The sequence below is a fragment of the Melanotaenia boesemani genome, chromosome 12, assembly GCF_017639745.1.
Source record: "Melanotaenia boesemani isolate fMelBoe1 chromosome 12, fMelBoe1.pri, whole genome shotgun sequence".
NCBI classification, from domain to species: Eukaryota; Metazoa; Chordata; class Actinopteri; order Atheriniformes; family Melanotaeniidae; genus Melanotaenia; species Melanotaenia boesemani.
In genome coordinates, this window is record NC_055693.1 from 3,302,337 (window position 1) to 3,550,230 (window position 247,894).

Genomic DNA, 247,894 nt, shown 5'->3' on the forward strand with positions numbered 1-247,894 from the left:
CATCTCTGGAAACCCTAGAGATGGCTGTGTGTGAAAATCCCAGTAAATACTCAGACCAACAACCATGCCACATTCAAGTCACTTAAATCTCATTTCTTCTTCATTCTGATGCTCAGTTTGAACTTCAGCAAGTCGCCTACACCACGTCTACATGTGTTGAGTTGCTGCCATGTGATTGACTGGTTAGATGTTTGTATTAACAAGCAGGTGAACAGGTGGAGTTGATAAAGCTGTGGATGAAGGTGTTAGTAAATGTTTTCTCTTGAAAATATCAATAATATATATATATATATATATATATATTTATACAAACAAAGGTGAAACAATGTGTTGTTACCACTCGATCTGATAGTGGCTTCATCTGTAGTACAAACTCTCTTGAAGTCTTTCCAGATGGCTGGCTAATGTGGGAGGATGCTGGGGCTGCTGGGATGAGGAGGAGATGGTGAATAACACTAATATCAAGGATCTCTTTGATCCTACGAAGTAAATCTCTCTCTGATGTCACTGAGCCACTGTGCACATGCTGACTGTTAATCAGAACAAAAACAGCTGTGTTTCTCAGTCATAATGGATTGAAGTGGGCTTGATATTATCAAGAGAAAACATTTACTAACACCTTCAACCGCAGCTTTATCAATTCCACCTGTTCACCTGCTTGTTAATACAAACATCTAACTAGTCAATCACATGGCAGCAACTCAACTCATGTAGACGTGGTGTAGGCGATTTGCTGAAGTTCAAACTGAGCATCTGGACCAGGATGTCTTGTTGATGTCAGAGGTCAGAGGAGAATGGACAGACTGGTTGGAGATGATAGAAAGACAACAGGAAATCCAATAATCACTGGTTCTAACCAAGATCTGCAGAACAGCATCTCTGAACACACAACACGTCCAACCTGGAAGCAGATGGGCTACAGCAGCAGAAGCATCAAATCTTGTCTTCAATTCAGTTCCCCGTCCTGAGCTGCACAATGCAGCAGGTGTCAGTGGAAGGAAAAGAACTCTCTTTTAACAGGAAGGAAAAAGCTGGGAAGGCATCCATCTACCTCGACTGGTTGGGGTGGAAACCAGTGTTTCCCTCACTGCAACACACCTGACATGTATTAAATGGATCCAACAGCCTAAGTTCTGCACAATGACTCATTCATTTAAGTCAGGTGTGTTGGAGCCGGGAAACACTGAAAACCTGCAGAACTGAACCGAATAGCCCTGGACTATACCTTCCATTATTAGAAGGTAGGAGTTGGGTACCCTTTGTTCTCAGTGATCGTACAAAGGTTCACTGTATATACCTGAGTAAACCATTTCTGGACATTTATTTATTTATTTCTCTTTACTTTAAACAAGCTCTGTATAGATACAGATTGTTTTGACACCAGAAATAAAGCTTATATCTCACCTTATTTATTCTTCTCCACAGTGTTTTTGGCACCAGCTAACAGTAATTGTATGTGTAATTTTATCTCATTACTATCCAATTATCTGATACTGTTAGTCTCTGATCTGGTTTAAGGGTCCTATAGCTGTTGTTTCAGTCAGCTATTGTATTGTTTTAGACTCTGAGTTTATGGCAAAGGTTTCTGAGCCCACAGAAGATGCCATTGTGCATGCTGGCCCAGATACTCCAGTAAATAATAACTATCAGGTGAAGTTCATATCAGTGAGGCTACTGCATTAAAACCCTGACGACAGAAAGTCACATGTCCTGATTGGCTGTAATTGGAGTAGCAAATTTAGAGTCCTGTGCAAGGTGCAGTTAACCGATAAATGAGGTTTTATGGATTCCCCTTCTTCCCTTTTGGTTATAGATTTGAAAAATGTCTGCTAGAATCAACAATTAACAAACATTTCCTGGAACTGGAAATCAGTTTTATTGCTGGCAGCCAGTCAGTTGCCTCAGTAGGAGAAACTGTGTCCAGACAAAAGTATAAATGAGAATTACTGCCAATACTGGCTTACAGTGATATACTTCTGTTAGGTAATGTTATTAGACAACACATCATAAACTTCTATTTCTACGCAGATGACACCAATCTGTTTTTATCTATGAAACCAGATTAAACCAATCAGTCAGACCACAAGCATGTCTAAAACCTTGGATTACTTTCAATTTGCTGTTGCTAAACTCAGACAATACTGAAATTATCGTATTTATCATAATTATATCTAAAAGTCACGGGAGCTGGTTATCCAACAATTTAAGTTATTTTTATCCAGGATCAATCTTTTAACTGAAGCAAAACAGATTTCAATGGCTCACTTCTTTTACTGACATAATATTACCAAAATTAGGATTGTTCTATCTCGGAGTGATGAAAAAAACAGTCCAAGCATCCCTAACAGAATTACAAATCCAAGTAGTTGCTTAGAGTTCATTTGTCCAAATGTCTTTTCTCTCTAGATGAAACTCAGCCTGTTCAATGTTCCAAGTACGAAGTCCATTTTTGGCTTCCTGTGGTGTATCTGGATATTACAGCCGATCAGCCAGTAGAGGACATGGGTGATGCTAACTTTCAAAGCTGGTAATCAGAAGCACGGTTTTAGCACGAAGGCAAGGCAAGATTGTTTGTATATCACATTTCATGTCCAAGACAACACAGAGTACTTTACATAAAACAAACAAAAGCATACAGGATATAAAGAGAAACAAAAACATATTAAGACATTGCAATAAATCAAATTAAATAACAAAATTTATATAAAATTATTAAAAGCAAGAGATCTAGATAAGTTGAAAGATGCGGTGCAGCTTTCATGCATAGATGCATGAGAAAAGAAATGTTTTTATTTTGGATTTTAAAGTGTCTACATCTGGTGAAAGTTTAATGTCCAGTGGTAGATAAATGCAGTTTCTCCATGTTTGCTCTGGACCCTGGTCTGGACTCTGGTCTGGATGCTGGTCTGGATGCTGGTCTGGACTCTGGTCTGGAGTCTGGTTTGGATGCTGGTCTGGACTCTGTTCTGGACTCTGTTCTGGACTCTGGTTTGGACTCTGGTTTGGACTCTGGTCTGGACTCTGGTCTGGACTCTGGTCTGGACTCTGGACTGGATGCTGGTCTGGACTCTGATCTGGACTCTGGTCTGGACTGTGATCTGGACTGTGGTCTGGACTGTGGTCTGGACTCTGGTTTGGACTGTGGTCTGGACTCTGGTCTGGACTGTGGTCTGGACTAGCTGACTTGAGTCCTTGGATGTAAGAGTCCTGCTAGGTTGATATTTTCTGAACATATCCCAGATGGATTCTGGGATTTGCAAATGATCAGCAGGGGTTTAAAATCTACCAGAATAAACTGGAAACCAGTGTAAAGATATTAAAACTGGTGTGATGTGTCCATATCTCTTAATGCTGGTTAACTCCAGCAGCAGCATCTGGGCGAGCTGCAGATGTTTCATGCTACTTATGGGAAGTCCTGCTTAAGACCAGTACAGTAATCCAGCCTACTGGAGATGAATGCATGGATGAGTTTCTCCTGGTCTTACTGGGAGAATAAACTTTTAGTTCTGTTGATATTTCTGAGCTGGTAAAAAGCTTTTAGTGACAGCTTTAATGCAGATGTTGTCTATCAACACTCTGAGGTCATAAACTTGGTGAGTGATTTTCAGAGCCCGAGTCTCCAGGTGTTTACCAATGCTGACCCTCTTCTCTTTGCTACCAAACAGAGTTTTTTCTTCATTTAATTGTAGAAAATTCTCCCTCATCCAGGTGTTTATTTGCTCCAGACTCTGACACAAGAAGTCAATTGGATTGCAGTTGTCTGGTGACAGAGACACATAAAGTTGTGTAACATCTGCACGACTGTAATAATTTAGCAAACAAATGCAGACTGTGTGTTAACATCAAGTATAAGGCTCATTCGTTTACTCTTGCTTCACCTTAGTTCTGTGTGAAAGTCACTAGGCCAGCATTTTTCCTCTTTGTGTCATGTGGGTAAAGAAGTGTGGGCTTAACTCTCAGTGTTTCTGTTTCTAAGGAGCCACATCTTCAAAGCAGAGTGCATCTTTGTTGAGAACAGCTGTAAGCGTTGCATGCAGAAACAACCAAACACAGACATATGCTCACAAAGGTGACGATACATATGTGACAATTAACTCTGCACACATGATACGTACAGCATTATGCATCACAAAGAAAACTATCCTTGTGTACTGGAACACCAAAAATAATCTGTGTATTCAGCAGTTTAGGAATCTCTTTGTAGACCACATCAGTAGTGAGACAATGTCTGCCATGTCAAAGAACCATGTAGCTGAATCTCATTCCCTCTGGTCCCCTGTGCTTAGCTCCATCACTTAGTGTAGGTGGAGGACTGTAACCTTGTTGCTTTGGGGGTTGAAAAATGGCCGGGAGTGACTGGTGGTTGCGGGTTCTTTGTGGTTTCCTGCGGGTTGCTCTGTGGTGGGGGTGGCTCTGGGTCCAGCCCTGTCGGGGGCTGTGGGGGCCAGCGGTTGGGGTCGCCTCATGGCGAGGGGTGAGGCCACTGGTGGTGCCTGGATCGGTGGGCGTCGGTCCTGGGCCGGGCGGCCGGGCTATTCTGGGGCAGGCTGGGTGGGGGTTCTGGGCTCTGGTGCCTAGGGGTGGTCCCCTCTCCCTCTGAGGTGGTGGGGTCCGTACGTGTTGGGGGTCTGGGCCTGCCCGGATGTGCTGCCATGGTGTGGGTTGGTGCATGCCCTGGTGTCTGGTTGCCGCCCTGGGACCCAGGGTATGGCCTGGGGGCAGGAGGGGTGTAGGGGTTTAAAGGGGGGCTGAGTGGGAGTGTGGATCTGGGCTCTCCCGCTATTCTCCTTCCCCCCTGGGTGTCTTGTGGGTGTCTTCTGGGGTTGGTGGCGGCTCGTTGGCTGCAGTCGCTGCGTGCCTGGTCATGGGGGGGGCGACCTTTTCTGGCCTGTCTTGCCCTGGGGGACCTCCTGGGGAGAGGGGGTGCCTAATGCCACTAGAGGCTAAACATCCAGAGGGAAGTTCGCTCTCTTATTTCCTCTTATTTCCTGCTCTCTCTGTCTCACACACACACACACACACACACAGAGAGACACACATGTTGGGATTTGGGAGGCGTGCACGCCATGCGGGGTGGAGCGGAGGGGGCCATTCAGTGGTCTCCTCAGATGCACCCTCAAGTGTGGTTGCTGGGTCGTGGGGTGCGTGGGATGTCCTCCACGGGGCATGGTGGGTGGGTTATGTGTGACGTGACTGTGTGACAGTGAGTGCTTGTGGATAAGGCACAGGGGAGGGTGTGAATTTGGGGTTATATGGGGTGCAGATTGGAGTAAGTGGCGGGTGGGGGGAAGGCGTTGATGGCGCCCTGGTTCCCGGGGTGTGCGGCTGGAACATCGGGGTGTGTGCTGGCCTACGCCGGGTGGTTGTCTGGGGGGGCCTGGTCCTCCTAGGCATGGTGCGGGCCCTCTGCCTTTGCGGGGTGGGGCAGCTGCCTCTGGGCTCCTGGGGCCCTGGGCCCTTGGGCCGTGAGGGGCTCATGCTGGGGCTCTCCTCTGCCGCCCTTTGGGTGGGGCTAGAGTCGTCTTCGTGGTGGGGTAGCTTGGGTTAGTGCACCGGGGCTACTGCTGGGGGCCCAGGTCTCTGGGCTCCGTAGAGGCGTGGTCCCATTTGCACGATCTCACTTACCACTCATCAACACTGATCACTCTTTTTACTACTTTTTACACCATGCTTAACATCACCCTGGAACTACTTTTTACACCATGCCGAACATCACCCCGGAACTACTTTTTACACTGTGCCGAACATCAACCCCGAACTACTTTTTACACCGTGCCGAACATCACCCTGGAACTACTTTTTACACCATTCTGAACATCACCCTGGAACTACTTTTTACACCGTGCTGAACATCAACCTGGAACTACTTTTTACACCATGCTGAACATCACCCTGGAACTACTTTTTACACCATGCTGAACATCACCCTGGAACTACTTTTTACACCATGCTGAACATCACCCTGGAACTACTTTTTACACCATTCTGAACATCACCCTGGAACTACTTTTTACACCATGCTGAACATCACCCTGGAACTACTTTTTACACCATGCTGAACATCTCCCTGGAACTACTTTTTACACCATGCTGAACATCACCCTGGAACTACTTTTTACACCATTCTGAACATCACCCTGGAACTACTTTTTACACCATGCTGAACATCACCCTGGAACTACTTTTTACACCATGCTGAACATCACCCTGGAACTACTTTTTACACCATGCTGAACATCACCCTGGAACTACTTTTTACACCATGCTGAACATCACCCTGGAACTACTTTTTACACCATGCTGAACATCACCCTGGAACTACTTTTTACACCATTCTGAACATCACCCTGGAACTACTTTTTACACCATGCTGAACATCACCCTGGAACTACTTTTTACACCATGCTGAACATCTCCCTGGAACTACTTTTTACACCATGCTGAACATCACCCTGGAACTACTTTTTACACCATTCTGAACATCACCCTGGAACTACTTTTTACACCATGCTGAACATCACCCTGGAACTACTTTTTACACCATGCTGAACATCACCCTGGAACTACTTTTTACACCATGCTGAACATCACCCTGGAACTACTTTTTACACCATGCTGAACATCACCCTGGAACTACTTTTTACACCATGCTGAACATCACCCTGGAACTACTTTTTACACCATGCTGAACATCACCCTGGAACTACTTTTTACACCATGCTGAACATCACCCTGGAACTACTTTTTACACCATTCTGAACATCACCCTGGAACTACTTTTTACACCATGCTGAACATCACCCTGGAACTACTTTTTACACTATGCTGAACATCACCCTGGAACTACTTTTTACAGACATGTTGCTGCCATCAGATTCACTATCAGCTCATATTTTCCATCAAATGGTAAAATGTCTCAGTTTCATCATCTGGGATGTTGTTTATCTTCTACTGGGAATAAAATATGGCTTGATGAGGTTTGGAAATCATTGCATTTTCTTTATTTACATTTCATACGCTGTCATAACTTTTTGGTAATTATGGTTGTATTAGGTTTCCTTATATTTATGATGAAGTTTTTTTTTTTGTTATTATTATTACAGCTAAACCACCTAAAAGCAGACCGTGAGGTGCAGCTTGATGATTTCACTGACTTCCCTTTACCGAGACAGATGGTTGTGCCGTGCAACACACCCCCAGCTACACTTCCTGTCAGGCTGCGTCTGAGCACAAGCTACACTGATGTTGTGACCATTGAACAGCAGAAGTTGCATGTGCATGCTTCTGATGTGACATCACAATTTCAAATAGGAGGGAACAGATGACATTTTTGGCATTAATCAAGTCATTTATCAGATTTTTTTAATTTCATTTGCAAATCATACACCCTCTGCTAACCGTTAAGACCATTAAGCACAGTTTAATTTGGATCTTTTTGTCTAAAGTCTGTATTTCATTAAGGTTTTCAGTAACAGTAATCAGACCTGCAGATGTCATTTTAAAACCATCAAATCACTGCTACTGAAATGCTGTGAAACAGCAGAGCTAAGTCAGCATGGATGCAGTGATTTATTCTGAGTATTTTCTCTGGCAGGCAGCTGGGATAGGTGGCACAAATGGAGCATTTTAATTAAAAACTGCTGAGACACAGCAATCCAAGAAGAAGACTTGGCAGCGGCTGGCAAGTCTTCCCATTTCTATGGTCTGTAGGAAGCGGCGCGCTATGGTGCACCTTATTCAGTGGAGAAAAAAACAATTACAGGAACCCAATTATTACCCCACAGGAAGCCTAAAGTATCTCCACGTTCTTATTGTTCCTCCCGTGAGCCCATGTTTGTTCTTTTTGGTGATGTTATTGGATTGATGGCAAGTTTCCTGCTGGTGCTTCAATTATATTTTATTTATTTATTCATATTTTAATGTATTTATATTTCTTACCCTAAACAAACCTACACACTGATTTTTTCTAAGGTTTCAAGAGTTAGGGCCTCACTACTTAAACCCTGGATCACGCTGCATGATTTTGGATTGAACATTAGGTCTGACCCAAAACACAAAAACACCACAATTCCCAGTTTTTCCCTTGTCGTTCATTATGTGAAAATGTCCACGAAAAGGAGCCTGATGCACTGGAGCCCAGTCCCACGGTGAACTGTGAAACTGGCACAAAATTTAAAGTTTTTTCATGCTGATGAGCACTGATGAATTTACGAACAACGTTTCCTGCAGACGGGATGGGCCTAGCTACCTGGTGATCACATTTCTACATGCTTTACCGCATAGAAGGCCAAACAAAGAAAGCAGAAGGGAAAAAGGATATGGAAATAAAACAGGAAATTTATGAACAGGAAATACAGAAACAGCTGCATGAGAAACAAACCTCTGCAGTCTACACGATACTGGGTGGTCATTTTCATATCGACATAAGAAAAAAAAAGGAATATTTGTTTCTGAAGCAAACAGAATACACGTTGTGGTCTGTTTTACTACCTGTTGTGCACATACAGACAATATCCTAATTTGAGGAGGTTTTTGTCTGTTCTAAAGAAGACTGGAAACAATTTTATTATTTTAATCTAATCTACAAAGATTAAAACAAAGCGACTCACCAGCTGTTTCTGGTCCAAACTCACTGACTCACCTGTGTCTTCCCAGATATGATATAATATTCCAGATATTCCCAGAGAAGAAAGGAATACCTGAAAAACTTTCTCGATTTTTTTTTCTTTCATCAGGTTTGTTTCCGTTTAGGATTTCTTCTACTGAACTACAACTAAGCATCTTGTAGCCTATACCGCCCCCTACACAGGCAAATTTATCCACTTCAGACAACTTAAAGTGTAACTCCACCCCCTACTTTTTGCATATCTCCACCCACTTCAGAATTTGAAACATGCCTGAAACTGCAAGTGTTGGGGTGAGAGGTGTAGGATGATCAGAGGATGGAAAGTGGGTCGGGATGCACAGGCAGAAATGATTGACAGACAGCAGCTCAGCTCACTGGCAAGATGCAAAGCAAGATTCACAAAGCAGCTACGCCACAGAGCGTCTTTGAGGTAGAAGACTTTTCCCCTCTTGAATCTCCTCAGCTACACATGAACCAGGTGGTCCTGAACGTATCAGTCTGAGCCGTTAGCGCTGTTAGCTGCCTGTCAGCAGCTCCAGCAGCTCTGGAAAGCTGTGGAGACTCGCAGCAGGTTGTGGCAGCTGCAGGAAGTGCTGCTGCTACGATTTGAGCTGCTGTCTGTCGCCAGATGAGGATCAGCAGGTAAAGATCAAAGTCCAGTGTTACTTTTACACCCCTCAAAAGCACAAATCTGTCCCATTGCAGGAATATTTCATCAGTAACTCTGTGAAAGAATACAAGTCTGAAACTAGCAGCTCTATATCATTTAAGTTCACATCCCCTCATATGCGTTGGTGGCGTGGTTTTCTATGCCTGCAAGGCGAGGAGTGTTTGCATCTGGAGGGAAGGGCTGTGGGGTTTTTTAAATTTTCTCGAGACGTAGATAACCTCTATGTCACGAAAAATATAACCTGGGTTTACCCTGTGGAGGGCATTGTGAGCCGTTTTTTACCCACAAAATCCCATTTTTTATTCATTTCTGTTCCAAACCGAACGTTCAGTACCTAAAAATCCGAATATGGATACATGTACTGTTACACCACTTTGTAGTATTACTTTAAAATCACTGCCAGAAGAGAATCGGCAACCTGGGCATGCTCAGAATGCTTTTTCCTTGTATTTTGAAAAGATGTTAATGTAGAGATTATCGCCACCTACTGGCCTGGCCCAATCACTTCCACATTTGTTGGGATTTCTGCATGGGACTGAAATATTTTGAAAAATGAAGTTCATATAGACTTAGACTACCTTTGTCTAGGAGATTATTTATATAGCAGGTTATATAAAGTTTCTGACTCAGCTGTGTTTTATGACATTAAAGACTGTCCATTTGTTCCAAAAGGATCCATAATTAAATAAAGTTTAACGGAGCACATTCCAATTGACCATTTTAATTAACTGCATTTCTCAAGCTCTTAAGGCATCAACCCAACCCTAAATCTCTCTGATTTAACCAAGTGTGAGGACAAACAGAGATGCAGTTTAATGAAAAAATTCTGTTTCTCTGATTAGAAGTAAATATCTCATTCTCATCACTATTATCAGTGTTTAATATCAGGATACAGCACCGTTTCTCCTCTCAGCACTTACCAGCAGGCCTCTACGACATGGTATGACACAAGAGGAGAAAAAAGCCTAATTATTTCTGTTTCTCTTGGTTTATTTTTCTTAGGATACTTCTGCTTTCCTTTCCATTCTGTAATTTGTTATCTTGGCCTCCACACTGAAGCTACGTTAAATCACATTATGTTTGCAGCTTTTAGGCGATGCAGGACTGTACAGTACAGCAGTGTTTACTCCCAGCAGATGGAATACGTGCATGAGCAGCAGGGGAAATGAAAGACAATGATCCAGGATGATCACAGAAGGCTTAAGGGGCAAATTAATCATATGACCATTCAGTTGGGGATTCACTAGCTTACTAAATACTCATTCTCTCTTTCATCTCACGACTCAGTTGGTACATGTTAGAGAGGAGTGTCTTTCACTTACACTTTGGTCTGCAGCAGTATCAGTCTTCTTCTGGCGTTTCCTTTTTCAGACAAAGGAATTTATGTTGCCATACCATGCAGATATTTGTCCAACCAAACATACACTGCACCATCCACTATATCAGGTCCACCTAGCTAGTATTGGGTTGGACCCTCTTTTTAGTTCTTGGTGTGATAGATGGAAGCAGGTGTTGGAAACCTTCCTCAAAGTTTTGCTCCATATTGACATGACAGCATCACACAGTTTCTGCAGGTTTGTCAGTTGCATCAATAATGAGAATCTCCTGTTCCACCACATCCCAAAGCTGCTCTACTGGACTGACTTTGTGACGTGTGTGTGACACCATGTGTGTGACATGGTGCATTATCCTGCTGGAAGTAGCATGAGAAGATGCTACACTGTGGTCATAAAGGGATGGACATGGTCAGCAACAATACCCTGTTTCTACCAGGGGGTCCATCTTGGTATATTATATGAATGGTACACATTTTTTACATTTTCACAGCCAAAAACTGGGGACAGTGCCTGAATATCTTTTTTGGGACCCTTCTATTGGGGTCCCAATTTCACCAACCTGACCCTAAAGGGCGGAGCTTGACACACTGCAATCCTTGGATTGGTAAAAAGAATCAAACTTCCAGTGCGGCTCAGCAATAAGAACAAAAAGGGACCAGCTCCATGAAGAAAGAACACAAACTATGTCCACCATTCTCCTCTATTTCTGTGTCACGTTCTTCTTTGTTATAATTAAAGGAAAGATGTCACATGTTGTCACACTATTACGTAGCTGACTCATCTATCCCGATCTGGCGTTTACCCCGTCTACCAGGTAAGGCTGTGGAAATGCAACAGAGATGAAAGTTCACTTAACCAAACAGACCAAATCATCCTGGTTTGGTGTGTGCTGGAAACTGAGCTCCCCACCACCACCACCATTACACCAGCAGCAGCCTGAAGCGTTGATCCAAGGCAGGATGGATCCGTGTTTTCATGATGTTTCCACCAGATTCTGAGCTGAGCATCTGAATGTGGAGCTGAAATGGAGACTCATCAGACAAGTTACTGTTTCTCCATTCTTTTGGTTAAAACTGCTGCTCACTGGATATTTTCTCTCTTTCAGAACATCTTCTGTGAACCCTACAGATGGTTGTGTGAGAAAATCCCAGTAATACTCGAACCATCCATATTGCAGCATTACTACATGTGCTCATGTAAAAAAAGAGTTCCAGCATGCATGAGCTGTGAGATGAACTAAGACGTATTTCTACTGTTAGTTCATCTTCAGACAGTGTGTGTGTGTGTGTGTGTGTGTGTGTGCATGTGTGTGTGTCTGTGTGTGTGTGTGTGTTCTGTACACTGAGGATCATAGTTTGGAAAAAATGGCACAAGAGTGATTTGAATGTCAAATTGCCGGGAACACAAAGGTCTTTGTGACATTTCCATCTCAGAGCGGTGACCTCTGTCATCCTCCAGCCTGCCCAGATGCCCACTGTCTGCTAATGTCACAGATAAAGCTCAAATCTCAGCTGACAACTGCCCCCATCTGCTTTTCTCACTCCATTTTCACATTAAAGTCCCTTCCGACCTTCTGAGAGGGCAGTAACATCCCCACAAGAAGAGGAAAAGTGAGTTTTATGGGTGAAAACACTTCTCAGTTTGCAAGTCTACAGTTTGACAAAATAGTTTTATCTTTTACCTTTAAACTTCTCTCAGGAGCAGACAATAATTTGGACTGAATAATCACATCTACTTTAAAGTTGGTAATAAAACAAACTGTGCTACTCAATTTCCTCATCTTGCAATGTGACTAAATGTGATTGTTGCAGCCAAAACTTAGCCACGTGAACACCACATAAGGAAGGCTTACATATCAGGACCACTTCTGGCCCACAAATACTTGCAGTCATCCGCATCCAGGCCAACAGCTGACATCTGGACCACATGTGGCCAACACAAGACTTGCCATAATCCAAGCCAGGCTGGGAACCGAGATCTGGTCCACATCTGGTCCACATACCACTGGCCAGTGTGCCCAAAGTAGTCCGGATTCAACATGTCTGCTTTGTGGGTGGTTGTTTATTACGATGTCAATGCAAATGTAAACTGTTTAGTGAGGTCTTAGTTTTTCCTCCAACAATGACTTGGCTCTCCTCTGACAGCTCCCTTCCTCTGAGAGGTCTAACCGTAAATGTACAGTTATGTGAAAACCTATAAAATCTATGTTGTTATCAAACTAATTGGCACCAGTAACGTTGCCCTGTAAACAAAAGATAAAAGAACACAATCTCACCTTTTTGTTGATTTTCTTGTCATTTACATGTTTGACCACTGGTTGAAATAAAAGTATTTAAACTAAAACAAGCATCATATGTGGGAGTTAAATGGCGTGTTTACTTCATAGTATCTGCTGGAGCAAAATGCAGGTAGGTCAGACGCGATGTCTCTTATTAGTGTATTTGTGTTAAAAAGAAAGAGGACAAGTTAAATGGCTGAAAGAAAAGCTCATACACACTGGGATTGTCCTGTACTACAGGATTCACACCTGCTCAGCCCATCGGGCATCGGTAAAGATAGATCCCATAATAAAAGGGAAGCCTTGACTTTTCTTTACAAATAGAAATACAGAAATCAAAGACAAGTGCTTCTTTTCGGGTTTGACTGCAGGTCCAGAGCCCGCCTTTTTCCTGCCTCTTCTGGTGTCTCATCAGGTCTTCCTGGGAGCTCAGTGAATGTGACACAACTGAACTCTTCAAATAAACCACAGTGTTCTGCTCTGGAACCAAATTCTGTTTATATTTCCAAGAATAGATACAGTAACTACCATGTAATTTAAATCTGATGACGTTTAAAGGAATCTCAGATGCCTCCAGTTACGTAAAACACCAGGGAGCCAGGGCAAAGATGAGAGGTTGGGGGAAGGAAAACATACCAGTTCATCCCAGATATGTCTGTTTTCCAGAACTATCATTAGACCTTGCTTTGGGAACTTCTGATCCCATTTATGAGCTTGTTGCGCTGCGTTGTCTCCATGACAGAGAACATTATATCAGGCTCATTTCCAAAAATATACACAGACCGAGCTGGGCGGATAGATAGGGCAGCGGAGACCGGCTGCTTCTAGCTTCATTTCCTAAAGACTGTCCCTCATCTCAGAGTTCAAAATCCCCAGAACAGCATCTGCCACCAAGACATGTCTGACATCTGCTTTTGTTTGGTTTTATATTTGCATCACAGCAGCAGCGTTCACAGGTCTGTTGTTTATACTTACTTCCATATCTGGTTAAATAAAATGTGCAAATAAGTGCAAAAAGTGCAACTTTTCATCACATCTGATTACATCTTTTATAGTATGTCTACTGTGTATGGAGACAGTAAAGGAAAGCCTAATATATGCGTTCCATATTTTTCTAAGCTTGAAATGGAACGCTGATGGCCTTCGACTCTGTAGCTTCCACATGTTCACCCGTAGGGGGCAGAAGTGAGTACAGTTGCTTTTTCGGAGGCGCATGAATAACATCAAAGGCAAAACTGCTGCACTATGTTTAGTTTTCAACACAGGATGATACTAAAGCTACAGGATGGGGACCCCAACTCTAGAGGCCTTGGAGTAGGCTACCAAAGGAGGGCAGTTTGATTTTGAACATCTGAAAGCAGCAATCGTCATATCCAACTCAGTCAAAGGTGGGGTGTGGTAGCTGGAAGAGACACCATGCCTCAGAAGACCCCAGAGTGAAAACTCTGGAGGGGATGATGAAGGGGTGACAGATGGAGCAAAGAGCATAAGTGCATATAGGTGATGAACTGGGCCACAGAGATCCTGGGACTGATGCATCCAGGGTCCACCAGACCAGCTTAGGTGCTTGATGGCTGATGCCAAGGCTTTAACAATCACTTTAATTTTCAGGGGGGCTCAGAGTCTCTGCTCCATCTCCATGTTGAGAAGAGCCAATTTAGGTAAACCAGAAATATGGTAAGGATGCCTCTTCACAGCCTCCCTGGTGAGGTGTTTTGAGCAAGTCTCATCAGGAGGAGGGCCCTGAGACCAGATGCAGATCTGGACTCTAAATAAAAACTAGTGAAACGCAGCAGAGAACAGGTGGGTCTTTAACTTGGATTTAAATAAACTGAGTGTTTCAGCTGATCTGAGGCTTTCTGGGAGTTTGTTCCAGACATGTGGAGCATAGAAGCTGAATGCAGCTTCTCCATGTCTGGTTCTGACTCTGGGAACTGATAAGAAACTGGATCCAGATGATCTGAGGGGTCTGGTAGGTTCATACTGGGTCAAGAGGTCACTGATGTATTTTGGTCCTAAACCATTCAGAGCTTTCTAGACCAGCAGCAGAACTTTAAAATCTATTCTCTGACCAACAGGCAGCCAGTGTAAAGACCTCAGAGCTGGACTGATGTGGTCCACTTTCTTGGTCTTAGTGAGGACTCGAGCAGCAGAGTTCTGGATCAGCTGCAGGTGTCTGACTGATGTTTTAGGTAGAACCTGTAAAAACACTGTTACAATAATCAGCTGTTACAAAGACCCAGGACACACTGACGAACTAAATCTCTGGGCTTTCCTGGAAATGCCTCAGGATGCCACCAGAAGAGCGAGAACTGGTCGGTGGAAAGCCTGGACTTCCCTTCTTAAGCTGCTGCCCCTACAACCTGACCTCAGACAAACAGGAGAGGATGGAGTTAATTTTGTCTTTTTCTTCTCATTTGCATGTACACCTTGTGCAGCACACCAGCATTCCTGAGTAAAATCTAAAGAAACATCAGACGTCTAACCAGCAGAGAGGTGAAAACCCTTCCAATGATGCAAAAGCTCTTTGTTTTTTTAGCCTTTTCTCTGCATGTGTGAAGCAAGTAGAAGGTGTTTTACTGCCATCCTCTCATCTCTTCATTAGAATGCAGCACCAGCCTGCAGCTGCACACAGCGTAGAGGGAGGAATGATGAAAACAGGGCTAAAAATAGCTGCCTCCCAGGATCCCCCTCGTACAGCACTGTAAACACTCAGAGCCAGAGACAAGGCTGCACCAGCCCAGGCCTCCATGTGTGTGCGTTGGGCATGCTACAGTCCTCCTCGCCCTCCCCTCCCCAGTCATAAACAAATGTTTGGTTTGGCAAGCATGTATCATTGGGCCGCTGTGCAATTAAAGCCATCTGTGGGGTTTGTACTTGAACAAGTCAAAAGGAAGGTAAAGCAGCTCTGCAGCACACACACACACTCTAAAAAAATCAAAAATCAGGTCACAGCACGGTGTGACCGTCGGCTTCTGCACATTTAGACATATTGCTCTGAATGCAAACACAGAGATATTTGAAATATCAATGAATTAAGTCAACTCGTATTTCCTTTGACATTTATTTGGTTACAGTATGAACATAAGATGTGGCATGTTTTAGCTCATAAACCTCTTTTCATCTGTTAATATTCATCCACTTTTTACATATACATCCACTGCAAAAATGAATTATTTTAAGATGAGTAAAACCACTTAAATTGAGAAGTTTTAGACTGTAATCAAGTGAAATTATCTGCCTATGCAGTGAGATAATTATGCTTGGTAGGATTTCCTGAAACAAGTTGTGAAAGATTCATTTCAAGTCTTTTTATTAAGTGAAAAACCCTGAAAACCAGCCTGTTAATGTGTTTTTTTCAGTGTTCTTTCTCAGTTTGACAGAAAAGATCTTAAACCAAGATTTATTTTTCATTTGAGAATTGCTTTTAACAGCTGCTGGACCCACAGGTTCATTACAAGCAGTGATGAAGAGTTTTATGTGTTTTCTGTAAACACTGAGGTACTTTAACAAATGAAAGTAATGACACAAAACGCGGTTCATACAGTCTATACAATACATGAAAAACTTTCCAGACCAACTAAACTAAATCTCAGCAAGATGGCTTCTAACAATCAGTTAAAAGTGATTTACACTGATTGTTTATCATGTTCTTGAGTGATTTACTGAATAATTTTACATTTATTGTGATTCATTTAGAAACAGCTCATGTTAGAAACAGGAAGTCCAGTTATGGATGTGATTAAGAGCAGAATGACGTCCAGAAATGTGTCAGATGAACTAATCTCACATTTTCAGGTCAAAACATTTAATGTCTTTACAACTGTTCCACGTCCAAACTTTAGCATGTACAGCGTCATAGAGGTGAGACGGCACAGAGGTGAGACAGCACAAAGGTGAGACAGCACAAAGGTGAGACGGCACTGAGGTGAGACGGCACAGAGGTGAGACTGCACAGAGGTGAGACGGCACAAAGGTGAGACTGCACAAAGGTGAGACAGCGCGGAGGTGAGACTGCACAAAGGTGAGACGGCACAGAGGTGAGACGGCACAAAGGTGAGACTGCACAAAGGTGAGACAGCGCGGAGGTGAGACGGCACAGAGGTGAGACAGCGCGGAGGTGAGACGGCACGGAGGTGAGACGGCACAAAGGTGAGACGGCGCGGAGGTGAGACGGCACAAAGGTGAGACAGCACAAAGGTGAGACGGCACAAAGGTGAGACAACACAGAGGTGAGACGGCACAAAGGTGAGACTGCACAAAGGTGAGACAGCGCGGAGGTGAGACGGCACAGAGGTGAGACAGCGCGGCGGTGAGACGGCACGGAGGTGAGACGGCACAAAGGTGAGACGGCGCGGAGGTGAGACGGCACAGGGGTGAGACGGCACAAAGGTGAGACAGCGCGGAGGTGAGACGGCACAGAGATGAGACAGCGCGGAGGTGAGACGGCACGGAGGTGAGACGGCACAAAGGTGAGACTGCACAAAGGTGAGACTGCACAAAGGTGAGACGGCGCGGAGGTGAGACTGCACAAAGGTGAGACGGCACAAAGGTGAGACAGCGCGGAGGTGAGACGGCACAGAGGTGAGACGGCACAAAGGTGAGACGGCGCGGAGGTGAGACGGCACAGGGGTGAGACGGCACAAAGGTGAGACAGCACATAGGTGAGACGGCACAAAGGTGAGACGGCACAGAGGTGAGACAACACAGAGGTGAGACAGCACAAAGGTGAGACGGCACAAAGGTGAGACAACACAGAGGTGAGACGGCACAAAGGTGAGACAGCACAAAGGTGAGACAACACAGAGTTGAGACGGCACAAAGGTGAGACAGCACGTAGGTGAGACAGCACAAAGGTGAGACAACACAGAGTTGAGACGGCACAAAGGTGAGACAGCACGTAGGTGAGACAGCACAAAGGTGAGATACAGATTTGTACGTCTTTGGGCTGTAAAATGAAACTGAAGGAAACATGCAAACGCTACCGAGAAAGGAGAAAATTTAAACTGGAAAACAACAGAAACAACCAACTTAGAAAATAAAAATGCACATTTGTAACCCATTAGTTATACAGCCCAGTTATGTGGACAAGAAACTGAGCCAGGACAGAGGAAACTGATCAGATATCTTATTTATCTGTCTAAAACTCTTTTTATTCTTATAAATGGTGTTTAAAGTTACTGACAGAGATGAGGAGATGCTCAGTTTCATCATAATGTTTATTACTTTGCTCAGTGTCCACTTTGGCAAACAGTATCAAGGTCTGTTCACATACGAGAATCCTGCTGATTGCAGAGTAAACTGAACAGCGTTGTAAAAATCCACTGGTAAAGAATCAAATTAAACTCTTTTTCTTTCTGGTTTATATTACTAGGTTTCTTTCTGCATGCATCAACTATAAAACAAAGTGTTTCCATGCGGACACAAAGACGGAGCGTCTGTTAGATAAAGATGATGCAGGGAGATGATTTAGAACCACAACAACAACAAATCAGCCTGACTAAAAAGGACATGATCTGAACCGCAGCCTGGAAACAACAGCAGGAGTCTCGGGAGGTTTAAACTGAGGGGTCGAGCCAGATGAGGCTTCAACAGCCGGATAAATTCACCACATTTAACTTCACAACATGCTGCTCGTCCAGTTTGTCAGCGCTGATTCAGGCTGGGCTCAATCAGAAAGCTCTTAGACCAAACACTGACTTTAATTAGACAAACTCTGCTTTTCTTGTTTTTGTACATTTACTGTATTTCCATTCATATTTACTCGTGTTTTATTTAATTCCTGCACCTGTTTGCTGTTTTCTTGGAAATATATAAAGAATTGTATGTAAATTTAAAACATTAACAGTCAGTACACATGAGATCAAAACATTAAAAACACGTGATGCCTTGACGTGCACAGGTTTGTCCGCCGCCTATAAATAGATCCCAGCCATAGTTCCACTTTAAACAGACAATAAAAGATATTTATGTGAAGTGTTTTGTTAAAGATAAACATATAGTCCACAGACATTTTCACAGGGCTGCTTTCTGGGGCTCTGCTCTCCACAGAGATGCTTCTTCTTTGGTGCAATGATAATAATGTTCTCAGATCCTGGAGATCATAGAGAATCTGAGGGAGATGGGTTTCCATGGCGATACAGTTTCTTTTCCTTTGCCCCAGTTTGACGTCACGTCAGGCTCCCTGGTAAACCTTTCAACACAAAGGTGTGTGTGCATGCAGGAGAGCAGAGGATGGACTGGAGCAAAGATGATTGCTCACTGGGAATGTGGTGAAACGGTGGAATAATCCACAGATCTGGAGCTTCTTACTGCAGCTTACATATGACACGATTAAATCTCAGATGAGTGAGGGGATTTATTCAAACTAAATAGAAATGTAGATTTTCTTGTCCCCTCTCCGCTTTGACTGAATTGTCTGCAGGAAAACCAGCTGCTCTCTGATGGTGCTCATCAGTCAGCAGGTGGAGGTTTTTCTGGTTGTGTCAGTGAAGCTTCACCCTCGTTACTCTGTGAACAAGCCTGCCATCTTGTGGCTTTCTGGCTCTCTTGTAGATTAACTCTGTAGTTGTCTAGACCACAATGTCTTGTTGATGTCAGAGGTCAGAGGAGAATGGACAGACTGGTTGGAGATGATAGAAAGACAACAGGAAGTCAGATAAGCACTGGTTCCAACCAAGATCTGCAGAACAGCATCTCTGAACACACAACACGTCCAGCCTTGAAGCAGATGGGCTACAGCAGCAGAAGACACACCGGGTGTCTCCTGTCAGTTTACAATTCACACAGACTCACCAACACTGTACAATAGAAGATGGAGAAACGTTGCTGGTCTGATAGGGGGTGGGGTTCTTGTCCCACTTTGGGCCCCTTAGTACCAACGTGGCCTGGTTTAACCAGCACAGCCTACCTGAGTATTGTTGCTGACCATGTCCATCCCTTTATGACCACAGTGGAGCATCTTCTGATGCTACTTCCAGCAGGATAATGCACCATGTCACAAAGCTCAGATCATCTCCACCTGCTTTCTAGAACATGACGATGAGTTCACTGGACTCCAACGGCCTCCACAGCCACCAGATCTCAGTCCAGTAGAGCAGCTTTGGGATGTGGTGGAACGGGAGATTCTCATCATGGATGCAGCCGACAAACCTGCAGCAACTGTGTGATGCTGTCATGTCAACATGGAGAAAACCTCTGAGGAAGGTTTCCACCACCTGCTTCCATCTATTACACCAAGAATCAAAGCAGTTCTGGAGGAAAAAGGGGGTCCGACCCAGTACTAGAAGGGGTACCTGATGAAGTGGACGCGGAGTGTGTTTTGTCTGCTAGAATGTCTGTAAGCCATTTTGTTTAAAAGCCTCACTAAGCAGCTTTATTCCACTGTTTTACTGGACAGAATCTTTAGTGAGAACCACTTCCTTCATGTTTAGAGACAACACACAGGCACTGAAGAGAAACAGCCAAGAGGGACTCACTGCTCCTTCGCATCATAAAGAGCCAGTTCAGGTGGTTTTAGCATCTAATGTGTTCAGGACATGTTCCACCAGGAGTAGGCCTCAGGGCAGAATGAGGACTTACCGGAAAGATTACATCTGTTGGAGGCTGGACATGTCTCTGCAGCAGTGCTGCTCAATGCCATCCACCTGCATAGCACAACAAGACTGTCAGTCAGATGGGACCCTTGTATCACAGCTAACAGGTTAGGATGGAGACAAAAGGCAGGTTGCATACAGCTAGTTTAACAAACTGAACGTTCACACCGCCATCAAAGTTAAACTGGTAATAAAGGTTTTTTTTTATTTTGTCTCGCACTAAATTCTCTACACACCATTATCTGGCCCACTAAGTAAAGAGAGTTCTTTTATAGGTATTCTTTCATTAGGTGTAATTTCCTGAGAAACTTGAAAGATGTTGAGTCATCTTTTACTTCTGTAGTTGAACTTTAGACTGAAACAAATCTGCAAGGTCGCCACCTAGTGGTAAAAATAATGTAAAAATAAAAAAAGTGCTATAGATTATAAGCAACCATAGGAATGATCACCTCTATGTTTATAACTAAAACCATTTTAAAGCATTGTCTCAGTGAACTTAGAGCTTCTAGATAAAGTAAAATGATAAAAGTTTCTCTAGAAGAGGTGGGGTCATATATATATATATATATATATATGTGTGTGTGTGTCTGTGTGTGTGTGTGTGTGTATAGATAGATAGATAGATAGATAGATAGATAGATAGATAGATAGATAGATAGATAGATAAATAGATAGATAGATAGATAGATAGATAGATAGATAGATAAATAGATAGATAAATAGATAGATAGATAGATAGATAGATAGATAGATAGATAGATAGATAGATAGATAGATAGATAGATAGATAGATAAATAGATAGATAGATAGATAGATAGATAGATAGATAAATAGATAGATAGATAGATAGATAGATAGATAGATAGATAGATAGATAGATAGATAGATAGATAGATAGATAAATAGATAGATAGATAGATAGATAGATAGATAGATAGATAGATAGATAGATAGATAGATAGATAGATAGATAGATAGATAAATAGATAGATAGATAGATAGATAGATAGATAAATAGATAGATAGATAGATAGATAGATAGATAGATAGATAGATAGATAGATAGATAGATAGATAGATAGATAGATAGATAGATAGATAAATAGATAGATAGATAGATAGATAGATAGATAGATAGATAGATAGATAGATAGATAGATAGATAGATAGATAGATAAATAGATAGATAGATAGATAGATAGATAGATAGATAGATAGATAGATAGATAGATAGATAGATAAATAGATAGATAGATAGATAGATAGATAGATAGATAGATAGATAGATAGATAGATAGATAGATAGATAGATAAATAGATAGATAGATAGATAGATAGATAGATAGATAGATAGATAGATAGATAGATAGATAGATAGATAGATAGATAGATAGTTGTTGTTTTTACATCTGATTTCACTGTTCAATGTTTAAGGATGTTTTCTGACCACATTTCTACAGGAAGACGATGTTGGACAGTTTTAACCCAGTTTTAGTAGTTTTTGCTTCTCCTTACAAATTTCGCTGCTTGATGTCAATGATCTGACCCTTCCTAAACAGACTAACCTCTTCTCCACGGATGTGTCTTTCCACATGGTTGTTTAGGAAATAATAAGCTGCTCACTGCATCAGTTCAGATTCAATAACTTGTTACCAGCTGAAAGATGATCACTCTGCAGGAATTATGACCAGGGGTTTATTTCAACATTTAATTTAATGTAGAAAATGTAGAAAATCTTTATTGTTCTCCTGCTATCATGTGAATGAAAATAAGAAATGATGCCAAATAAGGTGGTAAGATCAGCTGTGACTCATTCTCCCTGCACAGAACCGGGTCCAGATTTAGATCTCAGCAGGTCAGCAGGAGTGGCAGGTGCACGGTGGAAAGGTGTGAACACCAGAGCACGTATGGGATGAGTGGCAGGTGTGTGAAGGAGAATGTGAAGACTGAATCACGATGTCGCTGGCAGGGCAGGAAGCCACAACCTCTCCATGGTGGTCGCTGCAGAGGATGGCAGGGTGACGGGAACAAAACTCAGGAAGTAGAAAGTTTAACATGCACCAAAACCTTTAGCAGTTTTTCATGTTTTTTTATTTATGATTTTATAGGTTTTTATTATAAATACACCTTAATGTTTGTAGCTAGAATGCTATAGACCAAGCCAGGAAATTATAAACGACCATCAACATGGCTGCAGATCAGAGATGTTGCATGATCTCATGCAGGTGGCTGCTGTCATGTTGCATCAGCTTCAGGTTAAACGTCATATGCCAGCTTTCCATCTGCATTTCATTACTAACTGAAAACAACCCATCAGCAGTTTTACTGGGAGGAAGCTTACAGGGGGCTGCACGGTGGTGTGGTGGTTTGCACCGCAGCAGGTCCCTGCTCAAGCCTTGGCTGGGAGGACGTCAAACAGTGGCCTTCCTGTGTGGTGTTTGAGTGGTCTCCCCGTGTTTGGGTGAGTTCTTTCTACTTCCTCCCTCCATCCAATGACATGAATGTTAGGTTATTTGGTGTCTCTAAGCTCTCCCGAAGAGCGAGTGGTTGTTTGTCTCCCTGTGGTGGCCCTGCGAAGGACAGGCAACCTGTCCAGGGTGCACCCTGCCTCTCCTCTGCTAATTGCTGGGATGGGTTCCAGCTCCCCTGTAACCCTACACTGGGCAAAGCGGTGCAGGAAATGGAAGGAAATCTTAATGGAAAATTGCCTTCAGGATGATAGACAGTGACGTCATATAGTCCTGTACCCTTTTGGGTTTTTTCCAATTTATCCTTCAGCTGTATGAGTGCTGGTAGTTCATTAAAACAAAAAATGTTGCTACTTTTAACCCAGTTTACTGTTTGACTTGAGCCTGTCTCATCTGAACTCTCCCCCTTCGTCTCTCATGGGTTCATTGCTGCCATACAAGGTAACCCTTGCAGCCAGAAACCACATTCTTTCCCTGGATTAAAGTAGATGGTTGGAGCTGCTGGGACTAGTCAAGAATCAACAGAAAATGATAAAAAAAAAAACTGCTGGAAGCTCAGTAGAAGAGGTCTTTCAGCAGAAATCTGAAAGGACTGAAGCTTCTGTTCTGTCAAATGGTAATTAAAAAGAAATAAATAAAGCTTGTAAGATTGGACATCAGTTTTCTGATCATTTAGAGTGAAACTGATCCTAAGACGAGCTGTGAAACACTCCAGCAGTGTTCAAGTTTATTTTCTAACCTGTGTTGCCATGGAAACACAGCCTTGTTCAAGCTGACTGATTTTTTTATTGATGTTACAACACAATCGGTATTGGCATTTTTCTCCTTGTTAAGTCGATTCTTGCAGGCAATTAACCTCCAAGAAAGAAACAAACCAAGTTTCTCATTTAATTTCTTTTATGAATTCGTACAGAGGTTATAAAAACAAGTCTGACTATAAAAGAATCAATTATATTTTATTAAAGATTTTTATTTCTAAATTTACTTCCATCTTTCCCTTTATCATTGTATTTAAAACATTTCTTATTCTTTTTATAAGAATATTATTAATTTTATAAAGCTGTCAAAACTCAAACTACATCCAGACAAAACAACTGAAATAACAAAATAAATATAAAAGAAATAACAAATCACAACCATATAAAAAACACACTAAAGTAAAATGAAATGTCTAAATTTCCTCATTTAATAAATCAGATTATACTGAGATATTTTATAAATCGACTTCATGCCTCGTCTAGTACATATTGCAATTTTTAATCTTCAAAATGTAGATTTGTATACATGAATGATATGTTACCCAACCTTAAAAACATAACATAACCTTAAAGACAGAGTTTTTCTACAGTAGTGTTTGCCTGTCTGAATATATGGAGAAGTTTTGTTAAGAGAATCCTCTGAGCATCCTGCAGGTCATACAACTTGCAAGCATCTCAGGATATATATATATATATATATATATATATATAGATATATAATTTTATTTGAATAACTATATAATTTCAGGTGTCAGTTGGAACTGATTAATTACTGGAAAAAAAAACTGGTTAAACTTTCTTAATGGAGTCAGCTTCGTGCAGGGAGGTGCTGTCATATCTGGAGGACGGCTACACTCACTGAACTGTAACTTAATTGTGACCATCAGGTCTGAATTAATGAGACAAGCCAAGACTGCTGCTCCACAAAGGATCCACAAGAGGGGGCTCGGCGGTCCGATGTGATGCTCAGCTCAGAAAGCTCCTCCCTCTGCTGCGAGCATGGGGGGCCTGCAGTAAACACCGAGGCTTTAGAGGTGAATGTGAGCGAGCTGGCGGCGCTCCCTTTGTGTTGGGGTCACCGTGTTGTTCCAGCAGGCTGTCAGCGGGAAGTGTCAGCCCTAACAGCAGCTGGCATGTTCCAGGCTCTCACGGCTAAATCCCTGGGCCTGCTGAGTCATCAGCAGCCTGCTTCTCTTTGTCCACTGGTTTAGGTGAGCTGAACCCCCACCAACCCGTAACACCCCGCCCTCCAGGACTTAGCCGTGCTGTAGCTCCACCTACGCTCTATTTACATACACACCAGAACCAGTTCTAGGCAGCTAATCTGAGCTTGAGATGTTCAGTGTGACTATAACGACCTTCCATCGGTTCCAGTCTGAATTTAGATTAGTTTAGATCATTTTTAGTTCATTTTCTGAGTATTTTAGATAACTTTAAATGAGTTGTAATGTGTTTAAACTGACCAGATTTAATCCTGTTCCAGTTCCAGTGGGTCAGTGCTTTTAGGAAAAACACTGACCCAGATGCAGTCGTCGGTCCATAAGTGTGTATCTGATAGAGCAGGGGTTCTCAACCATTTTGACCCCAGGGTACAGCTTTTCCAGTACTACTGGAAAAGTTTTCCACATATCAACATTGGTTAGTTCAAATTATCTTACTCTTTTTTTTTATTTGTGTTTAACAACCAAAGAAAATCCACTTGTAGTTTGACAAGGTTAAAACCTTGTTAGATATATGACACGATAAAAAAAGATCATCACATTAACATTTTTTTATCATATGAATTTGAACCTGAACAAGACACTGAGAAGGCTAACAATTCACATCAGGTTATTCACTCAAAAACTGCTTTTTAGATTTTACTTTAGTGAAAAATGGAGGGACTTGAAAATACAGATGAGAGATGAGTATGTCAGTCAGTCAGTGACATGACAGACATTTTCTGCATCTATAGCTCATTTTTACACATGGTTGTATGTTGGAGACGTTCAGCAGCTACTTCAAATACCTGCTGGTGCTCTTCAGTGACTTTAAAAACTCAACACATCTAGTCATGTAGACATGGTGAAGACGATGCACTGAAGTTCAAACTGAGCATCAGAATGAGGAAGAAAGGAGACTTAAGTGACTTTGAATGTGGCATGGTTGGTTGTCTGAGTATTGTTGTAGAAGAAATTACCAAGAGTCTGGGATGAGTGAAAGTATATAAGGTTTATTACAGGAGAAGTATAAAATATAGGCAATACTTGCAAGTTCGAGAGCTATCTTGCTGACTCCGGAAGCCGACAAGAGGACTCCACATTACTTCCACAGTATTTACTGCGATTTTCACATCTCTAGGGTTTCCAGAGATGGTCTGAAGAAGAGAAAATATCCAGCGAGCAGCAGTTGTCTGGACCAGGATGTCTGGTTGATGTCAGAGGTCAGAGGTCCCACCGGAGGTCCCACTGAAAGAGGCCCCAGGGAAGACCTAGGACACACTGGATGGACTACATCTCTCAGCTGGTCTGGGAATGCTTCGGGATCCCCCCAGATGAGCTGGTGAATGTGGCCGGGGAGAGGGAAGTCTTAGGCAGCTGCCCCCGCGACTCAACTCCGGATAAGCGGCAGACAGTGGATGGGTGGATGTATTGCTGTTTTCTCTTTGTGTAATGCTGCTGCTACACTGTAATGTCCCAGCTTGGGATTAATAAAGTCTGTCTATCCATCCATCCATCCATCCATCCATCCATCCATCCATCTATCTATCTGGTCTGATCAGTCTCCATTTCAGCTCCAAATTCAGATGGTAGGCTCAGAATTTGGTGGAAACATCATGAAAACATGGATCCATCCTGCCTTGGATCAACGCTTCAGGCTGCTGCTGGTGTAATGGTGGGGGGAGATTTTCTTGGTACCAACATGGCCTGGTTGAACCAGCACAGCCTACCTGAGTATTGTTGCTGACCATGTCCGTCCCTTTATGACCACAGTGGAGCATCTTCTGATGCTACTTCCAGCAGGATAATGCACCATGTCACAAAGCTCAGATCATCTCCACCTGCTTTCTAGAACATGACGATGAGTTCACTGGACTCCAACGGCCTCCACAGCCACCAGATCTCAGTCCAGTAGAGCAGCTTTGGGATGTGGTGGAACGGGAGATTCTCATCATGGATGCAGCCGACAAACCTGCAGCAATTGTGTGATGCTGTCATGTTAATATGGAGAAAACCTCTGAGGGAGGTTTCCAGCACTTTGTTGAATCTATGACACCAAAGGTGTGTCCCAATTCAGGGTAGGCACACTTTGAAGTGCGGATTCATTGGCTACATACATCATTGTGGTGCGCAAAGCACTGTCCCAATTCACAGAATTTGAAGGAGACCAATTTTCATGAGTTATACAGTTATTTTAAATTAAGAATGCCGCCAGATGCTGAAAAATGTACAAGTTGGGATCGATAAATCTAACACAAGTTCACCGAAAAGTCTGTTTTCTATTTGGTTCTATCTTTGGATTTTCCCCAGTCAGGAATAGGAACTATAGAAAACACTATAGTATCATTCTTTAAAATAAAATTAATTAAATCATGCATCAATATGCAAGTGCACCAAGATGGGCCTAAAACATGGATCACTCACAACAAGCAAGCAACAGTCTAGAAGTTAAAAGTTACCTTGCAGAATTCATGCATAGGCGCAAGAGAAAAAAGTTTTTACCCTGGATTTAAAAGATTATAGTGAACGATTAATCACCACTGAGAATTTGTCCCACTTGTTTGCAGCATTAACAGCTAAACCTTGCTTCTCCATGTTAAGTCTGGACTCTGGTCTGGACTAGCTGACCTTATCTTTGGATCTAAGAGCTCTGCTAGGTTTATATTCTCTGAACATATCACAGATGGATTCTGGGCCTAAACCGTTCTGGGATTTGTTAATTAGCATTAGTCAAAAAACCTACTACAACATTTCCCCCTGTGATAAATAAAGTAATTTCTATTTATTTTATTTTATTCTGTGGGGTTTTAAAATCAGCATAAACTGGAAACCAGTGTAAAGATGTTAAAACTGGTTTGATGTGTTTAAAGTGATCACTTGGTCCTGGTTAAAACTCTTGCAGCAGCATCTGTATGAGCTGCAGCTGTTTAATGCTCCATATGCGAAGTCCCATTAAAAGACCAGGGCAGTAATCCAGTCTAATGGAGGTGAAAGCATGAATAAGTTTCTACTGGTTTTTCTGGAGCATATACAAGTTGAACAGAAGAGGTCCAAAAACTGACCCCTGGGGGACTCCACAAGTCATCGCACCTTGTTCAGATTTACAGCTGCCAATCATAGCAAAATAACATTAATATTCCTTTAAAGCTTATTAGCTACAATATGACTGAGAGAATTTCCACCTTGGATCATTTACAGGAGAAACAAAAACACAGATGTGGAAGGGATGAAGACACTAAGCACAGATACTTTTTATTAAATGTGCAATGAAAGTTATCTGAAACACAAAGAGACTCTCTATGAGTCGTAAACTCGTCGTATAGACCCCACGTTGGGGTTCATGGCACCCCAATCTGTGAAGCGACAGAACTCTCCTTTCTCCAGTAGATACTGCCCTCCGCGGTAGTTGGGAAGTTCGAAGAAGACCCAGGCACCGTCATGCACCTGGGCAGAGTGGATCTCCCGGAGGTTCCAGCGGTCAGGAAGGTTGTTGATGTCTTCAATGCACTCCAGCATCTGACCGCTGAACTCAGGGCACTCATAAACGTGAACCCTGAACACACCAGACAGCTGTAACGCAAACAGAGAGTCGGGATTATCTGCACTCCAGAGCGAGCCTGCAGGTAACAGCTGAATGGCAAACAAATACGACTTAATGCTGGCTTTTTAATGAAAGCCCTGTTTTATTTAGCAGATAAAGAAAATATTATCTTTCTTTCATGTTTTTGCATATTATGTCTCTTAATTTACATAAGATTTTTGAGGGATATGTGTGATGTGAGGCTCAAATAGATCATATTTTCATTCTTACATAATCCTGCACATCATTGAATTTATTAGGCAAGTAATGAACTTGCCAATGACTAATCCCTCCAACTAGAGTTTGACTTTTTTGCATTTAAACAAGACTAGAAACAGAAATCTACATTCATAACCAGAAATACAGGTTTCCATTAGTTAACACCATTCAGTATTGTAAGATCAACACAAAATCTGTTCGATTTGCCAGGTGCTTGAATTGATGCTCATTATATTGGTAGAGTTTGGTTATGAATGAAAAACACTGGTAACAAGGTACCAAAGTTTTAACCAGGTGCATGTAAAGGTGCACGTATGCCAGGGGTGTTTCGCTTTGTTCCTCCAGGGCAGCAGCCCTGAAGGTTTTCCATAATTTCCTGCTCTAACACACCTGATTCAAATTAAATGACTCTCCTGAAAGCTTCTTGTCAAGTTCTGCCCAAATATGTCGACCCTGATCTGATTCAGGTGCTGCAGCAGGAAACATCCAAGACCTGCCGGATAGCAGCCCTCATGGAGCTACTGTGAACATCCCTGATGTATGCAGACAGACCAAAAGAATTTTTTTCATCACTCACATTTCGAATCATCCGGCACGATCTGATGCTGTCATTGTAGCCCAACCAGCGCTGGTAATCTGGGTACTCGCCCCTGGTAAGGACGTACTGGTAGCCCAGGTAGTTAGGCCTCTCGTACAGGACCCAGGCCCCGTTCTCCACTCGAACAGAGTTGCATCGCCTGAAGTGGGTGTTTAGCTCAGGGCAGTCGGTGCCGCATTCGTAATAACGACCTTCGAAGTTTTTATCTTCGTAAAACACAATCTGTAAGAGGACATTGGCTGTTAGGTGCATAGTATTCCATACTGTATCTGTGTGTTAGCTAACACTCCAGACATTAGTGCTCTTGGATTCATCCAGCTGCTATACCTGCATAAAAACATGAGGTTTTTAAGAAAAACAAAGCTATGAATAAAGCAATTCAAATGTAAAGTTACAAAAGAGGCAGAGATTTCAAGCAAAAGCATAAAGACCAAAAATATTTTTGATTGTTCATTGGTTGCTTGCTTCTTATAAGGAGGTCTGTCTACCTTTCCCATGCGCTCCATGTCTGTTTATCTCAACTTTACATACACAATTTTGCCCGCAGGCCTGCACCAGATTTATATATACAGTGTATGTGGGCACACTGAAATGCACTGCCAGGGGCATCATTGTAATTTAATTTGCCTCAGCATTTATATCTGCACAATGGCTGATGCTGCAGTTGTTTTAAAACTGCTCAGCTTTATGGTGTTTACTCACTATTGCAGCAGCTGACCTTTTGATTCGTCAATCCCTGATTCCAGAAACTATTTATCAATCTAATTAAATTGGCTCCCGTGCAGCTGCTACTGAGGCTGATGTGGTTAAGTTGGCTTGTGGCCACGTAGCGCTGTGGAACAGGGTTTAACTGGGTGGGGGCTGGAGACGAACAGGTGAACTCATGGTGCCATGCTCCACCCTCTATCTACAGTGATGTGGGGGGAAAAACCCTGTTAGGATTAAGCCAATCTCATATATATAACAACACAAGACATATCACACTGTGTTATTATTTAGTGAACAAAAACTAAACTAAAAGTGAGAATTCGTGTGAAAAACTGCATCCACTTCATGATTCAGCAGTTTGAAGAGGCTCCTGTAGGAACAATAAGAGAAAGTAATGGTTTCCTGGATGATGTTCTCAGTCTCCCTCATGGTTGTGAAGTAATTTTGCTTCACTCTTCTTTCCTTTGTTGCTTCAGTTAATTGGTTTCTATAGCTCTCTTAAGGTCCCACCAGAGAATTTCAGTCAGGTTGAGGTCTGGACTTTGACAGGATCATGTCAACACCTTGATTCTTTTCTTTGTCAGTCATTCTGGTGACTGAAAGAGTGGTGGTCATCTGCTGCTGTGTTTAGGAACATTGTCCTGTTGCATAAGACAGTTTCAGCCAAGCTTTAGCTGTCACACGAAGACACAGCAAACAGACCAATACCACTGGAAACCACAGGGGCAGTGTTGAGCAGTTTAGCTGATGTGCAACCAGCGAAAGGAACAAAGAAGAAGCCATTATGTAATTATTGGCTGCACAGACCACCACCATCTGCTATGCTGCCTTTTCTGTTTCTTTCTGAGAATCTTCTGAGACATTTCACGATCTCCTTCACTGTCACCATGTTTGCTGTGGTCTGACCTAATGTCTGAACGCCGAGGTGAACTCTGCACTGCCCTCTGGTAGAATTATAGTCTAACAGCCATGCCAATGTAAAGGATGCATGGGAGCAGGGAAGTTTCCTGGACCTGGGAACATTGGGGGATGAGTCCACATCCTCATAGAGGAATCTCGGTGAACCATTGCAGTAAAAACGGCTTTTTATTTAAGCTTTCTTGAGCATTGTGTCAGCTTGTTTAAAGCCAAATACTGCAATATGTGCTTCAATATGTATTTATTTTCAAGCTTAAATGTGACAGTGAAAACTAGATCTCTAAAATCAGTATTAAATTTGTACTTTTCCAGACATCGGTTGTTTATCTCCACAACTTGTTCTTTAGTGCACATCTTTTGCAACAAAATTAACGTGAACTCTTTTCAATCACTTGCAATTTTCAGAATAAAGATCATGCTGTAGTATTTATTGTACCTCTCTATCATCTGATCTGTCTCTTCCTCCAAGTCCTCCAAGCAAGTTACAAGTGATGAAGCCTCTAGTTCCCTACTTGGAACTACAGGCTTCATCACTTGTTTTCCTTCCATCATTTCCCTTCTTTCCTTCTTTCACGTGCTGTTTTCTATCTTTACCATTACTACTTTCTCAGTAATATAGCCTAGTTTAAACTAGTGGTATACTCTGATTTTTCCTTGCCTGTCCTGGAGCAAAACACACATACACGAACCACCAACCTCATTAATGGCTTAAGGTGAAATGTTCGGGGCTAGAGCCGGGAATACCCAGGCCAGGCGATGCCCCTGCATTGGAGTATTTGGACAGTCATACTTGACATGAACATTCCTATTTATGCATGTTAAAGGAACATAAAAAAGGCTTTAGAGAGAAGAACCATTCTCCTGCAACCCTTCCAATAATGAATTACTGGAATGACAACTATTCCCTCACCTGATCAGGAGCAGTTTGTACTACAAATGTAACGACTGTATCCACAATTGTTTGAGTGTGGTCCATTTCTCTCACACACAGTACATCCAAATGGACCCACCCACAAAAACATATAACATTTCTCAGTGTCCACTGTTTGGGAAGTCACCCAAACTAGCAATCTATCTAAAGTTACCCAAATTTATGATGTTCTTGGGGGCGACATGGCTCAGTGGGTAGAGTGATCGTCCTGTAGCCCAAGGGTTGCCAGTTCGATCCTGACTTGGAAAGCTCATGCCGAGGTGTCCTTGAGAAAAACACCAAACCCCTAATTACTCCTGATGGGTCGTGGTTGAACGCCTTACATGGCAGCTTCCGCCATGAATGGGTGAATGTGATTTACATGTAAAGCACTTCGGTTTAAAAACGCTATATAAGTACAGACCATTTAAAATCTTTTTGTTTGACAGTCCACAGGTCTGGCCAGTCAGTATAAATGTAATGAGAGAAACAATGACAACCCATTCAACATGTAAAGTTGTCATCCATTTGATTTATTTTTCACCCTAAATGATCAATTAGACACAATGTAACTGTAGCTACTGTATATCTGTGACTGTCGACCCCTGACATGGTTTTAACAGCATTTACAAGGTCTAGCCAAAAAAAAAAAAAAAAAAAAAGCTTCTGTAATGGAGTTTATTTATGTAAAATTGTTAATAGAAACTGTTTCACAATTAAATCTGACTGTTTCAGAAGTGTTAGGGTGTGGCTGTGGTTAGAATAAAAGATTGTGTTATGGTTTATTACTATACTATACTGAATATAAATGTAAAATATAATCTGACTTGACACTGTGGTGAGGAAACGATATCTTGGGGCCCCATCTGCACCAGGAGCCATCATGACCACGGAGGCTGCTACCACAGGAACAGCCCAGATCCGGGCAGCTGGGGTCCACACTGTGATCATAGGGTTGCTATGCAGGGCCCTCCGGCCCTCCAGAGAAGGGCCATCCCCCATGGCTATAACCTTGCAAACCAAGCAGGCAGAAATCCTGGTGTGGAGGATCCCCATGAGGGCAACACTGGAGTTGACAATGTCAAAGGTAAAAACAAAACTCAAACAAACCTAAAAATGATGAGAACAAATAAGAGCAACATGTATAAAGTATACACTATAGATCATAAGTTTTGGGAAACCCTCTCATTGGATTTAATGGGAAAGTGTTGCCAAATTTTTGGCTGGTAGGGTAGGTAAAGGAGCTCATAAAAACAATGTGCTTTGGAAAAACAAAACCATAAAGATAGATCTAAAAAAGTTACAAAAATGTTGTTTTTAAATAAATAAGTACATGATTAAATAATTAAGTAACATAGATAGATAATAATAAAATAAAATACCCGAAACAAACTAAAACAATTCAATTAAAAGCTAAGCTTTTTTTTTATATATATGTATTGGTGATCTTTTTACTGGCTAAAGACTAGTGTCTTTCTCCAGCAGGTACTGGCAACAACTGTAGATTGGATGTTCAAAGAACATCCAGGACCCGTCGCAAACCTTATAGGACTGTACTTCATGAGGAAGCCATCTTTTCTGTCAGCACCACAAACTAGCCGTCAAAAATTCTATCAGCTTTCAGTTAATGCATTTAGACGTGTGTGCAGTGTTAATTTCTTCATCACCAGGAAGCCCTGCTGCTTTGTAATAGATCATATTTATATCAGTGTTAACTATAGTTTAGATTTATTTCACTTCTGCCAGGTATGTTCATCAACATAACTACATTTTTCAGTTTTGTTTTGTTTTGTTATGTGAGTGAAACTTGTTACAGACACAAAACATCAGAGCCACATTAGAGTCAGGGAGATTTATTTGAACCCATCATGAGGAGCTCTAACTGGCTGCCTTTGACAGCTCCATGATCCTCTTAATGGAGCCTACATTTGCTGTTAGAGCTCCCCACTCCAAATGGTGTCGGTACTCCCCTTTCTCCAGCAGGTACTGGCGTCCACTGAAGTTGGGATGTTCAAAGAACACCCAGGACCCGTCGAGAACCTTACAGGACTGGACTTCATGGCGACGCCACTTCTCCAGCACTGACTTCATGTTTTCTGTCAGCTCCAGAGACTGGCCGTCAAAGTTTGGTCGATCAAACATTTTCAGCTTGAATGGTCCATTGACCTGAAAGCAAAACAATCAGAGAACCGCTTACTTTGATGCACCATTTATTTATATTGTTTCATTTTCATTGGAGACTTACATTTTTGATAATCCTGCAGGATCTGACACAGTCGTTGAAGCCCATCCAAAGGCTGAAGTCATTGTACTCCCCAGGGCCGATGACATATTGATAGCCTGCATAGTTGTTTCGCTCGTACAGAACCCACCAGCCACCTTGTACTTTAACAGAATTGCATCGGTGGATGAAACCAAGCAGGTCTGCTGAGTCCCCTTTGCAGTCATAGGACTTCCCCTGAAATTCTCGCTCCTCATAAAACTCGATCTGAAAAAAACATGCAGAAAGAATCACACAGTCATTCAATCTGAGAAAATAAACATATGAGTTTTAAATTAGAATTAGCTTCTTCCTTTAAATTCTCACCATCGCCATCTCTGGAGCTTAAAATACTAAATCCACGAACCAGTACAGTACTCTTTATACATGGCAGGAACAATACTGTTAAATGCATGGTTGGCAGTACATGTTACAGTTATTACAATTCAAATATCCGTCTAGAGACTGCCTTTTGTTCTTACTCACTGAATTGCCTGACAACAGACAATAGTTGTTGAGCAGTGCCAAGAATTTAAACCTGCTCGGTCCAAACACATCTGAGCTGCTGTGAAACATGAGCTTGGGTCATTCAGCTTCTTTTCTTATGCAAGTTATCAACTCTGAACTTGTTTTTGTGTGACAGTTGAAATAAAGTTGAAATAATGATTTTATATGAGATGTTTAATTTATTTTCGCACTAACAGAACTGCACATAATGTGGTAAAACACTGTCAGAGAACAGTAAAACCAAATTTAACATGAGATTAAGAGAGTAACAGATGTAAGTAAAATACTACTTATTAATTAAAATTTTGACTAACAATGTAAGTCAAGCTTTCTTTTAAAAATATCAGCAGGCTATTCCACAGGCAGCGATTGCTCCAGAGGGGACCTATTTCTCAGCTCTTTGTGACAGAAAATGTTCAGGACAACTCAAGACTTGCTGGACATTGGTTGAGACATCTTCTTACCATCCCTACCCAAGTCTACACCCATGGAGGAATATACATGAAAAACATATGGGAGAAGGAGGCATCACATGAAGCACAGTGGTTAAAAGAACTAAGAGTGGACTACAGCTCCCTCCTTGAATAATATCCAGTAAACATCATGGTGGCAGACATCCAGCAAAGACTCTCAGGTATGAAGAACTGAACAGCACCTGGCCCGGACATGATCCACACCTACTAGTTAAAGATGTTAACTTCAACCCATGAGTACCTATCGGCCGATAAGATGTCTCTCTACAACATGGAAGCTCCTGTCGGGCATTATAGCTGCTAAGGTAAGTGGACACATCAGTACATGACAGAGACACAGAAAGACATTGGTAAAGGTACCAAAGGAGCAAAACTCCAGCTGCTGGTTGACAGAACTGGTGCCTGAGACTCCAAAACCAGACAGACAAACCTGTGCACTGCCTGGATTGACTATGAGAAAGACTCAATGCCACATTCATGGATCCTGGATTACCTGAAGCTGTACAAGATCAACAATAATCTAACCCCTCCTTTATACCAGGTGCGTGTGCGGCATGTTGCAGCTTTTTGCGGCCGTTTTAGTAAATGGTTTGGTTTTCACCAAGTGCACTGCACCGTATATCAGAAGCGTTCCAGAAATGCATTGTCGCGTCACTCCACTAAATTTACGCACCAACTATTTTTGATGCTTCACGCATTCAGAATGTGTCAATTTCTGCAGTTAAGATAGGGGCAGACAGGAAATCAGATACAGATATGCACTGCTGAACCATGTAAGCATTACATGTTTAACCGGTCAGGGGGTCTCAGTGTTTATTTATTTATTTATTTATTTTTTTTGCCATCATAGCTGATGAGACGTTTATCCTGGAAGTGGAGAATCACAAGATTCTCCAGTCCTCCTGTGATTTCGTGATCTTGCGGATCCTGCTAGGTGGACTGCCCTCGCAGACGCTCTACACCTGACATGCTCCTGGTAAAAAACTGCCGCACCACGGAGGTCGGAACAAAACCGTGGTGCAGCCGTAATGCACCCGATATAAAGGAGGGGTAAGACCACTATCCAAGATGAAACATCCAAGCTCCATGAATGCCTCAGGCAATGGAACCTGGAGGAGAATGAAATGGAGAAACCATCATAGAAGGACAAGCCCCTGCATGGGATGTACCACCGACAGATAGGTGAAGTGGTGGATATGAACAAGTCCTACCACTGGCTAGAGAGGGCTAGACTGAAGGACAGCACAGAGGTGTTAATCATGGCAGCACAGGAGCAAACTTTGAGTACCAGGGCAATGAAGGCCCAGATCTACCACACCAGACAGGACCCCAAGTGCAGGTTGTGCAAAGAGGCCCCTGAAACAATCCAGCACCTCACAGCAGGGTGCAAGATACTGGCAGGCAAAGAATACATGGAATGCCATAACCAAGTAGCTGGCAGAGTGTACAGAAACATCTGTGCAGAATATGGACTGGAGACCCCTAGGTCACAATAGGGGACACCTCCCAAGTTGGTGGAGAATGAGAGGGCAAATATCCTGTGAGACTTCTAGATACAGACCGACAACATGGTGGTGGCCAACCAACTGGACATTGTGATCATGGATAAGCAGCAAAGGAAAGTCGTAGTGATGGAAGTAGCCGATGGAAATATCAGGAATATGGAACACGAGAAACTGGAGAAATACCGAGGACTCAAGGAAGAGCTGGGGAAAGCCTGGAAGGTGAAGGCAACAGTAGTACCAGTGGTCATCGGAGCACTGGGGGTCGTGTCCCCCACACTGGAGAAGTGGCTCCAACAGATACCTGGAGAAACATTAGACATCTTTATCCGGAAGAGCGCAGTCCTAGGGACAGCTAAGATACAGCGTAGAACCCTCAAGCTCCCAGGACTCTGGTAGAGAACCAAAGCTGGAGATGAACAACCACCCAGCCTACCCAGGAGAGATGGGAGGTTGGGTGAGGGAAGAGTTTTTAGCTATATATCCTAAATAAAAGGACTGCTGCATTTCTCGATCCACAGCCAGGGGCAATTGCCTTATTGTGGACAGCTGAAAAAAAATCAGGAGGGCTTTCTAAAGTGAGCAGGACAAGCCCAAATAAGCAACTACACTTAAGAAAAGAAGACCAAAAACCTGCAAATGACGATACTTCTGAGCGACTTTACAGAAAAACAAGCTCAAAATTGCTTGAAACTAGCAGACTTGGCAACACTGTTGGCTACATTGAGGAGTTTTGTTACAGATGGACCCCTCGGAGACAAAGGTAGGCTAACATAACTTTATTTACAATGGAGAATGAGTGTCATCTTAAGGAGACAGGCAGCGGCAGGGCTGGCTGAAGATCCATGGGGCGAGAACAGGAGAGGAGCTGGGTCCATGCAGGGATGAACGTCAAGGTCCGACAGGGAGTGAATGTGGTGCTGGGGAATATAAGAAGGGAGATAGGTGTGACTGATCTGGGGAGATTGGCTCTAGTGCAGAACTGGAGTGAATGGGGCAGAGTGAGAGGATCAGGGACAGGTGTGGATGGTCAGGGGAGTGATTGCAGGGGAATGGCAGGACAGGCTTGGCCTGACCAGGTGAGGGCATGACAAGTTTCAGCCTCTATAAATATATTTGTAGGTGTTTATGAAAAAGAAAGACATACCTGTAAAAGAAACCAATCTTAATACCTTTATAAGAGGTGACATAAAATTATAATGTAATACTTTTACCGATATTTACTGTAATACGAAGGTAGCATCGATAACCTTTTTTAAAACATGTACACCTTCAAAAATAAAGCAAATAAAATCTTTTCCCACTGCTATTAATAGCATGTTTACCCTCAGTGCTCTGATGGCTACTATAGTACTCACAGAATTGTGTCCAGTTATGCCCAGTAATCATTACTACGACAATATGAAGGGTGTTTATGCTGTATACAGCACACTGTAATCACAAGCTTGGTTAATGATCCTTGGCTGGACATCAGCTGTCCTGCTGGTCAAAATTTGGTCTCTTTTTCTCCACAAGTAGTTTTTGTGAGTTTTACAGCTTCCATCTGATTTATCACAGTTGATAAATGTGTGTTTCTGTAAAGAAAAAAATGAGCTGCGCCCACTCTTTCAGGCACAATTGCAGTGACCACAAAGAAAAAGAGTGAGTCCAGTGTTTTATTCACATTAAATCTGACCATAGATGATACAGACCTGTGGTTACGACTGAGTCATGATGATGGAGGACTTTTTGCAATTTAAGCTTATTTATGAAGTGGTAAAAAGCCTGTTGTGTAAATAACTAATTATGTCATTTTTTATGTGAAAGCTGATGGTATTTTATTATTTGATCCATCCATTTTCTATTCTGTCAAGTCAAATTAAGGGTCGCAGGGAAGCAGGAGCATGCCCCAGCAATGACCAGGCGAGAGGCAGGGTACACTCTGGACAAGTCACCAGTCCATCGCATGGCTAACACAAAGAGACAAACAACCACTCATGCTCACACTCATTTCTAAGGAGAATTTAGAGTAACCAGTTGGATAATGGGAGAAACCCGGAGTGCCCAGAGAGAGCCAACACATACACGGGGAGAACATGCAAACTCCACACAGAAAGGCCGCTGTTCGAACACCCCCACACCATTACACCAGCAGCAGCCTGAAGGCAGGATGGCTCCATGTTTTCATGATGTTTCTACCAGATTCTGAGCCTGGCATCTGAATATGGAGCTGAAATGGAGACTCGTCAGACCAGCAATGTTTTTCCAGTTATTTGGTCCAGATAACTGCTGCTCTGGATATTTCTCTTCATCAGACCATTCTCTGGAAACCCAAGAGATGTTTCTGTGTGAAAATCCCAGTAAATACTCAGACCAACAACCATGCCACATTCAAAGTCACTTAAATCATCTTTCTTCCTCCTTCTGATGCTCAGTTTGAACTTCAGCAAGTCGTCTTCACCACGTCTACATGACTAGATGTGTTGAGTTGCTGCCATGTGATTGGCTGGTTAGATCTTTGTGTTGACAAGCAGTTGAACAGTGATGGTGAGAGTATGCAATACCATGCTGTACAGAGATGTAAAACACTTATTTATTACTGAAGATGGACTGAGGTGTGAGGTAGGAATAAGGAATAATAGAGGCAACATTGATATATTAGAAGAACCTTTATTCATTTGAGTGTAACACTGGGGGTGGTGGGGACAAGTGCAGCTGTGCAGAGGGGGAAAGATGGGAGGCAGAAGGCCTTCTCAAACACATCAGGGTGTTCTAGATCAGTGGTTCCCAACCTGGGGAAGAGCACAGGGGGTCCCCAAGGCTTTGAACATTAAGAGCCATTGTGATTAATATCCACACATCGCCCCTATTCTAAGAAAGAAAAGTAAGGCTATATGTTGTTGATTTAACTTTGGCTTTATCATAGGACAAGACTCAGAATATAGAATTTATGGTGATAATCTCACTTTTGAAAGCATAAAACCAAACATGGTTTTAGTACGGAGTGGGGCAGGGGGTCCATGGCTTTTTAGTATTTGCATGAAGGAGGTCCCAAAGGAAATAGGTTGGGAACCACTGCTCTAGATCATCCACAAAAATCAGAACTTTGGTGTAGAGTTCGTAGTTGTTCCCTTTCAAAACGTTCTACAGTATGGTTCTTCAGTGGTCTTTACTCTGAGCTTGCAGGACTCTTTCTCCTGCACTAGAACTCTGTGATCATGCGGAAGGATCCAGCTGAGGGGTAGTGGGCACCCCAGTCTGTGTAGTTGGGGTACTCGCCACGTTCCAGGAAGTACAGGCGCCCACGGTAATCGGGCCGTTCGTAGAGGACCCACGCACCATCTATCACCACACAGGAGCGAAACTCCCAGAACTTGAAGGCTTCGTAAATTGACGGACAATCCTCACTGCACTCTGCCGACTGTCCACCGAAATCCTGCTTGTCATAAAATTTGATCTTCCAGGACTTTCCGTACACCTGGAAAGAGTTGTGTTTAGTAAACATTATGTAAATCATTTGAGCCATTTTGTTCACTCATTGGCTTCTAGCTCCTTTCTATTGATGGGTTTCTTGGCTGTTTTCCGAGCTTCCTTCACCATCTGATGTGCATGGTATGAAGCACCCTGCTGCCAAACCATGAGCCTTTTATCTGGCCTTTTTGTCTGCTGCGCTTTGACTGATTACTGTTTGGTTGGTGCACTCTGTGGTATTTTACTGGAGCTGGGCTCTCTGCTGCACAAAATCTATCCAAATCCTTAAAGAACCTCATTTCACTTCATTTCTTTCTGTCTAAATGACAACTTCAGCCTTAAAAAAGCAGGATGAAAGCAATACTCTAACATGAAATGGAGGGTTGTTTGAGCTTACATTTTTGATAGAGCGACATGACTTGATGCTGTCGTTGAATCCCAACCAGTGCTGATGGTCGGGGTACTCCCCAGAATTTAGGATGTACTGGTGGCCGGTGTAGTTGGGACATTCATAGAGCACCCAGCAGCCACTCTCCACCTTGATGGAATTGCACTGACTCAAGTAAGAGCTCAGGTCTGGAATGTCAGTGCTGCACTCATGGCTTCTGCCTTGGAAGTTCTTATCTTCGAAGAAAACAATCTGGAAGTGAAGGAAGCAGAAACAAACCAGCATGATGCACGATAATAAGTACAGTCGTGGCTTGAACCTGCTCATGCTTTAAAGAGAATTTCCAGAGCTTTAGTGAACAGTGTTTGCTCCTTACCTTCGTCATTGTTAATGATGCTGCTTGCTTCCCATCCAGCTGCAGCTGAGTTGGGGTTTATATCGAAAAGCAGAATGTGCAGACGAGGGAAAGCTTTTGTCATATAAATTAGCTTGATTTGCATATCAGCAAAATGTTTTGGTCAAGTTTGATTTCCTTTGTCCACATGTGATAGCCTCTGATCAAAGAATTGCCAAATGTAACAGTAGCATCATTTGATTATGAGTGTGGAGTCTTTCCCTACAGAGGGACTATTTCTTCCGTCTTTGGTCTCTTAGAGTTTCTTTTATGAGACAGGAAATTTATTTAGCCAATTAAATTTTGTTTAACTTTCGTTTTTTCCATGATATACTAACAGGTCACCAACACAAAGGCAAGAAGCAAGCCGGTCTTCCATGCTTAGCTGAGTATTTTGTACTTCCGCCTATATGTCGGATGTTCATTTTACTTATAGGTTATTTTACACAACATGTCTTAATTGTAAAAGAAAGTAAAATCTCACAATCATCTGTGTTGTAATAAAAGCTGTTATCTGTGTGAGCAGTGATTTAATGCAGCACAGGTGTAACTAAAAAAAATATTGTAATATTGTAAGCACCATGTAAACTTTACACAGTGGAATCTTGTGATTAATATTATGTCAGGTTCATCATAAGCTTTGTTGAGTCTCAGTTGCATTTGAATTGCTGCTTATAGAATTGCCAATTAGAATCAAAGTTAAAGCCTAAATTAATAAATTACTGTGGTTTGTAAAACAAAATTTTTCCCTAGAAGTTCCAACCTTTCACTGCTCCTAACCCCTTCATGCCTAGTGTGGCTGCGCCTTTTATGTTATGGATTTAACCAATTAATTTATTCTTATTAATTTACTTTTATTTATGTATTTATTTTCTATTATTAATGTATAATTTAAACTAATCTGGGGTATGTCCATGGATACACTGATGTTTGAGGAGGGAAACCTTATATTCAGTGTGGTATTTTAAGACTGTTTCATTTATTGAGACTATAAAGGAAAATACATGTTCAATTTTTCATTAAAGTGTAACTATACCCCCTACCTCCACTCCACTCCTCATGTGGAGTTCACATATCTCGGGGTCTTGTTCACGAGTGAGGGAAGGATGGAGCGGGAGATCGACAGGCGGATCGGTGCAGCGTCTGCAGTGATGCGGACTCTGCATCGGTCTGTTGTGGTGAAGAAGGAACTGAGCCAAAAGGCAAAGCTCTTGATTTACCGGTCGACCTACATTCCTACCCTTACGTATGGTCATGAGCTGTGGGTGGTGACTGAAAGAACGAGATCACAAATACAAGCGGCCGAAATGGGTTTTCTCCGCAGGGTGGCCAGGCTCTCCCTTAGAGATAGGGTGAGAAGCTCGGTGACCAGTGAGGGGCTCAGAGTAGAGCCGCTGCTCCTCCACATCGACAGGAGCCAGAGGAGGTGGCTCAGGCATCTGGTTAGGATGCCTCCTGGACGCCTCCCTGGTGAAGCTTTCCCACCGGAAAGAGGCCACGGGGAAGACCTAGGACACGCTGGACAGACTACATCTCACAGCTGTCCTGGGAACGCCTCGGGATCCCTCCAGATGAACTGGTGAATGTGGCCGGGGAGAGGGAAGTCTGGGTTTCCCTGCTTAGGCAGCTGCCCCCGCAACCCGACTCCAGATAAGCAGCAGAAAATGGATGGATTGACGGATGGACAACAATTGTGTATAAACCGGAAATCTTTTATTGGACACAATATAGCGAGGCAAAGTAGACTAAACATTCCACAGGGCTCTAATGGTTAAATCATTTTGTACTTCTTTCCTATTTTACTATGAGATCAGGTTGGCTCTTCCTATGGAAGAGCAGCCCACCTGCAATTATTTACCTTTTACGTTGCTTTCTTGAGATCATAAAACTTTATTATCAGCCTTTTCTAGAGATAATCACATGTTAGAACTGGTTAACACAAGATAATAAGCTTTGTTTTCTAGAGGTTGCACAGTGATCAAGGTGAGCTAGTCATGGTGCGGCGGAGGTCAATTGCAGGACCTTACAGGAAAAAATGATTTAATTCCAAACTCAGGAATAAACAGAACCAAATAACATGAAAAAAAAAACATACTACGGTGAATAAACCACAAGGCTCTGACCAAGTAAACTGAAAACCAAGGGGTATAAATACACTGAGGGACTAATCAGGAACAGGTGGGGGGAATCAGCTAAATCAAACCTCATGCACTAATGACAGGAAGCAAAATAGAAAGTAAGGAAGCACAAAAACAGAGACCCTACATAACAATAATAAAGAAAAATCTACTTAACCAAAAACCTTGATCACGATAGAGCTCGAAAATGAGCAGTTAGCACTTGATTTAATTGGTAATGTCACAACACAACAACAATCAAAATCTCTAACACATGCAGGAATTGTTCTGCTCACTTCCCTGCTATTGTCTTTCCTGATATTTAACTATTAAAACTCCATCACCAGTGTCTCAGGAGGGGTAGTGTGTAGCTCTGTGGTGTAAACTGTGATGGATAGTTACCCTTTAGGTGAGCTACAGAAGTTTTCCAGGCATTTTTATTCCATCCAGGAGGTTTACAATCCAGCCACTAAATGTAGTTTTATTCAGAGACTCTATCTGGTAAATCCACAATGATCCATGATAACAGCATTATTTATCACATTTCATCATAAAAAGACCACTATCACTACTATGTTGCTAAGAGACCTCTATTTAGACCTGGACATGATGATGAAGCCACTTCCTGTCAGACTTTCCACCAATCAGAGAGCTTAGATTGACGGTAACGTCCAATCAGGAGCAGCCAAAGATCAACCAGTGAGCAGAAAGTTCTATGTGTGTGTGAAAAGAAGAAAAATAATGCTCCTCTATGGCTGGAATAAAGCCAAGAAGACGTTTCTGATGCACGGTGGCGCCACAAAGCAGCTGAGCTGGAGTTGGTTTAGTGAGGATAGCAGGTAAATAGTAGCAGGAATAACTGGAAATGAGGAAAAAGTGGAAACATGGAAATAGTTTCTGTTGTGTGTTTGTTTCAATAACAATATTTTTTCTCCTGAAAGCCAAGACTTGAGAGAACGATGAGATGAGAAAAGGTTTGGTCACTGTTGATCTGTGTGTTATTTCTACAAAGTTCTGTTAGTAATAAATTCTGCTTTCTTCTTCTGGTCGACTTTTATGCTGCTACATCTATTCATACATTCATTTTACATCATTTTAGCTCCCAATCTGACAGCTGAGAAACATCATGTCTGATGCTGACTGGGATTAAAAGTTTCAGCTTCTACAGTGGTTTACATTCAAATTTACCAGGCAAAAAAAGATAACATTAATTTTATGATTTTTTGCTAATAAGCAAATTTTCAGAATTTCTACACTTTCTTGTTAAATCAGAAATTACTTATGTAGCAGCATTATATTAAAGTTAATCATAGACTGAACAAGCAAAACATCTGCTGAAAATCTGTGTTGGTGTGACCCAACAGATTTTCTGAGAAATGTAAAAACTGCTGCTTGGTTTTTCTCCCTCCTCTCCTGCCTTGTGTCTTCCACCCATTTCCCCTCCCTTTGTTCTGCATCGTGATGGCACAAATGAAATTAACAGCGATTGCAGAGCTGCTTATTCATCAGCTTCCCGATGATTTGAATAACAAAACCCCGTTACAGCGCGTATAAAGTATAAAAGCCGCCTGGCAGCCACAGGTTGTTGGACAGATTCCCACAAACACAGAACATCAAACATGGGCAAGGTGCGTAGAGAGTTTGCCAGAAAATAATCACAGTCAGTTTAGAGTCAGCTCTGCAGACAAGAGAGAAATAGGAGAATGGCAACGTTCGGATAAAAAAGGAGGAACCAGTTTTTCAGGCTTTTTCTGCTTCTGTTTCCAGATCATCTTCTACGAGGACAGGAACTTCCAGGGTCGCTCCTACGAGTGCATGAGTGACTGCTCTGACATGGCCTCCTACCTGAGCAGGTGTGCCTCCTGCAGGGTGGAGAGCGGCTGCTTCATGGTCTACGACCGTCCCAACTTCATGGGGAACCAGTACTTCCTAAGGAGGGGAGAGTACGCCGACTACATGTCTTTTGGCATGAGCGACTCCATCCGATCCTGCCGTTTAATTCCTCAGGTATACAAAGATTTTTATATGTGATTTTTATTTCTGACACCTTTGCAAAGTTAGCACCCACAACCAGTAAATCTCACCCTGATCTGTCTTGTGATTTTCCCTAAAGCACCGAGGCTCTTACAGGATGAGGATCTATGAGAGGGGAAACTTCCAAGGCCAGAGTCAGGAGCTGATGGACGACTGCGACAACATCATGGACCGCTACCGCATGTCCGACTGCCAGTCCTGCAACGTGATGGACGGCCACTGGCTGATGTACGAGCAGCCCAACTACAGAGGCAGGATGGTCTACCTGAGCCCCGGGGAGTACAGGAGCATGAGAGACATGGGGTTCAGCGGCATGCGGCTCAGCTCTGTCAGGCGTATCATGGATTCTTGTTAAAGTGGAGCAAAATGATGTGCTGCTGAATGAAATTAAAGCTAAATCTTCTCAAACCCAGCTGAAGATGGTTTGTAGTGTTTTGTTGGGGTAATTTATATTTGTGTAGTTTATGAGCAGTATTATTCAAAATGCAAGTAATATGCCCATATAAAGACACTGTAAAAGCCATCTTTGACTCAGGAAACCTAAAAGCACATTGCTGTGTGCTTATGTTACGCAAACAGACTAAAATGTTTCCACATATTTACAGGATATTAATACGCAGATTTCATATGAAAACACACAGACTTCTCTAAAAGGTCATATTTACTATTTTTTATACAAATAAGCACATTCATAAAATGATCTAATATATTAATAAAGCTCTTTTTGAGGTCATACATGACAACTCAGGAAATGAGGTTTATAGACATTAAATTAAATGGCTGTTCTGCCGTGGAAGAGCAATGCATCAAGAATATGAAACTTAGTAAAGATTGTATTGATGTAAATATATTTTTATAAAGGCTGACATTTGGCTGTTCTTGTACTTTATAATTACAGACACAAATTAATAATTTCAAGTGAAAAATCGGTCTTCTATTATAACTAACCTCTTAAAACTGGATGTCTTTGAGAACACATGGTGTAGATCTCTCTTAGATGTAAGGTGGCCAGAAAGTGCAAAACACTAATACAACAAGTGAAACACTTTCACATTTTTGCGATACACATTTACATCAAAGAAACCATGTTTACATTTACAAAGCAAAAGTATGATGCTGAAACACTTTAACTTAGGGCTAAAAAACTTTACATTTCAGAAGAAACAACTGTGCACAATGTGAAACCCTTTAAAAATCCATGATGCAAACTTGCATGTGCAACTGCAAAACACACAATTCTGAATACATTGCTGGAAGACTTTTACCAATGACAAAGCAACTTTACATTCACGCACAACACTTTTACAAGTTCAGAAAACACAATTACAAAGATTTGACCTCGCCGGTGTTGCACCAAAATCTGTGACCCATTGGAATCTGTGACCACAGTGTACATTTCTCTGCATGTACGTCTTAGAAGACGAGGAAAGTCTTGAAACACTTGTATTGAAGTCTGAGTTCATTATAATGCAGGTTCCGTAAAGTCACACATTATTATGGCTATCAGAAATGGTGACATCTGTCAGCGCTTTCGTCTGGACTCTTTTAACATAACTTGACCCTCACATAGGCAGGATCACGAGGTCAGATCTTTGTAATTATGTTTCATGAACTTGGAAAAATGTTTTGCAAGATGTAAAACCACCCTGAAGATTGTAAACATTTTTCACATTAATGCTTTGTCATTGGTAAAAGTGTAAATTTGTATGTAAATGTGTTTCACTCACTTTTAGCTTTAGTCACTGTTACTTCATTTGCTCTTAGGTTAGGTTTAGGAAAAAGAAAAGAGTTACCATGCTAAAAGTCCCCTTTTTCTGGCTTATTGATTGGCACACTGCAACACACACCAGCATAGCACACATGAATGAAATCTAATCAAAACATTATTTCACAAGTCATTTTTTACAAAAAAAAAAAAAAAAAAAAAAAAAAGACAAAAATATCGGTCAATTTCTGAACGTATTTTTTTTTTTTACATATATATATAAATCTGTTTCACATATTACTATATTATTGGATGGAACTGTAAATTGTGCCTGCAGATTTACAAAATGACTTCTTGTGTATTTTTTTCCAAATATAAGAACATGGATTACAAGCCAATGTTTACTAATTGCCAAAGTGAGAGCACAGTTAATAAACCCCGAGAATAAGCTAGCACCAGACAGGTTCCATACCATACCAAGGAGAGAATACAGCAATGATGTTATGGTGTGTACACTGTTTACTTTGATTAATGCAAACTAGTGTGATTACTCTGTTAGTGCAGATCATTTAAATAAATGTGAACAATGACATCAAATCTCGGTACACACCGGAAAAGGTGGATTGACAGCCTTTCAAAATAGTGCTGGGAATGCTGCAAATTTTGTTATGGATCTGATACCCACTAAATCCAGGGCAAGTATCACCAATACCGATACTGATACCTATACTTTTTGCTTATAATTTCTCAATCATTCAATGAGTTTGCCTTTAATTATCTATAATTAATATTATCATAACAAACCATTTCATATATATGTATATATGTATGTAAATATATATATATATATATATATCACAGTATAAAGATTATTGTCAAATAAAACATCTTTTATAAATGGCAGAACCACACAAATTAAATTGAAGCTTTTTTGTATTTGTAAAAAATATAAAATAACAACACAAACAATGTAACAAAAATAATTATGTTATTCCATTTTATCACAAAAAATTGTTTGGGGAAATTAAGTCGTTAGTGCAAATTGTCTGAACAAAAGTAAAACCTACTATTGGTTGGCTCTCTTCACATTCTTGAAAAAATATCGATCTCATCACACTGGTATCAGTTGATACCAATGCTAGCCTTTGTACCGATAATATCGATATTTGGATCGATATGCCCAGTCCTACTTGGAAAGGAGGGTCCTGAACCAAAAGAGATGGAACCTACAGGAAGTCATGAAAAACTCAAATCAAGACTTTAAATCAAGACTCAATTAGTGTACATTTGTATGTTATTCATCATTAATATTTAATTATTGTTTGTTTTGTGTTGATTTTTTAAAGTTTGTCACAAGGACCATCGACTCACTGCTGGTACATAACTGTCAGGATTTATTTGGAAATCAAGGAAGCAGTGCAATCATGTGTGATTTATTATGCAAAAAAATTGGATTCTTTTTACCTGACAAATCTTCCAGAGTACCTCCTTCAGGTTAAAGCACCTCTACCCAGGAAGCGTAAACGCTGAGGGGTACTAGCAGGCCGGCTTGTGAAGCTGAAACGTCCGATCTGCCTCCACAGCGGAGGCTTTAAGTCTCGTCTGAAGATTCAGTTTAATTCTCTGGCTTTGGTGTGGTCCTCTGTGTCTTTTTATTTATTTAATCTTTTCATTTAATTTATTTTATCTTTTTACTTGTTTTATTGTTTTAATATTAGCTGGTGGAGCTTATCAGAGCAGCACTTGGTTATTGTTTTAATATTTTTATTTTATTTTTATTTAATTTTATTTTATATTTTATTAATCAATATTATTGATTGTTGATGTGCAGCACTTTGGAGACATTTCGTTTTCTTAAAATGTGCTTTATAAATAAAGTGATTGGATTGGATTAGTTTTCCCTGAGGGAAATTATATTGTCAGGATGCAATCTGCAATGTAAATTGGCAAAAGCCACTTTAAAAATATGATAATGACATTTGTGAAAGAAATTTTGCTGCATATGGTAATCACTCATATATACTCATATAATATTCACATGTATATTCAGTTTTCTTTATTAATTTATTATTGTTAATCCATTCAATGTTACTGTTACATTTTCATATTGTGAGTTCTCATTTTACAGAATATTGAAGTTACTGTTTTTCTGCAGGTTTATTGTGCATGCTTGTGTGTGGTCAGACTGACCGCTGTCTTCTCAGACCTTGGATATGGGAAAATTAAGACTGGCTTTTGAAGACACACACCTGCTAGATAGCAATAGCTGTTTTTGGGCCTTGGGTGCGTGATCCTCCTCTGAGAACTGGAAAGACGGTGGCGTCATTGAGTCTCCTTTCTCTGACTTTATCAGTTTTAAGACTGACCTTCAGCTGGGGACCAGCTGAATAAAACAGTTTTTTCTCTGATGAATCGGGAGAGTCCTCTCCTGACTCTTTGTGGGTCAGAAGACTGCTCTCAACTTGCAAGTAATTCTGTATTCAATAATTCACCTGTCATAAACTTTTTATACTTTTACTCATTCCAGACTCGTGGTAATTTTTCTTCAATACATTACTGTACTTTCATTATATCTGAATGAAATGAACAACAGAAGAAATACACTGACTTTGTTGAAATATATCAGAACCCAAATGTTCCCCTAAGTGTTCTCGTGAAGATTTTTATGAATGCCATAATCTTAAAAAGTTGGTAGAAGTAGAACTTGTATGTTTGTAAGAACAGCTATTAAATGAGGCCAAATGTCTTAATGTGGAGATATTTGGTTTCAGATTGAAAAGCAGCACATTTAGAGAAAACCAAACACATCATATCAGCACAAACACCTCTTACCAACTGTCAAGCACGGTGGTGGAGGGATGATGATCTGGGCTCTGCAGCTACATACCTGGACACTTTGCAGTCATTGAGGGGACTTTTTATTATTTTCTTTTTTGCATGACTACATGAAACTTTTATTAATGATTTAACCCTGTATAAATAACATGTTACTGGTATCACTGGCCAGAGAAAATGTATTAGTTGTAACTTGTATAAAACAGATAGTTTACAATTTTGTTTCAGTCATTTCTGAATTATCTTGTTACATAAGATGTTAGTCAAATGTAAAGTAATTTTGAATCACATGCGTTAATACTGCCTATAAACTACGCAGCTAATGCAGTCAAGTCCTACCACACACACACACACACACACACAGTTTTTTTATGTGAAGATGACAGTCTGATGCCTAACATGAAATTATAACAGTGCTTTTCTTTGCACTGACAGCACAAAGAGTCCCAGCTGATACATTTGCTGTTGTCACCCACCTGTAACCCCATACGAGAGCCACTGCAGTTGGCACTGCACCAGATGCATACACTCTGGAATAATAACCATTTACAGAGTGATTTAACAAACATTATAGCCCTGCATGCTATGGTGCTGAGTAAGATATTTAAAACAATGGCTCTATAGATCATTTACTCATCATGATGAGTATAAAAGTGACACAGAGTTTGCCTGGCCAAAGTACCTGTACAATCGGGGAAAGGATTGAACACCAAAATGGGAAGAGTAAGAGAGCATTTTAATGGTAATTAATTGTAGCTAATACCAGATAAATCTTGGCCTGATCATGTGTAAAACCTTTTATTTCCAGATCATCTTCTACGAGGACAAGAACTTCCAGGGTCGCTCCTACGAGACCAGCAGCGACTGTGCTGAGCTCACCTCCTACCTGAGCCGCTGCAACTCATGCAGGGTGGAGAGCGGCTGCTTCATGGTTTACGAACGTCCAAACTACATGGGTCACCAGATGCTGGCAAAGAGAGGAGGATACCCTGACAACCAGCAACTGATGGGAATGAGCATGAGTGACTGCATACGCTCCTGCCGCATGATCCCCATGGTAACCATGCTTCGTGGTGACTGATAGTCTGATTTTTATGTCACATCAGACATATTTTGTGCTTTTATTTTTTTACACACAATACCTGCAAACACCATTCCCTTTATTAACTCAACTCTCCAACACTGCAGAAAGATGATGATTTCTGAAAGTAATTGTCTTTCTCAATTCACAGCACAGAGGTCCATTCAGAATGAGAATCTACGAGAGGGAAAACTACAGAGGTCAAATGAATGAGCTGATGGAAGACTGCGACTCCATCCAAGATCGTTTCCGCATGTCCGACTGCCAGTCCTGCCACGTGATGGATGGCCACTGGCTGATGTACGAACAGCCCCACTACAGAGGCAGGATGGTCTATCTGAGGCCCGGAGAGTACAGTAGTATGAGAGAAATGGGAATGGGTCCCATGGACATGAGGATTGGATCCATCAGACGTATCATGGAATCCTGTTAGGTGGGACAGAATGTGATCAATAAATGTTAATAAATAGTTCATATCAACAAAGAATATGTTCATTTGTGGGTTTCATGGGACAATATCTGGAAAAAAAAAGATCAAATTGCATAAACCGTCAGCATTCAAACGCTAAAAGTAATACATTTTTACCCACAGACTAATAGTATATGGAAATGGTATGTCTTATTAGTTGAAAACAAACCTTTAAAATTATATAAAAATAGATGCAAGATTTTATCTATTTGTATTGTTCACTGTATTTCATCATTATTTTTTGGTTTGTTTGTCTACACACATTTTGCATATGCTTGTTTTTCCTAACCCTAAACAAGAAGTTGCCTTAACCTAACCACCTGTTTTTTTTATAGCAAAATCTCAATAAGGGGCAAGATAAGGTTATAGTAAATGACTAAAAAAAACAAGTCTTAGTTTTAAAAAGTTAATGTTTTGAGTTGGACAGGGGACAAACTCAGGATTATATTCCTATACAGTTATTTTTGTATCCATGTACATGAAAAAAATCTAAAGTTTTTTAGTGTAGATATCTATGTATATGTGTATATGAAATGTGATTATGTATATATTTGTGTGTGTATGTGTGTGAGTGTGTGTGTGTTATAAGCATATATATATATATATATATATATATATATATGCTCTTTGTTTTTGTTTATTCATATATAGTATTTTAAACATGGATAATGTTCCAAAAATGTCAGACAAAACGGGAAAAGAGAGGGGGAACCTGAGGCTGAGGCTTCTACCCCTACCCTTTGGTTGTGACCTAAGTTTACATGCTTGGTGGTGACCGATAGTTTTCATTCATTCATTCATTCATTCATTCATTCATTTATTCATTCATTTATTCATTAAAGTCATGTGATCAACAGATTACATTTTGCGACAGTGAGTCTGAGGCATATTTTTTTCTGAACTTTGCCTGGCATGAACTGGATCCACAATATGAAAGTGAATAACATGACAAACGTGTTTTATCATTTACAGAGTAGTTCCAAAGATTTTGCTTTAATTACAATGCCCCCATTGTTACCCAGGACCAAGCAGCTAATTGCTTTTCATTGTACACAATATGTAAATGCAAACTATAGCTGTTTGTGTAACATTTCTGAGTGGTTGTGAAAGCTACATATGCTTACTTTTAGTTGCCCAATTAACAAAATATTGCAAGACAAAGTACTGTTAGGTCCCTTGACTACCTTTTCTCTTTGCAACCCATGAAGTCTGTACCAAAAAAATCTAAAATCTATGTACTCAAAATCAATTTATACAATGATATAACATAGGCATCTGAAAGTTTAGCTTAATGGCAAACTAATCTGGGGTATGTCCATGGATACACTGATGTTTGAGGAGGGAAACCTTATATTCAGTGTGGTATTTTAAGACTGTTTCATTTATTGAGACTATAAAGGAAAATACATGTTCAATTTTTCATTAAAGTGTAACTATACCCCCTACCTCCACTCCACTCCTCATGTGGAGTTCACATATCTCGGGGTCTTGTTCACGAGTGAGGGAAGGATGGAGCGGGAGATCGACAGGCGGATCGGTGCGGCGTCTGCAGTGATGCGGACTCTGCATCGGTCTGTTGTGGTGAAGAAGGAACTGAGCCAAAAGGCAAAGCTCTTGATTTACCGGTCGACCTACATTCCTACCCTCACGTATGGTCATGAGCTGTGGGTGGTGACTGAAAGAACGAGATCACAAATACAAGCGGCCGAAATGGGTTTTCTCCGCAGGGTGGCCAGGCTCTCCCTTAGAGATAGGGTGAGAAGCTCGGTGACCAGTGAGGGGCTCAGAGTAGAGCCGCTGCTCCTCCACATCGACAGGAGCCAGAGGAGGTGGCTCAGGCATCTGGTTAGGATGCCTCCTGGACGCCTCCCTGGTGAGGTGTTCCGGGCACGTCCCACCGGAAAGAGGCCCCGGGGAAGACCTAGGACACGCTGGACGGACTACATCTCACAGCTGGCCTGGGAACGCCTCGGGATCCCTCTAGATGAGCTGGTGAATGTGGCCGGGGAGAGGGAAGTCTGGGTTTCCCTGCTTAGGTAGCTGTCCCCTCGACCCGACTCTGGATAAGCGGCAAAAAATGAATGGATGGATGGACCCCCTACAACCCCTTTTGTTGTTAAATGACGTCACAATGACACCATGTTAAATTACTATTTGCTCCGAGGTTGTTTGTGTGCACATACCCCGAATTTTCAAGAACTTCTTTTTCTTTTGCTCAAACTGCATACTCATCCTCAAAAATTATTATTTAGTCAATTTTCGATTTTCATATCTAAAAGTTAAACATTTATCTTCCTGTATGTAAAAGAAACAAACTCACAAAAAATTATCAGTATCATTATCAGTAGAGTCCATCCATCCATTTTCTTTTGCTTATCTGGGGTCAGGACGCCGGGGCAGCTGGCTAAGCAGGGAACCCCAGACACATTTACCAACTTATTCAGGATCCCAAAGTATTCCCAGGCCAGCCGAGAGATGTAGTCTCTCCAGCATGTTCTGGATCTTCCCCGGGGTCTCCTCCCAGTGGGACATGCCCGGGACACCTCACCAGAGAGGCATCCAGGGAGCATCTTGACGAGATGCTGAAATGAGCTCTTCTTTCTTTCAGCTACCAGCTGTTTGTGAAGTTCCAGCTGGTCTTCAGCATGGCTGCCAAAAAAGTGTTGATTGTTTATGCCCATCAGAACTCTGATTAATGCTCCTTATCTGGCTCCTCTCGATGTGGAGGAGCAGCGACTGCAGAGGAGCAGCAACTACTCTGAGCCTCTGCTGGATCACTGAGCTTCTCACCCTATCTCTAAGGGAGAGCTCAGCCACACTTAACCCAAAACTCATTTTGGCCATTTGTATTCGCAATCTCATTCTTTCGGTCACTACCCACAGCTTGTTACCATAAGTGAGGGTAGGAACATAGATCGACTGGTAAATCACAAGCTTTGCCTTGTTGGCTCAGCTCTTTCTTCACCACGACAGACCAATGCAGAGTCCGCATCACTGCAGACACCACACCGATCGCCAGTTGATCTCCTGCTCTGTTCTTCCCTCACTCATGAACAAGACCCCAAGATACTTGAACTCCTCCACCTCAATCCACTCCAAAGGACGTCATTACCAACCTGGAGAAAACACTCCACCCTTTTCCGGCTGAGGACCATGGTCTCGGATTTGGAGGTGCTGAATCTCATCTCCGCCAATCACACTCAGCTGTGAATCACTCCAGTGAGAGCTGAAGATCATGGCCCGATGAAGCCAGCAGAACCACATCATCCGCAAAGAACAGAGACCAGGTTCTAGCACCAGACATACAGGGACCAGACAGCTCGTAGAAGGGGATCCGGCACCCGTGCCCCCTCCAAAACCCTGAAGAGGGTGTAGAGCTGGTCCACTGCTCCACGATCAGGACAAAAACCACACTGCTTCTCCTCAATCCAAGGTTTCAAGTATCCGGTGAACTCTCCTCTTCAGGACCGTACCTCCAAAGTCCCACAGGTAAAAAAGTCCAGATAGGACTCCTTCAGCTAGACGGCATCCCTCACTGTTGGTATCCACCAACGAGTTTGGGTATTTCCGCCACGACAGTTACCAATTGGCCTCCTCAAGAACAGAAACACAGCCCACTCATACCAAATGTCCCCCACCCCTCCCAGGACATGGCTGAAGCTCTGCCGGAGATGGGAGTTGAAACTCTTTTTAACAGGGGACTCCGCCGGACATTTCCAGCAGACCCTTACAACATATTTGGATCTGCTAGGTCTGGCCTACATCCTCCCCCACCATCTGAGCAAACTCACCACCAGGGAGTGATCAGTTGACAGCTCTGCCCCTCTCTTCACCCAAGTGTCCAAGACATGTGGCCGCAGGTCCGGTAATACGATTACAAAGTCGACCATCGAACTGCGGCCTAGAATGTCTTGGTGCCAAGTGCACATGTGGACACTCTTATGCCTGAACAAGGTGTTTGTTATGGACAATCCATGATGAGCACAGAAGTCCAATAACAAAACACCACTCGGATTTAGATCAGAGGGACCGGTCCTCCCAATCACGCCCCTCCAGGTCTCACTGTCATTGCCCACATGGGCATTGAAGTCCCCCAGCAGAACGAGGGATTCCCCGGAAGGAGTGCTCTCCAACATCCCCTCCAAGGACTCCAAAAAGGGTGGGTACTCTGAACTGTTGTTTGGTGCAAAAGCACAAACAACAGTCAGGACCCGACCCTCCACACAAGGCAGAGGGAGGCTACCCCAACATACAGGTGCCAAGAGGAGGGACAATGAGTATGCCCACACCTGGTCGGTGCAACTCCAGAATGGAAGAGGGTCCAGCCCTTCTCAATGACAGCAGTTCCAGAGCCCAAGCCGTGCACTGAGGTGAGTCCAACTACAGTATATCTATATCTGGTTCTGGATTTTTCATTAGTTTTAGTTTTCATTTTGTTTACACTTTTTATTTTTAAATTCAGCTAGTTTTAATTAGTTTTTAGAGCAGATTTTCTAGTTTTTATTAGTTTTCATTTTTTTGAAAATGTTAAGTTTTACTTTAATTTTTATTAGTTTTAGTTTTTATTTATTTATTTATTTATTGTAAATTACGTTATTTGTCAGGTGCAAAATTCTAAATAATCAGAATAAGCACTGTATAATAAAAACTCAACAAGATCCAATTTTTAAAAACTGTTATCAGGAGGAGACATGAACAGTCATCAACAAATCAAATCAAACAGTCCATAAGATAGCAGCCTTAAGTAAAAAATGTGTGCAGTGTTGCATCTGAGATAGTGTTCTAGGTAAAAATCAACATAACCAACATACTAAAGACACACATAAACATAACAACATGAATCCATTCAAGAGACAATTCGCAGTCCTTGGCAGCCAGTAGTCTAACGGAGCTCAATCTAATTAATCATGAACAACCTGAAAAAGGAGGATTAATTCATTCAGATGAAATAACTCATAATTAATTACATAAAGAATTGCACTACAGGTGAAGTGACTTTAGTGCAAATCACTGCAGCTGATTAACAGTACAGGACCTTACGTTAAAATGGAGTTGATAAAGTGAATGCAGTGAATATTTTAGACGCTGAAAGTGCACGTGTCTGGTACCACAGAGCCACACAGCTGGTTACGATAGTGACATACCTCAGCTGGATGCTGATGTCCTTTTCCTTTCTAAAGTAAACATACATAACCTGCTGTCCAATAGTGTAAACAAAAACAAGTTTAAGCCTTTGCATTATGAATGAATGAACTATCTCAAATTCAGCTTTTCAAGATTTTGAGTGTGAGTGTGTGTGTGTGTGTGTGTGTGTGTGTGTGTGCGTGCGTAACTGTGTCTGTGACTCAAGTTCCCTCCCCGTGCTGCTCGGCCTGGCTGAAGCTTCTCTTTCCGGGGAGGGGGGCAGAGAGGCTACCTGTTCCAGGTACATCTGGTTAAAAAAGTAAATACATTTCATATCCACCCGAGGGCTTATGTATGAAATAAATTTACAAAGTAAAAACGAAAGACATTTTTGCAATAAAATTAGTTCGCTTTAGTTTGTTTTGTAAACACATGATACGGTTTCAGTTAGTTATCTTTTTTTTTTTTTTACTCTTGTTTTTATTTTTATTTCAGGTAACGAGAATGTTTTTTTTATTCTAGTTTTCGTTTTTCGTTCATTTTCATTAACTATAATAACCTTGGGCCCATGTTGCCCTTTCGGGCTGAGCCCAACCGGGTCCCTTGGGCGAAGGCCTGGCCACCAGGCACTTACCTCTGTACCCCACCTCCAGGCCTGGCTCCAGAGGGGGGCTCTGGTGACCCACGTCCGGGCAAGAAAAACCTGGATCCATTGATTTGACTCATCATAGGGGTCTGTTGAGCCACTTCCCTCCCCTAAAGACCTGTTTTCCATGGGTGACCTATCAGGGGCATAAAGCCCCCAATAGCATAGCTTCTAGGATCTTCAGGACATGAAAACTCCTCTACCGCGGTAATGTGGCGGCTCAGGAGGAGGTGGCTGGTTCAAAGTAAAGAATTGTGATTTTCAGTTATGTCGCATGTCTGCACAGACATGAGTTGAGGTCTGCAGAAGTTTTTACTCATTTTGGTTCGGTTACATTTTTGTTTTATCAAAGGAAAGAAAAGAACTGAGCCAGAATGCTTCATTTGCGGTGAGAAGCAGCTATTGAAGGCATAAAACAAAGCATGGTTTCAGCACAGTGGCTGGGAAAGGTTTTTTGGTCGTTGCATGAGGGGGATCCTCAAGGAAAATAGGTTGGGAACCACTGCTCTATACAGTTTGATTATACCATTATTCATGGGCATAGAATCAGGTGGGGATGTGTCCCTACCAAAGTCTAGTAAGTCCTGACTTGTCCCTACCATTTTTTTTATTGCACAAACATCTGAAAAGTCAGGGTAGAGCTAGCACTTCTGGCTAGTACTAGCTAGCAGCAGAGAGCAGTGCAAACAATGGTTGTGGTTTTAGGGGGGACAAAATACATAAATGGACCCTAATAATTTAAAGTGATTTTTAAACAAAATGCGAATGATAACATAAATTCTTTGCCATTGCAATGAGCCTAAATGATGTACTGTGTAACTACCCTGGTTGCAATTATATATTTTTAATGAGCAGATTTTCCTTCAGGGTTTCGTTAAGTTGATTAAGTTAACTAGTAGACTTCTTGTCCCCAAATAGTATATCTTGTATTATAAACATCTGCTTGATTTCCTATCCATCCCATCTGTTATCCTGGGGCCTGTGTGGGACATTTTTATGTCCCTACAAATGTCCTTGTAATTTTTACCCTTTTTAAAAAAATGTATAGATTTGTGCCAGTATGACAAAACTTCCTAATTATTAAACAGGAATTTCTGGAAAATTTTTTCAGAATTTTTTTTTACACAAAAAACTATAGGTCTGGATTTTTTTTTTTTTTTTTTTCTGTATAGTTAATCTTTTTTGTTATGAGTTCACTGGGCTTCTTTCTCTCCGATCTGACCTTTGCTCTGTTATCTTTGGGGTTAAGCTGACAGCTCTCTACCATTCAACTCTGAATGCTGACACTCCCAGTACTGTAAATTTAGATATTTTTTTTAAAACTCAGACTTTACAATACTAATAAATATAGATCTATTTCTGTAGCCTTAAAAGGGCCAAAAGAAATTGTGTTTTTGCTAATTAAATTCATGAGTTATAAGTGAATCTGTCTTAAGCTCATCATGTTTACAACATCAGTTACAGCTAAGAAATAAAGACCACACACAAACATCCACACTTACTTTAAATGATCAATTTTTTAACTATTTTGAATCCAAAATACTCATTTATCACCTATTTGAATGAACTTTTGACGACTGTCATTTGGAAGCTTCTCTTTTTTTTCTTTGTTTGACAACAATACCACATATAGAGAACATGCATTTCTACAACAGTGTTGGATAATAACCCTTTAGTGCCCTGGCTGCTCATTAGGCTTCTATGGCATGTTGCTGGGTCAGGGCTTTGAACAATAGAGGCAAACATCCTTTTTTTACATTGAGCAAGTATAAAAGTAACCGTTACCACTGCCAGGAATGCACAGCAACCACAGCTCAGTCCTGAGGAACAACCAGAAGACTGCAAACATGGGCAAGGTGTGTAACCGAATGGAATTATTTAATCAGGGATGTAAAATTTAAAAATATTTAACTGAAAACACTTCATGATGTTATTTCAGATCATCTTCTACGAGGACAGGAACTTCCAGGGTCGCCACTATGAGTGCATGAGCGACTGCGCCGACATGTCCTCCTACATGAGCAGGTGCCACTCCTGCAGGGTGGAGAGCGGCTGCTTCATGGTCTACGACCGCCCCAACTACATGGGAAACCAGTACTTCATGAGGAGGGGAGAGTACGCCGACTACATGAGCATGATGGGAATGTCTGATTGCATCAGGTCTTGCCGTATGATCCCCATGGTAGGACATCTCATCTCTACACACCATTTTCCTCCTGGATCATAAACCATCACCTAACCTCTTTGTTTTTCCTTCTACAGTACAGAGGATCTTACAGGATGAGGATCTATGAGAGGGAGAACTTCGGTGGTATGATGCATGAGATGATGGACGACTGCGACAACATCATGGACCGCTACCGCATGAACAACTGCATGTCCTGCAACGTGATGGACGGCCACTGGCTGATGTACGAGCAGCCCCACTACAGAGGCAGGATGATGTACTTCAGGCCTGGAGAGTACAGGAACTTCATGAACATGGGCATGAGCGGCATGAGGTTCATGAGCATGAGGCGCATCATGGATTCCTACTACTAAATTTAACTAAATAAAGACATCTGATCCTCTATACTCACTTTGTCTCACTGGTTGTTTTAAGGCCTGATGGAGATGCCAGTGGGGATGGGAGATGAAAGTTAGTGTGAGCAAATGGTTATGAGATAAATCCATATATGTGATACTCTTAAATGGGTATTAGAGTTTCATAAATTATAATGGCAATGTTAATTTAAATTTTCTGGCTCCAGATTGTTCTGATTTAATATGCACAACCTGGTCTATGCCAGTTTAAAACAACATAAAATTTTCACACAAGTACTCAAAGTAGATACAGACAACCTACATACATTAGTATGTTAAAAAATTAATCAAGCTCTATTAACAAATTCTGCACATTTTGTTGTAAATTTCAGTTCTCTGTTCCACCATACACAAAAATTAACTGGACATTTCACTTATCAAAATACTGTTATAATTTCCTGTTTAAATGTATAAAGTTGTGTAGGAATTCTTATATTTCTCCTTCCACAGTGCAAACTATTACCAGAATATTCAAGCAGTCTGGAGGAGTTTCAGTGTACAAAGGACAAGGAAGCAAGGATAAGCTGGACATTGTGATCTCTTATCCCTTTGATTGACCTGAATCCAGAACCATCATCATCACCAGCTGATCTGATCTGATCATCACAACCACATGAACCAGAATTACTGTGGAAACCTTCATTAAGTTCTACAATACAGAGTTACATCACAGATGTCACTTCAGACTTTACTGAGCAAGAAAGAAGCTGCATGTTAACCAGGACCAGAGTTCCAGAGTCAACTTCTCTGGACTCGGAGGCATCTGGGATGGACCATCACACAGTGGAAACCTGGACTGTGGTCAGACTGACCAGTATTCCAGATCTTTGTTGTAATGTTGTAATGTGAACCTCCAGACTGTGGTCAGGAACAAGTGCAAAAACTGTGATGGTCTGGGGTTGGATCAGGGTTCTATTATAGTCTGGGCTTGGATCAGGGTTCTGAAAGTATGGGCTTGGATCAGGGTTCTATTATGGTCTGGGCATGGATCAGGGTTCTGAAAGTATGGGCTTGGATCAGGGTTCTATTACGGTCTGGGCTTGGATCAGGGTTCTGAAAGTATGGGCTTGGATCAGGGTTCTATGGTCTGGGCATGGATCAGGGTTCTGAAAGTATGGGCTTGGATCAGGGTTCTATTATGGTCTGGGCTTGGATCAGGGTTCTGAAGGTATGGGGTTGGATCAGGGTTCTGTGATGGTCTGGGGTTCAATTAATTTGATGATATGGACCATCAAGAACTACATTCTGCACACATTACAGAAGCTTGACTGAGGAAGATTAGGGTACAAGAACGTTTGCTGCCATTCTTTAGTGAAAACCACCTCATTCCCAAGTTGTTCCATCAACTCAAGATCCAGCCAGGTCTGATCATACACCAGCAATGTTGGTGTTGGCTCTGGTTCTTTGTAATGTTGTTTTCATGAAGCAGTGTACTCCATAATGATTTCTGATGGTGTTATTCCTTCATATATTTCAAATCAATTTTTATTCATATAGCACTTTTCTTACCAAAGAGCACAGAATGCTTTACATAAAATTGAATATCAACTCAAAAATAAGCCCTCACATATCCAATTATATTAGTGATGGTAAACTTGATTCTTTTTACTTAATAAAGTTAAAATGAGTCACTCACAAAAATAAATCAGGTTTTTGAGTCACTGAGTCAAGTTACCCAGAGCGTGCATAGAAAGCTACATGCACACAAGCTGATTCATACCACTAAAACGGCAGGAAAATAATCCAATTCATTGTGGAAAAGAGTGAAAGATCAACAGATCTCAAAGAGGAAACATTTATTTTATTTTCTAATCTCAATAATATAATGAAAGGTCAGAGCAAAACAGTGTTTTTATTGAGTTTCTCCCTTTCATTGCATTATTAACTGGAGCAGCAAAAATTAGCAAGTCAGACACTAAAGTTATAGTTTATCTTCAGAATAAACTGGAGGAACTGACGAAATACAGTTTTTCTTTAGTCCGCTTATTATCTTTGCGAGTCAAACTAAACATGTAGACCTAATTTCTTCCCATGGCGTCACTCAGGCCCAATCCCATTTCTTCTTTTTACCCTTTCCCCTTGCTTTGCCCTACCCCTCACCCCTAACACGAAGTGGTAAGGGGTGGACACATTCCCACTACTTTACCATCGTACGTCATTAGAAGTTGTTGCGACTTGCTACATCAGACGAAGATGAAGATGGAACACAATTTTAAGATAATTTTTACATCCTTATTGATGCTGAATATACATTTATGGGTGTTTTGCCTTCCTTCTGTCACCATATATGCTGATGTATCCGGTGTTTGTCAGGATTTTTTTATACCCTTTCGTATGGATATGAAGTGCGGTCCTGGGCTGTCTTAGTTGGACAGTTGTGACTCCCTCACCCTTACCTCTTCACCTTCATCCAAAACAGAATTGAGATAGTCCTTTCCCTAACGTGAACACGCAAAACGGTGGGGGAGGGCTAAGGGCTAGAAATGGGATTCAGCCATAGACTATCGGAGCAGAGCAGCAGAGCTTCAGCTCAGTTGAGGAAGCGGCTCCTCCAGAGGTAACAGAGCTCGAGTGGCTGCAGCTGAGAGCCAAGAAGGAGGAGGTGAGTGAGTGATTCCTGTTTTAAACAATTCTACGTACTATGAACTAGTTAGTGATTCTCTAGTGTTGTGAGTTGGGCCGGGCTAATGTGAGCTTTGTACTGAGTGTTTTTCCTTCATTCACAAGTCATAACCGGGAGGGAAAATACGATGATCCACCAGGAAATGGGGAATTTAGTTAAAATACTCAAGCTGTTATTTTTCCAGCAATCACGGCGATTAGATTGATATATTTCTACAAGTGCAGTTATCCATTTTCTCTACCGCTTATTCCAATTAGGAATCGCGGGGAATGTGGAGCCTATCCCAGCAATTAGCTTGTGAGAAGCAGGGTACACCTTGAACAGGTCGCCAGTCCATCGCAGGGCTGAATTTAGAGTGACCATTGACCAGTTAACCTGACATGCATGTCTTTGGATGGTGGGAGGAAGCCTGAATACCTGGAGAGAACCCATGTACAGGAGAACATGCAAACTCCACACAGAAAAGACAATGTTCAAACCCCTCCCCAGTCCAGGTTCAAACCCATAACCTTCCTGCTGTGAGGCCGCGGTGCTAACCACCAAATCACTATGCAGCTCAGTTTAGTCTTTTCTGTCACCTTTGCGGTTAGCTAGCTAGCTGGCTAGACAAGGCAGTGAATGAGTCAGTAGGGATGCAGAATTGTAATTCATAAGTCAGTAAAATGATTCTCGAGTAACCATTCATTCATGGCTCGCACAACACTAGCTGCCTTGGCTATGTCTATCTAGCAACAAAGAGGAGATCAACACATACACTGCCTGGCCATAAAAAAAGGTGCCACCATGATTTAACTACTCAAATAGGTGAGAGCTTCCTATTGGATAATTACTGCATGGGCAATTATCTTTCAACTGCAACAAGTTATTTAACCCCAATGGAAACAATGAGCAGCTTCTCATTTCTTAAACAACAGTGTGGAAAGACACATCATGGTCACGGAAAAGATGTTCATTTGTTCAAGAAGCGTTTTTAAAAACTAGAGTATAATAGAGAACCATTGTGTTCCAGGAAGAAATGTGGTCGGAAAAAAAAGTCCTGCATGATGGTGATCGGTGATTACTTAAACATTTGGTTAAATCAAATAAAAAATAACAGCAGTAGAACTCAGGATTATGTTTAATAGTGAAAGTTGGAACATTTCTACATGAACAATGTGAAGGGACTGAACAGCTGTGGAGCCAGAAGAAAACCACTAATCAGTGAAGCTAACCAGAGAAAAAGGTTCAGGTTGCTAGGGAGCATAAAGACTGGACTCTGGAGCAATGGAAGAAGGTCATGTGGTCTGATGAGTCCAGATTGACCCTGTTCCAGAGTGATGGAACATCAGGGTAATAAAATAAACTGACTGAGCAGATTATTCCATCTTCCCTGATGGCACGGCCATATTCCAAGATGACAACACCAGGATTCATGGGGCTCAGATTGTGAAAGAGTGGTTCAGGGAACAGGAGACATCATTTTCACACATGGATCGGCCACCACAGAGTCCAGACCTGAACCCCACTAAGAATCTTTGGGTTGTGCTGGAGAAGGCTTTGCCAGTGGCTGGACTCTCTATCATCAATACGAGGTCTTAATTAATGCTGAATTAACACTGAATGGAAAAAAATCTTGTGACATTGCAGAAGCTCACGTGATCTGTGCGACCCAAGAGCAGCTTTTCTATTTGTCTGATCTGTCTGATTTATGTAATGGCTTGAAGAACTTTTGGAGCACTTGTGTGCCTTTTAATCATGAACTGGATTAACCTTGGAGTTTTTGGGGCACTATGGACTTTTGTTTGCCGCGTTACTTGTGGCCACCTCAATCTCAAAGGAGAGGCAGCCAGCCGTTTGGTATACAGCCGTGAGATACTTCTTGCCCTCCGCCAAAGCACAGAGGATGACAACTCTTCTCCTTTCCCGGAGCCCAATCATTTCATGTGAGATCTGGCCCAAAAAGCATCTACGGAGGCAACGGAAGCACGGACTCCGCGACAGACGCCGGCTCCCACTGCTACCCACTGTTCTTCTTTCCAATCTTCAGTCCATCCGGAATAAAATGGATGAACTTGAACCTCATGCCAGAGTTTAAAGAGTCAGCCATGTTTGCTGGCATTTACGGAGACATGGCTAACGACTTGGACCTGCACATTACTGGATTTGGATTACCTATCCGTATGGATTGTTCACCTGTCATTACGAATAAAAACATCGGAGGAGGAGTATGTTTTATTTGAATAAGAGGTACTGTAACAGTTGTATTTCGGGAAAAAATCTGCACCCCCGACCTGAAGTTGTTGTTGATCAAGCTTCGTCCCTTTTACTTGCTGAGGGAGTTTCCCAGCTGTTCTTCACTTTGGTCTACATCCAGCCAAAGGCAAACATCTCTTCAGTTACACATCTTATTGCAGAGGCGAGCAACAGACTTGACTCACTTTCTCCAGACGCTCCTAAATTTATTTTAGGGGATTTTAAAAACTGTCAGATTGATAAGGTGTTGAAAACATATGAACAGTATGTCACCTGTGCAACCACGCTGAAGAAAACTACTACTGACTTATGCTATGGATCCGTGCTTTCAGTTCTCTTCCCAGGCCCCCTTTTGGAGTAACTCGATTTTACTTCTTCCAACATATGAACCTGCTGTTAAGTCAGTTAAATGTTGGACTGGAGACACTATTGCCTCACTCCAGTCATGTTTTGACTGTACAGCGTGGAATGTCTTTTATGAATTATGTAAGGATGATCTGACTGAGACTATTTCTTCATACATATCCTTCTGTTTTGATTGTAGCATTCCCAGTAAAACAATTCAGTTATACGCAAACAACAAACCATGGGTCAAAAAAGAGCTAAAACGGGTGATAAATAGGGAAAAGGCTATATTTTACACAGGGATCAGTCAGGAAAAAAAGACACTCACAAAGAATTAAAACAAGAAATAAGAAAAGGAAGGAGGTTGTACAAAGATAAAGTAGAACATAAGTACAGCAGTGGTAATCTGCATGACGAATGCAAAATGAAATTGACAGAAAATCTATTAAAGAGGAGGGAATAGAGGAGGGAAAACTTTCTGATTCTTTTGTCGCTTTTGTCGCTTCAAAAATTTTGATCTAATGAGCTCATCTCTCTTAAAGAGACAGTCTGGAGTTTCTGGAGTGTATCAGAGACCTGATGAGATGGGAGTTGACTTTTTATACTGGACTCTCTATTTAAGCATTTAGAAAAGCCCCAAGCTGGACTTTTATTTGCAGATTTTTTGTCTGCTTTTAATTCAATGCAGCCACATTTTTTGATTGAGAGGCTCTTAAACACATTTAGATTGCCTCACCAGCTGGTCCTCTGGATTTTAGATTTCTTGACTATGAGGAAACAGAGTTCTTGTTAATAACCGTCTGTCAGACTGTGTCACTGTATCAACAGGTTCACGTCTTCTTTTTAATTGACACACTAATGAATGTAAAAGCACTTGAGCACAGCTACTTGGTTAAGTTTTCAGGTGACGCTGCACTGTTGTCTCTTTTCAGCGGTCTGGAATCAGAACACAAGACTGCGCTCTCTGAATTTATTTCTTGGTGTGACTTTAATAAACGTCACAAAAACAAAGGAACTCTTTTTTTATTATAGATGTAGAAAAGTTCCTTCCGCTGAAAGTACTATTCATAACGAAGGCGTTGAAATCATTTCCTCCTGTAAGTATCTTGGTACTTTCTTTGACGTCAACACTGCAGCTGTTCTGAAATTGGCTCAACAAAGAATCGACCTCTGGAGGAAACTGAACTTTCTCTCTTTCCTGCTGCAGCGGCGCGTCTGATGTAATCAGGAGAGAGCGGGTTTATTAACATAAAGAGACGTTTTCTGTCTGGAACTTAAGAAAGAAGAAAATGAACCAATGTCTCTCTTTGTCAGAACCCATGCAGATGGCAGAACATCATGATTTTTGGACAGGAAACTGACCCCAAAAGACAAAAAGAAACTTTTTTTTTTTTTTTATTTATTATTTTAAATTAATGTGGCTTTAATTTATGCAAGACAGCAAAGGTAAGACATGTTTTCTGACTTTTACAAACGTAAAACATAAATCGGGTCTTCTTCTGACTCTGGTTCGGTGAATCTTGGTCATATCGAGATGAAACTTCCAGCTGTGGAATCTGTGAGATGTGAGCTTTCAGTAGAGGAGTTGTTTGTTCGTGTTCATGGGGAGACATCATCTGTGTTTACTTATTTTTTGGACTTAGTGTACCTGGTCTTTTAATTATTGTTGTCTTAACTGTGTTTGTTGGTGATAGATGGAAGTTATTGTGCATATTGTGAATATTTCTCTCTCCTCACCATCTAGAAGCTGTGAGATTCTAATCCTGCTTCCTGTCTGTTCACCTGATGCTGACATTCATCACGTATGCCACGTATTTAGACACATTGTGGAAGGTCCAGAGAGCCACTTGCAGCTCCAGAGTCACAGACTGGAGACCCCTGATGTCGTGTTTGTAAACCAAAATTTACTGCATTTTCTTTATATAACCGTAGGCCTTCTTTTAAAGGAAAGAGACATTTTGCGCGTAACAATGCGATTAATAGCAATTAAGAATTTTAATCATTGCCCATTAACATTATGTTTATATATCATATATGTTTATTGCATGTTGCATGACTGACTTACTTTTGTTTAGTTTTTAATGAACTGTTTATTTTAACAATCCTCGTATGTATGGTTTGTCTAATTATTTTTTTATCATGTTTCTTCTTACATTAACCTGACATGAGACTACAGATGAAAATTAGTCTGAAGAGCTAAATCTGGAATATTTACACGGTGAACCTTGAGTCAGTTAATATGCCCTGTCCCATTTTAAATAAAAAAATGTTTAGACATAAATAAACTCTTTTTAATCCCAAACCTGCAAGAATATTTATAATCACGGAGTAGTATAATACACCGTTCATTTGTCTGTTTTTTTATCAAAACTGTTAAAGTAAGGACAGTGGTGGATTTTTGCCAGCCTTCGGGGGTTATAATTACACAGCCGCTGTCATTAAAATTAAACTTAAAGTGTTGGCTTTTATTTAAGGGAGATTAGAAAAAATAAATGACTCAAGTTCAAATTCAAGCTCAACAGTTTTAACAACATTTATCATTCTGAACTTCTAAGCATTTTTAGACAAAAGAGGGCATTCTGGAAGGAAAATTGTGCCCACAGGTCATGACCCTGGTGGCATATGGGTAAGCAGCTCAAATCTCTATAGGCTTCTATAGTGGCTTGCTGGGTCAGGACTTTGAACAATAGAGGGGCAAATGGTCTTTGTCTCTGGCCAGGTATAAATATAAGGTGTTCCCACAGGCAGGCTATCAGTTCAGTGATACAGTTCTCAGAGAGATCTGACAATCCACTGCAATCAACATGGGCAAGGTAGGAAACATTAATACTGTCATTTACATTAATATTTCCACATAAATTTGTCTTCAAATTAATATATTGGGATTCTAACTTGGTTTTTGTTTTTTTCCTTCAGATCATCTTCTACGAGGACAGGAACTTCCAGGGTCGCCACTATGAGTGCATGAGCGACTGTGCCGACATGTCCTCCTACCTGAGCAGGTGCCACTCCTGCAGGGTGGAGAGCGGCTGCTTCATGGTCTACGACCGCCCCAACTACATGGGAAACCAGTACTTCATGAGGAGGGGAGAGTACGCCGACTACATGAGCATGATGGGAATGAGCAGTGGCATCAGGTCTTGCCGCATGATCCCCATGGTCGGTATAAAACTTAAACAGAGTTCCCTCACTCTAAATGATCAAAAATTAAATTTGATTTTATCTCCCTTCTTACAAACAGTACAGAGGATCTTACAGGATGAGGATCTATGAGAGGGAGAACTTCGGTGGTATGATGCACGAGCTGATGGACGACTGCGACAACATCATGGACCGCTACCGCATGAACGACTGCATGTCCTGCAACGTGATGGACGGCCACTGGCTGATGTACGAGCAGCCCAGCTACAGAGGCAGGATGATGTACCTGAGGCCCGGCGAGTACAGGAGCTTCAGGGACATGGGATTCAGTGGCATGAGGTTCATGAGCATGAGGCGCATCATGGACATGTGCTAAGTGTAAATTTGACATCAATAAATGATTTAACTTTTTAAATTTTGGTGTTGTATTATTTCATTTTATGAACATGCTGGATGTCTTTTATTCAGTCACTTTTATTTTAACGTCAAGACACAAATTTAAATGTAAGTTTTCTAACCCCTTAAAATCCTGCAAATGTAGCCTATAGCAGGTTTTTGAGGATAAAAGACTTGTTGTGAACCAGCTATTTTACTGGACCCTTTGCTGATGTAACAGGACCGTTTTTGTTGCAGTATTGTCTGCTACAGTACATTATGGCGTACAGTATGGCTTTGAAGGTACAATGCATATATTTTTGCATTTGCATTTGGTCTAAAATAAATTTTTACCAGTTTTACAGTTATTGTAGCCTGGGATGGTAAACATCATATATCATTCAAATGTGAAGAATCTTAGCTGTTCAATAATGTACTAATATGTAAGTAAGTGCTTAACAATAAAACTGAACATATCTACACAATACAATAACACAGAGAAAAAAAAAACAAATAAAACTAAGTAAAAGCAATGTGTAGGTACTTGTTTCTGTCTGTCTTTCTCACACATTTAGATCACAGAATGACTTGTTCCTACCCAACAAGGTGGTATGATTTATTTAACCTTTTTGGCAACTGATGCAGGACACATTAGAGTGCCTCTAGAGAGAGAGTGGCGCCATCTCCGTTCACTGCAATGGTTCAGTTTTTTCACAGCAATGGTGGCATATGGAGCCCCTCAAAAGTTCCCGGAAGTTAGCAAAAGCTAAGCGACGGTCAATGTATTTCAATGGAGCAGATTGTCGGAGCTACACTTCTTCAAGGTAAGATGTTTGAATAGTCATATTTCCATATCAGTTGTGCATCTAAATCAACTTGACAGGAGTAAATAAATATGTTGGCGGATTGTCACCATCTAGATTAATATATTTAGAGATTACAAACCGATAAAAGTTTATGCTAGCACACTGATAGCAACAGATGCCACAGGCTGATGAATGTAAATTCTGTTCGTCAATATAAATTGATCCAACGCCGTTGATAGCGAGGTTAATGTGTAGGGAGAGCGATTGTAGTTACATTTTTATTTAATTTTAATATATTTATAAGGCTGTGGAATTATGGACAAAGATATGAAGATGATTCTGTATGTGGGTCATAATGTGTGACCACCGCATTTCACACATTTAACACTATAGGCCAGGCCAATAATTACACCGTTCATTTTACATAATAACTAGAAAGTGAGCTGTTTTGTCGAATAGTACAGCCCATACAATTATACAATATTAGGGCTGTCATTTGATATTGCAGGGTGAAAAGTTCAGTCATATATATTCACTATATATTATACTATTATATATGAATTATGTTGTATTATCAGTGTATATCAGTTACCTTCACTTGGTGCTGTGTGGTCAAGAAGCAGTGATGCCACTTCACAACCTTCTTGTGCATGCTTTAGGCCAGGAGTGCTGAAAACATAATGAATGCAGAGTTTTTCAATCAATCATACTAAACAAATGTCTCTAACAGGTCATATCATCTTGCATATATTTTGAAACCTACAGGAGGAGCACTTTGTTGTGGAGCATCAGGCCAGGAGTAAGGGGTGGACCACAGGGAGACTGAAAACATTCTTCTTCACCTTCCTGGTTTGGCCACTTTTAAGTGTTTTTTCCTGCCTTTTTTTCTACATTCTGCAACCTCAACCATATAAATCTCCCTGTGATGTGTTCTCTGTGTTTAATTTAAAAATATTAAACTTCCCAATGATATTATCTTTGAAAATGTGTAAATGCATTGTTTTAATATGATTACCTCACATATTTTTTTGTTTTTACAGTCCCTGATGGTGGTCAGATGTATCCTGCTGACTTTGGCCATCCATATTTTCCTTCTGTCCCTGTCTTTGGGGAAGCCATACATACGCACGCCTTTCTCTGAGCGAGTGGAGCATCCCCATGCAGCACAGCATACCATGGTGAAGACTGTATTCAAGGATAGCAGAGAAAATAAATGGCTAGACATGCTGATCTAGTCGAGTTTTATTGTAAAGGAATTCTTTTAGGTATTAAATGCATTTGGAAAACAAAGGGTGTTTGTCTGATTTATTATGTAAATGTAGGGAGTAAGTCTTGGGATAGTTAATAAATAGTGATAGAAAGCCATGTATTTTCCATGAGTTGAAATCAAAATTTTATTTATTTGCCATGGATTTTCTGTAAGAACACATTATATTGTGAGTCCAGACTTGTGTAGTTATCAGTCTGCCTCAGTCAAAATAAGTCTTAAGACTTAAAAGCAATTCACACAAGTAGATAGTAATAAGTAAGAATAGATGACCCATTTATTTGAAATGAATTGGGATCTAAATTTTATTTATTGGATATAGATTTCCTGTAAGAACAGTTATCATTATGCTGTGAGCCTAGACTTATTGTGTAGTCACTTGGTAAATCATTGTCGTCACCTGTTGGTATGCCTCAGTCAAGTCTGAAAGATAAAGTTAAAAAAACAGAAAATATTACGATTTACATGCTGTTGATGTCAAACAGGTTTAGTAAACTTAACATGATTCATATCAATGAACACAACTATAAAAATATTGCAAAGCAAAGCCTTCATTGATCATTATTTACTGATTATCGTAGTTTTCTTATTATTTTGTATTGGCCGCCAAGCACTTTCTGGAACTTTCGGAGGCTACATGGACCACGTGATCGGCAAGTGTTTTCAGCTTCCGGTGGCGCCACTCTCTCTCTAGAGGCACACTAGGACACATGTGCTCACACTCATGCTTGTACACTTCCTGTGTGTCACCCTTTACCCTGTCCATACAGCAACATCTGCTCTGCTACTACTTAGCTATAACAATAGTTCCTATTGTTACAGTACTTGGAAGGGAAACTGTGTAAAATACTTATTTATTTGTATTTATGTCCTGCACACAGGGCCTCTGGCACAAACGTTAATTATACTCTATAATCCTAGCAGATAACAGGATCTAATAGACTACTTTATAATGTAATTTAAAGGTTTTTAGCTAAATAGTTTCTTCCGCTATGTTTAAATGAAGGAACAATGTTCATTGTTTGCCTTTACATGAATAAACTACAACTGCAGCCACATGGTGGTGTGGTGGTCAGAACTGTCGCCTCACGGCGAGAAGGTTCCTGTTTCGAGCAACAGATTCGATATTTGAAAATGGGGATATCACTGAGAAAAAGCAGCCACAGTTTACTACGTGTCTACCACATCACATGATTATGTAGCCTATCAGATGTCAGGATGATGCTGCAAGTGTTAAAGTTATGTATTACTTGCATATATTAATATTTTACTGGTTTAACGCAGGTTCTTGTTCATTATGGTTTATTATACTACTATTTAATATTTTATTATGTTCAATTTAAAAAAACTTAAAATAATTAAACTACATATTAAGATTTGTTAGAATAGTAGTAGTATATATAATAAGTTTTGCTTTTAAATAAATTATGTTGCCAGTTTTTTTTCTTGCAAGATTCTGCTTACGAACTTGACCAGGGCTGAGATGCAGGCGGCGTGGACCAGGGCTGGGATGCAGGCGGCGTGGACCAGGGCTGGGATGCAGGCGGCGTGGACCAGGGCTGAGGTGCAGGCAGCGTGGACCAGGGCTGGGATGCAGGCGGCGTGGACCAGGGCTGGGATGCAGGCTCAGGTCTAGGAATTGACGTATGTGATGCCACAAGGGCTCAGGAGACGACATGGGGATGTAGTCCTTTGCCTTGCCTCCTCCTGGAGCGTCTCTGCTTATATGATTGCAGAGAAAGAGGGTCATGGTTCATTTTCTACGAATCTGGATGTGGGGTGTCAAACCAGACCTCCTTGGAAACCACAACACCAGACCCCACAAAGGTAGGAGAGCCAGATATGCAGAGACTGAAGAGCCAAGCAGGATGTTTTTGAGCTGAGGGTCGGTGGACTGGGAACTAGATGTGGGTTGGGTTGGTTGACTGGCAGATTTCAAATGAGGCACCGAAGTACTCTCTCAGTCAACAATTCAGCTGCACCTGGAAGGTCGAGGTATCAGGGTTTCAGCAGTTAACATGTCAACAACTTTCTTGACTGCTGCATCTGTTCCTATATAAAGTACGGTCCTGCCATACAACCATCATAAGTCTTTGTGGCCAGGTACAACTCCTCATACCTGCTGACATCCTCTGGGTCCATGGTTGGCCAGGTCATACTGTCATGGGGTAGTGTGGGTTTGGGGATATGACCCAAAAATGCAGGACCAAGCAGGTGATAATTTAATAAACCACAGCAAAGACACAACTACAGCAGGTTACAGGAACACAAAACCAACCACTGAATAAAAAGAGAAACAAAACCAGACTGGTGGGAACCCCTACAAAGAGGAGGTAAGACACAGCATTGATGATGACCTAGCAGAGACCAAAATAAACCACTGGGTATTTTTACACTGAGGAGGAGAACTAACGAGGATCAGGTGGAGCAATCAGTAAATAAAGACCTGGGGCCTTGTGTACAAAGACTTGTGTGGATTTCCCACTGAAACATGGCGTACACTCAAATTCAGAAAATGTTGTACGTACAAAAAAATCCAGATGTATGAATCTAAGCACGTTTTCTTTGTACATCCCAATCAATGTGGAATTGAGCGCACATGTTGAGTACCCGACTCCTCCCTGTGCACACAACCACATTTGAATATGCAAATCATATTCACATGAGCCTGAAAGTACCCTTGTTAATAACCCCGGGCTTGTTAGAAAGATCTTAAGCTGTAGTTTAACTGGCAAAAATAAACAGCAATGATGCTGTAAAGACGGGATAGCATGTGGGGTTCATGCTCAATGCTCATCATCATCAGCTTGTTATCTGCTCCCAACCATGCTGAAACCCAGAATGTATGAGTCATGCGCTGAACCAGGCCTCCGTGCCACCATGTTGGCTACCTGCATGTGATCACATATGATCTGTATGTTGATGGTATGGTAATGTTGACATACACATTTATTATGTGATGGCGCTTTTATAGCAGTGTGTGTGCAGTCGATAGCTCCAAGTACATCAGGAAAACCGGCTGTTGCTGCAAATTGTGCTTTAATGTCAACCTGTTCAGCTGCATTGTGGGAATTTGATATACGTGGTTGACATCTGGATAGTTCTGTCCCACACGGCCGGCCTGGTTCGACTCAGGGTCGACTGACACAGTCCCGATCGGTCTGCCAGCTCCCCAGTTGCTAGGAACCACAGTATGGTCAGCACCATGACTCCTCGCTCAAAGGCCGGTCGCAGCTCTGCGTACAGTTCCAAGAGGACTGGAAACCTAAAGCGGCTGATGAGCCAGTTGTCATCATGTGCCATGAATCCTTTTGGTCTCTGAACACAATCTCTCGTCATGTTGCACCATTTACATCTTCTAACACTGCTAACACAGATGTTGATTTTAATGATATTTTCTGCACCACATTGTGCAGCTTTTACAGCCACTCATGTAACTGCAGACACGTGGGTGTGGTCATTGTTCATCAGTGCACATCACTCAGTCTGAGGACTTTTCACATTTATTTGTTATACCAGTTTCCCAGCATTGGCGTGAGGCACAGCACGTTTCCAAGGTCATTCACTCTTGATACATCTGAACTTTGCCGTGACAAAGAGCGTACGCCACATTTTTGTGTGCACTCTCAGCAGGAAGTAAAGAAAACAGAACATACAATGGTTCAACTCTACAAAATAAGACAAAAAACCAACACTAGACACAAAGGAAACAGAAACTAAGGACCATAAACCATGACATATATAAACAAGATAAAAATCATATAATAAAGAAAAACTGTCTTAACAGGGAAGCAAATAAACTTAAAAGTGTTCATAGTGGTGTCAGACTAGATTGAGATAAGATATACAGTGTTTTTTTTGTTTTTTTTTTAACATATCAAGGGTTATCATTTTAGATAAGTAGACTTTCACCCTTTCATGCATGCTGTCATGCTTAGTGTCCACTACAGTGGACACCTATTTTAAGGCTGTTTCCCAGTATATGGTTGGGTGAGGGTAATATATTTGTAAATTAGCCATTTCAGTGGCTATTATTGAGTCATCCAATGCACTGCAGCTCACTGAACAATAAATAAATATATTGTAAAAATTTCAAATTACACACATACGTTGTAACTGCTAAGTTTGCCTCACTGATAAGCAAGAAAAGAAAATGATGCAGCTTTGTTTTAATAGAGTCAGTAAATAAATATGAGAAGATTATTTCACAGATATGTTCATAGAATAAATTAATATAAATAAAAAGCCAAATAAGATTAAAAAATAAATGTAAACCATGATTGTACATGTCTGTAGAAGAAATATAGTGTATGTGGAAAAATTGTGGTCCTTTTTTTGTTTGTTTGTTTTTTTGTTTGTTTGTTTGTTTGTTTTGTTTTGTTTTTGTTTTTATTCCTGCATCAGGAAGGTAATTACAGCCAAAAAGACTTATTTTTTAAATACAAAGTAAACAACAAAAGACTAGAAATTGATTTAAATTTGAGAACTTTACATCCAAAGTACATATATGTTAATTGGTTTTAAGCTTGTTTTTAATGCACATTTCTCTATAAACAGCTGGATAAACATGTTTTGCTCATACAGATGTGCATTATATATTATATACTGGCATGTTGGACTATTGTGGTCACACAAAGGAATACTCATGACAATAAATTGTTCACTTTACTAATCAGAGGGCAGTACAGTGTGACTATTGTCTTTTACTGTGTATTGTAACTTCAGAAAATGTTCATTGTACTGACTTCCATTTGGAAAAATCCATTCTAAAGTCTTCTAGGGGGATACAGTCACATGCAAATGTGACAAACGCCACTCAGCCTCCATAGGCCTCTATACCATGTTGCTGGGTCAGGGCTTTACACAATGGAAGCCACAGATTCTTTGGGTTTGGTCAGGTATAAAACGAACAGTTAAAACAGGACCAGCATCAGTGTAGCACAACCGTTCTCTGAGGAACTAGCACCACCGCCATCACCATGGGCAAGGTAAGCACACTCACCCTCATCTCTCAGTCTTTACATGTGTGGATGTTACTTTGCAGCTTATTGTATTTCATCTTTTTCAGATCATCTTCTACGAGGACAGGAACTTCCAGGGTCGCCACTATGAGTGCATGAGCGACTGCGCCGACATGTCCTCCTACATGAGCAGGTGCCACTCCTGCAGGGTGGAGAGCGGCTGCTTCATGGTCTACGACCGCCCCAACTACATGGGAAACCAGTACTTCATGAGGAGGGGAGAGTACGCCGACTACATGAGCATGATGGGAATGTCTGATTGCATCAGGTCTTGCCGTATGATCCCCATGGTAGGACATCTCATCTCTACACACCATTTTCCTCCTGGATCATAAACCATCACCTAACCTCTTTGTTTTTCCTTCTACAGTACAGAGGATCTTACAGGATGAGGATCTATGAGAGGGAGAACTTCGGTGGTATGATGCATGAGATGATGGACGACTGCGACAACATCATGGACCGCTACCGCATGAGCAACTGCATGTCCTGCAACGTGATGGACGGCCACTGGCTGATGTACGAGCAGCCCCACTACAGAGGCAGGATGATGTACTTCAGGCCTGGAGAGTACAGGAGCTTCATGAACATGGGCATGAGCGGCATGAGGTTCATGAGCATGAGGCGCATCATGGATTCCTACTACTAAACGTTTACAGCGCATTGCCTCCCAATAAAATCATGGACATGATGTAAAAACTGTTGTGTAAATTATGTCAAAATAATCCAAAAGTGATTAAAACTTTTTGACAAAATGTTCCACTTCATGAGTCATTTAATTAACACGTGTCACATGACCAGTTTATCCACAAATATAAACATAAAATAACTTGTTGAAATGTTTTATACAAACAATCCTTGCAATTAATAAAAAAAATCTGAAATATGTCTCTTTAATGACTATAAACATTAAGAAAAACAAGCCTGGCTTTTTTTTCTAATATACAAACAAACATTTACTAAAATTCTTGAATGAACTGATGATTTAAGAGCAGTGGCAACCTCTCTTCCAGTATTGAAGAAAGAGGTCAGAACCGTACCAGCAGAGTAAATATTGATCCTGATCATGTGGAGATTTACACAGAATATTCCCAATTCCCAACAGGAGAGTGGGATGATGTGGCTGGCCCTTTCACCCCTACTCCGGTGCCATTGACAGTTCGAAAACACACCCTTTCAACAATTTGTTTACATTGTTCAGAGTATGAACTGAAGTGTGCTTGTTGCCCCGACCTTTGCAAACTTTCCCTCCGGTACACCATCATCAGTCCACGCAGAATTGGCCACCACGTTGACAACCAGTTGTTAATTCAAATTTGTTCTGTAATAAAGATTATCATAATACAGGTGTTAATTGTATCAGTGGGGGAGTTGGGTTGACTTTTTATTTAACTCTGCTAAGGTGGAATTCAGCAGCGTTGGTCTGTCTGTTAGCAACATAACTCAAAAGGTTATGGACAAATTTTAATTAAATTTGCAGGAAATCTCAGAAAATGAATACATAACAAGTGATTCTTCACTGTGGGGTGATGGGGATCATTTTGTCATTAGAGCTTCTTACTCAAAAATAATGCCCACAATCACTCTCAAGAAAAAATGATAATGGCTTGATGGAGGTCTGCGCTCGCTGAGTGCTTCTAGTTTTTGTACCGCACTTTGAGCTGCACGACGTATGAAAAGTGCTATATAATAAAGACAGATTGATTGAACTCAGTAATTGGAAAAATAAAAGATAGATAAATAAAAATTATTCTTTCAAAGAGCCACATATTCACTATCTGATTAATGAATACATTTGGTCACATCAAGTAAATTATTTAGTCAGTTTTTCATATAGATTATAAAGTATCATCATCATATATGAATATTCTTTACTCGGGACAGCCGCATTTACACAACCTACATCTGTTTACTGGCAGTTAAAAGTATTCCAGTTGTACAGTCCTCATGTCATTTTAAACACAGACAAAAATACGATAAAAAAAAGTATAAAAGAAGAGTTTAATATACATCATAAAAAATAAATTAATGTAGTCTGGAAAATTATTATATTGTTCGACATGTGCAGTGATTTAATGAAATGTGCACATAAATGTAAATAGATTTAATATTTGGTCTTCAACACAGTCTGGAGCCTCTTAGAGAAGCTTTCTATCATTTCTGTACTTCAAGAAAAGTTTTCCAGGCTTCTTAAAGGACTTTCCAAAGCTCTTTTTTGGATGTTGGCTTCTCTTTCTTTCTTTTTTTTCCAATTCTCTGTCATGATGATCAATAACGCCTGTCTTTCAGCTACTTAGATCAGTTTAAGGAGACGGGTTTGCCAGCTGGCTTCTTTTTGGTCTATAAATTGATCATCTAATCTAACTGCTGGGAGTTATTGCTGCAGACTATGTTACACGTTCTTATGGTTAATATCTCCAACATCGACTACATTAAGTCTGGACACACTTTCTTATTGGATCTCTTGAGAAAATGTGTCCAAACTTTTGACTGGTGCTGTATATAACTGTAATTACCTACAGTGCTATAAACAAATGAATCTTTTAATATTTTCATCAACTTGGTAAATAAATGTCTAATGACATCTGTTTATGTAAGATTAAATTACTCTCTGTTGTATTTCTTCCCACAAAATGTCTTGCCTCAAGTTTAATTAGAATTTTTTACCAAATGTGATGTAAATTTGGTTCCTGTAAAATACACCTTTTATTCAAGTGGACAGGTATCTACGTCTTTAAAATGAGGTAAATCATGAGCCGTGAAGCTTTCATGACATATTCTGTCTCAGCGGTATCATTTTATTCTTTGTACTTTCTGATGTTGGATTTTTGGAGGGTAAAATAATGCTACGCAGTGTTTGCCTTTTATTTTACAACATCACATTGTTATGCTTATTTGTATTTAATTCAGACTCTTGTGCTATTTAATAACCAAACATTGTATGATGTAATAGCTATGAAGTAATTAATTTTGTATCATTTTATACATTTATTAAATGTTTATAACTTTAAAGTCATTCTCAAACTGATTTTTTTCCCCAATTGTCTTGTTTAGCTCAACATTTTAAACCCAGCATCCATTTCGTAATCACTTTTATAAAACAAGGTAACAGCTGAGTATGTGTATACCTAATAAATGAAATATTTGAAATGTATATATCTTCCCACATGCACATAGTTATGTGTCATTATCAAGTATGTGAAAAGCAAAAGAGTAAAGTTAAAGTAACATACCAGTAAAACAAGAAACCTCAATTTAGCTCACCAACATGAAACATGATGAACTATACAGGTCATGTCCACACAGTTCCTAACAGTCACATGGGCCAGGCCATTCATAATTCACAAGCACTTTTCAACATGCTGTTTGTAACAAGAGAAAAGCCTTTCTAAAGACTGAAAAAATTAACGTAACCTCTGCATTCTGTGGAGCTTAAAATTAAGTTGCTGAGTTAGAGGTTTCATGAAGGGAGGGTGGAGTTAGTGGTTCTCTATGTTTGGCTCAGGTATAAAAGGAAAGGGTTAAACCATGCAGCACAGGAGCAACAGCAACTCAAAGCATCCAGGAGCAACCGGGAGCAACAACTCAACTGCAGCCAACATGAGCAACACCGGCATGGGCATGAGGGGAAAGGTAGAAAATCTTTCTGTAATAGATGGAATTTATCAGTAAATTAGCTGAGACTGTTTTTTCCTACCAGTACACTTCACTGTGTTTCAGATCATCTTCTACGAGGACAGGAACTTCCAGGGTCGCCACTATGAGTGCATGAACGACTGTGCCGACATGTCCTCCTACATGAGCAGGTGCCACTCCTGCAGGGTGGAGAGCGGCTGCTTCATGGTCTACGACCGGACCAACTACATGGGAAACCAGTACTTCATGAGGAGGGGAGAGTACGCCGACTACATGAGCATGATGGGAATGTCTGATTGCATCAGGTCTTGCCGTATGATCCCCATGGTAGGACATCTCATCTCTACACACCATTTTCCTCCTGGATCATAAACCATCACCTAACCTCTTTGTTTTTCCTTCTACAGTACAGAGGATCTTACAGGATGAGGATCTATGAGAGGGAGAACTTCGGTGGTATGATGCATGAGATGATGGACGACTGCGACAATATCATGGACCGCTACCGCATGAGCAACTGCATGTCCTGCAACGTGATGGACGGCCACTGGCTGATGTACGAGCAGCCCCACTACAGAGGCAGGATGATGTACTTCAGGCCTGGAGAGTACAGGAACTTCATGAACATGGGCATGAGCGGCATGAGGTTCATGAGCATGAGGCGCATCATGGATTCCTACTACTAAATGTATACAGTGCATTGCCTCCCAATAAAATAATTTAAAAGTACTTTGTTCTTTTTGGGGTTTTTTTTTGTGTGTGTGTGTGTGTGTGTGTTGGTTTGTTTTTTTGTTTTTTTTTTCTTTTTCTTTTTATGGTGAAGAATTATATCAAACATTAACAATGAAAATAGTTTTAGTCTGAAATGATTATATTCAGTCAAAAATTATACGTGTGAATCATGTTTACATGTCTAATTAAAATAAATAGAAACATAAAATTAAACCAAATTAAACCACCCCTCATCATTAAGTATAGCCTGCTTGAATTGGTCCAGTAGCCCAATAAGTCATTACCCACTGCTAACTGCTAAAATCTGAAACTCAAAAACGCATTTCATTGGATGCACAAATAATCCTGGCAAAAGTAAATATATATATATATATATATATATATATATATATATATATATATATATATATATTGCTGAGAGTACTAAATCCAGTATGAAATAATTAACTTATTTGTCTTTTATGGGACAGAGCAGGTAGGCAGGTGTCATATAGACATGTATAAAAACATTTGATCCTTTATTGCCTAATGTATCATATTTGATGGATGCTGTCTCTGAGACCAATGTCATCACTTTATGGTAAAAACTGTGCACAATCTGCTACTTGCCATCAATAATTCAGACATATCAAATGGCAATAAATGCTATATATGCAAATTATTATTATTTTATATATATTTTTTTTTTTTGTTGTTGTTTTTGTTTTTTTTAATTACAGGCACAAATAAACCTTATTTTGAAAAGTATATATATTTACTATATATTTTTATATTTAAGGTAAATTAATAAACAAGCTATGAAATTTTTAAGGTAAAGTTAAAAACAAATTTATTGTTTATATCTTGGTTATATTTCTACTCAAAACCTGGAAAAGATACTTCAGAACTTACAGAGTTTTGCAAGTACTGAAAGTCATTATTTGTACTATTATACATTTTTCAAAACTTGGGAAAGTATTTGTACAATGTACAAAACAGAAGGCTTAATAATCTTTAAAACCCTCAAGTGTAAGCTACTGTGCTTGGTCGGTGTGAATGGCAATGGCTAGCAACAGAAACAGACAGCTAGCTAGCAGATGATAGTTGAAAGTTTTTATAAACAGAGAATTGTGAATAAGGAATTCTTATTATACTTCATTAGTAACTTATTTTTATTGTGTCCAAGAAAAATTCCAAGTACTGTCGTGGCAGACAAATCCAGTTACTGTTAGCGTATTTTCTACCTTGCTAACAGCAAGATGCTAGTGATGTGCGGATTGATACCAAAATATCGATACTACCAATACCAGCATTTCATGTTCTAGAATCGATTTTCATGTTAGAATATCGATATTTTACTGATTTGGGGTAAAAGAAAAAAATGCAGTCTATCACAAACCTAAATACAGTGGAAAGTAACTATAATATCAGGATCTTCTTTAAATTATACCAAGTTGGCAGGAACTACTTTTCCTTTCGCCTGCCAAAGTCATATGTGAAATGGTCCAGCGAAGGGGCGCAGCAGCATCTCTCAGTCCACGGCATCACATCTGGAGCTGTTTTCTTATGTACAGCATCAAATATGGTTACAAAATAAGAAATAAATATCTGTATGAGTTCAGCTTGGAGTGAAATGTGTCTCTGAAATCAGCTCACATCAGTTCAACAGGCCTAGAATCAGTGGGTAAGGATGCTGCAGAGGCTGCTGTCATTAAATATTCAGTAAAACAGCCAGTCTGCTATAATTGTGGGGTTTTTTTTTTAAGTAAAAAAATACAGATAAAATATATTAAATAGGATAGAAAGTCAATCCCTCTCATTTGTTTAGACTATTAATATGTTGGTGTTGACAAACATATGCAATTATTGTGGCATTTATATATTTATTTATGCATTTTACTGGTAATTTCAGTTTGAGTCAAAGAATTCTATAATGCTGGAGTGAACGCTGGCGCAACTGGCTGCCAATACCCCCAGGCTCCTTTTCCAATAAACACGAACCGGTGCCGGTTCGGTGGTGGTGCTAGAGCTGGTGCTTAGCTGGTGCTTCCAGCGAACCTGTTCGGTTTTCTACCAGGTAGAGCCAAGTCGGCGCTGCGTCATTACGTCATCTAAAACGCAACTGAATATGCCACCTGGAGGAGAAGAAAGGATGAAGCGCTCAGGCAAAAATTTACATGGAGTTGAGTCCTGCTGTTCTTCCAAACTTGCCCAGACTCCCACAGATGGACCAGTTATCTGCTCATGGATGTAAGTTTATCGAACGCAGATGACGGCGACTACGGTTAAGTTATGATCATACATTGTTCTGTATTTTAAAACATTGGTGTTTCTGCAAAACTTCTGTGTGTCCCCGAAGGCCTCCCTGTTGTGATCGGACCACAGTCATCCATTCTGAAGAAGACAAACAATATTAAATGTGTATCCTGGTCCAACATTACAATCTAGGCGCTACCGGTGGAGAATGCAACCAGTGTTGAAGGGACATCAAGTCAGTTTTATGGAGTATCTTAACTGTGAGGAGCAATAACTGTGTGGCATATCATTTCTTGTTTACACAACTTTTCATACCATAAATTGTATTTTTTGATCAATTAAACCACTCCATGAATTAAAAAGGCTTTATTAGAAGAAAATAAATAACCTTTTTATGTAGTCTCTATTACAGACACCATGCATCAATGCTCTGCTATTCTTTTTTCAGGCTTTGCAGCAAATGAGAGGTAAACTTTCTCCCTGTCCTCCTGCAGTTTCTCCTCTGTCTTCTCCAGATATTCCAGCAGCTCTGCATGAGACTCCAGTTCACCTGTTTTAAAGCACGAAAAACTAGTTAATATAAACATCACACCAACAAAAGTACAGGAAACCCTAACCCTGTTAGTGGATTAGCATGGCTAACAGAAGAGATAAGTTTAAAATGATTCACATTCGATCCGTAACATGTCTATGGAGAAAGGCCCTACACTTACCAGATTCAGAGGCGTTCCCGGTTTCCACCGTGGACTTGTTCACCAGGTGAAGGAGGATGGACGTAGCTGTGGTAGAGTTCTCTGCCTCGGTCGGTTGGTTTGCTGGCAGAGCATTCAGTTGCTCGGCTCCTCAATTATGGAACTCACTTCCCTCTGACCTCCACAATATTGACTCACTTCCACTCTTCAGATCCAAACTTAAGACTCTTCTCTTCAAACTGCTGCTCTCTTTGATCATCCAACAACTCTTGGGTCCTGTTGTTGACTTTTAATGTTTTCTTTTGTTCTTTTAACGAACTTATTGTATTTCATTGTATTTGAATTTATTTCATGTATCTTTGACTGTAAGATGGCCTTGAGTGTCATGAAAGGCACCCAGAAATGAAATGAATTATATTAAAAATGTAACTACCACTTCCTTTCCTCTCAACATAGGCTGCTTTGAAAGTGATTTTCCGATGGGACTACCATCTTGTAAGAACTGCCTTCCCATGACCTCTGCATATGTATTGTTTTGTATTGGTTAGATTATGTTAGTAAATGGCCAAATCAAAGGAGAAAGATTATGGATATTACCATGGTACCTGGATCACATTAAATTAGCCAAATTAACTGCAAAAAAACCCTTAAATGCTGTATATCTGACACCATTTCTGAAACTTTTTGCTTCACTTTATGGTAAAAACTTTGCGCAAAACCCTGTTTTATTAATACAGTGATACAATGATGCGCTACAGTAATTTTTGACGTTATTACATGGTAAACAGTAAATATACATTCATTCTTTTTTTGTTTTTTGTGTTTTTTTTTTTTTTTTTTTTGTTTGTTTTTGTTTTTTTTACATTTTGTTAAAGGGCCAAATAAAGACTTCAGATTTTTAAAAATGACTTTTTTCCAATTTTTTCTTGGGTTGGGTTTAAAGGGTTAAGCTATTGTACTGAAATCTTATAACCCTTCACAATACAGCCAACTTATAAGGGTTAACCAATTCTAATATTTATTAACTCATTAAGGAAAGTGGAGCAATACACATGTGGACCTATACATATTAAATTTAATGAGTCACTGTTTCATGTTTCCGGTGAGGGTTGGACTATACCAAGGCTGCCCTTTGTCACCAGTTCTGTTCATAACTTTTATGGACAGAATTTCTAGGCACAGCCGAGGTGTTGAGAGGATCCGGTTCGGTGGCCTCAGGATTGGGTCTCTGCTCTTTGCGGATGATGTGGTTCTGTTGGCTTCATCGGGCCGTGATCTTCAGCTCTCACTGGAGCAATTCGCAGCCGAGTGTGAAGCAGCTGGGATGAGAATCAGCACCTCCAAATCCAAGACCATGGTCCTTAGCCAGAAAAGGGTGGAGTGCCTTCTCCGGGTTGTGAATGAGGTCCTGCCCCAAGTGGAGGAGTTCACGTATCTCGGGGTCTTGTTCATGAGTGTGGGAAGGATGGAGCAGGAGATCGGTGCATCTGCAGTGACGCGGACTCTGCATCGGTCTGTCGTGGTGAAGAAGGCGCTGAGCCAAAAGGCAAAGCTCTTGATTTACCAGTCGATCTACGTTCCTACCCTCACCTATGGTCATGAGCTGTGGGTAGTGACCGAAAGAACAAGATCACGAGCGGCCGAAATTAGTTTTTTCCGCAGGGTGGCCCGGCTCTCCCTTAAAAATAGGGTGAGAAGCTCGGGAGGGGCTCAGAGTCGCTGCTCCTCCACATCGAGAGGAGCCAGATGAGGTGGCTCGAGCATCTGATCAGGATGCCTCCTGAACGCCTCCCTGGTGAGGTGTTCCAAGCAACGTCTCATCGGGAGGAGGCCGCAGGGAAGACCTAGGACACACTGGACGGACTACATCTCTCGGCTGGCCTGGGAACGCCTCGGGATCCATCCGGATGAGCTGGTGAATGTGGCCGGGGAGAGGAAAGTCTGGATTTCCCTGCTTAGGTAGCTGCCCCCGCAAGGGTGTGTGCACACAAACAGCCTCAGAGCAAATAGTAATTAAACACGGCATCATTGTGACGTCACTTAACATTTTTTTTACATCTGAAAAGAGTCGTTCATTAAAAAAGGATTCCCGGGATGCTTCTTTTGATTTTGTTATAAAATGTATGCACATTGCAGGATGATTATCATGACTAAATATTTCCACCTATACCTTATGTAAAAGTGACTTTTCTTGCCTTATGAACAGTTTTATTTGTATGTAATCATCTTTTGGGGAAAATGCATTTAAAACACATACAAGTAAAAACATTTGAGTTTTACTATATTAACTGTAATTATGTACTATATACATATACATGTAAATGCACATTAAAAACCTTAAAAACTAAAAAACATAACATTTATAATGCAGGAAAATGCATTCAATGATATCATACTGTCAGATCTTAGGTAAATCTATTAAATTTACTTTGTTGTTAAAGTATAGATTGTAGTTTTAATATGGATTATTTGGAATTCTAATAAAAACATCATAAAATATAAAAGCATCTGCTAGATGATGTAGCGTTTAGTTTCGTTTATTGCAACCAATCCAAATTATAGAGACATAATCAATTTACAACTCAAAGGGTTGCATTTCTGAAGACTTTGGGGGCCCAATCATGTGATTTGATGACATTGAACCACAGACTGGTACAGCACTCTATACCATGTTGCTGGGTCAGGGGTTTAAACAAAGGGGGCCCACTGGCTGTGTAGGGTTTGATCAGGTATAAAAGGTTAAACCGAACAGGACAGCAGTGCAGCGGTAGCAGACGCAACAGCAACAGCTCACCTACAAGCATGTCCACCACTGACATGAGCATGGGCAAGGTAACCTTCACAATACTTCAAACCCAAACTCATATTCATTGTAAATTATAAAGTGCATGTGAGAAATTAAAGTTGACTGTGGATCTAACTGAACGTCCTCAGATCATCTTCTACGAGGACAGGAACTTCCAGGGTCGCCACTATGAGTGCATGAGCGACTGTGCCGACATGTCCTCCTACCTGAGCAGGTGCCACTCCTGCAGGGTGGAGAGCGGCTGCTTCATGGTCTACGACCGCCCCAACTACATGGGAAACCAGTACTTCATGAGGAGGGGAGAGTACGCCGACTACATGAGCATGATGGGAATGAGCAGTGGCATCAGGTCTTGCCGTATGATCCCCATGGTATGTTTAAAGCAGCCCACCATCGTCTTCAATTGAGTCCAAGTAAAACACTTTACTTTCATTGTTTTTTCTGTTTCTAAACAAACAGTACAGAGGCCAGTTCAGGATGAGGATCTATGAGAGGGAGAACTTCGGTGGTATGATGCACGAGCTGATGGACGACTGCGACAACATCATGGACCGCTACCGCATGAACGACTGCATGTCCTGCAACGTGATGGACGGCCACTGGCTGATGTACGAGCAGCCCAGCTACAGAGGCAGGATGATGTACCTGAGGCCTGGAGAGTACAGGAGCTTCAGGGACATGGGATTCAGTGGCATGAGGTTCATGAGCATGAGGCGCATCATGGACATGTGCTAAACATTTCCAGTTGAAAATACAAAATTAAAATAAAACCAAAAAAAAAAAAACTGAGTGTGATTTTTTTTTTTATTCTATAATATATAAACAAATTAATAAATTACTGCCTCAACAGTTATTGCACAAGTGCAACAAAATAAGACTTAAGAGTTTGCAGAAAAATTTCCATTTATGCAGTAAAATAAAGTAAATACATCTGTTAGATATACACAGTAAATGTGTTAAAGGTTTACTAAACTAAAACTAACAAAGGAAGTAGCTGTAGGTAAGGCTCATTATAAACGTATATCACTCAACCCAGTTTACATCCCTGGTTCTTTAGGAGAATAAGTATCTTGTCACATTTTAAAGGGAAAGCAATACAAAAGAAAAAGTGTGATGACATTAGGGATGGGCGATACCAAAACTTTTCCTGTCAATACAAAAGGTAATGGTACGTTTTCATCATCACTGATATCAATATTTCGTGCACCTCAAAGTAAAATCATTTTACAGTGTGCATTAATATCTTCATTGCAAGAATGGAATGGAATAAAAATAAAACTAAAGAACATCAATACTTCTTTAAAACAATAATAAACTATACTGATGAGTAAATTAAACTAAACATGGTAGAATAAATCTTTTTAAATGATCAACTACAGATTACCTAAACATCAATAACAGTGGCAGCATCATCATGACATCTGAGCTACAATAATCATGTGACACAGGAGGAGCATGATCAACTCTAGAGTATCAACACGCCCAAATTAGATTTCATATAGACTAAATTAGAGTCTATATAAGATCCTAAATGGTCAAGACCCTGCATGTCAACTGGATTTTTCAACTATTTCCCTGCTAGTTCTGTAAGATCCACCAGAATAGCTTCTATTTATGTTTCAGGGGGTCACCAAATCATTGTAAAAAAGAAATAAATTATATATATATATATGTATATATATATATATATATGGCCTCAACGGACGAAGTGCTCGGTGAATGTCTCAGGCAGTGGAAAACAGATCAAGTGGTGATGGAGGAACCATCATGGGAGGAAAAGCCCCTCCATGGGATGTACCACCGACAAATAACTGAAGTGGCTGATATCGAGAAATCCTACCAATGGCAGGAAAGGGCTGGACTGAAAGACAGCACAGAGGCACTGATCATAGCTGCACAGGAGCAGGCCTTGAGCACCACAGCAATAGAGAACCAGGTCTACCATACAAGACAAGACCCCAGGTGCAGACTGTGCAAAGAGGCCCCTGAGACAATCCAGCACATAACTGCAGGGTGTAAGATGCTGGCAGGGAAAGCTTACAAGGAGCCTCATAACCAAGTGTCTGGTATAGTATACAGAAACATCTGTGCGGAGTACAGACTGGAAGCCCCGACGTCAAGGTGGGAAACACCTCCTTCCAGATCCAGACCGACAAAATGGTAATGACAAACCAGCCGGACATTGTGGTGATGGACAAACAGCAGAGGAAAGCCGTTGTGGACGACATCGCAATACCAAGCGATTGTAACATCAGGAAAAAGAAACATGAGAAACTGGAGAAATACCAAGGCCTGAAAGAAGAACTTGAGAAGGCCTGGAAAGGGAAGGCAACAGTGGTGCCCGTGGTCATCGGAGCACTCGGGGCAGTAACTCCCAAACTGGAAGAGTGGCTACAGCAGATCCCAGGACAAGCTCAGACATCTCGGTCCAGGAGAGTGCAGTCCTAGGAACAGCAAAGATACTGCACAGAACCCTCAAGCTCCCAGACCTCTGGTAGAGGACCAGAGCTTGGATGGATGAGAGACCGCCATCGGAGGGCAAGGGGACAATTTATATGTATATTTAAAGCTGCCCTTTCATATATATATATATATATATATATATATATATATATATATATATATATATTAGTGCTGGGCAACGATTAAAATTTTTAATCGCGATTAATCGCATGACATGCTGCGATGTTTTTCTTTATTTTAAAACCTAAAAACAGAAATAAAAATGTGGTTCTTCAAAAATAACAAACATCCTATGGTGGCTCTTCATTAAAAATATATATTAAGCTGACTTTTTGAAGTCTCGGAACATTTGCGTCTCTAAAGTAGTTTTATTTAGCTGGCTGAGGGAAAAATGGCTCTTTGGACTGGAAAGGCTGCAGACCCCTGCACTAAACACATCAACAGGTTTTGCAGCAATTTTCAGATAAAATATTTCTTCATATATATTTATAAAATCAAATATTTATAAGAAAGAAGGATGACATGTTCAGGATTTACTAACTAAAAGGTAAAAAGTCAGCAGGATGAATTTAAAGCTGTGAAGCTGCTTCCTTCTAAACACAGAAGGAACAATATGTGATGAATATCAGCATCAGGTGAACAGACAGAAAGCAGGATGAGAATCTCACAGCTTCTAGATGGTGAGGAGAGAGAAATATTCACAATATGCACAATAACTTCCATCCATGCACCTTCACTGCTTCATTATCCACATTTCTGGATATAAATTCTCTAAACTTTCATTTTCAGCCTCCGCTACCGGGAGTTAAGGGTTAACATCTCGTTTCCGGGTGTAGCATCAGGTCTGTAGCTGTATCTCTAAACATGTGTGGTATCCACAGAAAGTCCAGAATCTCAGCTACCAGCTCAGTAAAACCATTTCTATCACCAACAAACACAGTTAAGACAGCAAATTATTTAAAGAGCAGCTACACAAAGTCAGAAAAATATGTAAACACAGATGATGTCTCCCCGTGTCCACCCCACGACATGAACACGAACAAACGGCTCCTCTACTGAAAGCTCACATCTCACAGATTCCACAGCTGGAAGTTTCATCTCGATATGACCAAGATTCACCGAACCAGAGGCAGAAGAAGGCCCGATTTATGCTGCATGTTTGTAAAAATCAGAAAGCATGTCTTACCTTTGCTGTCTTGCATAAATTAAAACCGCATTTATTAAAAAAAATAGTAATAAAAAACTTTTCCATCTAAAAATTACGATGTTCTGTCCATCTGCATGTATTTTGACAAAGAGAAACGTCCGGTTCTTTTTTTTTTCTTCTTCCTGTTCCAGACAGAAAACATCTCTTTATTTTAATAAACCTGCTCTCTCCCGATCACGTCAGACGCACCGCTGCAGCAGGGAAGAGAGACATGGACGCCATGTTTCTGTCATCAAAGCCAGCGGCCAGCAAAAAAAAAATTTTTTTAACACGCGATTAAAAAAATTAACACTGTTAATGCGCAATTAACGCGTTAACGTGCCCAGCACTAATATATATATATGCACAATAAATTTCCATTTACCAGACACAAAGTTATATTGTGGGGTCTTTATTCCATGACTGCCCAAAATAAAACCAAAGGAATAAACAATGAAAGGGCAGCTTTACAGAAGTCTAATACTGTCAAATGCTGGGTTTACTTGTGGATGTCAACATTTTACCGAAGAAAACTGAGTCCCAGTAAATACACTTTTCCAGAAAAAAAAGATATGTCGATTAGCTGGTGCATGAACAACTGAAGCGGTCACTCTTAACAAAAGCAAAGAAATAAAATCAAACCGCATATCAGTGTCCATACAACATATAACACCTAATACACTGATATCAAATAAAATGCAGTAGTGTACTTCAGGATGTGCAAAATGTCTGTGTTAACTCAAAATTTACAGGCTGCAGCAGTGGTCTGCCTCATGCAGCTCGACACAGAAAGACGTTAAACATGAAATTAAGAACATTTTTCAGTTATAGCAAGGATGAAATACCACTGCAAACTGAACTTACAGCGTACCCAGCAGTGCGATCTTCACAGGATAATCTACAATGACTCACCTACATCTGTAAATCCGTAAACATCAGATCAAATAATCCATCATTGGATCCACATACTGCATTACACATTCTCATACAAAGTACATAGGTAGCTCTTTCAGTCATCGTGTACAAAAACAGTATTTGTGGTATTTTTACCCTCTTTAATGAACCTCAGATGCTCGGCACTGAACATGCATCGTGGAACGTGGAGCTTCACCCTTCCTGTTTTTTGCCTTGTATCATTTCCTGTCACGCACCTTACAAGCTTGGGGCACTAAACCGTGCACAGTGCCATACATATATATATATATATATATATATATATATATATATATATATATATATATATACATAGAGAGGGAGACCCTCAAGTTATTCCATAATAAACTTTAAAAAATTATTTTCTAGTTCATTGATCAACTCTTGTCCATAAATTATTAGGGGTGTATTTGGATTTTTCAGTACGGAACATTCGGTTTGGAAAAGAGTTCCCACATGGAACAGTAAATGTCTGTTCACTCCTGACTCAAATTAAATAGATCCTTCAGCCTATTAAGTTTTGCACAATGACTCATTCATTTGAGTCAGGTGGTTTTGGAGCAGGGACACATCGAAAACCTGCAGGATTGTGGCCCTCGAGGACCGGAGCTGGACACCCCTCACCTGTGGCAATCACTGGCCCTGGGGCTCCAGCCCGAAAAGCCAGGTCTCCCTGGGTTTTAAGACGGGTCTTTAAGACCTTCAGGAGACTCTGGCCTTGAGACCGAAGGGTGCGTCCTGAGGAGTAGGGACATAGCAAGTTAGTAATATAGTGGAGGGCCGCCCATGTAACACCTGGAAAGTCAAAGTAAAATTTTAAAGTCAATATGAAATTTGACTGGAAGTCAACAAAATCTTGATGAAATAGGGATGAAGTGGGCTGTTCTGGGCATACCTGACAGCAGAGTTCTGCACTAACTGAAGTCTGTTGAGAGTCAGCTTATTGAAACAAGTGAAAACAAAATTACAGATGAGATGAAAGCATGAATGATCATTTCAAGATCTGATTTTGACAACATTCTCCTAACTTTAGAGATATTTCTTACATGAGAAGAAACATTTTTGGTCAGTTGTCGGGAACGACAGACATGCTTGATCAAACACAACTACAAGGTTTCTGAGGCTGCTTTTAACAGACGGGCCCAAAGCACCAAGATGGTTTTTGATCAGGGGAATCTTTTTATGGGGAGCAATGACCAGAGTTTCTGTTTTGCTTGAATTTATCTGAAGGTAAGTTGAAGAAAGCCAGTTTTTGATGCAAGACATTCCAGAAACACAGATAAAAGTGAAACTGAGTCACTGAAAGAACAATACTACTGAATGTCATCAGCGTAAAAGTGATAGGACGCGTTGTTAAAACCACAAATCAGCTGACCAAGAGGCATCAGGTACAACAAAAACAAAACAGGACCAAGGACAAAACCCTGTGCAGACCCACAAGACAGGTTGCACACATCAGACATTACATTGTTAACAACATTAAAAGTTCTTCCTGCTATATAAGAGGAAAACCACTGGAGGACAGATCCAGAAAACCCTATCTCTGATTCAAGTCAATTTAAGGATAAACCAGAGCTTGAAGACCCTCTTCTGTGGTTAAAATCTCCTGTTTTGGAGAAGTTCGGCTTCCCAGTGAAGTATGTAAAAGGACAAAGACGACTGTATAAGACGAAATCGGTCTGCAGGTCTTGTGTCAAGCTGTGTTTCTCTGTCCCCCCTTTAGCCCCGCCCCCCATCGTGTGGATGAAAGCGCACTTTGAAAACTCGTTCTGGATAAAGTGTGCTTAATGGTTTCTATTTTAAAGACCCTTAAAAACGACTTAGTGATATTTATATTTTTATGTAACTTTTGTTTTTAACGATGACAAACACTGTAAAGTAAATAAAACGTAAAAATGATTGAAGAGTTTTTAGTTTGAATAAAGTGTTAGGGTTCCTGTCTGTCTCCGTTGTGTGTGTGTGTGTGTGTGTCTGGCTCCCTCTGTCTGTCTGTGTTGTGTCATGTCTGTTTCCGGCCAGGAGAAATACCAAGGCAGCAATCGCCTCACCTGGGCTGATCTCCACACCAGGATCTCATCCACCAATCAGCCACCACAGTATTGAAACACCAGACCTTTCTACATTCTTCGCTGGATTGTCCAGTTACTTACCTGGTATTTCGTGGCCTCTCTAGTTATCTGCCTTCAGCCTACTCGTGTCTCATAACCCTGTCTTGTGTCTAGATTCCTGGTTCTCTGGATTCCATCAGCCCTGCCTGCCACACCAACCTCCTGGATTGTCTCCCTCCCGCTCTGATTCACTTCCTTCTCCAGCTCTAGCCAGCTCCACACAACACTCTGCCTGCCATCCGCTCTGTCTGGTCAGCCGTGAACCACTGTGGTCCCTGGATCCTGCACTTGGATTAAAACCGTTCTCTGGATTCAGCTCAAACCTCCATTAAACTCTTTCTTTAACCATTTTCTGTCGTCTGGTTGTTCAGTGCCTGCATCTTGGGGTCCAGAAACCATTGCCTGTCTGACTCACCGTAACATAAAGACTTTATCTGAATATGTGTGATCATTCAAACAATTGTTTTATTAACCAATAGTGTTATAACTTTAAAACTAATATGTTTTTCTTTGAAAGCATAAATGCAATTAAAGTTTTAATTTTAAAATAAAACATTTAAATGTGGATTACATTAATATTTGTACAAGTTAAAATGGATTTTCTTTATTTTTCCCTTGAAACATCTCTCCCTTATAACATATATGTGGAGATACCATCCATTAAAATAAAATCTATTTATTCCATATTTTTATTTTTTTAAGAATTTTTTATTGGAGAATTTACTGCAAGCAGTTTTCTTTTTTTGTTTTTCATTTTTAATGTCATCAAACAGTTTCCTGTTTCCACCAAAGTTAAGCAGTTTTATGTTTTGCATTTGTTCCCATTTGTACCGAAAAAGAACCAAACAATGACCTTAAAACCAGGGTACGTACCGAACCATGATTTTTGCATACTATTACACCCCTAGTAATTATGCAAACTGGTTACACCACTTTAATGTTCTTTCTTTGTGTGTGTAAATAAGACGATCATGTGTAGTTTTTAAATTGTTGGCTGCAGTTTTCAGTGAATAAAAGCACATAATAAAAACAGTTTGAGATAGTTGTCAGTGTTCAATAATTTTATGATTAAACAAGGAATGAATCAAATGTAAAGGTGCTCTTTGTTTCTTATCGTTTCAGTGTATCACTGTCAGTAAGTTCAGTGCATCAAAGCATATAACCAAACTAAACGATAGACTCTATTTGATCTGGAACGATAGAGAGGATACATGAAAACCCTTTCCCATCAGCATTCACAAACAGAGGGAGCAACATTGCATGCTGCTGACTCATGGATACCATACAATGGTGCCATCGATTGTTGGTTTGCCACGTTAGCTATAAAAAAGGCTTAAATCCAGGATAGGATTGCTATAGCATCACTCAGTCTATCAGCCACCATGCGTGGAAAGGTAGGTTCATTACTTTTATATGAATGTTGCTTACATGTCAGGACATCTCCCTTCACTTTTTTTTTTTTGTTTGTTTGTTTGTTTTTGTGCCTTGTGTACAAATAAAGACTGCATGCATGCATTCACTTCAATGATGGATTGATGGAGTAATGAGGATTTCATTGACATTCATCTGTTGGTTTCTAGATCATCTTCTACGAGGACAAGAACTTCCAGGGTCGCTTCTATGAGACCAGCAGCGACTGCGCCGACATGTCCTCCCACCTGAGCAGGTGCCAATCCTGCAAGGTGGAGAGCGGCTGCTTCATCGTATATGACCGTCCCAACTACGTGGGTCAACAGTACTTTCTGAGAAGGGGCGAGTACTCTGACTACCAGCGTATGACGGGCTTTAGTGACTGCATCAGGTCCTGTCGTATGATCCCAACGGTATGACTGAAGGCTAAACCTTAAGATATTTTAAGAAATTCAAAGCGTTACATGCTCCACATGTTAATCAAAGCACTGTCTTCTAACAGTACCAAGGGTCCTACAGAATCCGGATCTATGAGATGGAAAACTTCGGGGGTCAAATGAACGAGCTGATGGACGACTGCGACAACATTCAGGACCGTTACCACATGTCTGACTGCATGTCCTGCCATGTGATGGACGGCCACTGGCTGATGTACGAGCAGCCGCAGTACCAAGGCAGGATGATGTACCTGCGTCCCGGAGAGTACCGGAGCTTCAGGGACATGGGATACGACCGAATGAGATTCAGCTCCATCAGGCGCATCACTGACTCCTGTTAACTTCCCAAGCTGAAGTTTTTAATTTTTCTGTCCTCTGAAATAAACAATACTTAAATTGAAACCTGCATATGCTACTTTTAGACAGTGTGATTTGTTGTTAGAACATTTTAAAGCAGAGATGGAGGATTTGTTGGAGGAAGGACCAGACTGAGACTCATGTTCAGCCTCAAATGAAGATGCAATTAAATAAAAATATGACTTGTTTATCACTTGATATCCTTTCTTAATTCATAGCTTGAAGTAGTTTGTGTTTCAGTCATTTAACCCTCTGATGCATGAATTATTAAAACAGGGACACTATTTTTTCACATACAATATATTAGATATCTAAACGCACAGTAATGTTTTTCTTTACTCTTATTTGGCTTTTTATTTATGTTTAGCTATTCTTTAAAATATTTATAAAATGATATTCTGTAATATTTAGTCTATTTTATATATACAGTTGCAAAGTTTCCTTTTTCTCTTTATCACTGAGGCAAACTTTTACCGATTCCACTGTCTGAATATATATGAAATATTATAATATTAATTTATTTTTCAGTGAGTTGCATTGTATTGGTTGACTCACTAATGATGTCCACTGAAGTGGCTAATTTGCAAATATCACCCTCATCCATACATATACTAGAAATCAAGTGCATGAAAGGGTTAAAAGTAAAATGAGAATGCCTTTATTGTTATTGCACATGATAGTACAACAAAATTAGGAGTTCTACTCCCACTAGGTGCATAAGAAATAAATAAATACACATAAAAGAAAAACAGTATTGTGCATAGCAAATAAAAAAACATAAAAAAAAGTTTTTAAATGGCTTTTTACCATTTCAGCTCACTTGGAGACCACATGGTCTCAGAATTAGTGTTAGAAGGACTAATGGCATTCAGTGTGCCTGCCATCAGCAGAAACAGCTGGAAAGTTCAGCTGAATTAGATCTAAAACATTCAGTTGTACAAGCTTGTTAAATTACGTGTCTCTCAAATATATCATGACGCTACAGAAAGTACATGAATGGGCTTTTTCTGCAGCTTCAAAGCCTCATATTTGATTTTAGCCCCATTATTAAACTTTCTGATGCAAGATATGACCATATGAGGACAATATGTTTTTTTTTGTTTGTTTTTTTTAGCCTAATATCTGTTTAATTGTGTGGAAAGACAGATGGCTGAGGAGAAAATCTAGGTAATATCAGCATAATGATTCATGTTAAATATATGTCAGCAAGCATTGAAAAATGGCTTAAACTCAACCTTTATCTTCACTAAAGAGTCTTGGCTGCATCCATCTCATCATCTACAGTCTCTGGTTCAAAGGTTGTTTTTTTTAGCACCATCTCATATGATCATCTGCAACCTGTGGATGATTTTTGACAATAAAAAACAGATTTACAAGAACACAACAGACTTAAAACTGACTATAACACTTTAGGTTTAAGGAGAGAAAACTAGATGGGGAGAAAACTTCATTATGTTTTAATTTCTATTGTGACTAATTAATGCGTGCTTTATTTTATTGTAGTAATTTATTGTTTGCATGAAGGAAATCTTGTTGTCCCCAAAGGTTTTGAAAGGAAATTGTTAAATTTAAACAAAACAAAATCTAAACAAATAAAATGAAATTCTATTAATGCATAAAGCTAAATTTTGTTCATGTAATTTTGACAAAAAAACATTCATAGATTTTTCTGTTTGTTTTATGCATTGATGAAGCAGGATCACTTGTAAAATATGTTATTTAAATCTTTCTGGGTGTTTTTAATGGTATGTTTGTACTGTCTGTGCAGGAACATGTTTGGAGTGAAACATGTATTATTAATGTTTCTTGATAATTGTTTTTGTTGTTTGCATCATTCCAATAAAGCTCTAATTGTGTTGCACACTTTTTTTCCTTTGCACACTCATTCTTCCTAATCAGTCAGAAATCATGTCAAACAAATAAGATGAAAGTCATGTTTAAGAATAAACTCCTCATCCTGCAGAAATGTGATCAAATCCAACATGCATTTGTTGAAATGAAATCAAACTCTACGATAAACAATAAGCAATCATGACCCCTGATGCAACAATGGTCACATTTTCATGTTTTTATCTTCTGCTCAGTCATTTGTTGATCTTATTGTTTTAATCCTATAAAATCATTAATCAGGATAAGAGGCGTTTGATTTCCAGTTTAATAAAAGATGCATCTGTGGAAAACACACTATCATTCTGCAGCAAAGACAATACAAAGCAGGGCCTCTTCACACAAATGCAACCACCGCAAATCATGATCCGTTAACGGTCCCTTTGAATTGAACCGTATATGGGGGCCTCTGTTCCATATTGCTCTGTCAGGAATTTGAACAATGGGGTCATGTATGCTTTGGGTGTGAGGTCAGGTATAAAAGCCACAGGATCACATCGACAAATCTGTGCAGTTCATTTGAGCCTAAACAGTTATAACTGCAGCCATGACCATGGGAAAGGTCTGTGCACAGCCACATCTTAAATGTCAAACACGTTCAGTGTCTTGAGATGCTAACAGAGATGCAGACTCAAGTGATCCATTACTGCGTCGTCAAGGTTTTATTGTTTTTTTGTTTTGTTTTCTCAGATCATCTTCTACGAGGACAGGAACTTCCAGGGACGTTCCTATGAGACCAGCAGCGACTGCGCTGACATGAACTCCTACCTGAGCAGGTGCCACTCCTGCAGGGTGGAGAGCGGCTGCTTCATGGTCTACGACCGCCCCAACTACATGGGAAACCAGTTCTTTGTTAGGAGGGGAGAGTACTCCGACTACCAGCGTATGGGCATGAGTGACTGCATCAGGTCTTGCCGCATGATCCCCATGGTATGAACCAGCAAACCTGGTAAAAATAGTTCCGTCTAATATCTAAAAATAGATCTAATATTTGCTTTTACTTATTTCAATTTACAGCACAGAGGCCAGTTCAGGATGAGGATCTACGAGAAGGAGAACTTCGGTGGTATGATGCACGAGCTGATGGACGACTGTGAAAACATGATGGACCGCTACCGCATGAACGACTGCATGTCCTGCCACGTGATGGACGGCCACTGGCTGATGTACGAGCAGCCCAGCTTCAGAGGCAGGATGATGTACTTCAGGCCTGGAGAGTACAGGAGCTTCAGGGACATGGGCATGAGCGGCATGAGGTTCATGAGCATGAGGCGCATCATGGATTCCTGCTATTAGAGCTCTGGTGTTTAAAAATAAGATTTTAAATAAAATCTAGTGATTATCTTTTAAATGATTTCCTCCATTACTTAATACTAAGTGATATGAAACCCTCACAAAAGTATAAGTTTTAACATATTATTTAGAAATACCCTCATGCATGGGAAATTTTGAAGTACTGAAGGCAGGTGAAAGTTATTAAGGGAGCTACACTGCACACCATCAGATGGCAGCATCTCATCATTTCTAAACATAATGAATTCAGGGAAAAAAAACATCCTAACATATCTATTTATACCCAATAAAATAAACATTATTTTCTATTCTCAATGTAACTTTAGCACGAATTAATGATTAGTCTATAAGTATTAAATTAATGATAGTAGAAGAAATTAATTTCAAATGGAGAAATCAATTCATAAAAACAACATTTTGCTCACCTATCACTGAAAAAAAGTAGCGTGATATTTAAAAACAGCACTGATGTTTACACTCTTTATTCCATATTAATCAGCCTAAATTTATCATTAAATATGAAGCAGTACATTATATTTGTACATTTCATAGAAAAGTTTTTAACAACCTCTTAAAGTTGTTTTTAAGGTTGTATCTATTTCTTTACACCAGTTCATGTTATTCAAAGTTATTTATTTTTAACTACAACATATTTAATTTATTAGATCTCTGATGCAACGAGACTTAAATGCCAATCAGTCTGTAATGTAGAGATCAAACTAGCATCTGTCTTGAAAAAGGCTGACGGTCAAAAAGAACTGAATGAAATTACAGTGTCTTTATTCTAAGAGGACACAAAAGAGCCTGATTCACGCCGACCATTGTAGCACACAATGGGAACATTACAGCATTTTGTTTTGCTCAGTCCAGTAAAACATTTTGTGGGAGCCACAAGAGTTTTCCATATTATCCCTAAAACAGAACGAAAATTAGAAAAACAAAATCTGTTTTACTGTGAAAAAAAAAAAGTCTGTTTTCCATTTTAAATGTAAAAAATTTAATGTATTGTTTGTGAAATAGGTTGTTTTCTGTGAAATTGTTTAGGAAACAACTGGGGGGGGGTCCTTTCGGCTGATGGGACAGCACCCCAAAATTAAGCTAAGTGGCAGAATTAATCCTTGTTTTCCAAGAGATATTCAAGCTGGAGAAATGCCGGTTACCAGCTTTGTTACTCGGTCATCTCACCTGTTGCATACTAGCCAGGTAGCAAATTGTAAATGTTATATAATCCGTAGACCCAGCATCCTCTGGATATTAATGAGACATATTATTAGTCCCCACTGCGATGTTCTCAGCAGGATGTTAGCAGGGTTTTATTAATGTCTGTAACATGTTCGGTCCTGGTGCAGCGTTCTGAATGAGTCCTACAAAGACTCTTAAAAGGTCAGCCGGATATCTCTCTTTACTTTTAGGCAAAGCAAAAGATAAAGTCTGTTGAGCCTCTAGCAGTGGTTACATACTTCACATCATATCCAATCCAATTTTATTTATAGAGCACTTTTCATGCACAAAGCAACACAAAGTGTTTTACATAATAAAAACAAATTCTGCATATTAAAAACAAAATTTAAAAGCCTTTAAAACACACCTCAGAGTAGTCTCTTTCGCACACACACTCACACACATACAAACAAAGCCTGTACTCCCCCCAACCCCTTCTGTCCAAACATGAACTCCCATCCCTAGTTGCTGTCACTTCGCTGAATGTAAGTATAAGAACATCAGTAGAATGAAAACATCTGGCTGACGCTGCTGTGAGGAAACGAGCTCATGGGGCTCCAGTCGCACCGTAAACCAGTCCTACTTGTGACAGAGGGCTAAACCTCTCACAAAGCCAGCTACTGATTCACTAATAATCAGCCTGCACCAGTCGCATAACAAACAATTTATTCTACTATTCATGCATCCAATGCAACATTTCATAGTCTATTGTCTTGATGGGCGTCAGCATTAGAAAGGTTAAAGTTTATCATTTCTAAGCAGGTAACTCGCTGGATTAGAAACTGCCCTGATCAGCCATGATTAGAACTAACTTGGTTGGTACACTATGGTATGGTATGGTTCACTTTTTCGTTTTGTTTATCCGTTGGAGTTAGTGCCATGGCACCAATGCCATCCCATACCTTTTTCGATACTACCTCAGCCAAGGTTCCCAGCATGGTAGATGATACTATCTGGTGACATTAAACCACCACAAAACCTTAATTGAAAACAGAGAATCATCACCTGTGGGCGTAAACAACTCTCAAAAAAAGCCATACCATACTATACCATAACATACAATGTGATGAGTAATGGAAAGGCACCAATAGTTTGTTACGGTTACGGCCACTGCTGCTCTACAAGAGACCCTACATTTATCCATTGATGCTTTCTTTAACATGGAAAGCTGCATGTCTTCCTCTCAGCTTCTTTGTCTCGGTCTGTGGTGGAGGTGAGGACCCTATTGCAGGCAGTCAGGGCAGGAGGCAGAACTCAGTGCAAGTAACAGGGTTTATTCTCTCAAAAGTCAGGACAGGGAACCACACACGACAGGAATAAACTAACTACATGTACCGCATATGACCACATAAGAGGACATACGAGGATCTGACAAGGAGTGACTGAAAACCAAGGACATATATACACGGGAGTAATGAGAAACAGGTGAAGTGGATGAATAATTAGACCAGGTGTTCTAACGAGGCAGAAACAGAAACCACAGAGCACACAAGGGAAAAACTAACTTAACATGACAAAACCAAAAACCCAAACCATGATCTTAAAGCAGAAACTAACGACAAAAACCAGAACTATAACCCAAAACCATAACTAGAAAACGAACACGACCCACACACAGCCCATGATCGTGACACTTCTTAGTGTTCAGGACATAACAGTCATATTCCTATAAGTCTGAAATGCAGCGAGCTGTGAATGTCACATTTAGATGTCTGCTTAGCAACACCTCTGACCCACTGTCCTGCAGGTCTTTGAGGTTTCTACTGCAACACACATGACTCAAATAATAGGTCATTAAGAAGCTTCTGCAGAACAGTTTTATTTGGGCCAGGTGTGTTGTAGCAGGTAAACATGGAAAACCTCCAGGACACTGGCCCAAAACGGCCGAAGCTGGCGATCCCTTTAATCTAATCTGGACAGTGGGATGAATTCGCTATTCGTTGCACTAGAAGAAAGGGGAAAGTTAGGAGTTTTTTTCTGTTATGCTATTATTTTATTGTCTGGCCCACATATGATCAAATTGTGCTGTAAGTAGCCCCCCAACCAACATTTCTTTGACACCCTTGCCCAAAAGAAATCACTTTCTAGTTTAATATGAGACCCAATGAGTTCATTAATGTTCAACACTTAGGTTACACAGCCTCACGCTCATCTCCCACATCTTTTATATATATGACATTAGAAATGGAAATACTCATTTGTGTACATAAAGGGAGCATAAATGCCTTAAAACATGCAGGATCCTGGCCCAAGAGGTCCAGAGTTGGTGATGATGATGTGAGAGTCATGAAAGAAGTCAAGAATCCCTTTACCCACTCGTTAAATCATGATTCCTCCATTCTTTCATTTATCCATTACTCCATCAACTTGTCCATCAACATAATCCTCAAGTTCCTCCGTCTGAAATGCTGTAATTGTCATATGAAGATGTACGGTTAACAATGCAAATCTGTCTGTTACGAGATTTTCAAATCTATATTACAGCTGTGCTGTATGATGACATTTGTGTGTGACTTAGATTTAAGATGATCAGACATAACTGCATATATATCTTATTTAGTCATGAGGGTATTTCCTGAGCTTCTGCTGTAGCTCACTGTGCTGAACAGCAGGCATTTAGATGACGCTGGACGCCCAGTGTAGATTTGCTTACAGTATATGTGGTACCTTTACTGCCTCAGTAAGTCAACAGATGATACCAAAGATTTGTAGCAACTGTAGCGAGACAGTTGTTTTTGACAAAGCTGACTACTTTCTATTCACACTGTAAAATCTGGAGTACTTAGCTGATATGAACCGCTGTTTGCTTGACCTCAAGTTAAACAACTCCGAGCATCTAACGGTCTGATGTTCTCATAGAAAACAGGTACTGAGGCTCAAAATTTCTCCAACTTAGAGCGAATGTTTGACTGTTGGGAAAACATGACAGCTCCAAATTAAATTATGTTAAACATGGTTATACTTAGTTTAATTTTATAGTGCTAGCTTGGTGTAGTCGGCTATCTGGCTACATCTGCATTTCCTGAATTCAAGGGTATTTGTTTTGTTCTTTTGTTTTTTGTTTGTTAGTTTTTGTTTTTAACTATCAAGGAATTTATTACTACATCTGTAAATGATGCCTTTGGTAAATAACCCAATCACTTTCAATGATCAATGAGCTCAGTCTTATAGGTAAGGCTGTAAGATCCCAGTCAAATGTCACTGGAAGTAGGAGTTAGACAGTATTATTGTGTTTTTTTAAGACTTCTAAAATTATTATAATTAGAAAACAAGATATTATTCAGTTATGTGCACATTAGTATTAAATATAAAACACTTTTTGGTCACAAAGGGGGTTAAATAAGTTTGGATTACGACTTGATGCTTTAGATCAGGGATCACCAACTCCAGTCCCTGAAAGGCCAGTGTCCTGCAGGTATTGAATGTTTCTCTAATCCTGCAACACCTGATTAAAATAGAATAGATCTCCAACAGCTTGTTGTCAAGTTTTGTATTCTGATAATGACCCAATCGTTTGACTCAGGTGTGTTGCTGCAGGGACACATCCAATACCTGCAGGATACTGGCCCTCGAGGGCCGGAGTTGGTCAGCTCTGCTTTAGATCATTCCAAAACATAAACTATTCCCCTATCTGCTTTTACAAGAAAACACATAAAAACACATAAACATCCCACAAACATGACAAACAGTGTTATGAACTACACATTTTTTATTTAATCGTGTCAAATTCGGCAGTCTAGCACATATCAGTGATGCGCCTCATGCTCATGAACCTCATGCCACTCATGCCCAAGTTCATGAAGTTCCTGTACTCTCCGGGCCTCAGGTACATCATCCTGCCTCTGTAGTGGGGCTGCTCGTACATCAGCCAGTGGCCGTCCATCACGTGGCAGGACATGCAGTCGTTCATGCGGTAGCGGTCCATGATGGACTCACAGTCGTCCATCAGCTCGTACATCTGACCGCCGAAGTTCTCCCTCTCATAGATCCTCATCCTGAATGAACCTCTGTGCTGTAATTTATCATGCAAATGTGGAAAATGTGGGTATCATCAGATTTATTAAAACTCAAAATAAATCAAGTTTCAGTTTCATCTGTGTGCATTATACTCACAAATGGGATCATTCTGCAGGATCTGATGGATTCAAACATCATCCCCATGCTCATCATGCGCTGCATGTCGTGGTACTCTCCTCTCCTGAGGAAGAACTGGTTTCCCGTGTAGTTGGGACGCTCGTAGACCATGAAGCAGCCGCTCTCCACCCTGCAGGACTGGCACCTGCTCAGGTAGGAGGAAATGTCAGAGCAGTCGCTCATGCACTCATAGGAGCGACCCTGGAAGTTCCTGTCCTCATAGAAGATGATCTGAAACGGAAAAATCACAATCCGAGAATCAATTTTGCACCAGATTACATTTTTTATATTGTTCGAAAAATAATAATATGAGGGTTGCATGTGTTGGCAAATGTCCTATTACCTTGCCCATGATGCTGGTTTAGGTTGTTTCCAGTGGATGGATCAACTTGCTCTGCCAACTCCATGATTCCACAGCCTTTTTATACAAAATCCCAGAGGCCATGATGTGTTGTTATTCTAATGTGCAAAGCTGATGAATTAGCAGTATGACTTTTGCTGAATGGGGTCTATAAATGTGTAACAATGGCTCTCCATCCATACATTTCTGGCAGCAGTCATCTGCATTGTTCATTATAAGCATACGCTTTGTGTGTATTTCATTCTCGGTCAGAAGGTTCTCCACATATGGTCCGATCATCAGCGATGGACAGAACATGGCATCGAGCCACATCTCAGACAAAACCACGGCCAACCCAGAACCTGCACCAATACTGAGCTGGTATGGAGAATGAATCACTGTCCTTCACCCTCCCGACACTGATTACAAGTCCTGTAGTAAATTAAAACTTTGTTATGTACTGCGGTTTGATATAAACTTCATTTAAAAGAAACTTGCATATTTGGTTAACTGTTTGATAAACTTCTATAAAATGTTTACCAGAAATACGATGACAACCTATTAAAATTCACTTTTACAAGACTGCTACTTTAGCAGGAACCTGATTCTAACCTTGGTGGGAAAATAAAAAAGTTAAAGAAGCAATGGGGGAAAAAACGTTTACTCCTGTAATATTAACTAAAAACATTCTCTGCATAAAAATGGCTGCACAACTATAGAATGTTTAGGTAGCCCTTCTCATGCCTTTTCAACACAAAAATACACAAAACAAGAACCATATCAGGATTTTGTTAGTAGTGCAAATGACCAAAGATCAGGTCTTGGGAGGGCCTCCAGCAGAGCGAGGGGGAAATCCTCGCTGCAGCCAGTGTTTCAGCCTGACTCATGGCCTTTTCCTGCAAGACATTTCTCCTCTGTGTTCACCGTTCCTCTAAATGAAAACAGAGAATGCATTTATAATAAGTAATCAGTAAGTCTCTTAACCTATTACAAAAGTCCCAGAATAATGTTAAATTTAGCCATAAACCTGAGTGGAAACTGCTGATATTTGTATAATAGTTTCAGTATTTGCCTTGGGTATATGGTTTTAATTGTTTTTTTATATAAAAAAGAAGAAAGACTGACAGATTTACTCGTTGCCTTCCACGAAAACATTCATGCCTACAGGAAATATCAATACTTCCATCATTTAGTTTGTGTTTCTGACACTGAACAGCAGATGAACGACTTACACTGGAGAATTAAATGAATTTTTTACGTATACAGAGTGAATAGGAAAGGAATAAGTTAAAAAGGAACAAAAATTTAAAAAGAAAACTTAAGTCTGTAGACATTGCCTTTCATAAGAATAAAAGAAAGGTGGCTCTGTGCTCCTTGGAAGCGTCTGGTTTTAAAGATGCACTACGTAACTTTCCGACCTTAAAGCTCCAGACTCGTGTGATGGCTCAGTGACGTCTGCATTTCAGGAGCCACCCCGAGGCTGAGGAACCACACAATGCCACAAGACGCTGCAGCTGAGTTTCGCTTTACGCACCACGTCACGCACTAGCACAGACACGCACACTGTGTCTGGATCTGTAAAGAAGGAGGAAGAGAGGAAAAGAAAGAGAGAGAAAGACATAATAATACAGATGAGAAAAGATAAAATCTTTAAAAGGCTGGAGAGATCTCACAGTACGGTAGGGCTGGGCAGGTCAATCCAAATATGGATTTTATCAATACCAAGGCTAGTATTGGTATCAGTCGATACCAGCGTGATGAAATCTATATTTTTCTTGCAGAGAGCTTCGAGGGCAAAAAGCCAAAGAATGTAAATGAGAACCAACCAACAGCAGGTTTTACTTTCTGTTTAGACAATTTGCACTGATGACTTAATTTTCCCAAACAACTGTTTGTGATAAAACGGAATAAAAGAATTATTTTATTATTTTGTTACATTATTTATGTTGTTGTTTTTGGTTCTGCCATTCATAAAAGGTGTTTTATTTGATAATACTGTTTATACTGTGTTTGAACATTATAATAATAACGATAATTAAAAGAATAATAACAGAAACATAAAATGATAATAAAAAAGTATTGGTGATACTTACCCTGGATTGATACCTAAATTTGCGGTATCGTTTAGCCCTACTGTACGGGTAGGATGTAAGATGGATGCTGGATTAGCAGTCGATAGGGGCGCTTCACTGAGAAAATTGCTCAAGCTCTGTAGGACGTCTTTAAGATCTGGGAAAGAAAGAGTAAAAGAAAAATTTTGAATCCACTTCTGAGGGCAGATAAATACTATAAAGTTTAACTTCACCTCCAGTAAACTTTCCATGTTGGCCCAAAAATTTACGACAAAGAAAACTGAGAACCAGTACCTGTAACAGACATGAGAATATTTGTTAAAATGCCAATTATTTTTTATGCCTTTAAATGCACCAGTATGATCAATATGTTTTTTTTTTCTTTCTTTGCTGTAGATGTGAAGTGAATGGTCTTAGTTGGTAAAGAGACGATGGTGGTGGGTGTTTTGAAGTTGGTCTGTTTTTGGAACATCACCACCAAGTTGGATTGTCTTGTATTAAAATGTTATTATTCTACCTAAAAACCAAAGAAAAAAAGATAATTTCACCAGAAATTGCACTTTTTCAAGTTAAAATGTGTATTGGTCTTAACTTCCCTGAAGGTCTTTCTTTTGAAGACGATGGAGGTTTTCCGTCTGGGCCCTTTGTTCACAGCAGAACCACCAAGGGTAAACTCTTGCAAACGCATGATTTTAATTTGCTCCTGGGATTTTGTCATCACAAGAGGCTATTTGAATAAGCCAGCCCCTCCTCCACGTCTAAAGTCATGCTGTAGGCATGGAATGATATAATGATATAAAGTCATGCTGACACTGGTAATGCTAATGCTAATGCTAATGCTAAGGACGAGCCTAAAGGTTTAACCCCCTTCAATATGCAAACAAGCCCCGTGTTTTCTTTTTTATAGGTGGGGTGAAGTGCTCTGCCACGTTTGTACATTTTGTTGTAAACGTGCTTCTTCCACCATCTCAGTATCTTCACTCTCAGGCTCAGAGTCTGGTTCAAACATAAATGGCTGAATTCCGTAAGCTGCTGCTCGGTCAGGTTCGCTCGCCATCACTAAGCTGTTGATGTTTTGGAGTCGGATGCACTGTGCATGCACTGGGCCAGTCCCCCTTCCGACTCTGGCCTCCCACCAGCCAATCAGTGCACACCTCATTAACATTAGTCAAAAGCTTGCATGAACTCTCACGAGACAATGTTGTGGTATGAGCAAAGGGTCAGAATAAGCTCTAAGTTTGAATTTTTGTTTAATTAGTTTTCAAAAACATATTTAAAGACACTTAGAGGACAGTGGATGCATGAAAAGACCAGGTGATGACGCCTTTAAATGGTTTTGATGACCATATTATGATGGTATTAGCTATAAAACGTTCATTATGAAGATTTATTGTTGTATATTTTATAGTCAACATTGTAAAAAATAAAATATGTATGTTTCAAATTTATTCTGTATTCTACTAAATACACCACTAGAATAATCTTAGAAGTTTTAGTATTGTGGTATGAAGGGTACTTTATTTGCACGCTCTTCCCTCCACTTGATGAGTGTGTTATCATAACAAATATTTACAAGTATTTACCCCTTCTTATCCACATTATTTACAGAACAAGTACAACATATGCAACCTGCACAGTTACCAACTCTTTTACTTACCCGAGCTACTAAAAAAAAACTACTTTTTGATCCCTCATACAGCAAATTTTGAACAAGCAAATAAAACCACCTCCACAAAACAGGTTAAAAATTCAACATCTTTAATAAACAAAGTGTTTGATATTTACAGCAAGTGTTTCGCTTGATGGCTAAAATTCGGTGACCCTCCTGAAGGATCCGACAATGGCGCAGGTGGCACACCAGTCGCGGTACCTCCTGTACTCCCCAGCTCTCAGGAAGTACTGCCTGCCTCGGAAGTTGGGGTACTCGTAGAAGATCCAGTGGCCGTTCATAACATTACAGGAGTAGACGTGGCGGTGATGGAAACGATCAGACACACAGGGACAGTCATCCATGAACTCCATCATGTGACCGCTGAAGTCAGGCTTCTCATAGATGCGCAATCTATAGGAGCCTCGGTACTGTGGGACCAATAGGACCAAAACATTTGATATCAAATCAAAAAATCCGCTCAGATTTGAAGAAAAGCTGAATTTTGTCCTCTTACCGCTGGAATCATCCGGCAGGAGCGGATGCAGCTACTGAAACCCATCCACCTCTGGTAGTCCGGATACTCTCCCCTCCTCATGAAGTACTGGTGACCCATGAAGTTGGGCCGCTCATAGATCATGAAGCAGCCACTCTCCACCCGGATGGAGTTACAACGGCTGAAGTACGAGTGAAGGTCTGTGCAGTCATTGCTGCACTCATAGCTCCGACCCAGGAAGTTCTTGTCCTCGTAAAAGATGATCTATAGAAAGATACGAGAGCTTCAAGAACCAAACTTTGCTTCAGGGAGGAGAGCGCCGTGTTCAAGCCAAAGATACTGAGGGCACTGACAGGCTCTGCTGCGTTCAATGTCAGCAGGCAGGACAAACAGTACTTACCTTGCCCATGGTCTCCGTTGGAGAGATTCCCCATGTTTTCAGGGCTTTTTATACCACCTCTCCACAAACAAAGCATTGTTATTCAAATTCTCTCATAGTTATAACTGAAGGCTACTGGCACATGTTTACCTTTTTGTTGGAGCACAACATTGGGTGAGAAATATGGATTTGTACTTGAAAAAAAGGATAAATAATTAACTGGTTTGGTGTTTTGACAGGCATGGACAAAGGAAAGGACTAGTATGGTATCCACACATCCAGCGGACAATGGCTGCAGAACAATATGGAACAGCCCTTTAGCATTAAAAATGTTGCGTAACGGAGCAGGAAGCCATTCAGCCTCCCTGCTTCTACCTGAGCAGCCCTCCGTGTACACATGCTGCTGCTCAGAACTCCGGACAGGAAGATTTTATGAGGAATTTAACAGTTTATTGAACGGCCTTTACATCTAACGTGTGTGTTTGATTTTTGATTTTTGATATCACAGCTTTATTGAGCTTTTTTTAACTCGTGTCTTTACCTGCAAAATGAAGATTTTGTTCAGCCTGATAGACCACACACATATGATTTCACTTGTTTTGTTTTATAACATCTGTGTTCTATTATTTATTGGTAAATCTTAGAAACAGTCTGGTAAAAGATTATAATGATTGGTTTGATTCAGTCACAGTGTAAACTTTAACACACACTTTTAATATTGAAGAGCAGGGAAATTTTTAGATAAAGCTTTTATTTGAGTGTTGATGATATTCAAGTTGTTGCTGGTGGATTCTTTTTTAATGTGTTTAGATGCAGAAAATAGAGAATTTTGTTTGTTTGAAACTTGTTTTTCCCCAAACTAAATAATTTTTTGTCATGAATGTCCTTTAATTTAACCTTTCAGAATGTCTGGATGACTATGAAGATGATATGTGTGATATAAATCATATGTAAGTGGGCAAAAATGTCCTTAAGAGGAAATATTTGGGAGTTTTTTTATGTGCTTCCACAATTCTTTGTATGTCTTTCTTTACCAGATGACCCTTCTTCTTAATGCTTCATGTCTTATTGCTCTCTTTTGTTCTAGCTGCACACTGTCTGATTTACTCTCTATAGAGTGTTTAGCGCTAATGGTATGGACACCCACAGAGACCAGTTAATCCCATCAGGGGCACAAACTGGGAGAGGGTTACCCTGGCATTGTTTGGTATGGTGTGTCTAAGCACAGAGGCGATTAAATTACATTGCACCAGCTAACCAGAAGCTATTGTAGATCGATTGTTTGGTCCACAGCTACCAGACAGGAGATATTTTCCTTTCTGTAATATTTATTCCTCCATAGATCATATTTTAGGGATACTTAGTGATGATGTAGTGAGCAAACAACAACTGGGAAGTAGCAAAGACACGACTGAAGAGAGATTAATTGAGTTGGTTAAAGTTTATTGTGACAGACTGTTCATTTTTTGCAAGCATTGCGTGGAGTTTAGTTGAAGTCTGTGATTCTTCTGATGGAGCCGATCCTGGGGGTAAGGCCTCCCCAGTCGCTATATCTGCGGTACTCCCCAGGCCGCAGGTAGTACACCCTGCCCTTGTAGTTGGGCTGGTCGTACAGCAGCCAGTGGCCGTCCATCACGTTGCAGGAGTTGAAGTCGGAGATGCTGAGCTGGTCCTGGAGGTTTGGGCAGTCATCCACCAGCTCGTGCATCTTACCAGACATGTCGAAGCGCTCGTAAAGCCTCATCCTGTAGGACCCTTGGTACTGGCACCAGATCACATACTCTCTTATCACTCTACGTATTTCTCAACAGAAACATGTAAAAGTGTCTATTTTTAGTAGACCTGTTCAAACCACGTCTTTATGACCTACCTGCGGGATCATACGGCAAGATCTGACGCAATCGTTTATTCCAATCACGCGCTGGTTATCGGAGTAGTCTCCTCTCCTCAGATAGTACTGGTTTCCCATGTAGTTGGGTCTCTCGTAGACCATGAAGCAGCCGCTCTCCACCCGGATGGAGTTGCATCTGTTGAAGTAGGTGTGGAGGTCGGCACAGTCGCTGCTGCACTCGTGAGAGCGCCCTTGGAAGTTTCTGTCTTCATAAAATATGATCTTCGAAAGCAACACACAAGGATTTGTCCCACAGAGTTGTGAGATTTAGCAAAAATACGGCAGAAAGTGAGTAAAAGACTTGAAAAGAGTTGATGTTCTTTACCTTCCCCATGGTTATGTTGGCATCAGACAGTATTACCGTTGAGTGCTGTTCCTGAGCCAAGCCACTGTGCTTTATAAAAAAAAGGAAAGAAAGGGCAGCTGTGTGATTGCACAGCATAAAGTATTGTCATTCAAATATAAGCCAGAGTGATGATGGATCAGGGGGCGGGGGTGAGAGAAATCTGTTTATGTATAGATGACTCTTGCTGTGTGATGGGTCATTGTTCTATCCTCCATGTTCATCACAATTTCCTCCCGAAAATACTGCTGAACAATAGATAATGTCCTGAACAGCATCAGCAAGATAAAACTGATATTTAATTGAGTTGACATGACAGTCTGTACAATCTACCAGCTTCCTTTGATCTTCATGTGGATCAGCATCACCCCCATCATGTTGATTAAATCCCCTCCTCCCCCCAACAGTATTTACAGGTCCTTTTCCCAAATAAATGGACTACAAAGACTCCATTTTGCAATGTTTTTATTGCAATGGTGAGTGAGTTATCCAGAAGAAGTCCAGAAATCTGCTTTTGGTTCTGCTGCTGATGGGTTTGAGTCTATTTTAGGAGTCTATGTGAAAAAAAACAAAACAAAACATTTCAGGACAGGAAGGGTGTTTAATTGGTTCTAGTCCAGACCAAAGATGAAGATTTGTCCCGTTAACACTGTCGTATATTTAATATTAAACCATGTGACATATAATAAGACATATGTATAAGCTCACACCCTGACTGCACACATACAAACTTCCAAAGCAATGTTGTATGTCGGATAAATGCACTGAATGGATCTTAAGCTGTCGTGTCGTGCTTTCCACACACAGATGAAGATATTCTGCAGGAAAATTTGGATTCTGACACTCCCAAACTCTGATGAGCACCATGGCTCCCATGGTCATAGAGAACAAAATGAAGGATCCAGTTCTGTACATTTGTTTGACGGTTCTTGCTACAGACATGTTACAACTGAACTGCATCGGAGTTCGTTAAAAGCCGATGTAAACCTACCTTTTCAGGGGATCTCATGCCCCTGTTAGTTCTCCTCAAGGTTTGAATGCTGGCAGAGCACTCGCACCAGAGTTTGCATTAATTAACTGAACCTGTAATGTGTGAACACACCCTAAGATGAACATCTTTCTGTAGCTTTCAACCCACGGCAGGTCAGTAGTCCATGATGCGTCTGATGGAGCCAATCCTGGCGCTCCTGCCGCCCCATTCGCTGAACCTTTTGTACTCTCCTGGTCTGATCAGGTACATCCTGCCGCGGTAGTTGGGATGCTCGTAGAAGAGCCAGTTGCCATGCGTCACGTTGCAGGAGAAGATGTCATTGATGTGGAAGCGGTCCATGACGCTAGGACAGTCATCTTTCAGGTCCATCATCTGTCCACCAAACTCGATCCGCTCATACAAGCGCAGGTTGAACGAGCCAGGCTCCTGGATTAGAATCGGACAGAGGAAGCAGCTCATAAGTCCTCAGGAGGAGACCAAGCCATGGTGGGTCATGTTGAACAAGACTTGAGACATTTTGGAAACATTTTAGCTTTGATTCTTTTTAAGTTCTGATATACAGAATATGTCAAGATCACATGCGATCAACTGTTAGTCTTCATTTACTGGGAATATACACAAAAAGCCTGTTAAAAAGAATACCTGCTTCTTGAACATCGTTTTGTTTCCTGTGAGCGACTTCTGCTCAGTTGCAGCCTATACTGCCCCCTGCTGGCAAGTCAACTGTATTGATTCAATGCATCTGGAAACGTTCTTCATGTGCTAATTTTTCTGTTTCACAAACATTTGGAAAAAGTTCTTTCAGAGTTTGGGATTAGATGCAAATTTTATGTATATCCCTGACTTTGATTTGATCATTTATTATTATTTTAATATTATTTGGTTTTATATATATATATAAAGTTGGCTTGACTTTTCCTCTTCAGGCTTGACGATGCAGCTGGATGGGATTCCTGCACATCTGTAACACGGATTCTTGTTCCCATTAAGATCATTTCTATTCTAAATTCAGACTTTAATATATTTTATGTCCTCAAATTGTCAGATTCAAGTAATAATTAGTAAAAATCTAACATTTCTGTGAAAGACGAAGCCCAGAGATTTGACACCTACTGGAGCATAAAACTGTTTTTGTTTCTTTTTTTTTCTTTTTTTTTTATCAGATTAATTTATTTTATTTATTTATTTTTATTTACTATTTATTTTAATCATTTGTTATTAATTTATTTAATATTAAATTGTTTTATTTTCTCGCCTGATTTCCTCACTTTTTGTTTTTAAAGAATTGTAGATAAATTTAAGCATCAGGTGTTTCATCAGTTCTATGTTAATAAACTGAATTTTTTTTTTAATGTTTACAGAGCTTTTTGTCCAACATCCACTTGGCTGGAAAGGAACAACCTGTGGTTAACCCTTGAACTTCATGTATAAGTGCATGTATATTCTAATCTGTATTATTCAACATATCACCACACACAGACGGGATAATTGTAATTAATCATTATTGGCTTTGCCAACAGACTAACAGCTCACCGCAGGGATGGAGCGGCAGGAACTGATGGAGCCGTTGGTGCCCATCCAGTGGTGGAAGTCAGGATAGTCTCCTCTCCTCAGGTAGTACTGGTTCCCAGTGTAATTAGACTTCTCGTAGATCATGAAGCAGCCGCTCTCCACCTTGATGGAGTTGCAGCAGCTGAGGTTGGTCTGCAGGTCCACACAGTCATTGTTGCACTCAAACTGGCGCCCAGAGAAGTTCTTGTCCTCGTAGAAGATGATCTAAATGTGGATGAGTTACATTTTTCATTTGTAATATTTCAGAAATGGTTTAACTCCAACAAAACTGAACAAAAAAAGCAGCACTTTTTTCTTGTTTGAGTATCAGAGCGTATGAACACGGTGTTTACCTTCCCCATGTTGCTGCTTCCCTGCCTTCCCCGTTTATTCTATTCAGCTCTTTAAAGACTCCCACCTGTCACATATATAGTGAATGTGGAATGCAGACTCTGCATGTGTCATTCATATTGTAATAGCCAGGAATCTTTGGCGTTTGTGCTGCTGTGTTATGAACAGATGTTTGGAGTTATGTACGGGAGCTAAATTGATGCTCTTTGCTTTTTTTACTCCTTAAATGCCTTAATTTCTTCATCTTCTAGTTTGTGATTTTATTAGAGATAGAAAGACTCATTTCTAGCATCTGTGGAGCTCTTGGTAGGACTTTTCCTAGTTTTTAGTTATGTCTTGTAAAATTTAATGTGTTTATTCACAGATCATCATTCTTTGGGAAAAACCTCTCACTGTAACTTTATAACTTATATATTAGTTGGTTGCAGTACAAGTTAGTTTGAATGCCAGAAATATGTTCAACTTTATGTTGTTTAATTTCACCTGCAACACTGCCACCTGGTGGAAAGAGTCTGCAATAGCGCCACATGCTATTTGAAAAGTCAGAAAAATTATCTTTTCATATTAATTCGTGGTTTATATTTATCCAAAGCAAACTTAAATAGAGGAAGTAGTCTCTATATCCAGTAAAATTTGGTCACTTCATCTGCTGATAAAGATCATGCAATGGGACAGAAAAATCCAGAACAGCTCCTAGTCAAGCTGAATTATGCCTTTTTTTATTCTTTAAATCATCCAAATGTTTGCAAAAATGAGCCCACAGAGTAAAGGTGCAGATCTACAACAGACAACGCTCGAGTCTGGGTGTAATTAGTGTCAGTGCTTGCAGTATTTTATTCAGTACTCTGATGAAAGTCAGGATGTCAGACCATGACCACGCCACATCCTTCCGGGAGAACATGCCCTCCAGGTGCAGAGAGCAAGAACAAAACCGAAGACACTTGAGCACAGATGCCATTTTATTCAGCGTGTGAAACAGAGCAAAGAGCAGACATTTCACAAGAACCATTTTCCTGTCTTTAGAGCTCCATGAGACGCCTGATGGAGCCGATCCTGGAGCTCATGGCGCTCCACTCACTGAAGCTCCTGTACTGGCCAGGCCTCAGGTAGTAGTGACGCCCCCTGTAGTTGGGCTGCTCGTACAGCAGCCAGTGGCCGTCCATCACATAACAGGAGTTGAAGTTGAAGAGCCGGAAGCGGTCCATGAGGTTGGGACAGTCGTCCACCAGCTCCATCATCTCGCCTCCCATGTCAAAGTGCTCATACAGCCTCATCCTGAAGCTGCTGCTGTTCTACAAAAAGCCAGCAGAGGAGGACATTAAAAACATCCAATCAAACATTTTTTTAAGGTTTTTGTTAAAGTTTTAGGATGATTAATTAGTAAAAATTCAATGTAATATTCATATTTTTATACAATATAACTGGAGCGTTTTAAACCTAACTCATGAAGATTTGGTTTGTACTGCATAGTAGTGGTCACTAACCAGAAACAGCTTTAAAGGTACAGTGTGTAAAAATGACTGACATCTTGTAGTAAAGATGGACATGGAAAGTTGTGAAAGGATGGTGGCTGTCAGTGCCCAAAATTCTTCCAGACTTAAACACGTTTTCATGTGTGAGTGGATCCAGTGGCCACAGGTGACGCGAGGACTGCTCTACAGGTAACTAATTTAACATTGTGTATATGTGTACTGTCTTCTTCTATGGTCCTTTTAAGGTATTACTTATCCACCTGTACTGCAGTTTTAAAGCTCAAACACCTCTCACTTCATATGGAGTTGTTCGTTTATTCAGAGACAGCATAGTAAAAATTGCAGTAGCTGCATGTATGTGGACTCACAACAAGTAGTTGTTTATTTATTCATTTTCAATACCGCTTATTCCAAATGAGGGTCGCAGGGAAGCCGGAGCCTATCCCAGCAAGGCGAGAGCAAGGGTACACCCTGGACAGATTATAACAGACCATCTTGTTCTTTAATATTTTGGGCTTTTTCAATAGGACGTATGTCCCTCCAGGGTTGCCATAGAGTAGGCTGTTTCCTGTTTAATATGATTTGTAATGTTTTTGGGAACAATAAAGCAGAGGCTCCACCATTGAAGATTGTACCCGGACTTTATTGCACATATGTAACTCTCAGCAGAGACAGGAAAGAAGATGATGTCTCACTCTGTAGTTTCATTTTGTTTGTTTGTTTGTTTGTTTGTTTTGTTTTTTTTTTGTTTGTTTGTGTGTGTGTATTGCCAACAATAGCCAATGGTTAAATTCGTTGTTGACTGTTTTTATTGTCGACAACGTCGACTAATCATTGCAGCCCTACTTTACATATAAAACTCTTCCCTCACCCAACCTCCCATCTCTCCTCGGTAGTGGTGGTGACCACTGGTACTGCCTTCACCTTCCAGGCTTTCTCCAGCTCTTCCTTGAGTCCTTGGTATTTCTCAGTTTCTTGTGTTCCTTTTTCCTGATATTTCCATCGATGAGCATGGCTACTTACATCACTACGACTTTCCTATGCTGCTTATCTATGATCACAATGTCCGGTTGGTTGGTCACCACCATGTTATCAATCTGTATCTGGAAGTCCCATAGGATCTTAGCCCTCTCATTCTCCACTGCGTTGGGAGGTGTTTCCCATTGCGACCTAGGGGTCTCCAGTCCATATTCTGCACAGATGTTTCTGTACACTATGCTGGCTATTTGGTTTTGGCTTTCCATGTATTCTTTGCCTGCCAGTATCCTACACCCTGCTGTGAGGTGCTGGATTGTTTCAGGGACCTCTCTGTCTGCACCTGGGCTCCTGCCTGGTGTGATACATCGGGGCCTCAATTGCCCTGGTACTCAAGACTTGTTCCTATTCTGCCATGATTAGTGCCTCTGTGCTGTCCTTCAATCCAGCCCTCGCTAGCCATTGGTGGGATTTGCTCATTTCCGCCACTCGGCTATCTGTCGGCGGTACATCCCATGCAGGGGCGTGTCCTTCCATGATGGTTCCTCCATTTGATTCTCCTCATAATAGCTCTCAAATTAATTAATCATGATTAATCGCAGCATTCAAATTGCTCATGATTAATCACAGGTTACAAACAATCATGATTAATCACATTCGCAACTTTTTATATGCCTAAATTTGCCCATTTTTACTGTATTGTATCAACAGAACAAGCCGATGCTACAAATATTTACTGTTAACTGACCTTCCTTTGGGTAAACATCAGATGTCCAATGGTCAGTAAATGCAGCAAGTAATGTACTTCTATATGTTGTTTGTGCAGCACTGATAAAAGTCCTACAGCAGCTTCACCCAAAGTAAACACCTGCTGATAAAACACATCATTGGCTGTTTGTTTTACAGGTTTTTCCTCACTTTTTTTTTTTTTTTTTACAATAGATGATCACTTTAGTCGTAATTATCAGTTCAATATTTCATAAAATCTAGACCTAAAAAAAAAGTTCTCATTTGTGCCCCCCTTTTCGTGGTCATTGCTCCTGCCTGGCCCCCCATCAGAACTTTTCTAGATCCGCCCCTGCAGCTGAAGTATAAATGTCTTCCACCAGCCAACCACTGTGTTAGAGAAGGTCCTACCACAAACAATACTTTGGGGTAAATATGTGACGTGTGAACCATGAACTGCTGCAACAAGAGAGTTAAACCAATCAGCTGATCACTGACAGCCATCGCTGCTCAAACAGACATGACCAGAGATCCACTAGAGGAGACACGTTGGTGCAAAATGCAGTTGGATGTCACAAGTTTATAAAAGAATGTGAGAAAAGTGCGGGTGTGGACCCCTCTCACCGGAAAAAGAGTGTGTGTTAAAACACCCTCATTCTCCACGGAGGTGACGTCCATGGGTTGCTGCATTAATGTTGTGTTTATTCTCAAGTCAATCCATAGAACCACCCAGCTCCCATCCTAACAGAGATATGACGGATGTATGGGGCTTGTCAAGCCGCGCATGCGTTAATTATGTTAAAACTTTTAACGCAATTAATTACATAAATTAGTTACCGCCTTTAACACTTTTTTTTTGTTTGTTTTTTTTTTTACAGTCCTGGTGGATGTCGGAGTAATGATACAGTGTGGTGTTTCAGTGTATTTGCATGGCGAGATGTTAATGAAAATGAAAAAAAAAATCCCTTAAAGTTCACATGAAATATCAAATTGTAGCACTATATTGCTTTATTTACAGAAGCTGAGGGAGCTCGGTCTGCTCTGATTGTCTGATTTCAGTGGTACGATGCGACTCCACCCATCACTACAAATCCCCCCCTTTCTCCACCTTGGTTTGACTGCAATGCTTCGCAGGGACAAGTTGCCCCTTGTAGAGGTCACATAGCCAACCAAATGGCCACAAATGATTGGTTGTCATTTGTGTTTAAAGCCATGGAAGTGTTTAATTGGACAGAAAGTTAGGACACACCCCAAAGTGCAGGATGAGTCATCACACTGTTATAAAGTTAAGTGTGTCTTGTTTTTACCGATTGGCCAGATTTTACTGTACTTTTAAAGTGCAATGAAAGGTAAATATTAAAGAGGAAATAAAATATTTAATTAACAGGAACTTTAAATTATTTCATTTTGCAGGAATAATGTGAACATAACTAATTAAGAATTAATATGAAGTGTCTTCTTTTAACATAATGACTTTAATTTCAAGACAAATGACCAATGATTTTATTTATAATTTTCCACATTAGGAGCAAATTCTGACATATTCTTTATTAAAAGGTAGGTTAATCTGCCTTTTTGGGACAGACTGATGACATATTCCTTAAATAAGAAGGTAAACCTTCTGACTTATTGGCTGTTTACGGTCAAATTTACTCTCAGGGTTCCCTGAATCTGTACATGTTTCTCTGTGTGATGTAAACATACCGTAATGGCTCCATCCATCTTTTTTTTTTTTTGGATTATATTTATATTATTTCCCTGAAAGACTTACCGAGGGGATTATGCGGCAGGACTTGACACAGTCATTCATGCCGGTCATGCCCATGTAGTCTGAGTACTCTCCCCTCCTCATGAAGTACTGGTTCCCCACGAAGCCCGGTCGGTCGTAGATCATGAACATGCCGCTCTCCACCCGGATGGAGCGGCAGTGGTCAAACATGGAGTGCAGATCAGCGCAGTCGCTTGTGCACTCATAGTAACGGCCTCCAAAGTTTCTGTCCTCGTAGAAGATAATCTGAAGGATGAAATGAAGGCATCCTGAAAACTTCCACCTGAGATTTCATCATCACAGCCAACAACCAACTTTTGCTGTTTAACTAAAGAAAAACACAAACCTTTCCCATTCTGGTGTCTGTGGAGGGCCAAACAACTTCCTGTGTTTTTACCAGTAAAGGTGGAGGCCATGTTTATATACATTATTCTGCTGTGTGTGTTGTTATTTAAATGAGGCCTGTGGTCAGCAGAGACTCTACAGGAGTCTTCCCATTCCTGTTTGTGAGTTTCCAGCAAGAGCCACGGCATGGAGAGGCACTGGAACAGTCACTGCTGAGTCCATTCACACAGATACACACAGGTTTATACAGAAATAAATAGGTTTATACAGATACACACAGGTTTATATAGATACACACAGGTTTATACAGATACACACAGGCTTATACATAAAGTCTGTGGGAACTGTTGAAGCCTGTTTTGGTACAGCTGAACAAAGTGCTGAACAAAGATTTGTAAAATAAAAGCATAAAAATAACAATAGCATAAAACAATTCAAATGAATAAAATATAACAGTAGTGTGAAAGGGGTAAAAATAAAATAACTTTTTCTGTTAGAGTAAACAGAGACGTGTTTAATGTGTAGGTAAATAACAAAGATGTTTTCTGCACTGATTCTGCATGAACTAAACTACACTCACCGTCCACTGTGTCACATTCAACGTTCAAATTGTGTTTCAACCTCTTATTTTAGTTATACTGGGAACCAGTAGCCTGCTCTGGTACCCTGAATTCCTGCAATTCCTGCAGGGATGCAGTCATGAGCCTTTGAGTTAACATTCAGACTGGAAAGTTCATGACTTCTTCAAAAGATCTGGTCCACTTGTACTATGATGTTACACGTCCCCTTTCTAGTCCTTGTTGGACCCCTTTCATGTTCAGAACTGTCTTAATTCTTGGTGTGATCGATGGAACAAGGTGGTGGAAACCTGCCTCAGAGGATTTGCACAATATTAACATGACAGCATCACACAGTTGCTGCAGGTTTGTGGCTGCATCTGATGAGACTCTCCTGTTCCACCACATCCCAAAGCTGCTCTGTTGGATTGAGATACTAAATGTGAGTTGTTGCCATGTGATTGGCTGATTAGATTTTTGTTTTAACATGTGATTGAACAGGTAAAGTGGATGATGAGTGCATGCCATGATGGTGGTATAAATCTAAAATATGGTATTGTAGATGTGGGACTGACTTGAGGAACTGAATGCAAAGTTTAGTACTTAACCTGTTAATATTCTAGTCACAAAGAAACATTTCTATCCAGCCAGCTCTCAGTGCAGTTTCTCCAGCAAAGACAGGGATAAATTACATCAAATCTGTTCAATCTGACTTCATTTTTATGTATTCTTGTGTTAAAATGTCAGAATTTTTCACACAAAATGTCTTTTTTATGAGCCAGTTAGTTAAACCAAGACATTTATTCACAAGCAAGGACAACAGTTTATAGTAGCTCCATTTATTAAATTATTTATAACAGTTTCTTACTGGGTCAATCATTGACATCTTATTTTCTTTACATTAACAGTTGTTTTTAACCCAAAATATGAATCCAAGGATTAAAACTCGGTGATTTTGCGGAAGGAGCCGGTGGTGGCGCAGGTGGCCCCCCAGTCGCTGAACTTGCGGTACTCGCCAGGCCTCATGAAGTACTGCCGGCCGCGGTAGTTGGGATGCTCGTAAAGGGTCCAGTAGCCGTCCATGACGTTGCAGGAGTAGACGTCACGGCTGCGGAAGTGGTCCTGCACCGACTCGCAGTCCTCGCTGAACTCCATCATCTGGCCCTGGAAGTTGGGCCGCTCGTAGATACGGATGCGGTACGGCCCCTCGCTGGTCTGGAGGCGGAAAACACAACAACCCAGCAGTTCAGACTGAATCTATTCATGATTCTCTTTCAGTCATTTATGGTAAATCTACATTCAGATCAGGAGACAAAAGTTTGGGGATCAGATTCTCCTGCAGGTGAATCAATCTTTCATGCTTTATAAACACAAAATACAAAAAACACCCTATTCAGGGCATTGACTAAAGGTTTGTGCTCACATATCTACTCAAACATGAATTATAAGCTGCATCTTGTTGTTTTTGTCGCTCACATAGGAGAAGGTACGGCAGGAGCGAATGGTGTCATTGTAGCCCATCCAGCGCTGGTAGTCCGGGTACTCTCCTCGGGTCAGGACGTACTGGTAGCCCGTGTAGTTGGGCTTCTCGTAGAGCACCCAGCAGCCGCTTTCCACCTTGATGGAGTTGCAGCGGCTGAAGTGAGGGTGCATGTCAGGGCAGTCGGTGTCGCACTCATACGAGCGGCCCTGGAAGTTTCTGTCCTCATAGAAGATGATCTGAGTCCAGAGGAGGACAAGGAGGTGGATTAAAAGTCAGTTTTAATCCTGTTAAGCTGCAAACAAATGCTTTTCAAAGTTCTGGTCAATTTTCAGGTTTAAGAAGCTCAACACAGACAGAACACCTGAAGAATGAATGAAACTCTTACCTTACTACTCATCCTGTAAAGAGTGCTGGAGCCAGTCACCTGCTGAAAATGGTCTCACAAAGCAGGACCAGAGCCCCGCTATATAAACCTCAATCAAAGGGTTAGCAGATCCCACTTTAGCTGTTTGTTCAATGAGCAGGGATTTAACGCGCTGGCATCGCTGCCAAAAGTCTTGATCCTGGGCATAGAACGAAAATCCCTGAATCATCAGAGCAAACGTCCTACCAGGCAAATTACTGACCTACTGTGCCCTCTTTATTGATATCAACATCAGAGAGCCGTTTTTATCCACTGATCCATCATCAAGGAGATTAATCTTTCCCAGCCAGAATGTCAGAGGTCATCACAAACCAGCGCAGCCTTTAACTGGTTGTTGAAGAACAGAAAATGAGACTTTCTGTGCAGAAAGGTCACGGATAACTTTTGATCCTTCGTGTCAAAGATAAACTGGACGGGTTTCCAGTCAGCACATCGGTGAAAAACCAACAGTACAGAACATCTCCAGATGCTTCAAAGAACCTGAAAGTGTGTGATGAGGATGAAGAATTCTGAGGTTTTACATATCAGGATATAATTGCAAACAAACAAAATTCCACCTGCTGTTAGCAGGTTTTAAAACCATGTAAATACATCCTCATCACTAACAGCTCTGACGTATCTCACTGTTAATGTCATTATTTCATTTATAAAAAAAAAAGATAAATCAAAATAGAAGCCATGTACGGACAATGAAGTCACCCTCACACAGTAAAGGAGGAAAGACATCAGCAGTGATCTTAGAGAAGCAACTATTCTATCTTATAGAGAGAAAGATTTTTCACAATTAGAAAAGATTCAAGACAGTTAGTGGACATCCCAGACAGCCCAAGATCAGACCATGAAATGCTTAAAGAAACAGTAAAAAGAAAAAAACAAGAGCTTCATCTCAGACCCTCCAGGCCTCAGTTAGCAGGTTAAATGTTAAAGTTCATGACAGTCCAGTTAGAAAAAGCCTGAACCAGTACGACTTGTTGGGAAGGTTTGCAGGAGAAAAAACAACATGGCAGCACGGCTTAGGTTGGCAAAGCTGCATCTGAACAAACCACCAGACTTCTGGAACAATGCTGGACAAACCAGACCAGAGTGGACATATTTGGTCTGAATGCACAAAAAAAATATACAAGCACGAACACCTCATACCATCTGTAAAACACGGTGGTGGAGGGATGATGGTCTGGACACCTCCCAGTCACTGATTCGAACAAGAACTCCTGGATACCAGAGTCTTCTAGAGTTATATGTGAGTCTGTCTGTCCGTTAAAGTTCAGCTAAAACTGTGTTGTGCAGCAGGACAATGATCCCAAACACAGCAGCAGATCTACACCAGGACCAGGTGTGGACCTGGTCCAGTTAAAGTCCAGACCTCATCCTGACTGAGATGCTGTGGTGGGACCTTCAGAGAGCTGCAGGAACCAATGAACTGAAGCAACGTTGGAAAGAAGAGTGGAGCAAAGTTCCTCCACAACCCTGAGGGAGACTGAGAACATCCAGGAAACCATGACTGTAACTTCCTGCTGCTGAAGGAGCTTCTAGAAGCTGCTGGATCATGATGTGGACACCATTGTTCACACACTGATTTCTGTTCAGTAAATAATGACAGTGTGCTATTACCTTTTATTTTCCTAAAGGATCCTCTGCTGTGTGACCAGATCCTGCATTTGTTTGTCCTCCTTTAAATCCTGATGGTGTTTTTCTTCCACTGAGCTAATTCATCAGGCTGGAAGAGACTAACCGCTCATTCATGAGACACGCGATTTTCTTTAACAATGTTCATGAAAATATGAGCTAAAGACATGATGAAAAGCAGAAACTTTAAATTTTCAGGTGTTTTTTATTTGTATGTCTCTTATCAGATTCTAAGAAATGGTGGCTTTACTTGACAATTCTCAGGTCTAAACAGTTTAAAGACTCCACTACAGAAGAGGGAAAGTTCAGCTCTGAAACAGAAGACAGATGAGCTGCGAATGTCCACCCTGAAGACAGAAACCTGCTGCTGGACGGTGACTTCAGTCCTGCAGAGACTCCTGTGAACCCTCGTAGTTCTCCGCTGCTTCCTGGTGACCATCACTGCTGTCCTGAGAAGAAGAATAGATGAGCGTGTACACCACCAGGTGGCAGCAGAGGACTTTCCTACTTCCTTCCTGTTGATTCTGGATTCAGATCAAATGGGACAGAAACGAGGATGATGTGTTTACTCACACTGAGGAAGGTTGAGGATGAGGAGGAAGACGAGGTTTGGACTGAAACTTGTCTGGGTGGGGAACTGGTTTTCTCCCCCTCAGACAGCCATCGGTTCAGCTTTTCACCTGTTTTTAATAAAGGTTTTAGATTCAAGTGAAGAGAACATACATAACAGGTTTAAATAAAAAACAAAAAGGTTTCTGGTTGCATTTATTATTTTATAAGGTACCTGATGGTTCTTAAAAACAGAGATGCACCAAAACCACATTTTTTTCAAACTGAGTACAAGCACTTACATTTGAGTACTTTTTTAAATACTAATATAAGTACTAATGAATCCCTTTAAAGTCCAGCGGTAAGGAGGCTGTACCAGAATGTCTGATGCAACACTGATGTAAATGTAAATATAAAGCTGGAAAACTGCCTCTTTCATAAATGAGGAGGATAAAGTGTTTTTATTGCTTCTGTTTACTGCTGTGAGGAAGCAGCTGCATCTTCTAATTACATTTTTCTTGCAGAGAGCAGCTCAGACTCAGTTATTTCAACTAGCACCAATAGTGTCACTTCGTTTCTGGACACCCAGTGATAAATATTCCGAATATAAGACTTGAATCTCCATAAATACGGAGGTTAGAGTGGTTTTTTTATGGACTTGTTTCAGCCTAATTTAGATTTTTAAAAAGGTAATAACTTTGTTTCTGGTCACATGATGCTAAAAACTTAACATGTAGGGCTTGAAAATGATCAGAAACTTCATAGAAAATGAGAGTCAGGTGATTTTTGGTGGATTCGGTTTACTGTGTCACCTACATGCCCAAAATATGCATCTCTAACCAAGATGAAGCCAAACTCAATTTTTTATGGGATGAGTAATAACTTTGTTGTTTATGTGTTATTTTTCTGATTGTATCAGCTGCATACAGTCACAGCAGAATGCTTGACGGCGTTACCGTGCACTAATGCGCATGCACGTGAATTGTGAAGTCGCGGCACACACCCAAAGAAAAAAGAAAGGCTCCCCTGAAAGCCCCGGTGTAACTGCCGACCATTTATTTGTATAAAGTATTGATAAAACAAAAGTTACTGCATACAGAAGTACCGTAAATGAAAAGTAAATTTTTGTGCGCAGCAATGTGATTAATTTTAGAAAATATTGTGATTAATCGCAATTAGGAATTTTAATTGTTGCAGAGCATTAATGTGAGCTGGTTCATCCAGACAAGTCGAGCTGCATCACGTGATCTGCATCAGACATTCATGCTACGTATCAAACATCTGAGTCTATTTAAGCTGCTCGCTTCCTCCCTGCTGCCTGCTTTTGGGTTGAGCCCCTCCACCACCCCCAGCATCCAACTGCAAGAAAACATTCTTAGGCAATGGGTTCCTCTCACACCCTGTTTCCTGGGAGCCACCGGGGGCGGGCAGAGGGAGGTGGCTGCCCCATAGGCTGGGGTCCCGGCTGGCTGTGTAGATGTGGGGGCTACTGGTCCTGAGGGATGCCCAGTCTGCTGCATCTGGATGTTGTTTGGTGGGCTGAGGTGGAAAGGGGGGGTCTAATCTATCCTCTGGTCCACTGGGGGGAGTCTCCCACAGGGCATGGTGGGTGGGTTAAGTGTGATGTTGGCATGTGAGAGCGAGTGCTTGTGGGTACGTTGCAGGGGAGGCTGTGAGTGAAGGGTTATGGGGTGGATAGAAGGGGGTAAGGGGTGGGTGGAGGAGCGAAGGTGGGGACGGGCAGGAGTGGTTGGAGGAGGGAGGGGCATAAAGCACCCCTTGGCAAAGCAAATTTGTTCGGCACTACACAGCAGCCAGACCATCATTCTGCTACTACCGTGCTGGACAGGACAAAAAAACATATATATATTCTTCAGCCTTCAGTCCAATATTTAATTGGATTGATTGCTCAAGGGAGGAGGGTTTTTATTTGTTTGGATTTTGTTTTTGTTTGTGGTTTAAGCATATTTTAACAAGATATTAAATGCAGGTTCAGCATCCCTTGAAAAGCTCTGACCAACAGACAAATGAGATTTTCTTTCTTTGTTATTTAAAACATGAAGGCCGTTTTTCCAGCGATCACACATGAAGTTATAAAAAGAAAGCAGCCAGCTGGGTACTGGCCACACTTACTGTGCTTCTTGGAGTGTTGCACCGCCTTATAAGAGTGCAGCATTGCAAACGGATGGTAGGACAGTGTGAAGGGATACACAATCAAACCCTTTGGTGAAGGAGGAAAAAAACATGTTTTTGTGTGTTATAAAGATTATTTCAGAAAGAAGAGACAGAACCAAAGATAGCAGAGCCCAGACTGCAGATACAGTCATTTAAAAGCTGCTTGAGCTTCCATGTAAACATCAGCTGGGACAGATTCTGTACCTTAGACCGGTGGCTGGGGTACGTAGCAACGGGTTTACACCTGTAAAGAGCCAAAATCTCCTCCACTGGAAGGCTGCTCTGAAACACAAACACAGGCCCAAACATGAAATAAAATCCGCTGCTGGTCCGTCTACACCAGGGAAGTCCAGTTCTGGTCGTCCTGCAGGGTTTAGATGTTCTGCAGCAAGAAACATCCAAAACCTGCAGGACAGCAGCCCTGGAGGACTGACTTTGGACACCCCTGATCTAGACCTTCCATTGTTTTCTCTTTTTTCTGATTTTTGTGCACTAAAGTTTCTCTTATGTGTTTGAATCCTCCACTCTGGATCTTCAAAGTGTTTAAGCGATCATTATGGGTAAATATGCATACCATAATAATTCCAGCAAAGGAAGACAGGATCATCGCCTCCCGCTCCAAGCGATTGGGGTACTGAACGGTTCCTGAGCAGCACGTGGCTCCACTGTGATGGAGAGAAATTTGCTTTAAAATGTTGTTTTCAGCAGCTGTCCACGATCCAACCATGTACCATCACAGAAGCCCGATCCAACCATGTACCATCACAGAACCCCGATCCAACCATGTACCATCACAGAACCCCGATCCGACCATGTACCATCACAGAACCCCGATCCGACCATGTACCATCACAGAACCCCGATCCAACCATGTACCATCACAGAAGCCTGATCCGACCATGTACCATCACAGAACCCCAATCCAACCATGTACCATCACAGAACCCCGATCCAACCATGTACCATCACAGAACCCCGATCCGACCGCAGAACCCCAATCCAACCATGTACCATCACAGAACCCCGATCCGACCCCGCACCATCACAGAACCCCGATCCGACCACAGAACCCCAATCCAACCATGTACCATCACAGAAGCCCGATCCGACCCGCACCATCACAGAACCCCGATCCGACCGCAGAACCCCAATCCGACCATGTACCATCACAGAAGCCCGATCCAACCATGTACCATCACAGAACCCCGATCCGACCATGTACCATCACAGAAGCCCGATCCAACCATGTACCATCACAGAAGCCCGATCCAACCATGTACCATCACAGAAACCCGATCCAACCATGTACCATCACAGAACCCCGATCCGACCCGCACCGTCACAGAACCTTGCTTCTGGACTTGTTTCTGGTAACAGTCCATCATCTTAGTAAAACTGCTGCAGACGTTAAAGGGCCACATCCTCAAGAAACAGAACTGACTGACTCTTCTTATAGAGAACATCAGTGTTTGCTGACCAGTCCAGTTTATTGTTACCGTCCCAAATTGTATCTGCTGATCACCTTCTCTAGACTGGACCTCCTGAACTTGTTTTAATGTTGGTGGTGCTCAGCTTAAGGGGGTTTTTCCTGGTTTTAAGGTATTCTGACTGCAGACGGAAAAACTAGAGAACCTCTGAACATCATCTAAGAAAGATTTTATACCTTGTGCTTGTGAAAATATACTTAATCTTTTATCTGGGAATGTTGTGTTGAACAGGAGGAAAGACAACAGACCTTGTTACGAAGAAGTTAAAGAGAAAAATGAATCAACCAAACACATATTTCTTTACTTTTTTCCCCCTAGGTTTAGAAAAACTGCTTTTCAAAGCATCCCGTCCCAATAATGACAAAACACTCAGCGATGTCGCTGATAAATAAACATACATGATATCTGTGTCAAGAACACGCCGTCCATCGTCTTGGCTCAGCCACCACAGGGCGACACTGATGGCGAGATCGTAGTGAGCCTGTGACAAGACAAAAAAAATGTTCTGGTTCTGGTTCCGTGTTTCTGTACCGGATCACAGCCCTGTTTGAGGAGTTTTTACCAGGTCGTCCAGCACCGTGGACCTTCCTCTTCCTGCTGGATCGAAGGACTTTTCTCTCAGCTTCTGTCCGACGTAATTACAGCTGTTTGGATGATGGAAATTATTAATGTCTTATTATTTTCAATTGTTTCTTTCTTTATATTAAGTTTTCTCCTTACTCACATGAGCACACCGACATCTTTCTTCACCTGCTTTGCCTCCATTTTTCTGGTCTTTTTGCTTCTTTGGAAACAACAGAAAACATCTTTTAATTTTCTGGACACTTTACTGTGAAAACTTTAACTTCTTAAAACTATTTTTTTGTTTGTTTTCTTGTAAAACTTCCCATAATAATTTGTTTTTAGAATTTTTTTCTTCTTTTTTACATATAACCTTATGGAAAATAAAGATCTAGGGGCCTTCTTTCTGTGGCTCATCATGTTCAGCTTCATCCTGTGAGTTATTCTCCCAGAAATATGAGGCTGACTGACGCTCTGCTGCTGAAAAATGAAGACGTTCGGCTGGGATGTCAAATGTACGGCACAGGGACCAAACGTGGCCCGCCAGAGGGTCCAGTCTGGTCTGCAGGATGAATTTGGTGAATGTGAAAATGACATAAAAGACAATAAATTTAAATTGAGGTTTCATTTTTTTAATGTTTAAATGCAAAACACTTCCAAGGCAGAGCGATAACTTGCTCTACCTTTCTGACTTAACCCTTTCAAGGATTCAAGGAACTTGTAAACTTGTCACACCAGCACACATATACATAAGTTAGCGCGCAATTTAAATAATAAATAAAACAACAACAACAAATAAATAGCAAATGCCGATGCAGAGGAAATCTAATTGGCCACTGGCCTGTATTGCAAACAATATTGCACGAATAAGTGTTTAGTAAAGTAATCATGGTGCAGGGGTGGAGGGTGTATAATCGGGGGGTAGTTTTAGGGTTACAGAACACCATCAGAGTTCAGCAGTCTAACAGCTACTGGAAAGAAGCTGTTCATCAGCCTGGTGGTCCTACTCCCGATTCTCCGCAGCCTGTCTCTGACCCCTTTCCGGTCCAACAACTATGTTCTAAAGTCATCCAGAGGGAAAAAATGTTTTGCTATTGAACTGTTGAAATTTTATATACATCCACCAGAGAAAGAGACACATCCAACCCACACGTCTCCTACTGCTGTCTCCGATCAGACAACAACTACAATCTGTTGGGCAGCTGGAATCCTGGAAGCAGAAAGAATGGACACAGATTCCTCTGGAAAACTTCAACAATCAGAGTCCTCAGTTCGTTAAAAACTCATATAAAGGAATTCTGACTCTATCCAACTTCTACTGAGTGTTGCTGCGGTAGATTTTACCTGGTGAACTGAAGGGCTGATGAACTGCTCAGGATACAGAAGTGAAGCTGGACATGAAGGCAACACTTTCCACCTCAACGGTGAAAGAACCAGAAAACAGCTTTGCTCCAATAATCAGCAAAACATTAAAATGAACCCCAAACATAAAAACCAGTCACCGTGCAGGTGTTCGTACTCACCAAACAAGTCTGGCTTTAAGTCCCAGAACCCTGTGAGGTAACCTGTGCAGGGGAGCGTGCCGTGGAGCTCACGGATCAGGTGAGCAGCTACACCTGAATAATTTACCTCGGACCTCCAGCCGGTGTCAGCGGTTACATCACACGGTGAACAACAACTGAACCCAGCAGGGGAATTCTTTCATTTAAAAAAAGGAGCAGAAATTTGCTGGTAAAAGCAAAGTTTATTGTAAAAGTTTCACATATGGTCGCAACTAAGAATTATTTTCAGGTTTGAGGTGAAAATTTGCATTTACACAATACATTCAGTCTGCAACAAAGACTTTTATTGACCAATAAAAGAAACGAGTTGAAACACAATTAAATTAGTAGATAATAGTAAAAAAAGTAACTATAATAAAAAAAATCAGTCTTCAGTCCTCTTCGGCTTCTTCTTCTTCTTGCCGTCCTTAAACACTGGAGAACTCAGGAAGGTGGTTTCGGTGTATTTATCTCCACGTCTAATTTTACTGTTTAGAAACATGAATACAGTTAGTTCAGTTCTGCTCATAGAAACTACAGTGCAGGAAAAGAGACAAAATTCAGGTTACTGACAAGCAGGTGGAGGCTGTTTTTTTTACTGGGAGTCCTGTTTCAACTTTTAGATCGATGAGTTTCGCCTGCCGTTGGTCGCCCTCCGTGTGTCGAGCCCATAACTGAAGATTTTCCACGTCGGACAGGAACTGCTCATCCAGGACAATGAATTCTAAAACTCTGTTATTGCAGTGGCTTTCTGGCTTCTTTTACTAATCTCTCACGTTTTAAAAACAGTTGCCAGTGTTTGTTTTTTCTGCGGCTCGTTGCGCCTTTAACTCTTTAAATCTGGAACCTCGTCAGAAAATTACTAACATTCTTTGAAATATCGTAACTCTTCGACTGTTTACACTAATTCCAACGGATTCTGAACGCTGAGAAGCACCGATAGACACATTGCGATAGTAGCACTGCTGCCACTAAAGCTTTATTATTGATTATTTTACGGAAACTTCTGCCCTGAGGGGTATTGCACGAAACCAGAATAAAGAAATCCAGGATAATTAAGCAAGCCCAGCTTGACCTAGCTTGCGCGGCCTATCCTGGCTTAACTGGTTGCACGTTTGCTGAGCCAGGATGAGAAGGTGCGGCTAGGTTAAGCCAGGTGAAGATAGTTGGGATAAGTGCGTGTGCACGGCATACTGAAGCAGACCTCGCGATCGCTCACAGAATCACCGATGGGGAAATGGACAAAAGTCGCTGAACAACAGCTCCTGACGGAGTTCTCTGACGGAGTTAAGGATATTATAAGGAAAAAAGGCAATACCAATGCCATAAGTAAAGAACGCGAGAGAGCCTGGCAGACAATATCCGACCGGCTCAATGCGTAAGTGGTCAAAAACTGTACAATTAATAAACAGTGCTCCACTGGAACTGTCATAATTAGGCTACAATTAAAGGAGTTACTTTTCAAATCCACTAACTGTTGTATACTTTAAGAGTGACAAGCAGGTGCATGTTACTCAGGAAATGTAGAGCAAACAATTATCCACAATGTGTCATTTAATCTATTTTCCTCATGTAACGTTTTTATCTATTTTATCTTTCTGTCCTTCATAAAGGACAAACCTGTCTGGCCATAAAAGGACCTGGCAGCAAGAAAAAATTAAATATAAGAACATTTTGCAGGCTGGTAAGTGACTCCAAAGTAGATAACCGTGAACAAATGAGGTGAATAGATGAGGTGTCTGCTGACATGTTCAATGTCTGTATGATTGTAGCAGTTAAAAAAAGGCCTATAAACTGGCACAGGGGGCGGCCCACCAAGCCAGGATGTGACTCCAGCAGAGGAACTGGCCTCCATTTAAATAAAGGGAGGCCAGTGATGGAGGGTATCCAGGGAGGGACAATAACTGACTCTGTCCCAGCCACAGAAACTGTCCGCTTCATACAAGGTACACAAAGTACTGCAATTCTACTGCACATGGAACACAATCAAATATAATATAGTGTCTGACTTTGGATAACCTTGCAGTGTCTGGGAACACAATTACACTTTTGGAGCCACCAGAAGATGATCCGGTTAGTACAGTGTCTCGAAATCACAGGCTTGGTATGTTCTGTGAAATCTTAATCCAAGTCCTCTCGCTGCATGTATACGGCAGGGGGAAGGCACATCTGCAGCTGCAGAATGCACATCTGCAGATGAGGAGACTGTGTCAGTGGAGTCCAGAAGGCTTGAGGCATGTCAGTTTTATGGGATCGGCCTGCTTATTTATTCCATGAAGGATATGAAGTCAGTGATGTGGTGCTAATAGAAAATGTGTAGCAGGACCCGGATGCTGCACAGTCTCCTAAGCTGCCTGGTAACATTGTGAGTATTGGTTAAAGTAAATCTACGTTATGCACAAATCCTGCTGTGCTAACTGACATTTCCTTTACAGACCTCACAAACTGTCAGAACGCTTTATTCAGGGCACCTGGAGAGAGAGAGAGAGCTGGCAGATGTTAAAAGCTGACTCAAAAAGAGCAAGCTCCAAGGAATGGAGCTGGATCTTGAGATTAAACGCCGGACACTCAGAAAACTGGACCTGGAAATCCAGTAACCGAAAATCTGTATCTCTCAATGACATAGTCATCTCCAAAGGCCAGGGGATGTGAGCTGTCCCTGAAGACTCGTTCACGTCTGAATGCTCTTCTGAGGATGCGGGCTTCCTCGTCCAGCACATCCTCAGAAAAAAGGCAAGCCATTATGAAGAGGGAACAGGTGAAGGGGAGTTGGACCTGAATATTCTACATTGCCCTCATCACGGATTTCTTTGAATACACCTTTTGTAACCTCATCCGCTGTGTTTTGTAATCTCAATTAATGCAATAAAACACATATTTATAAATCCTCTGACAGCAATTTGACGAGCAGTCTTCATTAGCATAGCAATATAACACTTGGCCTGATGAAATCATGCACTTATGACCAAGTTGATATTGTGTGATGAAATCGTGATCCTGTATTTAAATAAAATGACTAAAAAAAAAATAAAATTATATGCACTGCACTAGCACTACACGACAGCACCTGGGTCTAACTGGACTCAAAAGCGGTCTGACTAACACTTAATTATGACGTCCCATCTTGTTTGAATTCATGCTTGTGTTGTTCTTACTCTCAAATGTAAGTCGCTTTGGATAAAAGCGTCTGCTAAATGACTGTAGAATAGAATAGAATAATAATACTACAACTCAAATCCATATAAAAAGGCTGTTGCGATTACGAACAGATTTCGATTAAATGTACAGGGACTGTATGTGTAATATTTTAATACTGGATGATTAAAAGGACGCGCCATACTTAGGAAGACCATGGACATGCTGTAAAACACATTAATTCCTCACAGAATTGACGTTGGACATGCAGGTGACTCGCTAGGATTAATCTTAGCCTGAGCAGTTAGCCTGGTCTGGAGCAGGCTAGCTGCAGCGGATAAATCACCACAGTAACTTGGCCGGGATTAGTTTGAGCTGCTTTCATGCAACCGACTTAGGGCTAAATTCAGCCAGGATAACCAACATATCCCGGCTTAATCCCTTATCTTGGTTTCGTGCAATACCCCTCTGCATATGAGGCATGTTGCTATTTTGCTAGTGGGATTTTCTAATAAGTCTGTAACTAATGACTATTCTGATGGTCAATCAGTCACCGACTATTAAAACGACTAGTCGACCAATCAGATTATGTATCGCATAATTATTAAATGGATCTTATTTCACTTTCAGCTTTGAAATCTTGCATGAGGTTGTTATGTAAGTCCGACGTGCCTCTTCTTTAAATGTTCGAGCATTGCAGACGTACGTCTGTGGTACACAAGGTCCGCTTTACAAACCTCACATGTATTTATTTTGTAAGTTTAATGTGAAGTTTTTTCGGACTTTTGACATCCCCTGCTGCCGTTCTATTCCCTAGTGGGCCGCTATATTTTTCTCCTGGCGGACTTTATTGCGCATGTGCAACTCTCAGCAGAGATAGTGAAGAAGACGATGTCTCACTCTGTACTTTTTTTGCTTTGTTTTTTTTTTGTTTTTTTGCCTACAGTAGTCGACAGGTAAATTTTTATCGAATAACCGTTGCAGCCCTTTTTTCTAATGACACCAAATTGCTGACGTGACGCTAATGCTAAGTGTTAGCACAACAGCGACTCACGTGTAGATGTTCCGCTGTTTACCAACTCAAAACAACAGTCACAAGATTGCATAACGTCCTGTGTCTGTGTGTGGTGGTGTTGGGAAAAAATGAAAAAAAAAAAATGAATTATGATTCTGTTTCCGTGGTGATGGACAGTGTTAGATAGAAATACTTGCTGACACTGATCCCTTTACTTTTGGTAGGATTGGCGAGTATCTGCTAACATCGGTATCGACCCAACCCTAGTTGATTGTCCTCAAAAATGACTGCCACACAGGGCTGGGCGATACGGCCTAAAACTAACATCACAGTGTATTTTCTGCTCTTCAGAGCTGTAAAAGGGTGCATTTATTTTACAAGGTTAATGTCTTTTCCAATATTTATTTTATTATACTGCTTGGATTGTGTTATTTTTGTGGTGTTATGACTTTGATTAAAAAAAAAAAACATTTTCTTCTCCATCTATAATATACTCTATAGTATCAAAAATAGTATTGAGCTGGAACTTTAAGTATCGTGACAACCCTAGTTTCTCATATGATGCAGCTCACAAACGTGCAGCATTTATATCTGAGGACACACACAGATGATGCTTCACACAGATGCAAAATACCCGAGGCAGCCATGATAATCACACGTATGCGTAATTATCAGCTCTTTTCGAGGAGGAGCCCATGGAGAACCTTGTATATCAAACAAGCTAATTTCAGATGTTTTCTAGGATGTTACAGAATTTAAATTTGAATTATTTTTTGCTGAGTTTTCTTGAAGAGTAACACAGCCTCCACCTGCTTCTCAGAAGCTTGTACGGTGATATAATTTAGACAGGAAAGGACGTCCTCACCTGTTCAGGGGTGGCTCCTTATAACTGACCACACAGTTTCTCCTCCTGCTTCTCCCTCTGTTTTCACTGTCCAGGGTCATCATGGTGTTCGTCAGCATTGTCAGGACTCTGCCAACTGCAGCACAAATTTGTACAAGAAGTAATAATATGGAGCCTTAAAAGATAAAGAAGGAGGATTTATGGGGAGCTGCATAAAAAGAATCAGTAGGACAAATCCCCCACCTGGAGAGGATTCCACTGTGACATCGGGAGACTCGTGTGTCATGGTCGCCCTGACGGGGGTGCAGGCTGCAGATCCAGACTCAGTACTTGCTGTGCTGACGTCGTTGAGCAGCCACGGCGGCAGCTCGTGCATCAGCAGGTCTCCTACGCTCTGATGAATGCCATCCATCGCAGCAGACGTCCTCGTGCTGTTCAGAGACGGGTCTTCACTTCTGTCTTGAGTTTTCCGTCTGGAGACGACGAACGTCTCCCGGAGATTTCTGCTTTCTTTGTGCAGCTTTAAGGTCTTTCTGTGCAGCGTGGAAACCATCTTGGGTTCTGTGTTGTTCAGATCTTTAGATGAGTCGTGGTTCTCATCACCGTGTTCAGGACAGCTCGCTGCCTCCTCGTATCTCTGCTTTTGGTGACTGCGGTTACTTTTCTTCTTGCTCTTCTTCTGCTTCTCATTTAAAAGGCCGTCACCCTCTGCTGATGGCTCAGCTTTCTTTTTGCTGGATCTTCCTGTTTCTTCTCTTCTGGCTTTTTTACATTTTGGAAACTCTGAAGCTGAGGCTGCGAGTCGGTCTGGAGGTAGGCCTCCAAGATGATCGCTGCATTTCGAGCCGTCCTGGACGCTCTGGGGCTCTGGAAGGTCAGGACGAGGACGCTTCCAAGAGCTATGGGCCTTCATGAGTGGATTTGATTGGGAGTATTGTATGTCTACGTTTTCAGCCACAGCCGCCAGCAGCTCCTCTGTCTCACAGCTGGATCCTTCAGGACGTATTGGGTTCTGGTCCAGGGTTGATGAGGTGCTGTCCCTGAAAACAGAGACGATAAATGTCTCCCTGCAATTTGGTTTCTGATTTGTCTTCATGACGCCACCAGGAGGCAGACACACCACGAGTCCTGACTCTGGACGACACTCCTTTTCTGCACAGAACAGGAACTCTTCTGGTTGTTGTTGGTCTTTGTTTTGTTCTCTCTTTTCATCATAGAGCTGCCTGCTCCCATCGTCATCATCGTCATCATGAGATGTCAAAGAGAGCGAAGGCTGTTGGGAAACGGCTGACAGCTTTCTGCTTTTAGTTCTGGACCTCCTGATGGTGATCCTGGGTGTTGCCGTATCTTGTTCTGATGGACTTGAGCTGGCTCTTGAAAATGTAACTTTAGGATCTGAAAAATAGTCTTCCAAGTCTGAGACAACTTCAGGGGATTTTGAAGTTTTCTTTGAGGGTTTCTTTTGTTTGCCCAGTCTAGGAATATGAGATACTGTGAGGTTCCTGTGGGTGATTTTGAGCAACTGAGGCTCAAGAACTTCTGGAACGTTGACATCCTCCAAGGTGCCGGGAGGTTCCTCGTTCGGCCTCAGATCTAACGAGTCCTGTACCTCTGCACCAGTACCCCAGGCCTTCTTCAGGCTTTTCTTGTCTTTCAGCTTTGAGGAGGATTTTTTCTTGGCTTTGGTTTCCACGGCGACGATCTCGGCAGCGTTACTAATGGTCATTTCCATTGTTGTATCGAGAACAACAGTTTTCTCGTGTATGCTGAGCTGAGGTTCGGTTTCCAGGGTGGAGCCAGTGGAGGGGTGGACATCCCCAGAAAGAGATGGTGGCGAGTCTTCACGGGTCTCACTTTTCTGATGACAGAGGACGGACTTCACATCGAATCCAGACTGAGAAAATATTGTGGACAGGCGCTCTACTTCATCCCGCAGGCTGCTGGTGGACGAACGGGACGTTTCTGCCGGGGTCGTTTGTGCCTGCTGGCCTGAACTTCTTTTCTCAGCAGCAAAATTATCTGAGAAAAAGACACAACATCAGTTTTACATGGTTAAAAAACACAACTACAAATTTAACTCTCCTACCAGGGGATGAGCTAGAGGGGAGGCCAGGGTGGCACTGGCCACCTCAGGTGATTGACAGGCCACTGTAAGAGATTTTAAGTCTCTCCAGATCCACAGGAATCACCTGTATCACTACACCAGTTTGAAGTAAATTATAAAGTAGTTTACTAATAATTTATCCTCCAAAAATATTGAAATATATTATAATATAATATGCAAATACAACTGCTAATGTTATGTAAGGATATTAACCTGATGTTAGCATGACACTACATAGCAATGCTAATCTAGTTCTATGCTAGTAATAGATTAGTTTTAAGATAATGTGGTGAAAAGAGGTCATAATTAGTTTTCAGTGAGTGTATTTAGTGACTACACATCAACTTAGTTCACCAAGATTTTCCCATTGGAGCTGAAAATAAACTATAAAGATGTTCAAGAGAAGTTCAGCATCATTGTTACTTAGCACCGACTAAGCTAGCGCTACATCACCCAGTTTAATTTAAACAGGAGGCTAACAAGGCTGCTAGCTGGTTTTAAAGTAGCTACAGCATGAAAATGTGGAGAAATAGTTCCTGTAACCAGTCTGGTCTGGTTTAGTAGAGGAAGATATAAGAATGAAGAGAAAGAGAACTTTTTTGACTTTTAGTGAAGAGGAAGGAAACAGATCAGGTGGAGACAGACCCAAGACCCTGTGGATTCAGTCTACCAGGACTGATCCTTAAAGTAAAGATGTTTTATTCCTCGTGTCTATCTAATGTGACGAGTTATCACAGCAACAGATTTGACTGTGTGTTAGAGAAATGAAGTATTTGGCCCCCTGATAAGTCTTGCCCACCCTCCGGGCCCCCCATGTATAAAAGTCTAGCCCCACCACTGCCTCCTACCGTTATAAATGTCGGTGGTTTCACTGCATCTGCTCAGGACCCTGAGGCCTTCCTCACTACTTCGTTTTTCTGGCAGATTCTCCGAGAAATTCCTCCAAATTTCTGGCTGCATCGTTAACAGTTTGTTGGAACTAAGACAGGTGAAAAAGCAACACAGAGAAATAAAGATCAGATGTAGCTTACAAATGGTGAGACAAAAACAAAGGTGTGAGGGGGAATGCAGCCACTTCTGACCTTCCCACTGCAGGATTTCCTTTGGATTCGCAGTTCTCCGATGGTGTCTGAGAATCCTGAGGGGAAAGAGACAGATATTTTTATCTTCAGTTGTCCAGTGTCATGGTGGACATATGACAAAAACAAGAAAATAATCTGTAAAAACTAATGATTCACTATAGATTTTGTCATTAAACAACATACTGAAGAAAAACTCTGAGCTTTAAGTGATTTCTCTGCTAAAGCTACTAAAGTCCCTACTACTATACTCATCAGCTCAAATGAGAGTTGTAGGGGGGATTGTTGACCATTGTTTCAAGCACAATTAGGAAGAAAACAAATAAAAAGCTTTTATGTCATTGTCCCTTATGTTGACATGGTTGTTAACCAATTCATCCACCAGGGGGCAGTGCAGAGTTCCTCCAAGTTCCAAAGGCACTTTCAGAGAACAGCAAACATGGTGGAGAAAATTGTGATGATGTTTAGTCTCAGAAAAAAGACATAACAGGAGGAGGCACAGTAGACAGTAGTGGTATGTGCAGCCATTAAATACATCACGGCTTCTTTTGTTCCTTTTGCAGGTCACACATTAGTTATACTGCTTAACACTGGTTCTCTGATGATCAACGCTGGAAACGCATGTTTTCCAGTAGTATCACTCTGCTTGCTTCCTCAAGGTACGTATCTGCAGGTGCCCCGAAAACAGACCAAATTACATACGTAAAAGATGCAGAAGACGGATTAAATGCTCTGAATGGGCCTCATGTCAGCAGGTGTTTTGTATCCTGTCTCTTCTCTGACCTCTCTTCAGTCAGTAAAAGTCAGTCTTATCTCTGTCGCTTGCTCTCTTTCTTTTTCTTACTTCCTCCAATAATGTCGTCCTGCATTTCTTTGATGAATCAGCCGTGGTCTAAAACAACCACTGAGTTGACATCCAGCTGCTGGTGTGTGATGCCGTAAGGTATAAGGCAGCTGTAACATGATACTCTAGGATGGAAAAAAAAAACGCTGTGAAGTGTTTTCTCAGCCTCGGGACTAAGATAGCTGCGACAGCTTCAGGTACATACATAATAAATGTCAGTGTGCCATCACAACAAGTCAAAAAGAGAATTTTAAAGGTCATTATTATGTAGTGCTGCTTTAAGATGACTGGGTTTATTCCATTTATGTATTTATTTTAGCTCATCTTAGACTTCTTTTATAAAGTATTGGACAGACAAAATTCTTCTTATTTAAGTAATGTTGTAAAAGATCTACAAAGCTGCAGTTTAAAGTTGATCATTTCAAATTTGTTCAGGGCAAAAGTTGCTTTGTTCTTTGCTGGAAAAGAGAAGATTGACAATGTTGTTGGCTGACAATAAACTTTATTAAAATGTATTTTTCTGTTTTGCAAATGTCAAAAAAATTTAAATAAATAACCACAATTAGAATATGAACTGATTTTTCTTACTAAATTTCCACATTTCAGTGTTATTTTGTCAGATGTCCCCTCCTGTTTGTTATAAAACGTGTAAAGAAATAATGAGAGGAATCCTTACACTGTCGGAGATGAGCTCTACCGCCATGTCCAGGTGCTGCAGAGTGTTGCTCTGCAGGTTTTTCAAGATGAGCAGCTAGAAAAGGAAAACAAGACCACCTGCAGTCAATAATGCGACCACAGAGATTATTTTCTCATAATCCACCTGCTCAGAAATGAACAGCAGACTCACCAGCTTCCTTTGTTTGTATTTCTTGGTGGCTAGTTCGAAGCAGAGAGACTCCACCTGTTTCTGCAGGTACACCACCTCCATCTGAAGCTGCCTGCTCCTTTCTTTCTGGGCCTGCAGGGCAAGAGCCAAGGCCTTGTTGTTGGTCTTCAAAGAGACCTTGAAAAAGGAGGATGTATCTGGTGTAAAAGTGAGGCAGTGTTAGTTTTTGGCAGAAGATTTTTCTCTTCCTTTCAAAACATCTGAGAGCCACAAAACAACCGACTTACTGAGAATTTTATTTTTGATCTTTGATGCTGCAGCCGTAGTCTGTTTGGAGGGCTTTAATGGAGTCATCATCTTCACAGGAAACATTGTCAGATTAATGTAAAGGTCCTCAGGAAGGATGAATAAATCTGGAAAAAGATGACTATTAGCTGTGATTGAACAAATGCAGAATCAAAAGCAACGTTTATCCCAGTTATCACTTGAGTTCTCTTTAATACAACCCCCTTGTTTTTCTTAAGACTGAATGCTGTAGTAGTGTAAAAAAAGTCTTAACCTGCACCTATTTTCTTTCTGTTTCCTTTAATATGGCCTTTCTTCTTATATTTCAAAGGTTTTCTTTGGACATTGGCGGCTTTTTTTACACTCATTTTTGGTCCAATCTTGTACTTGCCCATTTTGTTGTTGTTGTTTACGCCACTCAATTAATCATTCAATCATAAAAAAACCTTCTAATTCAAGGAATGGACCAGACACATACACAACTCATCAAATAACCAGTTTTAAACGAGATCTTTGGGCTCTTTATTACTAGCAGGCTGTCACAAAGTCATATTTGTGCACATCTAAAAAAAAAACTGTAAAGAAAACAGTTGGAAAGACTTCATATTATTAATAAGACTTTATTATTATTAATATTAATATTATTATTATTATTAACTTGTCATTTTAAGATTTTCTAAATACAGGGATGGGTATAAAGTGTTTTCACAATTTAAATGAATATTTCAAGCAAAACGTTGACCATTATTTACGTTAGCTACCGTAGCTGTAGCGGCTACGCTAGGAAGTTGATTCAATCTAGACTTACCGATTTTATTTCTTTACACGAACACCAGCAGGAAAATGTGTCTCGTGTAATCAAATTCCCATGTTAAGGATCGTAAATATGTGATCAAATTATGTTAATAACGGCTTTAACCAGTGAAATACAACTTGTTAGAAACGCCGTTGAAGTGTTTTCAAATATAAACACAAAAAACTCCGCAGACTCTGCGCAAGCGCAGACAGGCGGAGCCAAACGCGATGACCAATCAGAATCGCTGTTATATCAGCCTATTTCCCCCGATATCTGCCTTCACAGGCAGGTCTCCCTTTACATTTATACTTTTTTAAATCAGCAAACATGTAAAAATGAATAAAAGTTTTTTAAAAATAGACTTTATTCTAATTTGAAAGATTATTTTCTAATTAATTATAAACAGAACGTTTTAAACCTTACTTTAATCCCTTATTCTAATAGTAACAACTGTACATATGCGATGCTGAATAGTTACAATGAACCTTTTATTTTTTTCTTTTACTGCATCTTTTTAAAAACAAAGTTTATTTTATAGATTATGATGAAAAGAAATACAAACAAAAGTAAAATTGTAGAAGAATGAAGTGACTGTTTGTCAGGAACGTGGAACATCCCTGTGTTATATGGTGTTACACAACATTCGCTCTGAACGTGGAGAAGACGAAGGAGATTGTTGTGGACTTCAGGAGAACTCGCCCTCAGCATGCACCTATGACCACGGTGGAGAGAGTGAGCAGCACCAAGTTCCTGGGTGTACACGTCACAGAGGACCTCACCTGGACCATCAACACCACATCACTGTCCAAGAAAGCCAACCAGCACCTCTACTACCTCTGCAAAAACAAGAAAGCCAGAGCCCCGCCACATTCATGTGCGCCTTCTACAGAGGCACCACCTGACCAGCGGCATCACCGCCTGCTCCACGTCCTACAGGAAGAAGACCCTCCAACGCATCGTGAGAGCATCGTCGGTGCTTCTCTCCCCTCCATGCAAAACGTCAACACTTCTGCCCTCTGTAAAGCCCTCTGCATCGCGAGAGATCCCACCCACCTGATACACACCTTATTCAGCCTGCTGCCATCAGGAAGGAGACCGCGGAGCCTGCGGGCCAGGACCAGGACAGACTGAGGGACAGCTTTGTCCCTCAGACTGTCAGGATGCTGAACTCTCTCCCTGCTCCCCTCTCCACACACACACACTGGGCTCTGACACCCACCCATCAACACTTGAAATTTTTACACCCTCAGAAACAAGCACACAGCCACTTTAATCACTCCAACCAGACCATAAGCTAACTCAATCTTTATTATTATTATTATTATTATTATTATTATTATTATTATTATTGCACTGACTGTAATTTGCCTTGTCTATTTATTATTGTGTTTATTTATTTAGTTATAATACTTGTTTTGTTTGATTTGCTTATTGGCTTACATTCTTGTAATTCAAGCACAAAGGTTTGAGAGAACCATATTTTCATTTCTCAGTCTGGTCTGTACATGCTGCTGGCTTTGATATACTAAGCCATGCAATTGCTGGACAATGGAAATTTCAAAAGTGTATTCAAGGTTTAGAATCGCACAGAATTTGGTCAGACTCATATATCAGCATTTCAGATGTATTATGTATAAATATTCTTGCATGTGATGGGCTGACTCTACAGTATGTTTGGTTTTTTGGTTTGATGGAATGAGAACTTGATGGACTGTATTTGTAAACTATTAAATAATAACAAAGAGGTCAGCCACTTCATTCTGACAACTTGAGACACACGAGACGTACACTTTTCAGGCCAAAAGATGGTCTCAAACATTTTTTATTTTTAAGCAAGGACAGCTCAATCGATGTGTTTGTGTGCAACAAGTGCTGCCTGTTCTCATGTAATAGGGCTCGATTCTTCAGGGCTGCCTGTTGCTTTATGGGAGGCTTTTTCCAGATGTTTGACAGCTGTTTTTCCGAGAGTCGGCGATCCCTACAGTGATGTCAAGTTCATACACGTAACAGGTAACCCAAATTTTCATTGTTAAGTAAAATTTTATGCTCCAACCCTTCACACAACAAGAACGGCGCAGCTCATTAGTTAGCATACATTGGCTAGCTTGGCTAAAAACAGCCGCATCAACTACTGTTCAGTTGGCTAAGACTAGCTAACCGTTAGCTTAAATGAGTCATTCTGCTTTTCATTTTGCGGCACCAAGTAATAAACGCCTTTTTACTAAAATCTGAGTTCCTTTGTTAGTAAATGATGAGTTATATTAATAAAGTCAACTGACATTCAAGTTTAACTGTTAAAAAATGTAGTTAAATTAGCTAACTCAAGAGGTTATAAGCTAGCCGCAGGTTAGCTTTAACGTCCACTGGTGAAAATTAGGAGTGTGTGGGTTTGTAGTGTGTTTGTAGACCATAAGCACATGCAGGTGACACTGAACATGATCTTGTGATAAGCACTGTGTGACAAGGCGGAGGATTTGCTTGTTTCCGGGACTCTGTGGTCATGATTTGGCCTGTTTTGATCACATGATGAGGTGGAGAATGTGATGGCGCTACTTCTGCTTTCTCCGTTCTTTATCTAAAATGGCATGCATCGCTAACTCAAGCTCTGTGGCCTTCTTCAAAAGGTAAGCACAGAAGATGTCCTACATTTTTTCCACTCCTCCCTGTGTTTTACACGGTCAGTTGTAGAACTAAAAATGTCGATTTGGGCTGCAGTTTACACGCTATCAGCCGACTCCTAATTAAGCAGTCAGTCGTTCATGTCACGAGTGAAGTTCATGTGTAGAAAACCAGAAATAAGATTCATTCCACGTGTCCGATTTTAGATTGTTGCATCGCTGTGTGGGTTAATGGAAAATAAATAAATAAGAAAAAGAGAAATGGCGAATTAAAATCTGTTTCCTGAAGGACAGACAGAAATATATGAAGCACAGAAAGAAAAAAAGAAAACATCAAAACAGTTCATTCTCTGTTATCCAACCAAATGTATAGATGTATATGATATATGAAAAGTTAGTATTTTTTGGTTTCAGTAGAAAAAAGTCATTGAGTTGTAAGGCGACAAGTCAACCTTCATTTCTAAGGTTTTATGTATTAGGATATAAAAGAAAGTTATTGTCTTTAAAATGAGATAATTCCAACCTCAGATGAACAACAATAAAACATAATGAGGGGAAGACTGAGGATCACTTCACCAACAAGGACACAGGATGTATGCGGAAGGATATACAGCTCCTAACAAACTTCAAGGGTGGCAGGGATCCACCAGCTGCTGCTAACACATCTCTGCCAGAAGAGCTGAATTATTGTTTTGCAAGATTCAAGGGTAAGCAGCAAGGTGGAACCCCTCTCCATCGGGACCCTGCTGACCAGCCGGCTGTCCTTCAAACAGGGGAAGTTATGTGGACCCTGAGAACTGTTAAAGCTGGTAAGGCAGCTGTCCCTGATGGGATCCCTGGCAGGATGCTCAGAGACTGTGCTCACCAGTTTGTTGGTCTTCTCACTGACATTTTCAACCTCTCTTAACCCCTAACCCAAAGCCTAATCCCTAATCCTTAGCAAACACCAGTGTACCAGCCTTCCTGAAGACCACTACTGTCATCCCAGTGCCCAAGCAAATGAGCATTACCACTGTCAATGACTCAAGTTAGAATGAGGCTGCCTATAGAGACGAAGTGGATCAACTGTCAGAATGGTGCTCTCATAACAACCTTGTCCTAAACATCAAAAGACCAAAGAGCTGGTTATTGATTTCAGGTGGAAAAGGGAGGAGATTGAGGGCATGGCGGTAGAGAGGGTGCCCTGGTTTAAAGATTTGGGGGTGAACATCAGTGAGGATCTTAAATGGTCTGGGAACACTGCTGGTGTTGTAAAAACGGCTCAACAGAGGCTCTTTTTCCTTCGAACACCAAAGAAAGTCCATCTGCCTCCAAAACTGCTACAGTCTTTCTGGAAAGTGTTCTAACCTATGCCATCACCTCTTGGTATGGAAACTGTTCAGCAGCTCACAAAGCTGCTCTTCAGAAAGTGAGAAAAACAATCCAGTAGATCATCGGCCTCCCTCTGGCCCCTCTGGCAAAACATCAACTGCTCCAAAAGTTGCAGCTGAGCTTCTTTTATTTTGAAAAAACATCTCCCACCCATTTCACAACCTGTGCACTCTGCTGCTCTCTGGTAAACGGTACAAGTCACTTAAAACACTGTTTGAAGTGACAGACGCTCAAACAGTTTCCACCCGGCAGCAGTCAGAATGCGGAACACTCTCCTCTGCCTGTTCCCCCCTTACAATGCATTACTACTAACTGATTATGCACAGTGCATTATTTAGCACTTTTTAAATATATTTATTGCTGTTATTGTCTATTTAATTGATTTTAATAATTTCTTTAATTTTTTTAATGGATTATTTTTAATGTTTGTGGATAGGGGTGTAACTGGAATAAGTGTGCAGTTCTTTGTGGTGGTGGGGGGATTTCATACTATGAGAGTTGTGCAATGACCGTTAGTTCATTCCTTCAATACACTTAAATAAACTCCACCCTTCCTGCTTCTATAGGAGCTAAGAGGGTCAGTTGGAACCAGGTGCTGTTAATGACATACACTTAAATAATTGATTATCATCAGCAGGAGTGCCTCAATAAAAGCAGTTTGGTGCTCTGCTCTGCTTGTGTTAACACAATGCCAAGGAGGAAAGACATCAGTAATATTAGAAATATTTATTAGAAATAAAATCTAACAATAAATAGTGAAACAGTGTACAGAATAAACAACAAGGTGCATTTACTTGAACTTTTACTTGTGGATATAATATTGCACTGTAATGGTAAAACACTGTATCACACTGTTAGAATAATATAAATTTGCTACTGAGGTTGTCATGGTTTCCCAGGTGCATGCAGGGAGTACTTGAGCAGCAGCTAGAGGTGTGTATGTGTGTGTGTAGTGGAACATCAGTGTCTGTGTTTATTTGCAGTTCTTTTGGCCCAGGGGAAAAAGCTGTTTGTGTGTCTGGTGGTGCTTGATTTGATTGATCTGTAGCGCTGCCCAGAGGCCAGCAGGTCAAACAAGTGACTGGCTGGATGTGAGGGGTTTGAGATTATGGATGTGATCCTGTTGAGGCAGCAGGTCATGGATATGTTGTCCAGGGAAGGCAGGGGGCAGCCTGTTTTTTTTTTGTTTTTTTTTTCATACCACACACACAAACAGTATGTGAACACGCTCTCCACAGAAGTGATAAAAGGCCGGCAGCAGTTTTTTCTCCTGGTTGTTCTTCCTCAGGACCTGAAGGAAATGCAACCGCCGCTGAGCCTTCGTCACGATGGCTATGGGGTTAATACTCCATGAGAGATCTGCTGAGATGTGGATGTCCAGGAACTTAAAGGTGGAGACAATATCCACACACTCTTCATTGATGGAAAGAGGGGCGTGGTCTTCCCTGCTCTTCCTTAAGTCAATGATTGTTTCTTTGTACTTTTTGGTGTTTAGTGCCAGGTTATTGGCCGAACACCAGGCAGAGAGTTTCCTTGCATCGTCTCTGTATGCTGACTCATCTCCATCGGTGATGAGCCCAACCATAGTGGTGTCATCCGCAGACTTTATGATGGTATTGGTCGGTTGGGATGGAGAGCAGTTGTGTGTACAGAGCATACAGTAGGGGGCTATGCACACAACCCTGTGGAGAGCTAGTGCTTAGAGTGAGGGTGGAGGGTAGGTGGGGGCCAAGGCGGACACACTGTGGGCAGTTTGAAAGAAGGTCCTTTATCCAGACAGTTTGATAAACTGAATGATCGTATTAAAGGCTGAGCTGAGGTCCACAAAGAGCATTCTCATGTAGCTCCTCCGGTGCTCCAGATGGTTCAGCGCTGTGTGAAGCGCGATGGCGACTGCATCCTCCGTGGACGGTAACGGACCACCGTAACGGTGGAGCATGACAGGGAGAGATTATATTATATTATGAGATCATCAGAGAATATTTATTCACAAGTGGAAAACATTCATGACAGCTGCCAGTCATCCCGGACGTGGACGTCCCAGCAAGTTCAGCCCAAGGTCAGACCGTATAATGCTCAGAAAACTGTTAGAAAAACCCAAGAGCTACATCTCAGACCCTCCAGGCCTCAGTTAGCATGTTAACTGTTAAAGTTAATGACAGAATAATCATAAAAAGACTGAAAAAGTATGGCTTGTTTGGAAAGTCATGATTAAGGTTTATGTTGATTTTTTTCTATAATTATGGATGTTTGTCATTACTGTGGCAGAAACTACAAATATATACATAACTACTCACAATACCCCAATCTACCCTGCAGGAATTATATACATGCTACTCACAAATTGTTAGGGATGTTCAACTTTCGGGTGAAATCTACAAAAAATGTCAAAAGTTCATGCTAAAGTAATATAACATAATGTAGGACATTTAAGTAGAATCATGTTAATTGTAATTTCTTCATCTCAAACAATCTTTAGTAAGAAAAGTTAACAGCAGTGGTGGGTGTACCACCAGAGTGCTCTAGTTGTACTGATTTCATGATTAAGTTTACTATAGATTAAGTTCTGTCAGACTGGAACCGCCACAGTCTGGTTATCTGCTCCTGATTAGCTACTAATGGCTGAAATCATTACTTTTGTCTTTGCAGGAGAAGCAGTGACATGGCTGCGGATGACAAGTCCTCGTCCTCGTCTTCGACGGAGTGGAGCGTGGAGCCGCCTGTCAGCTCACCCACCAGCCCCTCCCACCTGACCCACTTCAAGCCGCTGTCTCCGGAGCAGGATGAGCCTCCGCTGCGCTCTGCCTACAGCTCGTTCGTCAACCTGTTTCGCTTCAACAACAAAGGTGAGGGATGCTCTTCAGGTCAAAGCTTTGAGTCGTGCTTCGTGGGCTGGTGCATGAAGCAGACATGAATTTAATGTTTTTTTTTTTTTATTATTATTATTTTATTTAATGTCTTTTTTAAAATTTGTCATGTGAACACCCAGTTTATTGTACCTTTAATTAAAAGCCTCAGTGTTTCAGTTCAGTATTACGACATTTTATATATTTTTCCTGGTTATATGAAGGTGACTGATAGCAGAACAGTCTTGTCAAAGGAATCTTTATCTATTTTTATTTGAACTTTTTATTTATTAGTTTATTTTGTTTTGTTTAAAAATGTAATTAAAATAAATTAAACTTTATTTTATCTTTATTTAGTTAGTTTTCTATGTAGCTTGATTTAATTTAACTTAATTTCATTATACTTTATTTTAATTTTTATTTAACTTTATTTTTTTTTTTTTATTTGATTTAATTTAATTAGACTATTTGATAATATTGAAATTTTTAATTATATTTAACTTAATTGTGTGTGTGTGGATGGGTGAATGTAGTTGGAATTAAGATTCTTACAACCAAGGGAACAAAACTTTTACCTGAAGGAGCTCAGGGTGTCTGTCAGGAAACTAAACATTAACATTTCACATCAAATCTCCCGAATTGCTCCTGTGTTTTACACCTGTGTGTGTGTTTTGGTGTGTTTGCGTGTAGAGGAGGGCCGTCCTTCATCTGCAGTTCCAGAGAAATCAGAAGCTCCACCTTCCTCCCGCCAGCCAGAGAGGCGGAGCTTGTCCTCCAGTCCCTCCCACTCCATTTATGGCTCCAGGACGCACCGGAAGCAGCATCCTGACCACCTACGACGCACCTCCACTGCCTCTGGTAACACACACACACACACACACTGACAGAATGATGCTGTTTTGGTTTAATTTTGGTTTGTCACATGAACAGTTTGCAGTCATTTCACAGACATGCTGTAAGAGCTGCGTCCTCGACTCTGGAAATCTTTCATCTAAACTTTGGCTCTCGTGTCCTGGAATTAGTTTAGAAATCTGTTAGAAGCTGCTGCGTGTTTGCTCTGTTTTTCTAATGAAATGAATCACACATATTTATATCTAGAGAAATTAACAGGGTCATTTGATCTCCATGCATTTCTTGATTACGTCATCTATTATTAGAAAGCATGTTAGCTGGTTTGTTTCTGTTCTGTAAGGAATGAACTAATCAGAGGCCACTGATAGCGCTGTTAGGGTAGCCTAATGAGTCCACTGACATCCTTAACAAAGTTTTTATGTTATATTAGATTATATTTAAGCTGATGAACTTTTTCTGCACCTGAAATCTAAAACCAGTGGGAATTTATATCAAGCCTAACGACGTTTGTAAGTTGGAAAATAAGGACATATACTATTGATTTGTCACTGTGAGGGTTAATCTTGATCAGATACAGTTGGATGTTTTTAGGCTAAACATTACAGGGTGATCAGTTCAACCGATCCCTGACTGGTTGGTTGCGTCACTCGATCACTGCAGTGCTTGTTTTTATGACATTTAGATTAAAGGAGATTTGTTATAAGCTGTATGATTTTTTTTTTTTAACCGGCTTACTGCTTGAAAAGAAGTCTTATATCAGTGTTTTGTGTTTTTAATTGTGCAGTTTATGACTTTATTCTACATTTCAGCTAAAAATATTGTTGCAACTTTGTGGTTTTCTTCCCTAGGATCACTTATTTATCCAAAAATAAGATTTATCTTGATCAATTTAGAATTTTTAGTTACTGCAAAAGGCCTTTTGCAGGACTCTATATAAAGACTTTATTTTTACTAGGTCCTGATCAATCATTCTTTAGCTTTCTGAAGGTTTTTCAAAAACTTTTTGGGACATTTTCTGCTTTTTCCCTCATTTTCAGTCCAAGCCGCAGAACTTTGACCTATGAATCATTCATGCAGGTGAAAGGTTTGTAAGTCAGGGGATGAACCCGAGTTGTGTGGACACATAACAAATTAGCAAAGAAGCCGTTTTAAATCAGCTCTTTAGGCTCTTTGTTACCAGCAGCCTGTCACAAAGACACTTCATTTGTTCCATTTCTTTAAAAAACAGCTCAGCTCAGATCAGACAGTCTGACAACAGAAAACTGGATTTTAGCAGCAACAAGGTGATTGTTAGCTGGAAACGTGGCTTATCTCAGCATGGAGGCAGAAACTGGACACGTGGAGGACAAAAGAAGAATGTCTGTTGTGAAGAAATGGGAACAAATCCAGCAAAGACCTGAACCAGGACCTGAGAGGTGCATCTGGACCTTCAGCTGATCCATCTACTGTTGGCCGAAGCCTCATCAGAAATGGTTTCCATAGAAACATGGCTGTCAAGAAGCCATTAGGGAAACGGGAAGAAAAGGCTGAGGTAGGTCACATGACACAAGAACTGGACTGAAGATCAGTGGCAACGGGTCTGATGGATGGACAGATCCTCCCCAGAACCCGGACCTTGACGGGTTTGATGGAGGGATGGATCCTCCCCAGAACCTGGACCTCGCCGGGTCTGATGGAGGGACGGATCCTCCCCAGAACCCGGACCTCGATGGGTCTGATGCAGGGACAAATCCTCCCCAGAACCCGGACCTCGACGGGTCTGATGGAGGGACAAATCCTCCCCAGAACCTGGACCTCGTCGGGTCTGATGGAGGGACGGATCCTCCCCAGAACCCGGACCTCGATGAGTCTGATGCAGGGACAAATCCTCCCCAGAACCCGGACCTTGACGGGTCTGATGGAAGGACGGATCCTCTCCAGAACCCGGACCTTGACGGGTCTGATGGAGGGACGGATCCTCTCCAGAACCCGGACCTCGACGGGTCTGATGGAGGGACGGATCCTCTCCAGAACCCGGACCTCGACGGGTCTGATGGAGGGACAAATCCTCCCCAGAACCCGGACCTCGACGGGTCTGATGGAGGGACGGATCCTCCCCAGAACCCGAACCTCGACGGGTCTGATGGAGGGACGGATCCTCTCCAGAACCCGGACCTCAGCATTATTGAAGCAGTGTAGGATCATCTGGACCGGGAAGGAAAACAAAAGGCAGAAACATCCAAAGAGTTTAATGATCCTGGAGAACTAAGTTGTAACTTTCTAGGCTGCAACAATCCCAACTAAATGTTTGAGGAACTAATAAATCGTATCAAAAGAGACGACACAGAGAAAAAGATTTAAACCAGCCGAGGCTGCAGTTCAGAGACAGAAGGATCGTGTTCAGACTGTAACATCGTTCTCATGTCTTTTCTGATTCCAGTGGATTGGCCAGGTGAGGGCTCCTCTGCACTGTGTGATTTACTAAAGATGCTTTTAGCTTTACTAATAATTCAGATAGATTCAAACAGAAGTGTGTGTGTGTGTGAGTGTGTGTTTGCATGGAAATGTGTTTGATGTTTGCATTTACAATGAAGTGCTTTCTATTGGCCTTTGGTTTGCCCTGTTTTCACCCAGGTACTAATAATGGAATTGTGTTTGGTGCAGTTTTAAAGCTAACTTTTATACCTGCTTTTTCTTTTTTTTTTAATTGATTGCTTCATTTGTTATTTTTTCATGTTTTTTCCTCTAATGAAATTCTTACGAGGTTGAAGTGCATTGTGTCGACGCATCTTGACAACGCAGCAGCACATATTTTATCTATGAAGTGCATGTTGTCCTTTGTTGTGCTCATTTGTGTTGCGTTTATGTGCACGTTTGTAGATGGCAACAGGAAATCAGATGTTCCTCTGAGCAATCATGACCCTCGCACTGCTGTGCAGCTTCGCACTGCACTGAAGAGGCTGAAGGAAATCATGGAGGGAAAAAGCCAGGTACTTCATCCAACAGGAAGTCCTTTGACTTACGCAATCATGTTGTCTTTATTTCACTTTTTGTGTCTTTAATATTAATATTTTAATATTTATAAAAATCCTCTTCGTGTTCCAGGGCCTCGGCTTCTATTTTGACTTGTATTTTGACAGCTAAACAAGCAGCAGGAACTTCAGCATAGATGGTTTATGTAACGTTATCACACAGTTAAAGCACTTTTATCTGTTGTAACATTGCTGCCTTTTTGTAGTTAATGGCCTTTTTTTACACTGATTTACACCTGATTACAAAAGAAAACTAACCAGAGTTACTGGTTTATGTCTGAACTTTATATAAAATGTAAAAATATATAATTAGAATTTTAATTTGTACTTTGCCTTTAAAACAGCCACAGTTCTCCGACCGCAGGTCCACCTGCACACAGGTGGGTCATTCAAACATCTTACAGAACTCGAACCAGTTCTTATGTGGAGGCGATCTGTTTCATTTTCCTGAAACGGACTCTGTGACCTCTGTGGTTCTGGTCCTGTACTCTGTATTCAGACATTCTGCGTTTAAAAGATGGATCTAGTTGTGATGTCCACCCTTAGTTTGTCAGCTGATGTAACGCTGGAGTTTGACTTGATCATCTTGTTCTTTTTGGGGGAGGAGCTTTTTATTTTATTTTATTTTATAAATATTGTTATTTTTATCTAATTTATTTGATTTTTAATTTATTTATAGCGGCAGCTGCTTCAGCCAGGTATCCCATTTTCCCTGGTTAAATAAAAATAAAATGAATAAGGAATGAAGAATTTTTTAAATATTTATCTGTTTATTCATTTTTAGGTCTCGTGTTTATTACTAATTACTAGTATTGTTTAAAAGTAGGAACTTGGGAAGAACCAGTGTTTTGTCAACACATAACAGAAACCTTTGGCTCTTTCTCACAAGCAGCCTGTCTCCACCAGGCATCATTCGTTCCAATTTCTTTAGTTTCATTTCATTGTCAATCATTGAAACATCATTTTTTAAAATAATTGATCAGGAGTGAAAACTATAATGATCTGCATATTCTTGGGAGTAAGATCAGGTTTTTCAAACAGGACCGTAGGTGTTTCGGAGCCATCACCCAGCGGCTGTCAGTGGTTTCTCACTGGCTTCACTTTTCAGACCTGGAGGATACTTCCATCTTTTACACGCAGGCTGTTTTCTGACTGGTATCGCACTGGTTTAGGGGTTGGTGTCAGACTATTTGTAAACTGGTTTTACACTTGGTTCAAGTCTGTTGTTTGTTACCTGTTTCTGGAGAACTTACTACAGTTGTAGCTGACAGCCCTCCTGGTTGGATGCCTGGGCTCAGTGTCTTGATAGAGAAACAGCATTGGGGGTTGCATCAAGGCACAACACATGTTTAAACTGTGATCAGACTCTCAGCAGCTTCCTGTGGTCATTATCCACCATCAGGACAGCGATCTGAAGCAGTACTGGATGCCTGACAGCCAGTGTAAGGAGTGCTACGACTGCAACGAGAAGTTCACCACCTTCCGCCGTCGACACCACTGCAGACTGTGCGGCCAGATCTTCTGCAGCCGCTGCTGCAACCAGGAGATCCCCGGGAAGTTCATGGGCTACACGGGTAGGAGATTCAGTTCAGATAAGAGCTTTTATTTACACGTTTTTGTTTATATTGTGAAGGCTTTTATCATTTTGTGGCTAATCGGCCAACATATAATTAGAAAAATGTTTAAAAATATTTGATCATTGATCCATTTATCAAACATTAGATTTAGATTTGTTTTTTTTATGTGTAAAATGACAAAATCCATTTAACTTTAGTTTCTTCTACATTTTTCCATCTATCAAACATGGCTGAAACATTTCTGGGAAAGCCCTTTACAAATCGGCTTCATCTGAGTTAAGCTTCCTAAAACCAGGTGCAGAAGTTCAGTGGGAACTTCCTGCTGACTGCGAGGTATTTCATCCTTCATGCAGGAGATCTGAGGGCTTGCACATACTGCCGCAAACTGGCGCTAAGCTACGCTCACTCGGCAGACTCGGGCTCCATCGGCGAGGACCTGAGCGCCTTGTCGGACTCCCCCTGCTCTGTGTGTGTGTTGGAGCCCAGCGAGCCACGAACACCGGTGGGAGGCCGCAAGGCCAGCAGGAACATCTTCCTGGAGGAAGACCTGACCTGGCAGAGGTGAAGACACAGAAACACACTTTTAAGTTTAAAGTTAAATCCTGTACACTCAAGTCTAAACTGTGTCATCACTTTTAAAGATTTGTGGTTTCATTTTGCCCAAAATGAAGCAAAAAGAGATTGCATGACTCCCTTCCTGCTCCTCTGTCTGTGTGTTTCACACTTTCTTTGCTGTTGGATTTATTCAGTTAGAAGTCTTGATTTTTGCTCATGATGGAGACAGTCCAGCCTTGTCTGCACTTGTGTATTTTCCCACCTCCTCCTTCTTTCTGACTGTGTGATTTCAAGCTTATCCTAAGAAGATGCCACCTTTTCAGCAAACCCTTCGATATCCAGTCAGGAAGTGTTGGGTGACAGGATGCTGGGTAGTTTATCTTTTGGGTAAAAATCATTCAAATATTGTAACAGAGCCGAGTTTAATTTGGCACAGAAGTCCACAGAGAAACAAGGACAAACACACTGTTTCAGTTTTATTAGACTATTTCATAGTTTGATGTGATTTTTTTAAGACTTTTATTTACATTAACTCCCAAATAATGGATGGTAACAGTTACTCTACATTCTGTAAAATAAAGTTTAACAAATTTACAATCAATTTTGATATTGTGATTCACTATGAATTTAAAAATGTTGTAAGTATGTTCAGCAAGGTGAGAATAATTGTTTAAGCCTTGCAGAAATAACCTTTGTTTTATATACCTTTTTGTTTCTAAAGCACTTTAAAAACAAATCGGCTCACCAGAGTGCTGAAAAAAAGACTAAAACAGCATGACGATGAATGACGGTAAAAGTCCACTTTTAAATAAATTTTTTATGATGATACTTCTGTTGGCCAGTAGGTGGCAGTAGCGGCTTTGATATTTTCCTCCGGAACGCTGTTACCCACATCAACAGCTTAAAGGTGCAGCAGCAACAAAATCAAAGATCAGTGACAGGAAAATTTAAAATATTGTTAAAAACTGTGTTTCTAATCACTTTACTAAAACAACTGTCATGTTTTTATTCTCTTAGAATTAACCATTTATATTCACTTGCTGTGGGTCCACATACATGCAGCTGCTGTATTTGTGCCTCCATATTTACTACGGTGTCTCTAAATGGACAAACAACTCTGTGTGAAGCTTTAAACCTGCATGTGATAAGTAACGTCAAGCACCATAGAAGAAGACAGTACACATGTAAACTACGTTGAAGTAGTTAGCTAAAGTGCAGTTATTGTTAATTAGATCCTCTTACAAATGAAAACGTGTTTGTCTGGAAGAATTTTGACCATTCACAGCCACCATCCATTCACACTTTCCATTGCCTGTCTGTCCACACTTTACATTTAAATACCCAGATTTTAATGTCAGTAGATGCATCATCATCGCCATCACCAGTTCCTCCACAAGTCAAAGTTTTGATGATGATGTGCTGCATTTCCTGTACAGACCTTCAGAATAAAATCTCAACTGGACATGTGGCATCTTTTATTTTGGGTTAAGCTTTTGAAATGTTTGGTTTCTGCACCGCATGAATAAATCCTGCACCCTGAGAGCAGCCATGATGTGGAACACAAAGAAACTGTGACTTAGGTTTGCAGTTTGTAACCTGATGGTCTGATTTGAGTCAAGCGTGGCTGTTTGGTCTGATCCTCTGCCTCTTCGTTTGATTGATTTCTCTAGTCAGACACTGAACAGAGTTAACCGTGGCTCTATAATGCATGCATCCCATAACTCTGCGCCTTTGTTATGAATCATTGTGCTTCCTGCTTATTTTCTCTATCAACTTCCTCAAAGAAACTGTGTTTCCTCTCTCTCTCTTGTTCGCATAGAAAAACTCCTATTGGGATGAGAAAGAAGTGAGTCTCGCTGTTTGTTTTATTCATTTTTTTCCCACATCTGTGTCAGCTTTAAAGGCTAATGCTCTCGAGCTCGGTGAAGAGATAGTTTTCTGCATGCTCAGATTCACCGATCATACATTTGAGAAGAAGTGTGAAGATGACACAGAGGGAGTTTTAAACTGAAATGTGTATGTTAGCATGATTCACCAGGAGCCTCAGAGCAGCGGCCTCGCGTCAAGACTCACAGCGCTGCAAGAAGACGTGGGGAAGTCACCGGCAAGGAAGAGGTCAGTCCGTCTCCGCTTCGGTTTGGAAGCTACACTCAGTTTAACAATGACATGTTTGATTTTAAGTTTTGGATGGAAGAGTTTCGGCTCTTTCCTCTACATCACAGATCTCCACTGTCTTCCAGAGACTATCCATCCAGATCCTCACATTTCCCGTTTCCATCTCTGATTTATCTTTTAACTGTTAAAATGAAATTCTTTCTGAATTAATTTTAATTTTAATTTTTTATATTTTTCCACATTTACCTGAAGCTAAAGGCAACCCACTGACACAGCTGTAAAATAATGCTTAGAAAGAGAGGTGACTTTTTTTTAAAATAATTTTTAGACTGTGAAGCATTTGCAGCAAGAGTATCAGTAAAAAAATGACTTTGCTGACAGCGTTTTCTGAAGCCAGCAGTGTGACAGGTCCACGCTTCTTTCTCTCAGGTCTGCCAGCGTGACCAACCTGTCTCTGGACCGATCCGGATCCTCCCTGGTTCCTTCCTACGACAGCTCAGTCAGCCCTCCGACCAGCCGAGCCATGTCCGGGACCAAGAGCGGCACCAAGGTGGATCATAGTGAGGAGGAAAGGAAGATCCTGCTGGTGCCTGCTCTCTTCATTACCTATAACTAATTTTAGGGTCATTTTCATTGCAGTTCCCTCCATATCTCACCTGTTTCATAATCCAGACTCTGTGTTTGTTGCAGGATTCGTCTCAGCTGAAGGACCTGTGGAAAAAAATCTGCCACAACAACACAGGGATGGAGTTCCAGGACCACAGATACTGGCTGAGGACGTACCCCAACTGCATTGTGGGAAAGGAGCTCGTCAACTGGCTGTTGAGAAATGGCACCATCTCCACCAGGTATCCTCTCACTGGATCAGAACAGAAATTACTTTGGTTTTTGTTTGCATCACTTTCCAGCTGCTAGAAAGCAGCTAGAGCTAAAAGCTGATGAGATGCAGGCCTCTGGATCACTGTTCTGTGATGGTAGAAGTTGGATCAGGGTTCTGGTGGTATAGGTTGGATCAGGGTTCTGGTGGTATGGGTTGGATCAGGGTTCTGGTGGTATAGGTTGGATCAGGGTTCTGGTGGTATGGGTTGGATCAGGGTTCTGGTGGTATAGGTTGGATCAGGGTTCTGGTGGTATGGGTTGGATCAGGGTTCTGGTGGTATGGGTTGGATCAGGGTTCTGGTGGTATAGGTTGGATCAGGGTTCTGGTGGTATGGGTTGGATCAGGGTTCTGGTGGTATAGGTTGGATCAGGGTTCTGGTGGTATGGGTTGGATCAGGGTTCTGGTGGTATAGGTTGGATCAGGGTTTGTGTTTTGTTAAATGGTTTCAGTATTTTTATTCTTGAGTTCATTTTTAAACTGAACCAGAAATGGATGAAAACGGACAACTTTGTGTTTCCAGCTACTGTGTGTGTGTGTGTGTTAGATTCACTGTGTGTGTGTTACAGGGCCCAGGCGATTGCAATAGGTCAGGCATTAGTGGACGGTCGCTGGCTGGACTGTGTCACGCACCACGATCAGCTGTTCAGGGACGAGTACGCTCTCTACCGCCCCCTCCAGGTGAGACCCGTCTTCCCCGTGCACCCACGCAGAAACGAAATGCCTTCAGGATGCTGCTTTCATTCTTTCTGTCTCTTCACACGCTGACGCATCACATGTTGATATTGATTGATTCCTCTGGGTTCTTTGATAACACAGAAAGGTCATTTCAGTCGCAGCTTCAGTGATTGAGCACCTGAATGAAGGGAAATGTGCTGACATCAACTCCTCCCTGTCTGTTCTGTAGAGTACAGAGTTCTCAGAAACGCCGTCTCCAGACAGCGACAGCGTCAACTCCATCGAGGGACATTCAGAACCGTCCTGGTTCAAGGACATCAAGTTTGATGACAGCGACACGGAGCAGCTTGCAGATGAGAACGAGTACACCATGCCCAGTACGTAACTCACGTCTGACCTTTTTGTCTTTACCTCTGAGGCCATGTTGGGTTTGGTTTTTGATGGTCAAACCTCTGTCTGGCCCCAGACTCTGCCAGCCCCAGCAAGAGGACGTCGGTCAGCAGCTTCCAGTCAGCAGTGGACAGCGACTCTGCGGCCTCCATCAACCTCAACATGGAGCAGAACAATGTGAATTTCCACATCAAGAAGCAGTCCAAATATCCACACGTGCCACCTGCTGCTGAGCAGAAAGGTAGATGTGACCACATGCAACATGTTGCAACAAGATATTTCAGCACTGATTACTCATAAAATGTGCTCTAGTCTTCCTCTAAGCTCCAGAGGAGCTCCTCTTACAGCAGAAACAACCTCCATCAGATGTTTCCTGTAGCTGCTCACAGCAGTGAGGAGGAATTTAAGGACAAGCCCTTCCTACTACTATTTCAGTTCATCAGTGTTTCTGGGCAGTCTTGACTCAGCAGCTGTCCTCCGTCCCAGCAGAATCTGGATTGAGGGTTAAGGTCAAACCTCGGCTGTTGATTTGCTGGTGTGCTTTGTGTCATTGTCTTTGCTTTATCAATATGTCCTAATCATCAGGATGTGGACTGCTGCCCTCATTGTTCCCTTAGTGACAAGAAAGCAGCCTTTATTTTCTAATCAAAAGTTCAGATTTAAGCTTTTAAAGAATCATTTTATAAGCTGTTATAATTCAGTCCCTGTTGGACCATGATCAGAGGCTCTTAAAGACTCTTCAGCAACCATCTCGACTTTTTCAGCAGAAATTCTCGTCTCTGAGGATGGAGGACAGAACATCGTCATCAGTGACGCCTTCATCAAAGGTAGGAACTCTGCACTTCCTCATTGATTTAACCACAGTGAACAACCTGAGTAGATAATCAGACCTAACCCTGCAGAGTCTCTGTTCAACCGGCGTGTGGAGGAAAAGGCCAAAGAGATGCTGTTCACGCCGCTGGGCTGGCACCACAGCTCTCTGGATCAGCTCCGAGAGGAAAACGGCGAGAAGAAGGCCATGGAGAGGCTGCTGTGAGTGGAGAGCTGTTTGTGTTCATGTTATTAAACCGATGCGCTTCAAGCACTTTCACTTCTGTAAGATCAGGAAGTGACGGCTCTAAAAGGCTTCTTTCAGTATGTTCTGTTCCACCCGAATATCATTTACTTAAAAAGAAAAAAACAGAACCAGTTAAATCGGTTTAAACCAGTGATGATTAAAACGGATTAATGAGGTTGATGGATGGAATTAAAAAACAGGCCAATCAGTTCATTTTCATTTATAAAAAAGCAAAACATGAGGAATGTTTGTAATTCCAGTGTTTAACATACAGCTGCACCTGCTATTTGACATGTTGCTACGACAACAGGGCCTTGGCGTTGCTATGACAACAGAGACATTCTCTGCCTGATGAGTCACTCAAACAGGGACAGAAAGTCATGATTGTGTCAGTTGATTTATGGCTCGGTGCATCCTTCAGATCAAAGTCATTCGTGGACTGTGAGCGACAGCGTCTGCTGAACACAGAACACACTTTTGTCCTTCTGCTGTCCTCTGTGTAGTTTTTATGACGAGTTTAAAAAACACCCCTCTCCTCCTGAGTTTAGGAGGAAAGCTAAGAAAAAACAATGAAAGTTAAAGGAGCAGAGAGTGGCGGTGCTCTGAGGCAGTTTGACAGGAAAGCGTGAGGCCTGTAGCAATGATGGTAACATCAGACTGAAGCCGGGAAAATGCCTACGTTTTGATGTATAATTTATGTGTGTTCAGGAAAAATTTTGGGTGTGACAGAAGAGGGAGAAAATTTCAGAATAATTTTGAGGGCCAGATAAAGTGTTTGATGTCACACATTAGAGTCGGGAGGTTCTGAAGATGATTGCGATTGATTCAAAACTGTAAAATATAGAATAACATAACAAAGTCAGTGGGCGATAAACCGCCACACAGCGAACAGTCAGGGAAACTCAGAACTGAAGTATCTGGCAACTGGAGATTGTTGGCAGTAGAAGGTGGATTTGAATATTAATGATAGTCCTCCACCTTTACCAGTGGGCGAGGGGGAAGAAGGAGCAAGTTCACCTTCACAGATCCATGTTTCCGTCAGGAACATAAAACACAATTTGTGTGATGGAAAGAAGTCATTAGAAAAGTTTTGTTGGTGATGGACCTCACGTGGAGTAGAGCCAAGTTCAGAGTGAGTTTCAGATGAGGACAAAGCAGGCTTTTAATGAACGGCGGCTCCGATGGTCCACGCCACGTTTCCCAATTTAGACATGGCAAGAGCCAGCAACAGCTGATCGGGATCCACCCAGCACCATCAAAGCCGCCAACGTCATGGAACTCCGGCAGGATCCATCGTCGGTCCTCGATCCTCCATGAGCGCAGAGCTCATCCAGACAAACCAGATCACTCAGCACAGAAAATCAGATGCGATCGGACCTGAGGTGAGCCTCGATCCTTTGTCGGACACGTTTACCACATCTTCTGCGGCGTTTCTTGTGGGTGAGGTAAAAGGAAGGACATCTCTGGAAGGCTGGAATTTCCTCAAGGCATGGAGGAGAGCTCGCCAAAAGATCGTGTTTGACAAAGAAGTATCCAGTCTTGATCAGAGTTTTTCAATCACAGGTGAGGAAGGGCGATAGCTCTTGACAGATGAGGTAGAAGACAAAGCACACAGTAAACAGAGCAGAGTGAGAGATGACTGGCAGCCAAACACCTCAGCGCCATCTTGGATCTGATGTCCTTCATACCATCACAGCTTTCTCTGATAACAGTCTGAATGATCTTTCTCATCTTTAGAACATAGAAGCAGAATCAGTTTTTCCCACAAGCATTTGAAACATAGACTCAGTCCACAGAATACGTGTCCACTGTCCTCCTGTCTGTCTGGGATGGGCTGGTGTCCAAAGAGTTCATGTCTTCCTCGTTGTGTAATCCCATTTTAGGTTCTTGTTCTAGATCCAGTGGTGAACTGTGTTGTCTGAAATTGGTTCTTCTGGTCCTCTTGTGTCCATGTGTCTGTATCAATCATGGTTTCATGTTGGTTTCTCCTACTGTGCTACCTGAGGACTGGAAGGTCCAGACCATCCAACAGTGGTTTCTGTCTTGTTCTTCCTAGTCTGAGATTCCTCTAGACTCCCTGAATCTTTCCCCAATACTCTGCTCTGTAGATTTTGAAAGACCAAAGTTCTTTACAATCTGTCATTGAGAAATATTTGTTGAACCTGTTGATGATTCTCCAATGGAGTTGGGACTAAGTGGTGAGACATGACCCATCTTTTTCTAGAAAGACCTCTGGTGGATGCTGCTTTTATACCCAATCCTGACACCCTAACCTGTCACCAGTTAATCTGCTGGTTAGATAATCTTCCAGAGCCATGTTGTTGGATAGTCTAGAATAGATTTCTTTATATTTTCTAAGTACAGTGAAGCTGGTCAGTTGAGAGACTAAAATGAATTTCTTTAGATTTAAAGGTTCAAACTAATTAATGACACGTTACAGAAGTTGTTGTATTTTAGTAAATTTTCCTTACAGGGACGGCAATTAAAAACTATTCAGACTGAAGGGAGCAACATTTAAGCTTGTAAACATGTTCTTGTCAACCTAGAAATAAAATTATTTACCTGTAAATAAGCATGTTATGAGCTTTTTAACAAGAAATCAGACACATGGAAAAAAATGTCTTCAGATGTTTTTGAATTAATTGAACTTTTCATAAAAAAAAACATCATTGTTAAATTAAAAATTGACATTAGTTTTAAAGTGTTTTAACGTGAACGTCTCCATTTCTGTTCAGCTCGGCCAACCACAGCCACATGATGGCGCTGCTGCAGCAGCTGCTCTACAGCGAGTCTTTGTCTCTGTCCTGGAGGGACGTCATTGTCCCCGTGGTCCGCCAGGTCGTCCAGACAGTTCGGCCCGACGTTCGCAACTGCGACGATGATATGGACATCCGCCAGCTGGTCCACATTAAAAAGGTGAGACGCCTTCTCTGTCGGCTCATCGTGGAGATGAAATGCAACCGGCCGGTCCTCTGAACTGGGTCTTTGTTTGTGGTTCAGATTCCAGGAGGCAGAAAGTTTGACTCCATGATGGTGAACGGCTTCGTGTGCACCAAGAACATCGCTCATAAGAAGGTAGTGCTGTCCAGACAAAGTTTCTACATTGTTTTACCTCTTTAGAAGCACCAGTGAAGTCCAGAAACCTGTGTTCTGGCAAATATTGACAGAGCATCTTGTTTAGAAGTGCTGATATTTAACTGTAAATCTGACCTGGAATCAGATGAACTCCTACATCAAGAACCCAAAGATCCTGCTGCTGAAGTGCTCCATAGAGTACCTCTACAGGGAGGAGACCAAGTTCACCTGCATCGAGCCCATCGTGCTTCAGGTGAGGAGGTCGCTCCAGGAAAAACTCAGGGAGAAACAAGTTTAGCTTATTTAAACTGACTGTGGTTCAACTCTGCTTCAGGAACGAGAGTTCCTGAAGAACTACGTGCAGCGCATCGTGGACGTCCGACCAAACCTGGTGTTGGTGGAGAAGACGGTGTCCCGGATCGCTCAGGACATGCTGCTGGAGCACGGCATCACGCTGGTCATCAACGTTAAAGCGGTCAGTGATAAATGATGGTTGTAGATGTTCAGAGACCAAACCTAAGAGGAGACGTGGTGAAAATGCAGGTGTAGTTTGCAGCTTGGTGGAGGCAGCATGTCCAGCTGCTGGTCAGATTCAGAGCTTTCGTTTGTTCTGATCTGACCACAGGTGGACAACAGCATGCACCCGATAACACCTGGTGTTAAAATCTGACCTGTGATCTGAACTCAGTGTCCCATTCAACCCATCACTTTTATCTGAGTTGCAGGACATCAAGTTGTTCTTAGAGACATTCAGTTACTGAAAATGTAATGTTTTAACTCTATATGTTAAATCCACAATGATCCATGATAACAGCATTATTTATCACATTTCATCATAAAAATATCACTATCACTACCATGTTGCTAAGAGACCTCTATTTAGGCCTGGACATGATGATGAAGCCACTTCCTGTCAGACTTTCCACCAATCAGAGAGCTTAGATTGACGGTAACGTCCAATCAGGAGCAGCCAAAGATCAACCAGTGAGCAGAAAGTTCTATGTGTGTGTGAAAAGAAGAAAAATAATGCTCCTCTATGGCTGGAATAAAGCCAAGAAGACGTTTCTGATGCACAGTGGCGCCACAAAGCAGCTGAGCTGGAGTTGGTTTAGTGAGGATAGCAGGTAAATAGTAGCAGGAATAACTGGAAATGAGGAAAAAGTGGAAACATGGAAATAGTTTCTGTTGCTGCCATTTTTTAAAATTTCTTAGTTCTTGTACATATTGTCATTTCAGACACATCAACAAATTGAATTGAATTGAATTGAGCTTTATTGTCATTACAACAAGTACAACCCATACAATAGTAGACAGGATCAGGCAGACTGAGGCAACAACGCACCTATTTAAAAAATGGAAATAAAACATTAGGAATGACAGGATGAGGGTGAAAAAAAGGCATCTTTACCCTGGGCCTGAAAGGGCCCAGTGTTGAGATACAAAAAAAACACACCTCAGTACATAAAAGCACATAATTCAGACATTCACAACATAATAAAACACATGGCAGGGGGGAGAGGGTTCTCCCATCGCAGCCAAGTGTGAACACAGCTGAAACTTGAGCTCATCCAATCTAAGTAAGCGAGCCTGTGAATTATCTCCCAGTTCCTTTTTCCAGTCTCTGCCATCAGATGATAGTGGAGCGAGCTTGGGAGCTGATCCAGGAAGGTCCATAGCCTGAGAAGATGGGAGGGGGGGAGGATGGGGGCAGAGCATCCATCCGCATAACATTCCAGGGGACTTGATAACCAGCCTTCCAAGGCTGTACATAGAGCAAATTTAAGATAACAGCATTTGTTTTCGTTCAGGCTAGAGCTTGTTTCATCTGCCTTAAGTCTCTCAGTGGTCTCGCTGGCGACTTTAATCATCCGAATCTGGGTCAGTTTCCACCTAGCCGAGTAGACGACTTCTCCAAGTTGATGTCCACCTGGCGTACGAGCTCTGGAACCGCAACCAGCTTTCTATTCTGAGCTAGAATAGTATCCAGTTTACGATTAAACTCCTTCAACGCCAGTCTGATTGTTCATAGCTCGGCACACACCAGCACAACAGTCCGGCAGCTTGCCAGTGGCCGCCAACAGTGCCCGAATTTTGCGATACAGCAGGAAACCACCTGCTCCAAACAGCAGAAACCCAGTTATCATGAATCCAGATGCATCCTCAGCAGAAAGAAGTGACAGACACATGACCTTCCAGGAGTCCATCACGTATCCAGCCGCAAATGTTCTGCTAGGACCAGCGGGCTCCCCTACGCCCGTTTTTCGGTTCGAATAAATTTGGTCAGTTGCATTGAGAGTCCAGCTGATCAGATCCATGGTTCAAGATGGTTCAGATTTAGAACAGAAATGCAGAGAGAGGCTCAGATAGAACAGGACAAGTAGCCGGACAGAGTGTGGGGAGGGAGCGAGAAGAAAGAGCGAAATAATAGCATAAAGAGATATATTTGCAATTTTATTAGTTAATAAATTAAATCATTGATAATTATTTCCCTGTTTATTCCTCTTTGAATTAATTTTCTAATAACACTGAGGGATGTTTTATTTTGAAAACCTCCTAGAAGTCTTAAAAATGATAAATGAGATTCACAGCAAAACCTGGGAACTTTATCAGAAATAACTTTATTGTTTTTGCTGAAACAGAAAGACGTGCAACAGACGATCTGTGATCAGAAACGAGTTACTGATGCCTTTTATCAGATTTGTACAAATCCACTGTGCCTGAGCACAAGCAACCAATCAGGGTCAGAGGAGGGTTTTAATACATATTAGTCATTGCCACAGCTTCAGTTGCCATGGTTACTAGCCAGTGACAGACCTGCAGGGATGTGGCTTTGGAAGCAGAGCTGAAGCACAGCAGAGAGGCTGGGGGAGGAGCCTCTTAATGATCAGTCCTTTTTCTTATCACAGCAAGTCTTGGACCGAGTGAGTCGCATGACTCAGGGGGACCTGGTGATGTCCATGGACCAGCTCCTCACCAAACCTCGTCTGGGAACCTGCCACAAGTTCTACATGCAGCCCTTCATGCTGGCGAACAGTAAGACGCTGACGTTAGCTTCTTCCGGTGATAACAATGCTCTGATATCAGGACATGCCGCCACATGTTTATCTTTGTTTCCAGATGAGGTGAAGACTCTGATGTTCTTTGATGGCTGCCCTCCTCACCTGGGATGCTCCATCCAGCTGCGCGGGGCGTTGGAGTACGAGTTGGCCCGGGTGAAGGACATCATCATGCTGATGGTGTGTGTGGCCTACCACTCGCAGCTGGAGATCTCTTTCCTCATGGACGAGTTTGCCATGCCGCCCAGCCTACCTCAGAGCAGCTCCTTCCCGTGCCTGCTGGAGGGCGGTGCTGCCGAGGAGATGGACGCATACGGCCAGGAGAAAACCACTGAAAGCGACGACTCCACGTTACAAGAAGATCCCCAAGACCAAGCACCCCCATCACAATCCAAAAATGGAGATGTAGATGTTCTTCAAGGGAAACTGGTCACACAGTCACCTGCCTCCTCTGTCCAGGAGGAGGAAGCTGCTAACACGGAGACACGGACCTCCTCCCCGTTTTCCAGCCCCCCTGCTCCACCTCTCTCCCTCTCTCCTCCGTTCCTCATAGAGGAGGACCAGGAGCTGGGCTCAGACACTCTGATTGGGACCTCTGAGGGGGAGACGGGAGAGGCGTCTGGGTTGGAGGACGGGGAGCATTCGGAGACACCCACCCCCAAGTTGTTCCGAGACCCGCTGCAGGACGACACTGGAATGTTTGTGGCTGAACAGGTGGCTTCATCCGACGACCGCCTGAAGTCCATCTGTGCCGTGTTCAAGCAGGAGCTGAAGGACATCATCCTGTGCATCTCCCCCTTCATTACCTTCAAAGAGCCGTTCCTCCTCACTCCTGCAGGCATGCACTGCCCCAGCAGGGATTACTTCCCCGAGCAGGTACCGCTGTTAACCGTCTTCCTGAGGTTTAAGACTTTCCTTATTCTTCATATTTTCACGTCTTTTCCTCTGTCTGCAGGTTTATCTATCTCCACTCCTCAACAAGGACTTGAAGGAGCTAGACGGGCGCAGAAAACGGCAGCTGCTCAAAGACTCGGCCCCCTCGTCTCAGGCGAACGGACAGGCGAATGGCGCCGCTCAGCCGAGGCCCATCAACGTCTTGCCCTGCCACTGCCTCACCAGGACCCGCATCGTGGAGCAGCTCAACGGCAGCCAGGCACTGGCCAGGATGCTGGCGGACTACAGAGCGAGCGGGGGCCGGATCCGGCAGAAGGAAACCGGAGACCCCTTCGGCTCTGCGGGACCTGGTCCAGCCTGTGGTGGACCGAGCCAAGCGGCAGAGGCCCCGGTCAGACTGCCGGTGAAGGCCGACAGCGAGGAGGAAAAGATGAGCAAACAGAGCGACATCAGCTGGGCCCCAAAGGTGAGAAAAAGAAATCCAGCAGCTTTTTCAGACCTGAAGTCTTTCATCAACATTAATGGAGGAACGGACGTGTCGTACTAATCGTTAGGTCCATGTGGACATCATGACTTCTGCAGCCGGCTGGATTAAACATCAGCCAGCTTCTGTTTTACTGTGTGGAGATGGATGGATGGATGGATGGATGGATGGGTGGGTGGATGGATGGATGGACGGACGGACGGACGGACGGACAGACGGACGGACGGATGGGTGGATGGATGACATTACAACACGGATGAGCATGCTGACTCATCAAAGAGGAAGAGGATGTATGAGTTAAAAAGATCTATTTATTCTTAATATTTTTCTTTTTCATCTTCGTTCTTTTTTCATCTTTGTCCTCTCTCTCTTCATCTTCCCTTTCATCTTCCATGTATTCATCATATTCTTCGACATACTTCTTCTTCTGCTTTATTTATGTTCTTCCTCTTCTTTCACTTCTTCCTTTTCATCCTAGTCTTCCTCCCCTTCTCTTCTCGCTTCCGTTTCTTCCTACTCTTCTTCTTCTTTCCTCCTTTTCTTCCTCTTCTTCTTTGTGCTCCTCCTCTTCTCTTCTTCCTCTCTCTGTTCTTCTCCCTCCTCTTTGTCTTCATCCTCTAATTCTTTTTCCTCTTCCCCCGCCTCTTACATTTTCTTTTTTATCTTCTTTTTTCTTCCTCTTCTTTTTCCTCAAATGCCTTTCTTCCTCTTCTCTCCTTTCTTCATTCTTTTCCTCTTGTTCTTGCCTTCCTCCTCTTTTCTTCCTCTTCCTCTTCCTGTTCTTCTCCCTCCTCTGCTTCGTCCTGAACTTCTCCTTCATGTCTTCTTCTTCCACGGTTACATATATATTTATTAATGTGATTGCATCCACCGTGATGCTGCTCTGTGTGACATCAACATTTACTTTCTTTCTTTTTCATCTTTCTCCTCTTTTTGTTTTTTTTTCTGCCAGCTGTGTTGATCATGTGGTAATTCGACATCATGTCATCTGAGTCAGTTTCAGTTAATTTCCTGTCCATCAGTTCATGTTTCAGTAATCATAGTAAACTAGTTTGCGTAGGTGAAGCTGCAGCTGCAGGACTTCATACCTGTCAATCATCTGCTCTGTGTCATGTGGACGATAAAGAAATCTCAGTGAATGCTCCGTCATCTTTTCTCCTCTGGCCTAATGGAGCCATTTCTGAAATCTAAATGCCAAGTGGCTACGTTATGTCCCACTAAAAGGTAGATCATTTATACTATCAGTTTTTATGTTGTACAGACAGAAAGTCCAGCAGAACTTCTGTATTTAAACTCTTGGTTTGTTGGATAAAACAAGACTAAAGAGTTTTATAACCCGGAGACAGAACCTTAAAGTCAGTTCTGAATCAGATCGTGATCCAAAGCTGACTCTGAAAGTGCTGTAATATGAATTATTCTGCTCGTGCTGACCCTGAACGCCTCGTCATCAGATGTCTTAACGCCTCTGCTGTCTCCTCAGCTGGACTGTCTCTACCCAGGAAACCACCAGAGGCTGTGTGTGCTCTTCAGCAGCTCGTCTGTTCAGTCCAACAACGCGCCCAACCCCTGCGTCAGCCCGTGGTAACATACACACACACACACTGCCCATGAAACCAAAAAAACAAAACAAAACTGTGTGTATTCAGCGTGTGTGTGTGTGCTGTCCACAGGATCGTCACCATGGAGTTTTACGGGAAGAACGACCTTTCTCTGGGAGTGTTCCTTGAGCGCTACTGTTTCAGGTGAGACTGGTTTGAAACCAGCTGCATCAGCTCCCGGTGTGTGGGTTTTCTCTAGCGTGTTTGTCCTGCAGGCCGTCGTATCAGTGCCCCAGCATGTTCTGTGAGACTCCCATGGTGCACCACATCCGCCGCTTCGTGCACGGCAGCGGCTGCGTGCAGATCGTGCTGAAGGAGCTGGACTCCCCCGTTCCCGGGTATCAGCACACCATCCTCAACTACTCCTGGTGCCGCATCTGTAAACAGGTCAGTCTGCTTGTTCAGAGTGGGTTACATTAACTCAGTTTCACGTTTAAGACTTCGAAGGAAGGAAAATACTTTTATCAAAACATCCAGAGATCTTCACATCAGATCAGACATGGGCGGTTGGGTGAGCGTCATTATTCGGGGAAATGAGGGGGTTTAGCAGCAGCAGTTTACCAATTGTTTTTATTTTTTTTATTTTTCTGATCTGTGGCCGACACGTCCTGAATGGGTTTAAACGTTGCTTGTGGGTTTCTGACTTTTACCATTGTTACACCAATGTGTACAAATCAGCAAACAAAATGAACTACCGGTAAATCTACTACCATCTGCAAATCAACAAGGTAGAAAAGATTAAGTATAATAATAATTTAAAAAAGGTCTCTGTAAGGTGTAAAAGTTACAGGGGGAACAGGCAGATATGCAGAAACAAATAAAAACAATATGCAAAGCCTAAAATAGAATTAAATCAAATACAAAAAAATATGGCTTCATCGTTCTGCAGGTGACCCCCGTGGTGCCGCTCTCCAACGACTCCTGGTCCATGTCTTTTGCCAAATATCTGGAGCTTCGCTTCTACGGCCACCAGTACACCAGACGGGCCAACGCGGAACCCTGTGGACACTCCATCCACAAAGACTACCACCAGTACTTCTCCTACAACCAGATGGTGGCTTCTTTCAGGTCAGGCCGCCTCCTGCTGAGCTCAGTTATATGAATTATGAATGATACAAATTATATGAAAAGAAAAAGGGTTTTAACTTCAGTCCTGAATGTGATTTTTTTCTTTTTCCTCAGCTACACGTCTGTAAGGCTGCTGGAAATTTGTCTTCCTCGTCCCAAGATCTTCATCAGGAACCTGGGCCCCTCCAAAGCCAACCTGCAGCAGGACGTGAAGGACTTCTCTCTGAAGTAAACCATCGCAGTTACAGCAGTAATGTCAGGAGAAGTTCTGCTTTATCTCACACTGATTCAGGAGCTTCAGGAGGCCAGAGTTACAGAAAAGATGTTCAGTTTACCACTGCTATGCAAACATTACATATTTATACTTTTTTAAAATTATTTTAACCCTTTAAATGCCAATTTAATTACCTGATGTCACAGTTATGAAAGTTATTTCCATTTAATACCTTTTTAAATCAGTCGGGAATGTACGAAAAATGAGTGAAAACATAATATTGAAATAAAATTTCCCCCCAACGTGTATTATATGGAAAATTACAATTTTTTTCCTTTTTTCCCTAAAAACATGGTTACATGCATTTAAATTGAAATTTAATGGTTCATATTATTTGAATAATTAAGTATTTGGTATTTTTAATAGGAGTTTAATTATTTTAGTAATTTGAGCAAATGAAATGGAAAAGAATATTAATCTGTAGTTTCTGGGATGACCTGAAATGGGAGGAAATTTCAGAGCAGCTCCTCTAAGAAAATCTGAAATATCAAGCACTTTCTTCATCCCATCTGGGAAAACAGCCAACATGGTGGCCAAAAAATGACCCTTATGACGTTTAAACCATGTTTAAACTACGTAAAAAAAAATCATAAAACAAAAAACAAAACAAACCCATCAAACTAACGTCATGAGTTTGATGTCCTGATCCGGTCCTCTGCTTTGTCCTCTCTCCTCAGGGTGACTCAGGTGTACGTGGCCATCGACGAGCGCCTCACCTCTCTGAAGACCGAAACCTTCAGTAAGACACGGGAGGAGAAGATGGAGGACCTGTTTGCTCAGAAGGATGTAGGTGATGCTCCTCCCGCCATCGCTGTGTTGCCGGTGGTTCGTCAGGCTCATGGTGTGTGTATGTGTGTGTAGATGGAGGAGGCAGAGCTTCGCACTTGGATTGACAAGCTTCAGGTGCGACTGCAGGCCTGCGGTTTGGATTCTCCTCAGCAGCTTCAGGCCGTTCTGGAGTCGCTGGTGGCAAAGAAGCAGAGTCTTTGTGAGATGCTGCAATCCTGGAACAGCAGGTCAGAACCAGAGTGTTCAGGATCCAGTTGTTTCTGCACGGAAACGTCCAAAAACCAAATTCATCCTGTCAAAAACTGGATGCAAGGAGCTGCTTTGTTGTCGCTTTTAATCTGTCGCTTGTTTCCTTCACAGACTTCAGGACTTGTTTCAGCAGGAGAAAGGCAGGAAGCGTCTCTCCGTCCCCCCGAGTCCAGGCAGACACAGACCGCCCACCACCGAGGACAGCAAGGTCAGCCACATGATTCAAACACTGTTACCCAGCTCGCCCATAAGCTAAGTTTTACCCTGAGATCAAAAGATGTCATATTGTCAGAAACTGTAAAATGTAAAATATTATATATTAATATATTATTATATATATATATATATATATTATATATTAATATTTATTTTTACTTTAAATGATTCAGAATTTTAAAACAACTTCAGCCTGAAAGATGCATATGAATGCATATGAGTAATTATAATTAGTAGTTTTCAACCATTTAAAAGCCAGTTTACAAAACTCCAGTGTTTTTTAAGTAAGAAAAAAAATCCATAAAATACTTTACATGTTTTTACGCGAATAAAAACTGTGGCAATTTAACAAATATAAGAATTAAAGATTAGAAGGCTAGTACCCCAAATGAAATCTTAACATAAAGGAGTGTATTTATTTCTGTTAAATGTGGCATCAAAAATGGTATGTGTAATGGTTTGTAATGGGACCTTTTTGTCCTTAGGACCAAATGTGTAAGTTTTTGTGTAGCTGAACCATTTTCTGCGAATTTAAGAAACTGGCATTAAAATTCTACAATAACTTGTTAGTTAGAACGTGTTTTCCAGCTTTTCTTAGGCTGAGAATATAGAATATGTTTTTCTTCACTTTTTGATGTGTTATTTCACAGTTTTGCATCGGCTAGTTCAGAAGATGTAACACTGACAGAAAAGCTTGGCCGCAGACTGTTAATGTTTTTGGTTTCTGATTGTTTCATTTTAAACAGAGTACTCTGGATTCCTCCCCTCGTAACCTCTCACCTGTGGTCCAGAACGGTGAAAAAGGTAAATTTAATCAGACTGATGCTTCAGGCCTCGAGCTGCTAAGTTTTAGATTGTTTTTTTTCAGTTTTGCTTCCTCCTCTGTGAGCTGTAACAAACAGCAGCATGAATTTGATTTCTTTAAACTGTGTGTTTTCATTACTTTTCCCAACATGAAAATCCTGCAGTTTTTTCATGTTGTTGAGGTTTGTTGTTGCTGCATGAACCCGTTTGTGAAGCTGAGTTTTTCCTCCAACAGAGGACCGACACCTTAACACGTTGCCTTCAACCACCTCCTCCTTACTGCCATCACCGGGAGACCCCGGAGCCGAACCGCCCACATCTGGACCCACCATTACTGAGCAGGATTCTCTTAGCATCCCAGAAGGTACACACACACACACACACACGGATCACGATGTTGCCTCTGCTCTACACGCTCTGTTTGCTCGCTTTCAGATGTGTTTGATGGACATCTGCTGGGCTCCACGGACAGCCAGGTGAAGGAGAAATCCACCATGAAAGCCATCCTCGCCAACTTCCTGCCTGGAAACAGCTACAACCCCATCCCCTTCCCCTTGTAAGCCACACTCGAGGTGGAACTCAGAGCACACATATCAGCAGTCAGCTGACACGAACATTTCAAGTCTTTGTAGATGGCCAAGTCACTTTGTAAACAGCTGATTGGTCTTCGTAATCAGCTGATTGGTCTGTAGTCAGCTGATCAGTCTGTAAACAGCTGATCGGTCTTTGTAAATAGCTGATCGGTCTTCGTAAACAGCTGATCGGTCTTCATAATCAGCTGATTGGTTTGTAGTCAGCTGATTGGTTTGTAGTCAGCTGATCAGTCTGTAAACAGCTGATCGGTCTTTGTAAATAGCTGATCGGTCTTCGTAAACAGCTGATCGGTCTTCATAATCAGCTGATTGGTTTGTAGTCAGCTGATTGGTTTGTAGTCAGCTGATCGGTCTGTAAACAGCTGATCGGTCTTCGTAATCAGCTGATTGGTCTGTAGTCAGCTGATCAGTCTGTAAACAGCTGATCGGTCTTTGTAAATAGCTGATCGGTCTTCGTAAACAGCTGATCTGTCTTCATAATCAGCTGATTGGTTTGTAGTCAGCTGATCGGTCTGTAAACAGCTGATCTGTCTTCATAATCAGCTGATTGGTTTGTAGTCAGCTGATTGGTTTGTAGTCAGCTGATCGGTCTGTAAACAGCTGATCGGTCTTCGTAATCAGCTGATTGGTCTGTAATCAGCAGCATGTTTAACTGTTTTTATGTCTGATGGCATCTGATGCCATGTCGTCATGCCAACAGCGATCCAGACAAACATTATCTGATGTATGAACATGAGCGGGTGCCGATTGCCGTGTGTGAGAGAGAACCCAGTTCTATCATCGCCTTCGCTCTCAGGTGAGCACACACACCTGCTTCCTCCCTGTGTTTGTGTGTGAAGTCGGTATTAAAGTCCAGTCTGGTCTAATCTGATGTTTGTTTTCCTTCAGCTGCAAAGAATATAAAACGGCGTTGGACGATCTGTCCAAGGCGTCCAGTGCAGGAGTGTACGAGGCTCCGCAGACCGCCAGGTGAGTCGCTTCGCACTGCTTTTAAAGTCTGCAGGGCTTATCAGCTGATTCTGCAGCTTTTATAGAGTTACAGACATTTAAAATCCCCGTATGCGACCTGCTCAGCAGCAGAGGAGGCGATGCCACAGCAACAAGTGGAAAATGAGAATTAAATGGTTAAATGTTACTGTAATCAGAGCTTCGTAGGATCAGTGACATCATCTGTGTTTGCTTGTTTCCATCGGTCAGCAGTGCAGAGAGTCGGGTGAAGAGCAGCCCCGCGAGGCCGAGCGAGTCTTCATCATCACAGCCGAGTCGCAGCAGCACTGATACAGATCCCCTCAGTACGTCTTCAGGTCAAATACAACTTTATTCACACCAAACAACATAACATTCACACTTTCTGTTTTTCAGAGGACGCCGACTCTGCCGATAAGCAGAAGAAACAGACGGTGAATCCGCACATCGAGCTGCGTGAGTGTCGGAGATTTTTCTGTTTAACTGTTTAACAACGTCAACCTGGAAAAATAAAGCTGGCCACAGACCTGAGGAGGGTCTGGTTTCATCTCTTCCAGAACCTTCTGTTAAAACCATTCTCAGAAAGGAAGGAGGAGGGAGGAAAGAAAGGAAAGAAAGTCAAAGATAAAAATACAAAGAAACGAAGGAAGAAAGGTGGGAAAAGGGAATGTCAAAAAGATGGATGAAAAAGACAAAACAGAAGAAAAAGGAATAGACGGAAGAAAAAAGAGAAAGGAAAGGGGGAAAATGGAATAGAAAAGAGAAGTGGAAAAGGAAAGCGAGAGAAAGAAAATAAGAAATGAATAAAGGTAAAAACAAAGAATTTAAAATACAAAGAAGAAAAAGACAAAACAAAAATAAAACAAAAGAAAATGTGAATCAGATGAAAAAAGGGATGAGACCAAGTAAAAAAAGGATGAAAAGAAAAATGAAGAAAAGAAAACGGAGACTTGTAAGATGAAGAACAAAAAGACGAATACGTCGAAAAAGTTGAAGAATAAAAAAATAAATAAAATAAAAACATTGAATAACTTTCTAACCTGAACTCCATCAGCTGTCATCCCTCCATCATCATGTTGACGTCCAGATTTCCTGCTGTTCATGAACGCACCTCTGAACCTGGTTTATCTTCCCAGAGTTTTCAGACGCAAATGCCAAGTTCTACTGTCGGATCTACTACGCGGAGGAGTTCCACAAGATGCGCGAGGAGATCATGGAGAGCAGCGAGGAGGACTTCGTCCGCTCGCTGTCGCACTGCGTGAACTGGCAGGCCCGAGGAGGAAAGTCCGGGGCCGTTTTCTACGCCACGGAAGGTCAGAGCCGATTCCTCGTCATTAACAGGACTGAGGATCCATTTTCCCTCAAACTTCTGTCTCTTCCTGTTCCAGATGACCGCTTCATCCTGAAGCAGATGCCCAGACTGGAGGTCCAGTCCTTCCTGGACTTTGCGCCGCACTACTTCACCTACATAACTGGAGGCGTGCAGCAGAAAGTAGGACTTACAGGGCCTAACGTACAGTTTAATAACTTGATGTGTGCTGTAATGGGGACTATCCTCCCTTTAATTAATCTACCAATAGTGTGAGAGGAACGCAGCGTTGGTCTCAACCAAACACATTATTAATCAATCAGGAGTTGAGTCGGACTTGGAAAACATTCGGTTGAGAGATCCGGCTGCAGCCTAGACCGGTGCTGGACCGCACATACGATACAGCTGTACCCGTCGGCAACGGGATGTCAGTTTAGTTGGTGGGATAGAGGGTAAGTTAGTCACACCCGGAGAAGCCGACCTGGTTGATAACGGACCAGTTCTAACTTTATCACAAATTGGTAATATAGTATCGTTATTACTAGTATTCATGGGCACCTTTCAGCATAAGAACGCAATGAAAGAAATAAAAAAACTCAAAATTCTAATAAAATAAAGTAAAAATAGTAAAAACAATATGGCAGACAGGTTGCTAGGAGACAGAGTTGGAAATGGGGAAATAAATTTCTAATATGTTTTGGCTTAACATAGAGCAGGGATCTCCAACTCTGGTCCTCGTTAGCTCCTGTCCTGTAGGTTTTAGATGTTTCCAAATCAAATAAAAAGTTCAGGCTCAGGATCATTTTTTGCTTTAACAGCTGGATTTCCAACCAGGAGTTCCAGTTAATAACCGGCATGTTTGTTCCACAGCGTCCGACTGCGCTGGCGAAGATCCTGGGAGTCTACAGGATCGGGTACAAGAACTCTCAGAACAACACGGAGAAGAAGCTGGACCTGCTGGTCATGGAGAACCTCTTCTACGGACGTAAGATGGCCCAGGTGCGTGTGACGCTGCACCGTAGTTCTTCATGTTTCTACATAATTATGGTGAAACGACTCGATGTTAATCGTCCCTCTGCAGGTGTTTGACCTGAAAGGCTCGCTGAGGAACCGGAACGTGAAGACGGACTCGGGGAAGGAGAGCTGCGAGGTGGTTCTGCTGGACGAGAACCTGCTAAAGCTGATCCATGACAACCCGCTCTACATCCGCTCTCACTGCAAGGCCATCCTGCGCTCCGCCATTCACAGCGACGCCTACTTCCTGTCCAGCCACCTCATTATCGATTACTCCCTGCTGGTGGGGCGGGACGACGCCACCGACCAGCTGGTGGTCGGGATCATAGGTGAGGAGGAGGAGGAGGATGTGGAGGGTCAGCATCATGTTGGCTCTGTGTTGATGTGTTTTTTTTTTGCTGGTTTCTGCAGATTATATCAGGACGTTTACGTGGGACAAGAGACTGGAAATGGTCGTCAAATCCACTGGAATCTTAGGAGGTCAAGGTAAACATCATCGTTTCTGTCTCAAGACTTTTTCCGGCTTGCATGCCTCTTTCAAACAAAGCTGATCTATATGATGTGATAGATCCTTCTACGTTGTCCAAGACAGATTTAAACTTTGAAACGGAGAAAAACTTGTCAGTTCAGTTTCTGATATCTGGAACTATCTGCTGCTTCAGACCAGCTTCTATGTGACCAAGCAGATGGAAAATCTGGGAAGTCTAGACCTTCCTGGTGTAAGGATGGTGGAAGCAGTTGGGATTATTGGGATTATCATGGCAAATCCTGCTCCTCAAACATGTAAACCAGGGGTGCCCAAGTCCGGTCCTCGAGATCTACCATCCTGCAACTTTTAGATGCAGCCCTCCTCCAACACACCTGAATCAGATGTCATCTGCATGTCATTCAGCTCTGCAGAGGCCCTGAAACGAGCCAGTCATTTGATTCAGGTGTGCTGGAGAAGGGTTGCATCTGAAAGTTCTACAGTCATTTCTACAAAGTTGCAGGATGGTAGATCTCGAGGACCGGACTTGGGCCCCCCTGATGTAAACAGACAAAGTTTTCATATTATTTATATTCATTATTATTTTAACTAAATCTATAAATAAACAATTGAACATAAAACCACAGCAAACAAATCACATTAAAAAAGTCTGCAGTCTTAATGAAAAACACGGTCAGAAAGCTGCTTTAAAGTGTCCGAACAGAGTCCGACCCTACGGTTGGAAGTCTTTCGTACTCTTAATTCGTCACTGTTGCTAAAAAAGTAATTTTAAGTAATTCTGTTTCCTCATCAGGGAAGATGCCCACGGTGGTTTCTCCAGAGCTCTACAGGGCTCGTTTCTGCGAGGCCATGGACAAATACTTCCTGATGGTACCGGACCACTGGACCGGACTGGGAACCAACTGCTGAGCAGCACTCTCCAGCCCAACAGACACTGTAAATGACTGAACGGAGCGAGCTAAATTCCCACCAGAGGGTATCATTCCACCCGCCTGAAGACAGATTTTAAACGGACAGATGTGTCGCAGTGATTCCACATTTAGTTTCTGATCCTCACACTTCAGAGTCTCATTTTCTATTTGGTGCTGATTAGTGAAGAAAGACGGAAACATTCAGATGGTTTTAGTTTGGTAACCAACTGCTTTATGTAATTTAAAGTTTGTAAATGTACAGAGATTATCTAACTATTAAAAGATTATTAACTATCAGCTGTTTGTGTGGAGACATTTACTGAAAGTTAGAGGTTTTCTCCATGTTGACATGACAGCATCACACAGTTGCTGCAGGTTTGTCGGCTGCATCCATGATGAGAATCTCCCGTTCCACCACATCCCAAAGCTGCTCTACTGGACTGAGATCTGGTGGCTGTGGAGGCCGTTGGAGTCCAGTGAACTCATCGTCATGTTCTAGAAAGCAGGTGGAGATGATCTGAGCTTTGTGACATGGTGCATTATCCTGCTGGAAGTAGCATCAGAAGATGATCCACTGTGGTCATAAAGGGATGGACATGGTCAGCAACAATACTCAGGTAGGCTGTGCTGGTTAAACCAGGTGGGTGAGTTCAGTTTATGACCTTTTAGGATCATTAGTGGACAAAATATATCAGACTGATATTGTTTTCCCAATCTTTCCTCATTTATTTTGATCAAGTCTTAATCATAACTGCCAAATATGCAGTTATTCAAATTACTTTACCCTTTAGATGCCAATTTCATTACATACTGTCAGTTAATTTCCAAAAAATAATTGTTTGGGGCTCGAAAAAATGTTTTAAGTCTTGTGTGTTTTCCTTGTGTATGCGTGGGTTCTCCAGCTTCTTCCCATCGTCCAAAGACAAGCATGTTAGGTTATTTGGTCCCTAAATTCTCCCTAGAGGCACATATGTGAATGGTTGTTAGTCCTAGATGTTGGCCTTGTGATGGACTGGTCACCTGTCCAGGGTGTACCTTTCCTCTCCCCCACGACCCATAAATTAAATAAATGAAACCTCTATCAACCTCAGCTGCAGGACAGAGATTAGTTAGCATTTTATCACAGGACTGAAAAAGAAAGAAGCAGGAGTCCAAACAGATTTTCTTTTATTGTACAGCGTCTATAAAACGAAGGTTTGTGACAAACAGCCCTCAGCATGTTGTACTGCATCAGGAACTGGTATGAAAATCATCACAATGAACATGGCGATTGTCTGGACTGCTGGAACTCATTTTCTAATAGAATAATAGTTAAAACACTGAGACTGTCTCAGAGGCAGAATCACTGCTTGTTGACGGTGTGTGTGTGTGCTGATCGGGCAGTTAATCAATATGCAAATTTTAATCCAAACTCAAATACAGACCTTCACACGACGATTTACGTCAACGTTTCAGTTTTCTTATCAGTACCTACGCTAACAGTCACACAGTTTCACCATCAAGGCTGGAGATGATCTGTCGTTAAATTACTGCCAACTTGTTGACTGGTTTGTGCTTTTGTTTGGACAGAACTTCAGCTGGTTTGACTGTTGACAGTAAATTAGGACAAAAGAAGATCTTCAATGTGGATGCAGAAAAAAAGCAAATTCTCTCATTCAACACAATATTAATATCTCACATCAGGCTCAACACAAAGAAAAAAAAATCACACAAATACAAAATAATTTGTCATTTCTGATGGCACCAAGTCAGGCAGGATGTGTGTGTCCAGATTTAGAGATTTACAGGTTAGCTGGATATCTGCTGAGGCTTTCATTTAGTTTTACATTTAAACAGTCCACATCATGAACCTAAAGTCCGGTCATTTAGATTTTATTTCAGCTACAAAATGAACAAGTTCAAATAGACAAAAATGTCCACTTACAAAAACCTGTTATAAAAGTTTAACTGATTATAACTTTTTATGCTTAAATATTTTTAAACAGCTTCAAAACTACCAAATATTCAAACATGGTTGTGATTTTAAACTGAAATTTCAATGTTTTTTTTTTTTAAAAGATAAACCCCAAAAAACAAATTTTTGGTGGATGAGGGAATTTTTTTAAATAGATCTTGGATTGAGTGAAAGACTAGCCAAAAAAAATGACTGTGTAGGCTCAAATTTAAATTTACCACCCTCTTAAGTCCTTAAGTACATAAATGTCCAAACTGCTGTAAAATAGTATAATTAATACCTTTTTCAGCTTTTTGGGATAAATCTTTTGATCAATTTAAGCCCTGATCAAAACAAATATGGAATAATTTTTAATGTGGAGTAAATCTGTGGATTAAAACCAAAAGCTCATTTCCACATCATCCAATAGTTCTTCTGGTGCTTTTATTTAGAAAACTAAATTTTCCTACAAAATGTTTTAGCTTTTTGTATCAAGGTGCAAGTGAAAAGGCATCATCCATGTGAAGAAACTTAAGTTATTTTGTGACTTCCTTTAAATTCAGAATATCAGAACCATCTTACACAGAAAAATGTTATAAAAGAGACCAAAATAATCAACATCAAGGCACTGGACACATTTGAGACAATGGCACATCGCTGGTAGGCAGACAACAGAGGGGTGAAGGGGAGGACAGTGGTCAAGGCCCTGTGTTACTTTACATTTAAGTGCTGGCAGTATCCGTACCATCATTTCAGAGATAATAAATAGCACAAAGAACTGAGCTAAAAGATATTTTCATCACAAGAGAAATTCGGTTGTTTTTGGATAATCCGGGTCCCTGTGATTGGACTTTTAAAGCCGCCCAGGCGGGAAAGTAGTTGTCCATTAACGGGGCGGGAAAAAAAAAAAGTTTTGCTAACTTTGACTGCAAACTGTTTGAGCATGTACAACAGGAAGAGGCTGTGAGATAAAACACATTAGTCATGATCTCATTGTTCAGCCATTTCTTCCAAAATCGCATTAATCTCCGGGTACATCACGATTCCTTCACATCAACTGCAGATCTGTCCAGTTAGCTTGGATGTTTCTGCTCAGACAAAATGCTGCGTTATTTACAACTTTGTAAAATGCTGGTGTTGGCAGTTAGCCATGCAGACGCCGGCACTGGCTACAGCAGTCGGACAGTAAACACTGAACAAAAGTTTAAAACCTGAAGGAAAAGTTTGTCAGCTTGTTGTTGTGTATAAGTGACAGCCACATATTACAACAGTAAGATTAGCTTGTTTCAGTTAGCTTGTTGAAACTAACAGAAACAAGGCTTTGCCATATTCAGCTTTGATTTCTTTCCCCACTTTTTTACCATAGAAGATGGAAATGAGATTATCAGCTTTTAACAGGGACAAAAGAAAAAAAAAAAAAGCACAAGAAACATTATTTTAGGCTCAAACAGAAGCTTCTCTTTTAGGCTAATGTAGCCGCTAACTTTAGCTTGTTTAACATGGCGGCAAATGTATCAGTATTGCTAACATTAACTTACTTATGCTAATGTAGCTGCTAATTTTACATAATTTGGGTAAGCTACATAAGGTAGATTTATCTTCTATTCTTCCTACATAAATTTATTCATATTTTGTTAATCTAACATATTGACAAATGTTTAATTAAACTAACATTAACTGTTTTTTTTAGCTGAATGGCTACAGTTTTTTAAAGGCTAAAATAATATAACATGCTGTATTATTTAGGCCAACATAGCAGCTTATGTAGCAGGTAATGTTAACTTGAATATTAAACGCTTTTCAAAGTCAAGGATGCTTCCTTTGTAAAACTGAACCTTCCAAATTGTGTCTTTCTTTGGAAAGACGCTTTCCTTACATTTTGAGTATCATGAGCATTAATTAAATCTTACATACAACACAGTCAAACACTGAAATGGCTATTAGCTTGCTACCTAACAGCCATTCACACAGACAATTTATACTTGCTGTCTTTTAATGGAACACATTGCAAAGCTAAACTTTTCTAGTCACAAAAAATACAGAGAAAACAAACAAAGAAAAAAAATCTAAATACTTCCACAAACCACAATCTTGGGCCATAGCAGTGGCTAACGGTATCTCTGTTTTTTAAGGGTAGTGGGGAACCTGTGGCATCTGGGGAAACAGCTATTAAGGATCCTTCCTTGACTTTGAGAAGCACCCGTTTTCTTGTTTGGGTTGAAGTTGCGTTCCAGACTGTTTTTTCTGCTCTTTTCCTGCATCGTCATTAGTAGAAGTCAAACATGTTGAGAACTGAGGTGTACCCGTTGTGTCATGTCCTCTCTCCTGGACAATTACTAAACATCTCATCGAGGCTGTAAATTCACATTTCCCGCCACAGTTCATCAAACCAAACAGCAAACTCCAAACTTGTGCTTCAGCTGTTAAAACAATTAAAAAAATTTACCTGTTCATGTGACCTTTCAGTACATGATAATTATTCACGTGTGGAAGTCTAATATTTGGTACAACAAGCCTAAATCATAAAAAGTTTAACATTACACATAGCTTTCTTAATAATCAACTTCATTTTGTACAAACAGTTAAAAATGGCTTTTGAAAGAAAACTTGCGTCTCAGAGGCGCATCGCTGCGCCGTGCAGACATTAAGTACCGAGGTCGTTTCAGATTTAAGCACCCGTGAGTAAAAAGAACAAAGTGTGGTGTTAATTATCACAAGCATGCACACCTGAACCATGACCTGGACCGAACTTGTCTTTGTGGAGTGACTCGCTCAGTTTCAGCCATTGGTCCGGGGAGGTGATGAAGAAACGGTGCGAGACCCCCCCCCCAGACACACACACACACACAGTGAAGATATGGAGGCCCAAAGGGTTCACTATTTAACAAATTGAAAACATCCCAAAAAATACACTGTGGAAATGAATTTTCTCCGTTTAAAAATCCCTGCTTAATGGATGGTGAATGAGCAAGAACGAAGGTCAGAACTTGTCACTTGAAGGCTTTTTTCATCATTTTTATCAGTTATTTTAAATAAGTAGCCTATTAAAGAGAATATATTTCCGCTCTGTTCTTCCATGCCACACAACAGTAAACTGAATTTCTTTGAAGCAACATAAATAAAAGATGCTAGGATTGGGTCAGGATAACGCTGAGTCTTGATTTTGAGCTTCACAAGAAATTTTTTAAAAGCACTTACAAAAATAACTTAATCCAAGCTGACTGGACAATATTTTAATATTGTCCAGTTAGCTTGGATTAAGTTATTTTAAAAGGAAACAATATTTATAGATTTGCTGCAAATTATTGTAAAGTATTTATGTTCATGAGTTTTACTCATTTTTTATGTTGCCCTTGTAATATAGCTGTAAGTGTACAGCGTAAAATCATGTCATTTTCCTTTTAAGGGACAAAAATGATTAGTATGGATATTGATGAAAAAGTAGCATAAACTAATGTCTTTGTAGGAAAAGGTAAATGTTGGTAATGCCGGTCTCTGGCCAGGACAACTACTTCTTCTACTGAATTACAGACACTAGCAGTGTAACTCATACCGCCCTCCTCCGGTGACTACGCAGCCAAATTTATTTACTTCAAAAATTAGACAAAATAACATTTAATTTTTTTCTTAGATGTTTAGATTTGCTGCAAATTATTTATGTGATGACTTATTTTAAGGTGCTTATTTTTATTTTTCAAATTGAACCCTCTGGAGCTCCGTAACTCCAACCATCCACGCGGCATCACAACCGAACCTCCGCCCTGCTTCTGTGAACATGCAGAGAAATATCCTTCCTCCATGACGGGGAGGGGGGTAAAAAGTTCAGGTGAACAGTTCGAGGTAAAAAGCCAGAGAGTTTGTTTGGAGGGGTCAGAAGGTTTCTGAATCCTCCGAGTCGTTCTCAGTCGTTCCCTCGCTGGAGGGTCCCGAAGGGTTCCTGGGGCTCCGTGGCCCCCGGGGGCCAGTTCCTGGGCCTTTACCCCCTTGGTGGGGCAGCTGCCTTAGCAGGGTGCCTGGGGAGGGTGCCCCGGAGCTGCAAGGGGAGCAGAAAGGCATCATGGTAGCCAGTATGAGGGCCAGACAGTCAGCCACCTCTCTGCTAGGAGCACAAGCCAGAGCAGGGGTCAGACCTGAGGCAGAGACAGAGCAGAGAGGAGGAGGAGGAGGAGGAAGAGGGGGAGGACAGCGAGACGTGGACATGGAGGAAGCAGGGGAAGCGAAGCAGAAGACAGAGACGGAGCAGCATCCTATTAGTTTTCAGCCAGCTGACGGAGTTCGAACAGAGAAGTGGGCTGGATGCAGTTTCACTTTTTATCCATAAAGTTTTATTCTGATTTTAGACTTTTTCAGATTTATTTCTAGAGTTAATTAAAGGTTTATTTCCTTTTGTCGTCGTATTATAGAACCCAAACGTTAGCTAAGCCTTAACAGTTACTAGCTTTGTCGTTGCATTTGGTCTTTGTAACCGCTTGACATCTGTTGTCGTAAACCCCTTTTAGCCTTTATTTATTTTATTTATTTGATCTATTTTTATTTATTCTATTTGTCTATTTCCTTTACCTCACTCTTATTTATGTTTATTTCACATTGTTTATCTTTGCTATGTAATATCTAATTGTATTTTCTTTTATTTCAGTCAATTTGTTCTGATTTCAATCTTGTATTTGTTTATATATAAATGTAAATAAATTCAGGAGTTAATGGTGAAAACTCCCGGATGGACGTATCAGATGATCACATACTTTTTACCACTGCGCTCAGTAAAAACATGCAGTTAGTTTTTACTTCTGAAAGTTTTAGGCATAAAATCCTGTGTGGAAAGCAGATAGCGTGTGTTCTGAGACAGGGCAGAATGATGATGATGATGATGATGATGATGTAATGCTTTACTGGTTTAATGCAGGTTCTTGAACACTGTTCTTTCAATTCAAGAAATCTAAACAATTTTCATTAATTATTTTTATTATAATTTTTTAAAAGATTTTAATCTTATTCTCATTTATTTTACTTTTATATTATATTATATTATTTGCATTTATGCCATAAAAACAACCGTTTCCTAATGTTTATGACTGTAATAGTTCAGCCTGTTAAGGAGCATTAACACCCTTACTCAGGAAAAGGTTTTGCTTTCACTTCTTAGAAAGAAATTTCAGTTTGCAGGATGAAAACTTCATATTTTGGTTTTTCCACCAGTCAAACTAAAATCCAGCCCTGCACTGGATAAAAACATCTGCACACTGACAGCAAACAAGCTTTGGACCACAGCTCCCACTGGAAGCTGAAATCCACCAGTGGGAACATTAAGCAGCAGCACATGTAAATTTAAAGCTCATGCTGCCACAGAGAAGAACTTCCATGCAGATCAGCCATGGAGACATGCTGCTCGTAGCGTCCTACCGTTCTCGTCCACCGTCTGAACGTTGGCTCCGCGGGACAGCAGCTCCTGGACCGCCTTCTTCAGGCCGCTACGAGCCGCCAGGTGGAGAGGACTGATGGAGACAGACAGTTTAAAACTCACATGGTTTCACTGGATTGGGTCTCTCTGCTGCCGCCACATAAATAAATTCACAATTACAAAATGTTTTTTTTTTTACAAATTCTCCTTCCATTTATGTGTCCAGAAAACTTCCAACAAAAGGATCTAAATCAGATCTTTAAACCACCTTAAAAACTGCTGATGTGGCAGTTTTACACCCAGAGAAGAATCTCATTTCAGCTGCCTCCTTCTTTCCATCACAAGTTTTTGTTTCTAAGTGTGAAATGTTAAAAGTGTCATTTGAATGAAACAAGATAACAGAAGAAGATGGCCAGTATTCTCTTCAGTAAGCAGCAGCAGCTTAGATACTCACGTCTGCAGCGCCGCGTTTGTGGCATTTATGAGCGACGTGTCGGACAACTTCTCCAGAATCAGCAGCACACACTCTTCCTTCCCCTGCAGCAGGAAGAAGTTACATCATCGTTTACTTGAACACAGAAGTAAAAATATAAGCTAGAAGTACTGTGAAAAATCCTGAGCCACCCTCATTTTGTTTTATTTTGTCAGGAAAACAGGAAATAGTAAATATTTACTGAAACATTCAAATATAAACAGTCGGTCCAGCTCTAGAAGGCTTGAACGTGAGCAGCTTTATTCCTCGACACAGTCTGAACCGTCTTTCTGACATTTATCTAAGTAGTCTTCAGGAATCGTTCTCCAGGATCCTTGAAGGACTTTCCAAAACTCTTCTTTGTATGTTTCTTTTGTTCTGTTCTCTGTCCAGATGATCCCACACTGCTTCAGTAATGTTGAGGTCCGGGTTCTGGGAAGGATCCATCCTCCATCAGACCTGTTTCCACTGATCTTCGGTCTAGTTCTTGTGTCATGTGACACACCTCAGCCTTTTCTCCCTGTTTCATTACTTAACCATTAAAACTCCATAAGATATTTGGTTCCCTTGAAAGCTTCTGCTCATATCCACAATGATCCATGATAACAGCATTATTTATCACATTTCATCATAAAAACATCACCATCACTACTATGTTGCTAAGAGACCTCTATTTAGACCTGGACATGATGATGAAGCCACTTCCTGTCAGACTTTCCACCAATCAGAGAGCTTAGATTGACGGTAACGTCCAATCAGGAGCAGCCAAAGATCAACCAGTGAGCAGAAAGTTCTATGTGTGTGTGAAAAGAAGAAAAATAATGCTCCTCTATGGCTGGAATAAAGCCAAGAAGACGTTTCTGATGCACGGTGGCGCCACAAAGCAGCTGAGTTGGAGTTGGTTTAGTGAGGATAGCAGGTAAATAGTAGCAGGAATAACTGGAAATGAGGAAAAAGTGGAAACATGGAAATAGTTTCTGTTGTGTGTTTGTTTCAATAACAATATTTTTTCTCCTGAAAGCCAAGACTTGAGAGAACGATGAGATGAGAAAAGGTTTGGTCACTGTTGGTCTGTGTGTTATTTCTACAAAGTTCTGTTAGTAATAAATTCTGCTTTCTTCTTCTGGTCGACCTTTATGCTGCTACATCTATTCATACATTCATTTTACATCATTTTACCTCCCAATCTGACAGCTGAGAAACATCATGTCTGATGCTTTAAAGGGTTCAGCTCCTATATGTATTTTTACATAAAGCTTAAAAAAGAAACATGAAGAAATGAGGACTGGATCAGGACTTGGAATACTTTACAATTTAAGTTTTACCAGAAAAACATCCACTGAAATCAGGTCACAGAAAACTGGTTTAAAAGCTAAGATGGAGGACGTCGCCTCCCTGTGGACACTTACATTACTGCAAGCCAGATGCAGGGCTGTGTTTCCGTCTTTGTCCGTCAGACTGGGGCTGGTGTTGGTGCTGCTCAACAGCACCTCTGGATCACAACATTTACACAAAAATGACAAATATAAAGACCAGAAACGGAGAAAAGTTCTTAAATGAAGACAAACATGATTAAAAAGCTTCATTACCGAGAGCCCCAGCCCGGCCCTTTTCAGCCGCCATCATCAGTGCAGTGCGACCGGACTGGTCTACAGTGTCTATAGATGCATCGTGGGAAAGGAGCAGCTGGATGCAGTCGACGTGACCCGCGTACGCTGCAGCATGAAGAGGAGTCCTGCAGGAAAGGAAGGAGTGAGAACAAACAGAGCTGCAGAGTTGACGCCTCCATGCCGACTTCTTACCTGCCCTTAGCGTCTCCGCAACCAGTGATGTCTGATCCCATCGCCTCCAGCAGCAGCGACGCACACGACTCGTGATCGTTCACTCTGACAGTTTAACCACAAACACAAGATCACTGACTGGTTTCTGCTGCAGGTGTGAGGGTAAACACAGATGAGTGACTTACACGGCACAGTGCAGAGGGGTGAAAGGATTCCCGTCAATGTGGCGACAGCCTTTCTGCTCCAGCAGGACCTCAACACACCCCTCATGACCTGCAGACACACAAGTTAGTTTTACACCAGAGCCAAGGATGGTTTGGTGTTTACATGAGAAAAGATCAGGAAAGTGTCCTCTGCAGGCTAAGATAAGAGCAATGGGAGAGCTACATGATGACCAGGTCTAAAAGGTCATGTAAGCTTTATTTGTAAGCAGTCTTAAAAACAACAGTTGACCAAAGTGCTGTACAATGTGAAGAGAAATAATAATAAATAGCTAAATTAAAACAAGACAAAAACAGGTGTGACAATAAAACTCAGCCAGATTTGAAAGCTACAGTGAAAATGGGTCTTTAAACAGTTTTAAAAATGTCCAGTTTGTACTGTTTTATGTGGAAAGGGAGGCTGTTCCATAGTTTGGAGGCAACAGCTGAGATTGCTCCCTCCTCGTTTCAACCTGGACCACCGGACAAGAAGGAGATCAGCAGATCTCAGCTATCTAGGACGTTAGGAGTATGATGAACACATTCATGAATCTGGTGGAAGGTAAGAACAAATTTAAGAAGATTCGTTAGAGGATATCAGTGAGTAAGTCCAGTATCTTGTGGCATGAACCGGTTTCAGCCAAACTTTAGCTTTTGGACAGTTGGAATCACATCTGACTCCAAAATACTTTGGTATCCAGAGGAGTTCATGGTCCACTCAATGACTGTAAGGTGTACTGATCATCATCCCTCCACCGCCGTGTTCCAGAAGTCTGGTGGTTTGTTCAGGTGCAGCTTTGCCAACCTAAACCTGGAGAAGAGGCTTTCTCCTGCCCCCGTCCAATCAAACCATTCTCTTGTTTTTTTCTAACTGGCCTGTCATGAACGTTAACATTTAACATGCCAACTGAGACCTGGAGAGTCTGAGATGAAGCTCATCGTTTTTCTGAGCATTACATGGTCTGACTGGACGTTCACTCCTGGGATGATTGGCAGCTGTCTTGAATGTTTTCTACTGAAACTTTCCCCCTGTAGAACAATGAACTCAGCTTGGAAATGACGCTTTAACCCTACCCAGACAGATGAGCAGCAACAGCTGCTTCTCTAAGATCATTGCTGATGTCTTTCCTCCTTGGCATTTTGTTACCACACACTGATGATGACCAGCTAATCAGGGCATTGATCGGCAGCACATGGCTCCTACTGGTTCTAAGTTTTTCACACACAGCTTCTAAAAAACACTCAGTGATGGTTTGTTGTCACCAACCATAGTAACAAGCCCAGTGCAGCGGTGTGTACCCGCTGTGGTCTCGCAGCGGTGGCAGTGATGGCGGCTCGGAGCAGGCGATGCTCAGCAGCTCGCTCAGCCAGGAGGCGTGGCCTCGGGCGGCGGCCAGGTGGATGGCTGTGCGGCCCTGCAAGTCGCCGAGCAGAACCGAAGCCTCTTGCTCGAGCAGACACTGGATACACTCCTCCTGACCACACAACAGCTAGGACAGATGGCATTCAGATATTTAGATTCCGAATGTGACTCAAAGGATGTTTCAGCTGACATTCGTGATGCTGATGCTCACCCCGAGGTGCAACGCCGTGAGGCCATGGTTATCCGCCAGGTTCACGTTGGCTTCTCTCTCCAGCAGCAGCGACACAGCATCAACATGGCCTCCTGCCACGGCCAGCATCAGAGGAGTCCTGCCGACCAGGACACAGTCAGGATATTAAAACAATGGAACAGATGAATAGCAGGAGGCAGGAAGTGTGGAGAAGCATCACTCACTGTCCCTGAGAGTCAGCAGCATCTATGAGGTCCGCACCCTCCGATTCGTCCAGCAGGAGGCGCACACACGTCGTATGACCGTTCATCACTGCAACACAAAGCGGGACACGCGTTTAATAATGGTCAGTAAACTATCATCTTAACCTCCAGGGTAGTTTAATTTACCACCTTACCCTAAAGCCATTGTTGCAATGACAATGAAGTTCTATTCTATTAGGAAAAAAATGTCCACCTGCTATAAAACTTTAACAGACTAATATTTAATCAACATAAATCTCTTAATGAACCTCAACCCTACTTAGAACCAACATTTAACCCTCTAAATGCCAGCTGGATTTTTGATGTCATTGCTACATGTCCAGGGTTTTTTTAATCCATCCAGGACGAGCTTAATCTGTTAAATCTTTATTGCAGTTTCTTCTGGAACTGCACACTTTTGTCCTTAGAGACTTAAGAGTTTAGTATTTTTTCTTTTACACGATGTTCTATTGAGCCATCGTAAAAATGAAAAGCGATGCATGAGGGTTGAGAAGTTGACATGAAACTCTTGATCACTTGGTTTCCTCAGCGTTAGAACATGTTTAAGTGTTGAGACAAGGAGGAGTTTTAGCTAAACAATGTTCCTGTCTAGCATTAACACACCCCGCTTGAATCTTAAATAAATGACAGATATTAGGAATATGCAGATAACCTACAGATAAACTACCATTAACTGTGAGCCCACCTGCCAGGTGCACAGGTGTGCGTCCGTACTGCTCATCGGTGGAGCACGGCGACGCCCCCTGGCTGAGGAGGGTATGAACACAGTCACTGTGGCCCCGCAAGGCGGCCAGGGCCAGCGGGGTCCTCCCTGCCTCGTCTCTCTGGTCCACCTCCCTCTTCCTTTGCAGCAGCACCTCCAGAGCCTGAGCATGACCGTGGTACGCCTGCAGAGAGAAAAAAGATGTTAACAGCCCAAAGAAAATCACTCTAACCTGTACAGTTACAAGGGAAATATCAATGACTGTGATGAAAACTGGTTTAGTATCAGCGCTACTGGTTCTTTGCACACATTTTAAAGCTAAAAGATGTCATGCTGCATTGTGTGTTCAGACTCACAGCGAGGTGCAGCGGGCTCCTGGCCTTCAGAGATTCTGAATCTTCTTGGTGGCTGTCGTCTTTGTCCAGCAGCTGGAGGTCCAAACAAACAAACATCAAACCAGCTGCATCCTCGTTTTTATCGAACTCAAACTGCTGCTTTTTATGGGTTTACCTTTTCACCCTGACACCCAGAAAGAGGTGTGCTGTGAGAAAAGAAGCTAAATTTCCCCTCTGTGGGGATGAATTCAGATGTGGTCTCAGGGATCTTGGAATCATGAAGTTGGTAAATAAGTGATTCCTAATCTATGTTTGGACAAAGTCCACAATCACATTATCTGTCATGAAAATCTCCACGGCCACTTTATTAGGTCCACCTGTTCAACTTCCTGTTAACACAAATATCTAACCAGCCAATCATACGGCAGCAACTCAGCACGGATCCATCCTGTCTTGGATCAACGCTTCAGGCTGCTGCTGGTGTAATGGTGGGGGGAGATTTTCTTGGTCCACTTTGGGCCCCTTAGTACCAACGTGGCCTGGTTTAACCAGCACAGCCTACCTGAGTATTGTTGCTGACCATGTCCATCCCTTTATGACCACAGTGGAGCATCTTCTGATGCTACTTCCAGCAGGATAATGCACCATGTCACAAAGCTCAGATCATCTCCACCTGCTTTCTAGAACATGACGATGAGTTCACTGGACTCCAACGGCCTCCACAGCCACCAGATCTCAGTCCAGTAGAGCAGCTTTGGGATGTGGTGGAACGGGAGATTCTCATCATGGATGCAGCCGACAAACCTGCAGCAACTGTGTGATGCTGTCATGTTGATATGGAGAAAACCTCTGAGGAAGGTTTCTAACTCCTTGTTTAATCTATCACACCTGGGATTAAGGCAGTTCTGGAGGAAAAAGGGGGTCCAACCCGGTACTAGAAGGTGGACCTGATAAAGTGGACGGTACGTGTATACTTTTTGGAGACTATTACACCAAAAATCAGTTGAGCCTGCAATGACAATGAAGTTCACCTTCTCTGGCAAACTTCTGGTTTAACTTCTGGACAGCAGCAGATAAATGTAGTTTCACTTTTGTTCAGTTTGTTCTTTTAAATCAGTTCATAGCTTCAACGTATGTAGACTTACTCTTTGCAGGTTACCATGGTAACACATCCAGCAGACAAACAAGACTCAGAGGAAGTGATACCAGTAATGATAAATACTATCAAGTAAGTTTGGACAGAAACACACTGCTGTTTATTAACTCTACTTTTCTTAAGAATAGTAAACTATAAATAGAATTTTTCAGACAGTAAATATTAGTTAGACGGTTATTACTGTTATCTATTAAATTAAGGGATATTCTAGACTTCTCTCCTCTCATGCTGCCTCGAAGAGCAACAACAACAAACTTAGTAGAGTCTTGGCGGGGAGGGGGGGTGAAATACATGGTAATGCTTTGTTATGTGGATGAACTGACCAGTTCCAGACAGTGTCTGTGTCCGAAGGCTGCAGCGTAGTGAACCGGACTGTAGCCCTGCTTGTCCTTCAGCGACGCCGTTGCCCCGCTTTGGAGCAGGAACTCTAAACATCTGCAACACAAACAACGATTCACTGTTGGAAAGTTCAAACATGACACTTGTGTATGTTTTCTCGGAAGTAATCAGCTCAACTCGACCCGCAAGTTACCAGCAAATCCAACAGATGAGCATCAGATTCTTGTCTGTTTGCTGAAGAAACCTCATGATTCGTTTTTTTTCCAATACAATAGAAGCGAAATTAAACCTTCTCTGTGTTTGACAGACAGTTATAACAAAGCAGCTGGTGTTGGTCTTTTCATGAAGGGAATATTTCCAAATACAGAACTAAAATGGATTAATTTCATCTTTCCACTTCTATTATCATTCAGTAAATGAAGAAGATGTTTTAAGTGCTACTTATGAACAAATGTCCTCTTTTTAACCACTGAATTTATTTACATTTAAATAAAAGCTACAGGAAAAGTGACAAAAACAATCAAATAAATTAAAAACAATTAATAAATAAAGATAAATAATAAATAATTAAGATAAAAATACAGAGATAAATAATAATGAATAAGAGCTAAATACATCAGTTTGATAAAAAGAAATAAAATAAAAATGACCAAAGGGTTTCTCAAAAATGTGCAACAACAGGCATCGAAGGGTTAAAGATAATGATATAAACTCTTTAGCAAAGTACAAAGATAACATCTGACATCTGCTGTTAATTCGCTTTTTGAATTAAATTTACACTGAATAAGAAATTTGAAAAAATCCTGCTTCAGTTTCCCAAAGATTTCTTTTTTTAGACAGTTTTATATTTATAATTTTATGTATTTCCATTTAACACAAATATGCCAACTTAAGATAAAAAAAGATTTTAAATATAAGTCCTTAACCTATCAAACCCACAACCACAAAAGACATAAAATAGGTGCATGTTAAGTCTGTAGGTGCAGCTCAGTTTTACTGAATTTCATGCCAGCTGTGTACAGATGGGTTTTTTTTTGTTTTTTGTTTTTTTGTGACTCACTGTGCTGCCTCCTTCTCTCTCTCGGCCTGAACTCCTTCACTCTCTGGCTCCAGAGCAACACGGCGCCTGTGGTGGTGGTGGGGGGAGATTACAAAAATAAAACATAAACAAACCCAACCGGCAGCTTGTTTTACTGCACGCAGCATAAGTTAAGTGCTGGATGTGAACCGGAAAGCTATACATGGCTACATCAGCATCACCCATGGTTACCATGGAAACAAAAAGGTGTGGACCATCAGGTTTCTATAGAAACAGAAGGCAGCTGACCAGAAACTTCACACCTGAAAGAAGGTGAGAGGAAGAGAAGATCTGCACTTCTTCTCTCTTGGAGAAAATAAATGATGATGGAGCTTATGTTTGGATTTCTTCCCATCAAACATTTTATGACCCCTCAAACCAGTAACATATGCTGGGAAATGTGCTGTTAGTCATTAAAGCAGTTGTAATCTAAATGTTTAGGATAACAGAAGCTGCACTTCCTTCCACAATGGCCACTAATCCAAATTAAATTCCAGAAATTTGTTTTCATATTTTAAAATATAAATTTTTAGAATAGACAGAAATTTGTTTCCATCTGCCGGCGTAGAAGGAATAAAATGGTGTAACCAGAGTGATCTAAAGGAGTTTAAGATGGTCTATTACATGTGTTGTTAATGTCTGTAATTCATCTACTATGCTAATAAAATGGTATCAATGGGAAATAATCTCTAGTTCTAGATTTAGATACTTGCTTACCTCCTGTCCAGGTCTGAGGCAGCAGCGTAGTGCAGGGCAGAGCGCCCCCACTGGTCAGTGGCATTAATGGCGGTCCCACAAGCCACCAGGGTCTCCAAACACTGATAATGACGGCTGGCAGCCGCATAATGAAGGGGGGTCCTGGGAATTAAAACACAGTGAGAAAGTCAGACCAACACATTACCAAGAAAACACAAGTATACAGCCAAAAAACCCAGGTTTTAAGGAGCAAAAAGTAATTAAATAATGCCACATATAGTTTTTTTAACTAAGCAACATCTTACAAATAATATACATCAAATCTTTAAATATGTTTTGCATTAGATAAAGCAATTTAAAGACAGAACCTGCCACAGTTGTCTCTCCTGTTGTGTTCTCCTCCACTGCTCAAGAGTAGTTTAACACAATCCACATTCCTGCAAACAAAGTGGATAATAATCAGTTACAGGGCAAGCAAACTGACAGTAAAACAGAAGACGATAAACAAACTGTGACACAGCTTAAATTAACCTTCAGATTAGCCGAAAATAACAGTTTAAGATAAAATGACTAAATTGAGTGCTAATGCTAATGCTAATCTTGTTCAGGCTATCACCTACTTTAACATTTTGTTTTGGATGACCTAGAAGCTAACATGTTTTAAGCTTGATGCTTGGTAAATACTAACTAGTTAAAACCTACACTGCAGACCTGACATTTGTTTAGCATAAAACACGCTTATTAGGGCTAACAATATTCAATTAAGGATTAGTCAGCAATATTTTTAGGGCTACCACAATTAATAGAGTCATGTTGTTAGACTAAAATAGGAGCTAAAATCCTGTTTAGGCTAATAAAGTAGCTAAAATATTGTCAAGGCGAATAACAGCAGTAGAAGCAATCATGGGTAACCTAACAGATTAGCTTATATTATATGCTCATAATGGTGCAACTAACATTATCTTACTTTGGCTGACATTGTAGTTAATGCTACCTTGTTAAGGAGGCCAAAAAATTGATTATGTCATCTTGTTCTCTTTTCTATTTTTCTATTTATTATTATTATTATTATTATTATTATTATTAGTATTAAAGAAGTTCATGTCTTATCAACTATCCCAGCAAATAAAATTTTCTTTACTCAAATGAAAACTCATTAAGGCAAACATGACTTAATTCAGGGTTTAGGGATAACACTTTCTTTTTTTAAGGCTATCACAAAAGTTAAATTTACATTGTTAAACAAAAATATGTTAGCTAAAATCCTGTTTAGGCCAATACATTGTTTAAAATGTTGTTTAGGCTAATAACAGCAGTTGATTATACTATGGTTAATCTAATAGATTAGCAGATGTCTTAGTTGGGCTAATGTAGCAGCTAACACTAGCTTGCGTCTACTAACATTGTAGTTAAGTTGTTTAGGCCAGTATAATAGCTTTTGCCACCTTGATTATTTTACAATCAAAATAGTGAATATCTTTATTACTATAACAGCAAATAATATTTAGTTTAAACTAATTTTATTGGTTATCTCATTTAAGCTAACATAGTAAATAATGCTATATTGTTTAAGCTAATGACATTAACATAACTAATATGCTAATATAACATCTAGCTAGCACCACCTTATTTGAATTTTTAAGCCACCATTACATGTAAAATTGTTTTATTTAGGTTAACATTCAAATGTCTAAAAGAGAAGCTATTTTCTTTTACTATGATGATGACAAAGCGGTCCTTAATGTTGCATTCAAAAGCAGCTGGGAACTCAAATTACTATTATACTTAAAACAAGCAGAATCTCTTGTCTTTAATATCACTGAGGTTTCTAAATCTGACTTCTAGATTTATGCCATTCCTAAAAACAAACAGTAAATGTAAAAATATTTTTTAATTGTTATTCAAGTAATAAAATAATTTGACAGGGTACTCTCAGTGCATTTTTAAATAATTTGTCCATTCAATCAGGTGAAATACTTTACTGTATATATAAATAAAACCACTAGAAAAACCTTGAAGCAGTCTGTTTTGTTGTTGTTTTGTTTGTTATGTTTTATTTGATTTTTCTTCCAAATTTGTGCAGCTAAATGATATTTCACAAAGTTCCAACTTTCTGCTTGTCTATAATGATGAAGTAACAGTGCTTTAAGGCTAATATTAGTGATGATGTTGTCTTCAGCGTTTTACAGGTGTATACATTTCTCTTTTTTTTAATTCATCTTAATTCTATTTACTTAGCTTTATATTAAAATATGTAAAGTACGTTTTGCTGAAGAGATGTCACTGATCATTTATTTTGATTTTATGAATCGCAAACATCCTGCCTGACTTTAATAATGTTACCACATTTTAGAAATGACATCCACAGCCATCATAAGAGATGAAGGCGCTGACAAAGTTTGCTTGGACTCACCCTCCAGCAGCAGCTGCATGCAGGCATGTCCTTCCTAGGCTGTCTGGTGTGTCTATCTGGAAGCCTGCAGACAGGACCGAGTCGTTACACAATATGCTAAACCTCCGACCTGATGAGGGAAGTGCAGGGAGATGAAGCCCAGACAAGACACAGCAGCAGCGACCACCACAGAGGGACAGAGAGAGGAAGAGGAAAAGGTAGACAATTTGGAAAAACAGGCATTAGTGTGACAGAAGGGGAAAAAACAGGGCAGGTGATCATGCATGCACAGGAAAACACTTGGACACAAATAAGCTGCATGTTACAGAAACAAAGGGACAAATATGTCGTCATTAGGTCACAGAGATATTCAGACAGTCTGAGAGGAATTTAAAGTGCAGGAAGCAGTTCAACCATTTGAAAGAGCAGCACCCCCTGGTGTTAGGATGCATCAGGGCACACAAACTAAAAACAATCACAAAAAGGGGCAAACACAACTTTCAGAACTATCAATAAGTTACAAGTGTGCAATCCTAAAGCTAATACTTTGCTGAAGCACATCTGCATAGCAAAGAACTGGATGTCCCCCTAAAACCTATGAAAAGACAAGATGTGAACTGGTTGGGGAGGATGCCATGAGAGCTACAGCAACACTGAAGGTGCTGCAGGAATTTCTGGCAGTACTGGTTGTGCTCTGAACAACCTTCCATATTTCCTGTTCAGTATGTCTGGACTATGGGGTTACAAGACGGAAGCCTTTTCAAAGATCTGAGCTCGGTTATAATTAGCAATAAAAGATATGTCAAGTCTCCCAAAAGCTTGAGGGGAAATGTGTTCTGATCTGATGAAGACAAGGTTTATGGCCACAATTTTATTACCAGGACAACACCATACCCATGGTGAGGCATGGTGGTGGCAGTGTCGTCCTCTGAGGTTGCTTTTCTTCAGCTGGAACTGACAAATTACGAACAGTTACAAATACCAGTATCTTTTAGGCCAAAGTCTTCAGGTGTCTGCTAGAAAGCTAAAGCCGAAGAGGAATTTCACCTCTCAAGATGAGAAGGACCTCATACATTCATCCAAATCAACAACTTAACTTGTTCGTGCACAACACTGCATAGCACTGACTTGAAGCTGTTTTCATTTCCATTTCCTTGAAATGAAATCTAAAGCTGATAGCAGCGCCTCAGATTTCACGAGGAAAACGGACTTTTAGCTTCACAGTTAACTGCAACGAGTACAACACTCCAGACCAGCTGCACCGCAGCTGCACAAAGCTCAAACTCATCTAAATGAATCCTTTTGTTGACTTAAGCAGCTCAGCAGAGCCACATGAGGAGCCCCAGTTCATAGTGCTCCATGCCTCCTGACACAAGTGCCAGGCCCTTGTTAAGTCATCAAATTATCTGGATCTGGAGCCAGGAATTGTCTTTTGTTTATTCCTTATTTTTTTTAAAGAGGCACTGTTCCCTCTTCTGTACTGGAACATAAGCAGATGTAGAAAAGTAAAATATTTTGTGCCCAAAAGCAACAAGGACACTTTGAAATGTGAAGCATATAGCTGCAGTAGGAGGAGATTTCACCGGCATGCACTCTTGTCCAGAGGGAGAGTGAGTAATCGCTGTCAGTGAGGCCTTGTCTTCTGTGGAACATTGTGACTTGAATTTGGCCTCTGCTGAATAAGCGTGCTTGTGCATGAATTTATCAGCAGAGGCCGGAAAAACAACTGGACTCAAACCTCACTGAAAGTTACACCAACAGATGAAGTTTACAGCCAAAAGACGCTGAATCGGCACAGAGAGGGTTTATGTTGATTCTGCGCTCTTAAAACATTGTTAGATAAATCTCATTTACTCAGAACTCAGCTAATTATCAGGGCAACCGTTATAGTGGGTGTTTTATCTGCATGTCTTGTTATCTGGTAATATCAGCTAATTTACTGAGTGTTTATGGGATCAAACAATGTGATCCTGATGTTGTAGGCATCTAGGTGTTACTTGCATTCAATCACATGACTTTTGAACGCCCCGGAAGTGTTCCCAAACAAACCAAAATGTTGTGCGAAGAAGATGTGAGCCATTGTCTGAGTATTTCCACAGTTCAGATGTGAGCTCAGCTCTAGATGGCTTAAAGTTAATCTGTGTGACATAGATACACTTAAGACACAAACCCAGACAAAAACACTTCATATCAGTTTCTTATCAGGGAATCCTGGCTGTGGTTGCTTGAGTAAACTGACTATAACTTCCTGAGACTGAGTTACCTGAAGATAGCAGCTTCCTGCAGCAGTCAGAATGAGCGTTCAAGGCAGCCAGGTGCAGGGGAAACATGCCGTGTACTCCTCGCCTTTAGAAAAAGATCCGGAGAGGAAAAAGGACTCTTTTATTAGATGTGAAGTCATGGTTCTGATTGAACTTTTCAGCAGGCGAACACGCAGACCTCGTGCAGTCTGCTCCGCTTGTGATGAGCGTGTTGATGAGGAGTTCGTGGCCGTAACGGGCGGCCACGTGAAGCGGAGTGTTGCCGTCCTTGTCCACGCTGTCGATCTCGCCACCTGAGATGAAATGTGAATTTATTAAGATGTTGTGCAGCTCTAAGGGAGCAACGATGACGACTGATGATGATGAAGACTCACCGTTCTGGATGAGGGTCTGCGAGCGAGTGAAGCGTCCGTGAACTGCCGTCATGTGAAGAGGACTCTTCCCATCACGACTCTGATGAAGGCGGAGGAGAAAAAGGTAAAAAGTTAGAATTAAAACACAGATTTTAACTCAGTTTTTGGCTCATTTAACTTTATATACGTTACCTTTGACAGCTGCCAGCTGTCTGGCAGATAAAGAAATTGATCTATTTCATATAAATTTCTCCATGAATTGTTGCTGTGTCTTTCTGACCCTCCACATGAGACGTTACCGTCAATAAATGTTTGTTTCTGTGAAGAAAATGTGAGCTGTATTCACTCTTGCAGCCCTGTGTGCAGCATCCTCAGAATTAGCACAAGCTCAGAGTCTAAGCCTATAAATAACCTCAGTTACTGCAGAGAGGGGTGGTCCGATACATCGGATAGACTTGATTTATTTTGAGTATAAAATAGAAATATCACACGTTTAACATCGAGTGCAAATTGTCACAGCAACAATCCAGAAGACTCCCCTACAGCAGGCATGTTGTTAGGGAGAGACAGGAAGCATGACGTAGGGACGGGGGATACCAACATTTTTCTTTTCGATACAGTACCATTAGTTTATGGTACTCATTCATCTATGTCATAGGGGCTCAGTGGGTAGAGTGGTCACCTTGTAGCCCAAAGGTTGCCGGTTCAATCCTCAGTCTGTCGAGCTCATGCCGAGGTGTCCGAGCAAGACACTGAACCCCAAATTACGTCTGATGAGTGGTGGTTAGCGCCTTGCACGGCAGCTTCCGCCATCAGTGTGTGAATGTGTGTGTGAATGGGTGAATGCGATGTATAATGTAAAGCAATATATAAATACGGACCGTTTACCATTTATAACCATACCAAAACTATTTGCCCCTTTAAGTAAAATCAGTGAGGATTTAGTTAGTTTACGAGTGTGATGAGATGGAAGATGAATGTGGGACGGACTCTTGGTTTAGAAGAAAAGCAGCAGTGGCTCCATCATCTGGCAGCGGTTCAGGTTTCAAAGGAAGAGTCTTATATGATTAAATCTGCGTTTCTAACAGTCCTGAAGCTTGAATGTTGCTCTGCACACTGTTTCTGTGGGATTTGTGACAGTTTTCCTTTAAAAGCTGTTGTTTTTTAAGCAGCAGTCACATGTCCTGCATCCTCTTCCCAGCCGGCTCACCTGCACGTTGACGTCGGCCCCGTTGTTGACCAGGAACTCCAGGCAGAGCGCTCCGTGTGTGGAGGCGGCGGCGAAGTGCAGTGGGGTGAAGCCTTTGTTGTTCGGCTGGCTGACGTTGGCGCCGTAATCGATCAGCTCGCTGACGACAGCGTCCTGACCGTTGAAGCAGGCCACATGGAGCGCTGTGTTCCCGAAAGCATTGGACTCGTCTATCTGTTTAAAAAGAATGAGACGTGTGCTTATGACGTATGAAAGGATGTGGGTTGTAGTTGTATATCCGGGTTTTGGAGCATCATGTCTGCTGACAAATTAATTTAAGTTATGATAACATCTGATAAACAAGATGGTCATGTGACTGTGTGCGTCCTGACCTCCACCGCCAGGTTGAGCAGGTGTTTGACCACAGTGATCTGTCCGCTGGAGGCCGCCGCATGGAGCGGCGTGTATCCCCGTTTGTCCTTACAGCTGATCTCTGCACCCTGAGTCACCAGCTGACGCACCACTTCCAGGTGACCTGCAGGGGGAGCAGCACCATGTAAAGTCGTTAAACCTGGTCTCACACAGAACCTCCTGCTAGTCTGTGGGGTGTTGGTCAGGGTTTGTCCACCTCCTGACTTTCATTCGTGTTGTATGATGAAAAAGTTAGTGAGAAAACTTTCTGTATTTTTGTTAAAAGTTTTGGTGAAGACTAAAACCTTTGACTGAGAGAATGTTTTATTAAGGTTTAATTATATATTATAATCAACACTAATTACTCTAATTTCTCAAGGAATACACTGTACGTTTAAAATAAAAAGGTGGGAAATGGCATAACAAAATATTACTACACTAGCCAGAGAAATGTCATAAAAAAGACCTCACAAACAGCAATTCGATGCAGCATTTTTCAAGTACAAACCTTTTTACTTCAACATTTAACCTGCTAACTTTGGCCTGGACAGCCTGAGATGGTGTTTTTTTAAGCTGCTGGGACGTCCACTCCACCGGCAGCAGAACCAGATTATTTTTTACTGTTCTACAACGTACAAAACTCTGAATTTATCTAGAATGTGCTTTCTGTATCACATGACTCGACATCAGCGGCTCTCAAACTGTGTTCAACATTGTACCACCTGTGGAGTCATTTTTCAGCCCAGTACCCCCTAAACCTCTCAAATGGGTCAGAGTAGTAAAATATCTGCATAATAACTTATAAACAACAAAAACTCCATTTTCACTTTGTTTTAGTACAAAGTACATTATCAAGCTGTTTACACTTAATGAACAATCCTTTTAGGAAAAACTTTATGAACCTGAAATTTCTGGAGAAAATTTCAACCATCTTTTGCCTCAGTTACACATTTATAAAATTTTGTTATTTTATTTATTTATATATTTTATTACCATTTATTTTATAAGATATGTTTATTCTATAGATTTTATATTATATTACATTTTTAAATAAATTTAAGATTTTTTTTAAATGTGTTTAGAAAATGTATTAATTTTATTTATTCTATTAATATATGTTAAAAATATTTTATATTTTATTATAAACACTATTTTTTCTATTTTATTTTTTATCAATTAGATTTTTATTACTTATTTAATTTTATTTCATTTAAAAATTTGGTCATTCTAAATATTTCACTCATTTACACGTGCATTACAACTAAAAAATGAATGGATCTATAATACCCTAAAGGTGTGTGGGAGTGAAAATGCAGTATTTCCTGTTATGGTTAGAGTAACACTGAAAGATCTAGATGCGCACACGTAATCCTGACTGATGTGACTCGACTCATAAGACAAAAGATAAAACAAGCTACCCCCTTTTAATTTTCTCAAGTACCCACTGGAGTATCTCCAGGTACCCTGAGGGGTTCGTGTACCCCCATTTGAAAAACACTGGAACTGCCATCACCTTGTTTAAAAACATCTTTACCACTGCTCAGTATTCCTCTAACTTTAGGAGAGCTTGTCTAACTTATTGTTGTGAAGCAGCTGAAAGTGAACAACTGTTGTGAGTCTCTCATTAACTTTGTGTCTCACCCATGAAGGCAGCCCAGTGCAGCGCCCGGCTGTCCTTCTTATCGAAGGCGTTGATGTTTGCTCCTTTAGCAAGCAGAAGGTTCACCATCTGACAAGCAGAGAAGAGGAGGAATTAGTGGGGAGTACGGGGGTATCCAGGAGGGTCTCATTGGCTCAGCTGTTGCATAAACGCTGTGAAAAGGCCTGTTGGGCTTAAACAGGGAGGCTGTCCATTCAGCTCCACAAGTCTGCCGCCTCTTGTTGTTAATTTTAGACCTGGCACATCTTTCAATGATTCAATGTGAGAAGAGGAGCGCTTGAAAATGCACAGCCCACTTAACAACCCGGCTGACACAGCTGCACTCACCCACCTGTTTCCTCTCACCGAGCCATTCGGCCAGAATAGCAGAAAGATGATTACATCACAGCCGTTTAGAAACCGAGCTGAGCTCGCTGCAGTACCTCGGTGTGGCCGTTGAGGGCGGCGTGGTGCAGGGCGGTGCGTCCGCCGCGGTCCGACACGTTCACGCTGCTTAGCAGTGGGATGATGACCTCAGCGCATCGCAGCGCGTTATTGGCTGCGGCCACGTGCAGCGGCGTCTGCCAGTTCTTGTCCCGGGCGTTCACGTCCGCTGAGTGACGAATCAAAACTCGCACAGCCTCCTGAAGAAGAAAGTCAGAGACAGTTTTCACCCAGACGTCCACAGAGGCGTCATTTCAGCTGACACTCAGCTGGCTGAGCAACCAGCCAATCAGCAAACAGGAACACCAGACGATCGCATCATTATTTTCATCATTAAACATCTATTTTAATTTTTATAACTTCATATTGTTGTAATTATATTTTTGTATTATTATTAGTTTTTTTAATCTATTTTTTATTAATTTCTTACTTTTTAAAACAATTTCATGTGTTTTATCTTTTTATATTTTCTATAATTCATGAACTTTTAACTTATTTTTAAAAGCCCTTTGAACTTTTTTTTCTAATTAAACATTTTTATTTATCTAAGTTTACCTAAGTATTTTTAATACTTAGGTATGAATGTGTGAAAGTTTTTAGTTTATACATATATATATATATATATATATATATATATATATATATAGGTTAAATACCACTTCAACATGCAGACTCTGGAGGATTACTACGACCAAACTCCGGACTGACATCGTCGCTCTTAATCCTGAGCCGCTGAACAAAGGCTCCAAATTAAAGCTCAGTAAGCTGAAAACACCTTGAGTATAAGTTAATATGCATGTATTTGTAATGCCTTTTTTTTCAGAGGGAAAAAGCCAGTTTTAGGACCAATGATGGCGATCCATCTTATTCCAGAGACACGTAAGATTGATGGCTTCATCAGTCTGTAACAGCAACAGCTTTCAGTCACGCTGGTCACGTTTACTGTTCATGGCTTCGTTCAGACAAACCCACCATGATGGAAACAGTAAAGTGATATTTTCTATTTGCATTAGATAAAGCACTGCATCCAAAAATATCACCATGATGCACGTTTAATAATACTGATCGGTCTGTTTAATAAAGAACTTATAAGTTTTATTGAACTTAAGGTATTGAGCGTAGTTGTTAGCGGCTGCAGAAGAAAACATCTTTCCTTTCATCTGGAGACACTGACAGGGATTTTTAATTCACATATAAAATATATGAATAAAAATGTAAATAAAAATAGTGGGTTTTGTCTTTTTTATATATGCAAATGAGGATAAATAAAAACCTTAAAATAATGTACATCTTATTTTCTATATAATCTTTTATTTATTTCTTTTTCCATTTCTCATTTGCATATTTGTTAGTTGCATACTGTATACAGTACGTTTTCATTTTATAGGTCATCTAATTAAATTTTTTTTCTTTTTTATTCCTATAATGCTGCTGTACCACCACAGTTTCCCAGTATGGGATAAATTAAGTACATCTGTTTCCGACTCAAACAATAAACTTGCAGAATATGTGTGAATATCCCAGGTTTCATGAAAAAATGTCCATAAAAACAATTTAAATAAACATTAAAGTTTAAGTGCATTTAGTTATGTTTATAATCTGGATTATTCTCCCCCAAAAAATGAGTTAGTGGAAATTCCTTTAAAGACCAACTGGCCACATGGACATCCTAAAGTTTGTTTATAGCCCTGGCGACTAGCGCACGTTCAGATTTATGGAAAGCAGTGCATGTCTAGAAAGAGCTTTCATCATAACCTCAACATTCCCTAAATAACTCACAGGACATTCCACTGAGAGAAGATCTACCTGTTAAATACAGGTGAGCAGTTTCTTATGATGACCAAATTCGCTGCTGACAGACACAGAGGCTGAGCCTTTTACATTAACCTCAACACAGAACACAACACATGTAACCATGGTAACTGTAGATAAAAATACAGACAGCTGAAGCCACAAAATGCTGAGAGGTCCCCCCCCCCCCCAAAAAAAGCACTGTTTATATTGTAAAAACAGAAGGTAATAAGAAATGGCTTCACCTGAGTCCCTATAGGTAACACCTTTAAACCTCAGCCAGCAGCTATTCCAGCCATGCTGAATTACCAGTTTGGATGATTTACGACTATAAACCAGAGGCTTTTAGGCACCATGAGCTCCAGTTCAGCTCATTTACACCTGCAGACTCGTTGTAGGAGGAAGAAATGATCAGACTCGGTGTGTGTGTTCACCTCACTCCGGGATGCCACGGCGCGATGCAGGGGGGTGAGCCACATGCTGTCTTTGGCGTTGACCCGGGCCCCTGCAGCGTGGAAACATGGTGTGAACATGGTGCCAATGAGGCGTCACATCAAGTTAACGGTGCATCAATATGACAGATTAAAACATAGCAAGCATGTCACCTTTTAGGTTCCAACTCCATTTCTAGAAAAGGTGGATCTGTTCAAACCTTAATTATTTAGAAAAAGAAGAAGCCCATCCAGAATCTGCTGCGGCAACACTCAGTAAAAGTTAGATAGAGTCATGTTTCTACTGTGTTCTATCAGCTTTGTTTTTTAATGGTTTGAGAACTAAATATACACATTTTTTTGCCATCATATTGATATTTCTCAGATGGAGTTTGGCACAAATACTGAGCCGTGAACCTTCCTTGCTTGAAAAGACTGAACATTTGGTAGATGCTTCTTTTATACCCAATCATGACACCCTCACTTGTCACCTATTAATCCCCTGTTCTGGCCTTTGTTTACTTTATTTCTTTTTATCAAACTAATATATTCTATCTATTTATTTGCTTTTACTTATTCTCATTTTATATTTATTTTTATATAATTTACCTTTATGCATTATTTGTTATTAATTTATTTCATATTTTTAAGTCTGTTCCTTTATCATTTTTTGTTTTGCATTAAGAAGGTCACTACTGATTGGAGACTCTTCCAGACTGCTGTTACTGTGGATTATATAAACTTTTTCATCATTATTTGCTTCTCTATTAACTCTTACTGAGTGTGTTGCTGTACCAAATACTAGTTTTAATTAATACGATTAAACAAATGAAAGATTTAAGAATTTGCTGCATTTAGAAAACATCCTAAGGTTTGTTCATATCACCATGAAATTCTTTTTATAATTATACTTTTACATTGAAGATGTCTTTTTAAGGTTTAGTTATTAAACATGTGCTAATCTGCATGAAGGAAATCTTATTATTGAACATGTAAATGTTTAAAATACTTGTTTTGGTGACAGACTAGAGTCAAAGTCTTCAGAATGTGACTCATTTGATTCACAGATTATATCTGAAGCCAGATTGTGTGTAACTTAGAATTAATAGTCCAGTAAAAGGGACACAGACCTCTATAGCATAGTGAAAATATACAGTAACTTCAGCCTCATCTTTAAGACAACGAGGATGCATTTATTTTCTTCTGGATACTTTGAGTTGAGAATTATTTAGAAGCAAGGTGAGTATCAATATGAAATCTTATGAAAACTCAGACATGTAGAGGAAGAAGAAGACGAGGACAGGAAGGAGCAACACATCTTACCAGAGAGGATGAGGAGTTCTGTGATCTCAGCATCGCCCAGGAAGGCTGCTGCATGCAGAGGGGTACGCTTCTCTGCATCCTGAGGGAGGAACAGAAAACTTTAACAGCCGCAGTCTTTCTGCACGGTTACAAGACATCGGCCTCAGATGCAGCCAGTCTATTAACTTTTTAAGAAAGACACTTAAAATATTTTTATCACCATGATGTGATTTAAACCTGAGAGCGTCAGACTGAGTAAAACTCTGCTAACTGTGTTATTGAGGCGATTAGATCAGTTCTGTTTTAGTCTGTTAGTAGCTTGCAGTATATTTTAGAATGAACTTGGAGATTACTTCTGAAAGATTACTGATTACTTTTTAAGCCCTTCAAGGACTCCTTAGATACTTTAGCTAAAGAGGATGGAGAGTTTACAGTTCAGATCCGAAGCCCTGGAGCAGGAGGCTGTAGCATCCATAAGTCTCCTCTTTAAACAAACCTAAACTTTAAATTAAATTAAATTAAATATTTTAAAGATAAATAGAAATTTTTTTAATTCTTCTTCAAATTTAGAAAAAAATTCATAAATGAAAACAAGCCTTTACTGGACTTTCCAGGTTTTACCTCATTCTAAACCACCCTTCAGTTTATCCATTTTAAAATAAGACGACTTGCTGAAGTTCACACTGAGCATCAGAAGAAGAAAGAAAGGAGTATAGATAGAGATATTAGTAGAAACGAGGAGTGTTTTTCTTGTCCTTGGAATCTTGTTCCATTTTCGCCATCTTGCATCTCTTTGGGATTGTTTTGTTCTCTTTATGATTATTTTGTGTTTCTTAAAAAAAAGATCTAAATTTTAGCATCTTGTTTTGTCTCTTTGTGCTTGTTCTTTCCCGTTTTACCTCTCATTATAGCTGCTTCGAGCATCTTTATTTATTCGTGGGGGTATCACTCTTGCAATGCTTCATGAAATGTTACACATCGCTTCACACTGGGTTTCTGACCTGGGGGCTCTGAGGCCAACTGGCCCCTGCAAAGCCAGGAAGTGGCTGCTTGTGATATTTTCAGTCTAGTTTCAGTAGCTGCTCCTAATTCAGTGTTAAAATTCAAAGTGGGAAGTTATTAAAAACCCTGAAAGGGGCTCTGTATAAACAAAAAAATACCTCTGTTTGCATTTACTGCTACTTAGTAAAACATAATGTTTGTCACTGGGCCCCAACAAGCACATTCCTCATCGTAAACCAGTTTGTATGCATTGAGGGAGTGGTAGTCTTGTGGTTACAGAGATGGGCTTGGGCTACACAGAAGTGAACCACTGTGGCCCCTGAGCAAGGCCTTTAACCCCCTGAACCCAACTGCTCCTCTAGAAATTCTACTGGTGATTTACTGCAGACATGTAGAGTATGTATTTAAGATTTATTATTAAATCCAATAACATTTTACATTACGGTCATTTAGATGATGCTTTTATCAAATGGTTAGGCAACTGAAAGGTGTTAATATTCAAATCCTGGTCTCCCACATGGGAGACTGATGCTCTGCCAGCTGAGCAAACCAGCCTGGTACACCAGTGAGATGCAACAGGCTACGAGGATCTCAGTGATGGACTCGAGTCCACACAGCTGCTACAGTCTCTGCTACAGAAACCCAGCCGAGGTGGACTCAGAGAACAGCCCACTTCCGCTGCTACATGTGTTGTTTATCTGCACCCATAGGAGCACATATGTAAATAAACACACGCTCTGAACTATGGCTTCACTGACTTTTGACCTGCAGCCCTCCTCCTCTCAGTCTTAAACAGGAAGTGGGGGGCTAAGCAATGAAAAGAAGATGGATCCAGACTGAGTCGGGTTTTATTTCCATGAGTTGTTTTGGAGAATAAATCCAAATAAATAAACGCTGAATTAAATGCATGGACTCAGTTACAGCCATAAACAGTAAAAAGTGAGAATTTTGTCTTTTACAACCCTAGTTCCAAAAATGTTGGGACGGTATGTAAAACGTAAATAAAACAGCAGTGATTTGAAATGTTGCTGCCATCAGTTCCAAAACAAGCTCATTTTCCATGAAATGGTCAAATGTCTGATATGTTATTTATATTCTGTTGGGAATAAAATTTCTCAGTATAGAAATACTGAACAATTTTCTATTTTCAATTAATACTTTTGTTTATGCCTAAATCTATTTGTTAATTTAAAGTAATTTGTGAGGTTGTTTCTTGCCATTTGTTCACCTTTTCCCTGTTTTTCTGAAGACGTGTGTTTGCTCTTGTGTTAAACCAGGTCTTTTCAGAGGTGACCACCTTTCTGTCGTTATAGAGATCCTTATGTACACATTATGGACAAAAAAATCAGACATGCAGCTTCCCTGTGCAGACGTAGTAGCTAGATGATCAATGTTTTAGGACATACTTCACAACGTAAAAAGTTTTATCATGAATTTATGCAGGAAAAATGTTCAAGACAGAATGTTAAGAAAAAAAACAATAGAAAAAAAATAGTTATTGAAGGTGTTTAAATATTTATAACTGTAGAAATTAGCTTTGTGGAGGTTCTTTGAGTCATAAGCTGAAAGGATGTGTGTCCTCACCAGAGAATTGATGTCTTCAGACTTGTATATGAGCATACGGATCTCCTCTGGATCTCCAGTGAAGATTGCCTGGATGAGAGGAGGCTGATGGAGAGAAAAAAGAGGACAGTCACATGATCTGAAGTAAAAACATGTAATCAGTTAAAACAGTTTTTCAAAGTCGGGCAACATGATGAAGAAACATGAAAGTACTTTGTGGACGTAAGACATGGGCCTGAACGCTCCCACGGTAAGAAGTGTCACCTGTGTGTGCATGACTGAGGTAGTGTTTACAAAAACAGCAGACTGTGGGCAAAAATGCTGGACTTTCTAAAACTCCCCGTACTTTCTGCATCTGGTGCTACACAGACAAACTACTGTGGAAAACTCGTTAGATACAGATCAGGAAAATAAAATGCTTGTGCAGAAAAAAGGCTTCAATGAAGGGCGCTGTGTGGAGTTTACATCTAAGAAACCCTTATTTTTATTTTCAGTATCAAAGACAGGGAGTAAATAATGGCCCTCAGCACACACAACAGATTCAGGGCATGTTTTTGAGGAGCACAACACAGTGATGTGTCAGTCACTCGAAGATCATGTGAACTAGAGGAAGGATGGAATGATCAACATTTCAATATTCCATAATTCTGAAAATAAGTTAATAGGGCTGCAACGATTAGTCGACAATAAAAATAGTCGACAATGAATTTAGCAGTTGACTATTGTCGGCAAAAAAAACAAAACAAAAATAAAAACTACAGAGTGAGACATCGTCTTCTAATCCTATCTCTGCTGAGAGTTGCACAATGCACATGCGCAGAGAGGGGAAAAAATACAGAGTGAGACATCGTCTTCTTTTTTTTTTATCTCTGCTGAGAGTTGCACATGCGCAATAAAGTCCGCCAGGGGAAAAATATGGTGGCGGACCAGGGAGGAAACCCGCGGCGGAGAACGTTAAAAGTCTGAGATAACTTCACGTTAAACTTACAAAATAAATTAAATACATGTGAGATTTGTAAAGCGGACCTTGTGTACCACGGAAGTACGTCTGCAATGCTCGAACATTTAAAGTGGAGACACGTTGGACTTACTTAACAACCTCATGCAAGATTTCAAAGCTGAAAGTGAAATAAAATCCATATATAATAATCATGAGATACATAATCCGATTGGTCGACTAGTCGTTTTAATAGTCGGTGACTAATCGACCATCAGAATAGTCATTAGTTGCAGCCCTATAAGTCAATACAACATAAATAAAAGAAATTCTCTTCTGTCTTATTTAAAAAGATATTACAATTAATAACACTTTTAATTTATTTTAAATGCTTAACTCCTGCTAATGTAATGTTTACAACCACATGAGCAATTATTTTCTGAAAGTTAACAAGTTGTAGCACGCTAGCTGATAACAGATGTCTTTGAAGATAATTTTCACAGAAAAACTGTGGCTAATTTAATCTTGGTAAATGGACTTGTACTTATATAGCGCCAGTCAGCTTGACCACACGAAGCGTGTAGACTAATGTTTTGTTTAAGATGAGTTTCCAACTTAAACAACAAACAATACCTGATTAGGTCAACATATTAGGGAGATTGGAGCAAATGATTACATGGCCAACGATGCCTTGTTTTATATTGTTAACTGCAGAGTTTAGGCTACTACAGCAAGTTTTACTATGTAACACAGCATAGCAGCTATCATTATCATGTTTGGTATTGTTAGCTGCTTAGTTTAGGCTATCCTAACAGCTAACAATACTAGATTAGATCAACATATTAGGCCAACATTACTATGTTTAGCTAGACATTGCTGCAAATTACAACCTAGTTTATGCCTAAATAACAGCTAACAATACCTTGTTTATTTACACAAAACATTAAAAGCATTAATATCTGTAATGCTTTTAATGTTTTATGTAAAGCACGTTGAATTGTCCTGTACATATATGATATACATCTCAATATATATTTTTTTGTTTTGTCTTTTTGTCAAGTAACCAAAAAGAGAGTTCTAATTTACAGCCTTCAGTGCTAAATATACTTTTATTAGGGTTCAGCAGCACATGTGCATTAAAAGAGCTGACTGAAATTAAAGCACCTTCATATTAAATTAAATGCTCCTAAAACAAAACAAATGAAAAATACTTTTCAATGACCATAACAAAAGTACAGCTGTGCAAAATGCAAAAGAAAAGATGCTTTTAACTCAAAACAAGTTATCTCGATATAAACAATATTCCCTCCATTTATACTGCGTCTGATAAAGTCTTGATATATTTGAAAATCTCGATATGTTGCCCAGCCCTAAAATAACCTGCTTGCCTTGTTAGTTGCTAAGTTTAGGCTACCACCGTAGCGACCATTACTTTGTTCAGGCTAACAGTAACAACATAGCGGAACTGTAAGCATTACTAAGGCTAACACAGCAAAGCAGCTAACATTACATTGTTTAGTATTGCTAGCTGCTAAGTTTAAGTTACCAAAGCAGCTAACATTACATTGTTTAGTATTGCTAGCTGCTAAGTTTAAGCTACCAAAGCAGCTAACATTACATTGTTTAGTATTGCTAGCTGCTAAGTTTAAGCTACCAAAGCAGCTAACATTACATTGTTTGGTATTGTTAGCTGCTAAGTTTAAGTTACCAAAGCAGCTAACATTACATTGTTTGGTATTGCTAGCTGCTAAGTTTAAGTTACCAAAGCAGCTAACATTACATTGTTTAGTATTGCTAGCTGCTAAGTTTAAGCTACCAAAGCAGCTAACATTACATTGTTTAGTATTGCTAGCTGCTAAGTTTAAGCTACCAAAGCAGCTAACATTACATTGTTTGGTATTGTTAGCTGCTAAGTTTAGGATCCGCAGCAGCTGTCATAACTTGGTTCAGGCTAACACAGCAACAACACAGCATAACTGCAAGCATGACTATTTTTAGGCTAACACAGCAAAGTAGATGACCATGTTTGGCATTGCTAACTGCTTAGTTTAAGCTACCACAGCAGTTACCATCACCTTGTTTGGGCTACCAACACTGCAAACATTATGTAAAGGCTACTGAAACTGCTAACATTGTTTGAGCTGACGTGGCAGCTGGTATTACCTTGTTAAGGCTAACAAAGCATTCAGCCGATATTTGGGCTTATTTTACACAACTGCTAAGAATTCCTTGTTTGGGTTTTTGTAGCATTGCTATTACACTTCTTTAGAAACTAGAATGGTTCCCCTAAACTTATCTAAATTAGACAATACTGTCCAGTCTTAAAACAACTGTATGCCACATGTTTTTATGAATGATGAGTTTACACTAAACTACATTACAGTATTTTATTTTCATTTTGACTCTGACTCTAATGTAATTTCTGCTCTATTTCAGAAGTAGGCTTCTGGCAAAAAGTTGAGTTTCATGATTCAATCCAACCTCCCTCTCTCAAGAAAATAAATCAATTCATTCATTCATTCATTAAAAGAAAAAAGAACATTATGACAACTTTGCTTTAAAATTTATATACATGAAAGAGAAAAACAAAACATGACCAAAGTTAAAAGAGTTGATTCTCCTGCCTGGATCATTTCAAAATGCAATGCTGTGATGTTACAGAGATGAATCAGCCCCACTTCATTTCCTGTATGTTTCTGCCTCACTTCCTGTTGCAGTCCCTCCTTCTCAGAAACATGAGAGAGGAACCAACCACAGAGGAGTGTTTCACTTCTGCTTTAAGAAGCAAGCAACACTTCCTCATGTGACCGGTTTTGTCTCTCTGCATGTAACTGCTTTTAACAACATGTCCTCATACCTGAGTTTGACTTTAACTTGTTAACTTATATGAAATTTCAATCTAAAATAAAAGTACAACAACAAATCAGCAAATATATTTGGATAGTATTCAAAGCTTTAACTTGTTTTAAAAATGTAATAAAAAAAAATATAAAGGCTCATGAGATACTCAGTAAAAAGCTATTTTAACCAGTTTATCTCTTCATTTGTTCTAAATACTATAAGTTTTTATTCAGTTTATTATATTAATTCTGCATATTCTCTCTCTACAGATGATTTAAGTTTTAAGGCTGCTATTAAACTGAACTCTTCTGGAACCGCCATACTTTCCTGAAGCCCACAAGAATTGTCTTAATTGTCTGATAACACGTGTGTCTCTCTCCAAGACTACATTCATCCAACCCTCTTTTCCAACCAGTCCCTCTGCCCGTTAGCATGATACTGCCACCACCTTGCCTCACAATAAGGACGATATAAGCAGACTGGGAACAATTTAAATTCAGCTTTGTTGCCTTGTCTTATCAGAGTATTGTATTCCTCTAGTTCAAATTCCTCAAGGCTTGTCAAGGGGGCGGGTGATGACGTGACAATACAATACTCTAATTTATTTCCTTCAAAGTTTGTTTGTTAATGCACTTGTTATTACTTCCTGCACCCCACTGTAATGCTTTTATCTTTTATGTAAAGCACTTTGAACTGTCTTGTACATGAAATGTGTTATACAAATAAATTTGCCTTGCCTTATGAACATGCACAACCAACTAGGAAGTAAACACAGCTCATAAACAGAGAAAAAATGGACAAACACACTATGTTTCAAGCATGAAATAATACTTAGTCTTACATGTTCCAGTCCGAATGTGGTCCAGAATATGAAGATGTTCAGCATGACAAACCACAACATAGTTGTGCAACATTAAAAATGATTTAATCTTTCAGTTCTTTATCATATGGATATGTTTCTGTATACTTCCATGCAGTTGTGGGAGGTTTGATAAAATGCTAACTGAGGCAGAGAACATCCTGTTGTAAATTATCTAAAAAGGTAATGACGCTTGTACACTTCCCATCATTACATGAGGCTAAACTACTGATTACTTTGCTTTGTACAGTGTGTGAAGTGTGTGGGGGTTGGTAAATGCAAACTATGGAAGAAGCTACATGTGGAGACTTTCTGTTGAGTTACTGTTAAGCTTGTTACAGACTCTGCGAGATGCGAGAACTTTCTTCTTGTTCTCGAGGGCGCAAGAACAAGAAGAAAGTTCGTATTGGTCCGGTCATTTCATCCTCCATGAGAAGCTTTGTCTGCGATGTCTTTGTTTTTATCTGCAATAAACAGATGAGCGGGATATTTCATATTTAATGAGAAACTTCGTCCATGGAAGGGCGGGGTTGTACAGGTAGTGTTCATGTCTTTAAATCCCACATGTGTTGTTTACATTTATGTACTTTCTCACCACCTCCATCAGCTGTTCATTAAAGCTGTTCAACCTCACATCAGGGGAAATGCTTCTTGGAGACCCACAAGAAGAAAGTTATGTTCTACGATGTGTAGAGAACCGTCCCCATTCACGTCCGCGAGAGCAAAATGGCGTATTTTTTTCTCATGGCCTCAAGAACAAGAAAAAAGTTCTCGCTTGACTTGAGGTTGACAGTGATGTCATTTTACGGCATATTCACACCGGCGCTGTTTGGTCTACTTTATATGAACCCTGAGGGGTATTGCACGAAACCAAGATAAGGGATTAAGCCGGGATATGTTGGTTATCCTGGCTGAATTTAGCCCTAAGTCAGTTGCATGAAAGCAGCTCAAACTAAACCCGGCCAAGTTACTGTGGTGATTTATCCGCTGCAGCTAGCCTGCTCCAGACCAGGCTTACTGCTCAGGCTAAGATTAATCCTAGCGAGTCACCTGCATGTCCAACGTCAATTCTGTGAGGAATTAATGTGTTTTACAGCATGTCCATGGTCTTCCTAAGTATGGCGCGTCATTTTAATCATCCAGTATTAAAATATTACATATACAGTCCCTGTACATTTAATCGAAATCTGTTCGTAATCGCAACAGCCTTTTTATATGGATTCGAGTTGTAGTATTATTATTCTATTCTATTCTACAGCCATTTAGCAGACGCCTTTATCCAAAGCGACTTACATTTGAGAGTAAGAACAACACAAGCATGGATTCAAACAAGATGGGACGTCATAATTAAGTGATAGTCAGACCGCTTTTGAGTCCAGTTAGACCCAGGTGCTGTCGTGTAGTGCTAGTGCAGTGCATATATATAATTTTTTTTTTTTTAAGTTTTTTTTTTATTTTTTTTTTAGTCATTTTATTTAAATACAGGATCACGATTTCATCACACAATATCAACTTGGTCATAAGTGCATGATTTCATCAGGCCAAGTGTTATATTGCTATGCTAATGAAGACTGCTCGTCAAATTGCTGTCAGAGGTTTTATAAATATGTGTTTTATTGCATTAATTGAGATTACAAAACACAGCGGATGAGATTACAAAGGTGTATTCAAAGAAATCCGTGACGAGGGCAATGTAGAATATTCAGGTCCAACTCCCCTTCACCTGTTCCCTCTTCATAATGGCTTGCCTTTTTTCGGAGGATGTGCTGGACGAGGAAGCCCGCATCCTCAGAAGAGCATTCAGACGTGAACGAGTCTTCAGGGACAGCTCACATCCCCTGGCCTTTGGAGATGACTATGTCATTGAGCGATACAGATTTTCGGTTACTGGATTTCCAGGTCCAGTTTTCTGAGTGTCCGGCGTTTAATCTCAAGATCCAGCTCCATTTCTTGGAGCTTGCTCTTTTTGAGTCAGCTTTTAACATCTGCCAGCTCTCTCGCTCTCTCCAGGTGCCCTGAATAAAGCGTTCTGACAGTTTGTGAAGTCTGTAAAGGAAATGTCATGTGCAGTAGAATTGCAGTACTTTGTGTACCTTGTATGAAGCGGACAGTTTCTACTTTGGAGTCACTTACCAGCCTGCAAAATGTTCTTATATTTAATTTTTTCTTGCTGCCGGTTCCTTTTATGGCCAGACAGGTTTGTCCTTTATGAAGGACAGAAAGATCAAATAGATAAAAACGTTACATGAGGAAAATAGATTAAATGACACATTGTGGATAATTGTTTGCACCTAATCATACTCTACATTTCCTGAGTAACATGCACCTGCTTGTCACTCTTAAAGTATACAACAGTTAGTGGATTTGAAAAGTAACTCCTTTAATTGTAGCCTAATTATGACAGTTCCAGTGGAGCACTGTTTATTAATTGTACAGTTTTTGACCACTTATGCATTGGGCCGGTCGGCTATTGTCTGCCAGGCTCTCTCTCGCGTTCTTTACTTATGGCATTGGTATTGCCTTTTTTCCTTATAATATCCTTTACTTCGTCAGAGAACTCCGTCAGGAGCTGTTGTTCAGCGGCCGTGACGTAGGACGCGCGACTTTTATCCATTTCCCCATCGGTGATTCTGTGAGCGATCGCGAGGTCTGCTTCAGTATGCCGTGCACACGCACTTATCCCAACTATCTTCACCTGGCTTAACCTAGCCGCACCTTCTCATCCTGGCTCAGCAAACGTGCAACCAATTAAGCCAGGATAGGCCGCGCAAGCTAGGTCAAGCTGGGCTTGCTTAATTATCCTGGATTTCTTTATTCTGGTTTCGTGCAATACCCCTCTGGTCTGAGGGTCAGAAACTGCATCTTTAAACAAGAAATCACTGCCCATCTCTTTGACTTTGTCTTTCATTCTCTGCTGGGTCTGCATGGATTTAAATAAAAGCACCCAGCTTGCATGAGTCTTGGTCTCAGTGCTGTCTGTGATCGAACGGTCGGGACTTGGCTGTTCTGCCATAGTAAAGAAATTGAGGACATGTTAACTGAAACAGGAAGCACGAAGTGGGGTCAAAGTGAGAGCCAGTCATTTTTGTTACTACACCAATAACAAAAAGAAAACCCAGAGAAACAAAGACTTCAGTAAACGTACTAACGTACTAACGTTTGCAATGCCAAATGCTAAAGTTTGGTGAGAAGGGGAACAGATGCCTGACAGGAAGGGACATCCCCACTTTGACTCTATATGCTGGCCTTTCTGGTACATACTCCCTGCAGGCCATTTTTAAATGTAAGAGATCATTGTTGCAGCACACACTTTCACATGCATACCCCCCACCCCTCACACACACCCACCCACACACACACACACAAACACACAATTCTTGATAGCCTTAAGGCCGAACTGATGTGACCCAGATCGCATTTGGAACCAGAACAGCAAGAATGTGTTCTTCAGCATGCCAGCCGAGCTCAGCCCAGCAGTCTTCATTAAAAACTAAAGATGTGTTGTTTCATTCAGAAAGTCAAATCATGTCTGTTACTCACATTTGCTAAGATACCTTGGTTTATCCGTCCAAATATATGTAAATAATTATCTAGCTTAAAAAACTGTTAACAAAAGAAGGATGGAATATCTTTAGAATACTTGCTCTCTAAGTTACTTAAATTACTGAATAACTAAATATTCACTTTTTTTACTTACTAAACTATTGAAAATCATTCACTTAAGTTTGAAAAATGTTGCATATGAAAGTTTTATTTTTAGCAACTTGCCTCAAAGTATAACCAACTCAAACCTCAGACATTGTCTCATGTGGAGTTTGAGTTGTATTCATTACCAATTTATTCGTACAAATTTTTTATTCATACAAAGAAGATGTGAAGAAAAACTATTTTTTATCAGGTGTAAAGATGTTACCGCCATCTTGAAATTAGTCTTTTTGTCTCATAATGTAGGAGAAGTAAATCACATTATAAATAACCAAACTGGGGAACTGGCCAGATGTAACAGCATAAAGGTGAGAATTGATTGAAAATCACGTCATAAGTGAATTTTTTAGCCAAACACCACCACATGACGGTGATTACAATTTGGTTTATGCAAAATCCAAATTTGAGAGCCCATTAGTTGCAAGTTGGTATTTTATCATATTTGCTGCAAACAGGAGACAGCTCACCCTGTTCCTCCAACCGGTGCTGATGTGGCTCCTAACATTACATTATTTGGGCATATAGGCTAACGTTTCCTTCTCTGGGCTTATGTAGCTGCTAGAATGAGCTTATTTGGGTTATGTAAACCAATTTGCTCATGGCTGATGCAGCAGATAACATTATTTTGCTTTAATTAATATAATGTCATAGATTATCACATTTGGTAGCTTAAAGTATGGCATTACAAGAGCTACCAAAGCTGCTAACATTTCTTTGTCTAAGCTAAAGTAGCTTTTGCCATTACTTTTTTTTTTGAGAAAATGTAGTTGCTAGCATTATATTGCTTTTGTGAACATACAGTGGCTAACATTATATTATTCAGGCTAATTTAACGGTTAAAACTGAACTGTTCCTATTATTTTATTTGAATTAATGTTGTGTTAAATTATTACCGTTGGGCTAATGAAGCAGATGATATTGCATTAATTGGTCTAACATATCTGTTAGCAGTTCTTTGTCAAAGCTAATGCAGCTACTTCCATTATCTGAAATGCAAAAATGTCTGATGCATACATTAACTGGGTTAATGTTGCTGTTAATATGACTCTGTCTGTTTTAATGTAGCTGATACAAATTCCTCGTTTGGATTTATGTAACATCTATCGTCTCTTCTGGGTTAATGTAGCAGCTACTCATATTTTGTTTTAGCTAACATGGATGCTAACATTATAGCTTAAGTTTGCTCTCTTTTGGGACAAGGTAATAACTAGCATCATCTGCTGTGGTAACATATTGGTCAGGCTATCGTAGTGGTTAAAACTGACCTGTTTAAAAATAACGGTTACTCAGAATATTTTATCTTTATATTTTATTGTACGATGCAAGATGAATCTAACAATTACAGATTAGAAACCAGAGCTAAAGTTTAACCAGATACTAAAACCAAACTTTCTTGGACTTGTGATACAGTCTTCATCCTCTCTCCCTCATCCTACATGGACGTCCTGCATCAGATTGTCTCTGTTTTCATTCCACAGATGTGCTGCAAATACACAGAGGCCAACCCTCAATAGATGGCAATCACGTCCCAAACACACACACACACACACACACACACACACACACACACACACACACACAATGAGAATATCCTGACCGCTGTCTCCATCCAGTAAAAAAAACCAGCCTGTGCTCTGCAGACATGTTTTCATTTCCCTTGATGCCTGAGGTGATGGGCCTCTACCTGGCTTGTTGACACATCTCAAACATCCTCCAACAGTACAGACGGTCACATCAAAAATCACCTGTTTTCCAGCTAGTTTGGTGAAAACTCCCCTCAAAGTTTTATAAGAATCAGCAGCTGTTTGGTAATATAGAATTTTATGAGCATAAACTGAGTGTATACAGAAACACCAGAGCCATTAAAAAGAAGAATAAAAGGAGAAAATCGTACATAAGCACATCTAATACAGAGACACCCAGCTGAGCTATGGCACAAGTCAGAAGTCAACAACTTCCTGTACTTCCTTTGTACTTTGTCTGGAGGAAAGGGGAGTTCTGTGCCCTGCAAAGCTCTTCGGTTTAGCAAAAAGCATGAGCAGAGACAACTAATGGGAACATCAAGTTTCTACTTATTCAGAGACAACTGAAAGACATCTAGATTAAAGCTGCAGGTCTCAGGTTAAAGACTTAACACCCGATGCACCCCTGAGCTGTGCACTGAGAAGCAGCATTCAGTTATCAGTCATCATCAGCACGTTGTCTGAAAATAACAGGAAGTCCTACAGTTCTGTTACACACAGAAGAAAAATGAAGAAAAAAAACAGCTCTTCCTTCCTTGACGACAGATCTGATATGACCGTCAGATCAGAGTTTCTATCGTTGTAGACACAACCGCACAGAGCAGAAAAGAGGGTTGCCCTCCAGGTCCAAGACGACTGGTTCATTAAATATTCTTTTTAAATTTCTACTTTTTATGTATTTATTTGAACAAAAATAACATAATTATATCAACCATTTTTAAAGTCTGAAAAGAAGCAGGATGAAGTAATTTATTCCTATTTATTCCTGCCTCCCCATATCTGGTCCTGTATGTCTGTCTACACACACACACACACACACACACACATGTATATATATATATATATATATATATAGTGGTTCATGATTCTTACCAGCACATATTTATCCCACTGTACCGTTTTTGGCAGGACCTTCTCAAACACAGCCAGTGTTTATTTTGGTGAAGCTGCTGTAGGACTTTTATCGCTGCTGCACAAACACTCACACTTCAATGATAAAAGGAAAAACTTGTGTGTAGCCAGGTCATCAGTTTTATTAGAGTTTTTCATCAGTATTGACTGTAGTCGTCACTTCTGCTGGTTTTATAACAGAAATGATCACCATGGAGACGGTTGGTGAGATAATGATATATGAATTCTACATCATGATCTTAAACATGGTGGAGATGATGCAGAACAAGAAGTACATCACATGCTGCATTCACTGACCCTTGGACCTTTGAGGTTTACCCAAGGGAAGGTCAGTTAACATTAAATATTTGTAGTATCAGCTCGTTCTGTTCATACAGTAAAAACAGACACATTCCAGGCGTAGTCATGAATGCTGAATTCTTTCAATGTTTAATGTAAAGCACTCTGAATAGTTTTGTACATGAAATGTACAAGACAAAATAATTTTCTCCCTTTGTTGTTGTTATTTTTTCTGTCATTTTAGTATATTTATCATCACTTTTGTCTCTTTACAGTCTTTTGACATTATAACAAAGTCTCTGTTCAGACATCTTCACACCCAGAGTCCTCTGACATCCCAGTGCCCCTGAACTCATCAGGACCTCACAGGTTCTCTACCTGTTTCACCATTTAGCAAATGCTCAAGACAAGCTTTTAAAAAAGGAGCAGGTGATTATATGATAACATCGAAATCTCCCGAGCTGAAACGGACCTTGTAGAGAGGCTGTTCACTGAGGAGTTCTCCTTGGGATAAAACATTTTATCAGTGCAGGATTTTTGGCTGCATTTTTAGAGGTTCTTTATGAAAAATATCAAGCATTACATCATAACTGACACAATAAATCAGCATTTTTTACCTTATAAATGACCTACTCTGGTGGATGATATGTTTAAATCTGTTGTTTAGGGAAAGATACCAACACAAGATAAAAAATATTTGAGTAAAGTTAATAAAGGATTTATATGTGGGCTGTAACAGCTACTATTTGTTTTGTTCAGCCTATAAAAGAAAAGCCTTTTTGGCTTAGTTTTTTTTTTTTTAAATATAAGTGATCATCAGCCCAACAAAGATGTGACATGGCTTTTATATACATACGACAGCAACTAATAACTAGTTTCATTATAAACTGATCAACAGAATATTTTCTACAAAAAATCAAACAACCAAAACAACAATTCTGCTCTGAAAAATTATATTTGAAATTCCATCGTTATTTACAATAAGGTCAGATGTTTAGTCTGAGATTATTGACCGGCATAACATTATGTAGGAATCAAAGCTATTGAAATATTTAATGGACTGACATCCAAAGTGCTTCAGATCATCCCCTAATACATAAAAGTCTCTATCAATGCACTGTGGAATCAATGGTCACTAACCCAGCAAATATATCCCACAATGCATTGTTCATAAGGAAAAAAGGCGAGCTCGAGTGAACCTGCAGGCCAAAAACCTAACATACTAATTTAAGCAATCTTGTGTTTAAATTGTGAAAGCAGTTTTAAACCAGTTTCAGCCTAAATGAAATATATTGTTATAAATATCTTGTAGAAAATAACATTTTATCTTTTTTTCCCTTTTATTTGCAGGCTAAAAACAAATACCTACATAGTGGCAGACATGTTAAAAGGAAGGACACATTCTTTTAACATTTCTGCCACAGAAATCATTCTCACACTGGAAGGCAATATGATTAAAATCCAGATGACCCAGCTTTGCAGCAGCAATTAAACGCACCATGTATCTGAATGTGTAAAAGAAATCTAAAAATCCCAAATTAATGTATGCAAGCCACAAACGTAATCTGGTCCATGTGAGCTTGTACATTTAACAATTAGTAATAACAGGAGCCTTTTAAAACATGACAAAAATTATCACATCTTTGAGGTTGACAGTAAACATTTGTGTGCAAAATAGTGTGTGCAGTCTGCAATGTGTGCATGTGTAAAGTTATTTCATGTGTACATATTGATGTGTAGAAAATGGTTTACATATTTGTAAATCATGTATTAAACATTTGTGACTGTTTTTGAGTCTATTTTAGCTCCATAGATCAGAAGTTAGCACCACTCTGCTAAGCTAGGCCAGTTAGCCAGAGTTTTAGCTTGTTTTTGTTTTTATTTTTGTTTTAATATCTATTTTATGGCCATTTATAAATTAAACAATGCTAAAAGAAACTTATTTCTATACATGATAGCACAAAAATTTAAGTTCACTGGGTGTTTTCATTACGCAGCAACGTTTAGATATAGTTCAACTTACTGGAGTTTAATAACATGAACCAAAAACATTCCGAATAGATTAACTGTATATTAAATAGATAATAAATCAAACTGAATAACAAATACAAATTTGTTTTAAAAAATGGAAACGGCTGTACGTCAGTTAAAAGCACTAATCTGATTAGGGCTAGTTAGCTTTAAGCTATTTAGCCTTTGGAGAGATTGTTTACCTAATTATCATTTTTTAAAGTATTTTTATTGCCTCCCTCCATTGTTAATATTTCAATAAATTAAGAAGATAAATTACTGGGAGATAAAATAAACAAATAAAACAGAAAGTGTATCAGACTTGTATAAGCCAGACTAACTCCTAACTAGCTGGAGTCACCAATTCTGGTTTCTAGAACTTTTTTCATCTAATAGCAACAATAACAAAAGTATATTTTATCATTATTTATGGCAAAGTAAGATGTCTATAGCAAGGTTTTATTCTCTTCTGATCAATTTACGTGTTCATTGTAGGGTTTTGTCATTGTATAAGAAACTTAAATTGAGGTTTTATCAAATGCATTTTTTGCAGGAAGAACAAACATGTAAAAGCTCATCTAATAACTCCGCTTACAGGCACAGCAGCCTCTTCTCTCTGGTTGATGGTGACACTTTCTTCTTGCGGAATTAAACAAGCAGGAAGTCAGAACTGTCCTCGTTTTAATGAACTTTTACAATCAGCTAATTATCGTACAATTTAATGCAGATTTACGTGCTTTGTGAACAGTTAGTGTAAATTATTAGGTTTCTTCGTCTTTTCTTTTTCGGCTTGCACATGAAACTAGGTGCTCTAAGAGGCGACACAAACATGTGAAAAGGGAATTTAAATGACATTTAACCACACAGAGGACGGAGATGCTGAGCTGCCGGGCTGAGGCTAAGCTAGCAGCGGCTAGCGGGTCCTACCTGGTCGACCAGTTTGAGGACAGCCATCTCTGGGTCAGCTCCGGCTGCACATCCACGGCACCCTGCACGGTGCGATGCTGCGCCCCGAACCCTGCTCCGCCTCTTCCTTCTCCGCTCCTCCCGCGGGATCGGAGGCGACTGAATGGAAAAACTGTGCAGCTTCAGACACGGGTGATGGTGATGATGACGAAGGCCGGGCCGAGCTCCACGGCCATCAACCCCGCTCCACCGACGCTATCTGCGGCGACGCTGCTCAGCCGAGGCAGCCGCTCGGAGTCGCAGGGAGGCGGGGAGGTAGGAAAGGCTTGACCCGCTGGTGTAAACAATCCACATTTATGGCTGCTGTTTCTGCTGCTGCCGCGCGGAGGTCCTGGGCGGCTTTCGGAGCCCTACAACACCCACAGAAGCCTCCCTCCTGCCCAGTCTGCAGAGCCAGAAGCCTCTCGTAGAGGCAGGCTGGCTGAAGTCAGCTGAACGGAGATCACACAGGAAGTCGCTGCTTCTGTCCTCCTTTCAGATGCAGAAGTGGAGACGAAGCTTCCTCAGCATCAACAACGAGCTGCGGCAGCTCCTCTCTGCTGCCCCCAGCGGCCACAGACAGCAGCACAACACGGCTCTGATGTGCTGCAGGGTTAAAAACCTGCAACACACCTAGAAAACCTGCACACAGATGAGGTTTGTTCAAACACTGATTGGTGGTTCAGTGTGATGGGGTTTGTAAAGGTAAGGAAAATTTATTTGTACAGCACAGTTAACGTACAAGATAATTTAGAGTGCTTTATATAAAACATTTAATGTTTGCCAGCGGGGTGCAGAAGGACTAATTAAAAGTACACAAAAGAATATTAACAGAAACACAGTTCATTCAATGGGTGTGTGCAAAATTCATGACAGAATCATGATGAATATTCATATTAAATCAAAACAATTAAAAGTAAGCAACGGTCTACATGAGTTACATAATGTGCAAATCTCATGTATAGCTACATGCATTTTTCTTTTACCTGGATAAAAGTTTCATTGAAAGTTTAACTTTCACTGGTTTGTCCCACTTATTTGTAGCGTAACAGCAAAATGTTGCTTCTCCATGTTTAGTCTGAAAAAAGGTTAAAGATTAAAAACACCAAGAGAAAAAGAAGAGGAAAAACAACATGAAACAATTAGAAAACAACAGAAAAATACAGTAGACAGTGGACTTAAAAAGCAAAACATAAAACTGCAAAAACATAAAGCAAAACAACATAAAACATTAACAATATAATAGAAAAGACTAGAAAACAATTACATAAAAAACAGCCAAACAAAAAACACAACACAAAAAAACCCCAATAAAATAAGAAGCCAAATTATACAGAAAAAATAAAAGTCTAAAAGAGCATCGCAAAGAAAGTATAAACGTAAAAACTAAAGCAAATTACTGTAGACTGTCAGGCATTTCTTTCTTATTGTGCTTCTTTGGTCAGTTTTTATTTATCTTTTTAACTTGACCACCAAAAGGCAATATCCAACAAGCTGAATGTGGCCAACTTAACAGTTCAGCGCTTTAACTTGTGAGCTAGCTGAAGCATCCTGATCTCTGGGAACAGCTTGTTTGGGGCCATTTTCCTGCTGGAGGGTGAATCTCTGTCATATCTGTCAAATCATTTATAGACTGGTACAGGTTTTTGCTCAAGAAAATCCCTGAATCTCACACCAACCATCTTTCCTCCAACTCAGACCAGTTCCCCAGTCCCTCCTGCTGAAAAACACCCCACAGCAACACTTGAGTGGTTTAAGGAGAAGCATTTAAACGTGGTGGAATGGCTCAGACAAAACCCAGACCTCAATCTATTTGAGAGTCTGTGGTCAGACTTACGGGTTGCTGTTCATAAGTGCAAACAATCAAACTTGAAGGAGCTGGAGCAGTTTTTCCTCAAGGAACAGGTAAAAATCCCAGTGGCAAGACGTGGCAAGCTCATAGAGACTCATCAAAATTGACTTGCAGCTGAGATTGCCACAAAAGTGGCTCCACAAAATACTGACATGGAGGGGTGAACATTAACATTTTATGTTATTTTGTCCTATTTGTTTGCTTCACAATAAAAAAATATCTTCAAAGTTGTAGACATGTTCTGTAAATGAAATTATGCAAACCCCCAAACGATCCATTTTAATTCCAGGTTGTGAGGCAATAAAACAAGAAAAATGCCAAAGGGGTTGAATTCTTTTGCAGGAACTGTATGTGCAAATTCAATACAGGCATTCATGTCTGAACTTGTCCAAAATGTCTGAAACATGTCTTAAAAATGGTCAGACACATTTTAGCAACTCATACCTTCAACAATTTCCATACACTTTCCACAACCCTTCATCCATCTGCATGCTCAAACGAGAGAATACGGATCAAACTTTTAATGCCATCAACGTGTAATTACCTGGTTGAGAAGCTGCCTACACAGAATGTAAACTACCGTCTATTAAACACCAGGTTGATGCAACTTAAAAAGATGGGCTAGATGAAATAATAATCAGTATTTATCCAAAATAAGAGAAAGGTAAATGTGCATATTTGAGAAGCTGAAGTAAAAAAAAAATTGTAAAAGAAATTGTGAGATAGTCATGTTCTTGCTAAACCCATTGTTGTTTTTTAATTTTATTTTTTTTTTTTTTTTTCTGTTTCTATTCTATGCTGTTTATAAGTGAAGAAAATAAATCCTCAGTTACCTTTTATTGGAAAAACTTACATTGGAGAAATGTTATTTTCCTTGTCCCTGCAAGGAAAATAATATAGTACCAAAACCATCACTACAGAATTCTCCCTGTGCTAATGCCAGCCACGTTATCATGTAGCAAAAGCTAGCTAGCAAGACTTATTTTTACCACTCTTTAAATTTGTATTTAAAAACTTCTACAATTTTCGGTGACTATTTGTCAAATAAAACCTTTTTCTACTGAAATACGAGAACTTATTAGAAAAAAAAATCTAGACCTGAGACTTTCAAATTGATCCCGCGCAGACAGCACGCAGGGTTACGTCAGACACGTCCGCCAGTCTGCCGTCTGCACATGCGCACAACCTCCTCCTTTTGAGATCAGGCAGACTTGCGCATGGCTGCCATGTAATGACTATTTTTAGATTTTAGTTAGTCTTCTTAATTAACATTTTTACTTAAAATATTTACATTATGTTTAATAAAATAAGTAAATACTTTTTATTTTTCTTATTTCAGTTACTTTTTAAATCTAAATAATGAACAAGAATCTTTGAGTGTACACAGGCGTTGCTTATTCCCTTATGCATTTTTTCAAAGTGTTATGTTTTTTTCTTGATTTCATAAAAAGGTTATCATTTTAGGTATTTAAATGGTGGAGCTGTGAGCACTTTTTGCATATTTTTGTTTACTTTTGGGTTTACTGTGTTATTTATACTCCATTTATTCAAGAAATTGTATGGCTACATGTATGAATGTCATATTACTGCAAAAAAACGGCAGAAGAGTATAAATAAATGCACCTGAACGAAATTCTGAGAATACCATCTGAATGTGGAGCAACATTTTTTCATCTTCTATTGTCTGGGAGAATTGTAACCTCAGCTTCTTTCAGTCACTTAAATCCTTTCTTCCTCATTTCTGATGCCGTTTAAACTCCAACTTAAAGACGTTTAGTTGCTGTCATGTGATTGGCTGGTTCCATCTTACAAATTCAATATGATTTTTGTTTTTATAAACCCACCAGAATAAGGAGAGTTGATGCAGCTACAGTAAAGTGATAACACGCTAATGAAAGCAGATCAGAGTAAACACCCAGACTGTCCTCAGACCGGCAGTCTGCAGGAGAATCTGGGTCAGTCTGGCTGTGCAGGGGTGAGCTGAACCGAGTGGAGGGGGAGGTTGTTTCCAGAGAGAGGGTCTGAGCATTCATGCATGCGGGATTTGTTCATCTCTGCTTTTAGATTAATTTTATTGGATGAATGTGAAGATGGTGGAGACGCAAAGACGTATGAAGGAAAAAAAATACTCCAACATTTTTATACACAAACATTTTATTTGGTTAAACTAAAGCATGGATCTAATAAGAACAGAGGAGGTGTGAAAAATGAGGGAGGCTTATCATCAATACACGGACAAAATAATCCAGATGAGGGCTCTGCATTTCTAAACCAACACTCGTCAGATCTCAACTGCTCCTTACAGCAAACACAAAGAAAGAGAAAAGTAAAAAATACATACAGACTCTACAAGGTTCTTTCTTTTACATCCGATTTCAGGCTTGAACAGGAGAAGCTGAATGTGACGACAATGCTGCCACTAAATAAAAACCAAATGCAGGCGATGGAGGCGTCTAGGGAGGAGGGAAGTGCTGGATGTGTATTTACAAGACATATTCCAGCTCGTAGCGGACGAAGACGTTCTTGTCGTCGTTGTAGACCTGCGGGTAGTGGGCGATCAGAGCGTCCTGAGAGCCGATGTAGATGGAGTTGTAGATCTTCCAGTAGACGTCCCTCACCTTCCTGGCCGGGTGGAACAGACCCTGCAGAGACCAGCAGATAATCATGTCTATCAACACCAAAAGAAAAGAAGAGAATGTGGTTTTTTTGTTCTGGTTCTTACCTGCAGGCAGTACTGCAGCATGCGGCAGGGTCCCAGGGCCACCCTCAGACCCTCCAGGGCCCCCATGACTGCCTGAATGACGTGAGGCGACGTCTCGAAGACGTTGGGCCAAACGTAGTTCAGTAAGTGGTTGAGGGAGTCTTCGCAGCCGAAACCGTAGACGCCCAGAGACATATGCTGGACCACGGCGCTGGCGGTCTGTCTGTGGACCAGGTCCCTGCAAGGTGAGGAGAAAAACCGCTTAATTACAGGAGCCACAGCTGGTCTTATGAGGACACTGAACTCAGGCTGCTTTCTGCCATTTTCTTTGTTTTACTGGGACCACCAGGGGGCGCTAAAGTCTGAGCAGGATAGCTGCCCCCTGGTGGTCCGAGGACTCCATAACATAAGTGTCAAAAACAAAGATTTCTGCCTTTAATGAGAAACCAGTTCTTCCAGAAAAAAAAAGTTAAATATCACAACCTTTCTTCTAAATAAATACTGGCAAAGTAAAGAATAAATGGTTTAAAATCAGAGTGACTGAAATTAAAATATGTAGTTTAATGGGAGTCAAAGGGCCATTTTTGGGCACAAAGGTCACCAGATGGATTATCTGATATTACATAAAAATATTAACTTAATATTAACAGTGAAGCATTTAATTTATCTGAAAAAAATTTAAAAACTGAGTTTTGACAGAGCAGCAGTGGAGGACCAGGACCAGGACCAGGACTGAGAAACTCAGATGCTCAGAAAACAAAGAACCAGTGTTGAAACAGATGTTTAAGTCTTGGTGGTTCAGGGTATAATTCATCATAATTTCATCTAACACAGTCATGTTTAACAAATCAGATGTAAATTACTCATTTAAAGATACATACGTATAAATTCAGCAAAGTTTTACTTTTTAAGTAGCGAGTATCTGAGGTTTTCCCCAAGTGTATTATAATTTCTTATGTAGTGTCTCCAAGTACCCTAACGGGTAAATGTGCCCTCATTTGAAAAACACTGCATTACACCATAAAATCTTTCACCATAAACATTGTTGTGTTTATCCAGCTCACCTGTCCATGAGCGCGTCCTCCAGCAGCGGCGTGACGGCGTAGATGTAGTCTTTGCCCATCTCTCCAATGTACTCAAACAGGAAGGAGAGCGACTTGAGAACTCCGTTCTGCACGTTGAGTTCAGGTACTCTGTATTCGTTCATCAGCGCCGGCAGCACGGTGAAAGGCGAGCAGGTCTCGGCGACGATGGCGATGGCCACGGTCGTACAGACTCGGTTCTGTCGCTCCTGAACTTTAAGGTTGTTGAGCAGCGTGGCCAAGACGTCGTGAGGGCTGCGAATGAGAGCGAAGGACAGAAGGTAAGACATTGGTGGAGCAGCGAAGACTTCACGTTCACATACACAATGTCTGTACATCTCAGTTCCCAGCTGGCACTTACCCGATGGCTTTGGCGATGTAGCCAAACGTGTTGACGGTGGCTCTCCGGATGGCCTTTTTGTGAGCTTTGAGCAGCTCCAGCAGTTCAAAACAAATCCTCATCCACTCCCTGGCCGACACATACTCCGCACCCCTAAACACAAACAAGCTGGAATCAAAACCCACAACAAGGACAAAACCAACCCAAACCTGATCCAGAAAGCTTGAGAGGGAACCGACCTGTCAGCGATCCTGCCCACCAGGTCGATGCAGTTCTCCTGAACCTTCTCATGCCGGTTTTTCAGGATGGGAGTCAAACGAGGAAGCAGGTCTTTGATTGGTGGAGTCATCTTGTGCATACCTGCAATGACAGCGGCTATTAGAGCGCGTTCTTCTTCAAACCCTCAGATTTATAAAACCATGTATGAAACGCAGTGGGAACGTTAGCAGCTGATTTAAACGCCAGAAAACAGCGTCTGCAGGGGAAAAACAACGTACCGATGACATTAACGATGGCCTTCAGAGCTCCCAGGATGCTGCCCAGCACCTCGGGGTACTCCTCTCCCAGGTACTCGTACAGCACCACTCCCAAGTGACCCATCAGCTTCTCCTGCAGGTTAAACACAACATGCATCAGTTTGTGGACGTACGGCTCTAATGGGGCACAGTGGAGCTACCATAGAGAACTAGTTCACACCTTTCTGGTAACCTGGATTTTTTTCTACACCATTTCATTGATAGTTAAGTCATAAATAGATTATTTAAATTGTTTTAATCCGTTAAGTTTGTTCCCGCATGCTAACTGCTAGCTTGCCAATAGTATTACAGTAGAGGTTAGCCTTAAGCTAACTTAGTGGTTTTCATACATTTTGATGGGTAATCTTGTGATTTCACTGAGACAATTAATGTATTTCCAGTGAGATACTGATGTATTTTCTGTATGTTTGCTTAGTTTTAGTTTTCCCAAGTAAAGGTTTTAAAACAGAATATATACACACATCACATTATTATAACTGTTTGTTGCTGCATCAATGGAGAACCGTCCACATCTGCATCGTGATGCACTTACAAGCATTAAATTTTACACCCCTAGTTCTTTCTCGTCTTTGTTTTGGGTTTTACTGTTGGTGGGTGTTTTTAATAAAAAAAAAAAAAGGTCTGTGAAATCTTGAATTTCTGATGGTAATAAATCTGATGTTCCTAAATGAAGCCTAATGTGCTGCTGATATCGGGTGGTGATCGGCTCTTTTTAAAGAAAAAACGCAGCTGCTCCTCATTTCATTTTTACTCCTTTCTTTTCATTTTTGGTAGCAGATTTCCTTTTCTTGGGGAAAGATGTGCACTTTTTTTACATGAATTTTTTTAAACTGCTTTATTTAACTTTACAGATTAGCCTAAGATAACCGTCTTGTGGTGCCATTACTGCCGTGGAATAATCATGTCCCACTGTTGGAGACTGTACTGGAGCACAGACCTCATACCGGAGCATGAACCCTGGTATCAGTGGTCTAAGGCTGACGAAGTGTTTTCACAGCGTACCTCCTGGCAGGTCTTCATCACCACAGCGGTGCGGGAGATCAGATCTGCAGCCTGCTGACGGACTTTGGCCGACTTGTTGTTGAGACGCCACAGCACCGTACCGCATATCTGAGGCAGGTAGGGCTTCACACGCTTCCCCAGGGCGTTCACCACTGTACCGAAACCATTCAGCATCACAGAGTCCTGCAGACGGAGAGGAGGAGGAATTAAACCGAACCAACTGGAAACACCTGAACCAGAGTCTCTTAATGAGGTTATTTTCTCATCTCACCTCTGTGGTCTGCTCCTGGAAGGCGTACAGGATGCCGTCGATCAGCTGCTCCTCCAGCTTGTGGTCGATGTCGGCTGCACCCAGGTTCCCCATGATTTTCTCGATGGTCTCCATCACCATCTTTCTGTACTGCTCCGCCTCGTCTTTCAGGTCGTCCACAATGCGAGAAATGATCTCGGCTGCTCCCACTTTGTTAGCCAGCTCCACCGTGGTGTCCACCAGCTGAAACACATAGGATCAAACTTTTCTACCAGTTCTCAAGTCTCAGAAATACTTAACCAATCCCAGACGGGCTCTGCTGCACCACCCTGCTTCTTAAAACAGTTAAATACAGTAAAAGCCTGAGAAAATAAATAAAAGTGAAAGTAAGAAGCAGATTAAGGTGCTGAATTAAATAAAATTATTCAAATAACAATAAAGATAAATAATAATAGGCTACAGGTTTACAGGCGAATTTGACCAGCGATCATTTTTGTTTTGTTATCGTTTACTTTGCTGCTGTTATATCGGATTCAGCGTTTTGTTTCAAATAAAAATATCAATCAATACTTTTATTTGGAGTAACAGAATACACATTAAAAACTCCCTCTGGGATTAATAAAGTATTTTTCATGTCCTTTCATGCTGCTGTGAGAAGTTCTGAGGACGTACACTTGAATAAAAATATTGCCTGTAACATCTTCCTGAGACAGAATAAAGACGTGGATGTGTACGAGTTGGACGAGGCTGTGTTTGCTGACCTGTCTGTAGTTGCGTCTGTCCAGAGCCATCCTGTGCTGCCAGAAGTGCTTGAAGAAGGGCGGCAGGATCTCCGTCTTTATGTAGTTTGCTTCCACACCGTCGGTGCCACAGCACTGCTTCACCACCTAAAAGACAAACCACAGCGGCCGTGAGCGCTTCTTTGTGCCGTCTTACGTCTCAGAAAGGCTGGAATGAATGTGACCAACGGGTGCAGGCTGAGAGCAGAAAGACATCAGCTGATCTTTCCGCCGGTTCTCGTGTTGGCGTTCATCTAGCGGACTACTAGCCCTGCTGCAACCACGAGGCGGCTGAACAGGCGAGAATGAGTCGCAGGAATGAACCGGAGCGTGGTGCTTCGTACCTTGAGCACAATCTTCTTCATCTCCTCGTCAGGAGACTGGAACTCTCTGATGAGGATCAGCATCACCTCTCTGGTGTAGTAGTTGGCGTACTCGGCGTCCATCAGCGGGATCAGATAACCGATGGCTTTGAGGAAAGCAGCCAGACCCTGGTTACAACAGAACAAGTACGAAGTTGAGCTTTTCATGTAGATTTTATTTGGAGGATGTTTTTTGCCCGCTGTTCCTATCACAGCGTGGACTTGGTGCTGGTCTTGCTAAAAGCTTTGTGGACGTTACAAGCGGAGGACCTCACCTTTCCTCTGTGCTGTCTGATACCCTTCCACAGCGGCTTCAGGACGGAGTCGAAGGACTCGATACCGTACGGCGTGGCGGCTTCAGCGAGGGCAGCTATAGCCAGAGCGCTGATGGTCCTCACCTTCTGCTGCTCGTCCACCAGACCTGCAGAGCAGCACAGTCAGCTTTTCACTCATCTGCAGGCTTCAGGGAAGATTCAGTGAGATTAAAAGTGGAAAAGAAACTGGGTTGCATGATGTGGAATAATCTTCCAATAACTGTATGAGTGTTGCACTTTTAATGCTTAAAAAAAAAAAAAAGAGCTAAAAAAAAGGCTTAAAACCAAGCGTGTTAACATTGGTGAGGTTTAATGTATATTGTGTATTTCAAGTCTTTTATTGTGTATTTATTGTAAAGGCTACTGGTTATTGTTTGTTATGTTGTTTTTAATGTCTGAGGACTACAGATGAAAGTAGCTTCTAGCTAAATCTGCCATATTTACACAATGTTATGAAAATGTACAAAGTGTTTATTTATGTGAACTGTCCTCATCAAACAAAGTAAAAAGTAAAGGTTCAGTTTTTGTATTTAACTCCTCAGAGATCCACATTCCAGCCCTGTATTTAGGTCTGTTTGACCTCATCCTGCTGTATATCTGAAAGGAACCTTGGAATTGGGATGACATCACTTTAATTCACAATTAATTGTGGAATTAGACACCAAGACTAATTAATCGTAAAGATCTCTGAGTTACGTCTGAACCATGACGGCAGATCAGCACAACTTGGAACGAAAACAAAGCTGCCTCCGTGTGTTGCTACTTGTGTGGCTTTGTTCTGTGGAAGAGTTATTTCCTTTAAATAAACAGATTAAATCATCATTGTTGGAATTATTTTTTGGTTATTAAAATAAAAAACAAAGCGTCATTGTGGAGGACTCCTCAGCCTGTAAAGCAGGATATGAAAAGCTGCAGAAAAAGGAGGAAATCCATCAGATATGCCTCCCTCCCCTCCTGCAGGATAACCAGCAGCTTTTTATGCTGAAGTGACGGTAAAAGCTCAGTGAATGCATGAAACTGCGTTAATGTCAAACATTAAAATGAAATCGTGCCATTTGCAGTTTTATGTGCGACTCTGATTGGACATAGAGCCTCATGACAAGTTCAACTAAACTATCAATTATACAGATAAGAAAAAACAAACTTTTTTTCCCATGGAAAGCGTCGCCTTTCAAACAAAACTAGATTTGAAGCCTTTTACTCAGCATGCCGTGGTCCATAGCAGAAACTGCACTGAGGTCCAGATGTGTGGTCTCGTTTCTTCATTTCCACTGTTCCAGTATTATTTATGTGTCCAACAGCAGCTGGAAGTCAAAGCTAGCCAGATGTTTTCCTGCTTTCTGAAGCACTTTTATAATGTAGTTTCCAGAAAGAAGCCTGGTAGAGGTCCTGGAGTCTTTCATCTGTTTTCTCATCGTAATATTGTGAATACATGTCTGACAATAACGTAAAACATTCAGCGGATTTATGGCAAATTAAATGTTTGTATTCTCTCTAGACTGAAGTATGTAAGTTTCCTGATACTATCTGACCACCAGAACAGACTAAATGTTGGTCTGGTTGGTCTCCTTAGTGCACCTGATGTAAGCAGCTCTCAGACCTAAACCAGTAGAGCTGGCATTAAACCTGCTGAAATAGAAGCGACTAATCCAACAGCCAAGAAGGGAAAGGTTTGGTTTTTTGAGCTCAGATTTGAGCCTATGTGAATTAAACTGACCGTGTTCGATGATCTCCACCAAGCTGCGCAGGTGAGGCAGGATGGCGCAGCCCATGAGGATGGCGATCTGCTGCACGATCTTGATGCCTGTGTGCCGAGCCTGCCACGATTTCTTGCTTTTACACACAGCTTTGAGGAAGGGCAGCAGGGAGGGGATGCCGAGGGCTGAGGCCACCACGGCGAAGGCTCGGGCCGTCGTGTTTCTGACGTACTCGTCCATGTTGTCGATATCGGGACGCATTGTGGAGATCATTGTGGCCAAACCAGCAGCCTAGAAGACAGAGGTAAAACACGGGTTAAATGGTCAGGATTCTTCAGCCAGAGCGATTTAAAAACCGTTTCAGTCTGTAACCAGCGGGTGCAGGTTGAGAACAGACGAGGCGTGAGCATCAGGTCTGCATGCTCTCATGCTGGTATCGATCTGGCGAACGACTAGCCCTGATCTGACCACCAAACTGGTCAAACAGGCGAGAATAGTTCGCAAAACCTCAGAACAAAGCCAGGAGTTTCACATTACCTTAGCCAAGTTGGAAATGATCTCTCTGCCTTCCACTCTGGCGTAGTAATCCTCATCGATGAGCAGCGGCTCGATCACCACCAGAATCTGGACACACAGACGATGTTAGTTTATCTGAAAAAAACAACCAAACTTATCCCGTATCGCTCGTAATGAGCCCACCTTGTGTACGTATGGTCGGACCAGGTCGTCCAGTTTGTAGAGGATGCGGTCGATGACTTTGACCAGCAGGTGGCGCTCCTGGTCCTCCAGGGTGGGCGACATGAGCAGTGGTAGGATCTGGTTGAAGAGGGGACCCGCTCCAAACTCACGAGCTTTATCGGTGATCTGACGCAGAGCGGCCTGAAACGGGAGAAACGAGAAGATGAGGGAGTCAGGTGAATCTGCGACTGATGCGTTTCCTGGAAAGCGAGTACTTTCTGCCATTCGTATTTATTGTGATATAGATCATCTTTATCTACAGATGATCTGCAGGAAGAGAAAATTCAGCTTGTTTCTTTGCAAAGCTGAGTTGATGTGTGCATGTGGACATGTTTATACTTTAATTGTGACCAACATGGACCACTACTAACTGGAGCTACTGTTTCCATGAGGTTCGCTGCTCTGGTAAACCAGCTTCTATCTGATCAAGTCTGCTGCTTTTACATCTTTGAATATTTTAATGAACATCCTGGTCCTCCTCAGCAGGAGGGTTAAATATGTGAGCTCCTGAAACACCAACATGCTGTTTGACAGCACACGTCAATATGCTGTTAAATCCAGGATGAATGAACAAAGAACGGTGTCTTCTTTCTGTATTATATTGTACTGTTTGTCTGCTGCTCCCAGCAGAGTTTGATGGTCTGCACTCTGACCTCCGCTGACAGCAGCAGCTCCTCAGAGAGGAGATCCTGTAGCAAGCAAATATTCACACTGCAGCCACATGCAGGCTCAGCGCTGGGTGTTGATCTTGCAGAGTTTACAGTTTCTGTATCCACAAAGCGCCCTGATCCGAGGCTCAGCGAGAACAGATACCAACCTTCCTCATGGGCGGTGTTCCATTCTTAATCTTCAGCAGCAGCTTCATGATCTTCCTTTCCTTCTGCTCCTCTGGGCTCAGCGTGGACTCGTCAACCTCCACCTGTTCAGACACAGAGGGAGAAAATGTAAGATTCAGACCCTGATCTGACATTCAGATCAGAGTTTTGTGTGTATGAGTCTAATCCTCACCAGCAGTTTGTCAAAGTACTGGATGTCGTCAGGTTTGAGGAAGGGGAGGTTTCCTGAAGGTTGGTCGTTCATCTGCTTGGTGGTTCGGTCCTCAGCCTGCATGTGGAAGCCCGTCATCCCTCCAATGGGTGTAGGCGTGGCTGACAGCTTTCGAGCCGGAGTACGGATCGGCACGTACCCTGCTGGAGGAGGCAACACCTGCAGAGAGGGAGGAGGAACCATCAGTGATGTGATGGTTTGTAAAGTTCACTCAAGCTGCTGGTGGAGGATTAAACACAAACCTTGTATCCCTCCGGAAACATCGCATCAAGCTCCTCGTCAGTAAGAGGCCGGTTCCTCTCATCGATCTCCCGCTCCCACCTCCAGGCCTGCAGCTGCTCCGGAGTCATGCTCATCAGGTGTCCTGAACAAGAGAGAAACAAACATTTATATAATAAAAACTAATTATTTTAAAATGCAAATAATTAAAATAAAATGAAAATGTAAAATTTAAATAAAATACGTTTTGAAAAATAAAATATAAATAAAACAAAATAAATATGAAACGTTTAAATAAACATAAATGTAATAAAATAAAAAATAAAATTCTAATAAAATACACAAGTTTTAAAATGAAATAGTATAAAATTAAAATAAAACTTATTTTTTAATCTTTTATTTAAGTCAACAAAACTATTAACTAAAACTAAAACCATTTATTTAATAAAAAAATGTTCAGTAACAGAATGAAGAGAGGAACACCCACCTGGCGTCGGGGTCGCCATGTTCATGGCTGGTGTTCCCAGTGGGGTTTTTCCTGGGGTCAGCAGCGGTGTTGAGGAGCCCATCTGACTGGCGGGGGTTTCATCCCACCGGGACTTCCTCTTACTGGCTCCTGGAGTCGGTGTTTCACCCACAGACTCGTCTCCTCTGTCCGTTCGTGGCGTTTCCGCCCAGCCACTCCCGTGTCCGGGGGTCTCCCGCTCCGTCTTTGGAGTTTCATCCCAGCGGTTCTTGCGAACACTTCCTGTGGCCCCGCCGTGACCGGGTGTGGCGTGGCCGGGTGTGTCTCTGCCAGGGGTGGCAGCCCCGGCGGGGGTGTGGCTGGGAGTGGGGTCCCACATACGGGTACTGGGTGTGGCGCCTGGGGTCTCGCTGCCTTTAGGACGGCCAGGGGTTTCATCCCATCGGCTGTTTGAGGGTGTGTGTGCAGGTGTGTGTCCTGGAGTCTGAAAGGACCAAAAACATCAGTCAGCTGGTCTGCAGCTCCAGCTGGAGAGGAATCGAATCGGAGGAAAGCAGTCTCACCTCAGCATTGGTGTCAGCTTGGTCCCAGCTGGACAACTTTTTGGGCGTGGCGTTGGACGGGGTTTGGTCGGCTGTCTGATCCCAGCGGCGTTTACGTTTTGCGGCAGCTTGGCTGGCAGCGGACCCGTTAACAGCCTTCAGCTCCCCTGATTTGGCCTTTTCTGCCAGCTGACGACGAATCTCTCTCTACAAATAAACACAACCAAGTCAGAGAGCAGCCACACACACGTCTGGCTTCCTGGTGTGTGAATCTAAAAGACTGATTCACACTTGACAATTTCAGGAAAAATTGTGTTGATATTTTTTATTGTAATTAAGGTTCTGTTCACACTGCAGTTCACTTCAGATTCTTTACCCATATGTGACTCATCAAATTTTTTATTGACAGTCTGAACGGCACAAATCCCATATTTTCAAATCCGGCCCTAAAATGGTCCTACATCAGATACGCATCCGATCTGTGTGGAAGCGACCTCAGTCTGAATGGTCACACCACATTTCATCCAACACAGAAGTCAAACACCACAACTCTGCTGTTTCACATTATTTACTGTGTTGTCTTTTCTTTTTTAAACTGTAAATGAAAACAACAAGACACCACCATCACTTTAAATAAATCAATAAATTAAGCAAAGTAATGCAAGAAGGGGGAACGGGGTGTATTTATAACGTGTTAACATGCGGGTCGGGTTGCGTTTTATGTTCTACATGGTCAGGTCCAGATTTCACTGGAAGTCATACACGGGTCGGGTTTGGTAATCATCCTAACGGGTTCAGGCGGGTGCAGGTTTTTCTCAGTCTCCTTTCATTCATCAATTGGGCAAAACTGTGTCAGTTCAGAGTCGGCAAGTACTTCTAAACTGATTAGAAGACGTGAAGCATCCAGTACATCCGTAAAGACTGCATGACGTGTTATCCTCTGCACATGCGTGTCACTTTAGGGCCACGTAACGTCACAATTCAGTGGGGTGAAGGCTGCATTGAAATGATGTGTAATGCTTTTAATGTTTAACGTAAAGCTCTTTGAATTGTCTTGTACATGAAATGTACAAATAAACTTGCCTTGTGTGTTAATACATGATGTCAAAATGAAAAAAAATATTGTAAAAATCACACGTGAGATTCTGCTGAAAATGATTTTACCAAACAAGACTGGTAAAAAGTTTTAAAGGTGAAATATAAAAAGGTAACAACAAAAACAGCCAACTATACCCTAGACCCAAAGAGGTGGTAAGTAATTGTACATTTCTGGAGGAGCTCAGAGGCTGAAATAATCCTAAATAAGTGGTTTTTAGTAACTGTGAACCTTCACAAAGCTGTGGTTATTTGTACTGATGTCAAAGCTGCACATAGTAACTGAATTAAATTCCACATCTTTGTTACAGTGATGTGGGTTCAGGGACCAAAACAAGTCTAAACAGTGAAGATGGATCCTACACATAACTTGTAGGATTCAAACAAAGCAAATTAGAGAGACATGCAGCAGCAGTTTGTCCTCCGTTAAACCATGACCACCATTAATGATGGAGCAAAGGATAAAATAGTGGAACAGGACTATTGGAAAATCTCAGGTTGGTAGCAAACTCATGAGCTGATTCTTAATGGAACGATTTGGAATCCGTGCAGTCACCACTTCCCTCTTCCAACAACCAAATAGGTCACATTGTCATAATTTTTTTGATTAATTGTTGTGAAATCTCCTCCACCATCACCGTGTTGCTACATGAAACTGGCCTCGGGACTCGGAGGTGGACTCTGAACCCGGCACTCCCTCTGGTGGATGTGCTGTCTAACAACGATACTGACGTAAGAACACATGAAGGCAGTAAAGGTTTAAAATGAACGGACAGATTTACAGACGTTACGGGAGCATAAACGGGCCGTTACAAGAACAACAACACCTGGAACTAGTTTACAAAGAAAACTTCTTACCTCATCTTTGGACAGGTTCTGCTCCCTCATGACGTCCACATACGACCTGACCTGCAGCTTGGGGTCCGGCGTTTTGCCCCCTGCGCGAAAGAGCACCAACAAGAACAAAAGGCCCTCATCAGAATACAGAAACCAAAACTTCACAAACACAGCAAGCACAAAACACAGCCAGCTAACCATGACTCTTTACCAACACATTACTTATGTTCCTGCTCTGGTTAACAGCTCATTAACAAAAACAAACTGAATTACATTCAATTTTACATTTGCTTTTCTTACATAGTTGTAGCATTTTAATGAAAAACAAGCAGATACATAAAGAGAGAAGAGCTGAGGTTGTGCTGCTTTTCTTTAAGTGGATTAAGAAGTATAGCCATCACTGATGCAGGGCTCCTGGGCTGTGCTCTTCAGAATACGTACACTTTCAGTGCCAAGGGTCCTTCTGCAGTCAGACTTCAACCGGCAGAAAAGAAGCCTAGAAAATTTCTCTTTACCATTAGTAACACTTTGGAAAAGGGTTTAAACTCACACACAACAGTATACCACCTGTGTTGCAATGATTTACGGCACTCAAAAGAACAATGCATCTTCCTGGGCCATAACCACAAAACTAGAAATAAATTAACTTGACTCTGTGGTGCAGATTCCCAATTATTTTAAATTAGCAGATAAAAATGAAATTTGGGAAGTAAATTACATTCAAATATAAAATTATTAATAAAGAATGAATCAGAAAAATATTCAGAAATGCCAGAACCACGCTGATTCCTCACAGCGCTGCTTATCTAGATCTTGACTTTCTTTCCAGGATTTAATAAAAGACATGTAGTCAAATATTTTGATGAATGAGAACTGTTTTCAACTTTATCTGATCAGCCAAATAAAAGCTGGGAGGGTTGAAGAGGCTGCGCTGCATCTGAATCCCCTCACAGCCCCCCAAACAAGCAGCCAGGGGACCCTGACCAAACTGATAAGTGCACTGTGTTTCCCATAACCTACACAGGATGAGTTGCTGCACCCTTAACAGAGTGCAGTACAGGACTGGCAAAGCAGTACTGCTGTAGGAGAGAAATTAAGGACAGTTAGTATGGGCCTGTGGTATTGTGGTACAAAACTTTTCTTGATAACATATTTCTATTTTACAGAGTTGTAAAATAAAAATATATTTACACAACAACTTTGTACAAAGAGCTCTCTCTACATGCAGGCGTTGGATGGGCTAAACTAAACCTGAAAAACTCAGGCTACGTCAGCTCATATCAGGAGGAAGAAATCAGAAAAAATAAATAACTCAACTAGCTGGCTGAGAGCTGTTGTTCGTGGTTTATTTTCATCTTAAAAGTAAATATGAGCAAATTTTTAAGCCAGCTGGATTAAATGAAATTACTATTATTTACTGAGGCCAAATAAAATCTTAAGTTTGAGGTGGTTAAGGTAGGATAATTTAAATAGAGCCCAGACAAGCAGGAAATTGGGAGAATAAATCTCTAAAGTGCCAATTCTTTACACTATGTCTTCTTAGGGCACTTCATATAGAGAGAAATCCAACAATTAACGAGTTTATGTGCCTCTACAATGCTGACACAACCGTAATGCCTCTGAGAGCGTTTTGTTGTCTGCCTGCCTCAAATCTACAGCGACGGCAGGTCGGCTGAAACATAGCTAACCCTCATCCTCGCATGCTGTGTATCCCGTCTTAGGTTTAACCCTTCGACTACCACACAACCCTTCTGCGACCCATGTTCGTTAGGTGACACCCAACTACCTGTCCCACTCGACAGGATGGTAACCCTACCATGGGTTTACAGCACAAACCAGGAGGAAGATTTCATTTTTTTTTACTTTTCTTCAAAAATCAGGACAGGAAAATCCTCCCGACCAAATAATGAGCCCACACTGGTGTTTGTTGGAAAACAACAGATTATTTTTGACCACAGGTAAGGCATGGAGTCTGGGAAGCAAGCTATTGTATTGTGGTCGAAGGGTTGAACAGCAAAGCTACGTGTGAAACCATTGGCAGTCATGGAGGGGGGTCACAAAAGTTAAACATGACATAAAAACAGGGTGGATGGGGGAAGATGTAATGACGACAAAAAGGAGGAAAATTTACCATCTGCAAAAGGGTCGAGACGCTCGGGGGAGATGATCATCTGTATGCGTCGGGCTTTGTACTCGTCCTCCCGCTCTACGATCTTCTGTGGACGATGCTCTGCAAACGGGTCGTACTGCAGAACCAAGATGGACGAGAGGCTTTAGATGCAAGTGTATTCTGTCACAAATCTCTGATGATGGAGCGTATTAACACTTGTATACAGTTGGGGACAAAATCACTGTTTCACATTGTTTTAAAATACTTTTCTAAATGCTGTTAAATAGAGCAAACAATCTTTAACAGCTTTTTCAGACGTCCCAGCTTTAGTTTGGACGCTTGCATCATTTTACATTGCACACAGAAAGTGGATTATCCCCCAAAATCTACCAGGATCAACATGATTAGCCCCATGATGCTTATAATCTGTTGTGTATTTTTTGCAGAATAACAGTCTGCAGTTTGTTGTAAACACGTCTGACCCGTCTCCAGAGGAATCTCAGCTCTTTAAATATCTCAAGTTTCACTATATTTGAAGGCTGCCTGGTGGGACACTTCATCTTTAGTTTCTCCCACAGATTTGTGTTGGTCTTCTGGAGGTAATGCTTGTGTTAGGGATTCTTGTTGTATTGAAAGACAAAGCAATGACCCGTTGCTGTTTTCAAAAACCAAACAAAAAGTTCTCCTCTGGCACACACAATCAAGTTACAAAAATAAATAAATAATATTATTAGTAATAATTTTGTTGCACTTTTTGTTGCAATGACAATAAAGTTCTATTCTATATTATAAACTATCATTAAAGTGGATAAAATATAAAAAGTGCCTTTTGGTGATTGCACAGCTGCTTACAAGCAAATCCAACAGCCAACTGCTTCAGGCTTTCTTTCAAAATCTTCACATACACTTCTTTCCTCACGTTTTCTTCTACTTTGACAAAATCCCCATTGTTAGAGGCATTGAAGCACCCCCACAGCATAATATGCCCATCACCATGTTTTACTGTAGGAAGAGACCAAAGAGCTCTGCTTCGGTCTCATCTGGCCAAAGCAATGCTTCAAGTCTGCATCTTCTTTCTCAATTCCATCATCTTTCTCAGAATAATTTTGTCCTCAAGTGTATGTAATTCAAGAAAGGAGCACTTACTTGTTCATCTGACTGGGGAATGGCGTTGAGTATTGCCACTGGTGCATGGTAGCCCGGCTTCTTCTGTCCCAACAAGCTTGTTGATGTGTCATCTTCATCATCCTGAGGGAGGACAGAGAAGCAGGAGTCTAGTCAAATCTCGCCACACAGGCAAGACTCTCCTAGCTCATATGCAGAACAAAGCAAACAGGAGCAGTCAAGCTCCACAAAAAACTGATGGAGGTTGATGAAACATGAAACGAGACTTACATCCTCCTGTTCGTTTGCCGCGATGGAGGTGACATATCCGGCAAAGCGGCTGTCACTGCCTCCATAAATCTCCTGGTCATAAAAACCAGTGGAGTCCAGGCCCACTCCCTGGTCCCCACCCTCCACAAGGGTGGCCTTCATCCCCTGGATCTCCAGGATCTGGGCCTCGATATCTAAAGCAAAATGAATAAAAACAAAAACCCGACAAGGTTAGAACTCACATAAACCCCATGGCTTTGTAATCAATGCTGGGAATTAAAGGGCAAGACTTAAAAAGTAGACCAAAATACATGAAATGTGTTTTAGCTGCATCCTATACAACATAAAGGTACATTTGTCTGTACAGACTGTTTATTTCACATCCAGCTGGCATTCAAATAGTACAAGCCTGCCGTCATTTCTTTTCTCTTAGAACCATGTCAATATGTCTAGCGTGGAGGCAGGAGACACCACTGTGTCATAAAAATTCTTAAAAAAACAACAACACATCAGACAGAAATAAACTCATACAGCTCCAATCTTTTATAACATTTATTGTGCAATAGAAGGAAAACAGCTTCAGTAGAGTACAGGCGTCTGCAGAAGTTGTTTCAACTTATTCTTCTTCCAAGAAAGTTTTTTTCCACCCTGGACCTACACCCGTCACAGCCAATCCCTGCAAACTGAGTGGACCACAGGAATAATATCAGGATGCACCAATACCAGCATCGGTCCGATACTACATCCATGTAAGCGTACTCGTTATTCATAAGTGTTCCAATACTACAGAACCTGATATCAAAGTGTAAAAACTACAGCTGTCAACATTAATGTGTTAATGAAAAAGAGATTAATCTGTGGAATTCACATGCTATTTTTTAATGCATAAACAAAATGATTACTTATGCCGTATTAAAATCTGAATTTGCAATAATCTCTGTGAGAGACAATGACTTTGGGCATGTATGTCCATTGTTATACCAATGAACCGAATCCACCAAAAATCCCTTTATCCTCCTTATTAATGAAGTTTCCGAGTTTTCCTTACATTTTTAACTTCAAGCGTCCAGAAACAAAGATATTACAAGTACCATTTCAAATATCCAAATTTGTCATTATCCTGGTGAGAGAAGCTGATTTTTGGCAAAAGCGTGCTTCGTCACAGCTGTAAACTTATTCCACCAAAAACATTTAATCCTTATTTATGAAGATTCTGACAGTTTTCCAGCCCGACATTTAGAAGATGGCCACATTTGATTCATCACACAATTCATTCATTTCATCTGACATTCTGGTCCACAGTCGTTACCAGTGAACTGTGATGGGACTTATCAGTATTCTTACTAGTACTAAGTATTGCTGAGTACTCAAATGTAGTTGTATACACACGAATACGTCCATGCAGGTTCACTGTCAAATCTCAAACAGTCCAGCATCAGAAATCCCTCAATGTGCATCACTCATTTTTTGTTTTTAGCAGAGCTTTTTCCAGACAAAGGCTTCTGTAAACTGGTGTGATCAACACACTGATTTTAAACTATCACCTTTGTTGTATGTGTGTTTAAAAAATTTGACTTTAATAATTCCAATATCTATTCATTAAACCTGGATGTCAATTGTTTTTTATATGTCCTCTTTTTCAATGATGTAAATTTACTCATCACGTGACTTACCGAGGGTTCTGCAAGATCCTAGCATTTACACACACACACACACACACACACACACACACACACACACACACAACTGGTTTCCTGTGTTGCCTCCATCCAAAATCAGCTTCTCTTGCTGAGATGTCAAACTCAGATGTTTCATTCACTAGTGTGGATTAAATTCTCCTGTAAACTATATTACAGTGTATAACTGCTCACATTAACAGCTAACACTACGGCCGCGGGCGCCTCCATGTTCAACAACAGGAAGTGATGTCACCACGCACGTAAAATTAATCTGATATGGTCATTTAAAGTCACATTTACTCTAGAACAGGTTTACAAGTTGATGTTTTATGAAAACGTAAACAGTCTGATGCTATTGATCTGGTTTACATGACGACATGTCATGGCTGCTCTCTGTGTGTACGACAATGAGCGCACAGACACGTGCGCACACACACAGGTTTCCATCATGAGGACAGTGCGCACACGTTGAAAAACATGTCAACCAGCTGGAAATCAGAGAAAAATATGAGAGTTTTCTAAACTCTCATTTCTTCTGCTCCGGTTATATGGCGATATGGTCGTCACGGCAACGCGCACAGCTGAACAAGTTGAATCTACGTCATTTTAGGAATTTCTTGGTCGTATTACGGCTTTAAATGGATCCAATATTCTTTGTAGGTTTTATTAACATCAACATGTTATCTGAGATCTGAACTTTAATAATAATAATAATAATAAGAAGAAGAAGAAGAAGAAGAAGAAGAAGAAGAAGAAGAAATTAAACGCTTTTATCAGGACATTTAAAGTTTTTTTTATGTTTCGTTCCCCATGACATCATTTTTGCTGTGAATCGAGGGAAAAACTGTATTGTTATGGTATTTCAGAAATGCCTGTAGATCAGATTATTACAATTATCTGATTACTCCCAGATAACTGATTTTGGTTGTCATGTAAATGCACTCATGTTTTATAAAAAAAAAGTTATCAGAAATGTCTTTAATGTTCAAGAAAAATAGGCGTTGCTACACAATTAACAGTACATTAATCAATACAGAATCTAATTTAATCGAAAGGGGCTCTTGTAAATTTAATCGATTCAGGAAATGTGTGGCAATTCCCAGTCTTAGTGTATATATAAATCACTAAAATAAGCAAGACTGAAAATAGTGTTTGATTTTTTTTTTTTTACCGCTTTTCAAATGTAATGCAGCGAAAGTTCCTTGTGGAAATTTAGAAATTGGGGTGGGCAGGGGGCCCATGGATTTTTAATATTTGCATAAAGGGGGTCCTCAAGGAAAACAGATTGGGAACCAGTGTTTTTATGAGAGATCAAGCTACCTCAGGTAAGCTTAGAAACTTTTTGGCTTTTTTTTTTAACTTCCTGTTTCTATTAATTTCTTATACTAACTGAAACATGACATTTTCAAGATAAATGAGTGTGTGAAGTATTTAATAATGATTAAAACCCTATTGCTTTACTAGACCTGTCCTGATGCACACTGGATTTAGAAAACGTTGGAATATGTACATTTCTTGTGGTTCTAGTACTGAGATTTAACAGTCTGTTTAAACTCTCTCTATAAATCAATTGAAGATCATACAAGTCTCTGCATAGTAGGTTTTGGTCTGGACCTGGTCTGATACGAGCTGGACAAAAAGAAAATTACCGCAATGACGTTGCCATATTTGGCTTTATAGATATCGATGGGTGTACTTTCAAAATACGTGAACGTGCGGCAGTGAAGCCTTGTTATGTTGATATTTATGATCTTTTTTTTTCTTCTTCTTTTTTGCTTTCATTAACACGTTTAGTTTTAATGTCAGTTTAAACTGCTGTACAGTGACCGAGGAAATAGTGCCTCAAACCCAAGTAAGTCAAACAATATTGCCATGTACAGGTTAAAAATCACATCAGAACCCAAATTTAGATCAGGCTATGGGGTAAATTTAATCGACAGTCTATTTATCGTGTGGCAGATTAGAGTGGTTACATGAGGCTTACGCTAAATGGGTTAGCTTTAATCAGCAATGATCAAACACCACAGAACTGTCTATATGTACTCTTATACTAGTGTTTAATAATTATGCGAATACGTTGATCAGTCTTATGACAACTGCTTTTTTTCGCAAATATATATGTATATTCACAAATGTATAAAATGTCCCGCTCATGCTAACCAGCTAACAACCTGCGCCATTATGTAAACGTCCGCGTTGCGTCGTGTCAGGCCTGCTGCACAATATGTATTAAAACAACAAATAAAAACACCTTTTTTTCTGCTCCCAACATCCCAACACGACTAACCACTTTTATCATCCTAAAAAACAAAATGCATTGACAAATATAGGATATTAATGTATTTCTTTGTAATAACATACCTTCGTGCGTTTTGGCGATCTTCGCCATTTTGGTAATGGTTGGTCGAGACTGAAACCGGAAATGCGTTGGAGCACACTTCCGTCTCTTTCTATCTGGTCCCAGTTACGAATCTTCAAAATAAGAAACTCCCCATACTACTATCAAAATAAATGAAGGAATTAATTAATTAATTTAAAAAAGTAATTTAATTAATTAATTGTAGCATAAACCAATTCGCCTACAAAATCATAATGTTAACGGCAAAAAACAACAGTGTTGTGAAAAAGTCTGGACATTCAGTAACTCTTAGTCTTTCTTGTATGTTCAGGTTTGCTTTTTAATCCATTACATTTTTTCTGTATCATTACTGTGCCGTTAAGATTTTTTCCAGGTGGTATTTTATGGTGGATCTGATTTAACGTATTTGCATCCATGCTTGCTCTTTTTCTACATGTTTTATTTTTTGTTATATTTTTAAATCTATTAACGGAATGTATTTTCTTCTTTTAACAGTTTTTATCTTTTTTATTAGATAATTCTATATTGTGTGAAAGTTTTTATGGTGTGTCTGAGTGTCATGAATTTATCCCTGATTAATAAAGTTGATCTTAGGCTTGTCAATGATTTCATGTTCTCTTACCAGTCCTCGTGTCTTGGCTTCTCACAGTCCAAAACCATTCATGTAAAGGTAATTGGTGATTCTAAATTGATGGTTGGAGTGAGCATTAGGTTGTTCTTCTAATTTATCTCTGTGTTCGACCTGTGATGGACTGGTAACCTGTCCAAGAGGAATTTCCTGCAGCCATCCTTCCTCCTGCAGGAAATTCCCCCTGACATCCTGATTCTGTGGTCGATGATTAATCCTACTGGGAACTAAAGAAAACACTGAAAATAAGAATGAAACTGGCAAAGCCTGCAGACTTCAGCTTTCCATCTTTTGTTTCTTTCAGCTTTATATCATAATGTCTAATTTCAGTTGGCAGAGTTGCTGTTTTCAACCAGCTTGGATGATGATGAAGAGCCCATGTGTCCGTTTCTGCAACTCTTCCAGTACTTACCTGTTTTCTTTGATATTTTATTGCCTTCCAGCCAAAGGACATCACCATATTTCAGAAATGATCTAACCATGGCAGTTCAGATTGTTAAAAACATCTTGACAGGGTGTGCCATGTCAGACTAAGTCAACTTCGGAGAAAAGTCATTTGGAGGGGTTCTTCACTACATACAAGTAGTGAAGTAATTCTACAAAACATTCAGTTAAGTAAGATGTTTTCTAATTGTGCTTCTTAATCTATGTTATTAAGTGTTATCTTTTATTTCTATGTTTTTATGTAACCAACATAAAAAAATAAAACAATCTGATCTTTGCCAGATCTCACAATTTGGTAAAACCTCAGATGAACGATAACACATGACACATAGCACTGCACATTTAAGACCTGGTAAGGACCAGAAGACTTATTTTCTTTTGGACCTGATATATAAAACTAAAAGAACTGAAAAGGGTAAAAGTTCTATTTTACATGATACTACTGAAAATGCTTTTCTCCAGCATGCTATTTTCCCTCATTGTATCATAATTATTTTATTAGTTGTTACTTTTTTGCCTTACAACTTAATTTCTTCCCCCCTGGGGTGGGGGGTATTTCATTATTGATATTTTTTTAAAATCAAGAAAAAAATCTTATTGGTGAAGCGAATATAAAGAAATAGCATATTTATAAAAATATATGTTAAAAATAAAGAGTGACTTGTATGTATTAAGTCCATAGTTAAATACTTTGTAGAAATTAAATGAGCAGTCTATGCATCTGAAATTATTATTATATTTTCTGATGTACTTGTTAGATTTTACTTTCATTTTTGTGTCATTAGTATTTGAACAGCGCGGTATGCGTATAATTTCCATGTACACGTTTAAGCTAACATGAAAGTTAGTTAAAGTTATAAATGTGCACAAACTTTGAGTATTTGAGTTATATTATGGCTTAAAAGCGAACCTGCGTGAGAAGACTGAAACCTGAGCCAACATCTCGTGACTCTCCTGCGCGTGCACTTGCGCATACACGAACGCCAATACTTCCCCATGACGAATGGCAAGGCTGGCCAATGAACATGCAGATTGGATACAAGCTGACCAATGGCAAGCATAGACAGTGGTCGAGGGGGTGGGGCCGGCATGCCGACAGTAAACGAGTTGTAGCAAGCGAAAGAAGAAAGCCGTCAAAGAAAGAAGATGGCGAGAGGTAGCAGGAGTCTGCGGAAAGTAGCGGAGTACATGAGGCAGTTACCGAGTACAGCCAGCCGAGAACTACAGAGCAAAAACAACGTCAGGTAAAAATGTGATCTTTTAATCGTCGACTTAACATAGAGAGTATAGCAGAGGAGCACCTACGCAACAAAACCTAGACAGTTACAGGAGCGTTACCGAAGTTACCGAGGTTGGTTTATGAAAAGTTTGGTTAGTAGGAGATGAACACGTCGAGGTTTGGTAAAATCAATATACACACTAAATGAAGTTTCTCAAGACATTGCTAGACCACTAAAAACTTAATTATTTTATGGCCAAAAAAAACGGGCGTAGCTAGACGTAAAGCTGGTCTGGCAGACGTAAAGCTGTATTCAGGCACGAGCCCCCATTACTCGAATCAGGGTGCAACAGGTTATTATTATTATTATTAATATACATGCAAACATGGATGGCAATTCAGTATAGGAGGCAAAAACAGAGTTCACCCGTTTCTTATAGGCTTCTTCATCAGTCTGAACCCTCTTACACAAGCTTTCTGACATTTCTGAGAGTGGTCTTCAGGAGTAATTCCCCATGATCTCAAATGGACTTTCGAAAGCTCTACTTTGGATGTTGGGATGAGGTGATCCCACACTGCTTCTGTGATGTCGAGGTCTGGGCTCTGGGTAGGATTCATCCCTTCATCAGACCTGTTGCCACCGTCCAATTCTTGTGTCATTTGTCATACCTCAGCCTTTTCTCCATGTTTCCATTCCTTAACCCTTAAAACCCAAAACCATCTTTTACTATTTTTGGTCGTCCATGTGTTTATTTCTAATGTAAAAATGGATTCAGAGCCTCAGCCCTTTTAATCCCAGTCCTCATCCAGACATGATGTTTCCAGGACAGCCTCAGCTGTCAGATTATGAGGCTAAAATGATGTAAAATGAATGTATCAACAGATATAGCAGCATAAAGGCCAACCAAAACAGGATACTTTGTAGAAATAACACACAGATCAACAGTGACCAAGCCTTTTCTCATCTGTATATTATTCTCTCAAGTCTTGGCTTTCAGGAGAAAAAATATTGACATTGAAACAAACGCAACAGAAACAGAAACTATTTACACTTTTTTCCTCCAGGGTTTCTTTTTATTCTCTTGCTAATTACAGTAATTTATGCTACTATTTACCTACTATCCTTTTTGGCACCATTAAGCATCAAAAACTTCTTAGCTTTATGCCAACCAAAGAGGACCATTATTTTTATTTTATTTCTGACACACACAGAACTTTGCTCACTTGTTGATCTTTGGCTGCTCCTTATTGGACATTACCATCATTTTAAGCTCTGAATGGTAGAAAGTCTTAGCAACATAGTAGTGATAGTGATCTTTTTATGATGAAAATGTGATAAGTAATGGTATTAATTTCAGAAAAAAAAGTGTTTCTGTGGCTGGATTGTAAACCTCTTGGACGGGATATAAACGCATGGATTACAACCTAAACTACCTAAAGCGTCAACTGTCAATCACAATTTACCCCACAGAGTTCCAGAGAAACTGTTGAATATAAGCACCACTGTGTCTTTAAATGTTTGGCTTTTACCTTTACTTCATCTGGTCCTTCTGAGCATCATCTGCCCTCTACTCTGTAACTGGAATCAATTCTTCTGACTCTGGAACAGAAATGCTGCTTTTTGGCGTCTTTATCCACACAGGGTCTTAAAACTTGTTATAATTAGTCAGTGAACTGACCTCCTTTGTCTACCTTATACAGGTTCAATCCTGCTTCAGCACTTTGTTGAGCTGGGTTGTCGTGCCTACTCTAGTTTCTCTAGCACAGCTGCACATTTGTTCCTCTGTACACCTGCATGAGTTTAGCTGTGAGAGGTCAGTACAAAGTGTCAGGTGTATCATGTTTCAGTAGTAGTGAACTGTCTCATGTTAAAGGCCACTAATGGAACAGGATGTCCACTCGACACGTCATGAAGCATGACAGGTTTAAGCTGATGATGACATGACACCATGACGTCATATTAATTAGTGATTAAGTATCTGGATAAAAATGAATCGTTTTAAGGCCTAAAGGGGTTTAGGCTGCTGGGGTTTTGAGTCAGTTTTTGTTGTTTTCTTTTCCTCACGTTTTGGCTGTTCCACATGTCTTTATGCTGTTTTAAGCCCCCTTGTTATTGTTTTC

The 247,894-nt window shown here is 40.9% G+C and overlaps 24 protein-coding genes and 2 long non-coding RNA genes across 42 annotated transcripts in view; 12 read left to right on the top strand and 14 right to left on the bottom strand.

Moving 5' to 3' along the window:
• Window positions 1–11,695: 11,695 nt before the first annotated feature.
• On the top strand, window positions 11,696–22,122 carry LOC121650687. Its single transcript, XR_006012316.1, has 3 exons — window positions 11,696–11,783; window positions 21,942–21,944; window positions 22,112–22,122. It is a non-coding gene; the product is annotated as an uncharacterized LOC121650687 (long non-coding RNA).
• Window positions 22,123–28,229: 6,107 nt separating this feature from the next.
• On the bottom strand, window positions 28,230–29,850 carry LOC121650572 (gamma-crystallin M2-like). Its single transcript, XM_042002138.1, has 3 exons — window positions 29,818–29,850; window positions 29,309–29,551; window positions 28,230–28,502 (listed from the first exon to the last, which is right to left on the bottom strand). Exons 1-3 carry the CDS (start codon window positions 29,833–29,835, stop codon window positions 28,230–28,232), a joined length of 534 nt encoding a protein of 177 aa, XP_041858072.1. The 5' UTR covers window positions 29,836–29,850.
• Window positions 29,851–33,743: 3,893 nt separating this feature from the next.
• Window positions 33,744–34,522, bottom strand: LOC121650530 (gamma-crystallin S-1-like). Its single transcript, XM_042002084.1, has 3 exons — window positions 34,453–34,522; window positions 34,111–34,353; window positions 33,744–34,031 (listed from the first exon to the last, which is right to left on the bottom strand). The coding sequence occupies exons 1-3, from the start codon at window positions 34,459–34,461 to the stop codon at window positions 33,744–33,746; spliced, it is 540 nt and encodes a 179-aa protein (XP_041858018.1). The 5' UTR covers window positions 34,462–34,522.
• Window positions 34,523–39,788: 5,266 nt separating this feature from the next.
• LOC121650306 (gamma-crystallin M2-like) lies at window positions 39,789–49,308 on the bottom strand (the record flags this gene model as incomplete). Its single annotated transcript, XM_042001763.1, has 3 exons — window positions 39,789–40,064; window positions 40,455–40,697; window positions 49,300–49,308. Coding segments are annotated over 3 exons (528 nt in total), but the record flags the coding sequence as incomplete, so codon positions are not given.
• On the top strand, window positions 44,576–45,345 carry LOC121650305 (gamma-crystallin M3-like). Its single transcript, XM_042001762.1, has 3 exons — window positions 44,576–44,584; window positions 44,724–44,963; window positions 45,070–45,345. The coding sequence occupies exons 1-3, from the start codon at window positions 44,576–44,578 to the stop codon at window positions 45,343–45,345; spliced, it is 525 nt and encodes a 174-aa protein (XP_041857696.1).
• Window positions 49,309–50,189: 881 nt separating the features above from the next.
• Window positions 50,190–51,044, top strand: LOC121650355 (gamma-crystallin M3-like). The gene is made up of 3 exons (XM_042001828.1): window positions 50,190–50,253; window positions 50,339–50,587; window positions 50,763–51,044. The coding sequence occupies exons 1-3, from the start codon at window positions 50,245–50,247 to the stop codon at window positions 51,042–51,044; spliced, it is 540 nt and encodes a 179-aa protein (XP_041857762.1). The 5' UTR covers window positions 50,190–50,244.
• A 7,477-nt stretch (window positions 51,045–58,521) lies between these two features.
• LOC121650835 (gamma-crystallin M2-like) lies at window positions 58,522–59,391 on the top strand. The gene is made up of 3 exons (XM_042002589.1): window positions 58,522–58,706; window positions 58,790–59,032; window positions 59,113–59,391. Exons 1-3 carry the CDS (start codon window positions 58,647–58,649, stop codon window positions 59,389–59,391), a joined length of 582 nt encoding a protein of 193 aa, XP_041858523.1. The 5' UTR covers window positions 58,522–58,646.
• A 7,970-nt stretch (window positions 59,392–67,361) lies between these two features.
• LOC121650836 (gamma-crystallin M3-like) lies at window positions 67,362–68,150 on the top strand. The gene is made up of 3 exons (XM_042002590.1): window positions 67,362–67,446; window positions 67,550–67,792; window positions 67,875–68,150. Exons 1-3 carry the CDS (start codon window positions 67,438–67,440, stop codon window positions 68,148–68,150), a joined length of 528 nt encoding a protein of 175 aa, XP_041858524.1. The 5' UTR covers window positions 67,362–67,437.
• A 7,051-nt stretch (window positions 68,151–75,201) lies between these two features.
• LOC121650531 (gamma-crystallin M2-like) lies at window positions 75,202–75,892 on the top strand. The gene is made up of 3 exons (XM_042002085.1): window positions 75,202–75,210; window positions 75,267–75,533; window positions 75,614–75,892. Exons 1-3 carry the CDS (start codon window positions 75,202–75,204, stop codon window positions 75,890–75,892), a joined length of 555 nt encoding a protein of 184 aa, XP_041858019.1.
• A 2,690-nt stretch (window positions 75,893–78,582) lies between these two features.
• Window positions 78,583–79,565, top strand: LOC121650359 (gamma-crystallin M2-like). Its single transcript, XM_042001835.1, has 3 exons — window positions 78,583–78,876; window positions 78,964–79,206; window positions 79,287–79,565. The coding sequence occupies exons 1-3, from the start codon at window positions 78,772–78,774 to the stop codon at window positions 79,563–79,565; spliced, it is 627 nt and encodes a 208-aa protein (XP_041857769.1). The 5' UTR covers window positions 78,583–78,771.
• Window positions 79,566–85,331: 5,766 nt separating this feature from the next.
• LOC121650336 (gamma-crystallin M3-like) lies at window positions 85,332–86,079 on the top strand. Its single transcript, XM_042001798.1, has 3 exons — window positions 85,332–85,370; window positions 85,473–85,715; window positions 85,804–86,079. The coding sequence occupies exons 1-3, from the start codon at window positions 85,341–85,343 to the stop codon at window positions 86,077–86,079; spliced, it is 549 nt and encodes a 182-aa protein (XP_041857732.1). The 5' UTR covers window positions 85,332–85,340.
• Window positions 86,080–93,360: 7,281 nt separating this feature from the next.
• Window positions 93,361–94,222, top strand: LOC121650350 (gamma-crystallin M3-like). Its single transcript, XM_042001823.1, has 3 exons — window positions 93,361–93,428; window positions 93,615–93,857; window positions 93,947–94,222. Exons 1-3 carry the CDS (start codon window positions 93,417–93,419, stop codon window positions 94,220–94,222), a joined length of 531 nt encoding a protein of 176 aa, XP_041857757.1. The 5' UTR covers window positions 93,361–93,416.
• Window positions 94,223–96,663: 2,441 nt separating this feature from the next.
• On the top strand, window positions 96,664–97,421 carry LOC121650371 (gamma-crystallin M3-like). The gene is made up of 3 exons (XM_042001849.1): window positions 96,664–96,687; window positions 96,816–97,055; window positions 97,143–97,421. Exons 1-3 carry the CDS (start codon window positions 96,673–96,675, stop codon window positions 97,419–97,421), a joined length of 534 nt encoding a protein of 177 aa, XP_041857783.1. The 5' UTR covers window positions 96,664–96,672.
• A 4,954-nt stretch (window positions 97,422–102,375) lies between these two features.
• LOC121650023 (gamma-crystallin M1-like) lies at window positions 102,376–103,143 on the bottom strand. Its single transcript, XM_042001252.1, has 3 exons — window positions 103,117–103,143; window positions 102,753–103,004; window positions 102,376–102,651 (listed from the first exon to the last, which is right to left on the bottom strand). The coding sequence occupies exons 1-3, from the start codon at window positions 103,123–103,125 to the stop codon at window positions 102,376–102,378; spliced, it is 537 nt and encodes a 178-aa protein (XP_041857186.1). The 5' UTR covers window positions 103,126–103,143.
• A 3,848-nt stretch (window positions 103,144–106,991) lies between these two features.
• LOC121650020 (gamma-crystallin M2-like) lies at window positions 106,992–108,064 on the bottom strand. Of its 3 annotated transcripts, none has more exons than XM_042001247.1 (3): window positions 108,050–108,064; window positions 107,351–107,593; window positions 106,992–107,264 (listed from the first exon to the last, which is right to left on the bottom strand). In XM_042001247.1, exons 1-3 carry the CDS (start codon window positions 108,062–108,064, stop codon window positions 106,992–106,994), a joined length of 531 nt encoding a protein of 176 aa, XP_041857181.1. The 3 variants fall into 3 exon arrangements, with proteins under 3 accessions (XP_041857181.1, XP_041857183.1, XP_041857182.1); XM_042001249.1 differs by lacking the exon at window positions 108,050–108,064 and adding an exon at window positions 107,730–107,750; XM_042001248.1 differs by lacking the exon at window positions 108,050–108,064 and adding an exon at window positions 107,730–107,738 and having other exon boundaries at window positions 107,354–107,593.
• Window positions 108,065–109,194: 1,130 nt separating this feature from the next.
• LOC121650532 (gamma-crystallin B-like) lies at window positions 109,195–110,951 on the bottom strand. The gene is made up of 4 exons (XM_042002086.1): window positions 110,934–110,951; window positions 109,925–109,993; window positions 109,579–109,821; window positions 109,195–109,470 (listed from the first exon to the last, which is right to left on the bottom strand). The coding sequence occupies exons 1-4, from the start codon at window positions 110,949–110,951 to the stop codon at window positions 109,195–109,197; spliced, it is 606 nt and encodes a 201-aa protein (XP_041858020.1).
• A 135-nt stretch (window positions 110,952–111,086) lies between these two features.
• On the bottom strand, window positions 111,087–112,846 carry LOC121650019 (gamma-crystallin M2-like). 2 transcript variants are annotated; one of them, XM_042001246.1, is made up of 3 exons: window positions 112,838–112,846; window positions 112,467–112,709; window positions 111,087–111,356 (listed from the first exon to the last, which is right to left on the bottom strand). In XM_042001246.1, the coding sequence occupies exons 1-3, from the start codon at window positions 112,844–112,846 to the stop codon at window positions 111,087–111,089; spliced, it is 522 nt and encodes a 173-aa protein (XP_041857180.1). The 2 variants fall into 2 exon arrangements, with proteins under 2 accessions (XP_041857180.1, XP_041857179.1); XM_042001245.1 differs by having other exon boundaries at window positions 111,087–111,359.
• Window positions 112,847–113,854: 1,008 nt separating this feature from the next.
• LOC121650022 (gamma-crystallin S-1-like) lies at window positions 113,855–118,131 on the bottom strand. 2 transcript variants are annotated; one of them, XM_042001251.1, is made up of 4 exons: window positions 118,123–118,131; window positions 117,776–118,022; window positions 114,795–114,801; window positions 113,855–114,119 (listed from the first exon to the last, which is right to left on the bottom strand). In XM_042001251.1, the coding sequence occupies exons 1-4, from the start codon at window positions 118,129–118,131 to the stop codon at window positions 113,855–113,857; spliced, it is 528 nt and encodes a 175-aa protein (XP_041857185.1). The 2 variants fall into 2 exon arrangements, with proteins under 2 accessions (XP_041857185.1, XP_041857184.1); XM_042001250.1 differs by lacking the exon at window positions 114,795–114,801 and having other exon boundaries at window positions 113,855–114,127; window positions 117,780–118,022.
• Window positions 118,132–119,428: 1,297 nt separating this feature from the next.
• Window positions 119,429–121,170, bottom strand: LOC121650018 (gamma-crystallin M2-like). Its single transcript, XM_042001244.1, has 3 exons — window positions 120,547–121,170; window positions 120,155–120,397; window positions 119,429–119,893 (listed from the first exon to the last, which is right to left on the bottom strand). The coding sequence occupies exons 1-3, from the start codon at window positions 120,556–120,558 to the stop codon at window positions 119,618–119,620; spliced, it is 531 nt and encodes a 176-aa protein (XP_041857178.1). The 5' UTR covers window positions 120,559–121,170; the 3' UTR covers window positions 119,429–119,617.
• A 1,212-nt stretch (window positions 121,171–122,382) lies between these two features.
• Window positions 122,383–128,713, bottom strand: LOC121650017 (uncharacterized protein C2orf80-like). 2 transcript variants are annotated; one of them, XM_042001243.1, is made up of 9 exons: window positions 128,507–128,713; window positions 127,147–127,206; window positions 126,985–127,066; window positions 126,821–126,903; window positions 125,510–125,600; window positions 125,140–125,217; window positions 124,894–124,981; window positions 122,785–122,891; window positions 122,383–122,660 (listed from the first exon to the last, which is right to left on the bottom strand). In XM_042001243.1, exons 2-9 carry the CDS (start codon window positions 127,185–127,187, stop codon window positions 122,592–122,594), a joined length of 639 nt encoding a protein of 212 aa, XP_041857177.1. In that variant the 5' UTR covers window positions 127,188–127,206; window positions 128,507–128,713; the 3' UTR covers window positions 122,383–122,591. The 2 variants fall into 2 exon arrangements, with proteins under 2 accessions (XP_041857177.1, XP_041857176.1); XM_042001242.1 differs by lacking the exon at window positions 128,507–128,713 and having other exon boundaries at window positions 127,147–127,255.
• Window positions 128,714–128,816: 103 nt separating this feature from the next.
• Window positions 128,817–139,673, bottom strand: si:dkey-57a22.11 (uncharacterized protein LOC569865 homolog). 2 transcript variants are annotated; one of them, XM_042001241.1, is made up of 9 exons: window positions 139,465–139,673; window positions 138,659–138,784; window positions 138,393–138,548; window positions 138,222–138,296; window positions 136,705–136,760; window positions 136,471–136,601; window positions 133,762–135,537; window positions 133,540–133,654; window positions 128,817–129,012 (listed from the first exon to the last, which is right to left on the bottom strand). In XM_042001241.1, exons 3-9 carry the CDS (start codon window positions 138,471–138,473, stop codon window positions 128,910–128,912), a joined length of 2,337 nt encoding a protein of 778 aa, XP_041857175.1. In that variant the 5' UTR covers window positions 138,474–138,548; window positions 138,659–138,784; window positions 139,465–139,673; the 3' UTR covers window positions 128,817–128,909. The 2 variants fall into 2 exon arrangements, with proteins under 2 accessions (XP_041857175.1, XP_041857173.1); XM_042001239.1 differs by having other exon boundaries at window positions 138,393–138,568.
• Window positions 139,674–141,357: 1,684 nt separating this feature from the next.
• pikfyve (phosphoinositide kinase, FYVE finger containing) lies at window positions 141,358–175,483 on the top strand. Of its 8 annotated transcripts, none has more exons than XM_042001137.1 (45): window positions 141,358–141,462; window positions 146,091–146,287; window positions 146,978–147,145; window positions 149,559–149,570; window positions 149,999–150,108; window positions 150,495–150,530; window positions 151,553–151,724; window positions 152,081–152,288; window positions 154,102–154,128; window positions 154,308–154,397; window positions 154,827–154,983; window positions 155,088–155,245; window positions 155,844–155,955; window positions 156,182–156,329; window positions 156,419–156,583; window positions 157,107–157,169; window positions 157,245–157,374; window positions 160,135–160,315; window positions 160,400–160,474; window positions 160,620–160,727; window positions 160,809–160,949; window positions 163,381–163,507; window positions 163,592–164,406; window positions 164,486–164,890; window positions 166,389–166,489; window positions 166,579–166,650; window positions 166,722–166,893; window positions 167,396–167,574; window positions 167,689–167,802; window positions 168,526–168,634; window positions 168,710–168,864; window positions 168,998–169,094; window positions 169,849–169,906; window positions 170,142–170,270; window positions 170,342–170,462; window positions 171,200–171,295; window positions 171,388–171,468; window positions 171,697–171,791; window positions 171,862–171,921; window positions 172,602–172,778; window positions 172,854–172,957; window positions 173,645–173,773; window positions 173,856–174,117; window positions 174,200–174,274; window positions 175,069–175,483. In XM_042001137.1, the coding sequence occupies exons 2-45, from the start codon at window positions 146,104–146,106 to the stop codon at window positions 175,182–175,184; spliced, it is 6,294 nt and encodes a 2,097-aa protein (XP_041857071.1). In that variant the 5' UTR covers window positions 141,358–141,462; window positions 146,091–146,103; the 3' UTR covers window positions 175,185–175,483. The 8 variants fall into 8 exon arrangements, with proteins under 8 accessions (XP_041857071.1, XP_041857067.1, XP_041857069.1 ...); XM_042001133.1 differs by lacking the exon at window positions 141,358–141,462 and adding an exon at window positions 141,973–142,076; XM_042001135.1 differs by lacking the exons at window positions 141,358–141,462; window positions 150,495–150,530 and adding an exon at window positions 141,973–142,076.
• Window positions 148,693–149,400, bottom strand: LOC121649966. The gene is made up of 3 exons (XR_006012192.1): window positions 149,249–149,400; window positions 149,024–149,068; window positions 148,693–148,753 (listed from the first exon to the last, which is right to left on the bottom strand). It is a non-coding gene; the product is annotated as an uncharacterized LOC121649966 (long non-coding RNA).
• An 853-nt stretch (window positions 175,484–176,336) lies between the features above and the next one.
• Window positions 176,337–221,106, bottom strand: ankrd44 (ankyrin repeat domain 44). Of its 3 annotated transcripts, none has more exons than XM_042001914.1 (28): window positions 220,084–221,106; window positions 205,893–205,976; window positions 203,328–203,406; window positions 202,008–202,078; window positions 199,782–199,982; window positions 199,341–199,428; window positions 197,681–197,823; window positions 197,310–197,522; window positions 196,121–196,199; window positions 195,925–196,039; window positions 195,749–195,831; window positions 193,507–193,570; window positions 191,462–191,530; window positions 191,115–191,255; window positions 190,380–190,445; window positions 189,304–189,415; window positions 187,846–187,917; window positions 187,472–187,673; window positions 186,748–186,835; window positions 186,545–186,662; window positions 186,238–186,460; window positions 184,956–185,043; window positions 184,792–184,875; window positions 184,579–184,724; window positions 184,399–184,481; window positions 182,972–183,054; window positions 182,520–182,611; window positions 176,337–181,249 (listed from the first exon to the last, which is right to left on the bottom strand). In XM_042001914.1, the coding sequence occupies exons 1-28, from the start codon at window positions 220,108–220,110 to the stop codon at window positions 180,990–180,992; spliced, it is 3,174 nt and encodes a 1,057-aa protein (XP_041857848.1). In that variant the 5' UTR covers window positions 220,111–221,106; the 3' UTR covers window positions 176,337–180,989. The 3 variants fall into 3 exon arrangements, with proteins under 3 accessions (XP_041857848.1, XP_041857847.1, XP_041857849.1); XM_042001913.1 differs by having other exon boundaries at window positions 193,507–193,615; XM_042001915.1 differs by having other exon boundaries at window positions 180,993–181,152; window positions 193,507–193,615.
• Window positions 221,107–224,089: 2,983 nt separating this feature from the next.
• On the bottom strand, window positions 224,090–243,585 carry sf3b1 (splicing factor 3b, subunit 1). Of its 2 annotated transcripts, XM_042000895.1 has the most exons (24): window positions 243,485–243,585; window positions 239,466–239,638; window positions 239,217–239,318; window positions 238,092–238,206; window positions 235,982–236,061; window positions 234,050–234,235; window positions 233,508–233,970; window positions 233,044–233,165; window positions 232,763–232,960; window positions 232,572–232,673; window positions 231,716–231,895; window positions 231,554–231,640; window positions 231,037–231,307; window positions 229,281–229,426; window positions 228,988–229,134; window positions 228,626–228,751; window positions 227,886–228,107; window positions 227,615–227,797; window positions 226,574–226,685; window positions 226,316–226,436; window positions 226,098–226,229; window positions 225,719–225,991; window positions 224,676–224,892; window positions 224,090–224,595 (listed from the first exon to the last, which is right to left on the bottom strand). In XM_042000895.1, the coding sequence occupies exons 1-24, from the start codon at window positions 243,510–243,512 to the stop codon at window positions 224,437–224,439; spliced, it is 3,945 nt and encodes a 1,314-aa protein (XP_041856829.1). In that variant the 5' UTR covers window positions 243,513–243,585; the 3' UTR covers window positions 224,090–224,436. The 2 variants fall into 2 exon arrangements, with proteins under 2 accessions (XP_041856829.1, XP_041856830.1); XM_042000896.1 differs by lacking the exons at window positions 238,092–238,206; window positions 239,217–239,318; window positions 239,466–239,638; window positions 243,485–243,585 and adding an exon at window positions 236,402–238,023.
• Window positions 243,586–245,657: 2,072 nt separating this feature from the next.
• coq10b (coenzyme Q10B) overlaps window positions 245,658–247,894 on the top strand; it is a 15,934-nt gene continuing 13,697 nt past the window's right edge. The window contains exon 1 of the mRNA XM_042001774.1: window positions 245,658–245,798. Within this exon, the coding sequence (XP_041857708.1) occupies window positions 245,701–245,798 (98 nt within the window). The 5' untranslated portion in view covers window positions 245,658–245,700. The remainder of the gene's footprint in view (window positions 245,799–247,894) is intronic.

What these genes read in the sequence shown, in the direction of transcription:
- LOC121650572 (XM_042002138.1), bottom strand. An exon ending in CGTGCCGGATGATTCGAAAT is followed by an intron (nt 28,503 to 29,308) that starts GTGAGTGATGAA and finishes TTTGCGTTACAG; the next exon opens with CTGTCTGGTGTGTTCAGGGT.
- LOC121650530 (XM_042002084.1), bottom strand. An exon ending in CCTGCAGGATTATCAAAAAT is followed by an intron (nt 34,032 to 34,110) that starts GTAAGTCTCCAA and finishes TTTTGCTTTCAG; the next exon opens with GTCAATGGACCATTCAAGCT.
- LOC121650305 (XM_042001762.1), top strand. An exon ending in CCTGCCGTTTAATTCCTCAG is followed by an intron (nt 44,964 to 45,069) that starts GTATACAAAGAT and finishes TTTTCCCTAAAG; the next exon opens with CACCGAGGCTCTTACAGGAT.
- LOC121650355 (XM_042001828.1), top strand. An exon ending in CCTGCCGCATGATCCCCATG is followed by an intron (nt 50,588 to 50,762) that starts GTAACCATGCTT and finishes CTCAATTCACAG; the next exon opens with CACAGAGGTCCATTCAGAAT.
- LOC121650835 (XM_042002589.1), top strand. Translation starts at nt 58,647, where the DNA reads ATGCACAGCAACCACAGCTCAGTCCTGAGGAACAACCAGAAGACTGCA. An exon ending in AGACTGCAAACATGGGCAAG is followed by an intron (nt 58,707 to 58,789) that starts GTGTGTAACCGA and finishes ATGTTATTTCAG; the next exon opens with ATCATCTTCTACGAGGACAG. An exon ending in CTTGCCGTATGATCCCCATG is followed by an intron (nt 59,033 to 59,112) that starts GTAGGACATCTC and finishes TTCCTTCTACAG; the next exon opens with TACAGAGGATCTTACAGGAT.
- LOC121650836 (XM_042002590.1), top strand. An exon ending in CTTGCCGCATGATCCCCATG is followed by an intron (nt 67,793 to 67,874) that starts GTCGGTATAAAA and finishes TCTTACAAACAG; the next exon opens with TACAGAGGATCTTACAGGAT.
- LOC121650531 (XM_042002085.1), top strand. An exon ending in CTTGCCGTATGATCCCCATG is followed by an intron (nt 75,534 to 75,613) that starts GTAGGACATCTC and finishes TTCCTTCTACAG; the next exon opens with TACAGAGGATCTTACAGGAT.
- LOC121650359 (XM_042001835.1), top strand. Translation starts at nt 78,772, where the DNA reads ATGCAGCACAGGAGCAACAGCAACTCAAAGCATCCAGGAGCAACCGGG. An exon ending in GCATGGGCATGAGGGGAAAG is followed by an intron (nt 78,877 to 78,963) that starts GTAGAAAATCTT and finishes ACTGTGTTTCAG; the next exon opens with ATCATCTTCTACGAGGACAG. An exon ending in CTTGCCGTATGATCCCCATG is followed by an intron (nt 79,207 to 79,286) that starts GTAGGACATCTC and finishes TTCCTTCTACAG; the next exon opens with TACAGAGGATCTTACAGGAT.
- LOC121650336 (XM_042001798.1), top strand. Translation starts at nt 85,341, where the DNA reads ATGTCCACCACTGACATGAGCATGGGCAAG. An exon ending in CTGACATGAGCATGGGCAAG is followed by an intron (nt 85,371 to 85,472) that starts GTAACCTTCACA and finishes GAACGTCCTCAG; the next exon opens with ATCATCTTCTACGAGGACAG. An exon ending in CTTGCCGTATGATCCCCATG is followed by an intron (nt 85,716 to 85,803) that starts GTATGTTTAAAG and finishes CTAAACAAACAG; the next exon opens with TACAGAGGCCAGTTCAGGAT.
- LOC121650350 (XM_042001823.1), top strand. An exon ending in CCTGTCGTATGATCCCAACG is followed by an intron (nt 93,858 to 93,946) that starts GTATGACTGAAG and finishes GTCTTCTAACAG; the next exon opens with TACCAAGGGTCCTACAGAAT.
- LOC121650371 (XM_042001849.1), top strand. An exon ending in CTTGCCGCATGATCCCCATG is followed by an intron (nt 97,056 to 97,142) that starts GTATGAACCAGC and finishes TTCAATTTACAG; the next exon opens with CACAGAGGCCAGTTCAGGAT.
- LOC121650023 (XM_042001252.1), bottom strand. An exon ending in CCTGCAGAATGATCCCATTT is followed by an intron (nt 102,652 to 102,752) that starts GTGAGTATAATG and finishes GATAAATTACAG; the next exon opens with CACAGAGGTTCATTCAGGAT.
- LOC121650020 (XM_042001247.1), bottom strand. An exon ending in CCTGCCGGATGATTCCAGCG is followed by an intron (nt 107,265 to 107,350) that starts GTAAGAGGACAA and finishes TTGGTCCCACAG; the next exon opens with TACCGAGGCTCCTATAGATT.
- LOC121650532 (XM_042002086.1), bottom strand. An exon ending in CCAACATAACCATGGGGAAG is followed by an intron (nt 109,822 to 109,924) that starts GTAAAGAACATC and finishes TTGCTTTCGAAG; the next exon opens with ATCATATTTTATGAAGACAG. An exon ending in CTTGCCGTATGATCCCGCAG is followed by an intron (nt 109,471 to 109,578) that starts GTAGGTCATAAA and finishes ATCTGGTGCCAG; the next exon opens with TACCAAGGGTCCTACAGGAT.
- LOC121650019 (XM_042001245.1), bottom strand. An exon ending in CCTGCCGCTCCATCCCTGCG is followed by an intron (nt 111,360 to 112,466) that starts GTGAGCTGTTAG and finishes ATTCTAATCCAG; the next exon opens with GAGCCTGGCTCGTTCAACCT.
- LOC121650018 (XM_042001244.1), bottom strand. An exon ending in CCTGCCGTACCTTCTCCTAT is followed by an intron (nt 119,894 to 120,154) that starts GTGAGCGACAAA and finishes TTCCGCCTCCAG; the next exon opens with ACCAGCGAGGGGCCGTACCG.
- LOC121650017 (XM_042001243.1), bottom strand. Translation starts at nt 127,187, where the DNA reads ATGGAGGCAAAGCAGGTGAAGAAAGATGTCGGTGTGCTCAT. An exon ending in AAAGATGTCGGTGTGCTCAT is followed by an intron (nt 127,067 to 127,146) that starts GTGAGTAAGGAG and finishes TCATCCAAACAG; the next exon opens with CTGTAATTACGTCGGACAGA. An exon ending in ACCCCAGCCACCGGTCTAAG is followed by an intron (nt 124,982 to 125,139) that starts GTACAGAATCTG and finishes CCTTCACCAAAG; the next exon opens with GGTTTGATTGTGTATCCCTT.
- si:dkey-57a22.11 (XM_042001239.1), bottom strand. Translation starts at nt 138,743, where the DNA reads ATGTTTCCTGTGAAGATGATGACTCCATTAAAGCCCTCCAAACAGACT. An exon ending in GGAAATCCTGCAGTGGGAAG is followed by an intron (nt 136,602 to 136,704) that starts GTCAGAAGTGGC and finishes CACCTGTCTTAG; the next exon opens with TTCCAACAAACTGTTAACGA. An exon ending in CACAGTGGAATCCTCTCCAG is followed by an intron (nt 133,655 to 133,761) that starts GTGGGGGATTTG and finishes TTTGTGCTGCAG; the next exon opens with TTGGCAGAGTCCTGACAATG.
- pikfyve (XM_042001133.1), top strand. Translation starts at nt 142,033, where the DNA reads ATGGCATGCATCGCTAACTCAAGCTCTGTGGCCTTCTTCAAAAG. An exon ending in CAGTGACGCCTTCATCAAAG is followed by an intron (nt 157,170 to 157,244) that starts GTAGGAACTCTG and finishes CTAACCCTGCAG; the next exon opens with AGTCTCTGTTCAACCGGCGT. An exon ending in GGTCCAGAACGGTGAAAAAG is followed by an intron (nt 169,907 to 170,141) that starts GTAAATTTAATC and finishes TTCCTCCAACAG; the next exon opens with AGGACCGACACCTTAACACG.
- ankrd44 (XM_042001913.1), bottom strand. Translation starts at nt 220,110, where the DNA reads ATGGCTGTCCTCAAACTGGTCGACCAG. An exon ending in AGGAGAGACAACTGTGGCAG is followed by an intron (nt 191,256 to 191,461) that starts GTTCTGTCTTTA and finishes TTTAATTCCCAG; the next exon opens with GACCCCCCTTCATTATGCGG. An exon ending in TCACGGCGTTGCACCTCGGG is followed by an intron (nt 186,461 to 186,544) that starts GTGAGCATCAGC and finishes CATCTGTCCTAG; the next exon opens with CTGTTGTGTGGTCAGGAGGA.
- sf3b1 (XM_042000895.1), bottom strand. Translation starts at nt 243,512, where the DNA reads ATGGCGAAGATCGCCAAAACGCACGAAG. An exon ending in TTCCCCAGTCAGATGAACAA is followed by an intron (nt 238,207 to 239,216) that starts GTAAGTGCTCCT and finishes TTGGTTCTGCAG; the next exon opens with TACGACCCGTTTGCAGAGCA. An exon ending in GAACACCGCCCATGAGGAAG is followed by an intron (nt 231,896 to 232,571) that starts GTTGGTATCTGT and finishes CTCCCGTTTCAG; the next exon opens with GCCGCTCTGCGTCAGATCAC.